The 274,285-nt window shown below is 39.3% G+C and overlaps 2 protein-coding genes and 1 pseudogene across 2 annotated transcripts; 2 read left to right on the top strand and 1 right to left on the bottom strand.

Moving 5' to 3' along the window:
• Positions 1–67,755: 67,755 nt before the first annotated feature.
• Positions 67,756–235,189, top strand: LOC139438501 (olfactory receptor 1571-like; annotated as a pseudogene).
• Positions 235,190–236,097: 908 nt separating this feature from the next.
• Positions 236,098–237,423, bottom strand: LOC131277491 (zinc finger and SCAN domain-containing protein 4-like). The gene has a single exon (XM_058292530.1). It carries the CDS (start codon positions 237,421–237,423, stop codon positions 236,098–236,100), a length of 1,326 nt encoding a protein of 441 aa, XP_058148513.1.
• Positions 237,424–248,185: 10,762 nt separating this feature from the next.
• Positions 248,186–249,058, top strand: LOC139438502 (olfactory receptor 7A17-like). The gene has a single exon (XM_071213584.1). It carries the CDS (start codon positions 248,186–248,188, stop codon positions 249,056–249,058), a length of 873 nt encoding a protein of 290 aa, XP_071069685.1.
• The last annotated feature ends 25,227 nt before the right edge of the window (positions 249,059–274,285 follow it).

A 274,285-nucleotide genomic window follows, 5' to 3' on the forward strand; every position in this document is an offset into this window, starting at 1 on the left:
GTAACCCAGTACCCCCCCAGCTGTTGTATTTAATTTTTTCCACTATGAGTATATCCAAACATTTCCATACCCTCTGGACGTATGCCCTGTATAACTCCCTGTCAATCATATATCGCCTGTCAATAACATCCCATACCAGTATTCCTCCGCTGCCATTGTTGAACCACTCTGTGATCCAAAACTTACTGAAAAGTAAAGCCCAATATAATGTCAGGTTCCCTTACTAGTAAAATGGAATATAGCAATGAGTTTAAAGGTTAGCTGTAGAATGCATATTGATTTGGAAAAATACTACATCTTATCTTTTTCTTTTCTTTTTTCCTAATTATACAGCTTCTCTTCAGAGGAGTCCCAGATCACAGTAATTCATATATACAATGTATAGTACTCCCACACATCCACCATAAAACCTTTTCCCTTCCACAGCGATAATCTTTCAACTTAGTCATATCATATTTACTTAAACTGATGTACAGAATCTGAGACAATAGCTTTCAAACAAGGTGACATTTGTGCTTACATTGTGGTCCATACTTTAGGATATACAGTTTTCTAAATTTTTTAGTTATCCTTTGTTTTACATTATGGTTTACATTATTAGGCTGTCATCCCCTATATGTTTTTGGTGTAATATTACATGTTTCATAATCATCCTTGTGTACTCTCACGAAACTCCTCTCTTGCCCCCACGTTTACATGGTTCCATCCATTCAACATCCATTTTCCCCTCCCCTTGGGGCCCACAGCGACAGCCAATCTCCATTTCCCAAGGAGCCATGCCCAGATATACTTGCAACAGTGCTCAGGGCCTGACTTGCTCAACTGCCCTAATGCCCTGGGAGTCATCCTTTCTCTCAATTGATACAGTTCCCTCTATTTGATGGCATTAGTCCTCCCCAGGGTGTGGGTCCACCCCCACTCTCACTACTTGGGTCTCTACCCAATGGTACAACCCACCCTGGCAAAATGAGCATTCAGACATTCCCCAGGAGTCTGTCCCGCATCAGACCATTCCCTCCAAGCATCCTAAACAGGTAACCCTCCTAATTATATTTTGATACGGTTTTCTCTGCATTTTACTCTCAACCAACACCTGACACTCTCATTTGTTCATATGTTGCCCCTCCCTCCCCCAATTTTTTGGGCAATATTACCCCTCCGCCCATCCCCATGCCCCCTCAAACCCCCAAAGCCCCACCCAAAGGCAACCCCTTGCCCCCATTTTATCTCTTCTTTGTGCACATACTTACCGCCAGATCATCATAGATTCCACCCCTGCAGACGTCAGCTTACATCCTTCCTCTAACCCCAATTTCCTGTAAGCCTATCTTCCAGTCTCTAGCTCTCTGAGACAGCTTGCTTATTTCATATCATTGAGGTTATGTAGTATTTGTCCTTCAATGCCTGAGTTGCTTCACTCAGTATAAGGCTCTCAAGATTCATCCATTTTATCACGTGTGTTTGTAGTGTATTTGTTCTTAAAGCTGAGTAGTATTCCACTGTATATATATATATACCATATTTTATTGATCCACTCATCTGTTAATGGGCATTTGGGTTGATTCCAACTTTTGGCAATAGTGAACAATGCTGCTATGAACATTCGTGGGCATATATCTGTTTGTGTCCTTGTTTTCAGTTCTTCTGAGTATATACCTGCAGTGGTATTGCTGGGTCAAATGGCAAACCTATGGTTAATTTTTTGAGAAACCACCAATCTGTCCTCCAGAATGGTTGGATCCTTCTGCATTCACACCAGCAGTGGATGAGGATTCCCATTTCTTCACATCCTCTCAAGCATTTGTATTCTTCTGTTTTTTTCATAGCTGCCAATCTTAAGGGAGTAAGATGGTACCTCATTGTAATTTTGATTTGCATTTTCCTGATAGCTAAAGATTTGGAGCATTTTTTCATGTCCTTTTTAGCCATTTGTATTTCTTCTTTGGAGAAGTGTCTGTTTAAACCTTTCCCCCATTTTTTAAATGTGTTGTTTATCTTTTTATTTTCAAGATATAGGAGTTCTTTATATATGCAAGTTACTCGCCTCTTATCAGATATATGGTTGAAAAATATTCTCTCCCATTGCGTAGGTTCCCTTTTTACTTCCTTGACAAACTACTTTGAGGTGTAGAGGGCTTTAATTTTGAAGAAGTCCCATTTAACTATTTGTTCTTTTGCTGCTCGTGTTTTTGGTGTGATGTTCATGAACCCATTTCCTATTACAAGGTCTTGTAGATGTTTCCCTACACTGCTTTCCAAGGTCTTTATGATTTTGGCTCTTATATTTAGGTCTTTGATCCCTCTTGAGTTGATCTTTGTATAAGTTGTGAGATGGTAATCCGCTTTCATTCTTCTACATATGGATATCCAGTTCTCCAGGCACCATTTGTTGAATAGGTCATTCTCTCCCAGTTGAGAGGGTTTGGTGTCTTTATCGAATATTATATGGCTATATATATGAGGTACTATATCAGAACTTTCAATTCAATTCCATTGGTCTGTGTGTCTCTCCTTATGCCCATACCATGCTGTTTTCACTTCTGTAGCTTTGTAGTATGTTTTGAAGTCAGGTAGTGTGATTACTCCAATTTTAATTTTTCTTTTTCAATACGTCTTTGGCTATTCGGGGCCTCTTTCCTTTACAAATAAATTTCATAGCTAATTTTTCCAGTTCCTTAAAGAAGGCTGTGTTGATTTTTATTGGGATTGCATTGAATGTGTAGATCAGCTTTGGTAGGATAGACATCTTAATAATATTTAGTCTTCCTATCCATGAGCAGGGAATATTCTTCCATTTATTTAGGTCTTCTTTGATTTCCTGAACAGTCTTGTATAGTTCTCGGTGTATAAGATTTTTACCTCTTTAGTTAAATTTATTCCTAAGTATTTGATTTTTTTCTTTACTATTGTGAATGGTATTTGTTTCTTGATTTCCTCCTGATCTTGCTCATTATTGGTGTACAGAAATGCTACTGATTTTTGCGCATTGGTCTTGTAACCTGCGACTTTACTAAACTCATTTATGAGTTCCAGAAGCTTTGTTGTAGACCTCTCAGGGTTTTCTATATATAGGATCATGTCATCTGCAAATAATGAAATTTTGACTTCTTCCTTTCTAATTTGAATTCCTTTTATATCTGGTTCTTGCCTCAGTGCTCGATCAAGTACTTCTAAGACAATGTTTAATAGAAGGGGAGACAGTGGGCATCCCTGTCTTGTTCCTGACTTTAGAGGGAAGGATTTTAGGATTTCTCCATTGTAAACAATGTTAACTGTAGGTTTTTTCATATATACTCTTTATCATGTTCAAAAAATTTCCTTGTATTCCAATCTTTTGGAGTGTTTTTATCAAGAAAGGGTGCTGTATTTTGTCAAACACTTTTTCTGTATCTATAGATAAAATCATGTGATTTTTTTCCTTCAGTCTGTTTATATGGTGTATTACATTGATTGATTTTCTTATGTTGAACCATCCTTGCATACCTGGAATGAATCCCACTTGGTCGTGGTGTATAATTCATTTAATGTGTGGTTGAATATGATTAGCAAGTATTTTGTTAAGTATTTTTGCATCTAAGTTCATTAGAGAAATTGGTCTGTAATTTTCCTTTCTTGTGGTGTCTTTCTTTGGCTTTTGTACTAGGATAATTTTGGAAAGAAAGAAGGAGTTAGGTAATGTTCCTTCTGTTTCGATTTTTTGGAAGAGCTTCACCAGGATTGGTGTTAATTTTTTCTGGAATGTTTCGTAGAATTCACCTGTGAAGCCATTTGGCCCTGGGCTCTTCTTAGCTGCGAGGTTTTTAATGACTGATTCTCTTTCTTTACTTGTGATTGGTTTGTTGAGATCATCAATTTCTTCTTTCATCAATATAGGCTGCTTCTGTGTTTCTAGGAATTTGTCCATTTCCTCTGAATTGTCATTTTTGTTGGAATATAGCTTTTCAAAGTATCCTTTTATGATAGTCTTTATTTCTGTGTGGACAGTGGTGATATCTCCTTTCTCGTTTCTTATTTTGTGTATTTGCATCTTCTCTCTTTTTTCTTTGTTAGTCTCGCTAAAGGTTTGTCAATTTTATTCATCTTCTCAAAAGAACAGCTCTTGGTCTTGTTTATCTTTTCAAGTGCTTTCTTATTTTCTATTTCATTTAGTTCTGCTCTTATCTTTGTTATTTCCTTCCTTCTTCTTCCTGTGGGGTTACTTTGTTGTTTGTTTTCTAATTCCTCCAAATATGCAGTTAGTTCTTCAATTTTTGCTCTTTCTTCTTTTTTGATGTATGAATTTATGTCTATAAATTTACTGTCACTACTGCTTTTGCTGCATCCCATAAATTTTGGTATGTTGTGTTATCATTATCATTTGTTTCAAGGTAGTCATTCATTTCTTTTGAGATTTCTCTTTGACCCACTGTTTTTCTAAGAGTGTTCTGTTTAATTTCATTATTTTGGTGTGAAATCTGGGCCTCTGGCCCTTGCAGATTTCTAGCTCACTCCACTGTGGTCAAAGATTTTATTTTGTATTATTTCAATATTTCTGAATTCATTAAGCCTTTCTTTGTGGCCTAGCATAGGTCTATCTTGTAGAATGATCCATGTCCACTTGAGAAGAATGTATATCCTGCTGTGTTTGGGTGTAATGATCTGTATATGTCTATTAGACAAGCTCCTCTAATAAATTGTTCCAATATTTCATTTCTTTAGTGATTCTGTTTTGAGATGTTCTGTCCAGAGTTGATAGTGGTGTGTTAAAATCCCCCACTATAATTGTAGATGTGTCTATTCTTTCACTTAGTTTTTCTGGTGTTTGTTGCACGTATTTAGAGGAGCCCTTTTTAGGAGCATAAATATTTATGATTGTTCATTCTTCTTGACAGATTGTCCCTTTCACTAATATGTAGTATCCTTCTTTGTCTCTCACAATTGTTTTGCATTTAAAGTCTACTTTGTCTGTTATTAATATAGCTACTCCTGCCCTTTTTTTTTTTTTTGGTTATTGTTTGCTTATAAGATTGTTTTCCAACCATTCATTTTCAGCCTCTATGAATCTCTGGCTCTAAGATGTGTCTCTTGTAGATAACATATAGATGGGTCATATTTCCTTATCCAATGCCCCAGTCTGAATCTTCTCATAGGTGTTTTTAATCCATTGACATTCAGTGTTATTACTTTCAAGGTATTATTTATGTTAGCCATATTTTTATTGGACTTCTGTATGTCATATTTTGGTTTTTTTCATCTTCTCTTTTTGTCTTTTTTGTTGCTCTTACACTCTCCTCCAACTCTGCCTGTCCTGTTTTGTCCTTTCTTCCTGCAGAACTCCCTTTAGAATTTCTTGAGGGGGAGTTTCTTGTTGGCATACTCTTTCAATTTCTGTTTATCTGTGATTATTTTGAACTCTCCATTATTTTTGAATGCTGGTTTATCTGGATAGAGTATTCTTGGTCAGAAATTTTTTTCCTTTAGTACTTTGACTATATCATACCACTGCCTTGCCTCCATGGTTTCAGATGAGAAATCAGCACTTAATTTTTTGGAGCTTCCCTTGTATGTGATGGTTTTCTTTTCTCTTGCTTCTTTTAGAATTTTCTCTTTGTCTTGAGCATTGGATAATTTGACAAGTATGTGTCTTGGGGTAGGCCTGTTGGGGTTTTTGATGTTTGGGGTTCACTGTGCTTCTTGGATATGTACATCTGTCTCTTTCAGTAGATTTGGGAAGTTTTTGGCCATTATTTCCTGCAACACTTCTTCTGACTCCTTTATCTTCTCTTCTCCTTCTGGGATGCCTATAATACGTATGTTTGTGCATTTTGCATTGTCATTCATGTCTCTAAGTCCTAGCTGGATATTTTCTATCTTTTTATCAATCAATTTTTCTATCTCTTTTATTTCCGGTGTACTGTCTTCCACATCACTAATTCTCTGCTCTGCCTCTTCTAATCTGCTGCTATTTGCTGCAGGTGTATTTTTGATTTCTTGAACCGTGGTGTTCATTCCCATCATATCTGTTATCTTTTTGCATATGTCTGCAATTTCCCCTCCAAATGTTGACTTCATATTGTTAACCTCTTCCTTTACTTCATTAAATTTGTCTGTGATATATGGTCTGAGATCTTTAAATACTTGTGCGAAGTTCTGCTCCCCTTCCTGATTTTTAGTTCGTTCATTGGATTCAGCCATGTTTTCCTGATTACTGGTTTGTTTTGTAGTTTTTTGTTGCTGTCTGGTCATCATTTTATCTTGATGGGTTAATCAGTTTCTTAGCTTCTTTGTCTAGTCTTGGTGATTAGTTAGCTGTTGTTTTTGTGTAAGTGGTATATCTTCTCTTTGTCACTTTGTTCTTCTTATTCTAATTTCTTGTTGCTGGGTGAGTTCACTTTGGAGGAAAGTATTAGGGCCAGGGAAAGGCAATTGTGTAAGAAAGGAAAATGTGTAAAGTAGTATTGGTAAGAAATGTTAACAGAGCAACAATATGAATTCTGGGAGAATGGATAATAGATTCATGTATGTTGTGTAGAGTTATAGCAGTAAGTAGAGTACCTATAATGAGGTAGTTGACTGAATATGGGAGGAATATGGTATGAATTAAAAAGTTAGTGTTTTCGTGAGAGAGGGAAAGAGAAAAGAAAGGCAATAGTTTCAAGAGTGGATGGAAGACAGAAAACAAAACAAAGGTATTAGAAATTAACAGACAATTTTGGGGATCAAAGAAAGGGAGGTGGAATATAGGAGAGACAATAGATGATGGAGGATGTCAATATGTGGGGGAAAGGAGATAGTGTAGGTAGCCAAAATCAATTAATACAGACATGAGGCAGTGGAGGATGAGGAAACCCAGCAAATGTGAGGTGTTCCCTCCAGCACCTATTGTATAAGTAAGATAAAATAAGAAGAAAATGAGTGACAAGAGAGAAAGAAGAAAAAAAAGACCTTGGGGGATACAATGGGAGAAAAGATTAGGAGATAATGCAATGTTAGCAATCACTACAATAAAAAATTTAAAAAAAATTAAAAAAACAAAACAAAAAAACAAAAAAGAAAAAACACAAATGTTGAGGGCTAGGACATTCAATGACATCAGATGTACCACAGGGCGTGGTGGATTCAAGGAAGGAAAGTCTGTGATATTGCAGACTCAAGAGGTGTGATTCTTGGGGTGTAGGCCACCAGGGTTTAGGGTACACAGACCTGGCAACCTCAAATCTGGTTAACAGGGAGCCTGGGAGCACCGCAGTGCAACACAGCCTTCAGGGATCCCCACAACTCAGTGCCAGACCTATGGGGGAGATCACATCCACAAACTCTGACCTATGCTTCAGAACCCCACATTTCACCCTCTCACTAGTGTCTCCTCTGCGGCTGTATCACTAATTCGACTTCAGGACAGCTCCCGTCCTGGAATCACCTGAAACAGCCACCTGTGAGTCCCTCTACACTGCAGCCAATTTAATGACGCTGCAGATCAGCAGCCAGGCCCAGCCAGCGTGGCTCCAGCCGGAAGCGCAGATATCAGTGTCTGAACATGAAATTCCCATGCCTTGCAAAATATTCCCCTAATCAGCTTCTAGACATCTCCCACCCTGCAGGACCCTGAACCAACCTCCTGGTGATGTCTCTTTTTTGTGAGCGATTTAAGGCTGCTGCAGATTGGCAGCCAGCCTTGGGGGTGGGGCTCTAGCCAGAAGCACTATTATTCATGTCAGAAATAAAAAATTTCCCCACCTCACACAAAACTTCCGTCTGTCTCCCCAAATCGGTCTGCGAAGGCCTCCTGCAGCTCCGCCCACCCCAGGTGGGAGCGTCCCACATGCAACCCCCACCACCGTGCAAAAGAGCCTCAATTTTATCTTATACATGAATTTTCTCTATTGCCTTCCCACCAAATCAATGTCCAGACACCTCCTGCCCTGCAAAATCTTGAAACAGCCTGGTCCTGAAGAATTTCCAATGCTGCCCAGTTGCTTCTATGCAGGAGAGACACTCAGGTGCACTCACTCAACCACCATCTTGCCCCATCCCTCTACCCCTGCCTTTGAATTCAGCCCCCTGCCCTCCAGCAAGTGTGAGGGAGGAACAATTCTTATCCAACAGTGGCCCCTAGTGGTGGTAGTTTTGCCTCTGATTTTCCACCACAGAGCCACTTTCTTTTTCCTGTAGCTTCTTCTGCCTCTTTTGTTCCCATCAGACATACATGAGAGAATTGTCCAGGACACAAGAGCAGAGGTTCTTTTCTCACAAAATGATTTTAAGAGCCAAAGATGGGTTCCATATATTAGTAAAAGGGGTAAACTTTCAGGAAGAAAGAACAAAAATAAAGATTTATGCACCTAAGCATGAGGCTCAAAATACATGAGGCAAACACTGGGAAAATTAAGTGGAGAAATAGATGTTTATACAAGTATAGTGGGGTAATTTAATACAAAATTATTATGACTAGACAGAACATCTCAACGAAGAATCAATAAAGAAACAAAGACTCTGAATAATACATTAGAGGATCTGGACCTAATTGACATATACAGAACAATACACCCAAATACAGTGGGATATACTTTCTTCTCAAGTGCACATGGACCATTATCCAATATACACCACATACTAAGCCACAGAATAACACTCAAAGAATTAAAAAAGATTGAAATTATACAAAGTAATTTCTCTCATTATAATGGTATGAAGCTTGAAATTAGCAGGGGCCAGAAAACTAGGTCAGACACAAATATATGGAAATTAAACAACACACTCTACAACAAACACTGGGTCAAGGAGGAAATTACAAAAGAAATCAGGAAATACCTTGAAATGAATTAAAATGACAACAATACATATCAAAACTTATTGGATTCAGCCAAAGCTGTACTGAGAGAGAAATTTATAGACATAAATATATAAATGAAAAAAAAGAAAAGAAAAGCAAAAATCAAAGACCTAACTACACACCTGTAGGAAATAGAAAAAGAAAAACAAACTAACCCCAAATGAAGTAGAAAGAACTAAATAAAGATTAGAGTAGAAATAAATGAAATAGAAAATAAGAAATCACTAGAAATATTAAGAAAACTAAAACATGGCTCTTTGAGAAGATCATTAAGATTGAAAAACTCTTAGCTCTATCAACAAAGAAAAAAGGAGATAAGATGTAAATACACAAAATAATAAATGAAGAAGGGGATATCACCATTAACCACACAGAAATAGAGTACCAGAAAAGGATACTTTGAGAAATTATATGCCAACAAGAAGGATAATTTAAAGGAAATGAACGAATTCTTAGAAACACACAAGCACCTTACATTGACAAAAGAATTTGATGAACTCAACAGACCAATCACAAGTAAATATGGAATCAGAACCTCCCAAATAAGAAGAGTGCAGGATCAGACAGCTTCACAGGTGAATTCTACCAAACATTCCACAGAGAACTAACACCAATCCTGCTTAAACTCTTCCAAAAAAAAAAAAAAAACAAAAGTAGAAGGACCATTGCCTAGCTCATTCTATGATGCCAACATTACCCTAAAAACAAAGCCAAACAAAGACACCACAAGAAAGGAAAATTACAGACTAATTTCTGCAATGTCCAGATGCTAAAATCCTCAAAAAAATACTTGCTAATCATATTCAAAAGCACATCAAATGAATTATATACCATAACCAAGTGAGTTTCATCCCAGGTAAATAAGGATTATCCAACAAAAGAAAATCAATCAATGTAATACACCATATAAACAGATTGAAATAAAAAATCACATGATCATATCTACAGATGCAGAAAAGCATTCACCAAAATACATCACCCTTTTCCTGATAAAAATCCTGCAAAAGAGATAGTAATAGGAGGAAAATTTTTGAACTGGAGTATATATGAAAAAGCCACAGCTAACAACATGTACAATGGTGAAATCCTAAAACCTTTCCCACTAAGATCAAGAACAAGACAACGATCTCCACTGCCCCTGCTTCTATTTAACATTGTGTTAGAAGTACTTACTCAAGCACTTAGGCAAGAAAAAGATATAAAATGCATCCAAATTGAAAGGAAGAAGTCAAAATTTCACTATTTGCAGATATCATGATCCAATGTATGAAAGGCCCTGAGAAATCTACACCAAAACTTGTAGAACTTATAAATTATTTCAGTAATGTCACAGGTTATAATATTAATGCACTAAAGTCAGTAGCATTTCTGTACACTAGTAATGAGCAATCTGTGAAGGAAATCATGACAAAAATCCAATGTACAAGAGCAAATAAAAGAATCCAATACCTAGGAATAAACTTATCGAAAATGTAAAGGATTTCTACACAGAAAAATACACAGCCCTGTTAAAGTAAATCAAAGAAGACTTTTTTATAAATGAAGAATATTCCATTTTCATGGATGGGAAGACTAAACTTCATTAAGATGTCCATCCTACTGAAAATGATCTACACATTTAAAACAATCTCAATAGAAATCAACACATCATTTTTATTGAATTGGAAAAACTAAATATGAAATTTAAATGGAAGGGCAAGTGTCCCCAAATAGCAAAAGATATATTGAAAAAGGAAAATGAAATTGGAGGAATCACACTTTTTGACTTTAAAACATTCTATAAAGCTACAGTGGTCAAAACTTCATGGTATTGACACAAGGATAAACATACCAACAAATTGAGCCAAATTGAGAGTTCTGATATAGAATCAGATATTCAAAAAGGCCACCAAACACATTCAACTGGAGAGAATGGCATCTCCAACAAATTGTGCTTGGAAAACTGGAATCCATATCCAAAAGAATTTGAAAGAAACACCATCTCACACTATATACAAAAATCAACTCAGGATTGATCAAAGATCTAAATGTAAGAGCAAACAGCATAAAGACCTTGAAAGATAATCTAGTGGAACATTTACAGGACATTGTAATAGGGAATATTTTTTCATGTCTTTATTGTTTTTAATGTTACATTAAAGAAATATGAGGCTTCCATATATCCCCCACCCCCCTCACCCCACTCCTCCCACATCAACAACTTCTTTCATCATTGTGGGATATTCATTGCATTTGGTGAATATAATTTGGAGCACATGGAAAATGGTTTACATTGTAGTTTACACTCTCCCCCAGTCCACCTAGTGAGCCATGGCAGGACATACGTTGTACAGTGTCTTTCCTTGCAGTACCACCGAGGACAACTCCAAGTCCTGAAAATGCCCCCACATCATATCTCTTCTTCCCTCTCCCTAACCTCAGCAGGTACTGTGGCCACTTTCTCCACATCAATGCTACAAATTCTTCCATTACTAATCACAACAGTTCCATAGTAGAATGCGGTCACCCCTCGGGCTGAAGTGTGGTTTGCTGGCCTGGCAGGGGAGCGGCTGTGGCAGGCCAAGCCGCTGCCCCCATAAGGGTGGCTGGTCGGACTCACCACCACCCCTGAAGGGAGCTCGGCATGGGCACAGAGTGCCCTCGGGTCTCCCCTTCTCGGCAGCCATGCTTCCACAGCCGCCCCTCCTCCCGGATGGCGCCACACGATGCCTGTGGGGTGGCACCCTTCTTCTTCTTTCTCCCTGCGCAGGCGCAGGGTGGAAAATTCCAGTCTGCCCTTTTCCCCTCCCCCGACAGCAGCAACAGCCAGGCATGGGCGGAAAAATCCAGTCTGCCCTTTTCCCTCTCCCCAACAGCAGCAACAGCCAGGCATGGGCGGAAAAATCCAGTCTGCCCTCTTCCCTTCCCCCGACAGCAGCAACAGCCAGGCATGGGCAGGAATCTCAAGTCTGCCCTCCACCCCAGCAACAGCAGCCACCAATCCCTAAAGCCTGCCCCTTCCCCCAGCAATAGCGACAGCCAATCCCTAATCACCACCCCTCCCCCATCCAGTACCGCCCACTGACCTTTCTCTGGCAACCAATCAGAACAGGATGTGGCTTCGACCAATCAGCCTTCCCCAGCCCCTATAAAACTGTTGCCTCTCCCTCAATAAAGTGGACTTGTGTGTTTACCTTGTCTCCGCGGTGTTTCTTCTGCCGTGCACCCTCCAGTCCTGAGAGCCCCCGACAAGGGCCTGGCCTCCCTTGTCTCCAGTTCGTCACCTGCTTCTCCGGGCAACCCCTTTGTTGCCGGCTTCGCCGGGCGACCCCGTCAGCCGAACCGCGCAACCCCTGTGAGACCGATCCCTCGTCTGCTGCCGGACCGACCCCTCGTCCCAAGCGGGACCGACCCCTCATCCTAAGCTGGACCGACCCCTCGTCCACAGCCAGATCCCACCTCTACCGACCGAGCAAGCCGTCGCAGCTGGCACCCAACGTGGGGCAAGGCAACTCCACCAGACCGATCCCTCGTCTGCTGCCGGACTGACCCCTCTTCCCAAGTGGGAACGACCCCTCATCCCAAGCGGGACCGACCCCTCGTCCAGAGCTGGACTGACCCCTCGTCTGCAGCCAGACCCCACCTCTACCGACCGAGCAAACCGTCGCAGTAGAATATCAGTAAGTTTACTCTAATCCATACTCTAATCCTCCAGCCTGTGGACCCTGGGATGTTTATGTCCACTCCACCTCTATATTGCAGGAGCTTAGGTTCCACATGGATGAAGGATGCAATTTTCCTGCTTGCAGGTGTAGGCACTCTTGGCTCTGTGGTGTGGTGGTTGACCTTCTTCACCTCTCTCTTAGGTGGCCAGGGTAAGTCCAATAAACCAGACAGTATAAGTTGCAAGTCTGCTGAGGCTTAGGGCCTGACTATCACATGGACAGTCCAGAGATTCAGGTCTCCTGAATATACACCAACTCCAGTGCTAACCACAGGTCCAGTAAAAGTGACAGAAGAGGCATGTGTAGAAAGGTCATATGTGAATCTAACTCCATCACACTCAGGAACACAAACTCCAAAGTAGTGCCCACTGACATGGCACTGAACTCCGGAGCCATCTGCCATGACCATAGAACCTGTGGGTCTCTATAGCCCTCAGGAGAACCAGTACCTGAGGTTGTATCTACTTTGGCTGTCTCTGGGACCTTGCTGAGGTGTGTGTAAGCACAACCTCTCTGAAGACCTCCTGACTCTCTTTTAGAGACTCATAGCCATATAAACTCATTTGTTCTTTTCATTTCCCCCTTTTATTCAAGATCATAAAGCAGTTTTTAACACCTAATATTACATATAGGCTGAGGTATTCTGCTCTTCTGAGTTGACCCTTTTATTCAAAGTCTTTTTCTAGTTACATCACCAGCTGGTGCTTGTTAGTAATTCCTCAGCACCAGGGAGGGGCATCCCTGGGAGTTGTGTCCCATGATGGGGGGAAGGTAATGCATTTACATTCTGAGTTTGGCATGAACTTCACATCCAAATCCCAAGCAGTGAAAGAAAAAATAGATAAATGGGAACTCCTCAAAATTAAAACTTTTACACCTCAAAGATGTGATGGAAGAAAATATTTGGTAATTAAATATCTGATAGGAGCCTAACATACAGCATATATAAAGAAAACATATCTAAAAACAAAAGACAAACAACCCTTTTAAAAATGGGGAAAAGAGAAAGACAAAGTAGATACAACTCCAGGTATTGGTGCTCCTGAGAGGTATGGAGACACACAGATTCTACGGTCATGGCAGATGCCTCTGGAGTGGGCCTTACTATGGAAATTGTGCTCCTGAGTGTGATGGAATTGGACTCAGATGTGACCTTTCTACACATGCCTCTTGTCACTTTTACTGAATTTGTAGTTTTTCACTGGGGTTGGTGTATCCTAAGAAGACTTGAAGCTATGGACTGGCCATGTGGCAACTGGGCTCTAAGCCTCAGCAGATTTGAACCTCCTATTCTCTGGTTTGTTGAACCTCCTATTCTCTGGTTTGTTGAACACCGGCCAGCTAACAGGAAAGTGAAAATGGCTAACCACCACACCAGGGAACTGAGATTGCCTACAACTTTAAGTAAGAGAATCACATCCACCAACCATGTTGGAATAAGTCCCCTCTCAGTATAGAGGTGGAATGGACATCACCAACCCAGGGTCTACAGGATGGAGGAATAAATTATGGAATAGTGTGAGCTTAATGGTATTCTACTGTAGAATCATTTTGAATAGTAAGGGAAGCAGCTGTAGCATTGATCTGGGGAAAGTGGCTATGGTAGTTGCTGAGGGAAGGGAGAAGGAAGAGTTGAGATGTGGGACATTTTTGCTACTTGAGGTTGTCCTAAATGATATTGCAGGGACAGATGCTGGACATTATATATCCTGCCATAACCCACTGAATGTACTGGGGAGAGTGTAAACTACAATGTAAACTATAATCCATGCGGTCTGGCAGCGCTCCAAAATGTAGTCACCAAATGCAAATAATATGCCACAATGATAAACAAGGTTTTTGATGTGGGAGGAGTGGGAGGGTGGTGTGTGGGAAATGGAAGAACCTTTTACATTTTTAATACAACTTTATTTTGTGATCTATGTATCTTTAAGAAACATACAATTTAATAAGTAAAAAGAAAGAATACGGAACTAGCTCATGGAATAACATGGATGAACCTTGAGGTCCTTATGTTGAGTGAAGCAAGTCAGACATTGAAGGACAAATATTACATGACTTTTGATATAAATTAAGCAAATCAAGCAGAATCAGAGACCTATTGTCTGTAAGAGATATTTAGAGGAAATACAAATGGAGAAGTTTGTGAGCCAATGCCCATATGGACCAAATCTATGATAAGGTGAAAGTGTGTCATTGGGTAGTGAAGGACTATGACAAAACATTGGTGATACTATTGGGTTAGGCATTGCTGGTTTGACAGGGGTGGGGTAGTGAGGGTAGGTTGGACGGCTCATGGAATTGGGGGAGGGGTGGGCAATGGACCATGTGAACACTGGGAATTGTCAGGTATGTGGCTGAACGTAAAAAGTTGAGAACACTCCTATGGCAATATGACAAGGGAGGGTTACTGCCTTATGGTGTTGGATGGGGAGCATTCAGGACAGGGTGCACCTGGTGCAGGCTTCCAGGGAGAGTGTGAGAGAACATTTTGTCATAATGTTTTGGGTCGGTGTGTGGAAACCCACATAATGAGTGGGAAGCTGTTGAACTCCCATCCTGGGGAAAACCTATATCTTCTCAAACAATGGGACAGGAGTCATTTGATGGCATAGGTGATTCCTAGGGGGGGAGGACAAACCAGAATGTCAAGACTTCAGTGTTGCAAGTAACTATGAATCTTATCCAAGTAGTGAAGCCAGATGATCAATATTGGCCCCAAGGGGAGGCAGAGGGAGCACATAGAGTACATGAAAGAGGGGTATTTATTGGGCAATGGAAGTGTTCTACATGATCTTACAATGATGGACACTGGTCATGTTAAATGTCATCAAAATTTATAAATGTATGTGCTGTAAAATGTAAACCACAATATAAACCATTGACCGTGGTTAGTAGCTATGATTTACTGCTTGTATAACAGTTGAAACAAATGTACCATCCACATATAAAACGGTATTAACATGGGAAGGGGAAAATGGGGGAGGATGTTGGGTATATGGGAGTCCCCTATATGTTGTTTGTGACTTTTCTGTGAACTAAAACTTCTTTGAAAACAAAATTTTATAGTTTTGTTTAATGGAATAAACAAAATGGAGTAAATGGAAGGAAATGTCAGTATACACACAGTACAATATATATTAAACTGATGAAAGAAAAAAGTTTTTAAAAAAATAATAGTTTTCATTATTTTGTAATATCCCAAATTTTAAATTTTATTTTAAATTTTTTCTGTATTTTATTTTTAATATTTAACCTATCATTATTATTTGATTTTCCTAACAATTGTATTTGGCTATTTTATTGGCTTCATTTTTGAAGAAGCTTTGGATCACAGAAGAGTTACAACTGGTGAAGGGGAGAATCATTAGTGTGGAGTGTCAGTAATGAGGGATACATGGGAGGAATTTCACCTGGAAATACACATAAGGTATATAAATGTTTTCAAATATTCATGTGGCATTGCCACAGTGGATGGAGAGACACACAATAACTGAGAGAATATTGAATTCTAATCCTGGAGAGCTCTGCTACATTCTCTAATGGAACAGCAGCAATCCCCCAAGTACAGGGGCAATGACTAGTGAAGAAAAATGGCCCATTGATGGACCCTTGATATTGATGACTGTGCTTATGATCCTTTGCTCTTGAAATTGAAACTTAGCCTTGTGTTTAGGGTGCCTAAAAGTTACCTTCTGAGATCCTCCTTGTTGCTCAAATGTAGCCTCTTTCTAAGACAAATTCAGCATACAAATGCATTGTCTTCCCCCCAGAGTAGGACATGACTCCTAGGGATGAGCCTTCACCAATCACATAGCAGGGTAACTGGAAAAAGATGTAAAAGAATAGGGGGGGGAATGCAAAGACAAACGAGTTCATAAGGCTGAGAGACTTCAAAGTGAATTGGGAGGTCATTTCAGAGGTAGCACTTATGCACATCTCAGCAGGATCTCATAGACTGCCAAAATAGATACTACCCCAAATAGTGAGTCTCCTGAGAGCTCTGGAGACACCTAGGTCCTATGGTCATGGTAGATAGGTCAGGAATTTGGTGCCTTCCCAGTGGGCCTACCTTGGGGTTTGTGCTCCCCATTGTGACAGAGTTGGGACTCAGTTATGACTTCCCTACACATAGCTCATCTGTCCCTTCTATTTGAACTTACACTTGGTGATGGTGTTAGTAGCTGTACACCCAAGAAACTTAAGTCTTTGGACTGCCCATGTGCCAGCTGTGCCCTGAGTCTCAGTGGAGTTGCAACACCTACTCTCCAGTTCATTGGACCCACCCAGGGCAATTAACAAAGAGGTGAGGATGGGCAACCACTATACCAAGGAAATAAGAAAGCCTATAACTACCAGCAAGAGCATCCCATCCATATATGGGATCAAACTCCCCTCTCAATTAGAGGTGGATTGGGCATCACCATCCCAGAATCCTTAAGAATGGGAAAGAACTATGGACTAGAGTGGACTTACTGGTATTCTTCTATAGCCTTATTGTCTATACTTATTGTTACTTATTGTAATTCTAGCAATGGAAGAAATTATAACATTGGTGTGGAGGCAGTGACCGCTGGAGGATCTGAGGGCAAGGAGAGGGAAAAACAGTTGTAACATGGGGGTGTTTTGGGGACTTGGAGTTGTTCTGAATGGCTTTGCAATGACAGATAAAGACCATTATATGTCTTACCATAACCTACAAAATTATGTGGGAGAGAGTGTCAACTACAATGTAAACTATAATCAATGCTCAGTAGCAATATCCTGAAATGTGTTTATCAATTGCAATGAATGTATGTCCCTAATGAAAGATGTTGTTTATGTGGGAGAATGTGGGAACTACGAGGAGCAGGGCATATAGAAATTCCTACACATTTTATGTAACATTTATGTAATCTAAGTACCTATAAAATAATTTTTAAAAAATATTTTTTAAAAAAGAAACCAGTCTAAGTAGGATAAGACAAAACAGCAGAGATATTAGAATGATCACTGTTTGCCCAGGCCTTAGGCAGAGGGAGGTACATTGAGTAGGTGAAGCTCAGAAATTTTCAGAACAGTGAAATTATTCTCTGTTATACTGGGATTGCAGGCATATGACATTATGTATTTTTCAAAACTCATTGAACTTGACAACATCCAAGTTCAAAAATAATCTAACTGTATTGTAAATGCATCAAATGCCCTATCTGAGGGGTATGGGAGGAAAAGATGCTGGATTAGTAATATTGGATATGAACAGTATCTGTAATATGAAATCAATGGGCACTGTACACAGGTATGCTACTCTATTTGATATTGTGTCCCATCAGGGTATGGGTTAACAAATTTTACTTTTATACATGTACACTGGAACTAAGCAATGAAGTAAATGAATGGAATATGGGAAATATGCTTCCCAACATGGTGTGGAAGGATTCAGATAAGCAAGGGGAGGATGTTAGATTGTTCTGTTAATGAGTTAGGGACAGACACATCAGTGTGAATTTGTGTGGAGGTAAATATAGTTACACAGGGTTGCATGTAGAATTATTTGCAGATATGTATATATACATAGGATTGTGTACACACATGTGTGTTCTTGTAATATCCATGGAGATGGCCCAGTAGCAAGGCACATATAGTGTCCAGACTTTAGATATTAAAAGCATTTTTGCAAGAAGAATTTTCTTGGAGAAATAGCTGCCTGCAGGACTAGGTCAAGAAATATACAAAAAGAGTCTGGAGTATCTCTTAGTACCAAAAAGTTAGTATGTGTTAAAATAAAACTGGTAATGTTGGGGATAATTTCAAATAGACACAGGACATAGCCAAAAGTGTTCCAAAGGTCAAAACTGAAATAAACTCTAAAACAAAATAAAGTAGTACTGTATCACAACCCAAAGTAAGAAATAAATGTCATGAGGCAATCCTAATATAAATAATTGATTTTTAAAAGATACATATTTATTGTGAAAATGAATTCCATAATATATGGAGATATTTTTCTCTCAAGGCAGTGGCACAAACATCACACTCCTGAATGTGGGCTTCACGTATTAATTTCATTCCAAAAGCCGTATATGGAAATGCAGAGAATTGATGAGTATTGGGGAAGCTGGGGAAGCTCCAAACACTGTTGATCAAGGTCAACATCAAGAGTGATAAGTCATGTTGATAGGATGCACCCTAGATATGATGCAATGAAAATAACACATTATCCTGGGATCTTCCTCCAAAATCCCATTAACCCTGTCTAAACATGAGAAGAATATCAGGCAAATTCAGAGTGAGGGGCACTTTACAAAATACCCGACCTACACTCCTGAAAAGTATACAACTCATAAAACATGAGGAGAAAATCTGAGACGTTGTCACTGCCTGAATGGCTTAAGAATTTTTGAAAATAAATATAATTTGCTATTCTGGCTTGGAGGTGTTAAGATGTTGGAAAAGTATGTGAGAAGTTCTTGAAAATCCTCTCTACTATCCTTGCAACTTTTCTGTAAATCTAACACAGTTCTAAAATATTGTTATTAATAAATAAGTTATTAGTGAAGTGCAAAATTCCAGAAACTCTGAACTCCAAGGTTCAATCCATGACAATTACATTTACATATCTTGGATAAGAATATAGCATTGCTGCCTCACATTATTCTTCCATTAAATCAGAATAGTGAAAAACAATTTCATGGAATAATTGAATTAAATGAAATAATGAATACAAAATGCCTGCCACTGTGCTTATGATAAAAATGAATATTTTTCTTTGTAGTCCAAGCCCACACAGATTCACTTCCCACTACAATTGTGCTATTTCCATCCCTCATCCTCTCTGTAGGGTTTTGGCAACAGCGATCGTCATGTTGACTGAGAGTAAGCTTTCATCATGGCAAGTAATTTCACGACCATCACCTTCTATAAACCTGCCCTGACTCTCAATAATTTAAAACATAAATATCCATGTTCTGCACAAAACACCAGGCTCTCTATACTATGGCTACTGCCAAACTGGTCAGGCTGCTTATCCCCTTTTCACATCCTACCCCTTCATTGTTCATCAGATAGCAAGAACTAATTTTAAAACTTCACCACACCATATGGTTATCTTGATTGGATTGTTTCCCTCTTGTTTCTTCTTGGTGTGCTTCTACACCTTTCTCCTCTTGAAGTTACCCCAATCTCTACTTTCAGTGTCAGTGCAGTCATCTCCCTTGTGAAGCCTTCACTTGTCTCCACAGAATGAGCATAAACTTTTAGATCCACTTCACCAGGATGTCAGTGCCATCTCAGGGTATTTCATGTAGTCACTACTATTTTTGCTTGCACATAATCTCTATAAGATGTGGAAGAATATTTTACTTATCTCTTTATTCACAAAATATTATTTAGTAACTTCCATGATGTGTTTGATGACTAAATGGTTGTTGAATGACTAAAATTAAAAATGAATGAGGGATGTGCAGAAAGGTCACATCTGAGTAAAATTCCATCATACTCAGGAATACAAACTCCAAAGTAGGGCCCACTGATATGGCGCTGAACTCCAGAGCCAGCTGCCATGACCACAGAACCCGTGGGTCTCTGCAGCCTTCAGGAGAACTAGTACCTGGGCTTCTATCTACTTTGGCTGTCTCTGGGACCCTGCTTAGGCATGCATAAGCACGACCCTTCTGATGACCTCCTGACTCTTTTTTGGAAACTCATAGCCATATAAACTCATTTCTCCTTTTCATTTCCCCCTTTTATTCAAGGTCAAAAAAGATTTTAACAACTGTTATTACGTTATTACGTGAAGGTTGAGATATTCTGCTGGTCTGACTTGACCCTTTTATTCAAAGTCTTCTTCTAGTTACATCATCAGCTGGTGCTTGGTAATAATCCCTCAGCACCAGAGAAGCTCATCCCTGGGAGTCATGTCCCATGCTGGGGGAAAGTAATGCATTTTCATTGCTGAGTTTGGCTTAGAGAGTGGCCACATTTGACCAACATGGAGGATCTCAGGAGGTAACTCTTAGGCAAACTGCACCTCTAGGCCTAGTTCATATTTTAGGCACACAGGCTCATAAGCATAGTCATCAGTATAAAGGGCTCATTGTTGGACCATCCTTATTAGTCTTTGTCATTGCATTTGGGGATTGATGCTGTTCCATTGGGGAATGTGATTGAGCTCCCTAGTTTAGGAACTCAACATTCCCTTATTTGAAGTTTTTAATTGTAACCACTATGAAAATATCCAAACATTTTTATGAACCCTATATACATGCCTGGAGATCTCCCTCCCAGCCATGTGGCTCCCATCAATAACATTCCACACAGTGTTCCTCCCCTGCCAGAGTTGAACCTCTCTGTTCACACTGAGACTATTTTAATACTTACTCTTTGAAATCTAAATGTGATTTTGAAAATAATTGATTCTTCCTTCCAATGTAAAATATATAGTCAAAATAACCTGCTGGATGTTGATTAAATTTAGAATATTAAAATTTTGTTCAACACACACACAAAAAAAACTTCTTAAAAAATGAAGCCTAATATATTGTCAAGTTCCACAAATAATAAAGTGGAAGATAGTGATGGATTTAAAGGTTAGATATAGAATACATAGTAATTTAGAAAAACTAAAGTAAAAATAAATTGGGTATCAAAAAATGAAAATGCTTCATTTTTGATGTTTTGTCTTTCATTAATGCAATAGGTGTTGCCCCGTATGTACAGTGGCAAGGCAATTTCATTTCTTCCTCAGTGTCTACATCCTTTCTTTTTTTCTAATTATTTGTTTTGTCTTCACAAAATGTTTAGATCTCAGTAATTCACATATATTACTAAACAGGCCTTGGGAATACTTTAACCAGGGCAGCTCTAGGAAGACTGGCTTGAAACATAAATGATAATGAGGGGCAAGACTTGTGAAATCTGGGGAACAGTCGGTCATTCCAGGCAGAGGGAAGAGCATCTGTGGTGGCCCTGAGGCCAAGCCCATTGATGTGCAGGTGGCAGAAAGGGAGGACAAGGGCGGTGCAGCTTTCAGAAGGAGAAGGCAGTAGGGAGTGCAGGTGGACAGGCAGGCAGGGGAGGGGGCGGTCTCAGGCCCGGACCAACGAGCACCCCTCTCAGGAGGCTTCTTGCCTGTATGTCCTTGATTCAGGCAGAGGTTTCAGAGATTTTTCAGTACCATGTCCTTGATGCTAATTAACAAAAGCAATAACCACACACTTACAGTGGCACCCCTAGAAGTAGAGCACCCTAGAAATATGGCACCCCTAGAAGTAAAGCACACCTAGCAGTAGGGAACCCTAGAATTATGGCACCCCTAGAAGTATGACCCAGTAAGCCAGTCTGTGCTCCTCCTACACCACCTTACACATGGACACAACCATTCTAAGGTCCACAGGATGGAGGAATAGAGTATGGATTGGAGTGGACTTACTGATATTTCTATTCATGAACTATTGTGATTAGTAATTGAAGAAAATGTGGCATTGGTGTGGAGAAAGTGGCCATGTTGGCTGCTGGGGTTGGGAGTGGGAGGAAGAAATGTAAATGTGGGGGCATTTTCGGGATTTGGAGTTGTCCTGGGTGTTGCTGCAGGGACAGTTACTGGATATTGTATGTCCTCCCATGGCACACTGGGTGGACTGTGGGAGAGTGTGGTCTATGGTGTGGACCATTGACCATGAGGTGCAGCGGTGCTCAGAGATGTATTCACCAAATGCAATGAATGTCTCATGATGATGGAAGAGATTGTTGTTATGGGGGTTGGAGTGGGGTGAGGGGGGTGGGGGGTATAGGGTGTGACAGGGAGGGTCAAGAGAGCTCACAGAAGGCAGAAGTGACACTGGGCTTGGTCTGGGTAGCAAAGAGGGACTGTGGAAGGGTTTCTGAGGAATAGTATGATCCAGAATAGTGCTCAGGCCCAAAGCCATGAAATGCTCTAAGAACTGTAAGTGAGACCACTTCACAGGTTTCCCAGAGATGTGAGAATCCTTTTGGCCTGGCCCCCAGGTGAGCGGGAATTCACTTGGGTATATGAACACATCCGAATCGATTGCAGCTCTCTCCTGGTCAATCTTTCATTTGCTTCTATTTGTCTCATTCCTTCTCTGCAAAGAATCATAAAATTTAAAAGTGAACTTAGAGCTCTAGAACTCATAGAGTTTCAATAACCTATGCTAAAGCTTAAAAAACCTTAAAAAGTAAAGATAAAGAGATCTAAAATGTTACAGCATGATGGGGTCATGCGATGGTTAATCACCATCCAGTTGGTACCGAGTCATTGGATGACGCAAGCCCTGGCCTGCCAGTGTGAGGGCATTCTGGAGGTGGCTTTAGACCATTAGGCAGTTGCAGCTATGGCTGATGACATCCACAAACAAGGGTGACTGCCTTCAGCAAGGAGGGAAGTCCCATCACCCCAGCAGCTGGAGGTCTTAAAGCAACACCAAGGCCCTCAGCAGTGGCAAATCCTTTCTCTCCTTCCCCAGCTTCTCCCAAGGAAGTCATCCCCTGTGCTGTCTCCAATGCATGGCCTGCCCTAGGAAATCTGAACTTGCCTATCCCCAGGGTCACTAAGCCAATTCTACTAACAAATCCCTCCCTATTTACGTATGGACCCATATCCTGTTGGCTGTTTCTTCAGAGAATCCTAATACTGGTAGAAATGCAGACGTTACTAGCTAATATGTCCTGTGATTACTTTGTGGTGTGCCTTTTTCTAAATGTTTTTATGTGTATTAACTCATTTCATCCTTATTTTCTGATTAGCCATTTGGAAATGAGGCCCAATGTCATACAATTTGCCAGAGAGGTTGAAATCAACCCCACGTGCCTGACTCCTGAACACAGATTCTCAGTCCTCTGCTGCATTGCTGCTCAGACCAGGTTCAAGTCTCATCTTCACCCGTGGTTCTGTATCCAAGGCAGGCATTGACCATCTGTGAGCTTTGGAGAGGAAACACTGCCCAAGTCCAAGGCCCCAGGAAATCATACAAGCCTGTGTTCAAGTGCTTAGCATAGAGCTCAGCACAGAGCGGGTGAAAAGTAAATGGAAGCTCCTTTCCCTGTCCAAGGCCCCGGAACTAGCCAGAGGTAGAAACCCAGTCTCCAAACTCTGCAGCCCTTTCCACATCTGCCTGCCTTTTCTCACTCTCCCCTCAAGCTTTAACCTGACCATAATTGGAGAGTGAAGCATCTGTACTTCACTAAATACAATGTAATTCATGCATGATTTACATTGTAGATTTTCCCCCAATCAAACCTGCCCCCTTACAACCCTACCTAAATTTACTTTACTTCATTGTATATTTAAAAAGAGAATACTCCGGAATATATATATACTTAAAGATTTTATTTTAATTTACCCCTCTCCCCGGTTGTTTGCACTTGCTGTCTGCTCATCTTCTTTTTAGGAGGCACTGGGAACTGAACCTGGGGCCTCCCATGTGGGAGGGAGGCACCTAATTACTCAAACCATCTCTGCTCCATTTGATATGTCTCATTCTGTTTCTTCACTGTGTCTCTTAGTTACATCACTCACTGCATCATCTGGTTGCATCAGCTCACTGTGTCACCTTGTTGCATCAGCTCACCAAGTCAGCTAGTCCTGTCAGCTTGCTATTTGGCTCATCATCTTTACAAGGCACTGGGAACTGAACCTGGGATCTACCAAAGTGTGGGTACGAGTCCAGCTGCTTAAGACATATCCACTTGCCTATATTTTATTAAAGGATTATTTCTGTATAATTCTATAATTATAAATGTTATAGTAATCCAAAGTGCTGTCATCTGTTTTCCCATTGCTCCTCCTCACCATACATTACATCTGCTAACAAAGTACATCAGGAAATGGGAAAAAAAACATTTCTTATATTTGTTGGAGGAGGAAATGATGGTTTCTAAAAAGCATACTCTTTTCACTTAGCAGATAGCTGTTACAAGATGGCAGATTTAAAAATAGTCATTCATTGTATTCATTTATTGTACTTGATCGATTTTGTTTGGCATATAAAAGCAAGTATCTATGATACTAATATTAAATTGAACTTTAATTTTAAATCAATCACTGACACTTGGTATTCACGGTATAGGGAAAATAAAGGCTCCTTCCATGTCTCTGTAAGATCTAGACAGATCCTTTTCAGATCACCAAATAGTCCATAATTCTGCAAAATGGCTAATTCACAAATAAGGCTCTTTTTATGCTGAGACCCATAAAAACACAACTTCTTTCATGATCTGAGTTCTGAAGTCACTATTCCTTCTTGTCAGCACTGAACCCCGGGGTTCTGAGAAAACAATTTTCTTGATAAAGATTTGACAAATTCAAGCCTTGATTTTAGCATCTCAGCCTCATGAAAATGGATCTGTTATGGGAAGAATAAAAAAAAAGGAACTGGCTAGTATAATCCTTCACAATTGAAATTACCGTGTTGAACTTGTTTGTCTCTAACAACCTGCCCACAAATGCTTGCACACACATAAGAATGGAAGCTCCTCGAGGGCAAAGTCACAGCTATCTTACTTGTGTACTCCCAGAGCCCAGAACAATGCTTAGTACATAATAAGAGCTCAATAAATATTAGTTGCTTAAATAAGAGGGATATTTAAAGTATCAAAAATGATTCCTGTCCTTGAAGACACAATCAATACTAGAAGTATGCAACAAGCCAATGCAGAGTGTGTGAAGAAAATCAACATTCCAGCCCTCAGAGGAGGTCAGGGTTTTAGGTTGTGGGGAAAGAAGAGACCTGAGTGGGGTGTTGCTGAATGGACAGAAATTTAGTCATGAGGAGATGCTGTCTGGAGGGAGAGGGGGCACCTGGTCAAAGGAGCAAGGGGAGAGAGAATGGAGTGGGTTAGGTGGGAGGGAAGAGAGTGCCAGTTTGAAGACAGGTAACAAGGTGCAGCCTCAGGGGATCCCAAAAGTCAGAGCAGAGGAGGTTCTACTGTATCCCGTGAGTAGGAAAGAAACAAGGTTTCTGATCACAGGCTGGCATGCTGAGGGTTTTCAGAAGATTAGTCTGGGGTGTGCAAGATGAACTGGACAAGAGTAAGCCAGAGAGGAAACCAGGGAGCAGACTAGCACCAATACCTTAGAGAACTTGGGAAATTCATCTACATTCTAGTCACTCATCATCATAATGCCTTATTAAGTAACTTACAAAGGAAACAATAAGGTCTTAGACATTAGGTAGTGATGAAGATACTGGTTTTAGTGAGTCATCCTGTCCATTCTTACACTTACATCAGGGGGAAATTAAAACAGATATTCCAATAATTTAATAACTCTAAAAGCAGAGTTGAGCATATCTTATGAAGAATATAGGCATATTCTGCTTTTGGAAAACTGAACATCAGAAAATTCTGTATTTCAAGGGAAGCAGACTTGGCCCAGTGGTTAGTGCATCTGTCTACCACATGGGAAGTCCACGGTTCAAACCCCGGGCCTCCTTGACCCGTGTGGAGCTGGCCCATGCACAGTGCTGATGCACGCAAGGAGTGCTGTGCCATGCAGGGGTGTTCCTCGCATAGGGGAGCCCCACACGCAAGGAGTGCACCCCATAAGGAGAGCCGCCCAGCATAAAAGAAAGTGCAGCCTGCCCAGGAATGGTGCTGCACACACGGAGAGCTGACACAACAGGATGACGCAACCAAAAGAGACACAGATTCCCATGCCACTGACAACAACAGAAGCAGACAAAGAAGATGCAGCAAATAGACACAGAGAACAGACAACTGGGGTGGGGGTTGGGAGGGGAGAGAAATAAATAAAATAGATAAATCTTAAAAAAAAAAGAAAAATCTGTATTTCAAAACATAAGCCAAAGATTTATAAAAAATATCAAGTACACTGAAAAGCCTAATTAACAAAGGGGGTACTTCAATTAGAGATATACGATTCTCAGCCCACTGTCCTAGCAGACTACTTAGGACCCTGGAAAAAAGCAAGTATGAATGAGGGATTACTTTGGGGGGTGGAGGGAATGGACCCATACCTGGACAACTTGATAACCAAGTAAATGTAGTTGCCGTTGTTTAATAGCCTCTTTTCCTAGTAAATTTTTGCTGTTAAAACAAACTCTTTTGGGGCCATTAATGCATAGTGCTACTCTGGAAAAAAAATCAAAGAGAAATAAACTTAGTTTTTATAACAATCCAAAACATTATTTTTATGGCCAAAATTTACTCTTAATGTGGCTTTTCCTAATGGCCAATACTCTCACATCAATCATGAATGTGTTACTCTTTAGTCTACTGAAAAAGTACTTGGCTTAATTAATGATGGTATTAATAAAATATTACAAGGAATTTCCAGAAAACATATCCTGAAATGTAGTTTTAATTTCTGGAATCATCTATTTTTCTCACCTTTTTAAGAAAATGATCCTTTCCTATTCACCTCAACAGGCCTTTTAATATAAAAACTAGAACAATTTCTTTATCTTTTGTGTACATCTTCATCAACTGTAAAAGGTAATACAAATCCTCCTTTATCTAATTTAATTTCAATATCTAGTGAGAGAAGGAAAAAATTCTTCATGTGATACCTCACAAACACTATCTTCCTTTACTTCTTTGTTCTGTATTGATTTCTTCCAAACTGTATTTACCAATAGGACAGAAGGCTGCAAAGTAATGACCACAACCAAATGAGGATGTTCACTCACTCAGCTTCAAGAACAAGCCTGTCAGCCTGAAATTAAGGAGGCTTCCTGGTCTAAAGCAAGGAGTAGGTCCTCAAATTAACAGGGGAAGAGTAGGAACCACACATTCTCTTTCTCCTTACAAATGGTGGCACACTTTCAATTCAGACAGTGAAGAAAATGTCTTAGTTCAGCAAAATTAGACAACTAAGCAGCTCAACACATCCCTCTCTTCCATGTCTCCTCACAGCTAATGCAGCCCATGACCATGGCACCCCATGACTGCAATATGTGGCCAAGGGGAGTGGCTGGTGTTCCCTTCCAAGCCCTCTGGTATATGCCATTCCTTCTGTAGAAAGGGCCATGAAAGCAGGAGAGGTGGAACATGTGACCATTTGAAGCCTATCAGAGATGGTTCTCTTTGAGATGATTTTTTAATTGATGAAAGGAAGGACTTTGACTCAAAGTCTGCATAGTCCAGTAGCTATTTCTGGGAGGATCTGTGTGCTTATATCTGTGCTAGTGTGGTAGCCACCAGCTATGAGAGGCTTTGGAACACTTGAAATGTGATATAAACTTTACTTATGTTTAATGTAAATTTAAGTAGCCATCTGCACTAGTGGCTACTATACTGGACAGTGCAGGCCTAGACTATAAGAGTGGCTAAACAGACATGAGCACTTACTGTGTTATTCCCTCACTTATTCCTTCTTACCATAAGTGTTTGAGGTCAATATTCTTCTTACTCACATTTTACAGATGAGGAAGCAAACAGAAAAAGTTTAAAAAGGGTAAGTACACTGTGCAAAGACATTCTGCTACTCTGTGGCAAGCTGGATTCAAATACAGTCTATATACTATATTCTACCATCTATACTCTAGAGCCTCATGTGGGGCAGGGAAGATTCCATTTTGCATTCTGTGGCTACTAAGCTCCACCTGTCTCCCAAAGAGATAACAGCCACTAAGGTTCTGTAAATAAATCCCCTGGTACTTACTTATTGTATACCAATAGGTTATTAACATTTTGGAAGCAAAGTAGGATCTTGCTCCTAAAAGGTCGATCAATTCAATTACCAGAGATTTATGAAAGTGAAAATCCACAGGGGTCTCCAGGGAATGGTATGGAGTAAAAAATGATTTCATTTGATATTTAGGAAGGAGTTTGGGATCCTAAAAATCATATATTCAATCATGAGAGAAAAATAAGATACAAAACCAGAGAATAAAGTGAAGGTAGTGAGTTACCTATGTATAAAAGTTTGATACAAAATTCCTTTAACGAATGATATTTTTGTAGGACTTAGGACTGATATCTTTCTTAACACAGCAATGAAAAATATTCTTGTTATAGTTAAAGTGTAATAGCTCAAAATATTCTTAAAATGTGTCTTAAAAGTAGTCACTGAAAAAAGAACAATAAACATCATGAAAATGCTGTCAAATTCAAGAAACATCTCTGAAACTCTCAGAATTGATTTAAGGACCTGAAGGACACTCAGTTAAAATTTTTAATCCAAGAAGAAATGATAAAACTGACATCTCAATTCAATAAATAAAGGATTGCAATGGAACAACTAGTGCTGGAAAATTAGTTATCTGTCTAGTAAAGAAGAGTTAAACTCCTACCAAACATCAGACTATGAGCATATCTCCTTTTACTGAGTTTTGCTTTATTGTACTTTGCACATATTGTGTTTGTTTTTTTAAATAAACTGAGGGTTTGTGGCAATCCTGTGTCAAGCAAGTCTATCAGTTCCAGTTTTCCAACAATGTGTGCTTTCTTCATCTGTGTCACGTTTTAATTGAGGTATATACATTTAAAAATAAAAATAATGCTTTTGCATACTGAAAAGGCTATAGTACACGTGCAGTGGGAAACCAAAACATGCATATAACTCACTTTATTATGGTGGCCTGGATCTCACAGGTGGATTAAAGATCCAATGGGGAAAAATTAGTAAATATTTGCACTAACACATTGCGACGGCTTGCTCGGTCGGTAGAGGTGGGGTCTGGCTGCAGACGAGGGGTCGGTCCAGCTCTGGACGAGGGGTCGGTCCCACTTGGGACGAGGGGTCAGTCCCACTTGGGACGAGGGGTCGGTCCGGCAACAGACGAGGGATCGGTCTCACAAGGGGTTGCGCGGTTCGGCTGACGGGGTCGCCTGGCGAAGCAGACAATGAACTGGGGACAAGGGAGGCCAGGCCCTTGTCGGGGGCTCTCAGCACTGGAGGGCGCACGGCAGAAGAACTACCGCGGAGACAAGGTAAACACGCAAGTCCAACTTTATTGAGGGAGAGGCAACAGTTTTATAGGGGCTGGGGAAGGCTGATTGGTCAAAGCCACGCCCTGTTCTGATTGGTTGCTGGCAAAAGGTCAGTGGGCGGTGCTGGACGGGGGAGGGGTGGTGGTTAGGGATTGGCTGTCGCTGTTGCTGGGGGAAGGGGCAGGGTTTAGGGATTGGTGGCTGCTGTTGCTGGGGTGGAGGGCAGACTGGATTTTTCCGCCCACGCCTGGCTGTTGCTGCTGTCGGGGGAAGGGAAAAGGGCAGACTGGAATTTTCTGCCCTGCACCTGTGCAGGGAGAAAGAAGGCATCTTGCGGCGCTACCCGGGAGGAGGGGCGGCCGCGGAAGCATGGCTGCCGAGAAGGGGAGACCCGAGGACACTCTGCGCCCATGCCGAGCTCCCTTCGGGGGTGGCGGTGAGTCTGACCAGCCACCCTATTATGGGGGCAGCGGCTTGGCCTGCCACGGCTGCTCCCCCGCCAGACCAGCAAAGCACACTTCAGCCCGAGGGGTGACCGCAACACATATTTGGTGAAATAATCTTATGCATGATGGAAAAGTCAGGGACCATTAAAAGACAGGTAGATTTGGTCACACAAAACTTAAAAACACAAAGCAATAGAAAGATGAATTAGGGAGCAGGAAGGCAATTCCTAGGAAATACAAATGGCCAATAAACATTTGACAAAATGCTCAACTTCATTATGGCTCACTCAAATGCAATTTAAATACATGACAAGACACCCTTTTTCACTGAACTAAGTGGCAAAAGCTAACAGGACTAAAAAAACACAGCCACGTTCACTCACTGCTGGGGAGGTGTGACGTCTACCATTCAGAGTCACTACCTACTGACGTTACACCACTGGTCCCATTCTTAACATTCTAGTCTGCAGCTTAAAGGAACATGGGTTGCAGTAGAATGACACACAAGGGTGTTTACTACAGCACTGCTGATAGAGACCAAAGTTGGAAAGAACCTGAAAGATCATAAGATGGGAAACTGGTGAGTCCCATAAAATACTGCACCACTTTGAGAAAGAACGTATTTGATCCACACACATTGGCCTTGAGGAAGTTCTATGTATACTGGACATAATGGTAAATTATATGATATACTGGACATAAAGAGAAAAGAGAATGGGTTTATATATTTGTGTATGTTGGGCATAGAAAGCACAGTTACAAATTTGTTATTTCAGGGAAGGGAGGTGTTTGGGGTTAACTAATTTTAGTGTTTATATGACTTGGCATTGTTAAAAAAATTTAAAAGAAAAGAGTAACGGCTTTCCACTTCTTTACCTTTTACCAGAATATGATCCTGAGTCACGTTTGAAGGACAAAGCAGAAGGTGAGGAAGTCTGTTGGGACTATTTCCAATCACACAAAAAAGGTGTGCTGTGAAGTTTATGAGAGTGAATCTTTATAGCACAGATACCACCTAGATTAAAGTCTACCAGAGAAGAGTGAAATTTCTGACTTGGTTAAAAAATGCACTCAGAAATAATTAGGATTTGTAGAGTTCAGAGATTCAGACTTTTTAATCAAATGGCTATTGTGCGTGCTAAACCCTTTAAAACCCTTGAAGTGAATCAAGGAATATTAAGATTTGTATGCCTTCAACACTTGAAACCATCTAGAAATCTCACACAGCAGGAATTGGTCCTATAGGACAAGACAGAAATGGGGTCAATTTATCAAAGAAAAGGCCAGCTGTTGCACCTAGCTCCAAGTAAATGAAAGTTTTCCCTTTTAATAACGTTACGGAGACAGGTCAAAAGAGAAAAGACTTAGTTTTCAGAAGGGGCACAAGAAAACTGTTTGCCCTCAGTGAAATAATGCCATACACCTTTTGTTTTTACCTTATAGAAAGGATATTCTATGACTGAGAATAAGTAAGTTGTGTCTGTTGTGCTAGACTCAGTCTGTCCAGATATGATTCTTCACCTGAAATGAAAACATCCCAATCAGTTATGCTTGAATTTTCGTACATGTAATGAAAAAAATCATGAACATCCAGCACTAATTAATTCATTCCAGAAGTGTGATGGATTTTTAAGTGACACTAGAAAATGAACTTGTTAGAATTATGCCCTCATGCTTGCGTAACCAGTGACATCTTATTTTGACTTCTACAAACCCAAGCTCCTAACTTCTGCCCCTTGTTGGGATTCAGGCAGTTACAGCAACAGACCCCTGCTAATGGGAGCATCTCGATGATCCCCCACAGGAGCATGAATGGCCCATTGAGGTGCTGATGTCTTCCACCTATAGGAAGCACATCCACCAGCCCATCAAGCCACTGAACCACCACCATGGCAGCGCCAACCATGTGAGGGCTGACTTCTAAGGAAGAACGACATCCCCAGCATCAAGGCTCCTGGCTTTAGGTACTTTTCTCCAGCCTGAGGGTCACCGCAGGCCCCAAAGGCCCAGGGGCTCCTTTCACAGGGGGTGGGGAACCTAGGGCCTTATATCCTGGTTCTGCTGACATCTAGAATCTGCAGAGATACCCCCATCTGGCCTTATGGTGGGTACAATGAAAGACAAGCAGCTTCCGTAAGGGGCCTTGGTCAAGAGCCTGGCAGACACCTTTAGGATGTAGGCACATCCAGCAGGTGGACTTTTACATGAGACTATTTCAGATTAAGTGATGCTGGTGACACATTGACTGCGGGAACCTTCACAAAATTAAAAATATCCACCAACCTTAAGTGACTGGGATTTTTGTTCATGGATTCTCTGCATTTGTATTTGGGGAGGGGTGTGCAGTTATTTTCCTAATAGTCACAGAAGCCACTACTACTACCTGATATTATCTCTAGTGTACCTAAAACAATGCTTGCATTTTAGTTTCTTCAAGAGGAAATATCAGGAAAGTTACATTTTAGCACAATTGAACTCTAGATATACTGCAATGCACTTTCTCCCCAATGATCTGAACTGCAAAAAATGGAATTTTGTTCACTCGAGGACAAAAATCCCTTGGAGGATGGATGGCCCTGGTGGCCAGCATTTTCTGTTGTCACCCTGTAAGTGAGAAGCAGCTGAGGTCATGAGGAAAGCATGGGGCTTGGCATTCACCAGGGTTGGTTAAATTCTGGCTCTTCCTTTTTCTAGCTCTGAGGTCTAGTGTAAGTCGTGTCATCTCTTTGAGCCTACATTCCCCCATCTTTAAAGTGGGGGATGCTAACCTCATCTGTCTGAGTCTGGCTGGTTGACTGTGACACATACCATAGGCAGCAGGAATTTAGTGTCTCAGGTTTTGGAGGCTAGACATCAAATCAAGGGATTAGCAGCCACAGAGTCGTGCAGGGGGGCATCCTACTGGTGGCTCAACCTCTCCTCATCACATGGCCATCTGAATCCTGTGGTCTCCACTTCTGCACAGGGGTCCATCTGTCTAGATCCTCTTCTTGTGAGGTCTCCAGTCCTGTAGGATGAAGGCCCTCCTGGCTCAGTTTGGTTTTATCTTAAAAGGATCTTTGAGATTCTTCCAAATAGCTCCCACCCACAGCACCAGGAACCAGGATTTGAATGTGTCTTCAGGAATATGAGTCAGTCCCCATCACTAAGTCTGTGAGGGGCTTGGTGTGCTCCCAGAGTTGGTCATGAAACAGGTGGCCCTGTGGTACACCACCATGCTCAACAATCGTGGTGATGATCATCAACTTTGGGTGGTTTTTACGGCAATCGCTTTTAACCTCATTTGGAAATGTTTACTTTGGATAGAATATGAGAAATTGTGCGAGTGTTAAGATACTATCTATATTTTTAATGAAGTGTTCTCTTGGAAGAGATAATCCCTCATCTTTTGTGATTAAATTCTCCAGTTTAGTAGTTGAAAGGTAGGTGATTTAGTTGATTTCAACCCTGATTCCTCAATCATTGGTTTTATTGTTCTGAAGACCAGGTCATTCTCAAAAGACACATGACATTGAAAGACTGGTAATTTCAAGGCTGAGTGACTTCTAAATATGTCTTTATTAATTTGAAGCCAGTTTTTTTCACAATATGTGCCTTTTATATTTTTCATACAATTAACAATATTTTATTCAGAATGCCTTTGGGTCCATGATATCATATTGGTAATGCCATAAAAGAAAATATATAAAGTTTGGGTTATAGACATTTTTATAATTAACTCTTTCTTCAGTCTAGATTACCAAGAAAAACAATGCATCTGTGGGAGATGCCTTCATCTGAAAGTGACAGCAATAAATTAATTTCAAACTTAAGTTATTTTCATTTAGTTTAAATTAGACCTTTAACCTTTTAGTGCTTACTTTTAATAAGCAGTGTTTGAAATGGGCAAGATTTCAAAAGCTCTCATGTTTGTTAGACAGCTAGGGAAATTAAATGTATTTCTGTAGATGTGACATTTTCAACTTAAATGTGTTAAGTATGCCCATTAAAGCCATATCAAGCAGAAACATATTCTTAGATTAAAATAATTTGTTTTACTTAATCAGATATCCACCATTAGTCAAAAATGATTTTTCTATTGTTAGACATATCTAGAGCAAGGGGAAGTGGAGTGGTTGCTGGCTTTAAGAATTGCACATTGAGTTTGGAAAAAGAATAATATAGAGGATTCAAGACAAAGCCTAGTCATTTCTAAACAGATGATTTGAAATACTGGAATTTTAAAGGTTGTGGACTTAAAGTGTTTTTGTGTTTTCTAAAGATTTTATTATTTATTTATTCATTTATTTATTTAATTTATCTCTATATTTCTCACCCTCTCATTGTTTGTACTCACTGCCTGCTCTCTATGTCTAGTTTTTTTTTTTTTTTTTTTTGGAGGCATCTGGAACAGAACCCAGTATCTCTCATATGGGTGGGAGGTGTTCAGCCACTTGAGATACATCTGCTCCCTGCTTGTAGCATCTTTTGTAGTGTTTCCTCATTGTGTTGTCTCATTGTGTCATTTTGTTGTATCAGCTTGCTGCACCAACACTTTGCATCAGCTCTCTCTATTGTTAGTTTTGTTTAAAAGACACTGGGAACTGAAGCCAGGCTTCCCAAGTGGTGCCCAACTGCTTGAGCCACATCTGCTTCCCCTAAAGTGCTTTTAATGAAAGAATACTTCCTACAAAGCTTAAGGGTTTAGAAGAACTTTGAGTATGGGCATTTTTACTCACTTATGGATGCCATTGTTCATTGGCTTGACAGAAGTGAACTCCAAGGCTTCTGATTTGCATTTTTAGCTCATAGAGTTGTTTTCAGTTGCCTGAAGCTTTGCGTAGGTTTTACTCTGTCTTAGAATTCAGGGAAGAGGCAAATTTCCATTCCATTCTTGACTCAGCCATTGGCCAACTGTGAAAATTTGGAGAAGTCCCTTATCCTCTCTGCAACTCAGTTTTGTTTTTGTAAAATACAGGGGCTGGTCTAGTGCCTGGACTCTCAGCCACAGGGTCTCAAGATTGACCTTGAATCAGAGTCTCCTGGACAACTGTTAACTGAAACAGCCTGCCCCATCCCTGGAGTTTCTGATTCAGCAGGTCTGGATCTGGGTCTGAGAATTTGCATTTCTAACAAATTCCCAGGTGATGCTGTGACTGCTGGCAGGTGGGTTGGGGGAACCCCTCTCAGCCAGGCCCTTGTATGCACAGAGTTTCATCAGGTAGACTCTGATCATAATGCTGATTGCTTTTAAGGCCTATTGGTTAGAAAGACTGCTGATAAAGCCTCAGGAAAGAAAAATCTTCCTTTTGTGTTCTTTTTGCCATAAACGCCAAATTGAGATAATCTCATGGGGGTAGAAGGGAGGGACCATATTTAAGAGAATTTAGCAATCACTGGCTGTGGACATTTCCATGGGCTAGCAAAGGGGAAGTCTGTGCTACCTCAGGAAGGTCTCTAGGACATGGGCAATGGGTGGGAGGCTCTTTGTCTCTTCAGAGATAACTTAAACTGTCTGACTTGTGGGTGTGAAATGGTAAGAGGCTGCAGTCCTGCCCTTGGTGACAATGGCAACATCTCCAGTCCCAGGAAACAGTTTAACAATGCAAGGTCTATAAACTTTAAGTCTTTAGGAGAAATGCAAACCAAATATGCTAAAAGCTTATCTAGAATGTATGAAGTCCATGCTAAAACCTAACCTAGGATGTGGAAGATATATATGCTAATTCAAGCCTATTGAGAACTGAAACAAAGGGACCATTTAATGTTTCCTCCATATAAAAGGGATTCAAAAATCTTGTTCGGGGCTCAGGATTGAAACAAAAAGCTCCTGAGTCCGACCAGCCGTCAATAAACCATTTTTCCTTCTCAAAATCATTCCTGAGTCCTGGCCTCTCTGTACACAAATAATTGAACCTCTCTCAAATTCTACAACAATATCATACTATTTTCTGTCTTTTTACCATTTATTTCACCCTTTGTAATAATCTTCCTTTCAACACTATTCTCCAAGTCTCTCTCTTTTTTTCCCTTTCAGGATGCAGTAGTCCCTTTTGTATCTCTTGTAAGTCTTTTGGTAACATTCTATTAGTGTTCGTTTTTTTTTCCTGTGAAAACTTTGGACTCACCCTCATTTTTGAAGTTCAGCTTTGCCAGATACAAAATTCTTGGCTGATGGATTTTTCTTTTTAAGTACATTAATTACTTCATGCCACTTTCTTCTCTTCTTCATGGTTTCAGATGTGAGGTCAGCACTTAATCTTACTGAGGTTCTATTGCACGTGATGCTTTTCTTTTGCTGCTTTCAGAATTCTTTTTATCTCTTATGTTTGTCATTCTGAATAGCAGGTGTCTCAGAGTAGGTCTATTTGGATTTACTCTACTTCTGGTGCATTGTCCTTCTTGGATTTTGATATTTATATCCTTCATAAGGGTTGGGAAGTTTCCATTTGCTATTCCCTCAAGTATTCTTTCTACCCCTTTTCCATTCTCTTCTTCAGGGAAACCAATAGTGTAAATTTGTGCACTTTGCATTGTTTATTGATTTCTTGAACACTTGTTTCACTTTTTCCACTGTCTTCTCTTTTACTTTCCTGTCTTTTCCAGTTCAGGTGTTCTGTCTTTGAAATCACTAATTCTGTCATTGAACATTGCAAAGCTGCTTTTATTGCCTCTAATGTATTTTTAAATTCATTGAACTATATCACTCATACATATACATAAACAGTAAGTGTATAATAGTTGTAAACTTACAAAACATATATAACATCAAACAAACATATATAATATCTCACCCTACCACCAATAACTTGTGTTATTTTTAAAAATTTTAACCAATAAAAAGTATTGTCAAAATATTACTACTAAACAATTTTCCCCTAACCAATCCAATTATTATCTTTATATCATTCATATATGAGCATACATAAACAATTAAGTGTATAGTATAAGTTGTGAACTTACAAAGCAAACCTGCATAACATCATGCAATTGTCCCATACATTAACCCTCCACCAACACCTTGCACTGTCATGAGACATTTGTTACAAATTATGAAAGAATATTGTCAAAATCTTACTATTAATCATAGTCCTTATGTTACATTTGTTGTGTTTTCCCCCAACCCACCTCATTATTTTTTAAATATTTTCTATGACAGAAGTTGTAACCTTATAAAAAATCATGCACATGTGCAGAATTCCCAAACAACACCCCTCCATCAACACACCACAATGTGGTGTGTCATTTGCTACAGATGAAATAATATCAACTGACTGTTACCATGTCCATAGTGTACACTTGGCTCACCTTTTCTCTACTGCCTCAGTACCAACACAGTACATCTTTCATACAGATGCAAGAATATTATATTATTACTACTAACCACAGTCCATAGGTGACTCCAGCTGTGTTTTTCCCATCCTTCTCCACATTCCCAACACCCTGCATTAGTGATCTACATTTGTTTTACCTAACAAAGGACACTCTTGCATCTGTATCATCAATCACAATTCTCACCCACCTCTTAGTTTACTATGCTAATTAGTTCCTAGATTATTTCCTAGCATTCTGTCAATTGGCATTTATATAACTAGACTACCATTTTCAGCAACATCCCCATTTATAAACCAGCTGTTACTCATTGTGTGTTACCATCCACTCTATACATTTCCATACCTTTACAGTAAAGCTATTTAAAAATTCTACATACATTAAACATCAGTAGTCCACTCAGTCCTTCTCTTATCTCTTCTAAGAATCCACCACCCACCACCAGGTACTGAAGATATTTTCCTAAAATTTCTTCTATAAGTTTTATGGTTCTTGCTTTTATTTTCAGTTTGCGATATATTTTGAGTTAATTTTTGGATAAGTTGTGAGATAGGAGTCCTCTTTCCTATTGTCAGCTATGGATGTCCAATATTTTCAGTGCCTTTTGTTGAGTGGATTGTTCTGTCCAAGCTGTGTGACTTTGACAGGCTAGTACAAAATCACTTGAACATATATGTGAGTCTGTTTCTGAACCATAAATTTGATTCCATTGGTCTATTGTGTCTGTCTTTAGGTTAGAACCATGCTATTTTTACCACTATATGTATGTATTATGATTTAAAGTCTGGAGATGAGGGCTTGCTTTTCCTTTTTATGATGTTCCAGCTATTCAGGACTCCTTACCATTCCAAATAAATTTAATAATTGTGTTTTCAATTTTTTCTTTAATGCTGGTGGAATTTTTATTAGGATTGCATTAAGTCTATATATCAACTTGAGTAGAATTGACATCTTGATGATATTTTGTCTTCCAATCCATGAGCATGGAATGTTCTCCCAGTTATTTAGGCCATTTTTTGAATTGTTTTAACACTGAGTTGCAGTTTTCTGAATACAAGTGCTTTGCAACATTGGTTAGGTTTATTCCTGACTATTGAGTTTTATCTGTTATATTGTATTTTCACGACTCTTTTGACACTATTAGTTACTTTTATTGATATAATCTTCATTTCTAGACTTTCTTCCAGGCCCCTCTCTCCTGTCTTTTCTTTTCAGGCTGTAGCACACCCTTTAGTATTTCTAAAAAATCTGGTCTCTTGCTTAGAAATTCTCTCAGTTTCTGTTCATCTGTGAATATTCTAATCTCACCCTCATTTTTGAATGACAGACTTGGTGGATATAAGATTCTTGGCAGGAAGTTTTTCTCTTGTAGTATCTTAAATATATCAGACTACTGTCTTCTTGCCTCCATGATTTCTGGTGAGAAATCAGCACATACTCTTATTGGATATCCCTTATATGTTATGTATTTCTTTTCTCTTGTTGCTCTCAGAATTCTCTGTCTTTGGCCCTTGACATTTTGATGAGTATGTGTCTCGGAGTTGGTCTATTTGGATATTTTTTGGATGGAATTGTACTTCTTGGACAGGGATCTGTCTTTCAATAAGGTTGGGAAATTATCTACCATTTTTTCTTCAAATATTTCTTCTGCCCCTTTTGCTGTCATTTCTTTCCCCAAGACCTTGTTCAATTTTTTTTTCATTCTTTTCTTCATCTGTTCTTTTGTATGTTCACTTTCAGAGGCCATTTCTTCAATTTCACCAATCCTTTCTTCTGCCTCCTCAAATCTGCTCTTATATGATTCCAATGTTTTTTATTTTTTTTTATTTTTTTAAATATTTATTTATTATTATTATTTTTTTAATTACATTAAAAAAATATATGAGGTCCCATTCAACCCCACCGCCCCCGCCCCCCACTCCCCCCACAGCAACACTCTCTCCCATCATCGTGATACATCCATTGCACCTGGTAAGTTCATCTCTGAGCATCACTGCACCCCATAGTCAATGGTCCACATCATAGCCCAGACTCTCTCATGGTCCATCCAGTGGGCCCTGGGGGGATCTACAGTGTCCCGTAATTGTCCGTGAAGCACTATCCAGGACAACTCCACGTCCCGAAAACGCCTCCACATCTCATCTCTTCCTCCCATTCCCCACACCCAGCAGCCCCCATGGCTACCGTTCCCACACCCATTCCACATTTTTTCTGTGGACATTGGATTGGTTGTGTCCATTGCACACCTATGTCAAGTGAGGGCTTAGATTGCACATGGGTACTGGATGCACTCTTCCCGCTTCTAGTTGTAGACACTCTAGGCTCCATGTTGTGGTGGTTGACCTTCTTCAACTCCATGTTAGCTGAGTGGAGTAAGTCCAATAAGTCAAAGTGTAGGAGCTGAAGTCTGTTGAGGCTCTGGGCCTGGGTCTCATATTATCAGTCCAGAGATTCAAATTCCCTACATATATCTTAAACTCAGCACCAACTACAATTCCAATAAAGTAGCATGCAAGTCTTGTGAAAAGAGATCCCCTCTGAGTCCATTTCCATCATGCAGAAACACCAGCTCCAAAGAAGGGCCATCTGTCATGGCAGTGAACCCCTTCTGCCATGACCATAGAACCCGTGGGTCTCTTTATCCCTCAAAAGAACCAATACCTGGGGTTGTATCTACCTTATCTGTCTCTTAGACTCTGTTCAGTTGTACATAGGGGTATTCCTTCTGACAACCTCCAGACTCTTTTTTAGAGACTCACAGCCTTATAATCTCATTTCTCCTTTCCATTTCCCCCTTACATTAGGTCAAACCGCTTCCCAAAGTCATGTTATTATATGTAGACAGGTATATTCTGCTGTTCCGCATTGAATCTTTAATTCAAGGTCATTTTCTAGTTGCTTCTTCAGCTGGTATGTGGTAGTGATCCCTCGGTGCCAGGGAGGCTCATCCCCGGGTGTCGTGTCCCACGCTGGGGGGAATGCATCACATCTACACGCTGCGTTTGGCTGTGAGAGTGGCCACATTTGAGTAACATGAAGGCTGTCAGGAGGAAACCCCCAGGCACAATGCTACTCTAGGCCTTGTTCTTATTGCAGGTGCATAGGCTCAAAAGTGTAGCCATTAGTATCAAGAGCCCACTGTTGGGCCCTCCTTCCTTCCTGGTTCTTGCCGTTGCACCTGGAGGATTGCCGCTGCTCTCCCAGGGCCCACAACATTGACCCCCCGGCCAGGAGCCCAGTACCCCCCCAGCTGTTGTTTTTAATTGTTTCCACTATGAGTATATATAGACATTACCATATACCCTGGGCATATGCCCTGTATAACTCCCTGTCAACCATATATTATATCCTGTCATAACATCCCATATCAGTATTCCTCCGCTGCCTTTGTTGAACCACTCTGTGATCCAAAACTTCCCGTAAAGTGAATCCCAACATAATGTCAACTTCAGAAGTGTCTTAGATCACCAAAATTCATATATACAATATACAGTATTTCCCCAGATCCACCATAAAACCTTTTCCCTTCCACAGCAATAATCTTTTAACTTATTCATATCATATTTCCTGAAACTGATGTACAGATTCCGAAACTATAGTTTTCAAACAAGGTAACATTTGTGCTTACTATGTGGTCCATACTTTAGGTTGTACAGTTTTCTAAATTTTTTAGTTATCCTATGTTTTGTCTTATGGTTTTCATTATTAGTCTGTCGTCCCCTATATGTTTTTGGTGTAATATTAGCTGTTTTATATTCATCCTCGTGTACTCTCACATAACTCCTCTTTTGCCCCCTTATTTACCTTTGTTCTAAACATTGCACGTCCATTTTCCCCTCCCCTTAGGGCCCACAACGCCTGCCAATCTAATGCCCTGGGAGCTGTCCTTTCTCACGAGAGATACAGTTCTCTCTATTTGACGGCATTAGACTTCCCCAGGATATGGGTCCACCCCACCCAATGGTAGAACCCACCTTGGCAAAATGAGCCTTCAACTATTCCCTCCAGAGTCTTTCCCGCATCAGACCATACCCCCTGAGCGTCCTAACCAGGTGACCCTGCTACTTATACTTTGATACGTTTTACTCAACATTTAGTTCTCAACGAACTTCTGGCACTCTCCCATGTTTGTATGTTGCCCCTCCCTCCCACCTATTTCTTGGACCATATTACCCCTCTTCCCATCCCCAGCCCACCTCAAACCCAGAAAACCCCACCCAAAGGAAACCCCTTGCCCCCATTTTGTCCCTTCTTTGTGCTCATACTTACCCCCAGCTCATCACAGATTCCACCCCTACAGACATTAACTCACATCCTTCCTCCACCCCCCGATTTCCAGTAAGCCACTTTTCCAGACTCTAGCTCTCTGAGGCAGTTAACTTATTTCATATCATTGAGGGCATATAGTATTTGTCCTTCAATGCCTGGGTTGCTTCACTTAACATAAGATTCTCAAGGTTCATCCATGTTACCACGTGCGATTGTAGTGTATTGGTTCTTACAGCTGAGTAGTATTCCATTGTGTGTATATACCACATTTTATTGATCCACTCATCTGTTGATGGACTTTTGGATTGATTCCAACTTTTGGCGATGGTGAACAATGCTGCTATGAACATTGGTGTACATATATCGGTTTGTGTCCTTGTTTTCAGATCTGATGGGTATATACCCAGCAGTGGTATTGCTGGGTCATATGGCAAATCTATGGATAATTTTTTGAGAAACTGCCAAACTGTCCTCCAGAATGGTTGGATCCTTCTGCATTCCCACCAGCAATGGATGAGTGTTCCCCTTTCTTCACATCCTCTCCAGCATTTGTATTCTACTGTTTTTTTCATGGCTGCCAATCTTATGGGAGTAAGATGGTATCTCATTGTAGTTTTGATTTGCATTTCCCAGATAGCTAGGGATTTGGAGCATTTTTTCATGTGCTTTTTAGCCATTTGTATTTCTTCTTTGGAGAAGTGTCTGTTTAAATCTTTTTCCCATTTTTTAAATGGGTTGTTTATCTTTTTGTTTTCGAGATATATGAGTTCTTTATATATGCAAGTTATAAGTCTATTATCAGATATATGGTTGCCAAATATTTTCTCCCATTGTGTGGGTTCCCTTTTTACTTTCTTGATAAACTCCTTTGAGGTGCAGAAGGCTTTAATTTTGAGGTAGTCCCATTTATCTATTTGTTCTTTTGCTGCTCGTGCTTTTGGTGTGATATTCATGAAGCCATTTCCTATTACAAGGTCCTGTAGATGTTTCCCTACACTGCTTTCTAAGGTCTTTATGGTCTTGGCTGTTATATTTAGGTCTTTGATCCATCTAGAGTTGATCTTTGTATAAAGTGTGAGATGGTAATCCTCTTTCATTCTTCTACATATGGCTATCCAGTTCTCCAGGCACCATTTGTTGAATAGGCCATTCTCTCACATTTGAGAGGGTTTGGTGGCTTTATCGAATATTATATGGCTATATACATGAGGTTCTATATCTGAACTTTCAATTCGATTCCATTGGACTGTGTGTCTCTCCTTATGTCAGTACCATGCTGTTTTCACTACTGTAGCTTTGTAGTATGTTTTGAAGTCAAGAAGTGTGATTCCTCCTATATCGTTTTTCTTTTTCAATATGTCTTTGGCTATTCGGGGCCCCTTTTTATTCCAAATAAATTTCATAGTTAGTTTTTCTAGTTCCTTAAAGAAGGCTGTGTTGATTTTTATTGGGATTGCATTGAATGTGTAGATCAGTTTTGGTAGGATAGACATCTTAATAATATTCAGTCTTCCTATCCATGAACAGGGAATATTCTTCCATTTATTTAGGTCTTCTTTGATTTCCTTGAACAATCTTGTATAGTTCTCGATGTATAAGTTTTTTACTTCTTTAGTTAAATTTATTCCTAAGTATTTGATTTTTTTATTTACTATTGTGAATGGTATTTGTTTCTTGATTTCCTCCTGATCTTGCTCATTATTGGTGTATAGAAATGCTACTGATTTTTGCTCATTGATCTTATAACCTGCGACTTTGCTAAACTCATTTATCAGTTCTAGGAGCTTTGTTGAAGATCTCTCAGGGTTTTCTATATATAGGATCATGTCATCTGCAAATAATGAAATTTTGACTTCTTCCTTTCCAATTTGAATGCCTTTTATATCTGGTTCTTGTCTCAGTGCTCGAGCCAGTACTTCCAAGACAATGTTAAATAGGAGCGGAGACAATGGGCATCCTTGTCTTGTTCCTGATTTTAGAGGGAAGGATTTCAGGATTTCGCCATTGTAAACAATGTTGGCTTTAGGTTTTTCATATATACTCTTTATCATGTTCAAAAAGTTTCCTTGTATTCCAATCTTTTGGAGTGTTTTTATCAGGAAGGGGTGCTGTATTTTGTCAAATGCCTTTTCTGCATCTATAGATATAATCATGTGTTTTTTTTTCTCTCAATCTGTTTATATGGTGTATTACATTGATTGATTTTCTTATGTTGAAACATCCTTGCATACCTGGGATAAATCCCACTTGGTCATGGTGTATAATTCATTTAATGTGTTGTTGAATACGATTAGCAAGTATTTTGTTAAGTATTTTTGCGTCTAGGTTCATTAGAGAAATTGGTCTGTAATTTTCCTTTCTTGTAGTGTCTTTGTTTGACTTTGGTACTAGGGTAATGTTGGCATCATAGAAGGAATTAGGCAGTGTTCCTTCTGTTTCGATTTTTTGGAATAGTTTCAACAGGATTGGTGTTAGTTCTTTCCAGAATGTTTTGTAGAATTCACCTGTGAAGCCGTCTGGCCCTGGGCTCTTCTTAGTTGGGAGATTTTTAATGACTGATTCTATCTCTTTGCTTGTGATTGGTTTGTTAAGATCATCAATTTCTTCTTTCGTCAGTATGGGCTGCTCATGTATTTCTAGGAATTTGTCCATTTCCTCTAAATTGTCATTTTTGTTGGAATATAGTTTTTCAAAGTATCCTCTTATGATAGTCTTTATTTCTGTGGGGTCAGTGGTGATATCTCCTTTCTCATTTCTTATTTTGTGTAGTTGCATCTTTTCTCTTTTTTTCTTTGTTAGTCTCGCTAAAGGTTTGTCAATTTTGTTGATCTTCTCAAAAAACCAGCTCTTGGTCTTCTTTATTTTTTCAAGTGCTTTCTTATTTTCTATTTCATTTAGTTCTGCTCTTATCTTTGTTATTTCCTTCCTTCTTCTTCCTGTTGGGTTACTTTGTTGTTGTTTTTCTAATTCCTTCAAATGTGCAGTTAATTCTTCAATTTCTGCTCTTTCTTTTTTGATATATGAATTTATGGCTATAAATTTCCCTCTCAGTACCGCTTTTGCTGCATCCCATAAATTTTGGTATGTTGTGTTATCATTTGTTTCAAGGTAGTCATTGATTTCTTATGAGATTTCCTCTTTGACCCATTGTTTTTCGAAGAGTGTGCTGTTTAATTTCCAAATTGTCATGTGGAGTCTGGGTCTCTGTCTCTTGCAAATTTCCAGCTTGACTCCACTGTGGTCAGAGATATTGTTTTGTATGATTTCGATCTTTCTGAATTCATTAAGCCTTTCTTTGTGGCCTAGCATATGGTCAATCTTCGAGAATGTTCCATGTGCGCTTGAGAAAAATGTATATCCTGCTGTGTTTGGGTGTAATGATCTATATATGTCTATTAGATCCAGCTCTTCTAATATACTGTTCAAATGTTTTGTTTCTTTAGTGATTTTCTTTTGAGATGTTCTGTCCAGAGTTGATAGTGGTGTATTAAAATCCCCCACTATAATTGTAGATGCATCTATTCTTTCACTTAGTTTTTCCAGCGTTTGCCTCACATATTTAGAGGCGCCCTTTTTAGGAGCATAAATATTTATGATTGTTCAATCTTCTTGACACATTGTCCCTTTCACTCAAATATAGTATCCTTCTTTGTCTCTCACAATTGTTTCGCATTTAAAGTCTATTTTGTCTGATATTAATATAGCTACTCGTGCCTTTTTTTGGTTGTTGTTTGCTTGTATGATTGTTTTCCAGCCATTCACTTTCAACCTCCATGAGTCTCTGGGTCTAAGATGTGTCTCTTGTAGGCAGCATATAGATGGGTCATATTTCCTTATCCAGTGTCCCAGTCTGAATCTTTTGATAGGTGAGTTTAATCCGTTGACATTCAGTGTTATTACGTTTAGAGAGTTATTTTTTTTTTTTTTAGTAGCCATATTTTGGTTGGATTTGTGTTTGTTATATTTTGTTTGTATTATTTTATTTTCCTCTTCTATTTTTGTCTTTCTTTTTGCTTTTACACTCTCCTCCATCTCTGACTGTCCTGTTTTTTCCTTTCTTCCTGCAGAATTCCCTTAAGAATTTCTTGAAGGGGAGGTTTCTTGTTGATATACTCTTTCAGTTTCTGTTTATCTGTGAATATTTTGAACTCTCCATCATTTTTGAATGCTAGTTTAGCTGGATAGAGTATTCTTGGTTGGAGATTTTTTTCCTTTAGTACCTTGACTATATCATACCACTGCCTTCTTGCCTCCATCGTTTCAGATGAGAAATCAGCACTTAATCTTATGGAGTTTCCCTTGTATGTGATGGTTTTCTTTTCTCTTGCTGCTTTTAGAATTTTTTCTTTGTCTTGAGCATTGGATAATTTGACAAGTATATGTCTTGGGGTGGGCCTGTTGGGGTTTATGACCAGTGGAGTGCGCTGTGCTTCTTGGATATGTACATCTGTCTCTTTCAGTAGATTTGGGAAGTTTTCATTCATTATTTCCTGCAACACTCCTTCTGACCCCTTTCCCTTCTCTTCTCCTTCTGGAATGCCTATAATACGTATGTTTGAGCGTTTTGCGTTATCATTCAGGTCCCTAAGTCCTATCTGGATTTTTTCTACCTTTTTATTGAGCACTTCTACTATCTGTTTGATTTCCAATGCACTGTCTTCCACATCACTAATTCTCTGCTCTGCCTCTTCTAGTCTGCTGATATTTGCTGCAAGTGTATTTTTGATTTCTTGAATTTTGGTGTTCATTTCCATCATATCTGTTATTTTTTGCGCATGTCTGCAATTTCCCATCCAAGTGTTGTCTTCACGCTGTTAACCTCTTTCATTACTTCATCAAATTTGTCGGTGATAAATGTTCTGAGATCTTTCATTGCTTGTGCAAAGTCCTGCCCCCCTTCCTGATTTTCAGTTTGTTGATTGGATTCAGCCATGTTTTCCTGATTACTGGTTTGGTTTGTAGATTTTTGTTGCTGTCTTGTCAACATTTTTTCTTGACGGGTTTAATCAGTTCCTTAGCTTCTTTGTCTAGTCTTGGAGATTAATTAGCTGTTGTTTTTGTGTAAGTGTTATATCTTCTCTTTGTCACTTTGTTCTTCTTATTCCAATTTCTTATTGCTAGTTAAGCTCACCAAGGAGGGAGTCCTCCACACATAGCTGGGATCTCCGTGTATATTTCACAGATGCATCCTCTCTGTTACCTTCCCTCCAAATCGATGTCCAGACACCTCCAAACCAGGAAAAATCCTGAAACAGCCGGTCCAAAAGAGTCTCCAATGCCTCACAGCCGACTCCCCCCAGGAGCTAGTCAATGTTTTTTAAATTTCATTGATTGCACCTTTCATTCCCATAAGATCTGCTATTTTTCTATGTATGCTTTCAAATTCTTCTTCGTGCTCTTCCAGTGTCTTCTTTTTTTTATTTTTTATTTTTGTCTTTATTATTATATTTTAATATTATATTCAAAAAATATGAGGTCCCCATATACCCCCCACTCCCTCACTCCCCCTCCCCCCATAGTAACAAACTCCTCCATCATCAGGAGACATTCATTGCATTTGTTGAACACATCTCTGAGCACCACCGCACCTCATGGTCAATGGTCCACATTATAGCCCACACTCTTACACGTTCAATCCAGTGGGCCATGGGAGGACATACAATGTCCAGTAACTTTCCTTGCAGCATCACCCAGGACAACTCCAAGTCCCAAAAACACCTCCAGTGTCTTCTTAATATCCTTAATCTCTTTGGCCATCTCATTGAATTTATTAAGAAGATCTCTTTGAACACCTATAATTTGTTGTCTCAACTCCTTTATGTCATCTGGAGGCTTATCTTGTTCCTTTAACTGGGTCTTAGCTTCCTATTTCTTGGTGTGGATTGTACTATTTTTGTTGGTGTCTTGGCATCTGTCTTACTAGAGTATTTATTCTGGGTGCAGTTTTTCTCTTTAGTTTAGGGCTTCCTATCATTTCTCCCTTGCTGGTTGAGCAGAAGGAGCCAAGCATGTAGTTGGTGCTGTAAGCTATGGAGGCTCAAGCTGCCCTCATTGTGCCAGGGGCCAATGAAGCTTCTTCCAACTTTCTCCCTTGCCAGGGGTAGGGACAGAGTCACAGCTATGTAGAATAACCCAAGTGCAGGCCTAGACTGTAGTTGCCCAGAGAGACTGATGAAGCTTCATAACTTTTTCTCCCCTGCCTGGGACAGGGATAGAGCTGCAGGTGTGGGCAGCAATCTATGCAGTGCAGGTCCAAGATGACTGCAGTTGCCCTGGTAGACTTCTGATTTTTCAGTCTTTTACAGCCAAAGTTACCTGCAGTTACCTGTATAGGCTGGTGCAGTGCCCCTCAGGCTTCTCCCTGCCAGAGGCAAGGCTGAAAGCCTAGATGGGCTACAGGCTGATCTGCATGAAAGAAACTGGTTCCTGCCAACACTGAGAATTTCAGTCAGCCTGGCTTCCCCTCAGGCTGGAGGTGAAGTCAGAACAGTGGCTACTGGCCTCTTTTTGACTTGGGCTGGTTCACACCCCAGCTGTTCCCAGGGTTATATCTTAGCCAGCTGAGTCTACCAATCAGCAGCCCAAATTGGCAGCCAACTGTCTCCTCCTTCCCCATTTCTGGGAACTGGAGCTTCCAATTCCAGCCACAGAATAGCCTCTGGGGTGGCTCCTGCAGCCAGAGTAGGATAGTCACCAGCCTCCATGGCTTGGCTGGTAATTTCCCAGAGAGGCTGATGCAGGTCTCTGCAGCTTCCTCCCTGCTGGATATGGCACTGGGGCCTAGGCTTGAGCTGTAATATGATCTGGGTGGGAAGAAGCCGGTCCCCACCAGCACTGGGATCCTCGGTCTACCCCGCTTCCTGCCGTGCCAGGCGCAGAGTTAAGTTGAACAGGCTTTCTGTTTCTTTCTGACTTGAACAGGCTCAAACTTTAGCTGTTCTCAGGATTATACCATAGCACACTGAATTTACTCATCAGTAGCTGAAATTCGTGCCCAACTGACTCTTCCTCCCCCATTTTGGGGAAGTGGAGCGTTCAGTTCCACCCATGGAACAGCTCCCAAGGTGGCTTGTGCCTCCAGTGGATGATAAGCACTGACCTCCGTGGCATGGAATACTCTACTTATGAGTCTTCTCTGAAGATTCATCTTCAGATGAATCTTCTACTCCTTCAAGGACATTGCAGGATGCTCTTCTGGCTTCCTGGAGCACCCAAACAGGTGCTTCACCTAGCTCCAGAGAGCTCTGTGTGTTTACTAACTGCCCTGTAGCAGGAGCTGATTCTAGGAGCTCCTTACTCTGCCACCATCTTGCTGGTGTCTCTAATATATATTTTATATATATATAAATATTTTAAAGATACATAGATTACACAAAATGTTACATTAAAAAATATGGGAGGTTCCCATATGGCCACCCCCACATCCCCCATTTTTCCTTCATCAACAACTTCTTTCATTAGTGTGGTGCATTCATTGTATTTGCTGAATACATTTTAGAACACTGCTACACAGCATGAATTATAGTTTATGGTGTGGATTACACTACCCCAGTCCACCTAGTGGGTTATGGCAGGATATAAAATGTCCTTCATCTGTCCCTGCAATATCATTCAGGACAACTCCATGTCCCCAAAATGCCCCATATCACACCTCTTACTCCCTCTCCCTGCCCTCAGTAGCTTCCATGACCACAATCTCCACATCAGTGACATAATTTTCTTCCATTGCTAGAGTCACAGTGATTCTATAGTAGATTACCAGCAAGCCCACTAAAATCTGTAATATATTCCTCCATCCTGTGTCACTTGGGATGGAGATGTCCACTCCATCTCTAAATCAAGAGGGGGCTTAGATCCCACATGACTGATGGATGCAATTCTCCTGCTTGCAGTTGTAGACATTCTTGGTTGCCTGGTGTGGTGGTTGACCATTATAATTCCCCATCAGTTGATCTGGGTAAGTCCAATGAACCAGAGAGTAGGTGTTCCAGCTCTGTTGAGTTTCAGGGCCCAGATGACACATGGACCATCCAGAGATTCAAGTCTTCTGAGCATACACAAACTGCAGCATCAGTCACAGGTTCAGTAAAAGTGACAGAAGAGGCATGTGTAGAGAGGTCACATCTGAGTCCAACTCCATCACAGTAAGGAGCACAAATTCCAAAGTAAGGCCCACTGCAAAGCAATGAATTCCACAGTCATCTGTCATGACTATAGGACCTGTGTGCCTCTGTAGCCCTCAGGAGCACCAGTATCTGGGGTTGCATCTACTTTGGCTGTCTTTCAGATCCTACTGAGATGTGCATAAGTGTGACCCCTCTGATGACCTTGCAACTCATTTTGAAATCTCTTAGCCATATAAATTAATTTGTCTTTACCACTTCCCCCTTTGATTTAAGGAATTTTTCTAGTTGCATCACCAGCAGGTGATTGGTAACAATAAATCAGCACTAGGTAGGCTCATCCCTGGGTGTCATGTCCCACGCTGGGGAGAAGGCAGTGCATTTACATGCTGAGTTTGGCTTAGAGAGTGGCCACATTTGAGCAACATGGAGGCTCTCAGGAGGTAACTCTTAGGCACCCTGCAGCTCAAGGCCTAGTTTAAATATCAATCACAGAAGCTCATAAGCATAGTCATCAGTACAAAGGGCCCATCATTGGACCATTCTTCTTCATGGGTCTTTTCCCTTGCACCTGGGGGATTATGCTCTTCCACTGGGGGATGCAACAGAGCTGCCCAGGATGGGAACTCAGCACTCCCTCAGTTGTCATGTGTAACTCTATTCACTATGACAATATCCAATGAACATCTGAACATATCTATATATCCTATATGCATACCCTGGAGAACTCCCTCCCACGCATGCTTTCCCTTTCAATGACACCGCTCACCAGTACTCTTCCCCTGTCATAGTGGATCCCCTCTGTGATCCAAAATTTCTTCAAAAATTAAGTCTAATATATTGCCAAATCCAATTAGAAGGATAATGAAACAGTATTGGCATGCTTATAGATTAGACATAGAATTTATAATAATTTAGAAAAACTAAAATAAAGAAATAAATTGGGGTATTAAAAAATGAAAAAATCATAAAACTTTGTTCCTGATATTCTGTGTTTCATCATTGTAATAGGTGTTGCCCTGCAAGTACGGTGGCAAGGCAATCTCTTCCATTCCTTCTGCAGTATCTACATCATTTAAAAAATTTTTAATTTTAACTTCTAAAGTTTTAGATCACAGTAAAATCACATATACAATTAGGTGACTCCCATATACCCAATATCAAACCCTTTTCCCCCTTCCTCAGCAATGATCTTTTTACATGTGCATGTTGCACTTGCTACAGCTGATGTACCGATATTTAAATATAAGTACTAACTGTGATTCCGTTATGGCTTACATTATGGTTTTATTTTAGACTGTATACTTTTTGGTTACTGTATAGTTTACATTATGTTTTACATTTTTGACTATTCACTTTTATATATTTTTGGTGAAATTTAACAGGGCTTACATTCATTTTTGTAAGATCTTGTGGAACACTTCCATTGCCCTCCAGTAACCCCCACTTCCATCTATTCTATTCCTCTCTCCCACTCCCCTCAAGGCCCACAGCGACAACCAAGCTTCACTGCTTGGAGAACAAGATTCATAGATACTTACAACAATGCTGAGGGCTTGACACTCTAGTGTATCCTCCCCCTTTGGGAACCACCCATGCTCTTGAGAGACACCCTCTCCTCTGTTTGAGAATATCAGGCCTCCCCAGGATGGGGGTACAATAACTTCCCACTCATTGTACGTATCTCCACCCACTAATAAACCACAATATGAGAAGATGAACCCTCACACACTCCCTAGAAATCTGTCCCAGGTACATCCTGTGCCTAATGTTCCCCATCAAACACCTTAAACAAGTATCCTTTCCTTAATATATTTTCTAAAGAGTTTTCTCAACATATAGTTTTAATCACATACCTGACAATCTCCCATGTTTTCCCCCTCACCCAACCCTTCTCCTAAACTACATGGGCCAGCTGACCCACCCTCCCAACCCTAAACCCCCAAGCCTTCAAAGTCCCACCCAATAGTATACCTATGTCATCATCTTATCCCTTCACTCCACAAAAACTTACCCACATTTTATCATAGATTTCTCTCATGTATACATCAGCTCACACACACAACACCCCCCCCCCCATTTCCTATAAGCATATCGTCCAGTCTCTAGCTCTCTGAAACAGTCTGATTTCCTTAATTCATGTCAGAGAGGATATATAGTATTTGTCCTTCAATGTCTGGGTTACTTCACTCAACATAAGGTCCTCAAGGTTCATCCATGTTATCCCATGTGTTAGTACTGTATTCTTTCTTACAGATGAGTAGTATTCTGTTGTATGTATATACTACATTTTGTTTATCCATTCATCTTTTGATGGGCATTTGGGTTGATTCCAACTTTTGGCAAAAGTGAATAATGCCACTATGAACGTTGGTGTGCATGTATCAGTTTATGTCCTGGTTTTTAGTTCTTCTGGGGATATACCCAGCAGTAAAATTGCTGGTCATATGGCAAATCTATAGCTAGTTTTTGAGGAAGGGCCAAACTGTCCTCCAGAATGGCTGGATTCTTCCACATTTGCACCAACTGTGGATAAGGGTTCCCATTCATCTGCATCCTCTCCAACACTTGTAGTTCTCTATTTCTTTAATAGCCTCAAGTCTAATTGGTAAGATGGTATCTCATTGTAGCTTTGCTATGTATTTCTCTAATAGGTAGTGATGTTGAGCATTTTTCATGTGTCTTTTATCCATTTGTATTTCTTCTTTGGAGAAGGATCTGCTCAAATCTCTTGCCCACATTTTGAATGGGTTGTTTGTCTTTTTATTTTTGAGAAATAGGATTTTTTATATATGTTGGATATTAGGATCCTATCAGATATATGATTATTAAATATTTTCTTCCATTGGGCAAGCTGTCTTTTTACTTTCTTGATAATCGCCTTTGAGGTGCAAAATACTTTAATTTTGAGGAGGTCCCATTTATCTATTTTTTCTTTGGCTTTTGTGTTTTGGATGTGAAGTTCATGTAGCAATTTCCTATTACAAGTTCCTGTAGATGCTTCCCTACATTGTCTTCCAAGTTCTTTATGGTCTTGGCTCTTATATTAGGTCTCTCATTTATTTGAGTTGATTTTTGTATAAGGCATGTGTTGGTAATCCTCTCCTTCTTTTGCATATGGATATCCAGTTCTCCAAGGACCATTTGTTTAAGAGGCCATTCTTCCCAGTTTAGTGGGCTTTGTACTTTCTTGAATATCAGATGACTGTATATATGAGGATGTGTGTCTGAACTCTCAATTCAGTTTCATTGGTCAGTGTGTCTATCCTTCTGACAATACGATGTTGTTTTGACCACTGTAGCTTTATTGTATGATTTAACATCAGGTAATATTTTTCCTCACATTTCATTTTTCATTTTCAAATGTCTTTGACTGTTTGGGGCCACTTTCCCCTCCAAATAAATTTCATAGTTAGTCTTTCCAGTTCATTAAAAAAATTCTGTGTTGATTTTTATTGGGTTTGCACATTAACTGTGTAGATGAGTTTGGATAGGAAAGTCATCTTAATGATGTTTATTCTTCCTATTCAAGAACAGGGAGTATTCTTCCATTTATTTAAGTGTTCTTTGATTTCCTTTAACAATGTTGTGTAGTTTTCTCTAATATAAGTCCTTTACATGTTTAAATTTATTACTACTGATATATGGCTGACAGGGAGCTGTACAGAACATATGTCCAGGGTGCATGGTAATGTTTGGATATACTCATAGTGGCAACAATTAAAAAACACAGCAGGGGGGGTACTGGGTTCCTGGCCAGTGGTGCTCTGTCGTGGTCCACAGGGGAACAGTAACAGTCTCCCAGGTGCAGCGGCGGGGACCGGGAGGGAGTGAGGTTTCAACAGTGAGCCCCTGATGCTAATGACTATGCTTGTGAGCTGATAAGCCTAAAATAAGAACAAGGCCTAGAGCAGCATTGTGCCTGGGAATTTCCTCCTGTCAGCCTTCATGTTACTCAAATGTGGCCAGTCTCGAAGCCAAACTCAGCATGTAAATGCAATGCCTTCCCCAAAGCGTGGGACATGACACCCGGGGATGAGCCTCCCAGGCACCAAGGGATCACTATCAACTACCAACTGATGATGCAACTGGAAAATGACCTTGTACAGAAGGTTCAATGCGGATCACCAGAATATCCCTGTCTACATAAAATAACATGACTTTAAAATGCTGTTTGACCTAATGTAAGGGGTAAATGGAAAGGAGAAATGAGTTTATATGGCTACGAGTCTCTAAAAAAGAGTCTGGAGGCTTTCAGATGGATTGCCCTTATGCACAACTGAGCAGAGTCTAAGAGACAGATAAAGCAGATACAACCCCCAGTATTGGTTCCTTTGAGGACTAAAGAGACCTATTGGAGTTATGGTCATGGCAGATGGGGTTAACTACCAGGTCAGATGGCCCCTCTTTGGAACTGGTGTTTATGTGTGATGAATCTGGACTCAGATGGGAGCTCTCTTCATAAGACATTCATGCTAATGTGCTGGAGTTGCAGTTAGTGTTGGGGTTTAAGATATATTTAGGGGATTTGAATCTCTGGACTGACAATGTGATAGCCAGGTCCTGAGCCTCAACAGACTCCAGCACTTACAATCTGATTTATTGGACTCAGCACACTCAGCTAAGATGGAGTTGAGGAAGGAAAACCACCACACCATGGAGCCTAGAGTACCTACAACTGAAAGCAGGAGGATTGCATCCAGTATCTATGTGGAACCTGAGCCTCCTCTTGACATAGAGATGCCACGGACATAACCAATCCAAGGTCCACAAAGAAAAGTTGGCATTGGAGTGGAGTGAGAAAAGTGGACAGGGTGGCTGATATGGGTATGGGGAATGGCAGGAAGAGATGAGATGTGGAGGTGCCTTTGGGACTTAGAGTTGCCCTGGATGGTGCTGCAGGGGCAATCACTGGACATTGTAAATCCTGCCAGGGCCCACTGGATGGAATGTGTGAGAGTATGGGCCATGATGTGGACCATTGACCATGAGGTGCAGAGGTGCCCAAAGATGTACTTACCAAATGCAATGGATGTGTCAGTGTGATGGGAATGAGTGTTGCTGGGGGGTAGAGGTAGTGTGGGGGTGGTGGGGTTGAATGGGACCTCATATATATATATTTTTAATGTAATATTATTACAAAGTCAATGAAAAAATAAATTTATTCCTAGGTATTTGATTTTATAATTGGTATTGCAAATGGTATTTTTTCTTGATTTCCTCCTCAGATTGTTTAATATTGGTGTAGAGAAATCCTACTGATTTTTACACATTGGTATTATACACTGTGACTTTACTGAACACATTTATAAATGCTAGGTGCTTTGTTTTAGTTTTCTCATGGCTTTCTATGTAGAGAATCATGTCATCTGCAAAGAGTGAAATTTTACCTCTTCCTTTCCAATTTGGACACCTTTTATATCTGTTTCTTGCCTCATGCTTGACAAGGTACTTCTAACACAATTTTTAATGGGAGAGGTGATAATGGGTATTCTTGTCTTGTTCTTAATCTTAGAGGGAAAGATTTTACAATTTCATTATGTATATGATGTTAGATGTGTGTTTTTCATATATATCTTTTATCCTGTTCAGAAAGTTTCCATCTATTCTTATCTTTTGCAGTATTTTTATTAGGAAAGGGTGGGTATTTTGTCAAATGCTTTTTTCTACATCTATAGATATGATCATGTGATTTTTATTTGACCTGATTATATGGTGTATTACTCTGATTAAGTTTCTTATGTTTAGATTTCATTGCATACCAGGGATGAAATCCACTTTGCCATGGATAATTCATTTGATGTGTTGCTGAATACAATTAACAAGTATTTTGTTAAGGATTTTAGTATATAGGTTCATTTGAGAGTTTGGTCTGTTAATTTTCTTTCTTGTGGTGTCTTTGTTTGCCTTTGGTATTATGGTAATGTTGACATCATAGAATGAGTTACACAATGTTTCTTTTATTTCAATTTTTTGTAAGAGTTTAAGCAGAATTGGAGGTAGTTCCTTCCAGATGTTTGGTGGAAGTCACCTGCGAGGCTGTCTGACCCAGGGCTCTCCATATTTGGGAGGATTTAATGACAGGTTTTTTCTCTTTACTTGTGATTGGTTTGTTGAGATCATCAGTTTCTTCCTTTGTGAATGTCAACTGCTTATGTGTTATTGTTGGTATATAGTTTTTCAAAATATCCTCCTATGATTCTTTTTATTTCTGTGGGTTCAGTGGTGATATCCCCTTTCTCATTTCTTATTTTGTCTATTCACATCTTTGCTCTTTTTTCTGTGTTAAACAAACACAGGAAAAAGCTAAGGGTTTGTCAATTTTATTGGTTTTTTCAAAGAACTAACTCTTTGTTCTGTTTATTTTTTCTAGTGTTTTCTTATTTTCTTTTTCATTTAGTTCTGCTCTGAAATTTGTTCTTTCTTTCTTTCTTCATCCTTTGGGGTTATTTATTCTTTCAATAATTCCTCTAAATGTGCAGTTATTTGTTTGATTTTAGCTATTTTTCTCTTTTGATATATGAATTTATGGCTAAGAATTTCCCTCTCAGTACAGCTTTTGCTGCATCCCATAAGTTTTAATATGTTGTGTTATCATTTTCACTTATTTCAAAGTAGTTGCTGATTTCTTTTGAGATTTCCTCCTGGGCCCACTGTTTGTCTAAGAGTGTGTTGCTTAACTTCTATATCCTTGTGCCTAATCTGGTTCTCCAGCCCTTGCAGACTTTCAGTTTCATCCCACTGTGGTCAGAGAAATTATTTTGTATGATTCCAATCTTTCTGAATTCATTGTGTCTTTCTCCGTGGCCTAGCCTGTGGTCTATCTGGGAAAATGATCCATATGCACTTGAGAAGAATGCATTTATGCTGTATTTTGTTGTAGTGTTCTGCATATGTCTATTAGGTACAGATTCTCTAATAAATTATTCAAATCTTTGTTTAGTGATTCTCTGTCAAGATGTTCTGTCTAGTGATGATAATGGTATACTAAAGTCTCCCACAATGATTGTGGAGTCATCTATTCCTCCATTTAGTTTATCCAGTGTTTGCCTCATGTATTTTGAGGCTCTCTGATTAGGTGTATAAATATTTATGATTGTTCTTTCTTGGTAGATTACCACATTTACTAATATGTAGTGCCCATTTTTGTCTCTCACAATAGTTTTGTTTTCAAAGTCTGTTTTGTCTGATATTAGTATAGTTACTTTTGCCTTTTTTGGTTATTAGTTGCTTGTAATATTATTTTTCAGCTATTCACTTTCAACCTTCTTGAATCACTGGGTCTATGGTGAATTTCATATAGACAGCATATAGATGGGTCACATTTTCTTATCCATTCTGCCAATCTATGTCTCTTGACAGGTGAGTTTAATCCATTAACATTCAGTGCTATTACTCACAAGAAATTACTTACATTAGCCATATTTTCTTTGAATTTGTGTGTGTCATATGTTGTTTTTATTTCTTTTTTGTCTTTTTTGTTCATCTTAAACTGTCCTCCAACTCTGACTTCAGTTTTTTTCTTTCAAGCTACAGAATTCCCCTTAGTATTTCTTGAAGAGCACATTCATTATTGGCATACTCTGTTAGTTTCTGTTTATCTGTGAATATTTTGAGCTCTCCATCAATTTTGAATGCCAGTTCTACTCAATAGAGTATTCTTGGCTGGAAACTTTTTTCTTTTAGTATCTTGACTATGTCATACTACTGTCTTCTTGCATCCATGGTTTCAGATGAGAAATCAGCATTTAATCTTATTGAGCCTCCCTTGTGTTCGATGGTTCTCTTTTCTCTTGCTGCTTTCAATATTTTCTCTTTGTCTTGAGCATCAGATAATTTCACAGATATGTTTTGGACTAGGCCTTTTGGGATTTATACTGTTTGGGTTGTGCTGTGATTCCTGGGCATGTACCATCCATCTCCCTCAGTAAGTTTGGGAATTTTTCAGCCATTATTTCCTCCAAAAAACCTTCTGTCCCCTTTCCCTTATCTTCTCCTTCTGAGATATTTGTGCATTTTGTGTTGTCATTCAGATCCCTAAGTCTCTATTGGATTTCTTCTAACTTCTTATCTAATAATTCTACTCTTTCTTTGATTTCAGATTTAATGCTTCCCACTTCAATAATTCTTTCCTCTGCCTATTCAATTCTGCTGTTATTTGCTTAGAGTGTTTTTTTTAAATTTTTTTTTATTTCTTGGATTGTGCCATTCATTACCAACAATTCTGTTATCTTTTTCCATATGTTTACAATTTCTTCAGTACACTCTGCAAGTGTTTTCTTAATATCCTTAATCTCTTCTTTCACTTCATTATAATGATCCATGATATTAGTTTGGACATCTTTGTTTAGTTGTTCAATGTTCTGCTTCTCTTCCTGGTTTTAAGTTCTTTCATTGGTGTGGGCCATGTCTTCCTGATTATTGGTATGTTTTGTAATTTTTTGTGGCTCTCTGCTCATCATTTTATCTTGATGGGTTTCTTCAGTTGGTTATGTCCTCCATGTAGTCTCAGGTTTTATTTAGTTGCTGTTTTTGTGGGTGTATTAAGTTTTCTATTATATACTTTTTTCTTCTTATTTTATTTCCTTGTTGTTGTCTAAGTTCCCTTGAATGAAAAAGTTTACATCCAGGGGAAGCAAAAGAAGTGAAAAAAAAAAGATTTAATAGTAATATTGATAGTAAATGTTAGCTGAAGAATCATATAAGACCTAAGGGATTGGATATTAAACTCGTGTAACTGTGTAGAAATACAGGTATAAAAAAGTGGTGCACCTCGAAGGAAATGGGGAACTGAATATCAAAGAGAATATAGTGTGAATTAACAGGTCAGTATGATGAAGAGAGAGGGAAAGAGAAAAGAAAGGATAAAAATAGAAAGTTAATAAAGGATAGAAAACAAAACGGTTAGAATTAAAAAGTCAGAAAAATTGGGGACTAAACACAGGTAATTGGAATGTAAGGACAACAACAGAAGGTGGAAGTTAGAAAGATGCAGGAGGGAAATGAGACAGCATTGGTTGCCAAAATAAGTACACACAGAAATGAGAAAATCAAGAAAGTGGAATCACAGCAATCAAGAAACAAGCTGGCAGCATCGAAATGACTCTCAGTCTCTTTGAAAGAGAGCACCCACACCTTCCTGGGAACCCTAAATATGCTCTTGGAAGCTTATTAAGCACTTCCTACTGTCCCCCTCCCTTAGAGGAGTTGTACAGGACTAGTTAATTGCCTGGCTCCACCTTCTCCCAGACTAATTTTCCCTATCCCAGGGAGGTTAGGTAAATCAGACTGCCTCAGCAGATTTACCTCTCCCTTCTTCCTGGTTTCTCCAGAGGCCAGCTGGTATACTTCTGAAAGCTAAAAAAAGGGGGGTCCAGATCATAGAATCCACACTCAGGGGACCCCTCTCCACTTTTCACCAGAACCCTCCCTCTCTCAGAATTTGTCTCTTCTAGCTGACTGACTGGCAAGAGTCAGGGAATGCTGTGGCTTCCTGCCCTGAGGGAGGGGCTCAGCTGTCCAATAGCTTCTGCATGAAGCATCAGAAACTCATGGTTTCACCTTGCACAATCATTCTTTTTGTTATGCTCTCTGCAGATGGATGCCCTTAAGCCTCCTGCTTTTTGGGTTCCCAAAACACCTCAGTCAGGAAGGATTTTTCTGCACTCAGTTGTTTTATTTAGGCGAGATGATGTAGGTGTACTTAATCTGTCACCATCTTGCCTCTCTCCGTTTTTTTTTTTTCTTGATTGAATTCTTTATGCTGCGGCGGCTTGCTCGTTCGGTAGAGGTGGCGTCTGGCTGCGGAAGAGGGGTCGGTCCAGCTCTGGACGAGGGGTTGGTCCCACTTGGGTCGAGGGGTTGGTCCCACTTGGGACGAGGGGTCGGTCCGGCAGCAGACGAGGGGTCGGTCTCACAAGGGGTTGCGCGGTTCGGCTGACGGGTTCGCCCGGTGAAGCCGGTGATGAAGGGGTCGCCCGGAGAAGCAGGCGACGAACTGGGGACAAGGGAGGCCAGGCCCTTGTAGGGGGCTCTCAGGACTGGAGGGCGCATGGCAGAAGAACTACCACGGAGACAAGGTAAACACGCAAGTCCACTTTATTGAGGGAGAGGCAACAGTTTTATAGGGGCTGGGGAAGGCTGATTGGTCGAAGCCATGCCCTGTTCTGATTGGTTGCTGGCGAAAGGTCAGTGGGTGGTACTGGATGGGGGAGGGGTGGTGTTTAGGGATTGGCTGTTGCTGTTGCTGGGGGAAGTGGCAGGGTTTAGTGATTGGTGGCTGCTGTTGCTGGGGTAGAGGGCAGACTGGAGTTTCCCGCCCAAGCCTGGCTGTTGCTGCTGTCGGGGGAGGGGAAAAGGGCAGACTGGATTTTTCCACCCTGCGCCTGCGCAGGGAGAAGGAAGAAGAAGGGTGCCGCCCCACAGGCATCATGTGGTGCCATCCAGGAGGAGGGGTGGCCACGGAAGCATGGCTGCTGAGAAGGGGAGACCCGAGGGCACTCTGCGCCCATGCCAATCTCCCTTCAGGGGTGGCGGTGATTCCGACCAGCCACCCTATTATGGGGGCAGCGGCTTGGCCTGCCGTGGCTGCTCCCCCGCCAGGCCAGCAAACCACACTTCAGCCCGAGGGGTGACCGCAATATGCAAAGTCTTTGTTAATTTCAGAAGAAAATAAGTTAATATAGGAAGGAAGAGAAGTTGGGAAGAGTGCTGGTGAAGGAAGGGATGGGTCAGTGTGAAAGGACCTTTTGGCAGGAATGCCAAACCCAGCAACTAGACAGGGTGAAGGTCATGTCACTGCTATTTGATAGGATTTGTCACCTTGTTGGTGAATGAATTGCAATTGCTTAAAGAATTTTATCATATCACAGTTTACATAATGATTTCAAGTACTTTTCACAAGTGAATCAATTTTCTCAGTTTATTCAACTATTTTAAAAGCAGAAACCTGGGAATGATATCTACCCTTTCCCCCCACATACCATCTAACTCTGTAGGGCACAGCTTTCTACTGGGATTCCCTCATTTTTGTCTGGAGCCAGAACCCTCAGCCCAGAAGAGAAGTGGCTCTTCTCATTGAAGACCCCCAGCACTTGCCCTCTGAATTTGAGTCATTTTCTGGTTGCATAGCAAACAAGAAATCTGCTTCTCCTTCCTTGGGTCTGACCAAGGCCTCCAGACATTGAGCAGTGGGGCCAGGACTGATGAGACCCCAGTAAGCAGTAGCCATGTTTAAGGGTAAAGAAAACATGTTGAGGTCTGGACCTCAGAAATTCAGGGTCACCCCATTCCTCTCTGCACCCCACCTTGGTCTGCAGGCAACATCTTCAGACTATTACACATAGCTTCAGAGAGAGGGAACCTGCCACATTCCCCACAGACAAAACACCAAAGGTCAGTCCTGAATGTGAAAGAGAGCCCAGTGCTGACCCTGGTTCTCCCTTGCCTCTTCAGGTTTATGGGTCTTGGTCTGTCCCTTTCCTTCACCTGGCCTCAGTGTCCCCATCCCTAAATGAGGGCCTAGGACACATATGTCAATTGTAGAATTGAAATAGAGCCTGAGGGAGCTTTTGTTGATTCACTATCTTTTACCTTATTTATCCTTGAATAAGCCAACATAAGCAAATTATGTCTAGAATTAAATTCATGATCATCTTTGGAAATGGTTATTATGAAAAAGAAACTAATATTTTAATCACAGATATTTTTTGGTTTAAAAATTATTTCAAAGCTGTTTTGACTCTTGACCCCTAACTGAAATCCTAAAATGACTGGGCATAAATAAGACATTAACAGAGTAAGGGATTTATTGTTCTTTTATTATTCTCCCAATTACTGTGAACAATTAAAAGAATCAGGGAGTTATTGTTAAGTAAAAACAGTTCAGGAGAGTGACTGTGGCTTACGTATTGAGTGCCTGTCTCCGACATGGGAGATTCTGGGTTTGGTTCCTGGTGCCTTCTGAAAAACACAACAAAAAAGAAACACCAAGGAAACAAATGAAAAAAAAAAGCCTCAGGGGATAAGTGATGATTTCTCACTTAAAACATCCCAGGTTCAATCTCTGGCCCTGGGACCTCAAAAAAACCCACCACATCACAAAAATTCAAAGCCCCTTACCTGGCAGATCCAGTCACAGAAATTCCTCTATTGTTTTATTTTTCCATAAATAATATAACACCAGTTTGTTATTTCATTTATGTACCAAACTCTCCTAACTGGCTCTCCTGTTCATAGAAATCCTTTATATAAAATACATACCAAGAGGTAAAAGCATCTGTAAGTAGTTAAGATTTCTACTTAGAAATCATCATCAGAGCTAACAGGGATGCCTAGGTTTGCCATGACCCTGGACCACCACGTGGCATTAATCTGCATCTTCTGCCCACAGGATCAGAGCTGTGAAAGGGGGGCTGTGTATCTGTGGGTCTGGGGCCCAGGAGGAACAGGACTCAGAGAAGGTGACCACTCAGGGGATGGCTGGTGGGGAAAGACAGAGAATGAGCAGGATTCTGCTGACCAAAAACAGCATTGTTCCTGAGCTTATGGAGGAATGGGAGGGTTAGGGACTACATAAAAAGGACAGGGAGGGGGAAAGGAGTTGTCTTAAATTGTCATGTTTCCATGCAAAAAAAAATCATGTACAATTGTGTCAAAGCACCTGTAAACAGAGTGATAGAGAGGGTTTATTGCGTACTTTTAAGTTAATATGCATAGACATATCTAAATAGGTAGACATTAATATTGGTGTGAATGTGTCTGTAGGTAAATATAGCCACAGTTAGTTTGGCCTTACTGGCCCCAGGGCCTATAGTCAGTCTTATTTAGGCAACTGCCTGAAGTAGGAAACAGGGTTGTGGTCTGTAGACCAGGACAGAAAGTGGTCATAAGAGACCCAGGTGGGACTTTGCCTTGATTTAGGCATCCCCATGGGAGTTTACTTTAAGAAAGTCAGTTGACATTAAAAAAAGAATCAGGAAGCCATTATATATGGCATTACTTGGCCTAGAATTGTCTCTTAATAAACAAACATCTATCTACTGTTATAGATTAGTGATATTGACCAGACTCAGACTTTGAGTAAAGTTCCAATTGAGAGCTTCATTAGCTGCGCAGTGACTGTCTCATTCTATGCGGAGGAGACAGCAGCCCTGAGTTAAGCGAAGAAGTGTTTTTATAGCCTTTGAGGATGGGGGAGGGGAGTTACTAGCAAGCAAGCAGGCACGGAAGCAGAACACTGTGGTTAGCTGAAGATAGTGTATCTATTTTTTTCTTTTTTAAAAGCCCTTTCTTGTGAGCAGTCCCATGTTATTTTTTGGCCCTTTTCTTGGGGACAGCCCTAAGTTATTTATTGGCACTCTCCTTGGAAACAGCCTACGTTATTTATGTATCTGAAGGCACTTGCAATTCCCATTTCCTAATGTAGTTCTATTCCTATTTTCCCAATGTGGCCTTACCCTTACACTACCAAGAAATGAAAGACCTTCCAAATGGTGTGTTTAACTCTCATGATGATTGTCATCCTGTGCAGCAGCCCTTGGGGATGCATCCCTAGGAGGACGCTTCCCTAGGAATCCCTCCACATTGAAAGCCCTCAGCACAGGGTCAGGGACAAATCATTTATGGGAGGCGCTTAGCAGTGTTGGGAATGCTGATGAGTCATTTCAGATATAGTAGCTTTAAAACTCTCATGACTGGCTTGCCTAGCTGTCACTTTAGCAGAAAATCCTCTTGAGAAAATACCTGTGAAGAAATAAATTTATTTTGAGATCTTTGGGGTGCAGCTAAACTCAAATAATTACACGTGCAATTGTCTTAAAATTAGCCCAATAAACATTTTTTAGCCATTGAGCATTAACTGGCTTTGTATACCCAAGGAAATTAGCCCAACATAGGCTCTCAATTTGTAGGTAGGCAGGGATGTTTATATGGTCCCAAGCTGCCTTGGCACTCCTTGCCCTGCTTCCCCTTCGGGGACTCCTTCCCACCTGTGGCCTTTGGAAGCTTTTCTGTAGGAGTCCATCCTACAAAACAGTCAACACCATGCCCGATGAATAGATTGTCACTGCCATCTGGTGGTTATGTCTTCTGAGTCAATGACAAAATCCTCCATTTAAATTCCCCACAGTTGCACATCCTGCTAATGGGCTTCCTGTGTTCCCTGAGCATGTGAATTGTGGAATTTCCTTTCTGACCCAAAAAGGGCTTCACCTGGTGTTCCACTGCTTTTTCTTTAGCTGCCCCAAGGGCAGAGAGGGAAGCTGTGGAAGGAGAGCAGATACCTGGATCCTGGCCCCAGATTTGGACAGGAGTATGTCCCAACTGGGAAACATGTCATGGGGAGTCAAGAAGGAGGAACAGGTGCCAGAGAGCATCCTCCCTTCACCCAGACTCTTCTCTCCATATTTTATCCCAGCTCCAGCTGTCACGCCCAGGCTCCGATTGTAGCACCGGGGACATCTTGATCAGATATATGTGATGTTATACTGGGCCACCATTTCACATCACCCTCCTCCCCCCAGGTGCTTGGCTTCCTCCATGGAGTCCCCACCCTCTCAGAGCCCTCCCTCTCTTATGCCCATCAACTCTCTGCTGTGTCCTTTTAGGAAATGTCCACAGAAATCTAGAAAGTTCATCTGGGTAGAAGCTAAATGTCTGCCTCCATGCCAGTGATTCTCTAATAGGGCTAGGAAAAGTGAGGAATGGGATTTGCCCCAGACTGGGGAGTGTCCCAGAGGCCCCCCAATTTTTACCCTGCCACCTGGGCAGGAGTAGTTGAAAGAAGCCTGTGGCTATATCCCATACTGCATTTACACTGATGCTTCTAGCTTTCAGAATGTCTGCATTTGAAAGAAGTGTTTGAAATCTGCTATGGGTTTGGGAGCAAAGGTAAGGGATTGTATCTTTTTTTTCTATCTGATTGCACCATCCTCATTTTGATGCTTCATTTTGCATGTGGGGGTGGGGGCTGCACCTCACTGCACAGGTCTGGGATGCCTTTATTTTTTAACAGGAGGTTCCAGGAATTGAACCTGAGTCCTACATATGGTATATGGGAGCTCAATTGCTTGAGACACAGCTGCTTCCTTAGAGATGCATCTTAAATGATCAACCAAGCCTGAAGCCATCTATAGGACATTATTCTCATATAATTAACAGAACTTCATTAATGCCACATTTGGGAACCTGCACTAAATTCCTGTGCCAGGTGATACCCTTCCATCTAAGCTCAGAAGTTTCCTGTGGACTAATAGTGTGACGACTGGTCTCTAAAGTTAAGTTAATTCTTAAGCGGAAATTCAATGGGTGTTTTAGGCAAAGTCCCCAAGGTGGTGACCCATTTGGGGATGAGACCTTATCCTGGGACTGCCCTTCATATATCTCTGCTTTGGGATCTGGCTTTGGCTGAGAAAATCCTGGGGAGGTCTGTGGAAGGAGGTTGGTAGGGGAAGACCATAGGATGGCCAGCCAGTGGCCACTATATGGGGCTGATGCCACCCTTGACCTGAGAACACAGAGACCGCTGATCCCCAGATCTTGGGGAAGGGCAAATGGGAGTCATCCGTGATCTTATGTATGCAATTGTCAGGGTTTCTGTTTATTCCAGGCAAGGTGTTAAAACATCAATAACAATACTATGGGAAGTAAGAGCAATATAAGTGACTACTAGTCACTGCTCTTGGATAAGAATTGTTCCAGTAGTCACAGTTCCTCAAGAGGCAGGGGACTGGGCTTTTTATACAGGAGGAGGAGGCAGGGACCCTTCTGTAAAGGGGTGTGTGGACCCATGTAGAGTGGGTGCCTGGGTTTGATCTGTGACTGATGTGTGACCCTCCCTCCTGCTGATAGCTCACCTGGCCCAAGGCTTGCTGGCAGTAGGAGCCTTGGTTGATCCAGACTGCCTGGTAACATGGGCAGAGGGATTTCCTCACAAAAAAATGTTCCATGACTGTGTCAAGTGGCCTCCCCAAGGCTGGAGATATACTCAGGGTATCTTCTATCACAAGGCTCAAAGAAATTTCTGTCCATAGCATCATCTCCATCTTTTTATGTAAAAACGTGGCCTTATGAATTGTTGGTGGGTATCTTCCTTGTCTATCAGCCAGCTCTGCAGAGAACTGTCTCCCTCCTTTTGCATATAAATAGAGGAGGGCCTCAGAGTCTTTAGTGTTAGGAGTCAATTACCTCTGTCTCTTTTTTTTCTGGGATGAGAGGGGCCACTCACACCCCCAATTACACTTACCAGCTGCCCTTTCTCCTCATTCCCCTCTTTTTCCACCTGTTGATGATCATTTTTATTTTTTTTAGTTCTTGTGACCAAGAAAACAGCTGCTTAAATATTTGTGTACAAGATTGTATGTGGAAATATTTCCCATTCTCTTGAGTAAATATGTACATGTGGGGCTAAAGGACTATTTGTTAAGTGTATGATTTACTTTAGAAGAAACTGATATTATATTCCAAAGTGGCTGTTTTGTTTTGTTTGGTATTCATATGAGTAAAACATATGAGTTCCTGTTATTCTGCATTCATGCCACTATTTGATATTCTCATTTTTTTCAAACTAGTGGTAGTGGTATCTCATGAGGTTCTAATTTGCATTTCTCTCATGGCTATTATGTAGAGCTTTTTTTCATATATTATTTCCCACCTATGTATTTTTTTAAAAAGGTACTATTAGGATCACTTAGCTATTTCTAAAATTAGAATGTTTGTATTCTTATGGTTGAGGTTTTTTTTTAGTGGTCAAAAAGAAGCTTCCTTCCTTCATTTTTCTCCCCATTGAAAGTAACTGTGACATTCAGAACATAGCCTGCTGCAAACACACAATGAGACATTTAATCATGAGCTGTACTAGGTTAGACATGCTTATGATTAACCAGGAAAATAGATTCATGAGTTATGATTCATTGTTAATTCTCCATCAATGCTAGAAACAGGAGAATATATATGGTTTAGTTTTAAATATTCTTTGTATATGTCTTTAAGGAAGAAATACCAATGGCCAAAAAGCACATGAAAACATCCACAGTTCTGTGGTAACTGCTCTGGTCAAGGGCAGTCTGGGGCACCTCCCTGAAAAAAGACCCTCTTGTGAGTCCTGGGCTTATACTGACCTACTTAGGCTAAGAGGCACCGTGTGTTCCCATGAGGGACAGAGCTGGAGATGGATGAAACAAAAGGCTGAGTGAGTGTTGTGCAGTGTCAACCCACAGAGGAAACATTAGAAGCACACAGAATAGGACGCCATTAATTTGTATGTGGAAAAACTTCCCCGAGCTTTCCACGAAGATGTATGTGGCATAAAGTTCCAGCCAGGAAATCTTAAAATGCTTTGTGAATTAAAATGGATGACTTTTGGCATGGGCTGGCCCCAGGAGGGCACCTTTGACCCCGGATCATCAGTAAAGTACATGAGATGTTAACCAGAAAACCAGGGTGCCCTGGCCAGTTCCCCTACATTGATGCCTGGCAGGAAACTGTGAGTCAAAGTCTGCCCTGGTTAAGGAAATGTATGACTAAGGAAGTCAGGATTTGCCTGATAACAAAAGCCCACAGGTGCTGTCTCAGGAACCAGGCCAAACATGTGCCTTGCAAAGGGTCCAGAGAAAGTGAGCCCCAAATCTAGTGCCAACTCATCCATTCTAGAAGGGCCAGATGAAGATGATCTCCCACCACCTTATGTGATTGTTCCTACAGTGCCAGTGCCGAGGAGTGGGGATAAGCCAAGTATCCCAAGCCATGCGTCCTCGCTGCCCCCACAGCCATCTCCACTACCATCCTCCCTGAGCAGCATGACCTCACAACCCTGACAGCTGTCTCCACTGCCATCCTTTCTGAACAGCGTGACCTCACTGCCCCCACACCCACCGTCCTCCCTGAGCAGCACTACCTCACAGCCATTCCTGCAGCTACTTTCTTCAAGCAACAAGAGCCAGCTGCTCCCATAGGTGCTCCTGCAGCTGTTTCCACAGCCGGTTTCTCATCTTCTTTCTCCAAGCAACACAGCACAGTGGCTGCTGCAGTCGCTCCCACAGCCGGTTTCACAGCCAGTTTCTCCAAGCAACATGGCCCAGCCACACCCGCAGCCGCTGCCACAGCTGCTTTCTCCAAACAACACAGCCTCTGTATATCTGCACCTCTGCAATGGCTGTCTCCACCAATCTTGACCCCTGGCAGCATAGTGCCAGTCATCGATCATGAAGGAGTCCTTGAAAGATGACAACTCAGACCACGGGGAGTCCCAGGGACAGGTGGAGCAGGGAGAAGGGCCACCCTACAGCTCCCTCTCTCTGAAGCCTGGGCTCCAATTTATTATGATGCTGATGGCCATACACAAGGAGAAAACTAAATGTTCATTTACAAACCCTTCACTACCACTGACCACTTTATCTGGAAAAGTCACACCCCACCATACTTGGAGAAGCCTCAGGTCATGATGGACCTCTTCCAGTCCATCATTCAGACCCACAAACCCACCTGGGCTGACTGTGAACAGCTCCTCTTGACCTTACTCAATTTCAAGGAGAGAACATGAGTCACAAAAGGAGCTTTCACCTGGCTCAAGGAGCACCCATCTGGGGGAAGGCTGGACAGTGATCAATATGCCCACACTCAGTTCCCAGACCAGGACCCCCAATGGGATCCCAATGACATGACCAGGCTCAACTGATTAGAAACTTTCCATAGGGCCTTAGTTGAAGGGTTCAGAGCTGGGAGCCAAAAGGCAGTAACATGGCAATGACCATCCACCCAAGTCCTACAGACTCTTGAGGGAAGTTGCCTCAGTTCTAACAGGATTGAGTCCTGACATTTATTTCAAACTTTGGGGTGTGATATGATACTACTTTTGTTTATTTTCAATGTATTCTACTTTTCAGCCATGGTAGCTCTTTCCAGTGCACCCTATTTCTCTTTACTATAACCCCATCATTGAGGGGTTTATTTTACACCTATTTAGTTTTTGGTACTACAAAATATTCCAGGTCCTTCTTGTATATTTTGTTCCTAGAAAGAGCAATTTCTCTAAGAAGACATTTATTGGAGAATGGTTTTAAAACCTAGAGCTTGGGCATTATCTCTGCTCATTGTTACTGCAGCCTCAAGGGCCTCTCTGCAGAGAGTGTAAGGAAATATATGTGTATATACTAAGATGTGCACATGCCCATATCTAGAAATATGTGTATATACAATCTTCTGTATATTATTCACTTACACATGAGTTCATACTGATCTGTCTAACTCTAAACCATTATCACATAGAACTTCCTAGCCTCCTCCCTTTGCTTATCTGTAAGCTCTTACTTCATAGTGAGAAAAATATTACTTTAACTGCCATCTATCTATGGATTTCTTGATTCTAGTGGACAATTTCAGGATTGTTAATCCATACATGGTGAAATGGTATTTTATCAACTAGAGTACAGTACTTATACCCAATTTCTTTTGACTTAATTTTACGGGCTCTATATTCATATCCAGTACTAGTCTCCAGCACCTTTGCCTTCAGCCCCTCCTGTCAGGACAAATTCTACATTTTTTATAAAGTTAGATTTGCAACATGTTTTTCTATCTGAGATTCCCTTGACCTTGTAATTGATTTTTAATTAGCATAATTAAGATACATTCTTTGTGTTGACAAGTTAATTGTGTTTTAACAAATGTACAATAACATGTATCTATAATTACAGTAATACAGGGTAAACTCAGTTTTCTAAAAAAGAGAGCTGATGCAGTAAGATGACACAACAAAAAGAGACAGATCTCCAGTGCCATCTGATGAGAATACTAGCGAACATAGAACACACAGTGACTGGACACAGAGAACAGACAATGGGGGAGGGAGGAGAAATAAATAAATAAATATTTTTTAAAAAGATGACTATTATTATTTAAAATTTTAAAAAATATAATGGACTTTATATTAAGAGAGGATTTATTTCTAATTATTTTTAATTTTGTTGCTTTAGATTACAGAAAAGTTATATCAAAAGTATCAGGTGTTAAAAACTGCTTTTTGACCTTGAATAAAAGGGAGAAATGGAATGGACAAATGATTTTCTATGGCTATGAGTCTCCACAAGAGTGTCGGGAGGTGATCAGAAGAGTCGTGCTTATGCATGCCTTGGCAGGGTCCCAGAAACAGCCAAAGTAGATACAACCCCAGGTACTGGTTCTCATGAGGGCTACAGAGACCAACAGGTTCTATGGTCATGGCAGATGGCTCTGGAGTTCAGAGCCATGTCAACTGGCCCTACTTTGGAGTTTGTCTTCCTGAGTGTGATGGAGTTGGACTCAGATGTGACCTTTCTACACAAGCTTCTTCTGTCACTTTTTCTGAACCTGTGGTTGGCACTGGAGTTGTCGTATACTCAGGAGACCTGAATCTCTGGTCTGTCCATGTGACAGCCATGCCCTGAGCCTCAGCGGACTTGCAACTCCTACCCTCTGGTTTATTGGACTTACCCTGGCCAGGTAATAGGGAGGTGAAGTTCAAACACCACACCAGGGAGCCAGGAGTGCCTACAACTGCAAGCAGGAGAATTGCATCTATCATCCATGTGGAATCGAAGTCCCCTCTTGACACAGATTTGGAGTGGTCATAACCATTCCAGGGTCCACAGGATGGAGGAATAGGGTATGGTTTATAATGGACTTAGTGATAATCTACTACGGAACTATTGTGATTAGTAATGGAAGAAATTGTAGCACTGATGTTGTGAAAGTGGTCATGGTAACTACTGAGGGTAAGGAGAGGGAAGAGAAGATATGATGTGGGGGCATTTTCAGGACTTGGAGTTGTCCTGGGTGGTACTGCAAGGACAGATGCTGGACATTGTATGATATGCCATGGCCCACTGGGTGGACTGGGGGAGAGTTTAAACTACCATGTAAACCATTACCCATGTGGTGCAGCAGTGCTCCAAAATGTATTCACCAAATGCAATGAATGTGCAATGATGAAAGAGGTTGTTGATGTGGGAGGAGTGGGGTGAGGGGGTCGGGGATATATTGGGTCCTCTTATATTTTTTTTAATGTAACATTTAAAAAAAATAAAGAAAGAAAAAATTTTTTGAGGGATTCTAATGTAAGCTCTCCATCCCCTATACCACCCCCCTTTTTCAAGGTAGCGGTAACATTTATAATGTTGTATTTGTAAAAGCCATTCATTAAAAAAAATGCACGTTTGAGAAAAATGACTCTCTTTTGGTAAAGACTAACCTACTTATAGCAATAATCTAAAAAATAAAAGCATCATTGTGACATTTATCACCACTTCACAAATCTAACAAATACCGAAAGAGGCAACTGCCATTGTTATAACCATTTTAAAACCAAAAACTTAAGCGCAAATCAGAATTAAGGGAAAATACAGAATTTTCACATTTGCATGTATTTTTAGCTGAACTTTCAAAAATTCCACATATAATAAAGCCACAACTTTGAATCTAAACATTTAAGACTTGTGACAAAATTCCTCTATAGAAGCAAGGAAAAGAGAGTGGAAATTTAACAGCAGTATATTTCTAGGATAAAATTCAATCAATTATTTCCTTTATCATAGAACAAAAGTCAGTGAGTCAACATTTTAATGACACTAATCAAGTTATTTACTATTCAAGAATTTGCATTTCAATTTGTACCTTTAATAGGTATCCACCCATATACTTAGATTAAATTAAATTTGGCCATCAAAAACACTTCCCTCAGAATTCTAATCTTAAGTATAAACTATACCTTTTCAAAGCATAGTCAAAAACTGTACAGTAATGCTGCCATTTAGATTTATATGCTTTATCTTTAAGTCTTATCTTACAAACAACAGTTTTGCCCTGTTTCTCTAGAATAAATATCCCTATGTCTAAACCTTTAAATGATAATAAAAAAGACAGATTCAAATAATTCATGCTATGCATTTTCCTTCATCGGGGTTTAATAAAAACAGAACCATCTGATGGTGGAGCACCACCTTCCTTCCCAGTTAGTCTCTACCATCCCAGAAGCAAATGAGAGTTCCTTATTATTTTTTGGAAAAAATAAAATATATTTTATAAATATATAAAACCCAACACATTTTTATTATGTGTGATTTCACATTAATTTAGCTCATTGTTACCATCTGCCTTTGTTTATAAGAATAGCATTTCATTGTGTTTATACTTGTGAATTTTATTTGCATCAGGCAGCATGGTTTATCAATCTTTGCTATTTCTTTGGCATAAACCTGCGATGCTCAGGACAGCTTTGGTCACCTTTTCTTAGGACTTCTTATTAATGTGTTGTTCTGTTGTCAGTCTTTCTGACAATCTATTCTTCTGAATACAAGATTTAGCACCCCATGTAATAGTCCTTCAGATGAATAGCTGCATTTCCACTTGTTTTTGGAGTTCTTGTGATTTCTTGGTTTCAGGAAGTTCACAATTTAGGCAGAGCATATTCTGATTTCCCTTTCTGAGATTCCTAAATCTTGTAGAATTCAGGGCAGAGCGGTGAATGTGATTTCTCAGCCATAGAAATTCCCAATTTAAATGGACAAGTACTGGCTTAGCTCTGCTAAACTACCCAGTGACCAGTTTTTTCCATGAAAGAACTAGCGTTGGTGCCAGATTGAATGTGTTTGGATGCCAGTGCCTTTCCTTTGAACCACCAGGATGTTTTTTTGTTTCTATTTCTAAAGCAGATCTAGCTACAACTAAAAATTACCAGTCCTGGGAAAACAGTAATTTTATGTCTAAAATGTAACTTTTGCCAATATATTCTGAGGTCTCATTGAGGTAAACAAAACAAGCTTAACTGGAGGGTGACTTCTATTTGTAAAAGTCAAATTTGATATGACTGAGAATAACATATTGCACTGCTAAAGCAATATTCGTTATACTTAAAATATAGCATTTGCCATAGACACTGACACCTAGGGAAATAGAATTGGTAAAACAAAATGGGATTTTATTGTGAAAGTGCAACTTCACATGATTCAAAATATGCAGGCACCTTTAAACCAGAAGTGCCAATGCCTAAAATATCACATTCTAACTATATGTCGAGCTTGCTATATCCCAGCATTGCTCAGATAAATGAACAAAGTCTAGGCAAATCAGGATTTGTGCTTATTATCCCAAACTACTTAAGAAATACTGAGCTTGGCTAACCCAACATTTTTTAGCATTTATTTTTTATTGTATTATTTGAAGATTCACAGATCACAAAAAATGTTACGTTAAAAATTATGAAGTTCCCACGTAACCCACCCCCCACCCCTCCACTCCTCCCACAGAATGTTTACTTGGAAGGGTATATATTCTTAGCTTAGGATTCTGTTCAGATCTTTTGACCGTTTTTTAATTCAGCATTTGCTTTCTTATATTGGGGTGTTAAAGCTTCTTTGTAAATTTGGATGTCAATCATTTAACAGGTGTGTTTTGTTAATTTTTTTTCCAAATCTGTAGATTTTCTCTTCAATCCTTTATCAATGTCCTGCATAGAGCAGAAATTTACATTTGAATAAAATTGTTGGAAGCATAAATATTTATGATTGCTCAATCTTGACAGATTGTCCCTTTCACTAAAATGTAGTATCCTTCTTGGTCTCTCACAATTGTTTCGCATTTAAAGTCTATTTTGTGTGATATTATTATAGCTACTCCTGCCTTTTTTTGGTTATTGTTTGCTTGTATGATTGTTTTCCAGCCATTAACTTTCAACCTCCATGAGTTTTTGGGTCTAAGATGTGTCTCTTATAGACAGCATATAGATGGGTCATATTTCCTTATCCAATGTCTCAGTCTGAATCTTTTGATAGGTGAGTTTAATCCATTGACATTCAGTGTTATTACTTTCAAGGAATTATTTGTGTTAGCCATATTTTGATTGCAGTTGTGTTTGTCATATTTTGTTTGCTTTTTTTCCTTATCTTTTTGTCTTTTTTTGTTGCTCCTACACTCTCCTCCAACTCTTGCTGTCCTTTTTTCCCTTTCTTCCTGCAGAACTCCCTTTAGAATTTCTTGAAGGGGAGGTTTCTTGTTGGCATACTCTTTCAGTTTCTGTTTATCTGTGAATGTTTTGGGCTCTCCATCATTTTTGAATGCTAGTCTAGCTGGATAGAGTATTCTTGGTTGGAGAATTTTTTCCTTTAGTACCTTGACTATATGATACCACTGCCTTCTTGCCTCCATCGTTTCAGATGAGAAATCAGCACTTAATCATATGGAGCTTCCCTTGTATGTGATGTTTTTCTTTTCTCTTGCTGCTTTTAGTATTTTCTCTTTGTCTTGGGCATTGGATAATTTGACAAGTATAAGTCTTGGGGTGGACCTGTTGGGTTTATGATGAGTGGGGTGCACTGTGCTTCTTGGATATGTACATCTGTCTTTTTCAGCATATTTGGGAAGTTTTCAGCCATTATTTCCTGCAACACTCCTTCTGACCCCTTTCCTTTCTCGTCTCCTTCTGGAATCCCTATAATATGTATGTTTGAGCGTTTTGCATTATCATTCAGGTCCCTAAGTCCTAGCTGGATTTTTTCTATCTTTTTATCGACCAATTCTACTATCTGTTTCATTTCCGATGTACTGTCTTCCACATCACTAATTCTCTGCTCTGCCTCTTCTAGTCTGCTGATATTTGCTGCAAGTGTATTTTTGATTTCTTGAACTGTGGTGTTCATTCCCATCATATCTGTTATCTTTTTGCATATGTCTGCAATTTCCCCTCCAAGTGTTGTCTTCATGTTGTTAACCTCTTCCTTTACTTCATTAAATTTGTTGGTGATAAATGTTCTGAGATCTTTCATTACTTGTGTGAAGTTCTGCTCCCCTTCCTGATTTTTAGTTTTTTCATTGGATTCAGCCATGGTTTCCTGATTACTGGTTTGGTTTGTAGATTTTTGTTGCTGTCTGCTCATCATTTTATCTTGATAGGTTTAATCAGTTCCTTAGCTTCTTTGTCTAGTCTTGGAGATTAATTAGCTGTTGTTTTTGTGTAAATGTTATATCTTTGTCACTTTATTCCTCTTATTCTAATTTCTTATTGCTAGTTGCATTCACTTTAAAGGAAAGTATTAGGGTGAGGGAAAGGCAATTGTGTAAGCAAGAAAAAAAGTGTAAAGTAATATTTCTGATATATGTTAACAGAGCAACAATATGAGATATGGGAGGATCGGATGTTAGATTCATGTAAGTTGTGTAGAGTTATAGCAGTAGGTAGAGTACCTATAATGAGGTAGTCGACTGAATATGGAAGGAATATGGTATGAATTAAAAAGCTATTGTTTTTGTGAGAGAGGGAAGAGAAAAGAAAGGCAATAGTTTCAAGAGTGGATAACAGACAGAAAACAAAACAAAGGTATTAGAAATTAAGAGTTAGACACTTTGTGGATCAAAGAAAGGGAAGTGGAATATAGGAGAGACAGTAGATGATGGAGGATATCAAGATGTAGTGGAAAGGGGATAGTGTAGGTAGCCAAAATCTATTCACACAGAAATGAGGCAATGGAGGTTGAGGAAACCCAGCAAATGTGAGGTGTTCCCTGCAGCACCTTCCCACCAAATCGATGTCCAGACACCTCCTGTCCTGCAAAAATCCTGAAACAGCCTGGTCCCAAAGAACCTCCAATGCCGCCTAGCCGCTTCTTTGCAGGAGATATTATCTGGTAAGCTCACTCAGCCACCATCTTGCCCACCTTCACCATCCCATGATTTCTGATGAGAAATTGAATGAATCTAATTTTCTTCATGCTTTGGGGATTCTCTCTTTGTCTTTGACCTTTGACATTCTGAGTAGTATATGTTTCATTGTAGGCTTATTAGGATTTATTCTGTTTGGATAGACATATTTATGTCTTTCATAAGATTTGTTACATTTTAGTCATTACCTCAAATAGTTCTTCCCCTTTAACCTCCTTTTTTCCTTCTTGAACACTCAGGATATGTACGTTTGTGCACTTCATGCTTTCATTAAAATCCTTGAGATCCTCCTTAATTTTTCCCTTTATCAGTTCTTCTGTATGTAAGATTTCAATTTTCCTGTCTTCAAGTTTGCTGATTCTTTTATCTGGCTGTTCAAATTGGCTGTTGTTTATTTCTAATGTATTTTCATTCACTTCTGTTGTACATTTCAATGCATGATTTCTGTTATGTTTCCTTTTATACTTTTACATTCTTCTTTATGCTTATCCAGTGCCTTTTTTAATACCCTTTAACTCTTCAGCTATATATTTCTTTGTTTCCTTGAATTGACTAGGAGATTTTTTTGAAAATCCCTGAACAGTTATTTAAAGTTTTCATTTGTTCTTTTGACTAGGCTATATCTTACTGTTTCATAGCATGCCTTATCATATTTTGCTGATTTCTAGGCATCAGACTATCTTGTTGAGTTTAATCGGATAGTTTCTCTTTCTTACCTAGGGATTTATTTTGGCTTGAGTGAAACCAAAAATCTTTAAGGGGCAGAGATCAGAATAGGCACAAAGATAGGGATGTTAAACAGTACATTCTTAGAAAATCAGTAGGTCAAGGAGGAAGTTTCAAAAGCAATCAGTAACCACCTTGAAATGTGTGAAAAAAAGAACACAAAGTATCAAAATTGTTGAGATACAAGAAAAACAGTGCTTAGAGAAAAATGTATAGCCATAAGTGCGTACATTAAAAGAGAAGAAAGAGCTAAAATCAAACTCCTATTGGCACACCTGGATGGACTAGAAAAAGAAAAATAAGCTCATATCAAATCAAGCAGAAAGCAGGAAAAGACAAAGATTAGAGTAGAGTTAAATGAACTGGAGAAAAAAAAACACGGGAAAATTTAACAAAACCAAAGCTAGTTCTTTGAGAAGAATAATAAAATTGACAAAACTGTAGCTAGACTAACAAAGAAATAAAGAGAGAAGTAAATCCATAAGATAAAAAATGATGAAGGTATCACTACTGATCCTACAGAAATGAGAGGATAATTTGAAAAACTGTGTGCCACCAAGATGGATAATTAGATAAAATGGAAATATTTCTAGAAACCCACAAACATAGGAAATTGATGAATTCAGCAGACTTCACAACTGATGAGATGGAATTAGTCATTAAAACCCTCTCAAGAAGAACCCAGTAACAGATGGCTTCACAGGTGAATTCTACCAATCATTCCAGAGAGAACTAAAACCACTCCCACTTAAAATTTCCAAAAAAATAGAAATGCAAAGAATACTAAGAATACTGTCTAACTCTTTTTATGATGCCGACATCACCCTTACACCAAAGGTATATATAGATGTCACCAAAAAAGGAAAACTAAAGACTAATCTCTTTAATGAACCTGGATATAAAGTACTCAACAAAATACTTGCTCATCATATAAAACAACACTTAATAAAGTATACACCATGACCAAGTGTTTTTCATCACTGGTATGCAAGGATAGTTCAACAGTAGAAAATCACTCAATGTAATAAAACACATTACAATTTAAAAGAAAAGAAACATGATCATTTTCATTGTAGAAAATGCATCTTGATAAGGACACTTTAAAAGATAGTAATAGAAGGAAATGTCCTCTACATGATAAAAGATATATATGAAAAACCCACCGCTAACATCTCATTCAATTGTGAAATGCTAAATTCTTTCCCTGTAAGATCTGGATCATGACAAGGATCCCATTGTGACCACTCCTATTCAACAGTGTGTTAGAATGACTTGCTCAAGCACTTTGGCAAGAAAAAGATATAAATGACATTCTAAATGGAAAGGAAGAAGAAAAATTTCACTATTTGCAGAGGACATGATCCTACACATAGAAAGCCCTGAGAAACCTACAACAAAGTTCTTAGAAGTGATAAATGAGTTAATTAATGGTGCAGGATATAAGAGTAACACATGAAAATCAATAGCACATCTGTACACCAATAATGAGAAATCTGAGAGGAAGTCAATAAAAAATCCCTTTTACAATAGCAACTAAAAGAATCAAATACGAGGGAAGAAACTTAACTGAAGATGTGGGGACTTTTACTCAGAAAGCTACACAATATTGTTAAAGAAAATCACAGAAGATCTAAATAAATAGAAGAATGTTCCATGTACATGGATTGGAAGACTAAACATCATTATGATGTCTGTCCTACCCAAATTGATTTACATATTTAATGTTATCCCAATAAAAAATTGCAAAAACACTTTTTACTAAATAGGAAAAGGTAATTATAAAATTTATTTCAAAGTCGAGGGGCCGCAAATATCAAACACACACTGAAAAATAAACAAAATTGGAGGAATCAGAACCAGCAAGATGGTGGTGGAGTAAGGTGCTCCTAGAGTGAGCTCCTGCTACAGGGCAGTTAGCAAACACCCAGAGCTCTCTGGAGCTAGCTGAAGCACCTGTCTGGAGGCTCCAGGAGGCCAGATGATCATCCTGCAACACACTTGAAGGAGTGGAAGGAGGAGATGCTCATCTGCAGAGAAGACATGTAAGTAGAATGCTCCATGCAAACGAGGCTGGTGCCCTTTCTCCACTAGAGGCACGAGCCGCCTCGGGAGCTATTCCACAGCTGCAATTGAAATCTCTACTTCCCCAAAATGGGGAAGGAAGGGATGGTTGGGTACCAATTTCAACTATGATGAGGAAATTCAGTGGGCTACAGTATGATCCTGAGAACAGCTAAGGTTTGAGGCTGTCTAGGTTAGAAAGAGGTTAGGATCTGCCATCTTAACTTTGCACCTGGCACTAAGGGAAGTGGGGTGGACTGATAATCGCAGTGCTGGTGGGGACCAGCTTCTTCCTACCCAAATCAGATTGCAGGTCTAGCCTAGGCCCCAGTGCCACCTCCAGGAGGGAGGATGCTGTGGGGACCTACACCAGCCTCTCTGGGAAATTACCTGCCAAGTTGCAGAGGTCAGTGATTATCTTGCTCTGGCAGCATGAGCCTATATCCTGGAAATAAAAGGACAAAAAAGAAAAAGCAAAACAAACATTAAAAATGTGCAGGAGATATGAATAGACAATTTTTCAAGAAGAAATGCAAATGGCTAAAATACACATGAAAAGATGATCAACAACACTAGCTATTAGGGAAATATAAATCAAAACTTCAATGAGATATCTTTTGGACCTGTAAAACTGGTGGCTATTAATGAAACAGAGGCCTAAAAATCTGGGGGAGGATGTGAAGGAATGGGAACCCTCAATCACTGCTGGTGGGAATATAGAATGGAGGTTAGTGTGGCAAGTCCTCAAGAAGCTAACTATAGAACTGCCATAAAAAAAGCAATCCCACTTTTGGGTATAATACACAGAAAATACACAGAAAAATTAAAAACAAGGATTGAAAACGTATATGCACAACAATTTCATAGTGGCATAATTTACTATTGCCAAAAGTTGGAGGCAGCCCATGTGTCCATCAACAGATGAATGATAACCAAATTATGGTATTTAAATACAATGGAATTTTACTTGCTCTAAGAAGGAATGGACTATTCACACAGGAGACAACATGGTAGAACCCAGAAGACCTCATACTGAGTGAAGTAAGTCAGTCACAGATGCACAAATATTACATGACCTCAATTATATGACTTAAGCAAATTAAGCAGATGAGCTAGAGTTTGGAAGGTAAGTTTACAGGAGACAGAAAGGTAGTAGAAGTTGGTAAGCAAATGGTCAGTATAGGCAAAACCTGTGATTAGGTGGGAAAGTGTAGTTGGGCAGTAGATTGGGGTGATAGTGGTACAGTGATATGATTGAGTTTAAGAATGCAAGAATGTGAGGGGTAAAAGATGGGGACTTGGAATTGACTCTCCATGGAACTGGGGGTACGGTTGTAGGAAAGAGCAGGCAAGCTCTGGCGTTTTGTATGTCTGTTGTCAAAACTGCAATTGTGGGAATATTCTATTGGGAAATAAGGCAGGGGAAGGTTAGTGGCAAGAAGTTGGGGGGCATATGTGGGATAGGGCACCTGGGGCAATCCTCTGTGGAATATGTAAGTGCTCCCGTTGTCATAAGGTGTTATCTCATTGGTTGGAGACCCATGCAATAAGCAAGAAAACATACTCCTACCCTGTGTAGTCCTTCTATGTTTCAAAGAAAAGGGGCAAGAGCCTCTTGAGAAAATTGGCAGTGCCTAATTAAAAAAACCATACCAATATGTCAAGACTCAATATTATTGCATGTAACTATAAACCTTATTCTTCAAAAATTGAAACTTGGTGGACATCATTGGTTCCAAGGGGAATGGGAGGGAACAATAGAAGAGATGGAACATAGGGCATTTTAAGGGCATTGAAATTGTTCTGAACAATCTTGCAATGATGGATACAGGCCATTTTAAGTTTTTTCAAAAACCTATAAAAGTGTACTGGTTAAATGTAAACCATAATATAAACCACTGACCATTGTTAGTAGCAATGCTTCAATATTTGTAAATCACTTGCAACAAATGCGTCATAAGCATGTAAAATTTTATTAATAGGGGTATGTGGGAAGGATTTGGATATAAGAGAATCCTGTATATTTTCTATGTGACTTTTCTGTAACCTGAGATTCTTTGAATATAAAGCTCAAAAAAAAAAAAAAGACTCTTGGGGAATATATAGAAGAAATTGTCAACATACATAAAAGATACCAGGCCTTACAGTAATGAATGATGCAATATTTCTAAATTTATTATTTTTCTTTTTAATTTTTGATATTTTAATTATTTTATTTCTTATGATTCCTTATTGTTTATTTTTTGGCTTTGCTTTGGGGGATGTTTTGATAACAGAAGCATCACAACCGTGGCAGAGGAGAAACACTGGTGGGGGCTGTCAGTGATGGGGGAATGTCTGGGGACTGATGTACCTAGGGCATGCCTCTAGGGCCTATGAATATGTTCAACTGGTCATGGGACATTGTCTTGGTGGGTGGAGGACACACAATAACCAAAAGCATATTTAATTCTCATACTGGGAATTCCTGCTACATTATCTAATAGAAGATCAAGAATCTTCCAAATGCATGGGCAGTGCCTAGTGAAGGAGGACAACCAGCCCTTGATATTGATGGTTGTACTTAAGAAACTTTTCATGTGAAATTGAGACACAGTCTAGTATTATATATTGCCTAAGTGTTACCTCCTGAAAGCCTCCTTGTTGCTCAAGTGATGCCTCTCTCTAAACCAAACTCAGCAAATAAACTCACTACATTCTTCCTATCATAGTTCATGTCTCCTGTGAGTAAGCCTCCCTAGAACAAAGGGATTATTACCAAGTATCAACTAGTGATGCATTGGGAAAAAGACCTGAATCAAAAAGGGAAATGTTAAATACAAATTATTTTTATGGCTAAGAGATTTTTAACTGATTCAGGAGGTCATTCCAGAGGTTAGCCTTATGCATATCTCAAGAGCATCTCATTGACTGCCACAGTAAACAGTGTCCAAAGCAAGGGAGATCCTGAGAGCTTTAGAGACTTCTAGATACTATAGGCAGAGCAGACAATTTTAGGAATTTGACACCCTCTCAATGGTATTACTTTGGAATATATGCTCCCCAGGTTATCAGAATTAGACTCATTATAATTTCCCTACACAGGGCTCTCCTGGCCCTTTTATCTGGACCTATAATTAATGATATACTTGCTAAATATATGTTCCAGAGACCTAAATTTTTAGTCTGTTCTTATGCCAACTGAGCCTTGAATCTCAGCAGAGTTGCAATACCTACTCTTCAATTCCCTGGGCTCACCCAGGATAACTAAAAAGAAAGGATGATGATGGACAATACCCTCCCTGGAAGTGGAGAATGTCTTCAACTGTAAGCAATACAGTTCAATCTATCTGCCCCATGGAATGTAAGCTCACTCTCACTTGGAGGATTGAGGAATGAACAAACATAAGTGGGGAAAGTAACTATGGACTAAAATAGACTTACTATTATTCTAGCAATGGAAGAACATTTATCATTGATACAAAGGAAGTGGTCACCAGAATTTCTGAGAGGAGGGAGAGGGAAGAATAGGAGCAACATGGGTGCATTTTTGGGACATTGGAATTGTCATGCATGAAGTTGCAATGGCAGATACAGGGCATTATACATTTTGTCAGAACCTATAAAATTGAGCAGGTAAATATAAACTATTATGTAAAGTATAGTCCTTCATCAGTACAATCCTTCAACATGTTTCATCAGTTGTAAGAAATGTACCACATTAATGAAAGATGTCACTTATCTCAAAAAGTTTGGGATGGGGATTGTTGAGGTGCATGGGAATTCTCTTTATTTTTATGTAACTTTTATATAATCTAAAGCACTTTGTTCTTTTTAAATTTTAAAAAGTATTAAAATACAAGTAAATTGGAAAAAAACCATTTAGGTTAGAAAACCTTTAGCTTCTTGCTTGATATACCTTCCCTCATGAAGGGAATATTAATTAAAAATTATGCTTGGAAATTTACATCTTCAGTAATCCAAAAACCATAAAAATATATTATTGCCAAAAAATTTAAATGAAAGGAGAATTAACAAAGCTAGGGTGATTTTATCATTACTCTGAGAATTAAATATCAGTGGATCTACATCATCAAATATCTATACCTTGGACAATATGCCTGCATATAAATATAAATTTAAGTAAAACCCAAGATTTTGAGCAAAATAAAGGCTTAGTGTCTCAGGTAAACATTCAGAATTGTTTCCTTAACTTAGAAAGACTCTTTCTTGAATATAGAATTGGACTATTACATCTTTCGAAGAAAACATCTGTGCAAATGACTGAGGGAATAACAAATTAATATATTTTTTAAGGATTTATTTTATTTCTCCCTCCTTCATTGTTTATGCTTGCTGTCTGATCTCAGTATCTATTCATAGTATGCTTGTCTTCTTATTTTTTTAGGAGGCACCAAGAACCAAAACTCTGACATCCCATGTGGGAGGGTGGTGCCCCATGGCTTGAGCTTCCTCCACTTCCCACTTGCAAAGTCTCTGATTGTGTTTGCTCATTGTGTCTCTTCAATTTGTCATCTTGTTTCATCAAAACTCTGTGCCAGCCTGCGACGGTTTGCTCGGTCGGTAGAGGTGGGGTCCAGCTCTGGACGAGGGGTCGGTCCCGCTTGGGACGAAGGGTCGGTCCCACTTGGGACGAGGGGTCGGTCCGGCAGCAGACGAGGGATCGGTCTCACAAGGGGTTGCGCGGTTCGGCTGACGGGGTCGCCCGGCGAAGCCGGCGACGAAGGGGTCGCCCGGAGAAGCAGGCGACGAACTGGGGACAAGGGAGGCCAGGCCCTTGTCGGGGGCTCTCAGGACTGGAGGGCGCACGGCAGAAGAACTACCGCGGAGACAAGGTAAACACGCAAGTCCACTTTATTGAGGGAGAGGCAACAGTTTTATAGGGGCTGGGGAAGGCTGATTGGTCGAAGCCACGCCCTGTTCTGATTGGTTGCTGGCGAAAGGTCAGTGGGCGGTACTGGACGGGGGAGGGGTGGTGGTTAGGGATTGGCTGTTGCTGTTGCTGGGGGAAGGGGCAGGGTTTAGGGATTGGTGGCTGCTGTTGCTGGGGTGGAGGGCAGACTTGAGTTTCCCGCCTACGCCTGGCTGTTGCTGCTGTCGGGGGAAGGGAAAAGGGCGGGCTGGATTTTTCCCGCCCACACCTGGCTGTTGCTGCTGTTGGGGGAGGGGAAAAGGGCGGGCTGGATTTTTCCGCCAACACCTGGCTGTTGCTGCTGTCGGGGGAGGGGAAAAGGGCAGACTGGAATTTTCTGCCCTGCGCCTGCGCAGGGAGAAGGAAGAAGGGTGCCGCCCCACAAGGCATCGGGTGGCGCCATCTGGGAGGAGGGGCGGCCGCGGAAGCATGGCTGCCGAGAAGGGGAGACCCGAGGGCACTCTGCGCCCATGCCGAGCTTCCTTCAGGGGTGGCGGTGAGTCCGACCAGCCACCCTATTATGGGGGCAGCGGAATTAGGCCTACCGCGGCCGCTCCCCTGCCAGGCCAGCAAACCACACTTCAGCCCGAGGGGTGACCGCACCAGCCCATATGTCAGCTTGCTTGTCTTCTTTAAGAGACACTAGGAACCAAACCTGGCATCTCCCATGTGGTAGGCAGGTGCTGAACAGCTTGAACGCATCTACTTACCTAAAGTTTTTTTAAATGTTCATAACAATTTTATTGATAACCTTACTTTAATGAAAATAAAGTCAATATACAAATAAATTCATCTGTCCTTATTTAGTTAACATTAGCAAAACAAATACCGGGTAACTTTCTTTTTCAAAAAAATAAAATGCTTTGACTTTAATTGATGTTTTCTTTTGTGTTTTTTAAAAAAATCAATTTTACTAATACATATTAATAAAGTACAAATCTATCCAAAGTTTACAATCAAATGTATCTACTTTAACCACATAGTTGTGCATCCATCACTTTAATCATTATTAGAGTATTTTCATTAAAACAATGATAATATTAATTTTAAAAAACAAAGAAAAAATTCATCACCTTTTAAACTCTATTCTTCCTTGCCATACATAGGCATTATTCTGGTTGTCCCTCTAGTTTATTTTTATTTGTATTTTGTAAAATGTCTTACATGCAGCTTTACCCCTAATCACATTTCACATGAGGTTTTAATATGTTATGCAGCCCCTTGCTACATTTTTTATTTTACCACCTAATAATATGCCTTAGACTACCCTTTTCAGCCAGTCATACCCATATAATAGCTCCACTGGTTACAAACGCTATGAAGGCATTTCAACATTTCTATTAATTTCCAAAGGTTTATGACCATTTTACCAATTCTGCACAAATTAAACCTCAGCTTACCATTTTCTATCCTCCTATTTTCTGGTGGCCTGTATCTAATTATTATCTCCATGAGTTTACACAATATATTCAGTCTATAATAATGCAGTCATACAGTATTTGTCTTTTGTGTCTGGCTTACTTCATTCAACATAATGTCCTCTATGTTTACTCAAGAAATCATATGCCTCAGGATTTAATATCTTCTTACAGCTGCATACTATTCCACTGTGTGTATACACTACAATTTTTAAAATCCATTCATCATTTGATGGACATCAAAGTTGTTTCCATCTCTTGGAATTATGAATAATGCCAATATTCTGTTTATGTCACTGCTCTCAATTCTTCTGGGTATATACCTAGTAGTGGTATTGCTGTGTAACATGGAAAATCTATATTCAACTTCCTTAGGAAATGCCAAACAATCCATCACTACGGTTGTGGTATTTTACATTCCCACCAACAGTAAATCCTCTCCAACACTTGTATTTTTCTGATTTTTAAATAATGAATCCTTTCCAAAACTTGTAGTTTTTAATTGTGGCCAATCTAATAGGTGTGAAATAATGTCTCATTATAGTTTTGATTTGCATTTCCCTAATCACTAGTGAAGTTGAACATTTTTTCATATGTTTGCCATTTGTATTTCTTTTGGGACAATTACTTATTCAAGTTTTTCTGTATTCGAATTGGGTAGTTTGTCTTTAATGGTTGAATTGTATGGTCTCTTTAAATATCATGGATGTTAAATCTTTATTGGATATGCAATTTCCAAATATTTTCTCCCATTGATTCAGCTGCCTTTTCTCCCTTTGATAAAGTCCTTTGACATGCAAAAGCTTCCGATTTTGAGGCGATCCCATTTATCTTTCTTTTTCTTCCTTTTTTTGTTCATGCTTTGGGTGTAAGGTTTAATAAACTACCACTTACCACAAGAACTCAAAGCTATTTTCCTACATTTTCTTCTAGGAGATTTATGGTTGTTACTTTTTATATTTAGGTCCTTGATCCATTTTAAGTTAATTTTTGTATAAGACGTGAGATAAGGATTTTCTTTCTTTTGGGTAGGAATATCAAGTTCTCTCAGCACCATTTGTTGAAAACAGACTGTTCTGGTCCAGCTGGAAAGGCGTCACCACCTTGTCAAAAATAACTTGACTGCAGAAGTGAGTGTCTATTTTTGAGTTCTTCATAGTTATCCCTTGGTCAATCTAACACCCATATGTAAAAAGATCATTCCTGGGGAAGGGAAAAAAAGGTTTCATATTGAGTATATGGGAGTTCCCTATATGCTATATGTGACTTTACTGTGACCTAAACTTTTTGAAGACATAATTTTAAAAAAAAATGTAGCCACTGAGAGAGGAATGGAACAGATTGCCTTGCTATTGTACACACAGGGCAACACCAATTTCAGTGATGAAAGGCAAAACATCAAAAAAATGTTTCTTATGACATTTTTCATTTTTTAATGCCCCAATTTATTTTTTTACTTTATTTTAGTTTTTCTAAATTATTATGTATTCTATTTCTAATCTTTAAACCTATCATTACCATTTCATTTTCCTATTAATTGAATTTGGCAACATATTAGACTTCAAATTTGAAGAAGTTTTGAGTCACAGAGGGGTTCAACTAAGGCAGGAGAGGAGCACTGATGTGTGTTGTCATTGAAGGGGAATTCATGGGTGGGAGGTATTTCTCCAGGACATGCATATAGGGTGTATAGATATATTCAGATGTTCATTGGGTATTGACATAGGTGGTAGAGTTTCACATGACAAATAAGGGAGTGCTGAGTTCCCGTTCCAGAAAACTCAATTGTACTCCCCAATGGACCAGCAAAAATCCCTCAAGTACAAGGACAAAGACCAATGAAGAAGGAAGATCCAATGATGGGCCCTTGATAATGATGACTGCTTATGAACCTGTGTACTTGAAATTATAACGAAGCCTAGAGCTGCACAATGATTAAGAGTTACCTCCTGAGAGCCTCTATGTTGTTCAAATGTGGACACTAAGACAAACTCATCCTGTAGAAACATTACCTTCTCCCAATGTGGGACATGCCTCCCAGAGATGAGACTCCATGGCACAAAGGGATCACTACCAAGCACCAGCTAGTGATGCAGTTAGAAAAAAAAACGTTGAATAAAAGGGAGAGATGGTAAATTAAAATGAGTTTGTATGGCTAAGAGACTTCAAAATGAGACAGGAACTCATCAGAGGGATCACTCTTATGCACACATCAGCAGGGTCTCAGAGACTGTCAAAGTAGATACAACTCCAGGTAGTGGTGCTCCTGAGGGCTAAGGAGACACCCAGGCCCTACATTCAGGACAGATTGCTCTGGCATCCAGTGCCTTGCCAGTGGGCTCTACTTTGGAATTAGTACTCTTGATTGTGATGAAGTGGGACTAAGTGACCTCTCTATGCATACCTCTTCTGGAACTTTTACTGAACCTGTGTTTGGCAGTGTGGTTGGTGTATGCTCAGGAAACTTTGGACTATCTATGTGCCAACAGGGCTCTAAGCCTCAGGAGAGTTGCAACACCTACTCTCCAGATCATTGGAATTACTCAGGTCAGATAACAGGGAGGTGAGGATGGTCAACCACCTCACCAGGGAACTGAGAGAGTCTACAGCTGCAAGCAGGAGAATTCCATCTATCAGCCATTTGACATCTAAACCCCTTCTTGATTTAGAGGTGGAGTGGACATCACCATCCCAGTTTCTTCAGGATGGAGGAATAAAATATGGATTAGAGTGGACTTACTATTATTCTACAATAGAAATATTGTGATTTTTGCAATGTCAGAAATTATATCATTGATGTGGAGACAGTAGCCATGGGAGTTGCTGAAGGCAGGGAGAGGGAAAGAGAGGTGTGATGTTAGGGTATTTTCTGGAATACAAGTTGTCCTCAATGGTATTGCAGATACAGATGGAGGACACTATATATCCTACTATAACACACTTAATGGACTGGGAGAGAGGGTAAACTACAACATAAGCTATTATCCATGCTGTGTAGCAATGCTCCAAAAGTAACTCATCAAATGCCATGAATGTATCACACTAATGAAAGAAGTTGTTGATGTGGAAGGAGTGGGGGTAGTGGGGAGTTGAGTATATGGGAACCTCATATTTTTTAATGTATCATTTTGTGCCATCCATGTATCTTTAGAAAAAGATAATAAAAATTTTCAAATTAAAAAAAATGTTGTATTTATTCAAATGCCTTTCTGCATCAATTTAGAGGATCATATCATTTTTTTCATCAATTTATTAATGTGGTTTAGCATACTGATTTTCTTGTGTTGCATACTTGGTTTAAAACTCACCTGTCTGTGGTGTATCATTTTCATATTGCTTTTGGATTCTGTTTGCAAATATTTTATTGAGGATTTTTGCATCTATATTCATTAGAGTTATTTGTCTGGAAATTCTTTTTTTTGTAGTATCTTTATCTGGTTTTAGTATTAGGGTGACTTTGGCTTCATAAAATGAGGGTTTGTTTTTGTTATTTCCCCTTGAATTTTTTAAAATAGTCCTGAACAAGATTTGCATTAGGTCTTCTTTGAATGATTGGTAGAATTCAACTGTGAAACCATCTGTTTCTGTGCCTTTAATCTTTGCAAGGTTTCTGATGACTGGTTCACTCTCTTCACTTGTGATTGGTTTGTTGAGATCTCTTATTATAGGGGCCAGTTAATTTGTTCGTGTTTTTAAGTAATTTGCTCATCTTGTTAACAATATCTATTTTTGTGTATGTATAAATTTGTTCAGAGTATCATCATATGATTGCTTTTATCTCTTTGGGGTCAGTGGTGATGCTCCCCTACCATTTATAATTTTATTTGTATTTTCTCTCTTTTTTGTCATTCTATTTCGTTGATCTCTATGTTCCAACTATTGTTTTCATTGATTCTTTCCATTGATTTTTGGTTGCAATTTCATTTATTTCTGCTCTGATCTTTAATATTTCTGTCCTTCAGCTTTGTGTGGGATTAGTTTGCTATTTTTTTTAAGTTCCTCCAGCAGTACACCTAGATCTTCTATTTTAGCTCCTCTTTTTTTATGTAAAAATAGAGGGCTATAAATTTCACCCTCAGCACTGCTCTTGCAGTTTCCCATGTGTTTTGATATGTTGTATTCTCATTTTCATTCATCTTTAGATATTTATGGAATTCTCTTGTAATTTCTTCTTCGACCCACAGATTATTTAAAAATGTTTTGTTTAATCTCCATACATTTTTGCATTTTCCATTTTTCCTTCCATTAATGATTTCCAGCTTCATTCTGTTATGATCAGATAAAGTGTTTTGTATAATTTCAATTTTTAAAACTGTCTATCCTGGAGAAAGTTCTATGCCTACACCGCTATTTTGGGGTGTAATGTGCTGTAATTATCTGTTAGATCTATTTCATTTACATATTATTCAAGCTCTCTGTTTATTTATCATCTGTCCATATGTTCCATTCAATATTGATAGTGTTTTATTTAAGTTTCCAACTATTATTTCAGACATATCTATTTCTCCTTTCACTTTTGTGAATGTGTACATCATGTATCATGGGGCACCCAGGTTAGGTACATAAGTATATATTATTGTTTTTTCTTGAGGAATTGCCCCACTTATTAATATATAATGACCGTCTTCATCCCTTATAATAGTTTTGCATTTAAAATTGATTTTGTCTGATATTAGCATTGCTACTCCAACACTTTTTAAGTTACTATTTGCATGGAATTTTTTTCTGATCCTTCCTTATGTCTGAGGTGAGTCTCTTGTAGATAAAATATGGATGGCTCATATTTAGTTATCCATTCTATTAGTCTACAAATTTTTGATTGGCAAGTTTAAGCCATTAATATTCAATGTTATTACCTTAAAAGCTTTACTTACTTCCTCCAGTTTTTTCCCTTTGGTTTTCCACTGTCATTACTTACATTCTTTTCAACCTTTAATTTACCCTTTCTAATAAACTCCAATTATACTTTCTTCTCCAAATCTCTCTCCCTTGTTTTTTCCTTTCATTTAAGGCTGAAGCAATCCTTTTAGAATCTCTTGTAATTACCATCTTTGGTAACATACTCTCAGTTTTTGTTTCTCTGTAAAGACTTTAAACTCAACCTCATTTTTGAAGGACAGTTCTTCCAGATACAGAATTCTTGGCTAGCAGTTTTTCTCTTTCAGTACCTTAAATACATCATATCACTTTCTTCTTGCTTACATGGTTTCTGATGATGTCCACACTTAAACTTACTGATTTCACCTTTATGTGATGCTTTACTTTTGTCTTGCTTCTTTCAGAATCCTCTCTTTATCCAAGATAGTTGTCATTCTATATAGTAGGAATCCTTCAGTAGGTTTAGTGGGACTTACTGTGTTTGTGGAACATTGTCCTTCTTGGATATTGATATTTATGTCTTCCTTAAAGTTTGACAAGTTTTCAGTCATTATTTCCTCAAATATTCTTTCTGCCTCTTATCCATTCTATTCTCCTTCTGCAACACTTATAACAAATATGTTTGTGCATTTCACATTGTCACTCATTCCCCGGAGACCCTTTTCCATTTTTTTTCCCATTCTTTTCTCTTTCTGTTCTCCTATTTTACCCAGTTCAGATGCTCTTTCTTCAAAATCACCAATTCTGTCCTCCATAGGTTCAATTATGCTGTGTGCCCCTACATTATTTTTAATCTGTTCTATACTGTCTTTTATTCCCATAATGTCTGTTACTTTTCTTTGCAGGCATTCAAATTGTTCTTTATACTAACCCAATGTCTTCTTAATATCTTTTAACTCTTTAATCATATTTTCCTTCAATTCTTTGAATTGCTTTAGGAGATTTATATTATTGTCATTGATTAGAGGTGTGTCAAATCTTTTATCTCTTCAGGATATTTGGTTTATTTCTTTGGATGGGCCATCTCATTCTATTTCCTCCTGTGGCTTGAAATATTTTGCTGATGTCTAGGCATTTATATTTTGATGAATTTACTCTGATGGTCAAATTACCTTCCTTGCCTAGTGTATTTTTCACAATTCTTTTTGAGTTTTTGTTCATCTTATTCTGTTTTGAAAACTGCCCAACTTAAGTTATCAAAATTGAGCCATTAATCACTAATGTTAAATAGATTGTTTGTTCAGTGGTGGCACTAAAGAAAGTACTAAAAGCAGCTTTTCTTCTTTCAATTTCCTGGTGGACTAGCAGATGGTGGTCATCACCAAGTCTTTCTACAGAGGTCTTTCTTTCTACTTCTTCTTTCAGGCCAAAATTCATAGCCATCTCTGCTACATGAAATCACTGAAGAGAAGCCCTCTGACACTTCCTTTCTCTTCTCTTGTAACAGTTGATAGGAAGGAAAAAGTTTCTTCCCCTCTCAGCTACAGTGAGCCAGAAAATTTCCCAGGATTTATGTCTTGAGGTTGGACAATGGGAATATGTCCCTGTGGTGTGGGGATTTAGTAACTAATGTTTTTTGTTTCAGGTTCCTCACCGCTCTGACCCTCTCCCTCCTGTGAGTTGCACTGAACTCTCATTGTCTGCTGATTCTCAAAGCAGGTCCCTTGGACAGCTTTTGGCACTGTTGTTTTTGTGTGAGAGTTGAGCCCAGTATGCCTACTCCAATGTCATCTTCCCAGAACACCTCCCCAGGTACCCAATGTAATTTTTAATAGATTTAATGGTATCATCAATTACTGAAAATTGAAAATAAAAGGATATATTTCAGGGAATGGAGGAATATAGATACATTTCATACTTTTACTAGGATTATTTATTTTTTAACTTTTTTATTTTGAAATACTTTCAAAGTTGCAGGACAGTTAACATAAATAATATCAAACCCATGCAAAGAACTCCAACTGCCCATCCCTATAAATACACACATCTACTAATATTAACATTTAACTATTTTTATCATGCCACATTTGCCATATCATTTTATGTATCCATCAGTCTATAAATTTCTCTATCTCTAGTAACTGTCTATCCATCTAAAAATCCATTTTATTCACATATGAGTTTAGGTTGTATACCTCATACTCATTAAAATGTATACAGTCATGGGCATTTCCTAAGAACCAGGATACTCACTTATGTAACCACAATATGAATAGTTAATTATTTCAATGTATTTATCATTGATAGAAAGATTGCAAACTATATCTAAAATTTTTTCATGTTATCTGGAATGTCCTTTTTTGGCCCTGTCTTCTTCCTTATTATATCCTATCAGTAATCATAAATTATGGTTAATTATCATTGTTTCTTTATGTGCTCAGACTTTGTAAAAATTTCTGTGAATATATATATATAAATATATACACACACACACATACACACACACAGACACACAAAATAAACTTTCCCGTATCAACCACTCCTAAGCACAGTGAGATGTCCAATATTTATTGTTTTTTACCTTTACCACCTTCCATTACCAAAACTTTACAATTCCCATAACAGAATTTTCAGAGCCACTATTTATTAATTATCCACACACTTAACCTCCTCCAGTTTGCTGGCTGTATTCTAACATCTATTCCTGTAAACTTGCATATTCTCTCTTATGTTCTGTGTAGTTAAGTTGGAGGTTAAATTTAGCATCCTAAGTCTATAACAATCTTGTTTGCTTAGATGCCAAATTAATTTCAATGACATACATAAACCATATTCGTGTATCCCTGTGCCCCCACCTATATGTAGTTCTTTTCAACAATTACTTATTACATATTATGAATCAAAAACACTGCTTTAATCATTGTATCTTGTGAATTTTCCTTTTCAATCATTCAGGAAGCAAAAAGTGGAGTTACATAACAAAAGAAAATGGTACTAATATTTATAGTGACCCATGTTGTTATCCTTGCTGGTGATCCTTTTTTCTTCATGTTGCATCACTGTATTTTCTAGCATCATTTTTCTCATTCTGAGAAACTTTCTTTACCACTGCTTACAGGGCAGGTCTAGTAGTTACAAGCTCCCTTAGATATTGTGTATTTGGGAATGTATTATCAACCTCTCCTCAGTTATGAATGATGGCCTCACCAGATATAATATTCTTAGTAGGTAATTATTGTCTTTCAGCATTTTAAGTATTTCCTCCCAGGGCCTTAGAACCCCCATGGTTTCTGTTGAAAAATTGACAATTAAGAATATTGAGGTTCACTTTTATATGATGTGTTGATTCTCTACTGTGGTTTTAAAGTTATCTCTTTATCTTTAGCATTCAAAAGTTTGATTATAAAATTCTGTAGTTTGGGTCTATTTGGGATTTTCCCACTTGTTGTTTGTTAGACCTCTTTCATGTGTACATCATTTCTTTCATTAAGTTTCAGAAGTTTTCACCCATTATTTCATTGACAATTATCTTTTTCCTTTCTCAGTTTCTTCTCCTTCTGTAACTACAATAATGCATATATTGTTTTGCTTAACCATGCATCACAGGTTCCTCAAGTTTTCTTAGTTTTAGTTTTTTGGTTTCCTATATCTCCTTCTGACTGTAGACAGAATGATGTCAATTGCCCCATCATCAAGTTGCTTGATTCTTTCTTCCTCCATCTCCAATCTTCTGCTTAACATCTCTAAGGAATTTTTAATTTATTTTATGATGTTCTTTTACTCTTTTCAAAATTTTCATCTCTCCATTGATATTCTTTTTGAATTCATGTGTATTTTCCTGTTTTCCTTTACTTTTTTTTTTTTCATTTCCCTTTAACTGAGCATATCTAGGACCAGTTTTTCAAGAATTTCCCTGATGTGTTAAGGAAGGGTAATGTTAAATGAAAATAAGCTATCAAAGGCTGAAACTTTTCTAGATAATGATGCTAAAGTAAAAAAACAGTCTTTATGAGATTTAATACTGTGGTATAAAGAGATTAATTACTTTATTATCAGAAGGCTGGCTTGTTCTGAGGATCAGAAAATTAAAACATTTTATTTATTTATTTATTTTTAAAACAGAATGCACTTCCATTTATTTAAGTCTCTTTGGTTTCTTTCAGCAGGGTTTTATAGTTTTCTTTTTAAAATATTTTTAAAATTTTTCTTAATGTTACATTCAAAAGATATGAGGTCCTCACATACCTGCCACCCCTGTCCCCTCCCCTCCTCCCCCCATAACAAAAACCTCCTCCATCATCATGAGACCTTCATTGCATTTGGTGAATACATCTCTGAGCACTGCTGCACCTCATGGTCAATGGTCCACACCATAGCCCAAACTCTCCCACAGTCCACCCAGTGAGCCACGGGAGGACATACAATGTCCGGTAACTGTCCCTGCTGCACCACCCAGGACAACTCCAAGTCCCAAAAATGCACCCACATTACATCTTTTCCTCCCACTCCCTACACCCAGCAGCCACCATGGCCACTTTCTCCACAACAATGCCACATTTTCTTCGATTACTAATCACAATAGTTCATGAATAGAATATCAGTAAGTCCACCCTAATCCATACTCTATTCCTCCATCCTGTCTACAATTTTTGATATTTGTTTTGGTGGGGATAATTCATCATATACTATAAGAAATACGATATTGTGCAAGCAAAATACAGTTCTACTTGCTGCTACAGCTCACATCACTTTGTAATACTTTTTCTTCACCATGCAGAAAGATTAAATGAATCAGCAACTCAGCTAGATTGGAGGAAGGAAGAAATATCTTCTAAAAGATAAGCTCTGTTGAGGGACATGTTCTTATAGTCTACATTTTAATGAGGGAAGCAACTATAATGATATCCTTGTGCTATATCCTTACTTTGCCTTTAATTCTGAAGTCTCTCACTACTAATTATTACAATATTTCATCCAGACAGTTGTAGAAAGGTAAATACAAAGAGAGCAATTTAAATTGAATTCTCTAATGTAAAACTTTCAATATTGACTTCTAGGTTAACAGTATCCTGTACCTTGAATTTCCGTCACATGCATAGGCACCTGTTTTGGTACTCATTCAGTGGCTTCAACAAATGGTATCATTCTTTGTTTTTAGTGTAAATCATCCTAGCATCATTCAAAGTAATTTTTTAAATGTGAGAAATATTTTCCTGGTAAATCATTGACTTACAAAAAGAATGGAGTTGAAAAATTCGGATGCTAACGTATAGGTCACTGCCACATATGCTAACAACAAAATAACATATAGTGAAAAAAAACTCTTGATATATAATAGGGAGAGATTCAAATTTAAGAACATATATGAAATAAAACATTGTTAGGCATTTCAAAATATCTATGGATCATTCTGCGTAGAGCAATCTTAATTTCTCTGTTCCACAGGCTATAGAGGATGGGATTTATGAATGGAGGCACTATGGTGTAGAACAGAGCCATGAGGAGATTACTAAGAGATGTGTCATTTGCAGTGGAACCAAAGACAGAAGTCAACCCAGAAACTACAAACAAAATCAAAATTGCCAACTGTGGGGTACAGGTGGATAGGGCTTTGTTGCGGGCTTCCACAGAATGCATCCTAAGGACCATTGAAAATATGTAAATATAAGACTTAAACATAAAAGCTGAACATACTAATAAAATACAAGACCTTAGAACTAAGGCCATAGACTCATGAAACTGAACACTTGAAGAGGAGATCCTCAGAATTTGTGGCACATCACAGAAATATTGATGGATCACATTGGACTTTGTGAAGGGAAGCCTGAACATGATACCTGTGTGGATAGAAGAATAGACCAACCCACATGCCCATGAAGCACCAGCTGCCTGTGTGCACAGGTGTGGGGTGACAGTCAGTCCATAGTGCAGAGGGTGGCAAATGGCTACATAGCAATCATAGGACATCACAACCAGGAAGAAAAACTCTGCGGATCCAAACATGATAAACAGGAAAATTTGAGTAGCACATGCTGGGAGGGAAATTAGTTTATGGTTTGACAGTGAATTCACAATCACTTTTGGAACAATAACTGAAATGCCGCAAAGGTCTATGAGGGACAAATTGCCTAGAAAGAAGTACATTGGAGTGTGCAGGTGTGGGTCATTTATAATTACAATAACAGTTAGAAAATTCCCAATCACAGCCCCCAAATACATAATTAAGAACATCACACCTTGGAGGACTTGCAGGTCTCGGGTATTTGTAATATCCTTAAGGAGGAATTCTGTGAAAATAGTAAGATTGTCCATTTTTCCTAATATACTGCTGTTTCCCTGTAGTCAAAATAGAAAATAAGAATATACTAAAGACAAAATGGAGATAATCCAATCAATTTACAAATATAATACCATGATTATTAACCTCACAAAGAATTAAACTTAGTGGAAATGGACAAAATGCAGTACTCTGTAGATAACGCTTTTATATATTTCCCTTTTTACTCTCTTTGTTAACTCTGTTCTATTTTTTAAATTTTGATATTAATAAGATCCCAAATGCTAAAATATCAAATGATATAATATTAAATCAAAGTCATTAACCCTTCATTTGTTTAGTCATATTTACATTATTTCAGTAAAATATCATTTCAAACTCTTCTAGGAAACACTAAACAGCAATTTTCTCATGTACCAGCTGATTTAGATGTTGCTAAAATAGTCTAATGTTTGGTCACCTGAATAAATATTGGTTTCTGTATCACAATTAATGAAAAATTTTGAGATTTTTCTTAAAAAGTTTTTAATCCAAAGGAGACCAGATGGATTATGCCTCATTACACATTCATTTCATTTGTTCTAAAAGATATGCATGGGAGCCTTTTCTTTCCTCCTTTGCAGCACTTTCCAAAGAAAACAAAATAATTATCATCAGATTCCGGTGGCCTACAATTTTCTGTTGCAGGTATACAAGTTTCCCTTTTTGTTTGTTTAGCTTACTCTCTCACTTTCAAACATTATCTAAGAAAATTGTCCCACCTGACATTTCTCCTCCTCAAAGCATCCTTCCTTCTATCATGCATGAGATCCAATATTTGGTGAAGGACTAATTCTCTGTCCAGATATATTGCTCATGTTCTTTTCTAGATTTTGCTAGATCCTTTTATTCAAAATAGCCATTGAAATCAAAACTCTCTTACTTCTGGTTGTCTTGATCATGCCAAACCTTAAAGAAATCATGTTTTAGTCTTAAATATATTCAAATTCAAAAATATTATAAACCATGAGGGATATAATTTCAGAACTACATATTTCTATATGTGGAGAAATAATGGAGGAGTAATTACTGAAAATGTTAGAATTTGTAATTTCATTATTGATAATTGTATGTATAATCTATTTATAATTACAAATTAGTATACAATTTGACTAGTATTTTACATGACAATGAGCTAATAAAACTGTTTATTTTATTGATTATATTCATATGATTATTTTTGCATTTCTGAAGAATTATTTTACAAATTATTTTTCTATGATTTCTATTATGCATATTTTTTATTTCACCCCCAATTTTATGAGGAAGAAAAAGTCCCTTAGCATTTTATTAAACATCCAAAAAAATACTCTTTTGATATTACTTATCTAAGTGTTTATTGTTGGGCAGAACTAAAACTCCAAGTGATTTTTAAATTTCCTTTTTCAAATCACACAATTTTGCTTATCTGAATAACTCTCATTCCTATCCTCCATCACTTAAGATTGCATTTTTGCAATCAGTATGCTGAATTCTCAAGTTTCTCTGGGCTGAATATACTATATATGTTCTAATTCAGAGTGCATCATTATATTTAAATGCAAGCCTTTAGTGATACAGGGAGAAAGAGAGAGTTCATGATTTGTCCCTGCTCCTTATTAGTTTAGGGATATTTAGCAATTACTTCACAATTTTACAAAAAGGAAAAAAAACAGAGTGGGCTACCAATTCCTCATCAATTGTTAGATATATGATGTACAAATGCATATTATCAATCTTTATAGAGAGTAGATATTTCCTAACACCTTGCAAATAAATATAAGAGATTGTTCATGGTAAAAAATCCATTGGATATCTTGACCTATATGTTCATATTTTAAGGGCTATTTTTGCTTATAAGGATTGGTTTCCATGAAATTCTTTGGTCACTCACAGTTGCCTTTGAATTTCTTATTTGTCCTTTACAATCTTCAAGTAATATTTAATTCATCGTGCTTATGCTACCTCAATTTCTTGGTAATTTCTTTATCATTATATTTTCAAAATTGGAATATAGTCAATGGATTGCATTCATAGCATCAAGTACCATTTTTAAAACTAATCACCTATAATAAAATCAAAACTTTCAGACTCTCTATAATTATCAGTTTATAATATGGCATAGAAACAGTTAAATGTACTAAAAGTCTTCAGAACTATAACTGTTATGTCAGTGATTTTTCATTAGTACTTTTTAAGAAACACAATTCAAAGTATAAAAAAGTACCTGAAATATTAGTAAACATGTATATCTGCTGAAAGTATTTCTTTTGCATAATTATAAACATTTTACAAAATCTATGCTTCTGCTTCACACTTCAAGGAGTCACTTTTCCAGGAAATGCATGTTTACTCATAATCATAGCTACAATTGTGATTCCATATTCTTTATAAATATTGTTATTCTTTAGAGGGAGAATGTACGGTCATACTTCTCAGGAGCCCCAGGGAAAAAGTAATTACTTTTGAGAGGCTAGTTTTCTTCCAACTCCTGAATGATAAGGATTCTTTGAGTGTACTCTTGAGATTAGTTAAATTTGTAATAGTGTTATTAGCAATAAGATTACCAAAGGAGTTTTTGTTGAACCTAAAAAAAGAGAAGTATTCAAAATATTACATAGTCACTATTTATTCAATATATTTTCAATTTTCTGTCTAATTATAAATATAATTTATTCACATTAGAGTAAATCCATAAAATCAGGCAACCCACACAAAATTTTATTTTTAAGAGTTTAGAGTAAAAGTATGATATGAAGGAAAATCATGTAATATAAAAAGTTAGCAAGAAAAATAAACAAATTGGCTGGTAGTTACTAAATTCAATAAAAAATAGGATTCATTTTAGAATGTATTATAGAGCAAAAGCAAGGAAAAACAAAAGTGTGGTATATAGTAGGACTCGTACCCAAAGAGCGTTGAAGTGATCTTGAATGTGGTAGAGAACAATGATTTAAGTAAATCTTGGATTGTGAATTACTACCCTTACAAGCAGGTCAGAGGAAAGTTACCTATTTATCATTATTCATAAAATATTTATTAACTATTGCCAGTCAACAGAGTATCAGAACTTGGCAGAGGCTAAGAAGAAATAAATAACCTTGATTCTACACTTTGGATAGATTATATGGTATGTGACTATATCTTAATAAAATGCTTAAAGAATAAACAATTGTGCAAGAATAACCAGAAATAGCAGCTATGTACAGCAGAGAAAGCATAGAGAGGTTGACAGGTGAAGAATTTTCTTGCTTGTCTGTTTTATTGCTATTATTATTGAAATAATGAAAATTCTCTAATGATGATTGAAATGATGAATGCACAACTACGTGATTTTACCAAATACTATTGATTGCACATTTTGGATGAATTGTCTGTTTTATTAAAATGTATCAATAAAATGGATTTGCTTAAAAAAGAATGTCTTAGAAATGAATGCTCAAAAATACAAGTCTGGGGAGTGGATGTGACTCAAGCAGTTGTGCACCTGCTTCCCACATTGGAGGTCCCCAGTTTGGTTCCAGTGCCTCCTAAAAGCAAAGACAAACAACTAGCAAACAAATGGAAAAATCAATGAAGGTGAAATGTGGCTCAGTGTTTGAACTCTATCTTCCCACTTACAAGGTCTATGTTTCTTTACCCAACTCTGTTATCTCAAAAAAACAAAAAAAAAGTCTCCACATACAGCTACAGGTTATCATTACAGTTACAAAAATTGGTAGAGGAAGTTTGGTGAGTAGAGGTAAAATGCCAAATCTGTGAAAGCAAAAATCTCCCTTGACAGTATAGGAATTTTTTTCCTTCATCAGAAACACTCAGAAAAGGTTTCAAAAGCCACAAGCACATTTTGACCAGCTTTCATAATCACTCCATGTTCTCAGTCTTTATATGTGAATTTTTGGCAAAAAAACAAATTTATGAACGATTGCTCAGCTTAACAGAGGCTACAGAAAATGTCCTGATATGGCAAAGATATTCAATATGAAACAAAATGAAGCAAAACAGATGTGCTTTCTGGAGATCACAGAGGAAAAGTGATAACTGGCATCAAATTAAGCAATAGTACTATTTTCATGAAATATAGCACTCAAAAAAGAGTTATTATAGAAAAATACACACAAAAGTATATTATCTGAGCTTACTTGAAATTTATCAGAATGTAATTTAATTAAATTTACATAATCATCTGGTCTTATGTTTTTTGTTTTATTTTTTGTTTCAGGGAGGCTTTGTACTATAAAAATTATTAAAAACCTAAATAATTTTAAAGTATGTAACATATATCCATGGAGAATTTCCATCTTAGGAATTAAAATATGCATACATAGATATATTGAACTTATTTTTAAAATAAATAATAAATATTTTAATGCTATAATACAATTCAAATATATGCTAATTTGCAAATAAAATGATTTTTTTTGAGATGGAAGAGATTATTTCATCCTTTTGAAAATCTATTTTATTTGGGCTTACTGTGAAATAGCTGAATTCTCACATCTGCTTTTTCATTCATTCTTTTGCTATATGCTGGCTTGATTGCAGAATATAAAGAAAGTATGGTTTCACACAGATATATGGTTTGAAAAGAGAAAGTATTTAATAAAAGCTTTAAGATAAGCATTAATATTCTTCTTTAATAATAATATTCTGCAGTAAAAATCCACAAATTCTGGTTTCTTAAAAAATAGGTTAAATTTGGAATCTAAAAACTTATTAAGAAACATTTTCTTATCTGCTGGATTTGGATCCATTATTTATTTTGCAATGGAAATGTGTTTTGCCCTTGCATAATGTTTTAACATCAAAAGGTGTTTATCTGGAAAATATAGGTTCATGGAATTATGCAAATACAACATAATTCATGCTACATTTCCAAAATAAATAAAGTGTATTAAATCACCAACAATCCTACCAAATACATGTTGGGAAACTCAAACTCATTTTTTAAATTAAAAATTTTAAAGTACTTTTTAAAACTATTTGTTACTTGGAATGAAAATTTTAATATTAGCAACTAATTTTAGTAGTTGTTTACATTATATTCATGTTATTATTAGGGCAGTTGTTGGTTTACATATAGTAAATAGTTCTCATATACCCCAATATGCCATTCTCCCTACTGTTAGCATTTTACATTAGTTTATTATTTGTCCTCTATTTCTCTAGTGACCTCAGTCTTGAAGTTCTATCAATTACTGAAAATGTCTTGTTAATGTCTCCTACTATTACTGTATAACCATCTATCTGTCCCTTCAATTCTGCCAATATCTGCTTCTCAGATATTGAGAATACTCAGATACTCTGCTGTCAGATACACATATAATTATAATTTCTGTATTCTTATTTAATTGACTATTTAGCAGTGTATATTGTTGTTATTAGTCACAGTGACCAGTTTTACTTTTAATTAGAGCAGTTATGGTTTACAGAAAAATCATTCAGGAATAAGAGTTCCCTTATAATCACTTCACCCATAATAATTTACTCAGTATTAATGTTATGAATAAGCAGAGTAAATTTGTTGAAATTTTGACAATGTTATAAATATAGTTTTGCAATGTTTTTCTTTTTAAAAGTCTTTAGATTACATAAATGTTAGATAAAAAAAAATATAGCTGGTTCCCATATCCTTTACCCCTTCTATTTCTACACTTTCCACATTAAAATCATTCATTAGTGTGGTACATTTGTTACAATTGATGAACATATATTGAAGCAATGCTACTAATCATGGACTACTGTTTATAGTTTACATTCTGCCCTGTACAATTTTATAGGTTATGACAAAATGTATAATGGCCTGTATTTGCTATTGTTATGTCATACAGGACAATTCCAAAGTTCCAGAAATGACCCATGTTGCACATATTATTCCCTCTCCCTCCCCTCAGAACCTCTGGTGGCCACTGCTTTTATATCACTGATAAAAGCTCTTCCATTGCTAGAATAATACATCTATAATGGAATAACAGTAAGCCTACTTTTGTCCATTGTTCATTCCCCAATCTTGAGGATTTGGGAATGGCGATGCTCACTGTGTTTCTAATTGAGAAGGGCTTAGATCCCGTGGAGCAGGTGGAGGGAACTATCTTGCCTACAGTTGAAGATTCCTTCCGTTCCTTGGGATGGGCTTTGTCCATCATCATCTCCTTTTTGCTGACATGAGTGGGTCCAATAAACAGGAGAGTAGGTGTTGCAACTCGGCTGAGAATCAGGGCTTAACCAGCACATGAATAAACCAAAGATTTAAGTCTTTGGAACATATATTTAATAAGTAGAGTATAAATTATAGGTTCAAATAGAAGGGTCATAAGAGCCATATGTAGGGAAATTATAAAAGAGTCTAACTCTGTTACACTTGGAAGCATAAATTCCAAAGTATGGCCCACTGATAGGGTGCTGAATTCCTTAACTCATCTGCCCCCTATAGTGTCTAGATGCCTCTAATGCCCTCAGAAGCCTGGCTGTTTGAGGCACTGTTTACTGTGGCAGGCAATGATATCCTGCTGAGAGGTGCATAAGCCTAACCTCTGGAATGACTTCCACTCACTTGGCAATCTCTTAGCCATAAAAACTGAAGTGTATTTAATATTTCTCAATTATACAAGCGCTGTCCTTATACATTTCACCTGCATTTTTGTCATACTTGCTACATATTGTGTCTTCATACATTGAATATCCAAAACAATAGATTTGTCATTACTTTTTATTTACTCAAATTTTAGACTTGTAAGTTGTAAAAAGTGGAGTTAAATACCAAGAATACCATATAATTTTACTGGTATTTACAATTACACAAAGAGTTACTCTTACTGGAAAACTTAATATTTCGTATGCCAATTTGAACCACTGTACATTCCTCGCAGTCTAAAGAACTCACTTTACAATTGTATGGCAAGTTTTGTACTGACCAACTCCTCCCTTAGCATTAAAAAAACAAACACACCTGGGAATGTCATATTAATCTTTCCGTTCTTTTTGAAAGACTCTTACCAGGCACCTTATTAGTAGTGTTATGATTCTTTTTTTTTTGTTTTGTTTTGTTTTGTTTTAAATTAATTTTTTTATTGACTTTGTAATAATGTTACATTAAAAATATATATGTGAGGTCCCATTCATCCCCACCCCCCCACCCCCCCTCTACCCCCCCAACAACACTCGTTTCCATCATCATGACACATCCATTGGATTTGGTAAGTACATCTTTGGGCACCTCTGCAACTTATAGACAATGGTCCACATCATGGCCCCCACTCTCCTCCATTCCATCCAGTGGGCCCTATGAGGATTTACAATGTCCGGTGATTACCTCTGAGGCACCATCCAGGGCAGCTCCATGTCCCAAAGACGCCTCCACCTCTCATCTCCTCCTGCCCTTCCCCATACCCATCGTCCACCATGTCCACTTTTCCCAATTCCATGCCACCTCTTCTATGTGGACATTGGATTGGTTGTGTCCATTGCACCTCTATGTCAAGAGGAGGCTCAGATTCCACATGGATGCTGGATGCAGTCATCCCATTTTCAGTTGTAATCACTCTAGGCTCCATGGTGTGGTGATTGTCCTTCTTCAACTCCATCTTAGCTGAGTGTGGTAAGTCCAATAAATCAGATTGTAGGTGCTGGAGTCTGTTGAGGCTCAGGACCTGGCTATCACATTGTCGGTCCAGAGATTCAAATCCCCTAAATATATCTTAAACCCCAACGTTAACTGCACCTCCGGCACATTAGCATGAAAGACTTATGAAGGGAGATCCCATCTGAGTCCAGATTCATCACACATAAACACCATTTCCAAAGAGGGGCCATCTGCCCTGATAGTTAACCCCATCGGCCATGACTATAACTCTCATGGGTCTCTTTAGCCTTCAAAGGAACCATTATCTGGGGGTTGTATCTGCTTTATCTGTCTCTCTGACTCTGCTCAGTTGTGCATGAGGGCAATCCTTCTGCCAGCCTCCAGACTCTTTTTTAGAAACTCGTAGCCATATAAACTCATTTCTCCTTTCCATTTCCCCCTTACTTTAGGTCAAACAGCATTTTAAAGTCATGGTATTGTATGTAGACATGGATATTCTGCTGATCCACATTGAACCTTCCGTATAAGGTCCTTTTCCAGTTGCATCATCAGTTGGTATTTGATAGTGGTCCCTCGTTGCCAGGGAGGCTCATCCCCGGGTGTCATGTCCCATGCTGGAGGGAAGGCATTGCATTTACATGCTGAGTTTGGCTTCGAGACTGGCCACATTTGAGTAACATGAAGGCTGACAGGAGGAAATTCCCAGGCACAATGTTGCTCTAGGCCTTGTTCTTATTTTAGGTTTATCAGCTCACAAGCATAGTCATTAGCATCAGGGGCTCACCGTTGAACCCTCACTCCCTCCCGGTCCCCGCCGCTGTACCTGGGAGACTGTCGCTGCTCCCCTAGGGACCACGACAGAGCACCACTGGCCAGGAACCCAGTACCCCCCCTGCTGTGGTTTCCAATTGTTGCCACCATGAGTATATCCAATCATTACCATGCACCCTGGACATATGTTCTGTATAGCTCCCTGTCAGCCATATATCACCTGTCATTGGTATCCCATACCAGTATTCCTCCTTTGCCATTGTTGAAACACTCTGTGATCCAGAACTCCCAGAAATTTGAGGCCCAATATAATGTCATGGTCCCTTACTAGGGAATGGCATATAGCGATGGGTTTAAAGGATAGATAAAGAACTTGGATAAAGTTAAATAAAGAACTTAGATAAAGAATGTTGACTTGAAAAAATTTCCACATCCTATCCTTTTTTTTTTTTCCCCCCCCGTAATTATTCAGCATTTCTTCATAGGAGTCCTAGACCACAGCAATGCATATATACAATATACAGCACTCCCATACATCCATCACAAAACCTTTTCCCTTCCACAGCGATACTCTTACACCCTATTCACATCATATTTACTTAAAGTGATGTACAGAGTCTGAGATATTAGCTTTCTAACAAGGTAATATCTGTGCTTACATTATGGTGCATACTTTAGGATACACAGTTCTTTACATTTTTAGTTATCCTATGTTTTACATTATGGTTTACATTATCAGTCTATCATCTCCTATATGTTATGGTGTAATATTACATGTTTTATATCCATCCTTGTGTACTCTCAAGAAACTCCTCTCTTGTCCCCCATTTACTTTGGTTCCACACATTTAGCATCCATTTTCCCTTCCACCTTGGTGCCCACAGTGACAGCCAACCTCCGTTTCCTGAGGAGCCACTTCCAGAGATAGATGGAATAGTGTTCAGGGCCTAACCTGCTCAACTGCCCCAATGCCCTGGGAGCCACCCTTTCTCTCGAGGGATAGAGTTCCCTCTACTTGGTGGCATCAGTCCTACCCAGGATGTGGGTCCCCCCCCACTCTCACTACTTGGGATTCTACCCCATGGTGTCACCCACTCTGGCAGAATGAGCATTTAGACATTCCCCAGGAGCCCGTCCTGCTTCAGACCCTCCCCTCCGAGCATTCTAAACAGGTAACCCTCTTTATTATATTTTGTTATGATTTTCTCGGCATTTTACTCCCCACCACCTCCTGTCCCTCTCCTGTGTTCGTATGCTACCCCTCTCTCCCCCCACTTTTGGGCACCATTACCCAACCGTCCCTCCCCAGCCACCCTCAAACCCGTAAAGCCCCAACAAAAGGTAACCCCTTGCCCCCATTTTATCTCTTCTTTGTGTTCATACTTACCACCCTCTCGTCTTAAATTGCACCCCTGCAGACATCAGCTCATATCCTTCCTCCACCCTCCGATTTCCTGTAAGCCTATCGTTCAGTCTCTTGCTATCTAGGGCAGCTTGGTTATTTCATATCATTGAGGTCATGTAGTATTTGTCCTTCAATGTCTGGGTTGCTTCACTCAACATAAGGTTCTCAAGATTCATCCATGTTATCACATGTGTTTGTAGTGTGTTTGTTCTTACAGCCGAGTAGTATTCCATTGTGTGTATATACCACATTTTATTGATCCACTCATCTGTTGATGGGCATTTGGGTTGATTCCAACTTTTGGCAATAGTGAACAATGCTGCTATGAACATTGGTGTACATATATCAGTTTGTGTCCTTGTTTTCAGTTCTGCTGGGTATATACCCAGTAGTGGTATTGCTGGGTCATATGGCAAATCTATGGCTAGTTTTTTGAGAAACCGCCATACTGTCCTCCAGAATGGTTGGATCCTTCTGCATTCCCACCAGCAGTGGATGAGTGTTCCCCTTCCTTCACATCCTCTCCAGCACTTGTATTCTTCTGTTTTTTTCATAGCTGCCAATCTTATGGGTGTAAGATGGTATCTCATTGTAGTTTTGATTTGCATTTCCCTGATAGCTAGAGATTTGGAACATTTTTTCATGTGCTTTCTTGCCATTTGTATTTCTTATTCGGAGAAGTGTCTGTTTAAGTCTTTTTCCCATTTTTTAAATGGGTTGTTTATCTTTTTATTTTCAAGATATAGGAGTTCTTTATATATGCAAGTTATAAGTTTCTTATCAGATATATGATTGCCAAATATTTTCTCCCACTGTGTGGGCTCCCTTTTTACTTTCTTGACAAACTCCTTTGAGGTGCAGAAGGCTTTAATTTTGAGGAAGTCCCATTTATCTATTAGTTCTTTTGCTGCTTGTGCTTTTGGTGAGATATTCATAAATCCATTTCCTATTACTAGGTCCTGTAGATGTTTCCCTACACTGCTTTCTAAGGTTTTTATGGTCTTGGCTCTTATATTTAGGTCTTTGATCCATCTTGAGTTGATCTTTGTATAAGGTGTGAGATGGTAATCCTCTTTCATTCTTCTACATATGGCTATCCAGTTCTCCAGACACCATTTGTTGAATAGGCCACTCTCTCCCAATTGAGAGGGTTTGGTGGGTTTATCGAATATTATGTGGCTGTATATGTGAGGTTCTATATCAGAGCTTTCAATTCGATTCCATTGGTCTATGTGTCTCTCTTTATGCCAATACCATGCTGTTTTCACCACCGTAGCTTTATAGTATATTTTGAAGTCAGGTAGTGTGATTCCTCCAATTTCGTTTTTCTTTTTCAGTATGTCTTTGGCTATTCGGGGTCTCTTTCCTTTCCAAATAAATTTCATAGTTAGTTTTTCTAGTTCCTTAAAGAATGCTGCGTTGATTTTTATTGGGATTGCATTGAATGTGTAGATCAGTTTTGGTAGGATAGACATCTTAATAATGTTCAGTCTTCCTATCCATGAACAAGGAATAGTCTTCCATTTATTTAGGTCTTCTTTGATTTCCTTGAACAATCTTGTATAATTCTTGTTGTATAAGTTCTTTACCTCTTTAGTTAAATTTATTCCTAAGTATTTGATTTTTTTATTTACTATTGTGAATGGTATTTGTTTCTTGATTTCCTCCTGAGCTTGCTCATTATTGGTGTACAGAAATGCTACTGATTTTTGTGCATTGATCTTATAACCTGTGACTTTACTAAACTCATTTATGAGTTCTAGAATCTTCGTTGTAGATCTCTCAGGGTTTTCTATGTATAGGATCATGTCATCTGCAAATAATGAAATTTTGACTTCTTCCTTTAAAATTTGAATGCCTTTTATTTCTGGTTCTTGCCTCAGTGCTCGTGCAAGTACTTCTAAGACAATGTTAAATAGGAGCGGAGACAGTGGGCATCCTTGTCTTGTTCCTGAGTTTAGAGGGAAGGAGTCTAGGATTTCTCCATTGTAAACAATATTGGCTTTAGGTTTTTCATATATACTCTTTATCATGTTCAAAAAATTCCCTTGTATTCCAATCTTTTGGAGTGTTTTTATCAAGAAAGGGTGCTGGAATTTGTCAAATGCTTTTTCTGCATCAATAGATATAATCATGTGATTTTTTTCCTTCAATCTGTTTATATGGTGTATTACGTTGATTGATTTTCTTATGTTGAACCATCCTTGCATACCTGGGATGAATCCCACTTGGTCGTGGTGTATAATACGTTTAATGTGTTGTTGAATACGATTAGCAAGTATTTTGTTGAGTATTTTTGCGTCTAGGTTCATTAGAGAAATTGGTCTGTAATTTTCCTTTCTTGTGATGTCTTTGTTTGGCTTTGGTACTAGGGTAATGTTGGCATCATAGAAGGAGTTGGGTAATGTTCTTTCCGTTTTGATGTTTTGGAATAGTTTCAGCAGGATTGGTGTCAGTTCTTTCCGGAATGTTTTGTAGAATTCACCTGTGAAACCATCTGGCCCTGGGCTCTTCTTAGTTGGGAGATTTTTGATAACTGATTCTATCTCTCTGCTTGTGATTGGTTTGTTAAGATCATCAATTTCTTCTTTCGTCAATATGGGCTGCTTATGTGTTTCTAGGAATTTGTCCATTTCCTCTAGATTGTCATTTTTGTTGGAATATAGTTTTTCAAAATATCCTCTTATGATAGTCTTTATTTCTGTGGGGTCAGTGGTGATATCGCCTTTCTCATTTCTTATTTTGTGTATTTGCATCTTCTCTCTTTTTTTCTTTGTTAGTGTTGCTAAAGGTTTGTCAATTTTGTTAATCTTCTCAAAAAACCAGCTCTTGGTTTTGTTTATTTGTTCAAGTGCTTTCCTATTTTCTATTTCATTTAGTTCTGCTCTTATCTTTGTTATTTCCTTCCTTCTTCTTCCTGTTGGGTTACTTTCTTGTTGTTTTTCTAGTTCCTTCAAATGTGCAGTTAGTTCTTCAATTTTTGCTCTTTCTTCTTTTTTGATATATGAATTTATGGCTATAAACTTCCCTGTCAGTACTGCTTTTGCTGCATCTCATAAATTTTGGTATGTTGTGCTGTCATTATCATTTGTTTCAAGGTACTCATTGATTTCTTTTGAGATTTCCTCTTTGACCCACTGTTTTTCTAAGAGTGTGCTGTTTAATTTCCAAATCGTGGGGTGAAATCTGGGCTTCTGTCCCTTGCAAATCTCCAGCTTGACTCCACTGTGGTCAGAGATAATGTTTTGTATGATTTCAATCTTTCTGAATTCGTTCAGCCTTTCTTTGTGGCCTAGCATATGATCTATCTTGGAGAATGATCCATGTGCGCTTGAGAAAAATGTATATCCTGCTGTGTTTGGGTGTAGCGATCTATATATGTCTATTAGATCGAGCTCCTCTACTATACTATTCAGATGTTTTGTTTCTTTGGTGATTCTCTTTTGAGATGTTCTGTCCAGATTTGATAGTGGTGTATTGAAATCCCCCACTATAATTGTAGATGTATCTATTCTTTCACTTAGTTTTTCCAGCGTTTGCCTGACGTATTTAGAGGCACCCTTGTTAGGGGCATAGATATTTATGATTGTTTGATCTTCTTGACAGATTTTCCCTTTCACTAAAATGTAGTATCCTTCTTTGTCTCTCACAATTGTTTCACATTTAAAGTCTATTTTGTCTGATATTAGTATAGCTACTCCTGCCTTTTTTTGGTTATTGTTAGCTTGTATGATTGTTTTCCAGCCATTCACTTTCAGTCTCCATGCGTCTCTGGGTCTAAGATGTGTCTCTTGTAGACAGCATATGGATGGGTCATATTTCCTTATCCAATGTCCCTGTCTGAATCTTTTGATAGGTGAGTTTAATCCGTTGACATTCAGTGTTATTACTATCAAGGAATTATTTGTGTTAGCCATATTTTGATTGGATTTGTGTTTGTCATATTTTGTTTGTATATATTTTTTTGTCTTTTTTTTTGTTGTTGTTGGTCTTATACTCTCCTCCAATTTTGCCTTTCCTGTTTTTTCCTTTCTTCCTGCAGAACTCCCTTTAGAATTTCTTGAAGGGGAGGTTTCTTGTTGGTATACTCTTTCAGTTTCTGTTTGTCTGTGAATATTTTGAACTCTCCATCATGTTTGAATGCTAGTTTAGCTGGATAGAGTATTCTTGGTTGGAAGTTCTTTTCCTTTAGTACCTTGACTATATCATACCACTGTCTTCTTGCCTCCATGGTTTCAGAAGAGAAATCAGCACTTAATCTAATTGAGCTTCCCTTGTATGTGATGGTTTTCTTTTCTCTTGCTGCTTTTAGGATTTTCTCTTTGTCTTGAGCCTTGGATAATTTGATAAGTATATGTCTTGGGGTGGGCCTGTTGGGGTTTATGACTTGTGGAGTGTGCTGTGCTTCTTGGATATGGACATCTGTCTCTTTCAGTAGATTTGGGAAGTTTTCATCCATTATTTCCTGCAACACTCCTTCTGACCCCTTTCCCTTCTCTTCACCTTCTGGAATGCCTATAATACGTATGTTTGAGCGTTTTGCATTGTCATTCAGGTCCCTAAATCCTAATTGGATTTTTTCTATCTTCTTATTGACCCCTTCTACTATCTGTTTGATTTCTGATGTACTGTCTTCCACATCACTAATTCTCTGCTCTGTCTCTTCTAGCCTGCTGATATTTGCTGCAAGTGTATTTTTGATTTCTTGAACTGTGGTGTTCATTCCCATCATATCTGTTATGTTTTTGCGTATGTCTGCAATTTCCCCTCCAAGTGATGTCTTCATGTTGTTAACCTCTTTCATTACTGCATCAAATTTGTCGGTGATAAATGTTCTGAGTTCTTTCATTGCTTGTGCCAAGTTTTGCTCCCCTTCGTGATTATTGGTTTGTTGATTGGATTCAGTCATGTTTTCCTGATTATTGGTTTGGTTTGTAGATTTTTGTTGCTTTCTGGTCATCTCTTTATTTTGTCGAATTTAATCAGTTCCTTAGCTTCTTTGTCTACTTTTGGAGGTTAATTAGTTGTTATTTTTGCATAGGTGTTATATCTTCTCTTTGTCACTTTTTTCTTCTTATTCAAGTTACTTGTTGTTGGTTAAGTTCACTTTAGAAGAAAGTGTTAGTGTTGGGGAAAGGCAATTGTGTCAGCAAGGGAAAAGTGTAAAGTAGTATTAGTAATGTATGTTAACAAAGCAAGAATATGAGATCTGGGAGGATGGAGGTTAGATTCATGTAGATTGTATAGAGTTATAGCTGTAGGTAGAGTACCTTTTATGAAGTAGATGACTGAATATAGGCAGAATATGGTATGAACTACAAAGCTATTGTTTTCATGAGAGAGGGAAAAAGAAAAGAAAGGTAATAGTTTCAAGAGTGGATAACAGACAGAAAACAGGACAAAGGTATTAGAAATTAAGAGTTAGACAGTTTGTGGGTCAAAGAATGGGAGGGGGGGTGGAATATAGGAGAGACAGTAGATGATAGTGGATATGAAGATGCAGGGGAAGGGGGATAGTGTAGGTAGCCTAAATCAGTTTACACAGAAATGAGGTAGTGGAGGATGGGAAAACCCAGTAAATATGAGGTGTTCCCTGTAGCACCTATTGTGTACTTGAATTAAAATAAAATAAGTGGAAAATGAGGGACAAGAGGGAAAGAGAAAACCGGAAAAAAAAACACTAATTATAATAAAGAAAAAAAAGAAAGACAAGAAGAAAGGAAGAAAGAAAAAGAGGATAGGCACACGGTGGGGAACAGATAGGGCGAAGAGAGATTCAGGTATACACGTGTCACAATTACAACACTATCTAAAACAACAAGCAAAGAAACCCCTAAATAACTGTATATATATATATAAAAAAAAAAGGAATTTGGGGGGCACGCTAGGAGAAAAGACTAGAGGATAATGCAATATTAGCAATCAGGGCGTCAAAAAGAGTAGAAAATAAGATAAAGTGAAAATAAAAACAAAACAATATGAACCAATAAAGATAAAACGCCAACGTTAAGGTCCAGAGCACTCAAGGACCCCAGGTAGACCCCAGGGCGTGATGGATTCGGGGGTGGAAAGTCTGAGACACTGAAGACTCAAGAGGTGTGAGTCTGGGGTGTGGACCGCTAGAGTCCAGGTGACCCAGACCTGGCAACCTCAAATCTGGTCCACAGAAAGCTTAGGAGCCCCGCAGTGCAACACAGCCCTCAGGGATCCCCGTAGCTGGGTGCCAGCCCCGTGGGGGAAGCCAGATCGGTGAATTCTATATTGAATGTCTGATCTCTGAAATTCACCTAACTCCTCAGGGTATCAGCCTTTGGACAGCTCCCTCCCTGTGCTCACACGCAACGGCCACTTGAGGGCGCCTCTACACCACGGCCAGTTCAATGACCCAGAACCCAAGCCCCTCCGGGTGGGGTGGGCTTCAGCTGGAAACGCCGAAAACAGACTCTAAGATCCGAAATCCCAAACTTCGCAAAATATTCCCCAATCTGCTTCCAGACGTGTCCTCCTCCCTCACTGCACCCTACAACAGTCTCCCAATTGTGTCCCCTTATTGTCCAAAATCCAATTCCGTTGCAGATCGGCAGCCAGACCTGTGGGGATGGGGCTCCAGGCGGCAGCCCCCCTGTCCGGAGGCTAAAACGTCCCCCGCTTCACAGGGAAACACCGTCTGTCTCCGCAAATCAATCTGCAAAGGAGTCTTGTCCCAACAATCCCTCACCAGCCAGCCCAGTATCCGCGAATTTTTCAGCACCACAAAGCCTCTAGAATAAGGAAAAAAAAAACAAAAACCCTGGCCGCCGTGGCTCCGGAGCTGCCAGAGCGCCCGCTACCGCGGCTCTGCCCACCCAAGGAGGGAACTTCCCACGCCCAGCTGGGACCTCCGTTTATATATTATAGACGTATCCTCTCTGTTACCTTCCCACCGAATTGACGTCCAGACACCTTCCAACCAGCAAAAATCCCCGAAACAGCGCGGTCCCAAAGAGCCTTCAACGCTGCCCAGCCGCCCCCTGCAGAGACACTACCAGGCAAGCTCACGCTGCCACCATCTTGCCGGAAACCTGTTATGATTCTTAATAACAAGGGTTATCTTTTAGCACTGTAAATAGTTCATGCCTGTTTTTTCACTTCCATGATTTCTGATGAGTGTCGCTTTTTTCTTATTTGAACTTGCTTGTATGAAACATGGCTTTAATCTTGCAGCTTTCAGAACTCATTCCTTATCTTTGCCATTTGATGGTATGATCACCATGTGTCTGGTCACATTCCTGTATGATTTTAACTTGAATTCGGTTCTTTGAGCTCCTTGAAGGTGTATATACATATTGTTGATTAATTTTGGGAGTTTCCTTGCCATTATTTCTTTGAATATTCCTCCTGCCCATTTCTCTTAATTTTCCCTCTGTAAACACTGTGTGTTTTTTGATATGCTTGCTATCAGTGTGTTTGTAACTCTCATGGACTCTCTTCAGTTCTTTTTCATTAATTTTTTCCTGCTCTTTAGCCTAAACATTTCATTTGTCTTACATTCCAGCTCATTCGTTCTTTATTCTGTCAGTTCTAATCTGCTGTTGATACAGTCTGGAGATGTTTTATTTCTGTTATTTTGGTATTCAACTACAGTTTTCTATTTGCATCCTTCTCATTTGGTTCATCATATTGTGAAAACTTGTAGTTTTTTTTCCCTCAATATTTTAAATATTTTGAAGCCTACTTTTTCTTTTTTTGAAGTCTTTGCATGGTACTTTCAAAGATTAGTTTTCTTTGTTGCTTTGTTGATTATTTTCTAAGTTTTATCTTTTTCTTTGGATGGAATATTTCCTTTTAAGCATAATTTGAGCTTTTATTGTATACTGGACATTTTCTTATTTCATCTTGTTACTTCTTGGATGCATTCCTTCAGAGTCTATCTATCCTCCTTACCAAGAAGGTCAGCCTTAGATAAAGCATTGGCACCTCTCAGTCTTTCTGAGTCTGTTTCTCATCCTTGGCATATGCTCATGGCCTTAAGAATTTCCTGTACACTGAAAACTCTCATTAACGTCATTTTTGACAGAATGTCTGTCAAGCATGTAAATTTCAGTAGCATTACTCTTTTTGTCAGTAAAAATTTTTAAATTCTTGATATTGCAAAATTTTTTTGAATCATTTTTTAAGATTTATTTTATTTATTTATCTCACCCCTTGCCATTTGATTGCTATCTGATCCCTGTGTCCATTCACTGTGTGTTCTTCTGTGTCTGCTTGTCTTCCTTTGTTGCATCATCTTGCTGTACCAGCTCTCTGCAGGCATGAGCCATCAGCACTCTGCAAGTGTGGGTTGTGAGCTCTCCACGGGCACAAGCTATCAGCTCTCTGAAGTCATGGGCCATCAGCTCTCTTGGGTACAAGCCAGCTTGCCTTCACAAGGCAGCCCTGGGAAGCAGACCCAGGACCTTCCACGTGGCAGATGGGAGCTCAATGGTTGAGCCACATCTGCTTCCCTGATATTGGAAATTTTAAATTATCCTCTATTATTGATAAAAATAGGTTGGAGTTAACATTTTGATATTCTAAGAAAACTTTTGCTTCATCACTTTATTCCTTTTGCTTTTCTATTTTCTCTATCTCCATTTTCTGCTCTTTATTATTGACTTATTTTATATAGCTGGGCATTGCTTTGCTCTTATTTTCCTGACTCCTTCTGTTGGAAATCTAAGAATGTAGGTCATTTTTCTTTACAGTTTTCTTATTTTCAATATAAACACTTACTGTCTTAAACTTCTCTCAATGCTATACTTTATTCTAATCCATCATAGTCATTCACTATCATGCAAATCAAAATATTTTTAAATTGTCTGTCAAATTCTTTTTCATTCAGATTGTTTAAAAATGCATTGTTTAATTTCAAAAATTTGTTGTTGCTGGTATCTCATTTATTTACATTGTGGTTAGAGAACATGCATTAAATATTTTCTAAATTATGGAGCCTAGATTCACATTTTAGTATACCATCCCTGTTGGAATATTCTCAAGGAAAATGACAACTAAAACTACAATGCTTGCTACTATATGCCTCCAGAATTTTAAAATGAACAATTCTGAGATTTTTGATCAACCTAAGCTCTCATATATTTTGTTATTAGTGTGATATTTTAAGTGTTTTGCAAATGATAAGCTTTTTCTCATAAGAAAAAAAAAACACCTATCCTGTGTTCAAATCATCAATTTCAGCCTTCATTATTTATCCAGAAATTAGAGCTTATGTCCAAAAGAATATGTACCAGATTGTTCATAGCAGTTTTATTCTTAAAAACTAAAATGTGGATAAATCACAGGTATCCATCAAAGGAAAATTTATAAACAAGTAGTGAAATATTTAAAATACCTTACTCACAATTTACAATAAAATAACCTTACTCACAATTTAAAACAAAAACAAAAACAAAATACTTGTAGATTCAGTAACATTGATAACAAGAAACATTTCATGTTTGAAAAAAGAACCTTGTTCAGAAGATTGACCATTTCATTACATAAATCATATAAAGGCTTAGAGCAGGAAAATTAAACCTATCTTAAAGTAAATGAATAAATGGATATATTAGTAGGAGTTTATTAGAAAGGGAGTACAGTGGCAATTTATTAAGAATACTCTGTTATTATAGAGATATGCGATATATTATAAAATTTGCATTATAGGAGTTTAATACTTGAAAAATTTGTTGAATAGAATTAATTAAATTTTATGTTTCTTACATTAAATGTTAAAAAAATAAAAGAACCATACTAAAATAATTTATTCATCAGCCTGAACTAGTTAGAGATGCATTTTTTTTTCCCAAATTACATCAAAATGTAAAGTTTAGAAAGGAAAAGAAAATATTTTTGGATTGATGTAAAGAAGGATGGATGTTGAATATATATACAATAGAATGGATAGAATAAAATGTACATAGCACATGAGCTAAATTCATTTGTATATGTGTGTTCATTATAATTCTTTCATCTTTAATATGTGCAAATATTTCTTCTTGAAGTTAGCTCTCAAATAGGAAAAAATTAACTTTCTACACAAATATGAGAAGAGCACAAATATTTTTTAGAAGTTTTTTATTAATTTTCAAAGTTATGAACAGCACATTGTTTTTATGCCATATTGAGGTATCAACAATACTAATTCTATCTAAAACACAATTGAGAAATATATTGAATTTCTCTTTGGAAGACTGTAACATTTTAAAATTACAGACATACAAAAATATATGTAGAGAAAGAAAAGCATGCAATGAGAAGAAAATAAAGAGAAAAAATACTCAGATTTACAAATATGATATTTAAAATATATCAAATACAGGAGAGGAAATTATTTTGTGCGGTCACTCCTCGGGCTGAAGTGTGGTTTGCTGGCCTGGCGAGGGGCAGCGGCCATGGTAGGCCTATTCCAAACCACTGCCCCCATAATAGGGTGGCTGGTCGGGCCCACCGCCACCCCTGAAAGAAGCTCTGCATGGGCGCAGAGTGCCCTCGGGTCTCGCCTTCTCGGCAGCCATGCTTCCGCATCCGCCCCTCCTCCTGGATGGCGCCACACGATGCCTTGTGGGGTGGCACCCTTCTTCTTCTTTCTCCCTGCACAGGCGCAGGGCAGAAAAATCCAGTCTGCCCTTTTCCCGCCACCCGACAGCAGCAACAGCCAGGCGTGGGCGGGAAACTCAAGTCTGCCCTCTATCCCAGCAACAGCAGCCACCAATCACTAAACCCTGCCCCTTCCCCCAGCAACAGCGACAGCCAATCCCTAATCACCACCCCTCCCCCATCCAGTACCTCCCACTGACCTTTCTCCAGCAACCAATCAGAACAGGGCGTGGCTTCGACCAATCAGCCTTCCCCAGCCCCTATAAAACTGTTGCCTCTCCCTCAATAAAGTTGGACTTGCGTGTTTACCTTGTCTCCGCGGTAGTTCTTCTGCCGTGCGCCCTCCAGTCCTGAGAGCCCCCGACAAGAGCCTGGCCTCCCTTGTCCCCAGTTCATCGCCTGCTTCTCCGGGCGACCCCGTCAGCTGAACCACACAACCCCTGTGAGACCGACCCCTCATCTGCTGCCGGACCGACCCCTCGTCCTAAGCTGGACCAACCCCTCGTCCACAGCCAGACCCCACCTCTACTGACCGAGCAAGCCACTGCAATTGTGGAAAATATTTGCAGAATTAAAGATAATAAAAGGTAACCAGTAGGAAAATGGAAGAGAGCAGTGATTTACTATAACACTGAAATAGGATTGCCAGTATCTGAAAACAGGAAGAAAATGGAGAAAATGGGGAGAATATTGCAAATAAATATCAAAATAGTATATTTATAAGAAAGACATATTCTTCCATTTGAATTCACATACAGAAAAAAACAATGAAGTATAATTACCTACACAAGTAATTATTATAATACATGCAGGAAAAGATTAAAATATGTTAAAGGGTAGATCTCAGATAGGAAACAGATACGAGGACCTACAGTTTCCAAAATGTCAAGTATTCAGCTCCCTAATTCCCACTTACATGTCCTTTCTATATTATATGAGTGAAGTAACTAGGAAGGTCTATTTTAAATGAATATTTAGGGAAAGAATTAGCCTGATAGATATACATAAATGATATAATGTAACAATTCTATCCTCCTAGAAGAGGAGGATAGAAAAGTTTGGGAGGCAATTTGGTAGAAAAATGGAACTTAATACAAAAGAAGAGGATATGTGAAAGAAATTAGCTATTTCAACAATATATAGGCATGTTTGTAAGCATTCTATAAAAATACCTGAGTGATGAAAAATACAATATATCATGACCAAGGTATATTTATCTCATTAATATAAGTAGTTTAACATTAGAAAATTAAACATATTAATTTCTCAAGATTGAGGCATGAACAAACATAAATGGGGTGTGTAACCATAGACCAAAGTAATTTATTGTAATTGTAGTTATTATCTTGTGTTAGCAGTGTAACAGATATTATTGACAGAAAGACACTGGTTTCCAGAGTTTCAGAGGTGAGAAGAAAGGATGAAAAGGTGGAACACAGTATTTAGGGCAGTGAATGTATTCTGTATCATACTGTAATGAAGGATCCATAACATTATACATTTGTCAAAACCTATAAAACTGCACAGCCAAAGCCTAAAACATAGTAAAAAATTATAGACTTTTTGGTTAGTTAAAAAGAAAGAAAATTAAACATGCCAATTCAAAACAACAAGAGAGCTTTAAATTTAAATATTGCATGACAATTCCTCTTTGCAAATTGATTTCTATTTCAATAAAATATTTATTCATTATGAAGTCTATTATCAAAGATTTGGAAGGAAAATTCTTACTTTGAAAAAGGTAATTATTGAAAACTCATTCAAACATCATAGAACTTAAAACATTCATAATGATTTCATCCTTTCATAGACAACAAAAGAAATACAATTTCAGAAAGGAAATTAGGTGTATAAGAATCAGAAAAGATGCATCATTTGCATTAGCACTGGATTACTTCTGAATGTGAAGGTTAACGAGAACCAAGGATAACATTTGTATATGATGTCAGAAGGCAATTGGATGAAAAAATTCAATAAAGAGAGATCAATCACCTATAAAATAGTAACAAAATGTAAAATGGATTCTAAATGAAATATAGGAAATATGTAACATGGATATACAAGAAAATTTTAATTTAGAGAAATTAAATAAAAAGAAAAATAATGGAGAAATTGACCACATTTATTGTTTGGAAGGCATGATATTATAAATTTGTTAAATGATAGCCATTCATAAAATAACACCAGAATTTTAAAAAAGACATATTAAATTTTCTTAAGAATTTGACAAATTGGCCCTGAAATTCCTGTTATTATCAATTCCAAATATTGTATTTATTCATAATGAACAAAATACCATAGTATTTAAACATTGTGACTTAGGAACAGAGCAGACAAGTAATCAGTGCAACAGTATAAAGGATACATATAGAAGACTCAACAAATTACAGATGCAAATTTACTGTGGGGAAATTTTATGTCTATTTCAATAAATGGTGCCAGGAATAAGGCAAAATATTTGACAAATGAAATTGCATTTATATTTCTGAACATATACAAATCAATTATAAGTGGTATAAGAAAAATTAGGAAGAACTATATCATCATATTATGAACATATCTTCACAACTATAAATAGAAAAATGATTTTTATGAGGAGAGGGAAGATAAAAAGATATAAAAATAAACAAAATGAAAATATGTTTGTGAAATTGATTACAATTAAATGAAGAATTCTTGTGTCTAGCCCTGGCACAAGAGCACAAATATGCCGACCATGAAGTGAGCAAATTAAATGTAACACATAATACTTAAAAAAGAGTTTCTAAAAAGGAGAAGCATAAACATTTCACTTATACATGACAGCTTATACTGCACCATTAGAACTAAAAAAATTTTTAAAAAAAACCAGTATATCCAAAATGAGATATTGGCACAAATCCAGTAGATTAAAGAAAATAAATCTGGAAGCATCAGTTATTGGAGTGGATGTGAAGAAAAGAATATGTTTTTATGTTACTGCTGTGTGTGCTTAAGTCATACAGTTGCTTTGAAAAAGTATTTGATTTCCTAGCTCACTTGCTCATAAATGAATGTAATTTTGTTTAAAGTTAGTAAGGGAGAATGTACTCTTAAGGAAATCAAGTTTTATCCTCTACCACATCAGAGTTCCCTTACAGCAGTTACCAACAAGACAGCAATGGCCGAGAATGAAGAGCAATGGCTGCAGCAGAGGTGACCCCATATGAGTGTAGCCAGGTCCTGCAGTCCATACAGATGTGCACTCTAAGCACTGTACTATATGAGGTGGGGATGTTGAATTTCCTTGGGTTTAGACACCCAAAGTTACCAGAAACCCCTGCCTCCAAGATTAAAGAGCACAGAGAAAGATGAGCTGCCTAAAACTGACTCCATCTGATTAAGAAACTCTCCAGGAAGGAGAGGTGACCATGCCACCTGGTTGCAGCTTTGTAGAAGCCTATGTCTCCATCTAGAGGAGAGTAGAACGCACCTCGGGAGCCTGAGCTGGAAAACAGCTGTTCTGCCTTCACACAAACTGGTGTGGTCCTCACCATGTTGGCTCCTGTGACTGACATGAGGGTGGTGTTTCCCTGTGACCCTTCATATAAACCTTGGGATGGGTCAGAAGGCACAACAGTATTTTTACCTGGACTTCCTCTCCAGAGGTCTCTCTATCTCCAGGGGTGCAAAGGCACTATGTTAAGGTTACAGGTCAATGGGAGAGTGGGGGGAAATTTTTCATTCTTAGATACCTGTGTACTGTAGATCTAACTCCTGACAGCAAGATAAGGATAAAATAGATAATGCTCTTTGATTTTAGTATGAGAACACCATCACTGAGACTGTTGCCAAGCCCAATTATGGAGGGTCCCTGATGGCCCCAGCAAACATCCACTGTTATGATACCAATTACTGATTTACTAAATTCATTCTTGGTATTGATCTATTCCATGTGCACCCTAGCTAAACTTCACACCCAAACTCAGATGGGAATTGAAGTAGTTAAGGACATTCTGGTGAGGGCAGAGAATAACTATTAAATTCACTGACTCATTGACTTGGCCATTATGTCTGGTCACTGGAAAGCCTCGGACAAGCATAAAATATAGGGTTCCCTATGGGGATGTTACATTCAGATAAGAGTCAGCTCTTCTTCTAATACACTTCTAGCTACTCATGTGAGAGTCCCCCAGGAAGGCCCCTTATTGAATAGGGTTACCACAACCTCAAGCAAATCTTGAATGTCAGTTGTGGAAACTAAGTAGTTCAGAGCAAGCAGATTTTTGGCCAAATACCTCATGGATATAAAATAACACAGTATGTGGAAATTCAGACACCGTTCTAGACTGAATTGTCATGGTCATCAGAAAACAACTGAACAAAATGAAAAAGCTCTCCCACCTGCCAAAACTTAATGATATAAAACTTAAGGATATAAAACTAAGGATATAAAAACTGCCTGGAAAATTTCCTGAGCCAAAAAGCCAGGAGGATCTGAGCAGGTAGATATTTAGGTCTGTCATCCTATCCAGAGTGTACCGTGGGATCCTGGCCATAGAGGATGCTTTCTCCAGGTTGGGTGTAGCCATTTCCATTTGTTCTTCTGACTCAGGACACACTGTTCATGCTCATCATTAGCACTTTTGTTTCCTGTTTGATTTTCCTAGCTATATCACATCTGATAATGGCCCAGATTTGACACAAGCTGCTCATTGGTGACCTAAACATGGAACATCCAATGGACATTCTATTCTCTATATCACCTTCAAGCCACAGGGTGATTGAACAATTTCATGAACACTTAAATGATTGGCTTAAGTAATTGACAGATGGGGACAATTTAACACAAGTCTGAATTACACATTGCAGGTGATCAGTCTGGGATTTCAATGCAGCAATTCCCCAAATGTTGCATTTTTCATTTGCATTATATGTTTGTTCAGACTTTCAGATCCTTCCTTCAATTGTACACTTTTCTTTCTGGTTTTTGAAAATTATTTCCTGTGAGGTGCCCTAAAAAGGACTTCCATCCCATCTAAACCATACAAAAGAATTAGATTGGAGATTCAATAAATATTAAATGGCAAGGGGAGGACATTTTAAAATCTATTGAATATTTTTTAAAACAGGGTTTTGCATTTCTGGGAAGATGGCATCTTATCATCTGATTAGGTAGTCAAGGTTCAGTTCTTCCACAAAAATGATAGAGTAATGGCAAAAAGCTGTCTGAAGGAGCTATTTTGGGGAGCTGTAGACCAGGAGAGTGCTACACACATCCAGTGGGAGAGGGGCAGAGAGACCAAGAGGCCAGATGAAAACTGGGAGTTACCCCGGTGCCTGGGAACATCATATATACCCCATGCCCAAGGTGAAGAGCCTTAGCAGAGCCCTTGGCTCACTGTAGTCAACTGAGTAGGGGGAAGAACATTCCTGGTGGAAGAGGGGTCTGGTGGAGAGCAGAGAATGGTTTCTCTTCAATGCATTGGCCAGCTGAGCCACCTTGCAATCTTACAAAGCCCAAATCCATCATTGAAGAGGCCCCAGGGAGGGGGGAATGGTGATCTGATCAGGCAGGCTTTCAAACTCAACCACCTTGGGAGAGAGAAACAGGACCTAGGTGAGTGAGGGGTAGGCAGAGATAATTACCTACCCAGCCTGGGAGAGAAGGAAGCCAGGAGAGATAGAAGCCCAACTTGCCTGAGGGAAGCTGCTGGATAAAGTTTCAATAGCTTACCTAACCAACAGAGTGATCATAGCTCAATGTGGGAACACGTGTCCTGCATAAACTAGTTCTCTGGCTCAATTCCTGGTACCTCCAAAGATAAAGGAACCAGAGAGGGAGCCACCAGTTTGTCAGGCACCCAGCTGGCACCTTGTGAAAGGGAACTTAGAAAATGAAGTGTTCATTTTGTTTTGTTTTGTTTTTTATAGGTTTTTCAATCTGCTACTTTGTGTTTTAGTATAATTTAATTTTTAATTTTTATTCTTTATTTCCTAAAACTGTGGAAGAAAGGCTCCAGGGTGATTGATTGAAGAACCCCACAGTTTGAGACAATTCAAAGGGGCCAAAAAGGGGAGTCTTTTTATCTTGGGTTGTTTTTTGTTTATTGTTTGTTGTTTTTTCTCTTTATTTCCTTTCTTATTTTCCTCATTTTTTAGAATCAGTTTATTTCTTTTTTTTCTATTTTTCCCTCTTTTATTACTTTCCTTTCTTTCTACCTTCTCTAGTTTGGCCTTCATTTTTTTGTTTGTTTTGTTTTTTTCTTATTCTTTCCTCATTTTTCTGGTCTTTTATTTTATTCTATTTTTGTTCTTGTTTCATTTTTTTATTCTTATTCCTATGTATTTTTTAATGATTCTTCACTGTTACTACTAATTTTTTCCTGACTTTTTTATAGTTCCTTTTCTACAGTCTTCATTATTATTACTATTATGCATTTTCTCTTCTTCTGTCTTTCTTTTTCTATGGTCTTAATATTTTTTAAGGGGACATAGACAACTACAAGGATAAAAAATAAATGAAACCACGTGATAAAGAGGAACTTTAACAAAAAATCCAAACAAAATAATTCCCTAGAAAAAGAAGAGAAACTAACCATCTGAATAAGCCCATCAAGATAAACAGATGTTTGGGAAGCTGATGTGGCTAAAGTGATTGGAATTCTGCCTACCATATTTGAGCACTTAGGTTGATCCCTAGGGCATCCTGGGAAAGGTGTGCCTGCATGGTGAGCCAGTGCCTGCATGACAAGACAAGTTTCTGCATGGTAAGCCAGTGCCCATTCAGTGAGCCAGTGCCTGTGCAAGTGAGTCATGCAGCAAGATGAAGCTACAACAAATGAGAGACAAAGTAGAGAGTCAAGGTGAGTTGTAACAGAAATCAGGAACTGAGGAGATGCAAGTGACAGGGAACCTTTCTCCATATCAGAGGTCCCCAGGATAGAATCCCAGTGAATCACAGAGAAAAAAAAAAAGAGAAGTCAAAAAAAGAAATAGACACAGAAGATCACACAGTAAGTGGACACAGACAAAACAACATCAGGAAGGAGGGAAAAAGATAAACAGATGCCTTGAAACTGATAAAATTACAAGCCATACTAAGAAACAAGAAGACAGGACCTAGTCTAATGAACAAAAACAGGAGGAAATGCAGAAAGTAGAATACCTAATCAAGAATGTCCAGAGAAATATCATAAATCAACTTAATGAAGTGAAGGTGGAGATAAAGGATATTAAGAAGACACTGTTGAAACATACAGAATAAATTGTAAACATATATAAAAGATAATGTATATAATGGTGATGAATGGCACAATTAAAGAAGCAAAAAATATGCTGGCAATACATAACAACAGATTTGAACAAGCAGAGGAAACAATTAGCTCTTTCTTGTTTTTAATGTAGGCATTTATGGTTATAAATTTCCCTCTTAAGTCTGCTTTGCTGCATCCATAAGCTTCGATATTTTGTCTTCTGATTTTCATTTGTTTCAAGGGTATTATATTAATATCTTTTGCAATTTTCTCCTTGACCTACTGATTACCTAAGTGTGTGTTGTTTAACTTAGGGTTCATTGTTTGTGTAGTATAGTTTCATAGATATTTTTATTTTTTTTAAATTTATTACCCTATAAACAAATTAAAATGTATTTTAATCCACATTTGCATATTTAAGTCAGTGTTGTTAATGATATTGACAATGTGCTACAATCACCACTATCCATTAACAAACTTTACAATCAATCAAATAGAAACTCTGTACAACTTAAGTATTATATCTCATTCCTTTTCTCCTAGTCCTTGGTAACTTATATTTTAGTTTCTGATTCTATGAGTTTCCTTCTAATTTTTCATATCAATGCGGTTATACAATATTGGCCTTTTGTGCCTATATTACTTCACTCAAGATATCTTCAAGGTTCATCCATGTTTTTGCATGGATCCGAATTTCATTCATTTTTATTGCTGAATAATTATCCATTCTCTGCATATAACATATTTTGTTCATCCATTCATTGATTCATAGATACTAGAGTTGTTTCATATTTTTGTAAATGCAAATAATGTTGCTGTGAATATTGGTAGGCAAAAATCTGTTCAAGTCCCTGCTTTCTAATCTTTGAGTATATAACTTGAAGTGAGAATGTAGGGTCATATGTTAATTTTATATTTAGATTTGGAGGAACTGCCAAACTGTCTTCCACAGTGATTGCATCATATTATATTCCTACCAACAGGAATGAATATTCCTATTTCTCCACATCCTCTCTAATATTTCTTAATTTTTCCAAACTGCCTGGGCAAATGTGGGAGAAGAATCTTTAAGTCAGTAACCTTTCCCCAAACTATGAAGAAGAGTTAAAAGGGGAAGCAGACTTGGCCCAATGGATAGGGCAGCCACCTACCACATGGGAGGTCTGTGGTTCAAACACCGGGGCTCCTTGACCCATGTGGAGCTGGCCCATGCACAGCGCTGATGCATACAAGGAGTGCCATGCCATGCAAGGGTGTCCCCCGCATAGGGGAGCCCCACATGCAAGGAGTATGCCCCATAAGGAGAGCCATCCAGCATGAAAGAAAATACAGCCTGCCCAAGAATGGCGCTGCACACACGGAGAGCTGACACAGGATGACGCAAAAAAAGCAACACAGATTGCCGGTGCCGCTGATAAGGATAGAAAGCAGTTACAGAAGAACACACAGGGAATGGGCACAGAGAGCAGAAAACTAGGGGGGAGGGTAAGGGGAGAAAAAGAAATAAATCTTAAAAAAGAGTAAAGGAATGTGTAAATGGCAAATTCTGAAATGAGATAACAAAGCTTAAAAATTCCTTATCTTTTAATGCAACATTTATTTAATCTAAAGTCTTCCTTAAAAATTAAAAAAACTAATTATAAAATGAAACAAAACAGCCTTAGAATTCTCCCTGGTACCCTTGCTGCTCATCCTCCACCCCTTTACAAGAAAGGCTGTAATGTGCTGTGCTGAGTCCAGCTCAGCAGTAGGTTTGCATGAAGGGAAGGCAACACAGAACTGAAGAAATAAAAGGACAGAAAGAAAGACACAAGAGAGGAAATAAAGATGGGGCCAGGGGACTCACAGCTTCTGAAACTGAGAACCTAGTTGCCACATTGTATTTATTTAGGAACTAACAGGCAGCTGTTTTTTATTTACTGTACTAAAGGACAGGTACAACATATACAATAATAAGTTACAGGTCATACAAAGCTCAAATGCCTCCTCATGCAAACATTTTTTCATGCTGACTAGATGGTGTTCCATCTAGTCAAGGCCAGGTGTTCCTAAGCTCACACTTTTTGTCTGTGTTATGGAAATGTTTCAACTTCAAACCATGTTCCTTACTATTTTCCCACAACAATTTCCCCTCTTTGTTTTTGCAAAGCAGTGATGACAAATTTGGTGAATTCTGGCTTCTTCATACCCTGGTGGGTTTGTTGCATGCATCTGAGGAGGTTGCTCTCACTATGGTGAGCATAGCTACCAGCAAATTAGGAGAAGTAACTGGAAATTTCTCCTTTCCCAACTGTTATTCAGCTCCTTGACTCAGATATTTAATTTGCCCCTGTGGGGGGGTGAAGCTGCTCTGGTCTTCAGAATGGGACCCAGCCATGTAGTTTCCAGCATCAATCTCTCCATCTTTCATTATCTTTTGGCATTCATGATCTGGTTTTATTTGATGAGCTGCTACCCACACAGGATGGTTCTCCATCTCCTGGGGAAACATAAACATACCTTCATCCCCAAGTTAACAGCTTCTCTGTTGACCATTCATTAGTCAGTGGATCATTCCACCAAATTAAAGGTTTTTCAAACAGAGTTTGGGTTTGAGTTTTCAAATTACTTTGGAAATGCCTTTCAGATGCTGTCCTTTCCTGGGTGGTTCCACAGTTAAGAATATTAAGAGTGAATAGTGCTTTATGTAACTGCATCTGTGGTGTCTCCTTGTTTCCCCATTTTTGTTTTTGTAACATGAGTTTAAGGGTTTGATTTGCCCACTCCACAATAGCTTGCCCTTAGGAGTTATACAGAAGTCCTGCAATATGTGAAATACTCCAAGTATCTAGAAATCTTTTAAGGGAAACACTGGTATAAACAGGAGCATTATCTGTTTTGAGAGACTGGGGAAGTCCCATTACAGCAAAGCAAGCTATGAACTGCAAAATTTTGACATATGGTGGGGTTATTAAGTATTCCTTGAAGAAGATATTTCCACTGAAACCATTTCATATATTCTTTGCTATTGAAAGAAGGCACTGAGAATGCAAATTTCTCACAGTCTTGGGAGCCAAATGTATTGTAAAGAAAAAATCCATAGCAACAAGCGGCCAGCTATGAGGGATCAGAGCTGGTGTGGGCAAACCTGGCTGCAGTGCACCCATAGGTTGAATGACTGCATTTACTGCTCAGAGGTCTGTTAAAAGCCTCCACTTGCCTGATTTTTTCTGAATAGGAAACACTGGAGAGTTCCAAGGACTAAAAAATTATTCAGTATGTGCCTTATCTAACTGTTCCTTAACTAATTTATAGAGTGCCTCCATTTTTTCTTAGGTTAATGGCCACAGTTCAACCCAAACTGGAGACGTCATAGTCCATTTAAGAGGAATGGGTTTGGGTGGTTCAGGAGGCTAGACAGATCAGTGGCCCTTATGGAAAAGATGAATATCCTAATCCTTTATGATTACCATGAGCTGTGGGATCTATTGGTTTAACAGTTCCCTGGTGGTGCTTACCCAATCCTAGCCCTGGAACATGCCCCTGTTTCCTTATTAATTTTTTACTTTGCTTAATCTATTGGCTAACCTGGGGAATATAAATTTCAGCCTGCCATTGATCTAATAGAGCATGCCCCCAGAGATTAAAAGGCAAGTCTGCAACATCAGCTGCAGGGTGGCATATTGTCCATCAGGCCCCAGACAATGAAAAATTTGCACACTGTTTTAAACCTGTGAGAGCGCCAAGTCCCACAACAGAAATAGATGCATCTTGTAATGGTCAAGCAGAGGGCCAATGGTTAGAACTAATGTTAGAAACATCAGCTCCAGTATCAATAAGTCCTTTAAACCATTCGTTCAGAATGGTTACTTCACAAATGGGATGAGGTTCTAAAATTTTTTTCAGTTAAGAATACTCCTGTTATTCCTGTACTTCCAAAACCATTTTTCCCTTGGACTTTCTCACTAGCTCCTACTGGAACATAAGGGAGCAACAACAATTGTGCTATGTGCTCTCCAATATCAGCTTTCAGGTAGACAGAATAACCTGAATCTCTCCTTGATAGTCACAATGTGACTCACATACAGTTACTCCTGTATGCACCCTAACTCCCTGGGAGGTGAGACTGCTCCTCCTGAGGAGAATTCTGACCATACCAATTGGTAAATGTTCCCTTATTCCCATTTTTACACAGGTGGGGGTATCCCCTGGAAGCAAGATAACAGCTTTCGCTGTAGGGATATCTATGGCTGCGCTTCCTGCCTTGGTGGGGGATAAGTCAAGGGCACTGTGGAGTGTGAGGATTGCTAGGCTGAACTGGGAAAGCTCCCTTTTGGAATAGGGCAAGGAGCAGGCCCCACTGGAAGTTTCCCAACAAGAGAGTGCCTTTCTTATGATAATATGATAATTAGACTGACATTGGCTAACCCAATGATTTCCTTTACCACAATGGGGGCATGGCTCAAATGGTTTCTGAGCAGAAAAATTCTGTTTGGGCAGCATTGCTTTTCACTCACACTTTTTCCAACAATCTTCTCATGTGACCAATTTGTCCACAATTGAAACATTTTCCAGAGAACCTCTTATTGATTTCAATAGTCATATTGCCATAGTCTGAGCCAGCATAATAGCATGGTGGCCCTCTCTCCTTACATCCTGGCACAATTTAATATATCCAGTCAAATCCACTTTACATTTCATAATCCCAATAGCTTTCTGACAATCCTGATTAACATTTTCATAAGCCATTTGCTGCAAAATAGCATCAGCAGCTTCTAAATTATTGACCTGTTTTTTGATAGTCTCCTGCAACCAAATGGTAAAGGCAGGGTAAAGTTCTTTAGGTCCTTGTAATCTTTTTAGAAATGACACTGAAGGTTGGCCTTTGACCTCATTTTTTTCCCCAGGCCCTTAAACAACAGCAATGGGCCTCTGTGATGGCTTGAGCATTCATTGTTAATTGCTGAGCTACTCCCACCCAATTCCCCACCCCTACTAACTAATTCAAGGAAATGGGGATATTATGGGCTTTACTGTGAGTGGCCTGAGTATCTCCATGATCTCTCCACCAGGTTTTGAATGGTGAAAACTCTCCAGACCCCAGGGTGATGCATGCTAATGCAGACCAATCAGCTGGGATCAGCCAAGAGCCTTCAGCAAGCCCCTGCACTGTACCATAGGTAAAAGGAGAATTTGGACCATATTGTTGCACTGCTACTGTTAACTCTTTCAAATTTTTAAATGGGAAGCCTTCATGAGTGAACTCATAAACTCCATTTGGATTTTGAGGATCCACTCCAGGAACTACTCTTTCTCACATGGTAATCAGAAAGGCCACTTGAAGTGCCTCTGAGTCACCCTCCCTTCTAGCCTATAAAATGCCTTGTTATAAAGCTGACAACTTTGGCTGAGTGTTTCTGGGCATAGGAGGGGGAGGAGGTGTCAGTAGAGGGGAAAGTGGCACTACAGTCAGTTAATGAAGACAAAATAACTCAAAAAATTCAGTGGGAGGAACTTCCTCACTGTCTCTATTTTCATTTTCCTCTTCCTCATCTTCTGTTTGCCAAGGTTCCAAAACAGATTTAATAATTATACAAGTAGACCAAATAGTAACAGGGACTGGAACACCTTGTACATGTAGTTTTTCTAACTCTTTTCCTGCTCTTTCCCAGTCTTCTAATTCTACACATTCTACTGCTGGGAACAATGAGCAATATTTTTCTAAAATCCATAAAATTTCTAAAATATGAGACTTGCTGGCCTCAGCTCCTCCTGCCTTGAGTTGTTTGAGGAGACAGACACATGGGTGATATTGTGCTGAACGGTCTCTGTTTCCCACTGTATCCCTGCTAGAATACTCTAGAGTATTACTCAATGAGGACTTGGAAGGCCTCCTAAACCACTCAGAGGTCTATGCCATGACAACACCTTTAGTTTCAATTGAAGTGATTCTTCTTCCCTTCATGCCCCATGTTGGGCACCAGTTGCTGAAACCAGCTCAGCAACAGGTTTGCATGAAGGGAAGGTGATGCAGAACTAAAGAAATAAAAGGACAGAAAGAAAGACATGAGAGAGGAAATAAAAATGAGACCAGGGGACACACAGCTTCTGAAACTGGGAGCCTCAACCATAGTTTCCACATCATATTTATTTAGGAACTAACAAGCAGCTATTTGTTATTTACTATAATAAGGGACTGGAGCAACATTTACGATAATAAGTTACAGGTCATACAAAGTTCAAATGGCTCCTCACACAAAGATTTTTTCATGCTGACCAGATTGTGTTCCATCTAGTCAAGGCCAGGTGATCCTAAGCCTGCACTTTTTGTCTGTGTTATGGAAATGTTTCAACTTCAAACTCTGTTCTTACTATTTTCCCACAACAGTGCTGGGTTTCTCATGTGGGTTCTTTTGGTCCAGAGGCAGCAATGTGGCCCCTGTGAGCATGCTGGGGTGCTTATAGGACAGTGCCAAACTATCATTCAGAAGTCCAAGAGACTGAGCAGGGGAACATTATCTCATATCTCAGGTTCACCTTCACATACTCCCTGAGAGCAGGGAAACTGCTTGCAGACAACTATGGACTAGGGTACTGTGGGAGACAATTAAAGTAAGATAAATTAGATTCTTGGGTAGAGGCTTTGCAAACAACTTTGGTGTCATAGCATAGCTATAGCTAACACAAAGAATATTAATGACTTAAAACTTAGCCTTCACAGGACATGATTGCTCACTCAAGCATAACATACACTAAATATGATGCAATCCCACAGTATTTTCAAGGTAGGTTGCATCGTTTAATACTCATATGAGCAATATGTGAGAATTGTCTTTGTTCACATTACACATTAACATTTTACATTGTTAGGTATTTAAATATTTTCTGGTGTGTTGAGTGCATAGATTCATACATGTATATATATATACACACACACACATATCCAGTTGATAGTGATTTTATGCTTTACTATAGCGGTACTATGGATATACTCTTCTGTTAAATTCCTGTCTACATTATATATGACAGGTACATACGTTCAGTTTGTTACACAGAAATTTGTTCCTTCTATATCCTTTGAAAAAGAGAAATTTACAATTCTAAGATAATGAAATCTATCAACTTCTGTGTATTAGTCAGCCAAAGGGGCTGTGAGGCAAAATATCAGAAATTGGTTGGTTTTTTTTAAAGGATATTTAATTGAGGCAGAAGCTTACAGTCACCAGGCCATAAAGAATGAGTTACTTCCCTCACCAAAGTCTGTCACCACATTTTGGAGCAAGATGGCTGCTAAAGTCTGTAAGGGTCCGGCTTCCTGGGTGCCTCTCTCCACAGTGCTTTTTTCTCTCTGCGCTCAGCTGTTCTGCTTTATCCGCAAGGCTAGCTGTAGACTATCAGGCAAATAGTTCATCTCTCTTCCTGGGACCTCTCCTGTGCCTCATCCTGCCTTCTCTCTGCTCCTCTGTGTCCTTACTTCCTAAGCTCCAGCATCCAAAACTCTAAACTTCCTTCTCTGATGTGTGGTTTCTCTGTGAGGCCCTGCCCACCAAGGCAGTGGGAGCTCAAGATCCTACTGACATGGACCAATCAAAACCTCAGTCATTATTTAATCAAGTAAAATTGAAACCTTTGAATCCAATACATTTAATATGCCCAGGGGAAGGAAAAAAACAAAACAAAACAGTTTACCAACATAATCCAATATTTCATTTTGGAATTCATCAATAATATAAAACTGCTAAGATCTGACACATTCTGAAGCCTTTTTATGTCTTTTAAAATAACTATACCTTTGAGTTTCCTTTCTGTTCACTTAGTCTACATCAATTATGTATGGGGTTAGGTAGGTGTGAAACTTTGTTTTATCCAATATTACCCAATTGCAGAAGTGTGATTTTCTGAAAAGTACATAATACTGTTAATCTATTTTCACACATTACCTCTGCCATATATCAAATGCCTGCAGCCATGCCCTTTATTCCATTGCTGTGTCTCCTTGTTTATTTCTACAGTCACAACACATCAATTCAAATGAATTAAAATTGTTTTTTAATTTAGGGAAATTTTATTTTTGAGAGTTTTAAGAGCTGAGCTGAGCTGTGGTGCCAGGTGTCAAGGCAGCTAATCAAAACAAAGCAAAAAAGTGAGTAAATAGGGAAGACTTTATATCTTTACTGTGATAATTTATGCAAGATTTTATCTCAGGAAACATGCTGATTCACCCCTGTTTAATTTCTTCATGAAATGACACTACCATATGAGGGTCATATAAATCAGACTTGGGGATCATCTCACTATTGAGGGTCTGTCTCCAAACAAAGAATTCCTGTAGTTTTATAGACCCAAAGTCTAGGACAGATGGGGTATCTAAATGAGCAAAACTACTTAGTCTTTATGGAAGAAGTATTCTCAAAGTCTGCAGCTCCCATCCTTCCAAATAAGGCATTGTCTAGTAAGTCACCAAGGAAGGCCTTGTTATGAGCCCTTGATAGAGAGGTCTCCCAATGGAGGCATCTGTCCTAGGAATGCAGCTATGAACATCAACATGACTAGCCAAGGGGTCTAAGTTTTTTACTACACTTTTGTTCAAAGATTTCAGTTCACTGACTGTGAAACAAGTCTGTGTGGTATAGTATGGGGGCATTTTGGAGATACTAGAATTGTCCTAAATGAAGTTGCAATGACAGATAGAGGCCATTATACAACATGTCATAACTTAAAATTTTAAACCATAATTTAAACTACAACAACATAGTGACAATGTGTTCATCAATTGTAACAAATGTACCACACCAATGTTGCTAATGTTTGAAAGTGTGGGGAGGGTAGGGGATGGCACTTATTGGAATCCACTATGTATTTTATATAACATTGATGGGATCTATGTACCTTTTAACAATTATTTTTAAATACATTTTTTATATTTGAATACTTTTTTACATTTAAAAATTTATTGATTCATATAACTCATATATAAACATACATAAACAATAAGTGTATAGTAAAAATTGTGAACTTACAAAACAAACGTGCATAACATTATACAGAGCTCTCATATCTCATGCCAACCCCAATACCTTCCATTGCTGTGAAATACCTTCTTAAAATGATGAAAGAGCACCCTCAAAATATTACTGCAAACCAAAGTATCTTGCATTTGGTGTATTGTTTCCCAAAGCCACCCTATTTTAATATCATTCTTACATGGACATACATAAACAGTAAGTGTATGGTAAAAGTTATGAACTTACAAAACAACCATGAACATGTGTAGAATTCCCATATAATACCCCTTATTCATTTACCACCATGTTGTGTAACCTTTGTTACAGATAATATCATCAGATTATTACCACCAACCATGGTCCATAGCATACACTTAGCACACTGTTTCCATACTCCCCCATTATCAACACAGTACATCTCTGGCATAGATGCATGAATAGTACAGTATTCTTATTAACCACAGTCCATTGGTCACCTCAGTTGTATTTTCCATACTTCTTCACATTCCTTACACACAGCAATATTGATGGACAGCTGCTTTAGCTGATAGGACACACTTGCATTTTTTATTTTTAAAAGATACTTAGATTACATAAAATGTTACATAAAAAAAATATATATAGGGGATTCCCATATGTTCCACTCCCCACACCTCCCACTTTTCCCTACAATAGCAACTTCTTTCACTAGTGTAGCACATTCATTGTAATTGAGGAACACATTTTGGAGAATTTCCACACAACACGGATTATAGTTTACGTTGTAATTTACACTCTCTTCCACTCCATTCTGTAGACTATGAAAGGATATATAATATCCTGTATCTGTCTTTGTAATGTCATTCAAGAAAATTCCAAGTCCAAAAAAGGCCCTCATATTACACCTCTTTTTCTCACTCCCTGCCTTCAGCAACCCCAGTGGCCACTGTCTCCACCTCAATGATATAATTTCTTCCATTGTTAAAATCACAGTAAGTCTATAGTAGAATTCCAGTAAGTCCATCTAGTCCATATTTTATTCACCAACCCTGAGGATTCTGGGATGGTGATGCCCACTCCACCTCTTATTGAGAGGGGACTTTAATCCCATATGGCTGGCAGATAAGAATCTCTTGCTTGCAGTTGTAGACTCTCTCAGTTCCTTGAGGTGGTGCTAGTCCACCTTCACTTCCTTGTTGGTTGTCCTGGGTGAGTCCAATGACCTGGAGAGTAGGTATTGCAGCTCTGCTGAGGCTCAGGGTCCAGCTGGTACATGGACGACTAGCTGTTTCTGCTCTCAGTCTCCATGTATTACTCTCTCCCAGCCCGCTTCTCTCACTCTCAGAGCAGAACAGGGGCTGAACAGGTGAGATGGTCCTGCTGGCCTCAGAACAACAGTACCTAGAAACCAGTGACTTTGAGAGGGTCTCATCTCCAGGAAATTCTGGGGCCAGTGCCAGTGGTTCCCACAATCCTTGGGTAGTCTTCAGGGACTGCAGAGGGTTAGTTCCCTGACTTTCTGCTGAAAGCAATGCAGGGTAGGAAGGAGAATAGGCTAGTGCCCTGCCTCCTTCCCATGGCAGAGTTAGGTCTTCTGAGCAGGTAAGAGCATCCACAGGTTTGAAGAGGGCATCACCACTGCATCAATCCTCTATTCTTTATTGCTTGGCCTGCAACAAACCAGAAATATCAATCCTGGACACCCCCAAACCATGCCACTGGCATCAGTGGATGCCTCCCTCTGGTTGTAACAGAGGCCTGTCTCCACCTAACTCTTGGCCCTACCTTTATATTAACCTCTAAACACAGAGTGACTGCCACAGCACCACCTGGTCAATACTAAGCCACATAGGGGCCTCAACCTTGGCTGCATCATTCTCACTTCCTGCTAACAAATTGACCCAAGAATACTTGATGGTGAACTTTAGCCTCCAGGAAAACTCTTTTTTTTTTTTTTTTTTTTTTTTTTTTTTTTTATTTTACAAAGGGTATGTATTTGGCATAGAAGTTTACAGTTGCCAGGCCATAAAGCATATGTTACTTCCCTTACCAAAGCCTGTTGCCATGTGTTAGAGCAAGATGGTTGCTGATGTCTATCAAGAGTCCAGGCTTCCTGGGTTCCTCTCTTGCTGGGGCTCATTTCTCTCCCACATCAGCTGCTCTGCTCTCTCCCATGTGTTTACTTCCCAGGTTCCAGCTAAAAACTCCAACCTTCCTTCTCTTCAGTGCAGTTTCTCTGTGAGTCCCTACCCATCAAGGGAGTGGGGACTCAACATCCAACTGATGTGGCCCGATCAAATCCTTAATCATTACTTAATCAAGTAAAAGTGAAACCTTTGAATCCAATATAATCTAATATGCCAAGAGGAAAAGACCAGTTCACAAACATAATCCAACATCTATTTTTGGAGTTCATAAACAGTATCAAACTACTACAGAACCCAAGTCTTAGGAAAGTGTCTGGATAGTGTCTGTCTTGCTCACCTCTGAGTCCTTGCTCTCTTAGCCTCTTGTGCAGATTCTGTAGGCACAGAGATTTAGGCTATCTTCTGCTACCCAGAGTGCTGAACAGTGGGGGCTTGTAAGCTAAGTAGGATGTCATTTTTAGTCACTGTTGCTCTGATTTCTTTAGACATTTCTGAAGAACAATTGGATTCCTTTTAGTTTTAATTTCCCTTCTCTCCCAGATAAATTTTCCAAATGTCCATTTGCTATTTCCTCAATCAAGGAACTCTTCCTCAATCAAGGCCAGAGTTGAAGGAAGCTGGTCTTTAATCTCCAACCAGGCTGAAAACAACATTTGGGCTCAAGAGCAAATTGTATTGGAAAAGCAGGAGAAGAATGGAAATGAATTGTCATGAAATGAGGCTTCAAATGAAAGCACAAATCAGAGTGTGGTCCTAATTGACAATGGAGTTACTCAGGTAAGAAGTCAATTCTAAAGGTCCCATTGCAGAACTTTTGTAATATGCTCCCCTTTCTCTCACTCCAGGAAAACTCTTGAACCTACAAATGGCACACTGTCCCTGCCTATCCAGAAGGACACAGGGTGAATGTGAAGCTTGCCAAAAACCAAAAGCCTGACTCCAAACCACGAGGAGCCTGGGCCCTCATGCCACTTACCTGGAAGCTTAGGCCTGTTCCCAAACTGGACATCCTTGATGGCCCTGGCACGTCTTACTCTGACCTCTGGAGGAGGAATCCTTGGAACCACTGATAGTTAGCAAATAAGCTGCAGACCTGCTCAACCTTAAAACTAATCTCCAGTGCCAAGTGCTCCTGCCCAGGACAAGACATCAAGCCAGTCCATCTCTACAAGGGCAGCCACAGCAGCACATGGGGGAGCTGGAGGGCTGCCCACCTACACATTCACAAGTTTTCTACCAAGTACCCATCTGGACAAGGTGAGAGATGTAGCCCCTGTTGCATGGAGCTGACACCCAAGGGGAGCGTCTTTGGGAACAGCCCCTGCTGCCCATGTGCCACCCCCCAGATGGCACCCAGAGGTCATTTGAAAAGCCCCTATGTCATGGGGCTAGCAGAGGGACTCCCCTGTGGAGGGTACAAACCATCCCCGGTGGGGCACACCTCCATGTATGGTTTTCCCCAGGTGTGGCCAAGCCCCCAGGCCCTCTGGACCTAACCTGGTGATTTTTGTATCTATGGTGGAAGAACCAAACATCAGAGAATAGCAAGGATGATATGAGGCCTCCTACTCTAGTGCAGGCTGCCTGCCCCTCTGGCTCTCTCCTTTCCCCTGCATGGTGGTCCCTGATGGGCAGGACCCCCAACTGCAGTGCTCACATCTCCTCATGGACTTCTCTCCCTGGTGATCCCTTGTTTGGTCTCCTTCCCCCCAAGTTGTAAGTGCTCAGGGCCTAAACACAGGAGATGCTTAAGGTGCATGGGCTGAAGCCAGATGACTGGTGATGTTTTGGCTCCATGTGGCAAAACAAAGTCTCTGCTTATGCAGACTCCTATCAGGGCTGGAATGTCTATCAGACAAGAGTCCCTGTCCTGGGACCACCAGCGCACAGTAGTTGGAGAACTCTCAGGAGACTAGAGGAAGTCTCTGGAGTGGAGACACCTGGAAAGAGACCCCTGGGAAGAACAGTCTGTGGGAAGCATGCTAAGAAGAGCATTCTGGAGGAGATGCAGTTTGAGGGAACTTCCTGGGGTTCAGACTGTCAGTATGGAGTTCAACAGGAAAGGACAGCATAATGGAGAAGCACTCTGGGGGAGGAGTGTCCTGGGGGGTTCATCTCATGAGGGAACACTTTGAGGGGGAGAAGCTTGTGGGGCTGTAGTCTAGGTGGAAGCTTTCTAGGGAGGCATCCTGGGGAGAAGCATCCCAGGGAGGGTATAGCCTGGGGGAAGCAGCCCCAACTTTCACTCTCATCCTTTTGGCCTTGTTGGGCCTGTGCCCACACCCAAGGCAAAATCCTGCATCTTCTGGTAAAATGCTCTTGGATATTCCAGCTCTTTAGATCCTCTGGACACAGAGAGGAGGGCAATGGGTGCCTGGAAAAAGACAACAAGGAGAAAGGTCATGAGAACAGGAGCTTCCAAATCTGCTCCCTCCTCAAGGCCCCCAAGGAGGCAACTCTCGAACTACCCTCTCTCCCCTCACCTCTCTGTCCTCAGTCTGGGGAGAAGGTGGGACCAGCTGCCTCCCATAGACTCAGAGGTGCATAGACAGAGGTGCTGGCCCACCTGCAGACCCCAGGGGAGGGCCACAGGTTCAGGGCCACAACAGGGCTCCTGATTCCAACAGGGTGCACTCCTGAGCCTGGCCCCCTCATGGGGTCCTTAGACCCTGCCCACCCCCTATACATGAGCTTGGCACTCAGCTCTGTCCTGTGGAAGAGGGACAGTCTAGTGGGCTGTGTGGCCAAAGGTTCAGCTCTCAATAATTCAGCCTCTGCTCCCCCAAGAGTCCCCAAAGGTTGGGCCAGAAAGGGCAGGACCTGAGTGGACAGGACCCAGATTGGCGGAACCTGGAGTGAGAAGAATACAGAAGGAGTGAGACACAGAGTGGGGGGGACCTGGAATGGAGAGACCCAGAGTGAGGGGGACCTGAAGTAGGGGTACCTGGAGTGGGGTGACCCATTGTGTGGATACCTGGAGTGGGGGACACTAAGTGGGTAGCCTATTCTGCCTACTCATTGGCTCCTGGGATTCTCCACATTGGGCTGAGCTGTGTTCTGCAGCTGAACTCCCTGTCACTCTCCAGGACCAGCGCCCTGAGGTGATGGCCTCCATCAGCCCCTTCTCTCACCTGTCTCTTGCTGGAAGAAGTACCTGCTCACATGCCACCCTCTTCCCTTTTCCTCTCAGGCCCTGATCTGGCTGCAGTAGTGCTGCAGTTGTGGGTTGCAGCATCACTCTGAACCAGAGCATTCTACCTCCCCTGGCCATCTCAGCTACTTCCCCCTGTCACCTCCCTGTTGCCCTCCTGGGTCCCTGGGGATCCTGGTTGGGGTCTCACCCTCAGGTCTCTCTGCCATGTAAATGAATCTCAGATGGTTCATTCATGCAGGTTCCCTATCCTTGTCCCACACCCTCCTCATTACCTGGCACCAGTGGGCAGGGCCAGGAAGCAGGCCTCAAGGCCAGTGACTGGGGCACCCACCCCCACACCAGTCCTGCTCCCTTTCACCCACTCGCAGGGCCAGGAAACAGGCCTCAAGGCCAGTGACTGCAACCCCCACCCCCACACCAGACCTGCTCCCTGTCACCCACTCTTGGTGGGTTCCCATGCATCCGCAAGTACTGGAGGGCCTGGGCCTTGGGCCCTGAGATCTGAAACCGACTCTCTCCTTACCCCACTTCACACAGACACCAGGCCTCAGGGAGTCCATCCCCCATCACATGGAATCCTGTACCCTGCTCCCTTGTCACAACCCTGAGCTGGTCACATTCACTTACGCTACCCACTCCCATGCAAGGAAGGCACAGCTACCACTGGGTCTCCAGGAAATTGCTTAAGGTGGACACCCAACACCTGAGCTACCTACCCATCTGCCATGATGAAGCTTTCACCCTCCTGCTCTCCCCTCAGCTACCCATACCCCCCACTGCTCATCATCACTGAAGCCCTTAGTGCTAATTTCACAGTGATGGAAAGTAACCAAGTGAAAAGTACCTTGCTCTTTCACACCCAGCCTGCTACTAGGCTGATCATCAGGCCCACACCTGCCCCTGTCTTGTCCAGGACTCCCCCAACATTCACCTCCTTTTAGCACTGTTATTCTTTGAGTCATTCCCTTAGCTGGAGTGTTTGTAGATCTCTCATCTTGCACATCAGCCTCTCTGGAGTCCTCCACCCCTCCAGCTTCCCCAAAATGCTGCTCCCCACCCCCACAGCACCTCTCAGGTCTATGCTTCTGATGCAGACACTATGCTCCCCACTCTCCATGGCCACACCATAGAATCATGGCCCACCTCACCAGCCACACCATAGAATCATGGCCCAGCTCACCAGCCACCTCCATCTGACATCCCTCCTGGGCTGATCTCATCTGGTTGGCTTCCAGAACACCACACCTTCTGACGTCCTCTTATCTCACCCACCATGACCTCTCAGTCCCTCTCTGCTGACACCTCCATACCCATCTCTGTCTGGAAAGTTCCAGGTATGAGTTCCTGGAGGTCAGAGAGTCAGGGTCTCAGCCCTTAGCCCTCCTCCCCCCTCTCTCATTGTACCAGGGTTGAGCAAAACCTGACACAACAACACCAGCTAATAGTTGACAGTCATTGAAGCAAGATGACAGTTTCTATTGGTATTTTCTCTACTTCTGTGTACAATGGAAATTTCCATAAGAAAACCTGATGTACAAATAGTGAAGTTAAAGTGGAGGGGGAGATGGACAACAACATTTTTCACATATGTGGCCACAATGCATTCCAAAGGGCAGCAAGAACCTACAAGTCCATAAAGGGCAGATGGCTGGGCCTGTCTGTCAGGTCAACCCAGTGGTTTGTTCTGTCATTCTCATTCTCTCCATCCTGGCTGATCTTTGGCAGTTGCCCTTGTAATTGCCAGGCTGGTTCTTGCAAGCCCCAGCTGCTGTTCCTCCTTCCCTCTGCATATTACATCACAGGAAGACTCCCTTTAGTCTCTGGATGTGGGGTCCCCGACCATGACTTGCACCTTCCCCCAATGACCCAGGGGTGACGCTGCAGTTCTGCACACCTCACCCACTGCAGGAGGCTCTGGGTTTCAGAAAAGGGGCAGAAGACCCTGGACCCCCCCTTAAAAGAGCAGCATTCAGGGATTTCCATTGGGGAAATGAAGCAGGCTAGTAAGATAGGGAGTTAATAGGTGTATCTGGAATCTGGCAGAGAGTCCACGTGGACATTAGAATCCCCCAAGATGGCTGCTAGAAGACCCCCCACCCCCAGGATTCTGGTATCCAGAACAAAGACTTCTTTTGGATGCAAACAAAAGCCCCGGATGTTCCCTAGGGACTTTATCATGGGGTCCTCACTAAGGGATTGATGGGTGGGGTAATAAATCCAAAAGGCAAACAGCTGGAACCCCTCCCCTGCCATTAGCAAAGGGGTGGAATAATTCGTAGTTTATAAAGCAAACCATGAGGGCTGAGTGCCCTCTCGACCTGCTCTCTTGTCTCTGGACCCATTCCTGTCCTCTGTGTGCCACTCTCACCATTTTTTCTCTGCCATGTGGCCACACAAGTAAACCTGGGGTTTTATAATCTACAATGGGGAAATGCAGCTTGTAAATCAGCCCTCTTTATCCCTTTTCACCCCCTTCCTCTCTACCTGGGCCCCCTGCTCTGTTATTTTCTCCCATTTCTCTTCCCTCCCTACCTGAATGAATTACTAATCTAACTCACCTGGGGTGCTCTTAAAATTCATTTCTGCAGCATAGCCAAGAACCTAGATAAAATCCGGTAACAGAAGGGCTCCTTTCACCACTCACATTTGCTTCAGCACGCTTCCCCACGGGACTCTTGGGAGAGGTGGGGAGAAAGAGGTGGGGAATGGGGAGGGGAAGCTGGAGGCAAGACTTCCACTGTGCACGTGAGCCCTCTGACCCTAAAGACAGGAATTTAAGACCTACAAGGATTCATTCGTGGAGGCCATTCTAGGCATGGGTATTTCAGGGGGAAATGGAGTAGAGGAAACCTCCTGGGCATCTGCCCTGTAGGAGAACCCACTTGCCCAGCACCTGGATATCTATCAGGGCAGGCACACCGCGGTGCGTGGAAAGGCCTATGCAGGCCCAGCCGCATCCTGCTGTGCAGGTCCCACTTCACAGCGCTGATGGGCTTCCCTTCGGTCCCTGCCTCTGCAAGTTTCCCCAGCAATCCCCACCCGGGGGCTAGGCTATTCTGCTCTCCACCACCATTTCCACAGTCGGGGAAGGCCCGTGCGCCAGCGCAGCGCCGCAAACCATAGCCCAATCTTGCCTGGTATTCAAGCTGGAAAGGTGGTGCGGCGCCCGGGGCACCAATCCTGCCCCTGGAGGTTGACCCCTCCCCTCGACCCGAATCTGCACTGTTTGCTGTGCTTGGGACCTGGGGACGCTCTTGGCAGTTTGCAAAGCCCCACGGAATTGCATTTCCTCCGGAAAGGGGCTGGACATTTCCTACTGGAGCTTCTGAACTCCGCAGTGAAGTGACCTAGACCAGATCACACCCCACTGCCCTCCTGCACCCTCCGCCTATCTGCACCCCTATCCTGCTCATTCGCAGTGACCTCCCAGGCTGGTGTCTTACTGGTGGGAGGTCTGTCCTCAGGGCCCTGAAAGCACACTATTGGAACTCGGGTTCCTGGGAGTGAATGCTAGAGGGCAGGTGGGGGCAGAATAGCACACAACCCAGTAGGCTGTGAGGAAGCCAGGGGCCCCTGAGATCCCACCCCTTCATTGGGAAGTGGGTGGAGGAGTATGAACTACTTTGAACAACCCCCACTCCCTTGACTCCAAGATACTCTGCAGAGGCAAGGTTGGTTTTGGAGATGCTAGTTGCAGAAGGGCCTGCGATAGGAAATCCCTTGGTCCGTAGCTCCATGGCACCAGCACCCCTTGCTGACTGTGGACAGCACCATCCCCTCTGGCTCCCAAGGACCCGCACAGGAGGAAGACCACACCTATGCAAACCCAGACCCCAAGGAGGCAGGGGGACGGGCCTGAGCAGAGGCTCCAGTGGAAGATGCTGGTTCTTCAACCTGGGGATTAGCATAGGGATCCATGATGGAAAAGATGGAGTGGGGACTTCTGGAGCAGGACTCTGCAGTATGAAGTTGGAGCCTTGGAGCCTTTGAACTTTGCCCTGACCCCCTTAAGGACAGACAAGTCCCTGACCCTGGACATAGAGGGTCAACTGCTCAATGGAGAGAAGGAGTGAGGATGTCCTGGGGACCTTAAGGGTTCTCCATGACCTGGTCAAGTAACTGTTGGATAATTACTAAACTGCTAAAATCCTGGCTTGAGGCAACTTCCAGGGAATAAATGAATGGTGAATACCAGCCTATCTTGTGGAACTTGCTATTTTAAGGAGCAAATTAAAGGTCAGGTTTTAGGCCTCCACAAGCAGGGAAGACCTTCTCAAAGTGAGAGATGGAAGCTTGCCACTGGCTTTTAAATTGGGGCCAGCGCTACCTGCAAACAAAGATTTCTGACTTCATGGCTTTGTGTATGCAAAAGAATTAGGTAGGAAGGTAAACTTTCAACATTAGCTCAAGTGAAAATCTAGGAGCACTCCATGGTCCTGTGGCATATTGCTACATAAACCATGGTGTGTGAAGAGTGGACCTGGAGTCAGAGGAAGACCACTTCATGGCATGAAAGGTGATCATTACACATTGTACAATAACAGTGGTGTCCTAGGAAAGAACTTTCAAGAAAGGAGCCCACCTGAAGAACACAGAAGTAGAATGATATGTGCCAAGATATTAAACTTGGTTGCTCCTGGAGGGATGCATAAGGAATATTCATTTTCTCCTTTTCTCCTTTTGTTTATCAATCTTTTCTAATTTTTATAAAATGATAATGTCATGGTTTTCTATTTTTAGGTAGTGGTAAGGCAAAGAAAGGGTATTAGCAGGTTTGGGTCAGAGCTATCATGACCAACTGTACGAGGCTCAAGCACTGGGACAAGGTGGAAAGTGGATGGAAATGAGAGGATTTCAGTCTGCATTTGAGTATCTCTTTTGCTGCAGCAAATTAACCACTTACAGTGAAACTTTCTGCGAATGTGGTCATAATGTCTTTTGCTAGGACACAGTAGATGTTCAGTGAAGGAATTTCTCATCACCTATACATCACTAATGAATTTCAACCAGCAATGTTCCCTGCCCAAATGTCAAATAAAGTACTGTGCACTATTAAATTACATTTAAAAACAATTACATAAATTCTATGAATCTAATTTTCATTGTTTGAAAAGCAGTTACTTTTTTTGGTTGCTGTGAACTCAGTAAGTTCCAGGTAAGATGTTTCTGTTTATGAACAGTCACTTACTTGACATTTTGAGCTAGGCTAACTATTCTCTGTTTACCATCAAGAAACAGGTCCAGTAAATTTTAAAACACTTTCCAAAAGACCTCTGCCAGTAAGTGGCAGCTCAGATTTTGAACCCATGATGTCAAACTCTAAAGCCCACTTCCTAAACTCAGCACTTCAAAACAAATTCTTTATAAACGTCATATCAAATGGAGCTTGGTATACCAGCAAAAGGCTGTACCAACATGTTTTTAACCAATGTCCAATGCAAACCTAGGCTTTCTTTCTCCTTCTCTGTGCTCTCTAATGTGAAATGTAATTATTAGCACATCTTGAACATACTTGCCCAGTATTTCTCAATCTTTTATTCTCACCTGAACTCAGATTAGATTGGGGTGGATTCGCAAGTCAATTTCTTAGGAGCTGTGTGTCTTTGGGCATCTTACTGTATCCCTGTAAACTAGGGATATTGGTAGGATGTATTTCATCAAATTGAGAACATTGGAATCATGAAAATCATCACCATTTGTTTCCTGTATGAAATGTTGATTCTTAACACATTGAGCACCTGGTAGGGCAAGTCCTCCCTTATTACTTTTCCTCTTCAGAAAATTTCTGGCAGTTGCTATTCATTCTTCCATCAGAGCTGAACATATTTGTTTTAACTCCTGATGACTGAAGGCTGAACAGTCTCCTAATGAGCCCACCTCTCCAGTCTACAGAATTAAGTTCTTCAGTGTCTTTCCCTGAGGAAACCCCTGACCAGGCTGCCCACCTTGAAGCCTTCCCAATGGTCCTGGGGTAAAACCACTTTGTTTCCTGTATACAGTGCTTATTCTTAACAGTTTATCCAATATCTGATACGGTATGTTCCCCCCTTATTCCTTTCCCCCTTCATAAATAATCTGACCCCACCTACCAGGCATCCCAATTCCTTTTGGGGCCTGAGAGTTGCTCTGCACAGAAAGTCCCTTTGAACTTCCTGCTGCATCCTGCCTGGGTGGTCCTGCTTCACTGAGTTGTGGTGGCTCACCCTGGGCCCTCACCTGCCCACATCCCAGATGCCCCCAAAAGAACTCACCTGGGGCTCTAGGCAACACCACTCCCTGCTAATAAATCTGCCATCAGGGCTGAGCAGTGCTCCAGGCACTTCCTTCTGCTCCCAAAGTGGGAGGCCCAGGCACTAAGGTGGTGCCACAGCCAGAGCAAGGTGGGTGGGTTACAAAGTGTGGGCTGCACAGGTGCACCAATCCCCCCTGGGAGGGGCTACCGTGCTCCTCCAACTGGGCTTCCATGTTTCCTGCATGGGGCTCAAAGGATAGAGGAGAGGGGGTGCATTTGGTAGTTTGACAAGACCTGCAGAGTTGGGTTGCCCCCAGAAGGATCCAAGTGGTTCCCCCTGCAACCCCATAGCCCCATGCCCACTCTCTGCCTCCTACCTTGTGCATTCACATGATGGAATGCCATTCAGACATATAGAAGAATAAGGTTCTGATATATTAATTGAAATCATTATTGTGTGACATAAACATGGCACATAAGGAAATAAAATATATGATTCCAGGTTATAACATACCTAGAATAGAAAATTCACAGACAGAAAGTAGGTGTGCGGTTACCAGGAGGTGATGGGGAGAGGGAGGAACATGCAGTTGTTTGGTGGGTACAGTTTATGTAAGTTTTAGACATTTTGAAAACAAATAATAAAACAAAATCTAAACCCAGCTAAACTACTGACTAGATTGACTTAACCTCCCATACCAATGGCCTAGAAAAGGAGGTATGAGCCTCACGAAACATAAATACTATTCATCTCACTTTTACTGTCATATAGAATATGGCTGACTTTTGCCCAAATATTACAATAATAATTAAGAGAAAAAAAATAGTGTCAGTAGAGAATGACCTCAACAAAACTGAACTCAGATAAACTCAAATTTTGGAAATATCCAACAGGGAATTTTATTCTTTTTATTCACAAATATTTATTTCCAATAAGGAATTTTAAATAACTATAAATTGTTTTAAAGTCTCTAGTGGAAAAGTTGGATTACAAGCAAGAACAGTTTGAAATTTTAGCAGAGATGGAAACAACAATAATCAAGTAGAAAGGTAGGAAAAAATACAATTCCCCTCTCCCCATCAACATGACAGAGATGAAAGATGCTTTCTAAGTGTGGGCCCATCACTAAACTCAGCTCTACCAATGAAAGAATCACTGAGGACAGTTCAATACAGGCCAAAAGAAGCTATACAAACAGAAATGGAAAGAGAAAACTGCCAAATGAAACAGAACAGGGCATCTAAGAGCTGTAGGACCATACCAAATGACCTAGCAATTATCTAATTGGGATCCCAGAAAAAGAGCAAGAAAACAACAGAATAGTTGAAAATAACTTGAAATTTTCTAAAAGAAATAAAAGTCATCAGACTACAGAGTAAGGAAACTAGGAGCATATCAAGCAGGATAAATATCAAATACACACACAAGCACAATGCTACTAAACATATAATTAAACTGCTGAAAATATGACAAACAGGGAAAAAATAAGGAATAGAATAGACTTTTGTCAGAAACTATGCAAATTGGAGGATGATCTTTAAATTCACTTAAAGGAAAGCCACTTTAACCAAGCAAAAATACTTTTCAAAAATGAAAGAAGATTAGGAATTTTCATAAAGACAAAACCTTTTAAAACTGAAAGGTTGCAAATCATGCAAGATATGCTAAAATAATTCTTCAGACAAAGAAATTACACCAGTCTAAAAATTGGTTCCACAAAAGAAATGAAGAACATGGAAATGGTGAAAATGAAAATGAAAGTATTACATAGACTTAGTCATTTTTAAACTCTGGAAGAAATCTGATTGTCTAAAGAAAAACTTGGTGGTGTCTTGTGTGTTATGGCATAAGTGAAAGTCAAAAGTGTGACAGTAAAAGCACAGGGTGGATGGCCCAGTGGTTAGGGCATCCGTCTACCACATGGGAGGTCCATGGTTCAAACCTCGGGGCTCCTCGACCCGTGTGGAGCTGGCCCATGCGCAGTGCTGATGCGTGCAAGGAGTGCCGTGCCACGCAGGGGTGTCCCCCACATAGGAGAGCCCCACACGCAAGGAGTGTGCCCTGTAAGGAGAGCTGCCCAGTGTGAAAGAAAGTGCAGCCTGCCCAGGAATGGCACTGCACACACGGAGAGCTGACACAGCAAGATGACGCAACAAAAGAAACACAGATTCCTGGTGATGCTTAAAAGGATAGAACCGGTCACAGAAGAACACACACAGAATGGACACAGAGAGCAGACAACTGGGGGGGGGGGAAGGGGAGAGAAATAAATTTAAAAAATAAATCTTAAAAAAAAAAGCACAGGGGATGACAGGGAGGAAGTGGACATGGGCTGTTTTTTAAGTTCTTACACTACTCATGGGTTGGTATAATGTTCTTGAAGATGGACTGAGTGTGTATCATAAACCATGTGGTAATCACTAGAAAATGAAAAACTAAATAGTGGTCTAATGCCTGTGCCCTTATGTAGATTAGGTAGCCTGAGTAAGGCATCCAGTACTTATACCCCATAAAAGAACCTGGACTCTAAGCTGCGTGACCCCCTCCCTACATCTGACTTAGAATGTGAGGAAAAGAAGGATTACAGCCAAAGAAAAAAATCAGTGATGCTGACCTGCCTGTATTTAACATTTTTATAATTTTGTCATCATGGGTTCTTTGGCATTAAGTTCAATTTTTTAGAATATTGCATCAAGACATTACTTATCTTGGTAACTCAGCTATTTGATGCCTCACTCACTTCACCCTGCTCCAAGGCCTGTTTGGAAGAAAAAACGTATTTAGGGAAGCCTGGTCTGGCTCTATTAACCCAGGCTGCAGGGAGGGTGAACTCCCACCTGCTACATCCTTGCTCGAAGGATTGAGGCTGGAGCCCAGTATGACAGAGGAGGCACTTCATGGGGTGCAACCCTTGTGACTCTTGGAGCAAGGTTGTAAGTGTGAATTATTTCTGTTACAGCAAGAAAAAAGGCCATTCCTAATTATCTGTTTAGTGTTCCAGCTCCTGTAAATTGAGGCTACACCTTTCCCATTCCCTGCCCCAACCCAGTCTGCATTCTAAGGACACTGTCCAGTCCCCCAGAAAGGAAGGGCTCAATTACTCCCTCAGACTCCATCTATGTTCCCTCTGGCCTCCATGAACTACTACCCTGGATATCAGGCACCCTCTCTCCTATCTTGGAAGGTGTCTATGTCACACAGAGCTACCCGAAAGCCTGGGTCCTGGGGATTTTGTTCCAGCAAAGGGACTAGAAGGACTGTGCCCCACAAAATTGATGCATATTAATAAGTCATACAAATCATCCAAAGTGTGCAATCTATGGTATTTGGTATAATCACATGGTTGTGCACTTAATCATTATTAGAACATTTTCATTTTTTTAAGTTTTTATTCATTTTTTAAAAAGTATTACATTCAAAAAATATGAAGTCCCATTCAACCCCACCGCCCCCACCCCCCACTCCCCCCACAGCAACACTCTCTCCCATCATCATGACACATCCATTGCACCTGGTAAGTACATCTCTGGGCATCGCTGCACCCCATAGTCAATGGTCCACATCATAGCCCACACTCTCCCACGTTCCATCCAGTGGGCCCTGGGGGGATCTACAATGTGTAATAATAATAATAATAAAGAAAAAACAGGTAACCAAGCAAGAAAAGTCATCACCTCTCAATTTCTCTATACTTTCTCTTTTATATACAGATGCTATTTCTGGCTATTGCAAAATTTTTTTAAAAAATTGTGTACTCATTACCAAAAAAAATTAGATCAATTTCATTACTCCAAAAAGAAAAACTCCAAATCCCTTAGCAGTACTTCCCCATCCTTACATAACTACTAATCTAATTTTATCTTTATAGATTGATTTATATTTGTATTTTATGTGAAAGCAATCATACAATATGTAGTATTTTCTGACTGGTTCCTTTCATTAGCATAATATATTTTGTGTTTTTTTAGTCTGATATGAACATCTTGTAGTATTAACATATTTGTTCAACTTCAAAGAAAAATAATCTTAAATAGGCAATTTTACCCATTTTCATGTCACATGTGGAGAAACTATGCTGTATTGTTTCATATTAAATTTTTTAGCTTTTCCTTTTTAATTTTTTTTTGCTAGGTTGTCTTTTCTTTTTAAGATAAATAGATCATAAAAAGGTTACAGTAAAAATGCAAGAGTTTCGCACATACCACACACCTCACACTCCCACTCCTCCCACATCAACAACTTCTTTCATCATTGTGGCACATTCATTGCAATTAGTGAATATATTTTGGAGCACTGCTGCACTGTATGGATTATAGTTTACATTGTAGTTTACACTCTTCCCCAGTTCATTCAGTGGGTTATGGCAAGATATATAATATCCAGCATCTGTCCCTGCAATATCATTTAGGACAACTCCAAGTCCCCAAAATGCTGACACACTGCATCTCTTCTTCCCTCTCCCTGACCTCAGAAACTACCATGTCTACTTTCTCCAAATCAAAGCTCCTGTAGCTTCCATTAATAGATACAATAGTTCTATAGTAGAATACCAGTAATTTCACTCTAATCCATATTTTATTCCTCCATCCTGTGGACCCTGAGTTGGTGATGTCCACTCCACCTCTATATCGAGAAGGGGCTTAGGTCCCACATGGTTGATGAATGCAATTCTCTTGCTTGGAATTGTAGGCACTCTTGGTTGCCTGTTGTGGTGGTTGATCATCTTCACCTCCCTGTAAGCCAACCTGTGGCTAACCTGTGTAAGTTCAACAAATAAGAGAGTAGGAGTTGCAACTCTGCTGAGGCTCAGATCCCAGCTGGTACATGGCCAGTCCAGAGATTGAAATCTCCTGGGTATACACCAAACCCAGCACCAACCACAGGTTCTATAAAAGTGACAGAAGGGGTCTGCACAGAAAGGCCACATCTGAGTCCAACTCCATCACACTCTGGAACACAAATTATAAAGTGGGGCCCACTCACAAGGCACTGAACTCAAGACCCAACTGCCATGACCACAGAACATGTGTGTCTCCATAGCCCTCAGAAGCACCAGTACCAGGGGTTGTATCTACTTTAACTGTCTCTGGAATCCTGCTAAGGTGTGATTAAGCATGACCCCTTTGAAGCCTCCCTGACTCTTTTTAGAAGACTCTTAGCTATATAAACTCATTTGCCTTTTCCATTTCCCCCTTTTATTCAAGGTCTTTTTTATTTGAATCACCAGTTAGTGATTGGTAGTAATCCCTCGGTGCCAGGTAGACTCATCCCTGGGAGTCATATCCCATGGTGGGGAGAAGGTAATGCATTTATATGCTGAGTTTGGCTTATAGAGTGGACACATTTCAGCTCTCAGGAGAAAACTCTTAGGCACCCTGCAGCTCTAGGCCTAGTTCAAATTTCAGGCACACAGGCTCAAAAGCATAGTCATCGGTATCAAGGGCTCATCACTGGAACATCCTTCTTCATTGGGGGATTGTTGCTTTTCCATTGGTGAATATGACAGAGCTCCCTTGGCCAGGAACTCAGTACTCCTTCAGTTGTCATTTGTAACTCTAACTACTATGAAAACACCCAACATATATCTGATCATTTTTATGTACTCTATATACATGCCCTGGAGAACTCTGTCCCAACCATGTGTCCCCCATCAATAATACCCCACACCAGCATCCCTTCCCTGCCATAGTGGAACCCCTCTGTGGTCCAAAACTTCTTAAAAAGTGAAGCCTAATATATTGCCAAATTCAATTAAGAGGAAAATGAAATAGTAGTGATAGGTTTAAATATTAGAAATAGAATACAGACTAATCTAGAAGTATGAAAATAAAATAAAAATAAATTGGGGTATTAAAAAATGAAAAATATCATGCAACTTTTTTTTTGACATTTGGCTTTTGATCAATCTAACAGGTGTTGCCCTGAATGTACAGTGACAAGGCAAATTATTTCATTTCTTCCTCAGTGTCTACATCCTTTCTTCTTTTTTTCCCTAATTTTTAATTTTGTCTTCAAAATAGTTCTTGGTCACATTAAAGGCACATATACAATATAGGGGACTCCCATATATCCAACATCAAACCCTTTTCCCCCTTCCCCAGTAATGATCTTTTTACATGTTCATGTTATATTTGCTGAAACTGATGTACAGATATTAAAACACAGCTGTCAAACAAGTTTCCATTTTGGTTTATATTTTAGACTGTATAATTTTCTAAATTTTTAGTTACTTTATATTTTACATTATGGTTTCCATTTTAGCATATAGACTTCCCTTTTAATAATATACATGGTGTGATAGTTAGGGTAATGTGTCAACTCATCCAGGTAATTGTGCCCAGTTGTTTAGTCAAGCAAGCACTAGGCTAACTGTAATACAAGGATTTTTTGGACTTTAGACCCCATTGACCTTATTGTAGTAAGTAATCACCTGATTACAATTACATCAAGCAGGGAAAGTGCCATCAGCAAGGAGTGACACCTGAACATTTGAATACCATAAAAGGCGAAGTGATTTCAGTATTGAGTGAGAATTTCCCAGTTTATCTTTGGACAGCCAATGTCTCCCAGAACTGATGAAGAACCTTCATTGGACTTTCATTGGAGCCCCTGGTTGCAGCCTGCCTGCAGAACCTGGACTTGTGCATCCCAATGGTAACATGAGAAACTCATAAAATTTCATACTACTGACATATCTCTTGTTGATTTTGTTTACCTAGAGAACCCTGACTAATGGAGTTTGGTACCATGAGTGGTTCTTGAGGAACAGAGTCTTAAACATGGAGTGGCTGAGGTGGTTCTGGAAGTTTTGCAATTGACTGCCTACGTTAATTGGATTCAAGGTTACTGACAACACCCTTTCCAATAATGAAGAGGCTGTTAACAGCCCATGGTGAGAGTTGGCAATCAAGATACACAAAATATCATCACTTGATTCCCCTACTTCCTTGCTTATAAGAAACAAGGATCTGGATGAGAGTGTTTAAAACACCTTAACTGAGTTTTGTGAAGCGAAATGGTATAATGATGTTGGCTGGCTCCTGCTAGATACTGTGGATACTGCTGTAAAATAAAGAGATGAGTTAAAGGCATCAAATTTGAAAATTAAATGCTGCATGAATGATGGGAAAGTTTCTATGTGTGCTCTGAGTGAAAATCTTGTCTCCTGTAGCCACAGGCTCAAAATATCTGAGAACCAAACTCAGACTCTCATTGTATGAGTAGCAGAGTTACAGAAGAACCTAAAATCTCAACCTCACAGGGTTTGTGCAATTAAAGTGAAGGCATTGATTGGAAAAGAGTAGAATCCAGATAGTTGGGATGGAGACCTATGGGATGAGGATAATATTGGTGGTGACATTGTGAAGCAGGCTAGTAAGATAGGGAATTAATAGATGGATCTGGAACCTGGTAGAAAGTCCACATGGACACCAGCAACCCCAAGATGGCTTCTGGAAGACCTCTCCCAAGATTTTGCCACTCAAATGAAGACTTCCTCTGGAACCAGGAGTAGCTCTGGATATTCCACCAAGGACTTTGTCATTGGGCCCTCCTAGGAGATTGATGGGGGAAATAAGCAATCAAAGTGGTGAACAGCTGGAACTCCTCCCCTGCCATTAATGAAGAGGTGCAATAATTAGCAGTTTAAAAAGTGGTGCTGGGCCTGCATTATCTCTCTTGTGCCTTCTTGCCTCTGGACCAGGGCTCCAGCTGCTTCTCCCCTGCTTGGATCACCACATAAGTAAAACCTGGGCATTTATAACCTATAATGGGGAATTGTATCCTATAAATCAGCCCTCTTTTTTTTTTTTTTTAAAGATTTATTTATTTATTTAATTCCCCCCCCCCCGTTGTCTGTTCTTGGTGTCTATTTGCTGCGTTTTGTTTCTTTGTCTGCTTCTGTTGTAGTCAGTGGCATGGGAAGTGTGGGCGGCACCATTCCTGGGCAGGCTGATCTTTCTTTTCACGCTGGGCGGCTCTCCTTACGGGGCGCACTCCTTGCGCGTGGGACTCCCCCACGCGGGGGTCACCCTTGCGTGGCACGGCACTCCTTGCGCGCATCAGCACTGCGCATGGCCAGCTCCACACGGGTCAAGGAGGTCCGGGGTTTGAACCGCGGACCTCCCATATGGTAGACGGACGCCCTAACCACTGGGCCAAAGTCCGTTTCCCTAAATCAGCCCTCTTTATCACTTTTCAGCCCCTTTCTCTCTACCTGGGTCCCCTGCTCTGCTATTTTCTCATAATTCTCTTCTCTCCCTACATGAATAAATGATTGGCCTAACTCACCAGATGTGCTCTTGAAATTCATTTCTCCAGCATAGTCAAAGAACCTAAATGAAATCCGGTAGCAATTGGAACCCTAAATTTTGCTGAAATTATTGCAGATAAGGCTATGACGGCCTGCCCTGTCCAGACCACACCTTATCAAGCTTGTATCATCCAGCCTCCAGTCTGACCCAGGGAGTCTGAAACAACTTCTAGACCTGAGGTGGGTACCAGCCAAACTGATACCTTCCCTGCCAGCATCTGGCCTGCCCCAGGGAGTCTGAACGTCCTCCCAGCCCTGAGGTATGTACCAGCCTAACTCTAGCATGCGCCGCTGAGCTTACAGTCTGTCCTGAGGAAACTGCCTTCAAACCCCTGCCTGAAGAATTTAATCCTGTCTCACCAGAAGAAAATGTAAATGAATGCCCTGAGGTCAGTAGCTTGCAAGGTATTTCTAATATTTCTCCTTATGCACCCCCACCATCTCCCTTGTCATCAAGACCTATCATTACTAGACTAAAATCAAAACAAGGTCCAAAGGTGAAATACAAAGTGTTATGCATGAGGAAGTAAGGTATATTCAGAAAGAACTGCTTACCTATGTAGATCAATTTATTGGATATTGGCATAATAAACATGTTAGATTGTCCAATCCACGAATGCATTATTTTCTATTGATTTAGACATTCTTTGATTTCTTCCACAAATGTTTCCAATTTGAGTATATATGTCAACATGTTTTTTGTTTTTGTTTTTAGATTTAAACTGAAGTATGGTCTACACTTAGAGTCATGTAAATATGTAAATATCCATAATTGTATGTGTAAATATATTTTTAATTTTGATTTCAAATTTCACAGTGTACATTACTAATATAGAAATATGATTGATTTTGATGTGTTGACTTTGTGCCCTGCATTTTTCCTCAACTCATTAATTCTAAAAGTTATTTTATTTTAATTTTTGCCTTTATTTCAATTCATTTTCATATTCCATATTGGTATTCATGTTGTATTCAAATAAAGTGCATTTTATATTTCCTTTTTATGATCTAGTTGTATGCTTCTATTACTTGTTACACGTACTTGGACTTCCTTGGGTCATTCTTTTCCTATTTTGCTGAGGGTTTTTATTGTAAGTTATGAAATTTATCAAATGCATTATTTTTATCAATTTATATGGCTATTCCATTGATCCTCTTTAGAATAAAATATGTTAAAATATTTTGGATTAGTTTGATAGATTTTGAGTTATCTTTAGGGCAGAAAAACAATTATTTGTATTATTTTTTGAACCCTTAGCAGGGTTTCTTACTATCTCCTGGATTAACTGAGAATCAACTAGTACTTTGAAAGCAATTTATTCAAATTTTTGTGAATACCACAACTGGATTTTCCTTTAAGGGTTCCTCCTTCCCTTTCCAGAAAATGCAATAACTTCAGGATATATCCTTTTGGTATTCAAGTTACAAAATTATTTGGTGTGTGGGACTTTTGTTGCTCCACTGAGTTTAATTTTAAAACTTTTCTCAGGCTAAGTGATGCAAAATTTGGAAATTCAACCTATGACATTCTCTTCTTCCTTGTATTCACCCTTGCATGCATATATTAGTTTTTGTCTAGAATGGCTAGATAGGCATTTATTTGTTCTAGATTTTATTGTCATTTTATGTGTGAAAGTTGGCCCTCTGGAAGTGGAAATTCTGATTATTTGTGAATAATTATTATCGTTTTTTAAAAGGTTGTCTTTACTTTAATTTACTTAATATACTTCTGCATAACCCAAGGTCCTGTAGATGCCTCCTATGTTTTCTTCTGGAGTATTAAGGTTCTGATCATTATATTTAGGTCTTCAATCCATTTTGAGTTTATTTTTGTATGTGGTGTGTGATGACAGTCCACCTTCATTCTTTTGAATATGCAGACCCAGTTTTCTGAGCAACATTTGGTGAAAAGACTATTTCTCAATTTATTAGACTTGACAACCTTGTCAAAAAAATTTGGCCACATATTTAAGAGTTGACATCTTGCCTCTCAATTTGATTAAAATCTTTTATAAATCTGACCTTCTGACAGTACCATGCCATTTTGATTTTGCAGTTTGCACTTATTAACCTTATCCATATACTAATGAAACTAAATCTAACTATAATTAATGCCTAAAAGTTAACTCCTGAAAACCTCTTTATTACTCAAATGTGGCCACTCTAAGCCAAACTCTACAAAAACCTCCCATATTCCATACAACATGGGACATGATTCCTGGGGATGAACCTTGATGGCACTGAGTTTAAGATTGGGAAGTGTGGGTCTTCCAAGTATTTTCATATTTTTCAAGATGACTTTGGATATTCAAGGTTATTTACTCTTCCATAAAATGTGATAGCTTTTGTTGTTGTTTTTTTTTACTTTTGCAAAGCAAGCTGTTGGAATTTTGATTGGGAATGTGATGAATCTGTAAATCACTTGGTTAGAATTGGCATTTTAACAATATTTAGACTTCCAATTCATGAGCACAGATTGTACTTAGATTTTCTTTTATTTCTTTAGCAATTTTTTAATGGTATAAGTTCTTTACAGCCTTAGTTAGATTTTTTCCTAGATATCTGATAATTTGTAAATTGAATATTTTCTAAAATTCCTCCACAGATTGATCATTACTTGTGTATAGAAAAATTACTGATTTGGGGACATTATTTTTTCACCTCACCAGTTTCCTGAACTCATTTATTAGCTCTTAGAGTTTTGTTGCATATAATTTAGAAATTTCAGTATATTTTATCTTGTCATCAGCAAGTCCATTTGATTATGGTAACTAATTCTTTTTGTACGCTGTTGGATACCATTTGCTAGTATTACATTGAGGACTTTTGCCAGTATGTTAGTAAAATTATTGATTTATACTTTTCTTTTCTTGTAGTATGTTTATCTGGCTTTGGTATGAGGGTTATGTTGGCCTCATAGAATGAGTTAGGGAGTGTTTACTCATCTTCAAATTACTGGAACATTTATATAAGGATTGGTAGTAGTTCTTGGAATGGTTGATAAAATTCCCTTGTGAAGCCCAGCAGTCCATGTATTTTTGTTGTTGGGAGATTTTAATTCCTGATTCTGTCCCTTCATTAGTTACTGGTTTACTATGATATAATTCTTGATACACTGTAGTTCATGTGCATCTAGGAATTTTTCTATTTCATCTAGGTTAGTGTAAGAAAGAAATCTTCTGGAAGAAACAAGGCTCACCTACCTGATTGAGGAGAAGAAAAAAATTATTCTCAATCTTGTAAGAAGGGGCGCACAAATAGAAAATGTGGCTGGCACCCCGAACAAAGAAGAATGACACAATTTATACCCCTAAGCCTAGCATGCAAGCCCTTCCTCTGTTTCTCTATAGATTGGATACTTCAGAGGTTGCAACCTATCTGAGAAGATATGACTTTCCCCAGAAAAGTTTGTGATTAACTGCTTCCCCCATTACATTCCAACCATATTAGTTTTTACCTGTTTCCCTTTGTCAAATAAGTAATGGAAATTAGTGCTGAATTGGTATTGACTTAGCTCTTTCCTGGACATCTTTTTTACTGCCTATAGGACTGGCTTAAGCTGGTTTCCTTTGTTCCTGTTTAACCTGAGAGTGGGAGACTGAGGCAATAAGCTGCTAGGTTACAGTAATTAATATTTTCTTTCTTTATGTGAAGACTAAACTAATCTTCATTTCTTACAATTGCCCCTCTTTCATTTAAACTCTTTTTAGTTTTCACATTTCCAGTCTTCAAATTTTCTAAGCACTATCTCACACTATTCATCATAGGGATCTCCTTCTTTAAGGGGGTAGAAATTGTTTTGCCTATACTGTATGGGCATTTGTTTGGTTAGGGTGCTTTCAGTGAGTCTTTGAACTAGCCCTTGGGAACATGGAGTAATACAGCATCTGACTGTGGTAAGCATCCCAGCTGTGATAATGAAGGAAGTGAAGATGGACAGTGCAACCCCTTTCCATTTTCCAAACTAATTTTCAAGTCATCCTGTGATTGAATTGCTAATGCCAGAATTTTCAGCTAATTCCTCAGATAAGGCTGTTAGGCCTTATAAAGCTTTAGTGGTAGTTCCATCAGAGACAGTGTTATTGGGGATGAATATACAGCAACTACCTCCAATCATAACACAGACTCCCCCTTTCTCAGCTAGCATCATATCTAAGGCCATTCTATTTTCCCATGTCATTCTGCTAGTAGCATTTAATTGCTCTGCAATTCCTTTAACTGCATTCCTGGTATGATTAATAAATCTCTGTTGATTATAATAAATATAATTAATCCAATGTAAATTTTTATTAATCGTTACCCACCAGAACAAGAATGACTCAAACCCAACTGCTACCTGATTTCTAGCCTTAAATTCATCTGGACTCCTCAGAGAACTCCTATATTGTCTAGATAGATTTGCTCATCAAAAGAATCAAGTAAATTTCTCTTCTCTCTCCCTCCTTGGGATGTTATTTTCACTTCTTTTCAAATGCCAAGGTAAATGAGATAGCCAAATGGACCAGAGTACAGCTTCTGCCTCACCTCCCAGGCAGTATTGGTAGGAGAACACCGTTTTCACAGTACCACCGCAGATCTGCTCCAGGTCTGACCAAACTGGAGAAATTGTCAATATGATCACTGCTCACATTCCACACTTGTGTACATGAGGCCATAGCTCCAAGGTCCTGGAATACTTTCCCCTGTCTAGAGAGACAAGCAGAATGATTCCCTAGGCCCAGATGGTATGCAGATATGGCCTTGATGTTTCCATTTTTAACCAGTGGGAAGAGAAAGGACAACGTACTATAATTTTCACCAGGAGTAGCATTTTGGAAGAGGAGTATCATGTACGTAAATTCCTTTTCATGCTTTTCCATACCTAGTGGAAAGGGTACAATATGAACTATGGGTCAGCCTGTTGCACAAGCATAACAGTTGCTTTTGTTTAGACTCTGGGCTGTATATTTTATCCATTCTACCCAGGCATTAGTTTCCCCATATCCTGTCTCTATTTCTTTGGTTTGTTTTAAATCTTCTGCCTTAAGTATCCTGACTGCTTTGGGATCATTTTGAATTGGGGAACTGGCTTTTGGTTGTTTTTCCTGTGGTATTTCTGAAGGGTTAGCTGGAGAAGGTGTTATCAATGTCATATCTACAGGGGAAGGAAGGACTTGGATACAGAACTGCCCCAGAGGATCTTTACCTGTAATGTCTGCTCCCATTCCATAGACTCTATCGACTACTTGGTCCCTGGTGCTGCTCCTAGTTTCTAATTTGTCTGCTTTCTTAATAGTTATTATTACTGGATTGCACTGATGACTTTTGCAGTCTGGCAGGGTATTATATTTATAAAAGATTATCTTACCCTTTAATGGCCTCAAACTTGGTAAGACCCATCCCATATTCATGGTCCATCCCTTATACTGGGTATTCCACCATACATCATCCCAGGAGGGGCAGGGGGGTGGGGCTCGACTGTAACCATTCCCAACTGACTCTGGGCATAGGTATTTATTTTCCCCACTCAGACATCAGTGGTGCTCTAAATTCCCACAGTCTATTACTTGGCAGGCATCAAACTGCACCATCTGGGACTCCAGACCTTCAGTCACATTTATAACTAATTTGATGGGGCTAGTTGCTTCTCAGGTTTGAAACATCATGGCTAGTAAAATTATTTTCACCTCTAACTTAAGGTCTGAATTTCTCCTTTGGTATTGTGGTAGGACTAGGGCCATTGTTGACTAGGATGATACAGCTCAATCCCTTCCCCCTCCCCCATTAATTGTTTTTCCAGAGTGATCTTTAAGGGACCTGCAGTTGAAATTATTTTCCAAGACTCAAATGAAGCTGTTGGGTACTTATCATCCAATTCAGGTACTGATCCTTTTACTTGAGTATAATGTGTCCAACCCTTTTCTGCCGTCCGGCCTGCTGTTTCAGTTGTCAGCAAGACTTGATAAGGTCATTCCCAGGTCAGTTGGAGTTTGGACTCTTTCCTCAACTTGATTAGGACCCAGCTGCCAGGTCGGTGTTGGTGGGCTGCAAATTCAAGAGGCGGAGTCTGAGCCAGCAAACCCCGATGGCTGAGGGATGACAAGGTAGAAGACAAGGCTAGTACATAATTTTGAAGAAAAAGATCCTTCAACTCAAAGAAGGGGAATTCTCCATACTTCACAGGGAAGGGCAGACCAAAGAGCATTTGGTAAGGAGAAATTCCCAGTTCCGCCCTAGGGGCAGTTAGGATTCTTAACCGAGCTGTAGGTAAACATTTAACCCATGGTAATTTGGTTTCTAAGACCAATTTAGAGAGATTTTTTTTAAGGTTTGGTTCATTCTTTTCACTTTCCCTGAGAATGATGGGCACCAGGGTGTATGGAAGTTCCATATGACACCTAGACCCTGCATAATATTTTACAACACTCTGGATGTAAAGTGACTACCACTGTCTGAATCTATATTTTCTACTAACCCATATCAAGGAATGATTTAAGGATAATTTTGAAGTCCCTGATTCTGTAGCTGAAGCAAGACAGTATGTTTCTACCCACCCTTTTGGGTGATCCACAATAACCAGCACATACGTTAGTCAACCTACAGGGGGCATTTCAATATAATCAACCTGAGTGCTCTGGAATGGTCTGAGGCCAGGCTCCCTCCCCCCTGGCACTTGCTTTCTTAAAACTTTTTTATTACCTTTGTTTGACTATAGTATAAAGAAAGGCCCACACACCCAAAATACTTGAGGACCAGGTCACACATGGCCTGTATTCCCCAGTGACTCTATTGGTGCAATACTGCTAGTACTTCCCTCATTATTTGCTTATTCAATATCTGCTGGCCATCTGAGAGGAGCAACTTCCATTGGCTATCTAAGGTTGCCCCCAATTATTCTAGTTTTTTTTACTTCCTTTTAGGAGAATAAAGGAACTCCAGTTTCTTTGGGGATGGAGGATCATCATTTCCAGAGGGCAACAAAGCAAAGCCTCTTTGGCCTTCTCATCAGCCAATCTGTTACCTTTTGCTTCAGAAGTATGATATTTCTGGTGCCCATTTATATGTATCATGGATATTTCCCTTGGTAAGAGCAGACTGGGTAACATTTGTTTTACCAGTTCCACATGGACTAATTCCTTCCCTCAGCTACTGATCAATCCCCTTTGTTCCCAAATTTTTCCAAAGATGTGGACCACACCAAAGACATATTTATAATCTGTGTAGACTGTAATTTGTTTTTCCTCTAACAATTTAAGGGCTTGATTTAATGCATACAGCTCACAAGTTTGAGCTGACCAATCATTGGGCAATCGGCCAGCTTCTTTCACTTCACAAGTTAGCCCATGAACAACAGTATAACCATTGTGCCTTTTTCCTTCCAGGACCCTAGAAGACCCATTTATAAACAATTTTTCCCCCAATGTAAGGGAAGGTCCCCTAGGTCAGGTCAGACTCGGTTTTGGTATTCAATTGAGTCTAAACAATCATGTTCAGGAGTTTCTACCTGGTAGGGACCTTTCCAAAGGAAAGAAGCTGGGTTCAAACTATGATCAATTATCAGTATTAAATCATCTTTTTCCATTGCCTCATATTTCAGAATTTTGGAATCCATTAACCACCTTCTTGCTTTTTGAGACAAAATAGTTCTGACCTGATGAGGGGTGCTAACAACTACGGCCCCTCTAAAGGTCAGTTTCCTGCTTTCTTCTACTAAGAGAGCAGTTGCTGCCATGGGCTGAACACACCCTCACCATGCCCTGGAGATGGGGCCCAGGATTCTGGAAAGGAGGGCCACAGGCTTCCTTTGGCCTCCACAGATCTGGGTTAGGATACCCAAGGCTGTCCCCTTATTTACTGTAACAAACAGATGGAAAGGTTTCTTATGGGAGGGGAGGGCTAGAACAGGGGCTTGCACCAATGCCTGTTTGAACCCCTCTAAGGCCTATACTTCCTCCTCCTTCCACTCTAAATTGTCAGGCTCCTCCTCCAACAGTTTTTGGTATAACCCTTTGGTTTGGGATGCATAAGATCCTGTCCATAATCTACAATATCCCACCAATCCCAAAAATCTTCTTAACTCTCTTTTTGTCTGGGGTAGAGGTAATTCAGTAATGACCTGAATTCTTTCTGGATTATCTTCCTCCTGCCCTCATGAATGAGATAACCTAGGTATTTGATTTCCTTTTCTACAAATTGTTGCTTACTTTTTGACACTCTTAGTCCTTGATCTCCCAGGAAATTCAATAAGCTCTTTGTAATTTGGACCACTATCTGCCTTTCTTCACCTGATAATAGCATATCATCTACATATTGTAAAAGGGAAGTTTCAGATGGGACTACAACTTTCTCCAATACTTTTCCCAGTTTCTGCCCAAAGAGGTTGGGGGATTCTGTAAAGCCTTGAGGTAAAACTGTCCACCTATATTGCTGTTTTCTTCCTGTAGAGGGATCCTCCCACTTAAATACAAACAAGTCTCTCCTCTCTAGATCAAGTGGACAGGCCCAAAAGGCATCCTTTAGATATATTACACTAAACCATTTATGATGGCAGGGGATCTTACTAAGGAGAGTGTATGGATTTGGGACTATTGGCTGTTGAACCTGAATGATTTGATTAATGACCCTTAGATCCTGTACTATCCTCCAACTACCATCCTATTTCTGAATGGGCAAGATAGAATTGAAGGGGGACATGCAGGGCTCCAAGAGTCCATCAAAGGAGGCCTTCAATGATGGGTTGAAGTTTCTGCCTCCTGTTAGGGGGAATGGGATATTGTCATTGATAAATAATTTCCCCTTCCTTTTTCAATTTGATTTTAATAGGGGGTACCTGCAAACCCCCTCTATTCCCTTCTCTTACCCACACTTCTTCTCTGATATCTTTTTCATCTTCTTCAGTGAGCATGGCTAAGACTACTTCTATCTGCCCATCCCTTACTTCCAAATCCAAACCATGAATACTATTAAGTCTCTTCCCAACAAATTACTCCTGGCTTCTGGGATGTACAACAAAGGGCTTACAATTTGATTGTCTGCCCAACAAATATTAGTGGGAAAAAGAATGGGGACCTCAAATCCTTCACCTTTTACCCCTGAGACAGTACAGGAACTTCCAGAGAATTTGGTTCCTCTGGGGAGATGAGTCACAGAGGATCAGGCTGTGCCAATGTCCACTAGAAATGTAATTTCTTCACTAGAAATGTAATTTCTTCCTGATACGGGCCCACCCTTATATTTACTAAAGGCTCCAGGTGGGCTTTAGAAGTGAGGAGCCTCTATCATCCTACTCCCATAAGATTGGCAGCTATGAAAAAAACAGAATACAAATGCTGGAGAGGATGTGAAGAAAGGGGAACACTCATCCACTGCTGTGAATGCAGAAGGATCCAACCATTCTGGAGGACAGTTTGGCGGTTTCTCAAAGAACTAACCATAGATTTGCCATATGACTCAGCAATACCATTGCTGGGTATATACCCAGCAGAACTGAAAAAAAAAGACACAAAACGATATATGTACACCAATGTTCATAGCAGCATTGTTCACTATCGCCAAAACTTGGAATCAACCCAAATGCCCATCAACAGATGAGTGGATCAATAAAATGTGGTATATAATACAATGTAACACTACTCGGCTGTAAGAACAAATACACTACAAACACATGTCATAACATGGATGAATCTTGAGATCCTTATGTTGAGTGAAGCAACCCAGGCATTGAAGGACAAATACTACATGACCTCAATGATATGAAAAGCAAGGTGCCTCAGAGAGCTAGAGACTGGAAGATAGGCTTACAGGAAATCAGGGGGTGGAGGAAGGATGTGAGTCGACGTCTACAGGGGTGGAATTTATGATGAACTGGCGGTAAGTATGAACACAAAGAAGAGATAAAATGGGGGCAAGGGGTTGCCTTTGGGAGGGGCTTTGTGGGTTTGAGGGGGGCTGGGTATGGGCGGATGGGTAATATTGCCCAAAAAGTGGGGGGAGGGAGGGGCAACATACAAACATAAGAGAGTGTCAGGTGTTGGTTGAGAGTAAAATGCTGAGAAAATCGTATCAAGATATAATTAGGAGGGTTACCTGTTTAGGATGCTCGGAGGGGATGGTCTGATGCGGGACGGGCTCCTGGGGAATATCTGAATGCTCATTTTGCCAGGGTGGGTTGTACCATTGGGTAGAGACCCAAGTAGTGAGAGTGGGGGTGGGCCCACACCCTGGGGAGGACTAATGCCATCAAATAGAGGGAACTGTATCTCTCGAGAGAAAGGGTGGCTCGCAGGGCATTAGGGTACTTGAGCAAGTTAGGCCCTGAACTGGACGTGGCTCCTCAGGAAATGGAGGTTGACTGTCACTGTGGGCCCCAAGGGGAGGGGAAAATGGATGTTAAATGTGTGGAACCGGGAAACGGACTTTGGCCCAGTGGTTAGGGCGTCCGTCTACTATATGGGAGGTCGCGGTTCAAACCCCGGGCCTCCTTGACCCGTGTGGAGCTGGCCATGCACAGTGCTGATGTGCGCAAGGAGTGCCCTGCCACGCAACGTTGTCCCCCGCGTGGGGGAGCCCCACGCGCAAGGAGTGCGCCCGTGAGGAAAGCCGCCCAGCATGAAAAGAAAGTGCAGCCTGCCCAGGAATGGCGCTGCCCACACTTCCCGTGCCACTGACGACAACAGAAGCGGACAAAGAAACAAGACGCAGCAAATAGACACAGAGAACAGACAACCAGGGGAGGGGGGGAAATTAAATAAATAAATAAATCTTTAAAAAAAATGTGTGGAACCAAGGTAAATGTGGGGTAAGAGAGGATTTTCGCAAGAATACACAAGGATGGATATAAAACATGTAATATTACACCATAAACAAATAGGGGATGACAGACTAATAATGTAAACTATAATGTAAAACATAGGATAACTAAAAATTTAGAAAACTGTATATCCTAAAGTATGGACCACAATGTAAGCACAGATGTCACCTTGTTTGAAAGCTATTATCTTAGAGTCTATAATCCATTTAAGTAAATATGATATGAATAAGTTTAAGAATATCGCTGTGGAAGGGAAAAGGTTTTATGGTAGATGTGTGGGAGTACTGTATATTGTATATATGAATTACTGTGATCTAGGACTCTTGTGAAGAGAAGCTCAATAATTAGGAAAAAAGAAAAGAAAAGGATAGGATGTAGAATTTTTCCAAATCAACACGTATTCTATATCTAACCTTTAAACCCATCGCTATATTCCATTTTACTAGTAAGGGATCGTGACATTATACTGGGCTTCTCTTTTCAGGAAGTTTTGGATCACAGAGTGGTTCAACAATGGCAGTGGAGGAATACTGGTATAGGATACTATTGACAGGTGATATATGGCTGACAGGGAGCTATACAGTGCATATGTCCAGGGTGCATGGTAATGTTTGGATACACCCATAGTGGCAACAATTAAAAACTACAGTTGGGGGGGTACTGGGTTCGGGGCCAGGTGTGCTCTGTTGTGGTCCCTAGGGGAGCAGTGGCAGTCCCCCAGGAGCAACGGTAAGGACCAAGAAGGAATGAGGGTCCAACAGTGAGACCATGAAACTAATGACTATGCTTGTGAGCCTATATGCCTGAAATAAGAACAAGGCCTAGAGCAGCACTGTGCCTAGGAATTTCCTCCTGACAGTGGTCATGTTACTCAAATGTGGCCAGTCTCAAAGCCAAACTCAGCATGTAAATGCAATGCCTTCCCCCCAGTGTGGGACATGACACCTGGGGATGAGCCTCCCCGGCACCGAGGGATCACTAGCAAGTACCAATTGATGATGCAACTAGAAAATGACATTAAATTAAAGATTCAATGCGGATCAGCAGAATATCCCTGTCTACATATAACAACATGACTTTAAAATGCTGTTTGACCTAAGGTAAGGGGGAAATGGAAAGGACAAATGAGTTTCTATGGCTATGAGTCTCTAAAAAAGAGTCTGGAGGTTGTCAGAAGGATTGCCCTTATGCACAACTGAGCAGAGTCTAAAAGACAGATAAAGTAGATACAACCCCAAGTATTGGTTCCTTTGAAGACTAAAGAGACCCACGGGTTCTATGGTCATGGCAGATGGGGCTCACTGCCATGTCAGATGGCCCTTCTTTGGAGCTGGTGTTTCTGCATGATGAAACTGGACTCAGATGGGATCTCTTTTCACAAGACTTTCATGCTACTTTATTGGAATTGTAGTTAGTGTTGGGGTTTAAGATGTATTTAGGGGATTTGAATCTCTGGACTAACAATATGATAGCCAGGCCCTGAGCCTCAACAGACATCAGTTCCTACACTCTGATTTATTGGACTCACCTCACTCCACTAAGATGGAGTTGAAGAAGGACAACCACCACACCATGGAGCCTAGAGTGCCTACAACTGAAAGCAGGAGGATTGCATCCAGTATCCATGTGGAATCTGAGCCTCCTCTTGACATGGAGGTACAACGGACACAACCCATCCAAGGTCCACAGAGAGAAGGTGGCATTGGTGTGGGAAAAGTGGCCATGGTGGCTGATGGGTTTGCGGAATGGCAGGAAGATATGAGATGTGGAGGCGTTTTTGGGACTTGGAGTTGCCCTGGATGGTGCTTCAGGGGCAATCACTGGACATTGTAAATCCCCCCAGGGCCCACTGGATGGAACGTGGGAGAGTATGGGCTATGATGTGGACCATTGACCAAGAGGTGCAGAGATGCCCAGAGATGTTCTTACCAAATGCAATGGATGTGTCATGATGATGGGAGTGAGTGTTGCTGGGGGGGGGGGGGGAGTGGTGGGGTGGGGGTGGTGGGGTTGAATGGGACCTCATATTTTTTGAATGTAATATTTTTACAAAATGAATAAAATTAAAAAAAATAAGAAGTGAGGAGCCTCAGACCTCCCTAATCCTCAAAATTCATGAGGAGGATTACCAGACTCTTTTTCTAACTTGGTCATTCACTTTTGAAATGACCAGACCTCCCACAATGATAGCACCTGGCCGAGACTTGCATTCTCCTTGCCCCCTTATCTAAATAAGCCCATTTTGCATTATTGTCTTTTCTCTGCCTGTTCCCTCCCTGACTCATCACCAATCTTTTCCAAGCCATTTGGTCAACTGTGCTTATCATACCTTTGCTTTCTGTTTCTGCTTTTTCTCCTCTCTCCTTACAAACACTTTCTGGGACTCTCTGTCAATGGCTTTTCCATCCATCCTTCTTTTTTCTGAATCTTCTTCTGAATGTCAGGCCAAGACACTTTTTTTTTTTTATTGCAGGCTTAATTTTAATGTATCCACGCAAATAGATTCTAGAGATTGGTCATGCTAAAAATAATTTAAAATATAACAGAAGGAAATATATTCACAGTTATTACCAGTAATAAAATAGTAAATTAACAAACACCTATGTTAATTTTACTCATTGTATAGTTCATTTTCTATGGACTAATTTTTGAAACTAAACAATAATAGTCCAATCAATTTATACATAATTAAATATTTCAAGGTATTTCAAGATAAACATAAAAGTAATGAAAAGAGATGGAATTCTTATATATGGAGTTATGCCTAACTCTGCCTAAATACTTATATCCAAAGTAGCCATAGCCTTGTACTGAGCCTTCATGAGTGAAATTGCCAGTGCTAGGAACTTAAAGGGATTCAGTAAATGGTAACCCTCAGCCCCGCCTGAATTTAGAAAAATTTGAAGATAGACAAGGAGTAAGTAGGGCAGATAGAAAACAAAAAAAAAATCACACTTTTTACTGAAATGGAAGAGGTCACTTATATCTTTCAGATACTGGACTTTCCTAATCTGAATCCCAGAATTAAGGCCAAGACACTTTTGCATAGCTGACTTTTAACATTCCTTGAGCCACAGAATCATCAGGGTCCATTCTTGAATATTTCCTCACTTGGTTCCTCAATCATTTCAGGTAAGCAGAAGGAGTTTCATCTTTCTCCTGGGCTACTTCAAAGGCCTTATTCCAGTTTTGAGATTTGAGTATGGCCAATTCGATCCCCTATATAATGAGGTCTCTAAGATCTTTCATTTGTTCTCTGTCTCCAAGGTCATTATTATCCCACTTAGGGTCTTGTGTTTGAGAACTTCTGTTCTGCTGCCATTACCCCTGTCCAGGTGGATGCTGCCTTTCCCACTCTCATCACTGCCCTCCCCACCATTCCTCTTTCTTCTCTGATAAAGAGGATATTCAGTATGAACATAAGTTCAGGTCATGTGTATAAACTAGGACCTAGGAATTGATCTACTTGTTCAGCCAGCGCTACTGGATCTTTTATTAGTGATTTCAACTCCTTTTTGAAGTTTCTTACTTAAGTACTTGTCAGTGGGGCATTTACATAGCCAATCTCCCCTGGCCCCATTGGTACGTCTCTCAATGGATACAAAGACTCAGTGGAATTTTGTTCTTTCACTCTCTTCTCAGATGCTCTGGGGAATGGAAAATTTTGTATATCTTTCTTACACTGTTCCAATTCTTTTCTCAGATGTTTGGGGGTTGTAACCCATGGGGCTGTTGGCCCTGCTTGATTCTCTCATTCCCCAGGGTTTACAGTGGGTTCTATTGGGCCCTCCAAGTCTAAAGGCCCTTTTTCTGGGAGGGGAGGGGTAAGTTAAGGAGTAGGGAGATTAGACAGGGGTCCCAGGGTTTAGTTTCTACAGCTTTTGCTTTTGCAGCCTTAGTTTCTATAAGCCTAGTCTCAGGTCTAGATTTTCAGCTTTCATTGGATAGAAAGTGGCCCCCTTTCCCTTTAACCATCATATGGCACAGTCAGACTCTTCTTTGGAGAAGGGTGTTTTTCCATTAACATACAGTACAAGGTCAGCACAAAGCCAATCCTCATTTGCCCAGTATTTTGGCCAGAATATGTCAGGTGGTAAAATACTTTCCTTGGTCCAGATACAATATCAGTATTCAATCATTTTCTTCTTGTCTTTTCCCTTGATCTCATCATTGTCAGTCCAATGTCTTAACATCCTCCCTAATGGACTATCTGAAGGAATGTCTCCATCTTCCCTAATGGACTATATGGAGGAATGTCCCTTTACCCTTTTTCCCAGTCAACTGACTGCCTCTATTTCCCATTCTGAATCTTGTCTGGGTCTCTTTTTCTTGAATCTTTTGCTTTGTCTATCTCTGGCCTTTTCCCTCACAGGAGAAGGAAAATGTGAACTGGGACTCTGCACTCACTTCTTATCATATGTCAGGTGTCTCATGCATGCACAGTTAACCTCAGACTTATCAGAATTCCTGACCACCAAGGTAATACTTAATAGCTTTTGTTCTTACTTTGATCCATGCATGGAGTCATCTGGTCAACAAGAGGCAGATTTTCCCTTCACTTTTTCTCATCCATAATCAGCAGATCTAAGCATCTGTTCTTGGGTCTCTTGGCTGTCAGAGGCAAGGCCCCAGCCAATGGAGTCCAAAACTGCTTAAACAGTGGGGCATGCCTCCCTATCTTCCACCCCTGAAGCTTCAGAATCCTGGGTGAGCCCCAAAGCTGTAAGAAAGGAATCTTCTGGAAGAAAATAAGGCTCACCCAAATGTGGGGAAGAAAAAAATTTATTCTCAATCCTGTAAGAAGGGGTGCACAACCAGAAAACATGACTGGCACCTGGAACAAAGAAGAATGACACAATTTATACCTGAAAGCCTAGCAGGCAAGCCCTTCTTCTGTTTCTCCATAGACTGGATACTTCAGAGGTTTCAACGTATCTGAGAAGATCTAACTTTACCGAGCAAAAGTTTGTGATTAACCACTTCCCCCATTACATTCCAACCATTTTAGTTTTTACCTGCTTCCCTTTTCCAAATAACGAATGGAATTTAGTCCTGAATTGGTATTGACTTAGCTCTTTCTTGGGCGTCTTTTGGACTGCCTATAGGACTGGCTTAAGCTGGTTTCCTTTATTCCTATTTAACCTGGGAGTGGGAGACTGAGACAGTAGGCTGCCAGGTTACATTAATTAATATTTTCTTCCTTTATGTGAAAACTAGACTAACTGTTTTTTACAGTTAGCTAATCTGTTGGCATGCAGTTTTTTCTTAATATCTTCTAAGAGTCCTTATTTATTTCTGTGTTAATGGTGGTGGTGATGCCCCCCTTTTTAATTCTGATGTGAGTTATTTGTGCTTTCTGTATTTTATTCTTAATCAGTCTAGCTAAAGTTTGTCATCATTACTTAGTCTTTTCAAAGAGCAACCTTTAGTTTATATTGATTTTATCTATTTTTAAATTCTATTTCACTTATCTCTGCTCAAATCTTTGTTATTTCGTTACTTCTACTTGCTTTGTGGTTAATTTCCTATTCATTTTCTTGTTTCTCCAGTTCATTTTGTAAAAATATTGATTGATTGGTTGATTTTTGAAGATGATTTAGATTACATATTACATCATAATACAGAGGATTCCCATATAACCTTCCCCGTAGTTCTCATACAATTTTCCCATTTACAACAGCTTTCATTAGTGTGATACATTTGTTACAATTGATTAACACATAGTAAATTATTGTTCTACCAGGTATTATAGCTTACATTATGATTAACACTTTGCCCTTCATAATTTTATGGGCTTTGACAAAATGTATAATAGTCTGTATCTATCATTGCAATGTCATGCAGGGCAATTCCAATGTCCAAAAAATGCACCCATGTCACACATATTCTTCCCTCTCTCTCCCCTCAGAAACTCAGTTGGCCACTGCCTTTGGAACAATGATATCAGTTCTTCCCTTGCTAGAATAATAAGTCTACTTAAGTCCATATTTCCTTCCCACCCTTATGTATGGTCATTTTTCAATCTTGAGGAATTTGGGATGTTGATGCCCTTCCTGTCTCTGACTATGAGAGCACTTAAATCCCATGGGGCAGATGGATGGAGCTATCTGGCTTGCAGTTGTAGATACTCTCTGTTTTTTCAGACAGGTATTTTCCATCATCATTCTTTTATTAGTTTTCCTGAGCAAGTCCAATGAACTGGAGAGTAGGTGTTTCTACTTTGCTGAGATTCAGAGCTCAACCAGCATATGAAGAGACTGAAGATTTAAGACTTTGTGACATGTATTTAACAAGTATAGTGCTAATTATTCCTTAGATTGTCAGCCCTGTCTATATTGTCTAGATGTTTCTAGAGTCCTCAGGAGCCCTGCTTTTTAAGACAGTGTTTATTATAGCAGTTAATCATATCCTGCTGACATGTGCATAAGCATAACCTCTGGAATTACCTCCTAACTCCCTTTGACGTCTCTTAGCCAGAAAAATTCCTTTGTATTTAATATTATTTTAGCAATACAAGAACTCCTATTACTGATATAAATGCAGTGGCCACTGGAGTATCTGAGGGCTAGGAGAGGGAAGAATAGGTGTAATATGGTGTCATTTTTGGGACATTGGAATTGTCCTGCATGACATTCTTCCATTGCTAGAAAATTAATGTCTGTAGTAGAACAATAATGTCTACTTTAGTCCATTGTTCAATCTCCAATCATGAGGATTTGGGGATGGTGATACCCACTCTGTTTCTAATTGAGAAGGAACTTAGCTCCCTTAGGGCAGATGGATGGAATTATCTTCCTTCAGTTACAGACACTGTCTGTTCTTTGGGATGGGCATTGTCCCTCATCTCCTTGTTACCCATCTTGGGTTAGTCCAAAGTTTTGTAACAAGTTTTTTATTTAAAGTCCATTTCATGTGATATGAAACGGCTACCCCAGGTGTCATTTTATTTCTACTTGCAAGGTATATATTTTTCCTCATCATTTTATTTATAGCCTCTTATATCTTTGAATTTTAGGTGAGGGTTATAAACAGTATATATTTGATATATGATTTTTATACAATCTGGAAATCTGACTCCTTTGGATGCAGGGTTTAATTATTTTTGCATTCAAAGTAATGATAATGCAGGACATTCTTCTTCCATTTTGCTATTTATTCTTTGTAATTCATAATTTTTGAACTTCAAATTTCCCCTTAATGTCTAACTTTCTAGTTATTTAATTTTTGTATTATACTATATTGAATACATTTTCACTTCTTTCTGGACATATTTTTCATATATTTTCTAAGTGTTTTCTATGGAATTAAAATATAACAACTTAATTGTATCTACTTTTATTTAATAACACCTTAATTTTAATGGCATACTCATACACTCCACTTACACTCTGCTATCCCAGCACCTTTTTGAGTACTTGTTTCAAATTATATCTTTGTATCTTTTATGTACAAAAGCCTAGATTTATCATTATATTTTATAAGAATCAAGAAGTGGAGTTATATAAAACCAAACATACATACAATATTAATTGCATTTATAGTTACCCAAATGGTTAACTTTAACACAGTTCTTTACTTATTAATGCCACTTTGATCCTTTTCTATTGGTCTGAAGAACTCCCTTTAGTATTGCTTGTAGGACATACTTAATGTTAAAAATCTTCCCAGCGTTTTTTTGTTTGTTTGTTTTTGTTTTTTTCTGTGATTATCTTAATCTCTCCTAATTTTTTTAAAAGGAAGACTTACAGGATATGAAATTCTTGATTTACAATTTTTTAAAAGGCTTTAAATATTTCCACCTACTGCCTCCTTGCTTCCATGGTTTCTGATAATAAATTGGTACTTAATGTTGGGGAATCTTTTGCTTGGGACAATTGCTTTAATGTTTCAGCTTTAAGTACTCACTTTTGTCTTTTGTATTTGACAATTCTAAGAGAAGTATATTTCTCTTCAAGCTTATCTAATTTAGTCCTTGATGAGCTTCAAACACTAAATTAGATAAATATTGGTCACATATTTTACCAAATTTCAGAACTTTATGTCATTTCTTTGAATATTCCTTCTGCTCCTTTCTGTTTCTTTTCTCTTTGGTACTCCCATAATACACATATTGGTATGCTTGATGGTGTCCCACAGGTCTTTTAGGCTATTTGAGATTTTTATACTTCTTTTACTTTTTTGTTCCTAACTTTTGTCTTTGAGATCACTCTTTTTTCTTTCAGCTCCAATCTGGTGTTGAGTTTCTCCTGGGAGTTTTCAGTTCAATTATTATAGTCTTCACCGCCAATATTTGTTTGTCTTTTTCAAAAAGGAACTCAAATCAGTCATTCCTAGCCAGAACAAGGCTAAGGTTTCACAAAGGAAGCATTATCTTGTTCCAAACTGCCCTGGGAAAGGAATGAGGGAGAGACCAAGAAGGGTTTTAGGATCCTGTCATATCATTTTTTGAAGATGCATTTTCTTGTTTCCCCACTTCTCCAATACATGCAGCTCTTTAAGTGTATTCTGTGGTATTGAAGAAGTGTACTTTCTTTACATCTCTCCTGCTACTTTTGCCTGAGGTTTAATTTGTAAAAGCACCTGCCCTCAGAGGCATTCTGCCAGTGATCTGAATTAGATAATTAAAAGCAGTGATCAGTGATATGACTTCATAGCCCTATCCTTGGAACTAAATCTGCATATCCCATTCTAGCATCAGCAAGCTTCAACAGGAGATGGAATTGAGTACCTCACTGCTGCATGCCAGAGGTTAAAGAGATGAGTGACAGTGGCCAATGCACTGTAAATACAATACATTGGTATTTACTGCAGTTAACTAGTTCTTTTCCCACTCTTTTGGGGCTTATGTAGTGTTCTACTAGACTCTGCAGTTATAAAAATAATTTATTCTTTGAATTCCTGGCTAATTAATAGTCATTCTGGTGGAGGATGATTCTTATTCCATTATCTTCCATCAATTCTCTGCACAAAACCTTTCCCAAATTTTACTTATATACTAAATATGTATGTTTAAGTATTAGTGAATGTTAAACATAGCTTATATTATTTTGTATTTGTATAGAATATGGTAATTTAAGAATAGTTTTTTAAACTATCATGTGCAAGTTGAGCTGCATAATTCCAAAAGTTAAGCAGATAAAGATATATAGCTTGCATTGATGAGAAAAATAGATTTCAGAGAAAGTGTAAAGCAAGAGCACATTCAAAATGAGCATAGGAATAGAACCAGAGGCCATATATACTAGATTACAATTTTTTAAAAATTAACTTCCTCATTTAATTGTCTCCACATATGCATCTTCCCATAATTTGCTAGCCTTTGCCAATTGAAAAAATAGGCAATATGAAGAAAACTGTGAAAAATGGCCACAACTAATCCACCTATGTAGAATGTACACAATAAGCATATAACATCTCATACTCTTTTGAGCACAAATTTATATATTTATGATCATTTACAATACAAGATAATTTTCTGAACATAACAAAGAAAAATAATTGTTTTCCTAGAAATGATAAAAAAATACTGACACAAACAGCAGTATGAATATGAAAATTAAAATTGACCATAAATCCAATGCTTATAGGCACTAGTAAAAACAATTTGGTTTATTTTTCATGGTCTTTTTAAACATGCCTCTTTTCTATTGGATCTATGGAGAGTGATAGTTTTACATCTTCCCTGTCATTTTTGATAACTTCTATTTGATTTATTTATTTATTTCTCTCCCCTCCCCGCCCCCCCCCCCGTTTTCTGCTCTCTGTGTCAATTTGCTGTGTATTCTTCTGTGTTCACTTGTGTCAGCAGCACCTGGAATCTGTGTTTCATTATATTGTGGCATCTGTCATCTTGCCACATAAGCTCTCTGTGTGTGGTGCCATCTTGCCGCATAAGCTCTCTGTGTGTGGTGCCATTCCTGGGCAGGCTGCACTTTTTTTGCTCTGGGCAGCTCTCCTTATGGGGCACACCCCTTGTGCATGGGGCTCCCCTATGCAGGGGACAACCCTGTGTGGCATGGCACTCCTTGTGTGCATCAACATTGTGAGTGGGCCAGCTCATCACATGGGTCAGGAGGCCCTGGGTTTGAAACTTGGACCTCCCATGTGGTAGGTGGATGCCCTATCCATTGGATCAAATCTGCTTCTATTTTTTTTATTCCCTAATTGCCATCAGTAAATCATCTAGTGCAACAGTTAATAGAAGCGTTGATAATTGTCACCCTTGTCTTATTCCTGATCAAAGGTGGTAAGCTGTATATATTTCACAATCAAATATAAGAGCAGCCGTGCATATTTCATAAATGACTTTTGTCAGGTTTAGGAAATTTCATCTGTCCCTAGTTTGTGAAGTGCTTTCATAATGAAAGAGTATTGAATTTTGACAAATGTTTTTTCTGCGTCGATTGAGATAACCATGCTTTTCCATTTATTTTAAGAATGTGATGTGTGATTATACTTTGAGTGATTCTTATATATTAAAACTCCCTTGAGGGAAGCAGACTTGGCCCAATGGATAGGGCATCTGCCTACCACATAGGAGGTATGGGGTTATGTTTATGTGTGCAAGGAGTGCCATGCCACACAACGGTGTCCCGCACATAGGGGAGCCCATGCGCAAGAAATGTGCCCAATAAGGAGAGCCGCCCAGGGTGAAAGAAAGTGCAGCCTGCCCAGGAATGGCATCACACACACAGAGAGTTGATGCAGCAAGATGATGCAACAAAAAGAAACACAGATTCCTGGTGCTGCTGATAAGGATAGAAGCAATCACAGAAGAACACACAGCAAATGGACACAGAGAGCAGACAATGGAAATAAATAAAAAATATATCTTAAAAAAACACAACTCCCTTGAATTCCTGGAATAAATCCAAAATTATCATGGTATATAATCATTTTAATAAGTCACTTAATTCAGTTTCCTAGTATTTGTTATGGAATTTTGCTTTAGATTAATATGGATATATTTCTCTAATTTACTTTTCTTCTCATATAATTATCTTGTTTGGGTATCATGATAGAATCAGCCTTACAGAATGGGTTAGGAAAAGATTCCCTTTCAATTTTTTGGAAGAGCTTGAGAAGGGTTTACATTAATACTTCTTTAAACATTTGATAGAATTCAGTAAAATTAATTGTCCTTGGATTATCTTTTGGGAAGGTTTTTGGTCACAGATTCAATCTCCTTTTTCCCTTGACTTGGTTTTGGGAGTTTGTATTTTCTAGGAATTATCCATATCATCTAGGTTTCCTAATTAGCTTTCATAAAATTCCTCACACTATCCACTTATAATACTTTTTATTTCTTTAAAGTCAGTGGTAGCACCCTAATTAATTTCTGATTTTACTTATTAGAGGCTTCTCTTTTTTCTTTCTTTTTTCTTATCAGTTTAGCTGACAGTTGAAGAAATATATAATTTTGTTTATATTCTCTGTCTCTTTGTTATCTATTTATATCTCCATTAATATTTAGGTCTTTTGTTTTATTTTGATTTCTGCAAATTATGTAGTTAATATTTGGTTAAAACTGGAATGTTTTCCATGTAAATTTAAGGCAAGTCAAAAATTATGCATTTCAAAATTTGTATTCAACATTTTATTGCATATTCTATTTAGCACAGTAAAGAAAGTAAGGATAAGAGATGAAACTAGATTCAACAATATAGAAACAACTTCATATTTTTTTCACAGACAACATTAATATTTAAGAATCCCTGGAATATAGAAATAAACTACTACAAGTAGTGTGAGTTTAGCAAGTTTATAGGCCACATGATCAATGTACAAATAATAAGCATATATGCTAACAAAAAATCAGAATTTGATATTAATAAAAACAATATAACTTACATTAGACCAAATCTGATGGAAAGAAACACCACTAAAACTGACAAAATATGAGGTAGACCTTTCTTCTGAAAACCAAAAATATTGTTAAGACAAACTAAAGAAGACAAAAATATATTGATGGATAGAACTTGTCATGAGTTGTAAGACTCAATGTATTTAAAATCTCAATATTCCTTAAATGACTAGATACTTATCCCAATTCTAATTAAATTCTGAACAAGTTGGTTTTTGGGGAAGGGAATTGACAAGTTAATTCCAAAATTCATATAAAAATGCAAAAAGATTAATATAGCTAAAGTCATTTCTACAAATACATTAAAGTTAGATAATTTAAAGAATCTCACTTAAAAAGCTTTTATTATAAGGGTATTGTATTGAAGAAAATATGGCACTAGCATTGGTGATGGACAAATAAATTAATGGAAGCCAAATGAGAGCCCAGAAAGAGAATTACATTTATGTGGTCAATTGGTTCCCAACAAAGGAGCAAAGGCAAAAATGGAGCAAAAGTAGTCATTTAGCAAATGGTGCTTAAACAACTGCTAAAGCCTCATGAATAGGAAGAAATTTGGTCCATGCTTTATATTATATAAAATTTTTCAAAATGAATTTTAGACTTACATTTAAGACCTAAAATTTTTAAACTTCTTTAAATATACATACAGTATAGTAAACATGGTTTATACCAGAGTTTGGAAAATTAAGACTCATGAGCCAAACCTTGACTATAAACTTTTCTGTATACTAAGTTATTTTGGATTTCACCCATGTAGGCATCAGCTCACAACCTTCCTCTTCCCACCGATTTCCTGTAAGCCTATCATCCAGTCTCTAGCTCTCTGAGAAAGCTGGGTTTCCTTATGTCATATCATAGAGGTCATGTACTAGTTGTCCTTTAATACCTGGCTTACTTCACTCAAAATAAGGTCCTGAAGATTCTAGAGCTGCAGGGTGCCTAAGAGTTACCTCCTGAGAATCTCCATGTTGCTCAAAACTTAAAGTACTTACTCTCTGGCCCTTTGTAAAAAATGTTTTCCAAACTCGGGTACAATAAATATTTCTGATATATTACATGAAAATTATTACTTAAAATTTTTGATAAATTGTATATTGAAAAATATTTAAATAATCTGCAATACAAAAGATACATTTAACTGATAAAAAAAGTCATTGACTAAGAGAAAATTTTTGTATGTTATATGTGATAAAAGTTTTGTAGCTGGAATACAATTGTTTCTTCAGACTCAATAATACAACAATATCTGCCTAATTAAAAGTGGACAAAATATTTGATTATAAATTTCTTTAAAGAAGATGTATAGATGGAAACAGAACACATTAAAAGATATTCAACATGAAATAATTTTACAAAAAGTATCTACAACTGCAAACAAGACAGTTCCAACCATCTGTCTATTGGATGAATGTGCCACAATGATGAAAGAAGTTTTTGGTGTGGGAGGAAGCAGAGTGGGCATCACCCTCCCCAAATTCTCATGATAGAGGATTAAACAAACATAAGGAGGAAATGTAGCTATGAACTAAAATAGACTTATTCTAGTAATAGTAAAATATGCAACATTGATATAAAGGCAGTGGTTACCAGAGGTTCTGAGGGGAGGGAGAGGGAAGAAACAGTGCAACATGGGGTATTTTTGGGACAATGCAAATGTACAGCATTATATTGCAATGATGAATACAGGCTGTAGCACTTTGGTAGTGTGTATGAATTCCAAAAATAGGTACTAGATTATGTTTGTAAACTGTTCTGTTCTTTGGGTGTATCATATTATATTGGATTCAGTGGTTTCACTTTTATTTAATTAAACAATTATTAAGGCTTTGATTAGACCACATTGGTAGGACATTGATTCCCACCCCCTTGCTTGGTGGGGACTCACAGGAAACTACATGGCAGATATGTAAGTAGGTGTTTGATATTGGAGCCCTTGGAGGTTAAGATTCGGAAAAGCAGAAATGTGAGGAGAGAAAGAAATCTCCATTGAACATGGCAGGGGCCCTAGAAAGAGAGATGAGCTCTTTGCCTGATAATATACAGCCTGTCTTCTGGAGAAAGCAGAGCAAATGAACTTGAAGAGAAATGAGCCCTGGGAAAGAGATGAAAATTATCCTAGCCTAAAGTGGATATCGGAAGAAGGTGGGACCATGTAGTGTTAAGAGGAAGAGAAAGAGGAAGCCTGAACTCTTGCACATGTCAGCAGCCATCTTGTTCCAACATATGACAATTGACTTTGGTGAAGGAAGTAACTTATACTTTATGGCCTGTAACCTTCTACCCCAAATAAATACCCTTTATAAAAGACTAGAGATATCTGGTATTTTTCATCAGCACCACTTTAGCTGACTAATACACAGGATTTTATATATTTTGTCAAAACCTATAAAATTGTGCTGGGCAAAGTATAAACCATATGTAAAGTATAGATCATGGTTAGTGGCAATACTTCAATATTTGTTCATCAATTATAGCAAACATATCACACTAATGAAAGATATTAATTTGCCTTGAATGTCAAGGTATTTGGATGCATGTGTACAAGGTTAGAGCCTAACAAAATGTACACTTTAAATAAGTGCTGTATATGGGAAACGGACTTGGCCCAGTGGTTAGGGCATCCGTCTACCACATGGGAGGTCCGAGGTTCAAGACCCGGGCCTCCTTGACCTGTGTGGAGCTGGCCCATGCACAGTGCTGATGCGCGCAAGGAGTGCCCTGCCATGCAGGGGTGTCCCTCGCATAGGGGAGCCCCACGCGCAAGGAGTGTGCCTGTAAGGAGAGCCGTCCAGCTCGAAGGAGGGAGCAGCCTGCCCAGGAATGGCACCACCCACACATCCTGTGCCCCTGACCACAACAGAAGTGGACAAAGAAACAAGACGCAGCAAAAAGACACAGAAAACAGACAACCGGGGGAGGGAAGGAGAATTAAATAAATAAAAATAAATCTTTAAAAAAAAAAATACGTGCTGTATGTAGTAGTTCTGTTATATTTAATAGAATTTTTAAAACAAATCAGTGAAGTAAAAGTACATAGTACATTCAAAGAGCTATAATAATACATATTATATGTATTATAATGTAACTCTTCAACAGACACAAAGAAAAGCAGAATATAATAGACTAGAGATTTGAAGTGAGTAATGTCCTTCATGTTTATAGGTAATATTAAGATATTTTTGGATACAAAAGCAAGATAAAATTTCATTAATAATTCCCAATTGTGCCTAGCAGCAATGAGGATATCACCTTACAGCTGCTAAAAGGGACTGAATGTGAGTGTGCACCCTGGAATTTTACAATCACCTGCCAGTAATAAGATGGTAGCCTCTTCCCTTACTAGAACAGCATTTAAATAAGCCATTTAAATCAGGTTTAAATAACATCTAGAGACTCATAATAAATTATTGAAAATGTCCACATTTCTTTTTAAAATCACTCACTATGCCAAGAACTGCGAAGATCTCAAACTGAAACTTTTGGAGAAAGTACAGCACTTACTGGGACAAGGAGACTGATTTTGCTATAGATAAAGAATGTACTGAGAAGCTCTCCCAATGGAGGGGGACTGAAGAACAGACTTCAGCCCCCCCCCAACAGTGTGGTGGGTGCCTCAAGAGAGACTTCAGCCCACTCCTGGAAGGGGGGGATTTGAACTTATACAGAAGTATCCTAGGTGGGGAAATGATAATTGGTGGGAGGGGTTGAGGGTCTGAGAGGGGACAGGGACCAATAGGAAGCACTAGAATTGAAAACTTTCCCTGATAGTGATGAGAAGATAGTGGGTTAGGGAGTTATGGTTTCTTGGAATGCTGCAGGAGCAGAAGTTTCTTTGATCTGTAGGGATTTTATCTCCCTCTGATATTCAGGTAGGGAAGGATTTCATTTCCCTTTACTCCTGTCTTTCTGTGGTTTCATTGTTTAACTTGTGGGGAAGTGCCTTGCCCTTGGACATGTAGACTTATGGGGGATATCTACTAAGCTACAGCTTGTTAATTATTGTAAGCCTCTAACAGAAGCATAAATACAATCAATACATATCAGCTTTGAGATGACAGAAATAATATTATCTGAAATAGATTTTGATGAAGCCATCATAACAATGTTACAATGAAACATTATGAACAAGCATAAAACAAATATATTTTTAAAGAATAGTTTTAGCAAATAAATTGAAAATATCAGCTTAGAATTAGAATATATGTAGAAGAACCAAGTGGAAATTTTAGGAGTGAAAAATACACTAATCTACTAAAAATCAATAGAACAGAGGACAAAGAAAAATGTATCAGTGAACATGAAAAAAGGAAAAACAGCAAATATTTAAAACAGAAAGTTTATATGCTCAAAAGAAAATTGAGAATCTTATGAGCCTGTGGAATTAAAACAAGAGTAGAGATTTGTATCATCAGAGTAATGAAAGGAGAGGAGGAGGAAGAAGAGCTAATAAAGAATTCAAAGGAATAATGCCTGACAAATTCCAAAATCTGGATAAAACATTGTATCAAAAGATTCAAGTAGGATAGTAAATCTGAACAGAAAAATGCAAAAGAAGTTCACACAAACACCATATCCAAAACAATATTCTGAAAAATAAGAAAAAAAATTGAACTCATTGCCCCCTCTTGATACAGATGTGGAGTGGATATGACCATTCCAGGGTCCACAGGATGGAGGAATAGAGTATGGATTAAAGTGGACTTACTGATATTCTATTCATGAACTATTATGATTAGTAATCAAAGAAAATGTAGCATTGATGTGGAGAAAGTGTGGCCAGGATAGCTGCTGAGGGTAGGGTGTGGGGAGAAGAAATGTGATGTGGGGCATTTTCAGGACTTGGAGTTGTCCTGGGTGGTACTGCAGGAACAGTTACTGGACATTGTATGTTCTCCCATGGCCCACTGGGTGGACTGGCGGAAAGTATAAACTATAATGTGGACCATTGACCATGTAGTGCAGCAGTGCTCAGAGATGTATTCAGCAAGTGCAATGAATGTCCCATAATGATGTAGGAGGTTTTGGTTATGAGAGGAGTGGGGTGAGGTGGGTGGGGGTATATGGGGACCTCATATTTTTTAATGTAACATTAAAAATAAATAAATAAAGACAAAAAAGATAACAGAAAAAAATTCTCACGCCTGTGAATTCCTCTATAGAAACAATGGAACTTTGAAAATGTGTCACAATACATTTTGAATGCTGAAATTTAATAAATTAACTCCAGATTCTATGAACACTGAAATGAACCTTCAACCATAAATGAATATCAAGATTCTGAAATGAGGTAACTAATGAGAATTATTCAACAGCAAACTACAGTAACAGAGTAGCTAAATGAAATTCTTTAATAAGATAAACAATAAAAGAAGTAATCTTAGAACAGGAAAGACAGGGAGGAGGAAAAACCAAGATACTATAATATAGGTAAATAAAATATAATTTCATTCTCTTCTTGAGTTTATAAATTTAAGTTTATGTAGAAGAAATCCTTAAGGATACTATTTTTTTTTAGATCTTAACTAAATTAATTATCTGAGATCTGCTTAATAGGTATGCAGGGTGAATTTTGGTTAAAAAAAAGAAAGTATTTTGTCCTAAAGTAAATAGACTGATTGTTGCATTGTTAAAAACAGGGAAGTAGAAGATAAAACCTGAATATATATAAAATTGTAGATGACTTGTGGAAATCCATCTTGGTCAATGCTGACTAAGATTTGATATGTTTATTTATGAGATATTTAAAGAGATTTCATGTCAAACATTGTATTTGCATAAAACTACAATTTGGTTTTCTGTTAAAATGAAATTTTCTTGAATTATTGGTATTATCTTAGCCAAAAGTCAGAAAAGGGTTTCCATAATCATTAGAGGAATCTGCCTAGAAAACAAAGATTCTATGTCTTGTCAGAATAATATCCTCTGTTACTTATATTGACCTCATCATTTTTTTTCTTTATGAGAACAAGTATTTTCATTTAAAAATTTTTTTGTTTCCTTTTGTATATAATCATGTTAACTCCTATATTTTCATTGCATATCTTTTATTGTCACTTTAGCTAAAGATGTAACCAATTGTTTTTATCAGTGACCTATGATCCTAGTTGACCAGGTGTTCAAACCATCTGAGAAATTTTCAAATTTTGCTTTAACAAATTCATACCTGAGATGATATATATTTTTAAATTACAGACTGTTTTTCGCGTTCTCCAGAGGTCCATAGGAAAATCACAAAGCATTTTCCTTTCTCCCATAACAACAAAAGTTATATATATATATATATATATAGTCAGTTTCATTGGATGTTATGAGTCGCATGAGAAGTGTTTTCAAATTAAAAGCAATTTTTTAATTTCTTTTGGTTAAATTTAAATGACTATAATTTTATAAATTATATAAAATTCCTGGAGATTTGACAGTGTTTTCATTGTCCATGACATGTTCTGGTACTGATATGCATATTAATAGAAAATACTATAATGTTATTGGTCAGTAATTTTTGTTATTTTTTAAATGTTACATTCCATAAAACAATCAAATTTCCTTGTCAGTTACATTGATTTATTCTAATGTTTCTCTGAAAGTATTTGCAATCAACAAGTCAGAACTTCATCTTCACCAGGAAAAGGAATGGAGGAATTGAATGAGAATAAATAAGACTTTATAAGTAATGACCCACTTGTCAATTAGCATAACACTTGTAAAACTGTAAAAGTGGGATATGGTCAAATACATCAACTGAAAGGGCCTATTTGGATATCTTCAAATGAACTTTATACAGCCACCCTCTCTTATGATATATGTATATGAACTTAATTTCTATTAGTTTGGTGAAAAAGTAATTGCGGTTTTGCCTTGTTGAAACTTGCTGTTTGAGATTAGAATATATTCTTAAGTAAATGTGGTTATGTTATACATCATTTTAATGTACATTTCTCATTTATGCTTTTTTGCTAGTGGCTTATTACTTGCTCTTTATTTTATATTTATTTTAGTCTATGGGAATGATGTTAGAGAAAAAGAAATTCAAGCAATTTTCTTATCTGAGTTCAAAATGGGTAAAAAAAGCAGTGGAGACAATTCACAACATCAACAAAATATTTGGTCAGGCACTGCTAATGAGCGTACTGTGCAGTGGTGGTTCAAGAAGTTTTGCAAAGGAGACTAGAGCCTTGATGATGAGGAGCATAGTGGCTTGCTATCTGTAAGTTGAAAATGACAAATAGAGAGCAATCATCAAAGCTGATCCTCTTACAACTACATGAGAAGTTGCCAAAGAACTCAATGTCAACCATTTTGCAGTCATTTGGCATTTGAAGCAAACTGGAAAGGTGAAAAAGCTCAATAACTGGGAACCTTATGAGCACCAAAAATTTTTTAAAAATTGTTGTTTTGAAGTGTCATCTCCTCTTATTCTATACAGCAACAACGAACTATTTCTCAACTGGATTGTGATGTGTGATGAAAATTGAATTTTATGTGACAACCAGTGATGACCACCTTAGTGGTGGGAACAAGAAGATGCTCCAAAGCACTTCCCAAAGCCAAACTTGCTACATAAAAGGTTATGATCTCTGTTTCGTGATCTACTGACTGTCTGATCCACTCCAGCTTTCCAAATCCCAGTGAAACCATTACATCTGTGAAGTATGTTCAACAAATCAGTGAGATGTGCTGAAGACAGCAATGACTGCAGGCAGCATTGGTCAACAGAAAGGGTCCAATTCTCCACAACAATGGCCAACCACATGTCACAAAAAAAAAAAACACATCAAAAGTTGAAGAATTGGACTATGAAGTTTTCCCTTATCTTCTATATTCACCTGATGTCTCACCAACTTACTACCACTTCTTCAAGCATCTTGACAACTTTTTACAAGAAAAACACTTCCACAACCAGGAGGATGCAGAAAATGCTTTCCAAGAGTATGTCAAATCTGGAAGCATGGATTTTTATATTACAGGAATAAACAAACTTATTTCTCATTAGCAAAAGTGTGTTGATTGTAATGGTTCCTATTTTGATTAATAAAAATTTGTTTGAGCCTAGTAGTAAAGATTTAAAATTCATGGTCTGAAACTGCAATTCTTTTTTCATTTTTTTGGATGGATAGAGACTTTTGTTTAATCAAAGCTACTGCCATCACAGTAACTTAAAAAAAAAAAGTAATACTTTTAGACTTTGTTTTGCTTTGCCACCTGGGAATTTTTGCTATTTTCTCAAGTGATAAAGGATCCCAGGAAATTTTTGCTATTTTCTCAATTGATAGAGGATCCCAGTTCTTGGAACTTTAATTAAGGAACTATGCAAGGTCTAACAAAGCAATAAAAATTTCACTGTCTTTTACATTCTCCATTGTGAGGAAAGGCAGGAAGATCAAATGGTATAATATAACTTTTACTAAATATCTGTATCCCTCTCTCAACCTATGCCTACACTTCTTCCTTTATTCTTTACATGGTTTACATAATATTTAGCCCTTTGTGAAAACACCTACTAACCTCCTATGAAATCATAATAGAAGACCCATGAGGCTTATTACTTGGCCTACTTTACTGAACTTCATCTTATTAAAATGTGAAATTATTGTAAGGAACCAATTTCATATACCCATTTCCATCATTCATAGAAATTAGCAGCTTTTCCTGTGATTCTTGTACAACTTTATCTACAAGACCTTCAACCCAGAGTTTAATATTATGGAAGAGACATCAGCATAGTCTGCTTTAGGTCCTAGATTGAAAGGACCTTCTCATCTTATTGACCAACACTATGACAGTGAAAATACAGAGATTTGTTCTCTGAGTCTACCTACCAAAAATAAAAGGTTCTCAAAATACTTGAAGGTTACTCCAATTTCTGACCATAAGCTAAAATTGACATGAGGATTCCAGAAGCAGATTGTATCTGATACAGACAGCTTAGCTTCTGTACCAGATGTTGGAAGAAATAGATAGTGCCTGAGATCATGGATCAAGACACACATTAATATCCTTATCATATTCCATATCCCTTCCTTTATACCATCTATCTAAACATTCTGTTTTTCATCCTATATATCTTAAAATGCCAAGCTCTATTCCCCAATCTCTATCCCTGATATCCTACATTCAACATGACTTTCCTTTATCTCCTCTTTACCCTATTCTGTCCTATTTACCCCTCCCTTGAACAAATTTCCTTTGTCCTTCTATCACACCATACAACAAATAAAACCAATGAGACTAACTTCTGGGAGATTGACTATATGCCACTTAATCCCAAAGCAAGTACTCCCCCCTACACATATATAATGGGCCCTGACAGGAAACATCAGATATACCCAATCAAAAAGATATCTTTTTGATGTTTTGCCTTTCATCACTGCTATAGGTGTTTGTACAGTGGTAAGACAATTTCTTTCATTTTTTTCCTCAATGTCTACATCATTTCTTTATTCTTTTATTCTAATTTTTAATTTTGTTTTCACAAAAGTTTTAGATCATAGTAATTCACATATACAATATAGGGGACTCCCATTTATCCAACATCAACCGTTTTCCCCCTTCCCCAGCAATGATCTTTTCACATGTTCATGTTAAATTTGCTGCAGCTGATGTGCAGATATAGAAACATAGCTTTCAAACATGGTTCCATTTTGGTTTATGTTATGATTTATATTTTATACTGTACAATTTTCTAAATTTTTAGTTACCTTATATTTTACATTATAGTTTACATTTTAGCCTATAGACTTTTATATATTTTTGGTGTAATTTATCATGTCTTATTTCCATCATTGCATGATCTTGTGGAACACTTCCATCACCCCTCAGTTACACTGATTCCATCTATTCTATACCTCTCTCCCCCTCCCCACAGGTCCCATAGTGACAATCAATCTTCACTCCCTGAAGGACCAGATTCACAGATACTTGCAACAATGCTGAGGGCTTGACATACTAGACTGCCTTAACCCACTGGGAGCCACCAGTTCTCTCTCGAGATACACTTTCCTCTGTTTGAGAACATCAAGCCTCCCCAGGGGCTGAAAACACCTTCACACTCATTGTATGGTTTTCCATTCAATAATATAACACTCTGACAAAATGAGTACTCACACAGTCTATAGAATCCTGCCCCTATGCCAGATGCACCCCCTTAATCACCTTAAACAGATAATCCTTCTTTATTATATTTTCTAAAGAATTTTCTCAAAGTTATAATTTCAAACACATACCTAACAATCTCTCCTGTTCAACTGTTCCCCCCAACCTTATCCCCAAATCCTTGGACAATCTGATCCATCCTCCCAACCCTAGACCCTTCAAGCTCGCAAAACCCCAGCAAAAGTATCCCTATGCCCCCATTTTATCACTTCCCTGTACAAATACTTACCTCCAGCTTATCATAGATTTCACCCATGTAGGCATCAGCTCACAACCGTCCTCTCCAGTCAACTTCCTATAAGCCTATCATCCAGTCTCTAGCTCTCTGAGACAGCTTGGTTTACTTATTTCATATCACAGAGCTCATGTAGTATTTGTTCTTCAATGCTTGGCTTGCTTAAATCAACATAAGGTCCCCAAGATTCATCCATGTTATCCCATTTGTTCGTACGCTATTCCTTCTTATAGCTAAATAGTCTTCCATTGTATGTATATACCACATTTCATTTATCCATCCATCTCTTGATGGGCATTTGGGTTGATTCCAACTTTTGGCAATAGTGAATACTGTTACTATGAACGTTGGTGTGCATATATTGGTTTGTGTCCTTGTTTTCAATTCTCCTGGGTATATACCCAGCAGTGGAATTGCTGGGTCACATGGCAAATATATAACTAGTTTTTTTTTGAGAAAACACCAAACTCTCCTTCAGAATGGCTGGATCCCAGAGACAGCCAAAGTAGATACAACCCCATGTACTGGTTTTCCTGAGGGCAACAGAGATCTACAAGTTCTATGGTCATGGCAGATGGCTCTGGAGTTCAGTGCCATGTCAGTAGGCCCTGCTTTGGAGTTTGTGTTTCTGAGTGTGATGGTGTTGGGCTCAGATGTGACCTTTATCCACATGCATTTTCTGTCACTTTTATTGAATATGCGATTGGCTGTAGGGTTGGTGTATGCTGAGGAGATTTTAATTTCTGGACTGTCCATGTGCCAGCTGGGCTCTGAGCCTCAGCAGAATTGCAACTCCTACCCTCTGGTTCATTGGACTTACCCAGGTCAGCTAACAAGGTGATGAAGATGGTCAACCTCCACACCAGGGAACTTAGAGTGATTACTACTGCAAGCAGGAGAATTGCATCCATAATACATGTGGAATCTAAGCCCCCTCTTGATATAGAGGTGAAGAGATATCACCATCCCAGGGACCACAGCATGGAGGAACAAAATATGGGTTAGAGTGGACTTACTGATATTGTACTATGGAACTATTGTTCCATAGAAGAAATTGCTGGGGGCAAGGAGAAAGAGAAAGAGGTGTGGTGTGGGAGTGTTTTCAGGTGCAAAGAATGTGTCATGATGCGGGAGGTTGTTGATGTGGGAGTTGTGGGGTGAGGGGGGTATGGGGTGTATGGGAACTTCTTATATTTTTTTAATATGACATTTTCTGTGATATATTAACCTTCAAAAAATACAATTAAAAATTGATGAGGGTGGGGTGGTGAGGAGTGGTGTATATGGAGCCTCTTAGGGTTTTTTGTGTGAAATATTGACTTTAAAAAAGATAATTAAAAATGAAAATAAAATAAATTTTAGCAAATGTTAAAAAAAGATATGTTTTAAGATATTATTCTGGGCTTCATCTTAAGAGTCTCTGAGACTGGGGATAAGTGCAGACTCTCTGACCCAAGGGATATGGTGCTTTTATGAGAAAGAAAATAGTTTAAAAAAATGGCAAACTTATAGAGTATAGTAAATGTTCAGTTTCTGCATGTCAAGTATCCTTTTACTTTCAGGAGACAAGACTATATTGTTGGGGTGAGAGTCCCCTTTAGAAGTACATTTTCCTCAAGCACCTTAAGATTTTAATAAAATAAGTAATTATTCTACTCAAGGTACCAATTTCTAGAGGCTGAAAAGCCAGGCAAAGGATAATGTTGGTTAAGTGGGACTAAGAGGGAGAGGTGGGGTAAGATGGCATCTGAGTGAGGGCACCTCATAATCTCTCCTGCAAAGAAGTGGCTAAGTAAGGTTGGAGTCCTGCTGGACAGGGCTGTTTTGGGTGTTTGCAGGGCAGGAAGTGTCTGGATGTCAGTTTGGTGGGATGGTGACAGAGGAGATTCTTGCAAGAGGTAGAATTTTGGGTCTCTTGCATGGAGGTCAGAGGTTTTGGGTGGGACCCTTCCCCTGGGGCTAGTGGCCCAGATGTGGTGATTCCTGAAGGCTTTGTTGTGCTGGAGTGTTCCCCAGCCCTGAGTGGGCTGTTTTGGGGGCCTGCAGGGTGGGAGGTGTCTGGATGTCCATTTGGTGAGACAGTGATGGAGGAGAGTATTGTGAGAGGTGGAATTTTGGCTTTCTGATACAGAGGTCAGAAGGTGTACGTGGAACCCCTCCACCTAGGGCTGGCAGCCCAGCCACCATGATCCCTGAAAACTTTGCTGTGCTGGGGTGTTTCCAAACCCTGAGTGGGCTGTTTCAGGGGCTTATAGGGTGGGAGATGTTTGGATGTTGATTTGTGAGACAGTGACAGAAGAGATTCTTGTGAGAGGTGGAATTTTGGGTTTCTGACATGGAGGTCAGAGGTTGTAGAAGGGACCCCTCCCCCTAGGGCAGGTGGCCTGGCTGCGGGGATCCCTGAAGGCTTTGTTGTGCTGCGGTGTTCCCAGGCCCTGTGTTTACCAGATGCGTGGTTCCCAGGCTTGTGTCCCCTAACCCCTGGTGGCCCATGCTCCAGAGACTCACATAATTTGAGTCTCACGGACTTCCCATCCCTGAATCCACCACACCCTGAGGTCCATCTGAGGTCCTTGTTTGCCTTAGCCCTCCAAGTTTTTTGTTGTTGTGTTTTTTTCTCTTCCTCTCCTCGAGCTTGGAAGAGTGTACCAGTTGACTTGGGGAGAGTCTGGGAAGAAAGGAGAGGCAAATCTGCTGAGAAAGCCCAATTTACCTAAACATCCTGGGATCGGAAACTTGGTCTTGGAGAAGGTGGGGTCAGAAATCAATTAGACCTCCCCTAGCACACCTAAGGGGGAGGGACTGTAGGACTTGCTATCCAAGCTTCCAATAGCATATCTGGGGTTTCTGGTGAGGTGTAGGTGCTCTCACACTGGAAATAAAGAGTCAGTCTTCTGTGTTAAGTTGGTTCAACAAGGACCTACTTGTATCTCCTACCGGACCTCTCAGGCAGCTTTCTGTGGCTCTGGGAGAGAGAGAAGTGAGGAAGGGAGAAAGGGGGAAGATCAGATCCCTAAGCATATTATTTAACTGCAAGTCTGGTCTTTTCTCCCATTTTCTCCCCCAAGGTCCTTTTTCATTTATTTGGGTTTTTATTTCTCTTTTTCTTTTTCTTGCTTGTTCCCCCCTTTTCTGTGCCCCCTCCTTTTTCTCTTCTATTTTTTTTCTTTTCTCTTTTTCTTCTTTTTTATTTTACTTTTTTTATATAATAGGTGCTGCAGGGAGGACTTCACATTTGCTGTGTTTTTCATCCTCCATTTCCTCTTTTCTGTGTCTATTGATTTTGGCCACCTACACTATCCCCTTTCCCCTACATCTTTCTATCCTCCATCATCTACTGTTTCACTTACATTCCACCTCCCTATTTTTGGCCCCCAGATTGTCTGACATTTTATTCTAATACATTTGTTCTGTTTTCTATCTTTAATCCACTCTCAACTTATTGTCTTTCATTTCTCTTTCCCTCTCTCATGAAAACACTGACCTTTTAACTCATCCTATATTCCTCCCCATATTCAGTTGACAGTCTCATTATAGATACTCTACATACTGCTATAACTATAAGACAACTTACATGAATCTAATATCCATTCTCCTATATCTCACATTGTTGCTCTGTTAGCATTTATTACGAATAATACTTTATTGATTTTCTTTTCTTGCTCATCTTGCTTCACCTGGCCCTAATATTTTCCTTCAAAGTGAAATTAGCCAGCACAAGAAAATAGAGTAAGAAGAACAAAGTGACAAAGAGAAGACATAACACACATGCTGTCACCTCCACCTTTTGGAAGGGGAACCCTGGCCTTTCCCACCGCTGGCCTGAGGGCTTCTGCCTTGGCTCCCTGCCAGGCCTGGAGAGGCCTGTCTGCCAGACAGGAGAGGCTCAGAGCCTTCTTCCCGCTTCCTTGTCAACGACCTCTCTTTCTCTGTGTCTCTCTTCCGGGATGAGAGGGGCCCCTGAGCACCCATACGACCCTGAGCAGTGAGCCCGCCCCTTCTCCTCTAGCCCTCCCTCTGGGGACCTTACGAAGGAACGTTTTTCTTTTCTCTGGGGTCGGGGGACGCCAAACGAAGCTGCTTCCCTATTGGCTTGTGAGACTTTCCAGTGGAAATCATGTCTGCTCACTCGAGGCACGGCGGCCAAGTGGGCTTACACCTCCAGGTGTTCCGGGTCCATTATAAGCAGCCCTCGCGACCGTCCAAAGCGGATGTACGGGTTGTTTGGGCATGGACTCCAGTCATAAGCATCGGTTTCTGAACCAAACGGAAAAGAAGAACTCATCCTCTTCAGCATCCCTTGCCCTGCCAGAACACGCCACGCAACCAGGTGTTTTTCCTATGGATTGCGGGGCCAAGCTAGCGGAGCAGGCCATTCGACAGGTGTCCTGTCCAGATTTCCAAGCAAAAGCAGGTACCCCCTCTGGCCGAGGGGCAGCCGCCTAGTCGGTAAAGGCCCAGGCACTGGTGCTCCTGAGGCCTGCGGGGACACCCAGTCTACGCTGATGACAGGTGACTCTGGGGTTCAGGGTCCTGCCAGCAGGCCCTTCTTTGGAATCCGTGCTCTTGCATGGGGTGGGGTCGGTTGCAGGTGGGGCCTCCCTACACATGCCTCTTCAGTCATTCTGGCTGAAGCTGACCCTGGCACTGAGTTTTGAGCATGCTCAGGAGACAGATTTGTGTCTGTCTCTGGACAGGCCCCGTGCCAGCTGAGACCCGAGCCTCAGCACACTAGCAACCCCTTCGCACAATGCGGTGTGTCATTTGGTACAGATGAAATAATATCTTCTGTTTGTTACCATGTCCATAATGTATGTTTGGCAAACTTTTTCTGTATTGCCTCTTTGTATCAACACAGTACATCTTTCACGCAGATGCAGGAATATATGTTATTACTACTAATCACAGACCATAGGTCACTCCAGCTGTATTTTTCCCATGCTTCTCCACATTCCCAACACCGTGCAGTAGTGATATACATTTGTTTACCTATCAAAGGACCCTCTTGTATCTTTATCATCAATCCCAATTCTCACCCACCTCTTAGTTTACTATGCTACTCATTTCCTAGATTATCTCCTAGCATTCTGTCAATTGGCATTTATATAACTAAACTACCATTTTCAGCCACATCCCCATTTATAAAGTAGCTGTTACTGTGTGTTACCATCCACTCTATACATTTCCATACATTTACAGTAAAGCTAATTAAAACTTCTACATACATTAAACATGAATAGTCCACTCAGTCTTTTCTTATCTCCTTTAAGAATCCACCACCCACCACTATGTGTTGAAGATATTTTCCTAAAACTTCTTCTATAAGTTTTATGGTTCTTGCTTTTATTTTCAGTTTGTGATACATTTTGAGTTAATTTTTGGATAAGGTGTGAGAAAGGGGTCCTCTTTCCTTCTGTCAGCTATAGATGTCCAATTTTTTCAGTGCCTTTTGTTGACTGGATTGTTCTTCCCCAGCTGTGTGAGTTTGACAGACTAGTAAAAAATCACTTGACCATATATGTGAGAGTCTGTTTGTGAACTATAAATTTGGTTCCATTGGTCTACTGTGTCTGTCTTTAGGCTAGAACCATGGTATTTTTACCAATATATGTAGGTATTATGATTTAAAGTCTGGAGATGAGGGCTTGCTTTTCCTTTTTATAATGTTTCTGGCTATTCAGGACTCCTTACCATTCCAAATAAATTTAATGATTGTGTTTTCAATTTTTTCTTTAATGCTGGTGGAATTTTTATTAGGATTGCCTTAATTCTGTATATCAACTTGAGTAGAATTGACAACTTGATGATATTTAGTCTTCCAATCCATGAGGATGGAATGTTCTTCCAGTTATTTAGGCCGTTTTAAAATTGTTTTGACACTGAGTTGCAGTTTTCTGAATACATGTGCTTTGCAACATTGGTTAGGTTTATTCCTGACTATTGATTTTTTTCTGTTATATTGCATTTTCACCAGTCTTTTGACACTACTAGTTACTTTTATTGATATAATCTTCACTTCTAGACTTTCTTCCAGGCCCCTCTCTCCTGTCTTTTCTTTTCAGGCTCTAGCACAACCTTTAGTATTTCCTAAAAATCTGGTCTCTTGCTTAGAAATTCTCTCAGTTTCTGTTCATCTGTGAATATTCTAATCTCACCCTAATTTTTGAATGACGGACTTGCTGGATATAAGTTTCTTGGCAGGAAGTTTTTCTCTTGTAGTATCTTCAGTATACCAGACCACTGTCTTCTTGCCTCCATGATTTCTGGTAAGAAATCAGCACATACTCTTATTGGATATCCCTTTTATGTTATGTATTTATTTTCTCTTGTTGCTCTCAGAGTTCTTTGTCTCTGGCCCTTGACACTTTGATGAGTATGTGTCTTGGAGTTGGTCTATTTGAATTTTTTTGGATGGACGTACATTGTACTTCTTGGACAGGGGTATGTCCTTCAATAAGGTTGGGAAATTTTCTACCATTTTTATTTCAAATATTTCTTCTGCCCCTTTTCCCTTCATTTCTCCTTCTGGGACACCCATGACATGCATATTTCCATGCCTTTTGCTGTGGTTTCTTTCCCCAAGACCTTGTTCAATTTTTCCATTCTTTTCTTCATCTGTTCTTTTGTATGTTCACTTTCAGAGGCCATTTCTTCAAGTTCACCAATCCTTTCTTCTGCCTCCTCAAATCTGCTTTTATATGATTCCAATGGTTTTTAAAATTTCTTTGATTGCAACTTTCATTCCCATAAGATCTGCTATTTTTCTATGTATGCTTTCAAATTCTTCTTTGTGGTCATCCAGTGTCTTCTTTTTTATTTTTTATTTTTTGTCTTCATTTTTATATTTTAATATTATTAAAAAAATATGAGGTCCCCATATATCCCCCACTCCCTCACCCCCTCCTCCCCCTATAACAACAATCTCCTCCATCATCATGAGACATTCATTGCATTTGTTGGACACATCTCTGAGCACCACTGCACCTCATGGTCAATGGTCCACATTATAGCCCACACTCTCCCACATTCCATCCAGTGGGCCATGGGAGGACATACAATGTCTGGTAACTGTCCCTGCAGCATCACCCAGGACAACTCCAAGTCCCAAAAACGCCTCCAGTGTCTTCTTAATATTCTTAATCTATTTGGTCAGCTCATTGAATTTATTAAGAAGATTTGTTTGAACATCTGTAATTAGTTGTCTCAACTCCTTTATATCATCTGGAGGCTTATCTTTTTCCTTTAACTGGGCCATAGCTTCCTGTTTCTTGGTGTGGATTGTAATTTTTTTGTTGGTGTCTTGGCATCTGGCTTACTAGAGTATTTATTCTGGGTGCAGTTCTTCTCTTTAGTTTAGGGCTTCCTATCATTTCTCCCTTGCTGGTTGAACAGTAGGAGCCAAGCATGTACTTGGTGCTGTAAGCTGTGGAGGCTCAAGCTGCTCTCATTGTGCCAGGGGCCAATGAAGCTTCCTCCAATTTTCTCCTTTGCCAGGGGTAGGGACAGAGTCACAGCTATGTAGAATAACCCAAGTGAAGGCCTAGACTGTAGTTGCCCAGAGAGACTGATGAGTTTTCAAATCATTTTCTCCCCTGTCTGGGGCAGGGATGGAACTGCAGGTGTGGGCAGCAATCTATGCAGTGCAGGTCCAAGATGACTGCAGTTGCCCTGGTAGACTTCTGATTTTCAGTCTTTTACAGTCAAAGTTACCTGCAGTTACCTGTATAGGCTGGTGCAGGGCTCCCCACCATAGGCAGAGCTGAAGGCTAGGTGGGCTACAGGCTGATCTGCATGAAAGAAATTGGTTCCTGCCAACACTGAGAGTTTCAGACAGCCTGGCTTTCCCTCAGGCTGGAGGTGAAGTCAGAATGGTGGCTACTGGCCTCTTTCTGACTTGGGCTGGTTCACACCCCAGCTGTTCCCAGTGTTATATCTTAGCCATTGGCAGCCAACTGTCTCCTCCTTCCCCATTTTTGGGAAGTGGAGCTTCCAATTCCAGCCACAGAATAGACTCTGGGGAGGCTGCTGCAGCCAGAGTAGGATAGTCACCAGCCACCATGGCTTGACTGGTAATTTCCCAGAGAGGCTGATGCAGGTCTCTGCAGCTTCCTCCTTGCTGGATGTGGCTCTGGGGCCTAGGCTTGAGCTGTAATATGATCTGGGTGGGAAGAAGCCGGTCCCCACCAGCACTGGGATCCTCAGTCTACCCCACTTCCCCTCGTGCCAGGTGCAGAGTTAAGATGGTGGCTCCCCACCTCTTTCTGACTTGGACAGCCTCAAACTTTAGCTGTTCTCAGGATTATACCATAGCACACTGAATTTACTCATCAGTAGGTGAAATTGGTGCCCAATTGACTCTTCCTCCTCCATTTCGGGGAAGTGGAGCTTTCAATTCCAGCTATAGAACAGCTCCCAAGGTGGCTTGTGCCTTCAGTGGAAGATAAGCACCAACCTCCATGGCATGGGACACTCTACTTATGAGTCTTCTCTGAATATCCATCTTCAGATGAATCTTCTTCTCCTTCAAGGACATTGTAGGATGCTCTTCTGGCTTCCTGGAGCAACGAAACAGGTGCTTCAGCTAGCTCCAGAGACCTCTTTGTGTTTACTAACTGCCCTGTAGCAGTAGCTGACTCTAGGAGCTCTTTACTCTGCCGCCATCTTGCTGGTTCCTCTAATATATTTTATATATATATATATATATACATTTTAAAAGATACATAGATTGCACAAAATGTTATATTAAAAAATTTGGGAGGTTCCCATATGGCCCACTTCCCACATCCCCCACTTTTCCTTCATCAACTTCTTTCATTAGTGTAGTGCATTCATTGTATTTGTTGAATACATTTTGGAACACTGTTACACTGCATGAATGATAGTTTATGGTGTGGATTACACTACCCCAGTCCACCTAGTGGGTTATGGCAGGATATAAAATGTCCTTCATTTGTCCCTGCAATATCATTCAAGACAACTCCATGTCCACAAAATTCCCCATATCACACGTCTTACTCCCTCCCCCTGCCCTGAGTAGCTTCCATGACCACCATCTCCACATCAATGACATAATTTCTTCCATTGCTAGAGTCACAGTAGTTCTATAGTAGATTACCAGAAAGCCCACTAAAATCTGTAATATATTCTTCCATCCTGTGTAACCTGGGATGGAGATGTCCACTCCCTCTCTAAATCAAGAGGAGGCTTAGATCCTACATGACTGATGGATGCAATCTCCTGCTTGCAGTTGTAGACACTCTTGGATGCCTGGTGTGGTGGTTGACCATTATACCTCCCCGTCAGCTGATGTGGGTAAGTCCAATGAACCAGAGAGTAGGTGTTAAAACTCTGTTGAGGTTCAGGGCCCAGCTGACACATGGACCATCCAGAGATTCCAGTCTTCTGAGCATACACAAACTGCAGCATCAGTCACAGGTTCAGTAAAAATGACAGAAGAGGCATGTGTAGAGAGGTCACATCTGAGTCCAACTCCATCACAGTCAGGAGCACAAATTCCAAAGTAAGACCCACTGCAAGGCAAGGAATTCTAGAGCCATCTGTCATGACTATAGGACCTGTGTGTCTCCATAGCCCTCAGGAGCACCAGTATATGGGGTTGTATCGACTTTGGCTGTCTTTCAGATCCTACTGAAATGTACATAAGTGCGACCCCTCTGATGACCTTCCAACTCATTTTGAAATCTCTTAGCAACATAAATTAATTTGTCTTTACCATTTCCCCCCCCTTTTTTTTTACATTTGTTACAATTTTTTTTATTGACTTTGTAATAATATTACATTAAAAATATATATGTGAGGTCCCATTCAACCCCACCCCCCCGCTCCCCCTCTCCCCCCCCCCCAACAACACTCGTTCCCCTCATCATGACACATCAATTGGATTTGGTAAGTATATCTTTGGGCACCTTTGCACCTCATAGACAATGGTTCACATCATGGCCCATACTCTCCTCCCTTCCATCCAGTGGGCCCTGTGAGGATTTACAATGTCCGGTGATTACCTCAGAAGCACCATCCAGGGCAGCTCCATGTCCCAAAGACGCCTCCACCTCTCATCTCTTCCTGCCTTTCCCCATACCCATTGTCCACCATGTCCACTTTTCCCAATCCAATGCCACCTCTTCTATGTGGACATTGGATTGGTTGTGTCCATTGCACCTCTATGTCAAGAGGAGGTTCAGATTCCACATGGATGCTGGATGCAATCCTCCCATTTTCAGTTGTAATCACTCTAGGCTCCATGGTGTGGTGGTTATCCTTCTTCAACCCCATCTTAGCTGAGTGTGGTAAGTCCAATAGATCAGATTGTAGGTGCTGGAGTCTGTTGAGGCTCAGGACCTGGCTATCACATTGTCAGTCCAGAGATTCAAATCCCCTAAATATATCTTAAACCCCAACATTAACTGCATCTCCAGCACATTAGCACGAAAGTCTTATGAAGGGAGATCCCATCTGAGTCCAGATTCATCACACATAAACACCATTTCCAAAGAGGGGCCATCTGCCCTGGTAGTTAACCCAATCTGCCATGACCATAACTCCCATGGGTCTCTTTAGCCCTCAAAGGAACCAATATCTGGGGGTTGTATCTGCTTTATCTGTCTCTCTGACTCTGCTCAGTTGTGCATGAGGGCAATCCTTCTGCCAGCCTCCAGACTCTTTTTTAGAAACTCGTAGCCATATAAACTAATTTCTCCTTTCCATTTCCCCCTTACTTTATGTCAAACAGCATTTTAACGTCATGGTATTTTATGTAGACATGGATATTCTGCTGATCCGCATTGAACCTTCCGTATAAGGTCATTTTCCAGTTGCATCATCAGTTGGTAGTTGATAGTGGTCCCTCGTTGCCAGGGAGGCTCATCCCTGGGTGTCATGTCCCACGCTGGGGGAAGGCATTGCATTTACATGCTGAGTTTGGCTTCGAGACTGGCCACATTTGAGTAACATGAAGGCTGACAGGAGGAAATTCCCAGGCACAATGTTGCTCTAGGCCTTGTTCTTATTTTAGGTTTATCAGCTCACAAGCATAGTCATTAGCATCAGGGGCTCACTGTTGAACCCTCACTCACTCCCGGTCCCCGCCACTGTTCCTGGGAGACTGTCGCTGCTCCCCTAGGGACCACGACAGAGCACCACTGGCCAGGAACCCAGTACCCCCCCTACTGTGGTTTTTAATTGTTGTCACTATGAGTATATCCAAACATTACCATGCACCTTGGACATATGTTCTGTACAGCTCCCTGTCAGCCATATATCACCTGTCATTGGTATCCCATACCAGTATCCCTCCATTGCCATTGTTGAAACACTCTGTGATCCAGAACTCCCCGAAATTTGAAGCCCAATATAATGTCATGGTCCCTTACTAGGGAATGGCATATAGCGATGGGTTTAAAGGATAGATAAAGAACTTGGATAAAGGTAGATAAAGAACTTAGATAAAGAATGTTGACTTGAAAAAATTCCACATCCTATCTTTTTCTTTCCCCCCCCCTAATTATTCAGCTTTTCTTCACAGGAGTCCTAGACAACATCAATGTATATATATAATATACAGCACTCCCACACATCCACCAGAAAACCTTTTCCCTTCCACAGTGATACTCTTACGCCCTATTCATATCATATTTACTTAAAGTGATGTACAGAGTCTGAGACATTAGCTTTCTAACAAGGTGACATCTGTGCTTACATTATGGTGCATACTTTAGGATACACAGTTCTTTACATTTTTAGTTATACTATGTTTTACATTATGGTTTACATTATCAGTCTGTCATCTCCTATATGTTATGGTGTAATATTACATGTTTTATATCCATCCTTGTGTACTCTCAAGAAACTCCTCTCTTACCCCCCATTTACTTTGGTTCCACACATTTAACATCCATTTTCCCTTCCACCTTGGTGCCCACAGTGACAGCCAACCTCCATTTCCTGAGGAGCCACTTCTAGAGATAGATGGAATAGTGTTCAAGGCCTAACTTGCTCAACTGCCCCAATGCCCTGGGAGCCACCCTTTCTCTCGAGGGATACAGTTCCCTCTATTTGATGGCATTAGTCCTCCCCAGGATGTGGGTCCACCCCCACTCTCACTACTTGGGTTTCTACCCCATGGTGTCACCCACTCTGGCAGAATGAGCATTTAGACATTCCCCAGGAGCCCGTCCTGCATCAGAACCTCCCCTCCGAGCATTCTAAACAGGTAACCCTCTTTATTATATTTTGATATGATTTTCTCGGCATTTTACTCTCCACCAACACCTGACCCTCTCCTGTGTTCGTATGCTACCCCTCCCTCCCCCCACTTTTGGGCAACGTTACCCATCCGTCCCTCCCCAGCCACCCTCAAACCCGCAAAGCCCCAACCAAAGGCAACCCCTTGCCCCCCTTTTATCTCTTTGTGTTCATACTTACCACCATCTCGTCTTAAATTCCACCCCTGCAGACATCGGCTCATAACCTTCCTCCACCCTCCGATTTCCTGTAAGCCTATCGTTCAGTCTCTTGCTATCTAGGGCAGCTTGTTTATTTCATATCATTGAGGTCATGTATTATTTGTCCTTCAATATCTGGGTTGCTTCACTCAACATAAGGTTCTCAAGATTCATCCATGTTATCACATGTGTTTGTAGTGTGTTTGTTCTTACAGCCGAGTAGTATTCCATTGTGTGTATAGACCACATTTTATTGATCCACTCATCTGTTGATGGGCATTTGGGTTGATTCCAACTTTTGGCAATAGTGAACAATGCTGCTATGAACATTGGTGTACATATATCGGTTTGTGTCCTTGTTTTCAGTTCTGCTGGGTATATACCCAGCAGTGGTATTGCTGGGTCATATGGAAAATCTATGGCTAGTTTTTTGAGAAACCGCCATACTGTCCTCCAGAATGGTTGGATCCTTCTGCATTCCCACCAGCAGTGGATGAGTGTTCCCCTTCCTTCACATCCTCTCCAGCACTTGTATTCTTCTGTTTTTTTCATAGCTGCCAATCTTATGGGTGTAAGATGGTATCTCATTGTAGTTTTGATTTGCATTTCCCTGATAGCTAGAGATTTGGAACATTTTTTCATGTGCTTCCTTGCCATTTGTATTTCTTCTTCGGAGAAGTGTCTGTTTAAGTCTTTTTCCCATTTTTTAAATGGGTTGTTTATCTTTTTATTTTCAAGATATAGGAGTTCTTTATATATGCAAGTTATAAGTTTCTTATCAGATATATGATTGCCAAATATTTTCTCCCACTGTGTGGGCTCCCTTTTTACTTTCTTGACAAACTCCTTTGAGGTGCAGAAGGCTTTAATTTTGAGGAAGTCCATTTATCTATTAGTTCTTTTGCTGCTCGTGCTTTTGGTGAGTATTCATAAATCCATTTCCTATTACAAGGTCCTGTAGATGTTTCCCTACACTGCTTTCTAAGGTTTTTATGGTCTTGGCTCTTATATTTAGGTCTTTGATCCATCTTGAGTTGATCTTTGTATAAGGTGTGAGATGGTAATCCTCTTTCATTCTTCTACATATGGCTATCCAGTTCTCCAGACACCATTTGTTGAATAGGCCACTCTCTCCCAGTTGAGAGGGTTTGGTGGCTTTATCGAATATTATGTGGCTGTATATGTGAGGTTCTATATCAGAGCTTTCAATTCGATTCCATTGGTCTATGTGTCTCTCCTTATGCCAATATCATGCTGTTTTCACCACCGTAGCTTTATAGTATATTTTGAAGTCAGGTAGTGTGATTCCTCCAATTTCGTTTTTCTTTTTCAGTATGTCTTTGGCTATTCGGAGTCTCTTTCCTTTCCAAATAAATTTCATAGTTAGTTTTTCTAGTTCCTTAAAGAAGGCTGCGTTGATTTTTATTCGGATTGCATTGAATGTATAGATCAGTTTTGGTAGGATAGACATCTTAATAATGTTCAGTCTTCCTATCCATGAACAAGGAATAGTTCTTCCATTTATTAAGGTCTTCTTTGATTTCCTTGAACAATCTTGTATAGTTCTTGTTGTACAAGTTCTTTACCTCTTTAGTTAAATTTATTTCTAAGTATTTGATTTTTTTATTTACTATTGTGAATGGTATTTGTTTCTTGATTTCCTCCTGATCTTGCTCATTATTGGTGTACAGAAATGCTACTGATTTTTGCGCATTGATCTTATAACCTGCGACTTTACTAAACTCATTTATGAGTTCTAGAATCTTCGTTGTAGATCTCTCAGGGTTTTCTATGTATAGGATCATGTCATCTGCAAATAATGAAATTTTGACTTCTTCCTTTCCAATTTGAATGCCTTTTATTTCTGGTTCTTGCCTCAGTGCTCAAGCCAGTACTTCTAAGACAATGGTAAATAGGAGCGGAGACAGTGGGCATCCTTGTCTTTTTCCTGAGTTTAGAGGGAACGAGTCTAGGATTTCTCCATTGTAAACAATATTGGCTTTAGGTTTTTCATATATACTCTTTATCATGTTCAAAAAATTCCCTTGTATTCCAATCTTTTGGAGTGTTTTTATCAAGAAAGGGTGCTGTATTTTGTCAAATGCTTTTTCTGCATCAATAGATATAATCATGTGATTTTTTTCCTTCAATCTGTTTATATGGTGTATTACATTGATTGATTTTCTTATGTTGAACCATCCTTGCATACCTGGGATGAATCCCACTTGGTCGTGGTGTATAATACGTTTAATGTGTTGTTGAATACGATTAGCAAGTATTTTGTTAAGTATTTTTGCGTCTAGGTTCTTTAGAGAAATTGGTCTGTAATTTTCCTTTCTTGTGATGTCTTTGTTTGGCTTTGGTACTAGGGTAATGTTGGCATCATAGAAGGAGTTGGGTAATGTTCTTTCTGTTTCGATGTTTTGGAATAGTTTCTACAGGATTGGTGTCAGCTCTTTCCGGAATGTTTTGTAGAATTTACATGTGAAGCCATCTGGCCCTGGGCTCTTCTTAGTTGGGAGATTTTTAATAACTGATTCTATCTCTCTGCTTGTGATTGGTTTGTTAAGATCATCAATTTCTTCTTTTGTCAATATGGGTTGCTTATGTGTTTCTAGGAATTTGTCCATTTCCTCTGAATTGTCATTTTTGTTGGAATATAGTTTTTCAAAATATCCTCTTATGATAGTCTTTATTTCTGTGGGGTCAGTGGTGATATCGCCTTTCTCATTTCTTATTTTGTGTATTTGCATCTTCTCTCTTTTTTTCTTTGTTAGTGTTGCTAAAGGTTTGTCAATTTTGTTAATCTTCTCAAAAAACCAGGTCTTGGTCTTGTTTATTTGTTCAAGTGCTTTCTTATTTTCTATTTCATTTAGTTCTGCTCTTATCTTTGTTATTTCCTTCCTTCTTCTTCCTGTTGGGTTACTTTGTTGTTGTTTTTCTAATTCCTTCAAATGTGCAGTTAGTTCTTCAATTTTTGCTCTTTCTTCTTTTTTGATATATGAATTTATGGCTATAAACTTCCCTCTCAGTACTGCTTTTGCTGCATCCCATACATTTTGGTATGTTGTGTTATCATTATCATTTGTTTCAAGGTAGTCATTGATTTCTTTTGAGATTTCCTCTTTGACCCACTGTTTTTCTAAGAGTGTGCTGTTTAATTTCCAAATCGTGGTGTGAAATCTGGGCTTCTGTCCCTTGCAAATCTCCAGCTTGCCTCCACTGTGGTCAGAGATAAAGTTTTGTATGATTTCAATCTTTCTGAATTCGTTCAGCCTTTCTTTGTGGCCTAGCATATGATCTATCTTGGAGAATGATCCATGTGCGCTTGAGAAAAATGTATATCCTGCTGTGTTTGGGTGTAGCGATCTATATATGTCTATTAGATCGAGCTCCTCTAATATACTATTCAGAAGTTTTGTTTCTTTGGTGATTCTCTTTTGAGATGTTCTGTCCAGAGTTGATAGTGGTGTATTAAAATCCCCCACTATAATTGTAGATGTATCTATTCTTTCACTTAGTTTTTCCAGCGTTTGCCTGACGTATTTAGAGGCACCCTTGTTAGGGGCATAGATATTTATGATTGTTCGATCTTCTTGACAGATTTTCCCTTTGACTAAAATGTAGTATCCTTCTTTGTCTCTCACAATTGTTTCACATTTAAAGTCTATTTTGCCTGATATTAATATAGCTACTCCTGCCTTTTTTTAGTTATTGTTAGCTTGTATGATTGTTTTCCAGCCTTTCACTTTCAATCTCCATGCGTCTCTGGGTCTAAGATGTGTTTCTTGTGGACAGCATATGGATGGGTCATATTTCCTTATCCAATGTCCCAGTCTGAATCTTTTGATAGGTGAGTTTAATCCGTTGACATTCAGTGTTATTACTATCAAGGCATTATTTGTGTTAGCCATATTTTGACTGGATTTGTGGTTGTCATATTTTGTTTGTATATTTTTTTTGTCTTTTTTGTTGTTGTTGTTGGTCTTATACTCTCCTCCAACTTTGCCTTTCCTGTTTTTTCCTTTCTTCCTGCAGCACTCCCTTTAGAATTTCTTGAAGGGGAGGTTTCTTGTTGGTATACTCTTTCAGTTTCTGTTTGTCTGCGAATATTTTGAACTCTCCATCATATTTGAATGCTAGTTTAGCTGGATAAAGTATTCTTGGTTGGAAATTTTTTTCCTTTATTACCTTGACTATATCATACCACTGTCTTCTTGCCTCCATGGTTTCAGAAGAGAAATCAGCACTTAATCTAATTGAGCTTCCCTTGTATGTGATGGTTTTCTTTTCCCTTGCTGCTTTTAGGATTTTCTCTTTGTCTTGAGCATTGGATAATTTGACAAGTATATGTCTTGGGGTGGGCCTATTGGGGTTTATGACTTGTGGAGTGTGCTGTGCTTCTTGGATATGTACATCTGTCTCTTTCAGTAGATTTGGGAAGTTTTCAGCCATTATTTCCTGCAACACTCTTTCTGACCCCTTTCCCTTCTCTTCACCTTCTGGAATGCCTATAATACGTATGTTTGAGCGTTTTGCATTGTCATTCAGGTTCCTAAATCCTAATTGGATTTTTTCTATCTTCTTATTGACCCCTTCTAGTATCTGTTTGATTTCTGATGTACTGTCTTCCACATCACTAATTCTCTGCTCTGTCTCTTCTAGCCTGCTGATATTTGCTGCAAGTGTATTTTTGATTTCTTGAACTGTGGTGTTCATTCCCATCATATCTGTTATGTTTTTGCGTATGTCTGCAATTTCCCCTCCAAGTAATGTCTTCATGTTGTTAACCTCTTTCATTACTGCATCAAATTTGTCGGTGATAAATGTTCTGAGATCTTTCATTGCTTGTGCCAAGTTTTGCTCCCCTTCGTGATTATTGGTTTGTTGATTGGATTCAGCCATGTTTTCCTGATTATTGGTTTGGTTTGTAGATTTTTGTTGCTTTCTAGTCATCTCTTTATTTTGACGAATTTAATCAGTTCTTTGCTTCTTTGTCTGCTCTTGGAGGTTAATTAGTTGTTATTTTTGCATAGGTGTTATATCTTCTCTTAGTTACTTTTTTCTTCTTATTCTAGTTACTTGTTGTTGGTTAAGTTCATTTTAGAGGAAAGTATTAGTGTTGGGGAAAGGCAATTGTGTAAGCAAGGGAAAAGTGTAAAGTAGTATTGGTGATGTATGTTAACAAAGCAAGAATATGAGATCTCGGAGGATGGAGGTTAGATTCATGTAGATTGTATAGAGTTATAGCTCTAGGTAGAGTACCTTTTATGAAGTAGATGACTGAATATGGGAGGAATATGGTATGAACTACAAAGCAATTGTTTTCATGAGAGAGGGAAAAAGAAAAGAAAAGTAATAGTTTCAAGAGTGGATAACAGACAGAAAACAGAACAAAGGTATTAGAAATTAAGAGTTAGACACTTTGTGGATCAAAGAACGGGAGGTGGGGGGTGGAATATAGGAGAGACAGTAGATGATAGTGGATATCAAGATGCAGGGGAAGGGGGATAGTGTAGGTAGCCTAAATCAGTTCACACAGAAATGAGGCAGTGGAGGATGGGAAAACCCAGCAAATGTGAGGTGTTCCCTGTAGCACCTATTGTATACTTGAATTAAAATAAAATAAGTAGAAGATGAGGGACAAGAGGGAAAGAGAAAACCGAAAAAAAAAAAACTAATTATAATAAAGAAAAAAGAAAGACAAGAAAAAGGAAGAAAGAAAAAGAGGATGGGCAAACGGTGGGGAACGGATAGGGGGACGAGAGATACAGGTATACACGTGTCACAATTGCAACACTATCTAAAAGAACAACTTCCCCCCGCTTTGCCCTAAAGCCCCCCGTCTGTCTGCCTAAATGGGTCTGCAAGCACCTCCCTTCCCACAAACCCCCAATAGGCCGCCCAGGGCCCACAAACTCCCCAGTACTGCAGATGCTCCAAAAAAAAAAAAAATTAAGTAAAATAAATTAAAAAAAAAAAAAAATACACAAAGAACAGAAACCCCTCCGCAGGCCCAGCTCCGCCCACTGCTGCCCGCCGCGGAGGCCTGGACCGGCTCTGCCCGGCTCCTTACGCTGCCGTGGCCTGGCCTGGCTCCGCCCAGCTCCGCTCGCTACAGTGGCCCAGCCGGCTCCCGGGTCCACCTCCCGCCGCCGCGGCCTGGACCAGCCCCGCCCAGCTCCATACCCGCCACGGCCCTGCCCGGCTACGCCCGGCTCCGCTCGCTATAGCGGCCCAGGCCCGGCTCCGGCGTCCGCCGCCCGCCGCCGCAGCCTGAACCGGCCCCGCCCGGCTCCGCACACCACCGCAGCCCGGCTCGGCCCAACTCGGCCCCACCCGGCCCCACTCACCGCCGGCGCAGCCCGGCCCGTCTCCGGCGTCCGCCGCTGCGGCCCGGCCTGGTTCAGCCCCACCGAGTGGGGCTAGATGCCTCGTCTCCACCTACCCAAGGAGGGAATCCTCTACAGGTGGCTGGGATCTCCGTGTATATTTCACAGACGGATCCTCTCTGTTACCTTCCCTCCAAATCGATTTCCAGACACCTCCGGACCAGCAAAAATCCCAAAACAATCCGGTCCCAAAGAGTCTCCAACGCCGCCCAGCCGATTCCCTGCAGAAGACCCTAACAGGGATGTTCACTCAGCCGCCATCTTGCCCCCTTCTCTCCCCCTTTGATTTAAGGTCTTTTTCTAGTTGCATCACCAACAGGTGATTCGTAGCAATCCATCAGCACTAGGGAGACTCATCCCAGAGTGTCATGTCCCACACTGGGGGGAAGATCATGCATTTACATGCTGAGTTTGGCTTAGAGAATGGCCACATTTGAGCAATGTGGAGGCTCTCAGGAGGTAACTCTTAGGCACCCTGCAGCTCAAGGCCTAGTTTAAATATCAAGCACAGAAGCTCATAAGCATAGTCTTCAGTACAAAGGACCCATCATTGGACCATCCTTCTTCATGGGTCTTTTCCCTTGCACCTGGGGGATTATGCTCTTCCATTGGGGGATGCAACAGAGCTCCCCAGCATGGGAACTCAGCACTCCCTCAGTTGTCATGTGTAACTCTATTCACTATGACAATATCCAATGAACATCTGAACATATCTATATATCCTATATGCATACCCTGGAGAACTCTCTCCCACCCATGCATTCCCTTTCAATGACACCCCTAACCAGTACTCTTCCCCTGTCATAGTGGATCCCCTCTGTGATCCAAAACTTCTTCAAAAATTAAGCCTAATATATTGCCAAATCCAATTAGAAGGATAATGAAACAGTAATCACATGCTTATAGATGAGAAATAGAATTTATAATAATTTAGAAAAACTAAAATAAAGAAATAAATTGGGGTATTAAAAAATGAAAAATATGATAAAACTTTGTTCCTGATGTTTTGTGTTTCATCATACTAATAGGTGTTGCCCTGCAAGTACAGTGGCAAGGCAATCTCTTCCATTTCTTCTGCATTGTCTACTTCATTTTTTAAAAATTTTAAATTTTATCTTCTAAAGTTTTAGATCACAGTAAAATCACATATACAATATAGGGACTCCCATATACCCAATATCAAACCCTTTCCCCCCTTCCTCAGCAATGATGTTTTTACATGTGGATGTTGCGTTTGCTACAGCTGATGTACAGATATTTAAATATAGCTACTAACCATGATTCTGTTATGGCTTACATTATGGCTTATATTTTAGACTGTATACTTTTTGGTTACAGTATGGTTTACATTATGTTTTACATTTTTGACTATTCACTTTTATATATTTTTGGTGAAATTTAACAGGGCTTGCATCCATTTTTGTAAGATCTTGTGGAACACGTCCATTGCCCTCCAGTAACCCCCACTTCCATCTATTCTATGCCTCTCTCCCACTCCCCTCAGGGCCCACAGCGACAACCAAGCTTCACTGCTTGGAGGACAAGATTCATAGATACTTACAACAATGCTGAGGGCTTAAAACTCTAGTTTGTCCTCCCCCTTTGGGAGCCACCCATGCACTTGAGAGACACCCTCTCCTCTGTTTGAGAACACCAGGCCTCCCCGGGATAGGGGTACAATACCTTCCCACTCATTGTATGTATCACCACTCACTAATAAAACACAATATGAGAAGATGAACCCTCACACACTCCCTAGATCTGTCCCAGGTACATCCTGTGCCAGATGTTCCCCATCAAACACCTTAAACGAGTATCCTTTCCTTATTATATTTTCTAAAGACTTTTCTCAACATTATAGTTTTAATCACATACCTGACAAATCTCCCATGTTCTCCCCCTCCCCCAACCCTTTTCTCAACTACATGGACCAGCTGACCCACCTTCCCAACCCTAACCCCCCAAGCCTTCAAAGCCCCACCCAATAGTATACCTATGCCCTCATCTTATCCCTTCACTCCACAAAAACTTACCCATTTTATCATAGATTTCTCTCATGTAGGCATCAGCTCACAAACTTCCTGTCCCCCGCATTTCCTGTAAGCATATCATCCCGTCTCTAGCTCTCTGTAACAGTCTGATTTGCTTAATTCATTTCAGAGAGGATATGTAGTATTTGTCCTTGAATGTCTGGGTTACTTCACTCAACATAAGGTCCTCAAAGTTCATCCATGTTATCCCATGTGTTAGTACTGTATTCTTTCTTACAGATGAGTAGTATTCTGTTGTATGTATATACTACATTTTGTTTATCCATTCATCTTTTTTTTTTAATTTATTTTTTATTTATTTAATTCCCCCCCTCCCCTCCCCCGGTTGTCTGTTTTCTGTGTCTTTTTGCTGCGTCTTGTTTCTTTGTCCGCTTCTGTTGTTGTCAGCGGCACGGGAAGTGTGGGCGGCACCATTCCTCGGCAGGCTGCTCCCTCCTTCACGCTGGGCGGCTCTCCTTATGGGTGCACTCCTTGCGCGTGGGGCTCCCCTACGCAGGGGACACCCCTGTGTGGCACGGCACTCCTTGCGCGCATCAGCACTGCGCATGGGCCAGCTCCACATGGGTCAAAGAGGCCCGGAGCTTGAACCGCAGACCTCCCATGTGGTAGATGGACGCCCTAACCACTGGGCCAAAGTCCATTTCCCTCCATTCATCTTTTGATGGGCATTTGGGTTGATTCCAACTTTTGGCAAAAGTGAATAATGCCGCTATGAACATTGGTGTGCATCTATCAGTTCATGTCCTGGTTTTCAGTGTTTCTGGGGATATACCCAGCAGTAAAATTGTCAGTCATATGGCAAATCTACAGCTAGTTTTTCAGGAACTGCCAAACTGTCCTCCAGAATGGCTGGATTCTTCCACCTTTCCACCAACGGTGGATGAAGGTTCCCCTTCATCTGCATCCTCTCCAACACTTGTAGTTTTCTATTTCTTTAATAGCTTCAAGTCTAATTGCTATAAGATGGTATCTGATTGTAGCTTTGCTATGTATTTTCCTAATAGGTAGTGATGTTGAGCATCTTTTCATGTGTCTTTTATCCATTTGTATTTCTTCTTTGGAGAAGCATCTGCTCAAATCTCTTGCCCACATTGTGAATGGGTTGTTTGTCTTTTTTTTTTTTTTGAGAAATATAATTTTTTATATATGTTGGATATTAGGATCCTATCAGATATATGGTTATTAAATATTTTCTTCCATTGGGTAAGCTGTCTTTTTACTTTCTTGATAATCTCCTTTGAGGTGCAAAATGCTTTAATTTTGAGGAGGTCCCATTTATCTATTTTTTCTTTTGCTTTTGTGTTTTGGGTGTGAAGTTCATGTAGCAATTTCCTATTACAAGTTCCTGTCGATGCTTCCCTACATTGTCTTCCAAGGTCTTTATGTTCTTGGTTCTTATATTTAGATCTCTGATCTATTTGAGTTGATTTTTGTACAAGGCTTGAGTTGGTAATCCTCTCATTCTTTTGCATATGGATATCCATTTCTCCAAGGACCATTTGTTTAAGAGGCCATTCTTCCCAGTTTAGTGGGCTTTGTACTTTCTTGAATATCAGATGACTGTATATGTGAGGATGTATGTCTGAACTTTCAATTCAGTTTCATTGGTCAGTGTGTCTATCCTTCTGCCAATATGAATGCTGTTTTGACCACTGTAGGTTTATTGTATGATTTAACATCAGGTAATATGGTTCCTCACATTTCATTTTTCTTTTTCAAATGTCTTTGACTGTTTGGGGCCTCTTTCCCCTTCAAATAAATTTCATAGTTAGACTTTCCAGTTCATTAAAAAATGCTGTGTTGATTTTTATTGGGTTTGCATTAAATGTTTAGATGAGTTCAGATAGGGTAGTCATCTTAATGATGTTTATTCTTCCTATTCATGAACGGGGAGTATTCTTCCATTTATTTAAGTGTTCTTTGATTTCCTTTAACAATATTGTATAGTTTTCTGTAATATAAGTCCTTTACATGTTTAGTTAAATTTATTCCTGGGTATTTGATTTTTTAATTGGTATTGCAAATATTTTTTTTTCTTGATTTCCTTCTCAGATTTTTAATATTGGTGTAGAGAAATCCTACTGATTTTTACACATTGATATTATACCCTATGACTTTACTGAACACATTTATAAGTTCTAGAAGCTTTGTTTAAATTTCTCATGGCTTTCTATGTAGAGAATCATGTCATCTGCAAATAGTGAAATTTTACGTCTTCCCTTCCAATTTGGATGCCTTTTATATCTGTTTCTTGCCTCATGCCCGACAAGGTAGTTCTTACACAACTTTAAATGGGAGGGGTGATAGTGGGTATTCTTGTCTTGTTCTTAATCTTAGAGGGAAAGATTTTACAATTTCAGCATGTATATGATGTTAGTTGTGTGTTTTTCATACATATCCTTTATCCTGTTCAGAAAGTTTCTTTCTATTCTTGTCTTTTGCAGTATTTTTATTAGGAAAGGGTGGGTATTTTGTCAAATGCTTTTTTCTACATCTATAGATATGATCATGTGATTTTTATTTGACCTGATTATCTGGTGTATTACTCTGATTGATTTTCTTATGTTTAGATTTCCTTGCATACCAGGGATGAAACCCACTTGGTCATGGTGTATAATTCATTTGATGTGTTGCTGAATATAATTAGCAAGTATATTGTTAAGGATTTTAGTATTTAGGTTCATTTGAGAGTTTGGTCTGTTAATTTCCTTTCTTGTGGTGTCTTTGTTTGCCTTTGGTATTATGGTAATGTTGACATCCTATGATGAGTTACACAAAGTTTCTTTTATTTCAATTTTTTGTAAGAGTTTAAGCAGAATTGGAATTAGTTCCTTCCAGGTGTTTGGTGGACATCACCTGCGAGGCTGTCTGACCCAGGGCTCTCCATAGTTGGGAGGATTTAATGACAGATTCTTTCTCTTTACTTGTGATTGGTTTGTTGAGATCATCAGTTTCTTCTTTTGTTAATGTCAACTGCTTATGTGTTCTTGTTGGTATATAGTTTTTCAAAATATCCTCCTATGATTCTTTTTATTTCTGTGGGTTCAGTGGTGATAGCCCCTTTCTCATTTCTTATTTTGTCTATTCACATCTTTGCTCTTTTTTCTGTGTTAAAAAAACACAGGAAAAGCTAAGGGTTTGTCAATTTTATTGGTTTTCTCAAAGAACTAGCTCTTTGTTTTGTTTATTTTTTTCTAGTGCTTTCTTATTTTCTTTTCCATTTAGTTCTCTCTGATCTTTGTTCTTTCTTTCTTTCTTCTTCCTTTGGGGTTATTTGTTCTTTCAATAATTCCTCTAAATGTGCAGTTATTTATTTGATTTTAGCTATTTTTTCTCTTTTGTTATATGAATTTATGGCTATGAATTTCCCTCTCAGTACAGCTTTTGCTGCATCCCATAAGTTTTAATATGTTGTGTTATCATTTTCACTTATTTCCAAGTAGTTGCTGATTTCTTTTGAGATTTCCTCCTGGGCTCACTGTTTGCTTAAAGAGTGTGTTGCTTAACTTCCATATCCTTGTGCTTAATCTGTGTCAGAGTCTTGTTTGGTGACCCAAGGTATCGGGAATGAAAGACAAAGAAAGATTGGGTTCAGGGGATCTGAGAGCATTGATTTCTCAGCTCATCAGACAAGTTTATTGAGTCGAGGGGCTAGTATATATACCCCTAACCTACGTGACATTCAGCACAAAATCAAGTTACCTATTACCCTTACCACATACTATATTAACTAGTGATTGATGAAAACCCAACAAACTTTACTGGAACTATTATTATAAGAATCAGTAACTATACTCATAAATCCTGTTACCCAGGTTGTTCTGTTCTATATGTATTGTTCTGCCTGCAGGTGTGCTTACCCAGCCAAGATTGTGCTCCGCACCGATAATCATAAGGGACAGCTTGACTCAGTGGTCAAGGAAGTAACTTGCTTCCATGGAAACCACATGCCTTTGTTTCCCACAAATCTGGTTCTCGAGCCCTTGTAGACTTTCAGTTTCATCCCACTGTGGTTAGAGAAATTATTTTGTATGATTCCAATCTTTCTGAATTCATTGAGACTTTCTCTGTGGCCTAGCCTGTGGTCTATCTTGGAGAATGATCCATATGCACTTGAGAAGAATGCATTTATGCTGTATTTTGTTGTAGTGTTCTGCATATTTCTATTAGGTTCAGATCCTCTAATATATTATTCAAATCTTTGTTTCTTTATTGATTCTCTGTCAAGATGTTCTGTCCAGTGATGATAATGGTATATTAAAGTCTCCCACTGTAATTGTGGAGTCATCTATTCCTCCATTTAGTTTATCCAGTGTTTGCCTCATGTATCATGAGGCACTCTGATTAGGTGCATAAAAAGAACATAAAGATTGTTCTTTCTTGATAGATTACCATTTTACTAATAAGTAGTGCCTATTTTTGTCTCTCACAATAGTTTTCTTTTAAAAGTCTTTTTTTTCTTATATTAGTATAGCTATTTACCTTTTTTGGTTATTGTTTGCTTGTAAAATTATTTTTCAGCTATTCACTTTCAACCTTCTTGAATCACTGGGTTTATGGTGAATTTCATATAGACAGCATATAGATGGGTCACATTTCCTTATCCATTCTGCTAATTTGTGTCTCTTGACAGGTGATTTTAATCCATTAACATTCAGTGTTATTACTCACAAGAAATTACTTACATTAGCCCTATTTTCTTTGAATTTGTGTGTCATATGTTGTTTTTATTACTTTTTTGTCTTTTTTGTTGGTCTTAAACTGTCTTTCAACTCCGACTTCAGTTTTTTTCTTTCAAGCTACAGAATTCCCCTTAGTATTTCTTGAACAACACATTTATTATTGGCATACTCTGTTTGTTTCTGTTTATCTGTGAATATTTTGAGCTCTCCATCAATTTTGAATGCCTGTTCTACTCAATAGAGTATTCTTGGCTGGAAACTTTTTTGTTTTAGTATCTTGACTATGCCATACCACTGTCTTCTTGCCTCCATGTTTTCAGATGAAAAATCAGCACTTAATCTTATTGAGCTTCTCTTGTGTTCAATGGTTCTCTTTTCTTTTGCTGTTTTCAATATAATCTCTTTTTCTTGAGCATCGGATAATTTCACAAGTATGTTTTGGAGTAGGTCTTTTGAGATTTATACTGTTTGGGTTGTGCTGTGATTCCTGGGCATTAACCATCCATCTCCCTCAGTAGGTTGGGAAGTTTTCAGCCATTATTTCCTCCAAAAAACCTTCTCTCCCCTTTCCCTTATCTTCTCCTCCTGGGATGTTTGTGCATTTTGTGTTGTCATTCAGATCCCTAAGTTTCTATTGGATTTCTTCTATATTTTTATCTAATAATTCTACTCTTTCTTTGATTTCAGATGCATTATTTTCCACCTCAATAATTCTTTACTCTACCTATTCCATTCTGCTGTTATTTGCTTAGAGTGTTATTTTTTTTTTATTTCTTGGATTATGCCATTCATTACCAACAAATCTGTTATCTTTTTCTGTATGTTTACAATTTCTTCAGTATGCTCTGCAAGTGTTTTCTTAATATTTTTAATCTCTTCTTTCACTACTTTATACTGATCCATGATATTAGTTTGGACATCTTTGTTTAGTTGTTCAATGTTCTGCTTCTCTTCCTGGTTTTAAGTTTGTTCATTGGTGTGGGCCATGACTTCCTGATTATTGGTATGTTTTGTAATTTTTTGCTGCTCTCTACTCATCATTTTATCTTGATGGGTTTCTTCAGTTGTTTATCTCCTCCATGTAGTCTCAGGTTTTATTTAGTTGCTGTTTTTGTGTGTGTATTAAGTTTTCTATTTTACACTTTGTTCTTATTCTATTTCCTTGTTGTTGTCTAAGTTCCCTTGAATGAAAAAGATTACATCCAGGGGAAGCAAAAGAAATGAAAAAAGAAAAGAAAAAATTTAATAGTAATATTGATAGTAAATGTTAGTAGAAGAATCATATAAGACCTAAGAGATTGAATATTAAACTCATGTAACAGTGTAGAAATACAGGAATAAAAAAGTGGTGCACCTACAAGGAAATGGGAAACTGAATATCAAAAAGAATATAGTGTGAATTAACAGGTCAGTGTGATGAAGAGAGAGGGAAAGAGAAAAGAAAGGATAAAAATAGAAAGTTAATAAAGGATAAAAACAGAACAGTTAGAAATATAAAGTCAGAAAAATTGGGGAATAAACAAGGAAATTGGAATGTAAGAACAACAGAAGGGGGAAGTTAGAAAGGTGCAGGAGGCAAAAGAGACAGCATTGATTGCCAAAATAAGTACACACAGAAATAAGAGAATCAAGGAAGTAGAAACACAGCAATCAAGAAACAAGCTGGCAGCATTGAATTTTAAAAGGGGATGGATAAAAAGGAAAGGTAAGAAAAATAAAAACCAGACAAACCCACAAGCAAACACTAAGAACAAACAGACTTCCCTCTTAAGCCTCTGTGGAGCTTGTCAGTCTACAGGTGTTTATCAATCAATTACTCTGCAGTTTTCTCACTGCAGATTTTGAAGTGAGTTTTAGTGAGTATACTAAATTAAATTATATAACAAAAGTAACTTTCTAGGAAATTAAGAGACCCAAGGGAAGCTAATACAAGGCTACTTTCCATGCTTTCCCTGTCCTAAAGTATCAGCTAGATGTTTCATATCCCGTTGAGTCGCTACTCTAAGAGGAGCCAGGAATTGAAATATAGACCTTTTATATTCAAGACTGAAACTCCTACATTGAGACAAACTTTCCTGCTGGGCTGATTAGCTCTTCAATATTGGGGAAGGATTGACTCTTTGGAATTGGATAAATTGCAAATTAGGAATCTGTCCTTGTCCACCTTTTTTTTCTAACTACTTTCTCTCCCAGAGTAGCATTAAGCAAAAGCCGGTGTGAGAGTTCCCTTCTGAAATTCAAATGGGACCCTGTTGACTTATCTCACCACAGGAAAAAAAAAATGTTTCTCAGTCTCTTTGAAAGAGAGCACCCACACCTTGCTGGGAACCCTAAATATTCTCTTGGAAGCTTATTAAGCACTTTCTACTGTCCCCCTCCCTTAGATGAGTTGCACAGGACTAATTAATTGCCTAGCTCCACCTTTTCCCAGACCAATTTTCCCTATCCCAGGGAGGCTAGTTAAATCAGACTGCCTCAGCAGATTTACCTCTCCCTTCTTCCTGGTTTCTCCACAGGCCAGCTGGTATGCTTCTCAAAGCTAAAAAAAGGGGGGTCCAGACCATAGAACAGGGGATCAGTCTCCACCTTTCACCAGAACCCTCCTACTCTCAGAATTTGTCTCTTCTAGCTGACTGACTGGCAAGGGTAAGGGAATGCTGTGGCTTCCTGCCCTGAGGGAGGGGATCAATAGCTCCTGCCTGAAGCATCAGAAACACATGGTTTGACTTTGCACAATCATGTTTTTTGTTATGCTCTCTGCAGATGGATGCCCTTAAGCTTCCTGCTTTTTGGGTTCCCAAAACAGCTCAGTCAGGAAGGATTTTGCTGCACTCAGTTGTTTTATTTAGTAGAGATGATGTAGGTGCATTTAATCTGTCACCATATTGCCCCTCTCTATTTTTTTGTTTTCATGATTGAATTCTTTATAGAAAGGCTTTATTAATTTCAGAAGAAAATAAGTTAATATAGGAAGGAAGAGAAGGTGGGAAGAGTGCTGGTGAAGGAAAGGATGGGTCTGTGTGAAAGGACCTTTGTGCAGGAATGCCAGACCCAGCAGGTAGACAGGGTGAAGGATATGTCACTGCTATTTGATAGGATTTGTCACCTTGTTGGTGAATGAATTGCAATTGCTTATAGAATTTTATCATATCGCAGTTTACATAATGATTTCAAGTACTTTTCACAAGTGAATCAATTTTCTCAGTTTATTCAACTATTTTAAAAGCAGAAACCTGGGAATGATACTTACCCTTTTCCCCCACATACCATCTAACTCTGTAGGGCACAGCTTTCTACTGGGATTCCCTGATTTTTGCCTGGAGCCAGAACCCTCAGGCCAGATGAGAAGTGGCTCTTCTCATTCAAGACCCCCAACCCTTGCCCTCTAAATTTGAGTCATTTTCTGGTTGCATAGCAAACAGGGAATCTGCTTCTCCTCCCTTGGGTCTGACCAAGGCCACCAGACATTGAGCAGTGGGACCAGGGCTGATGAGACCACAGTAAGCAGTAGCCATGTTTAAGGGTAAAGAACACATGTTGAGGTCTGGACCTCAGAAATTCAGGGTCACCCCATTCCTCTCTGCACCCCACCTTGGTTTGCAGGCAACATCTTCAAACTATCACACATAGCTTCAGAGAGAGGGAACCCACCCCATTCCCTACAGACAAAGCACAAAAGGTCAGCCGGAGTAGGGGTCCTGAATATGAAAGAGAGCCCAGTGCTGACCCTGGTTCTTCCTTGCCTCTTCAGGTTTATGGGACTTGTTCTGTCCATTTCCTTCACATGGCTTCAGTGTCCCCATCCCTAAATGAGGGCCTAGGACACACATGTCAATTGTAGAATTGGAATAGAGCCTGAGGGAGTTTTGTTGATTCACTATCTTTTACCTAATCTATCCTTGAATAAACCAGGGTATGCAAACAATGTCTAGAATTAAATTCATGATCATCTTTGGGAATCGTTATTAAGAAAAGGAAAATAGTATTTTAATCACAGATATTTCTTTGTTTAAAAATTATTTCAGGGAAACGGACTTTGGCCCAGTGGTTAGGGCATCCGTCTACCATATGGGAGGTTCGCGGTTCAAACCCCGGGCCTCCTTGACCCGTGTGGAGCTGGCCATGCGCAGCGCTGATGCGCGCAAGGAGTGCCGTGCCACGCAAGGGTGTCCCGCACGTGGGGGAGCCCCACGCGCAAGGAGTGCGCCCGTGAGGAAAAGCCGCCCAGCGTGAAAAGAAAGAGCAGCCTGCCCAGGAATGGCACCACCCACACTTCCCGTGCCGCTGACGACAACAGAAGCGGACAAAGAAACAAGATGCAGCAAATAGACACCAAGAACAGACAACCAGGGGAGGGGGGGAAATTAAATAAATAAATAAATCTTAAAAAAAAAAATTATTTCAAAACTGTTTTGACTCTTGACCACTAACTGAAATCCAAAAATGAATAGGCATAAATAAGACATTAACAGAGTAAGGGATTTATTGTTCTTTTATTATTCTCCCAATTACTATGAACAATTAAAAGAATCAGGGGGTTATTGCTAAGTAAAAACAGTTCAGGAGAGTGGCTGTGGCTCATGTATTGAGTGCCTGCCTCCCATATGGGAGATCCTGGGTTTGGTTCCTGGTGCCTTCTGAAAAACAGAACAAAAAAGAAACACCAAGGAAACAAATGAAAAAAAAAATGAACGCAGGGGTTAAGTAATGGTTTCTCACTTAAAAGGTCCCAAGTTCAATCCCTGGCCCTGGAACCTCAAAAAAACCCACCACATCACAAAAATTCAAAGCCACTTACCTGGCAGATTCAGTCACAGAAATTCCTCTATTGTTTTATTTTTCCATGAATAATATAACACCAGTTCGTTATTTCATTTATATACCAAACTCTCCTAACTGGCTCTCCTGTTCATAGAATTCCTTTAAATAAAATACATACCAAGAACCAAAAGCATCTGTAAGTACTTAGGATTTCTACTTTGAAATCATCATCAGGACTAACAGGGATGCCTAGGCCTGCCATGACCCTGGACCACCACGTGGCATTAATCTGCATCTTCTGCCCACAGGATCAGAGCTTTGAAAGGGGGGCTGTGTATCTGTGGGTCTCGGGCCCAGGAGGAACAGGACTCAGAGAAGGTGACCACTCAGGGGATGGCTGGTGGGGAAAGGCAGAGAATGAGCAGGATTCTGCTGACCAAAAACAGCATTTGTCCTGAGCTTATGGAGGAATGGGAGGGTTAGGGAATATATAAAAAGGACAGGGAGTGGGAAAGGAGTTGTCTTAAATTGTCATGTTTCCATGCAAATAAAAATCATGTACAATTGTGTTAAAGCACCTGTAAACAGAGTGATAGAGAGGGTATATGGTGTACTTTTAAGTGAATATGCATAGACATATCTAAATAGGTAGACATTAATATTGGTGTGAATGTGTCTGTAGGTAAATATAGCCACAGTTAGTTTGGCCTCACTGGCCCCAAGTCCTATAGTCAGCCTTATTTCGGCAACTGCCTGAAGTAGGAAACAGGGTTGTGATCTGTAGACCAGGACAGAAAGTGGTCATAAGAGACCCAGGTGGGACTTTGCCTTGATTTAGGAGTCCCCACGAGAGTTTACTTTAAGAAAGTCAGTTGACTTTTAAAAAAAGAATCATTATAAATGGCATTACTTGGGCTAGAATTGTCTCTTAATAAACAAAATCTATCTACTGTTATAGATTAGTGATACTGACCAGACTCAGACTTTGAATAAGGTTCCAAGTGAGAGCTTCAGTAGCCATGCAGTGACTGTCTCATCCTACGTGGAGGAGAGAGCAGCCCCGAATTAAGGGAAGAGGTGTTTTTATAGCCTTTCAGGAGGGCGGGGGGGGGGGAGTGGTTACTAACAAGCAAGCGTGGCACAGAAGCGGAACACTGTGGTTAACTGAAGAGAGTATATCTATTTTTTTCTTTTTTCAAAGCCCTTTCTTGTGAGCAGTCCCATGTTATTTATTGGCCCTTTTCTTGGGGACAGCCCTAAGTTATTTATTGGCACTCTCCTTGGAGACAGCCTTAAGTTATTTATTGGCACTCTCCTTGGAAACAGCCTAAGTTATTTATTTATCTGAATGCACTTGCAATTCCTATTTCCTAATGTAGTTCTTTTCCTATTTTCCCAATGTGGCCTTACCCTTACAGTACCAAGAAATGAAAGACCTTCAAAATGGTGTGTTTAACTCTTATGATGATTGTCATCCTGTGCAGCAGCCCTTGGGGATGCATCCCTAGGAGGAGGCTTCCCTAGGAATCCCTCCACATTGAAAGCCCTCAGCACAGGGTCAGGGACAAATCATTTGTGGGAGGGGCTTAGCAGTGTTGGGAATGCTGATGAGTCAGTTCAGATATAGTAGCTTTAAAACTCTCAAGACTGGCTTGCCTAGCTGTCACTTTTGCAGAAAATCCTCTTGAGAAAATACCTGTGAAGAAAAATTTATTTTGAGATCTTTGGGGTGCAGCTAAACTCAAATAATTACACTTTGCAATGTCTTAAAATTAGCCCAATAAACATTTTTCAGCCATTTAGCATTAACTGGCTTTGCATACCCCAGGAAACTAGCTCAACATAGGCTCTCAATTTGTAGGTAGGCAGGGATGTTTATATGGTCCCAAGCTGCCTTGGCACTCCTTGCCCTGCTTCCCCTTCAGCGGACTCCTTCCCACCTGTGGCCTTTGGAAGCTTTTCTTTAGGGGGTCCATCTTACCAAACAGTCAACACCATGCCCGATGAATAGATTGTCACTGCCATCTGATGGTTATGTCTTCTGGGTCAACAACAAAATAAACTCAACATGTAAATGCAATGTCTTCCCCCCAGCGTGGGACATGACACCCAGTGATGATCCTCCCTAGCACCAAGGGATCACTATCAAGTACCAACTGATGATGCACCTGGAAAATTACCTTGAATTGAAGGTTCAATGCAGATATAGCAGAATATCCCTGTCTACATATAATAACATGACTTTAAAATGCTGTTTGACCTAATGTAAGGGGGAAATGGAAAGGAGAAATGAGTTTATATGACTATGAGTCTCTAAAAAAGAGTCTGGAGGCTGTCAGAAGGATTGCCCTTATGCACAACTGAGCAGAATCTAAGAGACAGACGAAGTAGACACAACCCCAGGTATTGGTTCCTTTGAGGGCTAAAGAGACCCACGGGCTCTATGGTCATGGCAGATGGGGTTCACTGCCATGTCACATGGCCCTTCTTTGGAGCTGGTGTTTCTGCATGATGAAACTGGATTCAGATGGAATCTCTTTTCATTAGACTTTCATGCTACTTTACTGGAATTGTAGTTGGTGTTGCGGTTTAAGATATATTTAGGGGATTTGAATCTCTGGACTGACAATATGATAGCCAAGCCCTGAGCCTCAACAGACTTCAGGTCCTACAATCTGATTTATTGGACTCACCTCACTCAGCTAAGATGGAGTTGAAGAAGGACAACCACCACACCATGGAGCCTAGAGTGCCAACAACTGAAAGCAGGAGGATTGCATCCAGTAACCATGTGGAATCTGAGCCTTCTCTTGACATAGAGATGCCATGGACATAACCAATCCAAGGTCCACAGAGAAAAGGTGGCATTGGAGTGGAGTGGGAAAAGTGGACATGGTGGCTAATATGGGTATGGGGAATGGAAGGAAGAGATGAGATGTAGAGGCGCCTTTGGGACTTAGAGTTGCCCTGGATGGTGCTGCAGGGGCAATCACCGGACATTGTAAATCCTTCCAGGGCCTACTGGATGGAATGTGGGAGAGTATGGGCCATGATGTGGACCTTTGACCATGAGGTGCAGAGATGCCCAGAGATGTACTTACCAAATGCAATGGATGTATCATGATGATGGGAGTGAGTGTTGCTGGGCAGGGGGGGGCCGGGGGAGTAGTGGGGTGGGTGTGGTAGGGTTGAATGGGACCTCATATTGTTTTTTTAATCTAATGTTTTTACAAAATCAATTAAAAAATTTCAAAAAAAAAAACTAAACAAAAAAAATTAAAAAAAAAATCCTCCATTTAAATTCCCCACAGTTGCACATCTTGCTAAAGTGCTTCCTCTGTTCCCTGAGCATGTGAATTGTGGAATTTCCTTTCTGACCCCAAAAGGGGCTTCACCTGGTGTTCCACTATATTTTCTTTAGCTGCCCCAAGGGTAGAGAGGGGAGCTGTGGAAGGGGAGCAGATACCTGGATCCTGGCCCCAGATTTGGACAGGAGGTACGTCCCAAGTGGGAAACATGTCATGGGGAGTCAAGAAGGAGGAACAGGTGCCAGAAAGCATCTTCCCTTCACCTAGACCCTTCTGTCCATATTTTATCCCAGCTCCAGCTGTCATGCCCAGGCTCTGATTGTAGCACCGGGGACATCTTGATTGGACATATGTGATGTTACACTGGGCCACCACTTCACATCACCCTCCTCCCCCCAGGTGCTTGGCTCCCTTCATGGAGTCCCCACCCTCTCAGAGCCCTCCCTCTCTTATGCCCATCAACTCTCTGCTGTGTCCTTTTAGGAAATGTCCATAGAGATCTAGAAAGTTCATCTGGGTAGAAGCTAAATGTCTGCCTCCATGCCAGTGATTCTCTAATAGGGCTAGGAAAAGTGAGGAATGGGATTTGCCCCAGACTGGAGAGTTTCCCAGAGGCCCTCTAATTTTTAACCTGCCACCTGAGGGGGGAATAGTTGAAAGAAGCCTGTGGCTATATCCCATACTCCATTTACACTGATGCTCCTAGCTTTCAGAATGTCTGCATTTGAAAGAAGTGATTGAAATCTGCTATGGGTTTTGGAGCAAAGGTAAGGGATTATGCCGGCGGGTGGAGAGGAGCCGCTGGAGGCCTCTGCGGCTTCTCTCGGTGGCTCCGAGGTGTGGAGGGCACGCGAGATTCACGAAGAAACTGCGGAGACAGGCTGATGGCACAAGTCTGGTTTATTGTGGGAGGGGATATGGTTTTTATAGGGTTAGGGACTACGTGGAGAGATTTGATAGGTGCGGGCAGGTACTGCTTCCTGATAGGTGGTTGTAAGCGGTTGCAAGCAGAGGTTTGGAATAGGGGAGGGGAAAGAGGAAGTGAGAGCTGACCGGATGTTAGGCTAGGCGGGAGATAGCGGGAGGCGCTCGTTACTGATATACCTTGCCCGGGTAGGCTGAGGGCGCTTTGCCCGTACCAGGCTGAGGGCGTGGTTGCCCGTTCCAGCCACCCTGAACTGCGGCTTCAGGCTGTGCACACGCCTGCTGCCGCGCCGGCTTACAAACGGTGGCTCGCACTCCCACAATTGTATCTTTTTTTTCCTATCTGGTTGCACCATCCTCTTTTTGATGCTTCATTTTGCATGTGGGGGCAGGGGCTGCACCTCACTGCACAGATCTGGGATGCCTTTATTTTTTAACAGGAGGTTCCAGGAATTGAACCTGAGTCCTACATATGGTAAATGAGAGCTCAATTGCTTGAGCCACAGCTGCTTCCCTAGGGTTGCATCTTAAGTGATCAACCAAGCCTGAAGCCATCTATAGGAAATTATTCTCAGATAACTAACAGAACTTCAGTAATGCCACCTCTGGGAACCTGCACTAAATTCCTGTGACAGGTGACATCCTTCCATCTAAGTTCAGAAGCTTCCTGTGGAATAACAGTGTGAGGACTGGTCTCTAAAGGTAAGTTAATTCTTAAGCTGAATGCCACAGGAAAGGACACCTGCCTCCTCAGGTATCCATCTTTCCCAAGGCATGGAACACACACTTCCAGGTACATCTCATAACTGGCTAATTCCCTTCTGCAAAAACGGGAGTCTACCAGGGCTTCAATTCTGAACAAACTTACAAAGACCTACTGAAGGGAGGCTAGTAAGATAGGGAATCGATAGGTGGATTTGGAACCTGACAAAGAGTCCACATGGACATCAATAACCCCAAGATGGCTGCTGGAAGATCCCCACAAGATTCTGCCATTCAGAACAAGATTTCCTGCAGAAGCCAGGAGAAGCTCAGGATATTGCCCAAGGACTTCATATTTGGGCCCTCCTAGGGGATGATGGGTGGGGTAATCAATCAAAACAGCAAACAGCTGGAACTCCTCCCCTGCCATTTGCAAAAGGGTAGAATAATTAATGGTTAAAAAATAAGAATCAAGCTCTCTTGCCCTCATGTCTTTGCCATGTACTAGTACCTGTCCCAGTGCCCGTGTGCGTGCCTGTTCCTCCCTTCTGTGCCTTGCTCTTGCCATTTTTCCTTTGCCATGGTTGCCATGCAAGTAAAACCTTGTCATTTATAATCTATAATGGGGAATTGTATTCTATAATCCAGCCCTCTTTATCAATTTTCAGCCCCTTCCTTGCTACCTGGGACCCATGATCTGTTACTTTCTCCCATTTCTCTTCCCTCCTTATCTTAATATATTACTGGCCTAATTCACCCAATGTGCTTTTGAAATTAATTTCTACAGCATAGTCAAGAACCTAGACAAAATCCAAGTTAAGTTACTAAGAACCAGAAAATGTCACAATTGAAATTCAATGGGTGATTTAGGCAAAGTCCCCATGGTGGTGACACATTTGGGGATGAGACCTTTATCCTGGGACTGCCCTTCATATATCTCTGCTTTGGGATCTGGCTTTGGCTGAGAAAATCCTGGGGAGGCCTGTGGAAGTAGGTTGGTAGGGGAAGACCATAGGATGGCCAGCCAATGGCCACTATATGGGGCTGATGCCAATCTTGACCTGAGAACACAGAGACCGCTGATCCCTAGATCTTGGGGAAGGGCAAATGGGAACCATCCGTGATCTTATGTATGCAATTGTCAGGGTTTCTGTTTATTCCAGGCAAGGTGTTAAGACATCAATAACAATACTATGGGAAGTAAGAGCAATAGAAGTGACTACTAATCACTGCTGTCGGATAAGAATTGTTCCAATAGTCACAATTCCTCAAGGGGCAGGGGACTGGGCTTTTTATACAGGAGGAGGAGGCAGGGACCCTTCTGTAAAGGGGTAGGTGGAACCCATGTAGAATGGGTGCCTGGGTTTGATCTGTGACTGATGTGTGACCCTCCCTCCTGCTGATAGCTCACCTGGCCCAAGGCTTGCTGGCAGTAGGAGCCTTGGTTGATCCAGGCTGCCTGGTAACATGGGCAGAGGCATTTCCTCACAAAAAATGTTCCATGACTGTGTCAAAGGGGCCTCCCCAAGGCTGGAGATATACTCAGTGTATCTTCTGTCTCAAGGCTCAAAGAAAATTTCTGTCCATAGCATCATCTCCATCTTTTTATGTAAAAACCTGGCCTTATGAATTGTTGGTGGGAATCTGCCTTGTCTGTCAGCCAGCTCTGCAGAGATCTGTTTCCCACCTTTTGTAGGTAAATAGAGGAGGGCCTCAGAGTCTTTAGTGTTAGGAGTCAATTACCTCTGTCTTTTTTTCTCTGGGATGAGAGGGGCCACTCACACCCCCAATTACACTTACCAGTCTGCCCTTTCTCCTCATTCCCCTCTTTTTCCACCTCTTGATGATCATTTTTATTTTTTTTGAGTTTTTGTGACCAAGAAAACAGCTGCTCAAATATTTGTGTACAAGATTGTATGTGGAAATATTTTCCATTCTCTTGAGTAAATGTGTATAAGTGGGGCTAAAGGACTATTTGTTAAGTGTATGATTTACTTTAGAAGAAACTGATATTATGTTCCAAAGTGGCTGTTTTGTTTTGTTTGGTATTCATATGAGTAAAACATATGAGTTCCTGTTATTCTGCATTCATGCCACTATGTGATATTCTCATTTTTTTCAAACTAGTGGTAGTGGTATCTCACGAGGTTCTAATTTACATTTCCCTCATGGCTAATACATAAAACTTTTTTTCATATATTATTTCCCATCTATATATATTTTTAAAAAAGGTACTATTAGGATCACTTAGCCATTTCTAAAATTAGAATGTTTGTATTCTTATGGTTGAGGTTTTCTTTCATGGTCAAAGAAGAAGCTTCCTTCCTTCATTTTTCTCCCCACTGAAAGCAACTGTGACATTCAGAACATAGCCTGCTGCAAACACACAATGAGACATTTAATCATGAGCTGTACTAGGTTAGACATGCTTATGATTAACCGGGAAAATAGATTCATGAGTTATGATTTATTGTTAATTCTCCATCAAGGCTAGAAACAGGAGAATATATATGGTTTAGTTTTGAGTATTCTTTGTCTATGTCTCTAAGAAAGAAATACAAATGGCCAAAAAGTACATGAAAAGATCCACAGTTCTGTGGTAACCACTCTGGTCAAGGAGTGTCTGGGGCAGCTCCCTGAAAAAAGACCCTCTTGTGAGTCCCGAGCTTATACTGACCTGCTTAGGCTAAGAGGCGCCGTGTGTTCCCACGGGGGACACAGCTGGAGATGGATGAAACAAAAGCCTGAGTGTTGTGCAGTGTCAACACACAGAGGAAACATGGGAAGCACACGAAGTAGGACATCATTAAGTTGTATGCTGGAAAACCTTTCCCCGAGCTTTCCACGAAGATGTATGTGGCATAAAGTTCCAGCAAGGAAATGTTAGAATGCTTTGTGAACTAGAATGGGTGACTTTTGGCATGGGCTGGCCCCAGGAGGGCACTTTTGACTCCGGATCATCCATAAAGTCCATGAGATGTTAACCAGAAAACCAGGGTGCCCTGACCAGTTCCCCTACATTGATGCCTGGCAGGAGACTGCGAGTCAAAGTTCACCCTGGTTAAGGAAATGTACAGCTAAGGAAGCCAGGATTTGCCTGATACAAAAGCCCACAGGTGCTGTCTCAGGAACCAGGCCAAACAGGTGCCTTGCAAAGGGTCCAGAGAAAGTAAGCCCCAAATCTAGTGCCAACCCACCCATTCTAGAGGGGCCAGATGAAGATGATCTCCCACCGCCTTATGTGATTGTTCCTACAGTGCCAGTGCCAAGGAGTGGGGATGAGCCAAGTTTCCCAAGCAATGCGACCTCGTTGCCCCCACAGCCATCTCCATTGCCATCCTCCCTGGGCAGCATGACCTCGCTACCCTGACAGCTGTCTCCACTGCCATCCTTCCTGAACAGCGTGACCTCACTGCCCCCACACCCACCGTCCTCCCTGAGCAGCACTTGCTCGCAGCCATTCCTGCAGCCACTCCCACAGCCATTCCCACAGCCGATTCTGCAGCTGCTTTCTCCAAGCAACACAGCCCAGCTTCCTGCAGCCACCCCCACAGTCCTTTCCACAGCCAGTTCAGTTCCACGGCCGTTTTCTCCAAGAAACAGGAGCCAGCTGCTCCTGTAGCTGTTTCCACAGCTGGTTTCGCAGCTGCTTTCTCCAAGCAACACAGCGCAGCTGCTGCAGCAGCCGCTCCCACAGGATGTTCTGCAGGCAATTTCTCCAAGCAACATGGCCCAGCCACTCCCACAGCCACTCCCACAGCCACTTTCTCCAAACAGTGCAGCCTCTGCACCTCTGCAATGGCTGTCTCCACCAATCTTCACCACTGGCAGCATAGTGCTGGCCATCACTCAGGAAGGAGTCCCTGAAAGATGACAATTCAGACCATGGGGAGCCCCAGGGACAGGTGGAGCAGGGAGAAGGGCCACCCTGCAGCTACCTCTCTCTGAAGCCTGGGCTCCAATTTATTATGATGCCCACGGCCATATACAAGGAGAAAACTAAATGTTCGTTTACCAACCCTTCACTACCATGACCTCTTTATCTGGAAAAGTCACACCCCACCATACTCGGAGAAGCCTTTAGTCATGATGGACCTCTTCCAGTCCATCATTCAAACCCACAGACCCACCTGGGCTGACTGTGAACAGCTCCTCATGACCTTACTCAACTTCAATGAGAGAATGTGAGTCACAAAAGGAGCTTCCACCTGGCTCAAAGAGCACCCGTCTGGGAGAAGCCTGGACGGTGATCAATATGCCCACACACAGTTCCCAGACAAGGACCCCCAATGGGATCCCAATGACATGACCAGGCCCAACTGATTAGAAACTTTCCATAGGGCCTTAGTTGAAGGGTTCAGAGCTGGGAGCCGAAAGGTAGTAAACATGGCAAAGACCACCCAAGTCCTACAGACTCTCGAGGGAAGTTGGCTCAATTCTAACAGGATTGACTCCTGACATTTATTTCAAACTTTGGGGTGTGATATGATACTACTTTTGTTTATTTTCAATGTGTTCTACTTTTCAGCCATGGTAGCTCTTTCCAGTGCACCCTATTGCTCTTTAATATAACCCCATCATTGAGGGGTTTATTTTACACCTATTTACTTTTTGGTACTACAAAATATTCCAGGTCCTTCTTGCATATTTCTTTCCTAGGAAGAGCAATTTCTCTAAGAAGACATTTATTGGAGAATGGTTTTAAAACCTAGAGCCTGGGCATTATCTCTGCTCATTGTTACTGCAGCCTCGGGGGCCTCTCTGCAGAGAGTGTAAGGAAATATATGTGTATATACTAAGATGTGTGCATGCCCATATCTAGAAATATGTGTACATACAATCTTCTGTATATTTATTCACCTACACATGAATTCGTACTGATTTGTCTAACTCTAAACCATTATCACATAGAACTTTCTAGCCTCCTCCCCTTGCTTATCTGTAAGCTCTCACTTCACAGTGAGAAAAATATTACTTTAACTGCCATGTATCTGTGGATTTCTTGATTCTAGTGGACAATTTCAGGATTGTCAATCCATACATGGTGAAATGGTATTTTATCAACTAGAATACTGTACTTATACCCAATTTCTTTTGACTTAATTTTACAGGCTCTATTCATATCCAGTACTACTCTCCAGCACCTTTGCCTTCAACCCCTCCTGTCAGGGCAACTTATACATTTTTTATAAAATTAGATTTGCAACACGTTTATTCTATCTGAGATTCCCTTGACCTTGTAATTAATTTTTAATTAGCATAATTAAGGTACATTCTTTGTGTTGACAAGTCAATTGTGTTTTAACAAATGTACAATAACATGTATCTATAATTACAGTAATACAGGATAAATTCAGTGCTCTAAAAGCCCCCTGTGCTACACCTATTCAACCTTACTCTTTACTCAGGCAACTAGTGACTATTCTATTGTCTGATTGTTTTGCCATATCCAGAAAGTGATATAATTGATATCAACATATGCAGTATTTTAAAATTGGTTTCTTTTATTTAGCAATAACCATTTAAGACACATCAATACCTTTTATGACTGGATGGAATATTTCATTTTTCTCAATAATGTTCCATTTTATAGATATAGCACAGTGAATTTAACTTTTATCCTATTGAACATCTTCATTGCTTTCAGATTTTGAAACTACAAATACAGGTGGTATAGACATTCATGTGTGTGTTTTTGTATGAGCTTAAATTTTCATATCTATGCCTAGAAATTTCATATCTATGCTTAGAAGCACAATTGCTGGATTGTATGGTGTGTTAGTCAACCAAAGGGGTGCTCATGCAAAGTACCAGAACTCTGTTGGCTTTTATAAATAGTATTTATTTGGGGTACAAGCTATCAGTTACAGACTCTAAATAGTCCAATTCAATGTACCATAAAATGTACTTTCTCACCCAAATTCTGTTGCCACATGTTGATACAATATGGCAGGCACTTTCTGTAATGGCTCAGCCTTCCTCCCTCTTCTTAAAGCTCCAAGGCTCCAGCTTCTTCTGATGTAAGCTGTAAACTGGCAAAAGGTCTTTCTCTCTTCATGGGGCTCATTCCTTTCTGGTCTCAGCTGCTCTGGTCTCTTCACAAGGTCAGCTGCAGACTATCAGACTCATTTTTCTTCAGGGGATCACAAGATCCTGTCTGAAGACCTGTTTCTCTTCTGTGTTCTTCTCTGTTTTCTCCTTCACCATATGTTTACTACAGTGTGAGAGTCTGTTTCACCCCCACCAAAGGGTTGGTGACTGAATCAAGTATGCCCTAATGACATGGTCAAATAAAACCCCTGATCTTGATTTAATAAATTAAAAGTGAAACCTCTGAATCGAATGCAATCTAATATGCCCAGAGGAATAGAGCTTACAAACACAATTCAATATGTATTTTGGAATTCATTAATAATATGTAAAAATTCTACATACTGTAATACTATGTTTAATTGTATAAGAAATAGCTAAAGTGTATTCTGGCTGCACAATTTTGTGTTCTCGCTAGCACTGAATGCAAGTTTTATTGCTCCAAATTCCTAATAACAATTGGTGGTGTAAGATTTTAGGTTTTTGTCTATTTTAATAAGTGGATGAAGATATATTATTGTGGGATTTTTAAATTGTATTGAATTTTTAAGTTATGATTTAAATATAAAAATATCAAATTTAATTTACTTTACAGTTATGTAAATTCAATTTAACATTTGTGGTGCTATATTCTGGGAATTCTTCACATAGTATGAAAACATTAGGGGGAAATGGAAAGGCAAATGAGTTTATATGGCTATGAGTTTCCAAAAAAGAGTTGGGAGGTCATTAGAGGGGTCACTCTTATGCACGCCTCAGCAGGGTCCCAGAGACAGCCAAAGTAGATACAAGTCCAGCTATTGGTTCTTCTGAGAGCTACAGAGACCCACAGGTTCTATGGTCATGGCAGATGGAGTTTGGTGCCATGTCAGTTGGCCCTGCTTTGGAGTTGTGTTACTGAGTGTGATGGAGTTGAACTCAGATGTGATCTTTGTTCACAAGCCTCTCCTGTTACTTTTACCGAAACTGTGGTTGGTGCTGGGGTTTGGTGTATGCTCAGAGGAGATGAATCTCTGGACTGTCCATGTAATAGCCAGGCATGAACCTCAACAGACCTGGAATTCCTACCCTCTGGTTTAATGAACTTACTACAGCCAGCTAACAGGGAAGTGAAGAAGGTCGACCACCACACCAGGGAGCCAGGAGTGCCTACAACTGTAAGCGGGAGAATTGCATCCATCATCCATGTGGAATCTAAGCCCCCTCTGTTTTTTTTTTAATTTTAATTTTTTTATTGACTTTGTAATAATATTACATTAAAAATATATATGTGAGGTCCCATTCAACCCCACCCCCCCCCACCACCCCTCTCCCCCCCCCAACAGCACTCGTTCCCATCATCATGACACATCCATTGGATTTGGTAAGTTCATCTTTTGGCACCTCTGCACCTCATAGACAATGGTCCACATCATGGCCCATACTCTCCTCCATTCCATTCAGTGGGCCCTGTGAGGATTTACAATGTCCGGTGATTACCTCTGAGGCACCATCCAGGGCCCCCTCTTGATGTAGATGTGGAGCTGACATCACCATCCCAGGGTCCACAGGATGGAGGAATAGAGTATGTATTAGAGCGGACTTACTGATATTCTATTCTGGAACTATTGTGATTAGTAATGGAAGAAAATGTAGCATTAATGTGGAGAAAGTGGCCATGGTAGCTGCTAAGGGTAGGGAGAGGGAGGAAGAGATATGATGTGGGAGCATTTTCAGGACTTGGAGTTGTCCTGGGTGGTACTACAGGGATAGTTCCTGGACATGGTAGGTCCAGCTATGGCCCACTGGGTGGCCTGGGGAGAATGTAAACTACAATGTAAACCACTATTCATGCGGTACAGCAGTGCTCCAAAATGTATTCACCAAATGCAATTAATATGCCACGATGATGAAAGAGGATGTCGATGTGGGAGGAGTGGGGTGAGAAGGGTGGGGGCTGTATGGGGACCTCATATTTTTTTAATGTAGCATTAAAAATTAATTAAAAAAATATAATAGACCACAGTGTCAGTGTATATAATTTTCAGCACTCAAGTGTTTTTTCAAACAAGCAACAAAACTCTTTTCAGCATGTCTCCCATTTAAAGGTATCCCTTCTGTTTAAAATATAACAAACTTATGCATTTTCCTGGTATATTTGCACCAGTATCATTTATACTGGAATGGCAAGACTTAAAAAGATTTGACAACACCAAGTACTAGTGAGGAATAGAAGGAATGGCACTCTCATAAATTGCTGATGAGGGAATAAATTCGTGCAACTACTATGGAAAGCTGTCTCATAGAATCTACTAAAGCTTAGTACAGTAATACTATCTTATTCAGAATTTCCATTCTGGTTATATATCCAAGAAAAGGGATATATATACTTGTGTGTGTGTGTGTGTGTATGTGTGTGTGTATTCCAAGAGATATGTTTGGGAATGTTGAAAGCAGAATTATTCATAACACCCAAAACTGAAAACAACCCAAATATCTATCTACAGTAGAACAGATGCATAAATTATGGTATGTTAATGCAATGGAATACCACATAGGCATGAAAAACTTAAACTACTAATATTTGGAACAAATGAATGAATCTCCTTATGGGCATAATGAGGAGCAAAAAAGCCAGGCACAAATGAATGGTTATTGTATAATGCCATGCAAATAATATTTAAAAAACAGGCAAAACTAACTTCTTGAAATAGCAGTCAAAAGGTGACTGTCAGGAAGTGAATGTGGCTCAACAGATAGAGCATCCACCTACCATATGGGAGGTCCAGGGTTCAATACCCAGGGCTTCCTGGCTCGTGTGGTGAGCTGGCCCATGTGCAGTGTTGCTGCATGCAAGGAGTGCCAGCCCACACAGGGATGACCCTGTGTAAGGGTGCCCCCAATGCAAGGAGTGGCCCCTGCACAAGGAGAGCTGTCTCATGCAAAACTACAGCCCACTGAGGAGTGGTGACACACAGAGAGCTGATACAGCAAGATGACACAACAAAAAGAGACAGATCTCCAGTGCCCCCTGATAAGAATACAAGTGGACATAGAAGAACACACAGTGACTGGACACAGAGAACAGACAATGGGGGAGGGAAGAGAAATAAATAAATAAATCTTTTTAAAAAAGAAGACTGTCTATTATTAAAAATTTTTTTATTATAATGGGCTTTATTTTAAAAAAGGTTCTATTTCTAATTATTGTTAATTTTGTTGGTTTAGATTACAGAAAAGTTATATCAAAAGTATCAGGTGTTAAAAACTGCTTTTTGACCTTGAATAAAAGGGAGAAATAGAGCGGACGAATGAGTTTATATGGCTATGAGTCTCCAGAAAAGAGTCAGGAGGTTATCAGAAGAGTATTGCTTATGCACGCATTGGCAGGGTCCCAGAAACAGCCAAAGTAGATACAACCCCAGGTACTGGTTCTCATGAGGGCTACAGAGACCCACAGGTTCTATGGTCATGGCAGATGGCTCTGGAGTTCAGACCCATGTCAACTGGCCCGACTTTGGAGTTTGTGTTCCTGAGTGTGAGGGAGTTGGACTCAGATGTGACCTTTCTACACAAGCTTCTTCTGTCACTTTTTCTGAACCTGTGGTTGGCACTGGGGTTGTTATATACTCAGGAGACCTGAATCTCTGGACTGTCCATGTGACAGCCATGCCCTGAGCTTCAGCAGACTTGCAACTCCTACCCTCTGGTTTATTGGACTTACCCTGGCCAGCTAACAGGGAGGTGAAGGTCAACCACCACACCAGGGAGCCAGGAGTGCCTACAACTGCAAGCAGGAGAATTGCATCTATCATCCATGTGGAATCTAAGTCCCCTCTTGATACAGATTTGGAGTGGACATAACCATCCCAGGGTCCACAGGATGGAGGAATAGAGTATGGTTTATAGTGGACTTAGTGATAATCCACTATGAAACTATTGTGATTAGTAATGGAAGAAATTGTAGCATTGATGTGGAGAAAGTGGCCATGGTAACTACTGAGGGTAAGGAGAGGGAAGAGAAGATATGATGTGGGGGCATTTTCAGGACTTGGAGTTGTCCTGGGTGGTACTGCAGGGATAGTTGCTGGACTTTGTATAATCTGCCATGGCCCACTGGGTGGACTGGGGAAGAGTTTAAACTACCATATAAACCATTACCCATGTAGTGCAGCAGTGCTCAAAATGTATTCACCAAATGCAATGAATGTGTCATGATGAAAGAGGTTGTTGATGTGGGAGGGGTGGGGTGAGGGCATGGGGGATATATTGGGTCCTCTTATATATTTTTTAATGTAATATTTAAAAAAAATAAAGAGAGAAAAAATGTATGAGGGATTCCAATGTAAGCTCTCCATCCCCCGTACCACCCCTCCTTTTTTTTTATTGACTTTGTAATAATATTACATTAAAAATATATATGTGAGGTCCCATTCAACCCCACCCCTCCATCCCCCCTCTCCCCCCCCCCAACGACACTCATTCCCATCATCATGACACATCAATTGGATTTGGTAAGTACATCTTTGGGCACCTCTGTACCTCATAGACAATGGTCCACATCATGGCCCATACTCTCCTCCATTCCATCCAGTGGGCCCTGTGAGGATTTACAATGTCTGGTGATTACCTCTGAAGCACCATCCAGGGCAGCTCCATGTCCCAAAAATGCCTCCACCTCTCATCTCTTCCTGCCTTTCCCCATACCCATTGTCCACCATGTCCACTTTTCCCAATCCAATGCCACCTCTTCTATGTGGACATTGGATTGGTTGTGTCCATTGCACCTCTATGTCAAGAGGAGGCTCAGATTCCACATGGATGCTGGATGCAATCCTCCCATTTTCAGTTGTAATCACTCTAGGCTCCATGGTGTGGTGGTTGTCCTGTAACATGATGTTGTATTTGTAAAAGCCATTCATTAAAAAATACACATTTGAAAAAAATGACTCTCTTGTGGTAAAGACTAACCTACTTATAGCAATAATCTAAAAAATAAAAGCATCATTGTGACATTTATCACCACTTCACACATCTAACAAATACTGAAAGAGGCAACTGCCATTGTTATAACCATTTTAAAATAAAAAACTTAAGCACAAATCAGAATTAAGGGAAACTACAGAATTTTCACATTTGCATGTATTTTTAGCTGAACTTTCAAAAATTCCACATATAATAAAACCACAACATTGAATCAAAACATTTAAGACTTGTGACAAAATTCCTCTATAGAAGCAAGGAAAAGAGAGTGGAAATTTAACAGCAGTATATTTCTAGGATAAAATTCAATCAATTATTTCCTTTATCATAAAACCAAAGTCAGTGAGTCAACATTTTAGTAACACTAATCAAGTTTTTTAGTATTCAAGAATTTACATTTCAATTTGCACCTTTAGTATGTATCCACCCATATACTTAGATTAAATTAAATTTGGCCATCAAAAACACTTCACTCAGAATTCTAATCTTAACCATAAACCATAACTTTTCAAAGCATAGTCAAAAACTGTGCAATAATGCTACCATTTAGATTTATATGCTTCATCTGAAAGTCTTATCTTACAAACAGCAGTTTTGCCCTGTTTCTCTAGAATAAATATCCCTATGTCTAAACCTTTAAACAATAATAAAAAAGACAGATTCAAATAATTCATGCTATGCATTTTCCTTCATCGAGATTTAATAAAAGCAGAACCATCTGGTGATGGAGCATCACCTTCCTTCCCAGTTAGTCTCTACCATCTCAGAAGCAGATGAGAGGTCCTTATTATTTTTTTGGAAAAAGATAATATTTATAAAATATCACCCCATACATTTTTATAATGTGTGATTTCACATTAATTTAGATCATTGTTAACATCTGCCTTTATTTATAAGAATAGTATTTCATTGTGTTTTACGCTTGTGAATTTTATTTGCATCAGGCAGCATGGTTTATCAATTTTTGCTATTTCTTTGGCATAAACCTGTGACACTCAGGACAGCTTTGGTCACCTTTTCTTAGGACTTCTTATTAATGTGTTGCTCTGTTGTCAGTCTTTCTGATAATCTATTCTTCTGACTGCAAGATATAGCACCCTACGTAAGAGTCTTTCAGATGAATAGCTGCATCTCCACTTGTTTTTGGAGTTCTTGTGATTTCTTGGTTTCAGCAAGTTCACAGTTTAGGCAGAGTGTATTCTGATTTCCCTTTCTGAGATTCCTAAATGTTTTAGAATTTAGGGCAGAGCGGTGAATGTGATTTCTCAGCCATAGAAATTCCCAATTTAAACGGACAAGTACTTAGCTCTGCTAAACTACCCAGTGACCAGTATTTTCTATGAAAGAACCAGCGCTGGTGCCAGATTGAATGTGTTTGGATGCCAGTGCCTCTCCTTTGAACCACCAGGCTGTTTCTTGTTTCTATTTCTAAAGCAGATCTTGCTACAACTGAAAATTACCAGTCCTGGGAAAACAGTATTTTTATGTTTAAAATGTAGCTTTTGCCAATATATTCTGAGGTCTCATTGAGGTAAACAAAACAAGCTTAACTAAAGGGTGACTTCTATTTGTAAAAGCCAAAATCTATATGACTGAAAATAACATATTGCACTGTTAAAGCAGTATCTATTATACTTAAAATATAGCATTTGCCATAGACACTGACACCTAGGGAGATAGAATTGGTAAAATAAAGTGGGATTTTATTGTGAAAGTGCAACTTCACATGATTCAAAATATGCAGGCACATTTAAACCTGAATTGACAGCCTAAAATATCATGCTCTAGCTATATCTGGAGTTTGCTATATCCCAGCATTGCTCAGATAAATGAACAAAGTCTAGGCAAATCAGGATTTGTGCTTATTATCCCAAACTACTTAAGAAATACTGAGCTTGGCTAACCCAATTTTTTTTAGCGTTTATTTTTTGTTGTATTATTTGAAGATACATGGATCACAAAAAATGTTACATTAAAAATTATGAGGTTCCCACATAACCCACTCCCCACCCCTCCGCTGCTCCCAAAGAATGCTTACTTGGAAGGGTATATATTCTTAGCTTAGGATTCTGTTCAGATCTTTTGACCATGTTTCAATTCAGCATTTGCTTTCTTATTTTGGGGTGTTAAAGCTTCTTCGTAAATTTGGATGTAAATCATTTAACAGGTGTGTTTTGTTAATATTTTTTCCAAATCTGTAGATTTTCTCTTCAATCCTTTATCAATGTCCTGCATAGAGCAGAAATTTACATTTGAATGAAAACAACTTATAAATTTTCATTTCTCATAGATCATGCTTTGGGTGCTTTATCTAAATACTCATTTCTACACCCTGGGCCCCTATATTTCCTATATGTCTATTCTAGAAGTGTTATGATGCATTTTACTTTTAAGTGATATGATACATTTTGATTTAATTTTTATGAAATATTTACAATCTGTGCTTAAGTTCCTTTTTGTTTGGCCTGAATATAACCTATTGTTCCAATACCATTTATTTAGAAGACCAAACTGTCTACATTAAATTGTCTCTGTGAAACACCCATTAAACACATTTGCAGGGTATTTTATTCTATTTGTTTATTCATCAACAGGATACTGTTTAATTATTGTGTTTTTATATTGTGTTGCTATTAGGTAATGTAGTTCCTACAACTTTGTTGTTCTTTTTCACTATTTTGTCTCAGGTACAAAAAGACTGGTCATTAGGTTTGTTGATTAAAATAAAGTCTGAGATAATTTGTAGTGGATAATATTGCCTTGCCATAGTGTTTTTCATTTTGGATAAGTATGGCTAGTCAGAAATTATCAAGGAAAAACAAGAGCATTTGATTTCCCTGACATTTTTAGATAAGGGAGTTAAATCTGTATAAAATCTATAAAAATATAAACTTAATGTGCTTATAAAACTAATCATACCATGTATTATATTTCTTATGATTACTGCGTGTGGCTAAATTTGCATTGCTCTGATATCTCTTCTAGGAATTTCATCCTCTACATGGAAATAGAAAACCAAACATCTGTCTTAGAATTTGCCCTCCTGAGTCTCTCAGAGGATATGGGAGTGCAGCTTCTCCTCTTTGGGCTGTTCCTGTTGATGTAACTGATCACCTTCCTGGGAATCTGCTCATCATCCTGGCCATCATCTTGGACTCCCACCTCCACACATCTATATACTATTTCCTCTCCAACTTGTCTTTTAAAGATATCTGTTTCACCTCCACCACAGTCCCAAAGATGCTGCTGAACATCTAGACAGAAAGAAAAATCATAACTTTTGAAAATTGCTTCAGACAGATATATTTTTTCATACTTTCTGGACAATTAGATAACACCCTCTTGACTGTAATGCCCTAAGGCCACTTTGTGGCCATCTGTGACCCCCTGCATTACATGGTCATCATGAACCCCCGGCTCTGTGTCCTCCTGCTGCTGACGTCCTAGATATTAAGTGTTTTATACTCCCTTTTATAACGCTTAATGGTTTAGCAATTGTTTTTTTGTTCAGAGTTGGAATTGCCCTACTTTTTCTGTGACCTTAATCAGGTAGTCGACTTGCTTGTTCTTGACACCTTTCTCAATGACGTTGTGATATATTTTGCATCTAGACTTCTGGGTTTTATTCCACTCACTGGGATCCTTCTCTTTTACTCTAAGTTTGTATCCTCCATTTTGAGAATTTCATGAACTGAGGTCAAGTATAAAGCATGTTTGTACTTGTTGGTCTCACATCTCAGTAGTGACCCTGTTTTATGGTACAAGCCTCAGAGTGTATCTTAGCTCTACCATTCCTGAAAACTCAAGGACAAGTGCATTAGCCTCAGTGATGTACATGGTGGTCATTCTTATGCTGACCCCCTTTATCTATAATCTTAGAAACAAGGACACAAAGCAGACCTTTAAAATGCTGAGACACATTCTCTCTATAAAAGGATTCCTGTCTCAAGTTTAGAAAATTGCTCATGACTAATAGAGATCAAACACTGGTAGATACTAAACTTATTCTTTATAAGTATATAGAAGATAAGCTGTTATTTGTCTAATATCAGAGTTCTATTTCTTTAATTTTCTTTTATATCAAGGACACCTGTTTCTTTTGTTTTATTTTACATCATGTGGTCTTTCTTACTGTATTCCCTGGAATCACTATTTTTTTTTCTTTTTCTATCTGAATTTAATCTTTGAATAAGGATACCTCATAATAAAGGAGGGCAGAAGACAAAATATTTCTACCTAAGTAACCAATCTGTATTTGATTTTCCTACTAAAATAATTCTTTTTCAGGAAATATTTGGCATGCTGGATAATTTAATTTTCTGGTGGGTCCACATATGGCAGTGGTACATGGATGACTGGCAGTAGCTTCCTTTGCAAAGGGAACACACATAGAGCTTCTCTTTGGAGTGGATGCTCTCATGCCTCAGCTCAGGCCTGCTTCCAGGTGTCCCTCTCTGGTCTTCACATTTTTAGGGTGGCTTTGGCTGCACCATCATCAAAGGGTGTGGATAGAGGACAGGGAAGCTAACAGGCAGAGCCTCAATGCACAACTGTGAGCTTTGTGTCCACGGGAAGTGGCACTCAACATCTTCTCAGGCAGGACATACTTCTGAATTTTAAAGACTTAAAAACACCATCAGGTGGATTCATTTATTTATTCTACAGATATTTATGGAATAAACGTCAACCACTTGTTCTAGGCACCATGATGGATAAGTGAAGAAAATGTCAAATTCCCTGGCCTCCTGGAATTTACATACTAGGGGAATGAGACATTAAGTATGAGGATAATTAGTAATGGAATTATGTGTACATAAATAGAAATATTTACGTACACGTAAATATGCATACACATATCCATCTTTATAAATCTTTTGTCAGGGCAGTAGCTGAGGAAGCTTCTGGAGTGGCAGAATCACTTTTGAGATTAATTTTCTGGTGCATCCGCACATGACGGTGGTATGTGGATGACTGGCGGTAGCTCTTTTTGCAAAGGCAACACACATAGGGCTTATCTCCAGAGTGGATTCTCTCATGAGCTAGCAAGTTGGTTTTGTGGCTGAAGGATCTTTCACACGAGCTGCACCTGAAGGGCTTCTCCGCCATGTGAATCTTCTGGTGCACGTGGAGGTCTGATGTCTGGAAGAAACCTTTATGACACTCAGTGCAAACAAATGGCCTTTCATTCCTGTGTCTTCTCTGGTGGGCTTCTAGCTGAGAGGGAAACCTGAAGATCCTGGGACAGTCCTCACATTTGTATGACTTTGGGGGACTGTGGACTCTTTCTTGGTTTATCCCACATCTGGATGTTCCATCACTGCTTTGATTGGTAAGGGCAGGCTTAGGGCTGGCTTGATCTGTCCTGGGAAGAAACTGCGTTTCCACCTCCATAGGGACATCTTGAGAAGAGGATTCTCCTAGGGATCCTTCCTGGGATGTGGGGGAGCCAAGCTCTGCTCTTCTAAAGTTGTGCAGGTTCTTCCAAGAACCACTCCCCTCTTCAGGCTTAGGGCTATCATCTTCCTGAATAATAACCACGTAAGGTACTTGATTTCCTTGACTAGTAATATTGACATTAATTTGATTGCGTTTCACAAAAATGTTGCTGTCATCTTTATATTCATCTCCATGTCCTGTTTGAAGGGGAATATTTTGGGGACCTTGGAAGGGTGTCCTCATGCTCTCTCCTCTTGGGGTTCCTGCTGGCATTTGTTCCATGAGATAAATGACTTCTCTTAAGGGCATATTCTCTGAGAAGAGGGCTTCCTGTCCCTGCATGTGGACATGGACAAAATCAGGTGACTTCATGCAATCATCATTCAGCTCTCCCACGAGTTTTTCCAGATTTCTTCCACTTGAATCCCATTTTTCTTTCAAAATGGACCTGTTCCTGCAGTATCCATTCATCACAAGCTGTTCCAGTATCAATTGAGAAATAATTTCTTCCTTGCTGTGTTTTTCTGGCTGCAGCCACAAGTGAAATACCTTACGGAGTCTTTTTAGTTCCTGCTTTGCAAATGAGCCATTGCTGGTTTGATATAAGCTGAGCTGAGGGCCCTGGAACTTAGAGTTCCCCTCTCTCCTCTGGAGATCACATCCTTGGGTAGGTTCAAGCTCTAGATTGTGTGACCCAGGATGACCACTCCTGGATGGGTCATGTCGAAAGGAAGTTCTGAGATCTAAAGCCATGCTTAGCAAGAATTCTCAGGAAGACTCAATTTCAAGGATTCAGGCTCTAGGGAACACTCGAAGACTCCTGCTGGGGTGGCCTCCGCGGTGGGAGCGCCGGCTGCTCCCCGAGGCCTGGGGCGCGGGGCCGCCTCTGGGTCGTGTGACTGGAATCAGTATTGAAGGCAGAAATTGCTGTCTGAATTTTCAATTGTGAAATATTTCATACAGGTAATTCTGTATATATAAAATTAAAGCAGGTACGGGAGTGATGCAGGTGTACTGCAGTCACTGCCAGTACTTGTGTTTAATGACTTTGGTGAAAATAATCTCTCTTAGCAAAGGCTGTGTACCAGCTATCGGGGTTTTTATTCATTGGCTCCAGAAAGATGTCACATCCTGATCTGGAGACATCATCTAATTGGTTTACAATAATTCAAATTCCATCTCTGATATAATCCTTTCTCCTGCACATTCTAAATCATAAGTTAAGTGAGGTTGTAATCAACAACACAATCTTTGATCCTTCAAATACTGATGGTCTCAATAATTTCTGTAATTCTCCCCAGTGATGTAAGGTTACCCCTTAAAACTTATTTTCATAGTTAAGGACTTTTTTTCCAGAAATTTCACTAAGCCGTCCCTACAAAAATAATTCATATTTACAGATCACAAAAATAAGGTGCATGTTTTCCCTATTTGCTATGATACCTTTTCTCAAATATTAAACCCAGATATTAGGACACAATTTTAGGTTTTTATGCAGACTTACTCTGGTTACATAAAATTTTTTTAAAATAAGACTTTTTAAAGCACACCATTAGTGAAACATAAAGAGCATTTCAACTCTGTTATCTTTTCCTAGAATGTACATACTTACCTAAACCTTTACTTACTCCCCTATTCCTTATCCAGGACACTAAAATATGTGGAAACAATGATTCACTCTAAACTAGGACATAAATTTTGCTCTCATGGAAAATTTATTCCTTAAGAATCTGTACCAAACAAATACAAACATCAAGATACAAGAAAAAATATCATGTTGTGTGTTACTGATGAAACTAAACTGCATTTTAGGGTTTTTGAAAAATGGGAAACCTTGAAGAACAGCCTTAAAATTTGGCATTCAACTAAAGAAACTTCAATAAGTTGGGTGAGACATAAACACGAGGTTACAGAGGGAAACAATATTTTTTCCTGGAGAAGTGGGAGACTTGATTGCTGCCTGTAAACCATGAAGTGTTTTTTTAGACAGAAGTAGGTGAAGACTCATTGTGAGTGAGCTCTGTTCTGTTCACATGTATTATGTTGTGTGTGTAAAATAATTATCTACTGGGACCGTACCATGAGAAATTTAGAGAAGATGAACACTGTCAATTGAAGATTAACCGTCCAGAGTGGGGGAAGTAGAATGAACACCCTCAGGTCCAGGGAACATCATTTAAACTAAGACACAGTAGAAAACTCTAACGGAGTGTTTGCCTCTTATAATTTACTGTAATAATGGTGCCAGTGTCTAAGTGACTATATTTCAAACATAGGAACAATGATTCCTTCCTCCACTACCAGAAGTTGAGTTTCCAATAGAAGCAAATTCTAGAGTAACAGCACTGAATAAGGAGGTCCTGCATTTCACCTCCTAGTGTCTTTCACCAATGCCACTCTTTCCATTTCTCCTCAATTCCAGATCACCCTTCTCAGAAGAACCGGAAGCACCCACATATTAAGAGCTCTGAGATACATCATCCTAAGTGTGGTTCATATATTTCATCTCCTGGAGTTTCCAGAATGAAGACATTTTGTATTTATTCATTATCCAAGGATGAAATCACCAGTGGAGCAAAAAAATCACTGGAATGAACCACAGAAGTTCTGTTTTGCTGTGGGAAGAAAATATCATGGGAGGGAATGCTTTACTGGCAGTAACTGCAGGGAAACAGAAAAAGCACCGGGTGTAAAAGTTCACAGGTGTAAATTTGTTTTTTTTTCTCCTGATTCCTCTTTGAGGTTGCAAGGGATTTGGTTTTCATGGTAGCTAAATTTCTCCCAGTTCAACTGCATAGAAATTTTAAATTTTCAGCATTGTATATTTCAGCTTTAGAGGTTCTATTTATTTCATTATTGAAATATGTTTATGCCAATTTATATATTTGCAATACTCTTTTTAATTTTATAAAACTCATTAAAAAGTGTTGTTTCATATACTGTGGTCTGAACAATTTCAAACTCTGACACACTTAAAGGCCTTTTCCCACTGTTTGCTTTTCTTCTGGCTCTTAGTCATGGTAACTTGTTTTCTTAGTGTTTATCTGTATTTAAGATTGTGTTAAGTTCATTTGTTGAGCCCATATTTGTGTGAATTCTTGGAGGTCTTGGTGGAAAAGAGAGGATTTACATTTGAAATTGTTTTACCCTTCGGAAGTCAGAATCACTTAATGCTAATTTTTCCACCTACAGCTTTTCAGGCCACAAAGGGGCTTTGATTTCAAAGTGCACACTGGCTCATCATCGAGAAAGCTTTCCCAACAGGTGGCACCAGTGTCAGTGCAAGTGTTTATCTTGATATCCATATTGCATTAGTGTGTACATACATTCTTAACCTTTAAAATTCTGCTATAATTCCAAAAATATTACTTTTATACAGGTATCTCTTACCTGAATTTTGACTTTTGAGAATTTTGGACTTCATTTTCATGTGAAACCTATTCACTAATACAGAATCTCAAATTCTTCAGTGGGGACCATCTTCTAAAATGACAGCTGTCATTTAAAATCTACTACCCATCATGGTCCATTTTGTTATTTATTTTGTGGCTAAAGTAATTTCTTTTGTTAGGCCAGTTTAGGGATGAATTTAAAAGATTCAGGAAAACTTATCGGTGTGAACCCTCATATTTTAAAACATCACAAATCAATAGCCTAACTACAGATTTGCAATAACTAAAAATGAAGGGCAAACTGAACCTAAATATAGTAGAAGGATTTAGATAATAAATATTTACATGGAAAGAAATGAAATAGAATAAAATAATTGAAAGAACCAATGGAATTGATTCTTGGAATACTTCAATAAAATAGACAATGTTTATTTAGATTGGGAAAGAAAAAACAGAGAGGAATGAAATCACTAAAATCCAGAATGAAACCAGGGATCTTGCTAGATATTGGTGATATTAAAGGGATTATGAATGACTATTATGGACAATTGTCTGCCAATACCTAGATAACCTGGAAGAAATGGACCAATTCTTAGAAACACACAATTTACCCAAATTACTAAATTGACCTAATTGATCTCACCAAAAGTGTAACAAGAGAAGAGATTCAATAATTCATCAAATACCTCCCCCCAAAAAAAAATATAAGTGTAGAATCAGATAGTTTCCATAATGAAATCTATGAAATATTCTAAGAAGAAATAATTATAATACTCAAAATCTTCCAATCTGCACTCAGGGTATCTCTCCAAACTCATTCTATGATCCTAAAATTATTTTGATACCAAATCTACATAAAGACATAAGGAAAGAAAGCCAAGGAATAAATTTCTCTAAAAAATATAGATCCAAAATCACTCAACAAAAACTGGCTTATCAAATCCAACAGAATATTAGGTGTACCTTGTCCTAGTGAGATATATCTCAGTACTCAAGAGTGTTCAAAATAAGGAAATCAGTGTAATATACCACATTAACACAATGAAGAGAAAAATCACATGAAAATCTCAATTAGTGCAAAAATGTGAGTGATACGTTACAACACTGTTTTATGATAAAAACACTCAGAATAATAAAAAAGAGAAAGTACCTTCCTCAACATGATTAACAGCATATATGTGAAAACACAAGTAATCTTATCTTCAATGCTGAAAGAATGAAAGCCATCCTCTTAAGCTCTGGAACAAGACAAGGATGGCTTCTTTCTCTATTGCTATTCAGTAATGTACTGGGAGTTAGGAAATTAAGCCACAAAAATAAATAAAATGAATCCAAATTAGAAAGGAAGAAGTAAAACTATCTGTTTTCATGATGTCACGTTCGTTTATAGGGAATATGACAAAGCATCCACAAGAAACCTCTAGATCTCATAAATGAATGCAGCCAAATACAAGGTATGAGATTTTTTTTTAGTTTCTGGGGGTCAAGGATTGAACACTGCAGGTGTTCTATCACTTGAGCCATATCCACTCCAAGCTGTGGAAGTAACATGCAAAAATTTGTCCTGATTTATACACCTGAAAAGAACATTCTTAATTGTACATTTAAAAAATCCATATACCATAGCATCTAAAACAACAAATTACTTAGGAATAATTTTAACTGAATAGGTTAAGGACTTGCACAATGAAAACTAGAAAATACTGTTGCAATAAATTAGAGAGGGTGTAAGGAATTGGTAAGATAGTCTGTGTTCATGGATAGGAAGAAGTCCTATTATTAAGTTACCAGTACTACCCAGAAATCCATAGCTTCATTTTTATCCCTGTCAAAGTCCCAGGAGACTTTTTAAGCATAAATGGAAAGGTAAATCTTTATTCAGATAGAATTATATTTTATCAGGATTGAGTATACTATGTTAAGAAGATCTATTTATTTTCATGTCTTTGGCCTTTTTAGACTTGGAGATGTTTGAGATCAAGCACAAAATCTTATATCTTTCATCATCCCCAGAATATAGTTTAGTGCTTACCCTACAGTATTCTGAAAAAATATTTATTTAATGACTGAGAAAACAAAGAGTTGAGTGAGTTGAACAGATATTGTTAACTATGCTGGAGAAAACAGAAGCAGTGAGACTTGAGGAAATCTTGTTTAGAGAGGATGGCCTCATAAATGAGAGCCAATGCCAGAAGAGACAGGTAAGATTCAGAAGAGATTTTAGTGTATCCAGAATCTCTCTCCAGACTGAGCAATAGGGAAATCACTCAGGGGAATCTTGCAATCCAAGAGCCCACACCTAAAGAGAGGTGACCTACTCCTGGGAGGAAGGAGTGCACTGGGAAAAGAGATGAACATGGAGCTCCAAAGCTGTCTCCCAAAGGTCAAAATTGGCACAAGATTTTATAGTGTTTTTCTTTCTTTCCTCTGGAAAATTAAATATCTCATGGAGGAGAAAAGCAAAAGAATACTTCATTAATTATGCTCACGGGAATGACATCCATCAAGGTACAGAAACCCTAAATGCTTCCCTAAACTACTTCAAGTCTACGTTTCTCTGATGATGAGGAAACACAATTGTATTTTCCAGAGACCTCGTGAGTGGGAGCATCTCCCTGACCTTCCTGGGAGCAGTGCTTCCACCTTCATCTTCATTCAAGAAAGAATTGGTAAACTTAGACCCTTCCTTGGTAACTTCAGAGATTCCTCACAGGTACTGCGGGAATGTGTTATGGCTAAAGGTAACCCTGTTATTAGTGGTAACTTGAGACATAACAGGGTACATACATAAAGGAAGCAAAATATTTCAAAGTTCTGCCTATCTAAAAAGCCTGAGTGCAAGTAGATACTGGATACCTAAAATATCTTCCTTCTACAGTCTGTCTTTTCTGGCCTTAGCTCTCACTTAGGGGCCTTCCCTCTCTTAACAAGATTTTTTCTTGTTTCACTGCTTCTTCTTTCTCCACATTTGTTAGATGTGTCTGTTTCTTCACTTTCCTCTTTGTAGATATTACCAGTAGAGAAGTTGTGAGCTTAAAAAACAATAATCAAAATGGACACGATGCCCTCACAACAACGCTCTGAGACCACCTTACTTTGTTGTGGAATATTTGCTACAGATTGAGTTAATAAGAGGTGTATGAGTTGTATGCATTGGTGATGTGTCATTTTTTACTTTTCCACTTAGGCTCACTGTATTGTATTAACTAACCCCCAAATCACTGAACTGCTCATAAAAAAAAAACCAACAAGAAAAGAGGAAGGAAGGAAATAAGGAAGGTAGGAAAGAAGGATGGAAAAGGAAAAAAGCTTTATATTGTGTTAATACTTTTTGTTGATCAAATCACAGGGAAACATGTACTGTAACTGAATAAAACATGTATCAAATTGTTGGTGTAAGTATTACTAATGGGTAGAATTACACAGCAAATATCAGATCATTCCTTGTATAGGACAATATGCCACTTAAAATAAATTTGAGATGAAAAGAAAAACATAATTTCCAAGCAATAACAGTACTTTATTATTTTAGGAAATGTGGTAGTATCTTGACAATTAGAAGGTGCAAAAGCTATTTGAATACTTTTAAGAATTTGGTGTGGAAAGTTGACAAATGAGATGGTTCTTTCACTAAATAGTAACTAGGCCCATCATACCTTTTATTTATTTGGGGTGGTCTTTTTATTATATCTGACAGTTGAAGGTATTTCTGTCATAGCTGTAAACAAACATCATAAATATGTTAAAACATACTCTGCATACTATGATTTGCATATCTTTTTGACCTGAAAATCTGAAGGCTAATTCAAACTGGCATGTTTTAGACATTTCAAGAAAATCAAAACCTATTTTAATACCAAATCTTTAGATTTCCTGAAGAATTTATTGAAAAATGATAGAACATACATTAAAATTGACAAAATTTTGGAATTTCAATTCAATAAAATATAATATAACCTCCAAAAACCTTTCAGATCTTCTGTTTGAGGTTTTGTAATGTTTAAGTGATTTATGTTAAGCACAGTGCAATATCATGAATTCATTTTTACCAGTAAACTATAAAATGCAAATTTTTGAGTTGCATTTATGTTAGTATAATAAAAAATTAAAATATACAAATAATTTTCTTTTTAGTCTTTACTAAAATAAATTATACTTGATCTATTAACTAAATTATTTGAGCATTCTTAAAGTATATGGAGGAAATTAACTGAGACATTCACTATAAGGTACATGGTATCTAAAAATCTCTCAATACAGTTCTCGTAATCAGCAATCATTTTATAGATGAGGGACTACATTATAGGTCTTAACATGTTACAAACATTATATTCCTAATAGATTTGGAATAACATGATCAATTAAAGGGTTTTAGCAGTCATGATTTTATGTCAGATGAACACAGATCTCTACTTTCTTGAAGAGAATGGCAATTTTCTGATAGTAACTCCTAGAGTATACTGTATCCAGAAACCATGCCAGTGATTTGGAAAATCAAGAGACCTAGGGCACATGGGCCCCTCAGTGTTAACTTTTGGAGTAAATTTTAAGTCAATGTTGGAGGTAAGTTACTACCAGGTTAGAGGTGTGGAAGAGGGGAGAGTTCTTGGAAGAGGAATAGTAAACTCTTGACTTCCCTGACTCATATCCCAGTGTTTGGAAAACAGAAAATCAAGAAAAACATTCTCCCTCCCCAGATCAATGTCAAAGAAGGAAATGATTATTCAAGGTTGGATCAACAAAAAGGCAGATGCTCCCTAATGAGCAGATATAGAGAAGCTGTAAATATCTCCTCTGCTGCACTCAGTTATCTTATGTACACTCAGGCTGGATGCCTTATGGGTGTTTCTTTGGGGTCCCAAGTCTGGTTTAAGGATTGATTCCTGACTCTCTTCTTCTATCTTTTGTGGGGGTACAGCCTCAGTCTCCTTCACCAACCAAGGATTTTGGACTTCTACAGAAATACCGTCTTACCAATTCCATTGAAGTGAGTCAGAGGGCTCAGCAGAACATGCAGGGAAGATTCTGGTTGGATGGAATTTGGGAGTTTTGACTTGAGCTCATCTGGGATCGACTCCAGCCTGACCCAGAGCTGAATGATCATTGAACTAGTTCTCAGGCCTGCTAAGATAATGGATTTTTTTTTTTTATGTTAAAAATGATTGTCCATTTGAGTCAGTAATACAGGACACATTACAGATGACTAAGAAAGGAGAAAGGAAACCCATTTAGAAGAGGGAAAAGCAGGGATAAAGCAGTTCCAGGAAAAGGGAAATACCTGTCCAAGGAGTTTTGTAGTAAGGTGGGAATAGGGGAATGGGCTAGCAGCAGTGGCAGAATGTTCAGTGAATTGAGGCATTACTTTTTTTTGTTTTACATTTAGGATGAGTTATATTTAAGCAAATGTCTCTTTGATAGGAAATATCTAATATAATGGAGGTAGATATTTCCTTTCAGTAGCATTTCATGAGGCATATACTCACACATTGGATAGTCACATAAAAAAAGTTGTTTTTATATAATGGGTGGAATTTATATACTACAACATTTACTCAGTGGCCTTTTTTTTTTTTTTAGAAAGATCAGGTCTTTACTGCAAAATTATTCAAAAATATCACAGCACATACCCTTTAAGGTATTACAAAGCACTCTTCAAGACCAGAGGCCCACAGTTTATTTCATAAAAGCACAATTTATTAATAGTGTGGGCTCCTGCACACTCAGGGACCTGGGGCAATTCTGGCTCTGTACAAGCCGAGTTTGTGGTTTGGCCTGAATGTTGCTGTGGGGGCTGGAGAAAAGGACCTATTTTATTGTTTAAGAGACTCTGGTTTTCTGGTCACAGGCTTCCAGCTTGGGGATAGAGAAGCTGTGTGGCAGCCTCCTCCTCCTGCACCTCAGCAATTACGCCTATTGGGCAAGTTACATATGTTGTCCGTTGGTCATTTACATTCCCCATTGCAGCTTATTTTTGCAACTCTCTACCTTTATATATGAGGGTGTATGTCCTTCTTCTTTATAAGTAAACTTTCAATCAAAAAACTGCAAGTTTTTCCCTTCAACTTTGCTCTTTGCCATTTAGTTCTTCTATGTCTTTATAAACACTTTTGGAGGAATGTGTTAATGTCTATCATTATTATATATGATGTTCACCTCATTATTTTTCAAACTTAGAAAGTTCTGCTTCCATTAGATTAATAGATCAATTTTTAATTGCATTACCAACTGTTTTTCCTCATCGTGCCTTTTGGGGTTAGATCTACTTCTGAAATTGCATCACTTTCTGCCATCCTTTGGAAGGCATTTTACTTTGCAGTGGACCACAGGTGGCTTTTACTCTTTACATAATCTGGAACAATTTTCAGTCTGCTCTTGCTGGAAAAGCAACAATGGAACTGAAATAAGGCTGTTGAATAGGCTCTGAGAGATGCAGAAAGAATGACAATTGAGAGTCTAAAATTCAAAATAAGACATATCTGATTCCAAAAATTTTGCCCTTAATAAAATTTAAAAAGACATCAAATGCACCATATAAAAATTCCCAACATTGTTGTACTAGTTACATATTTTCAGTTGTGAAACATTTGTTTATTCCCATAGGTCATTTTATGCTTGAAGCGACCATTCTATTAAGTGTCTTGTCATTGTAAAAAGATATCACTGCCTTTGTCTTTTTTGTGAATTTCTTTTTGTTCTTTTTTTAGTTTTTCTTGGCTTCAAGGGTGATAAAACTGGAATTGGATTGCCATCAGAAGCAAGAAAGGATTTCTTCATCACAATTTCTCATGTGATGCTTGAGTTTTTATCTTTCCTTTTAAGTCTATTTAATTCCTTCCTGTCTTATTACTGAGCAGATATTTTATGTTCCTTTAAATAAAGGGAATAAAGTGATCATAACAAAAGGGAGCACTGTGTTTACATGAGCATGGGAGGCTTGTCAGCTAGAATTTCAGAGCACCATTTCTAAATACTTGGAGAATGGAAAACCTGATGTTGTCAGCTTGCATTTTATTTACTCCTGGATTATCTGTGTGGCTGAGTATGAGAAGAGCATGATGTTAACTCCAGCCCAATGATGCTAAGGTCTGCATTATGTGTGTGTGTGTGTGAGGTGTGTATGGGATATGATGTGTGATGTGAGCAGTCCTCAGAGCAGTGGCATCTAAGCTCATATATTACAATAGGTTGTCTTCTATAGTACAGAGCCTAGAGGCTATTCTAAAAATGCCAATAAGACCAGTTCCATTCCATTTGGTGGGATAGCTTTGCATCCAAATTAATGAATAGTGAGAGGTTCAGAATATGAATAAAGAACTCCCTGAATTTGAAGATTCAGCAGCAACAAGTCTGCCTTGTTCTTAAACTTCCTCTGAAATCACCTCTATTCACTATCCTCTTCATCATTTCCCTGCCACACTGACCTCCTTGTTCACTCTGAACACTGGAAAAAAGTCGTTTTTAGGGTCTTTTTCCTAGAAGTTATCCCACTGGGCACAAATTTCCCCTTACATCCTCATGGCTACTGCCTTCTTTTCCTTTAGGTGCCTCTTTGAATTTCACATCATATATGGGACTTTTCTGAACACCAAGTGAAAAACAGCTCCATCATTTCACTTTTTTTACCTGCTTTCTTTTCCTTAAAGCATGTGAAATCATCCCCTTTGTAATATGATTGTGTTTTAATTGCATGTATTCTATATGTGCTGATGGTTGGGACTTTTGAGTTACAGCATTGTAAACTCATTGCCACAACTCTACTTGCCTCTTAGTCACAACTCAATACATATTCCACAAATGAATGAATATCTCATGAAATCCATAGTGTTCATGAATTCTTGGTAAAGGGCTGAGTTTGGGGGATGGAATTCCTAGTCAGAGGTGGCACTACAAATACCCTAAAGGGATAAGATCTATATAAATAATATAATATTAAATTTATCACTGAAATAGGCAATGTAACATTTCTGTTTGGATAGTGCTACTTGCTTTGTTCCTTTTTGTTTCTTCTTAGTCTCATCAGGCACATGGGACCTGGAAATGAAACGCAAATTTCAGAATTTCTTCTCCTGGGATTTACAGAAGTTCCAGGAGTGCAACCCCTCCTCTTTGGGTTGTTCCTGTCCATGTACCTGGTCACCATTTTTGGGAACCTGCTCATCATCCTGGCCATCATCATTGACTGTCACCTCCACACACCCATGTACTTCTTCCTCTCAATCTTGTCCCTTTGTGATATTGGTTTATCCTCCACTACTGTCCCAAAGATGCTGGTGAACATCCAGGCACAGAGTAGAATCATAACCTATGCAGGCTGCCTCACCCAGATGTATTTTTTCTTGCTCTTTGGAGGGTTGGATGACTGCCTCCTGGCCGTGATGGCCTATGACCACTTTGTGGCCATCTGCCACCCCCTTCACTATACAGTCTCTATGAAACCCCAGATCTGTGTCCTGATGGCTCTGGGGTCCTGGACCATGAGTGTTATGGAATCCTGTTTACAGAGTTTATTGGTGTCACAACTGTCCTTTTGTTCAAGTGTAGAAATCCCAAACTTTTTCTGTGAACTTCATCAGATGGTCCAACTTGCCTGTTCTGACACTTTTCTCAATTACTTAGTAATGTATTTAATAGCTGGAGTGCTGGCTGGGGGTCCCCTTGCTGGAATCCTTTTCTCCTACTATAAGATTGTTTCCTCTGTATTTGCAATCTCATCAGCTCAGGGGAAATATAAAGCATTTTCAACCTGTGCATCTCACCTCTCAGTAGTCTCCTTATTTTATTTCACGACCATAGCAGTGTACCACAGTCCTGCTGCTTCAAATGACACACATTCAGGTGCACCAGCCGCGGTCATGTACACTATGGTCACACCCATGCTGAACCCCTTCATCTATAGTCTGAGGAATAAAGATATAAAGAAGGCTCTGAAAAAATGCTTTGGGAGGAAAGTCTGCAAAGTGTCATTTGTCTTGCAGCAGCTGAAAGGCCAGTTTTAGCAGCTCCTAAACCTTCAGAGCTACGTATTTCCTTTCTTTGTTCAGTAGGTGCATATAGACCTGCCTAGAGTCAAGATGACCTCAAAAATGAAGAAGTAAAATTTTAAATCACACATTGTGTTATAGAGCAAGATTTTATTTTTGATAATGAAAGAGTTCTCCTTGAAGTATGCATGATTCATGTACATATTTAAGGAGTTTTTCAGTGTTGTTCAGGAATGGATTGCATTTTCTGAATAATTTCATTGGATCACCTCCTGTTCCTGCTTGAATTCTACCAATGCTGCCTATGAATATCACTTCTTGATTTCCTCTGAATAAAATATCTGCTTTTGTTCAAAACTGTCATAAAATTTAAAGAGGTGACAAAATACAACCTAGGTATTTCCTCTATCAGTCAGTAATTTATCTCTTGTATGTTCAAATCTCTAATCTATATTCTTTTCTTAAAAAATCAAATTTATTGATACAGCTTAATAAAGCATACAATCCACACAGAGTGTTCAATTAATGGTATTTGGTTAATCACATAGACCTGTATTCATTAATTTCTAACATATATTCTTGATCAGATATGACTAAACACAGGAGGTTGACATTTTGGCTATCATACCTCTTTTAATGGAGTGTTCTGATTTGCAGCCATAAATTGCTGCTGCACAAACCTCCATGCCATTGCAAGTACTTATGGCTACCTAGATGGTGACATTCATTGTATGATATTTTAAAAAACAATTTTATTAAATAATAATCACAACTGTACAATACATACAAAGTGTACTTTCAGTTGCCTTTGGTATAATTAAAGGCTTCTTCATCACTGAAATCAACTTTATTTACTTTTACAATTTATTTTATTTTTAAATTTTTATTTATTTATTTATTTTTAATTTTCTTAAATTTTTTATTTTTTTATTCATTTTTTAAAAATATTACATTTAAAAAATATGAGGTCCCCATTCACTCTCACCCCCCCACCCCACCATTCCCTCCACAGCCACACTCTCCCCAATCATCACGACACATCCATTGCATTTGGTGAGTACATCTCTGGGCATTGCTGCACATCATGGTCAATGGTCCACATCATAGCCCATACTCTCCCATGTTCCATCCAGTGGGCTGTGGGAGGATCTACAATGTCCGGTAATTGTCCCTGCAACACCACTCAGGACAACTTCAAGTCCCAAAAATGCCTCCACATTTCATCTCTTCCTCCCATTCCCTGGACCCAGCAACCACCATGGCCACTTTTTCCACACGAATGCCACATTTTCTCAATTACTAACCACAATAGTTCATGAATAGAATATCAGTAAGTCCACTCTGATCCTTACTGTTTTCCTCTTTCCTGTGGACCTTGGCTTGTTTGTGTCCATTTCACATCTATGTCAAGAGGGGGCTTAGAGTCCATATGGATACTGGATGTAATCCTCCTGCTTTCAGTTGTAGGCACTCTTGGCTCTGTGGTGTGGTGGTTGACATTCTTCAACTCCATGTTAGCTGAGTGGGATAAGTCCAATAAACAAGAGTGTAGGAGCTTGAAGTCTGTTGAGGCTCAGGGCCTGGCTATCATATTGTCAGTCCAGGGATTCAGATCCCGTAGATCGATCTTAAACCCCAGCATCAACTACAATTCCAGTAAAGTAACAGGGAAGGCTTGTGAAAAGAGATCACATCTGAGTCCAGCTCCATCATGCAGAGAAACCAACTCCAAAGAAGGGCCAACTGAACTCCATCTGCCATGACCATAAAACCTGTGGGTCTCTTTAGCCCTCAAAAGAACCAATACCTGGGGTTGTATCTAGTTTATCTGTCGCTGAGACTTTGCTCAGGTGTGCATAAGGGCAATCCTTCTGACAAACTCCAGACTCTTTTTTAGAGACTCATAGCCATATGAACTCATTTGTCCTTTCCATTTCCCCCTTAATTTAGGTCAAACTTAATTTAGGTTATTATATGTAGACAGGGATATTCTGCTGGTCCACGTTGAACCTTTAATTAAAGGTCATTTTCTAGTTACATGATCAGCTGGTACTTGGTAGTGATCCCTCTGTGCCAGGCAGGCTCATCCCCGGGTGTCATGTCCCGTGCTGGGGGAAAGGCAGTGCATTTATATGCTGAGTTTGGCATTGAGACTGGCCACATTTGAGTAACACGGAGGCTGTCAGGAGGGAACCCTTAGGCACAGTGCTGTTCTAGGCCATGTTCTTATTTCAGGTGTGCAGGCTCACAAGCATAGTCATTAGTATCAGGGACTCGCTGTTGGACCCTCATTCCTTCCTGGTCTTTGTTGTTGCACCCAGGGGACTGCTGCTGCTCCCCTAGGGACCAAGGAAGAGCCCCCCCCCCACCGGCCAGGAACCCAGCACTCCACAAGTTGTTGTTTTTAATTGTTTCCACTAAGAGTATATCCAAACATTTCCATGCACCCCAGACACATGCCCTGTCAACCCTATGTTCCCTGTCAATAACATCCCATACCAGTATTCCTCTGCTGCCATTGTTGAACCACTCTGTGATCCAAAACTTCCTGAAAAGTGAAACCCGATATAATGCCAGTTTCCCCTAATAGTAAAATGGAATATAGTGATGAGTTTAAAGGTTAGATACAGGATCCATATTGATTTGGAAAAATTCTACAGCCTATCTTTTTCTTTTTCTTTTTCCTAATTATTGTGCTTCTCTTCACAAGAGCCCTAGATCACAGTAATTCATATATACAATATACAGTACTCCCACATATCCAATATAAAATCTTTTCCCTTCCACAGCAATAATCTTTTAACATATTCATACCATATTTACTGAAACTGATATACAGATATTGAGACAATAGCTTTCAAACAAGGTAACATTTTTGTTTACATTGTGGTTTATACTTTAGGCTATACAATTTTTAAAATGTTTAATATCCTATGTTTTACATTATGATTTACATTATTAGTCTGTCAGCCCCTATATGTTTTTGGTATCATATTACATGTTTTATATCCATCCTCGTGTACGCTTGTGAAACACTTCTATTGCCCTCACTGTTACGTTGGTTCCATCTATTCAATATCTATTGCCCCCCCTCCTTGGGGCCCACAATGACAGTCAATCTTCATTTCTTGAGGGCCATGTTCAGAGATACTTGCACCAGTGTTGAGGGCTTGACATGCTCAACTGCCCTAATGCCCTGGGAGCCACCATTTCTCTTGAGAGATACAGGTCCCTCTATTTGATGGCATTAGTCCTCCCCAGGATGTGGGTATACCTTCACTCTCATTATATGGGTTTCTACCTGATGGTATAACCCACTCTGGCAAAATGAGCATTCACATATTCCCTAGAAGTCTGCTTTACATCAGATTATCCCCTTTAAGTATCTTAAACAGGTAACATTCCCTATTATATTTTAAAAGGTTTCCTCAGCATTATACTCTCAACCAACACCTGATATTCTCCTATGTTCATATTCCCCCAATTTCTTGGGCAATATTACCCATCTGTCCATCCCTAGCCCCCCTCAAGGCCACAAAGGCCCACCCAAATATAACACTATGCCCCCATTTTATCCCTTCCTTGTACACATACTTACTGCCAGCTTATCATAGATTTCCCCTATGTAGATGTCAGCGTATATCCTTCCTCTACCCCCCGATTTCCTGTAAGCCTATCTTCCAGTCTCTAGCTCTCTGAGGCAGCTTGGTTTACTTATTTCATATCATTGAGCTCATGTAGTATTTGTCCTTCAATGCCTGGGTTGCTTCAATCAACATAAGGTTCTCAAGATTTATCCATGTTATCATGTATGTTTGTAGTGTATTTGTTCTGAAAGCCGAGTAGTATTCCATTGTATGTATATATCACATTTTATTGATCCACTCATCTGTTCATGGGCATTTGGGTTGATTCCAACTTTTGGCGATAGTGAACAATGCTGCTATGAACATTGGTGTGCATATATTGGTTTGTGTCCTTTTTTTCAGCTCTGCTGGGTATATACCCAGCAGTGGAATTGCTGGGTCATATGGCAAATCTATGGTTAGTTTTTTGAGAAACCGCCATACTGTCCTCCAGAATGGTTGGATCCTTCTGCATTCACACCAGCAGTGGATGACTGTTCCCATTTCTTCACATTCTCTCCAGCATTTGGATTCTTCTGTTTTTTTCAAAGCTGCCAATCTTATGGGAGTAAGATGGTATCTCATTGTAGTTTTGATTTGCATTTCCCTGATAGCTAAAGATTTGGAGCATTTTTCATGTGCTTTTTAGCCATTTGTATTTCTTCTTTGGAGAAGTGTCTGTTTAGATCTTTTTCCCATTTTTTAAATGGGTTGTTTATCTTTTAATTTCAAGATATAGGAGTTCTTTATATTTGCAAGTTATAAGTCTCTTATCGGATATACGCTTGCCAAATATTTTCTCCCATTGTGTAGGCACCCTTTTTACTTTCTTGACAAACTCCTTTGAGGAGCAGAAGGCTTTAATTTTGAGGAAGTCCCATTTATCTATTTGTTTTTTTGCTGCTCGTTCTTTTGGAGTGATGTTCATGAAGACGTTTCCAATTACAAGGTCTTGTAGATGTTTCCTTACACTGCTTCCCAAAGTCTTTATGGTCTTGGCTCTTATATTTAGGTCTTTGATCCATCTAGAGTTGATCTTTGTATAAGGTGTGAGATGGTAATCCTCTTTCATTCTTCTACATATGGATATCCAGTTCTCCAGGTACCATTTGTTAAATAAGCCATTCTCTCCCAGTTGAGAGGGTTTGGTGGCTTGAGCGAATATTATACGGCTATATATATGAGGTTCTACATCAGAACTTTCGATTCAATTCCATTGGTCTGTGTGTCTCTCCTTATGCCAATACCATGCTGTTTTCACTACTGTAGATTTGTGGTATGTGTTGAAGTCAGGTAGTGTGATTCCTCCAATTTCATTTTTCTTTCTCAAAATGTCTTTGGCTATTCGGGGCCTCTTTCCTTTCCAAATAAATTTCATAGTTAGTTTTTCCAGTTCCTTAAAGAAGGCTGTGTTGATTTTTATTGGGATTGCATTGAATGTGTAGATCAGTTTTGGTAGGATAGACATCTTAATAATATTTAGCCTTCCTATCCATGAACAGGGAATATTCTTCCATTTATTTAGGTCTTCTTTGATTTCCTTGAACAGTCTTGTGTAGTTTATAGTGTATAAATTTTTTACATCTGTAGTTAAATTTATTCCTAAATATTTGATTTTTTAATTTACTATTGTAAATGGTATTTGTTTCTTGATTTCCTCCTGATCTTGCTCATTATTGGTGTACAGAAATGCTACTGATTTTTGCGCATTGATCTTATAACCTGTGACTTTACTGAACTCATTTATGAGTTCTAGAAGCTTTGTTGTAGACCTCTCAGGGTTTTCTATGTATATGATCATGTCATCTGCAAATAATGAAATTTTGACTTCTTCCTTTCCAATTTGAATGCCTTTTATATCTGGTTCTTGCCTCAGTGCTCGAGCAAGTACTTCTAAGACACTGTTAAATAGAAGAGGAGACAGTGGGCATCCTTGTCTTGTTCCTGACTTTAGAGGGAAGGATTTTAGGATTTCTCCATTGTAAACAATGTTGGCTGTAGGTTTTTCATATATACTCTTTATCATGTTAAAAAAATTTCCTTGTATTCCGATCTTTTGGAGTGTCTTTATCAAGAAAGAGTGCTGTATTTTGTCTAAAGCTTTTTCTGCATCTATAGATATAATTATGTGATTTTTGTCCTTCAATCAGTTTATATGGTGTATTACATTGATTGATTTTCTTATGTTGAACCATCCTTGCATACCTGGAATGAATCCCACTTGGTCGTCGTGTATAATTTGTTCAATGTGTTGTTGAATACGATTAGCAAGTATTTTGTTAAGCATTTTTGTGTCTAGGTTCAATAGAGATATTGCCCTGTAATTTTCCTTTTTTGTGGTGTCTTTGTTTGGCTTTGGTACTAGGGTAATGTTGGCATCATAGAATGAGTTAGGCAATGTTCCTTCTTTTCGAATTTTTGGAAGAGTTTCAGCATGACTGGTGTTAGTCCTTTCTGGTATGCTTTGTAGAATTCACCTGTGAAGCCATCTGGCCCTGGGCTCTTCTTAGTTGGGAGGATTTTAATGACTGATTCTATCTGTTTACTTGTGATTGGTTTGTTGAGATCATCAATTTCTTCTTTCATCAATGTTGGCTGCTTATGTGTTTCTAGGAATTTGTCCATTTCCTCTGAATTGTCATTTTTGTTGGAATATAGTTTTTCAAAGTATCCTGTTATGATAGTCTTTATTTCTGTGGGGTCAGTGGTGATATCTCCTTTCTCATTTCTTATTTTGTGTATTTGCATCTTCTCTCTTTTTTTATTTGTTAGTCTCGCTAAAGGTTTGTCAATTTTATTGATCTCAAAAAAGCAGCTCTTTGTCTTGTTTATCTTTTCAAGTGCTTTCTTATTTTCTATTTCCTTTAGTTCTGCTCTTATCTTTGTTATTTCTTTATTTCTTCTTCCTGTGATATTACTTTGTTGTTTTTTTTAATAATTCCTCCAAATGTGCAGTTAATTCTCCAATTTTTGCTCTTTCTTCTTTTTTGATGTATGAATTTATGGCTATAAATGTCCCTCTCAGTACTGCTTTTGCTGCGTCCCATAAATTTTGGTATGTTGTGTTATCATTATCATTTATTTCAAGGTAGTTATTGATTTCTTTTGAGATTTCCTCTTTGACCCGCTGTTTTTCTAAGAGTGTGCTGTTTAATTTCCATATCTTGGTGTGAAATCTGGGCCTCTGGCCCTAGCTGATTTCCAGCTTCACTCCACTGTGGTCAGAGATATTATTTTGTATGATTTCGATTTTTCTGAATTCATTAAGCCTTTCTTTGTGGCCTAGCGTATGGTCTATCTTCGAGAATGGTCTATGTGCACTTGAGAAAAATGTATATCCTGCTGTATTTGGGTGTAATGATCCTTATATGTCTATTAGATGCAACTTCTCTAATACACTCTTCAGATATTTTGTTTCTTTAGTGATTCTCTTTTGAGATGTTCTGTCCAGAATTGATAGTGGTGTATTAAAATCCCCACTCTAATTGTAGATGCGTGTATTCTTTCACTTAGTTTTTCCAGTTTTTGCCTCACGTATTTAGAGGCACCCTTGTTAGGAGCATAAATATTTATGATTGTTCGTTCTTCTTGAGACATTGTCCCTTTCACTAATATGTAGTCTCCTTCTTTGTCTCTCACAATTGTTTCACATTTAAAGTCTATTTTGACTGATATTAATATGCTACTCCTGACTTTTTTTTGTTATTGTTTGCTGGTAAGATTGTTTTTCAACAATTCACTTTCAGCCTCCATGAATCTCTGGGTCTAAGATGTGTGTCTTGTAGACAGCATGTAGGTGGGTCATATTTCCTTATCCAATGTCTCAGTCTGAATCTTTTTAATAGGTGAGTTTAATCCTTTGACATTCAGTGTTATTCCTTTCATGGAATTATTTATGTTCGCCATATTTTGATTGGACTTGTGTTTGTCATATTTTGTTCGTTTTTTCTTTCTTCTCTTTTTTCTTATTTTATTGCTCTTGAACTCTCCCCCAACTCTGCCTGTCCTGTTTTTTCCTTTCTTCTTGCAGAACTCCCTTTAATATTTCTTGAATGGGAGGTTTCCTGTTGACATACTCTTTCCATTTCTGTTTATCTGTGAATATTTTGAACTCTCCATCATTTTTGAATGCTAGTTTAGCTGGGTAGAGTATTCATGGTTGGAATTTTTTTTCTTTTAGTACCTTGACCATATCATACCACTGCCTTCTTGCCTCCATGGTTTCAGATGAGAAATCAGCACTTAATCTAATGGAGCCTCCCTTGTATGTGATGGTTTTCTTTTCTCTTGCTGCTTTTAGAATTTTCTCTTTGTCTTGAACATCAGATAATTTGACAAGTATATGTCTTGGGGTTGGCTGCGATGGCTTGCTTGGTCGGTAGAGGTGGGGTCTGGCTGCAGACGAGGGGTCGATCCCGCTTGGGATGAGGGATCGGTCCCGCTTGGGACGAGGGGTCGGTCTGGCAGCAGACGAGGGGTCGGTCTCACAGGGGTTGCGCGGTTCGGCTGACGGGGTTGCCCGGCGAAGCCAGCGATGAAGGGATCGCCCGGAGAAGCAGGCGACGAACTGGGGACAAGGGAGGCCAGGCCCTTGTCGGGGGCTCTCAGGGCTGGAGGGCGCATGGCAGAAGAACTACCATGGAGATGAGGTAAACATGCAGGTCCACTTTATTGAGGGAGAGGCAACAGTTTTATAGGGGCTGGGGAAGGCTGATTGGTCGAAGCCATGCCCTGTTCAGATTGGTTGCCGGAGAAAGGTCAGTGGGCGGTACTGGACAGGGGAGGGGTGGTGGTTAGGGATTGGCTGTTGCTGTTGCTGGGGGGAGGGGCAGGGTTTAGGGATTGGTGGCTGCTGTTGCTGGGGTGGAGGGCAGACTTGAGTTTCCCACCCACGCCTGGCTGTTGCTGCTGTCGGGGGAGGGAAAAGGGCAGACTGGATTTTTCCGCCCACGCTGTTGCTGCTGTCGGCGGGAGGGGAAAAGGGCAGATTGGAATTTTCCACCCTGCGCCTGTGCAGGGAGAAAGAAGAAGAAGGGTGCCGCCCCACAGGCATCGTGTAGCGCCATCCGGGAGGAGGGGCAGCCACGGAAGCATGGCTGCAGAGAAGGGGAGACCCGAGGGCACTCTGTGCCCATGCCGAGCTCCCTTCAGGGGTGGCGGTGAGTCCGACCAGCCATCCTATTATGGGGGCAGTGGCTTGGCCTGCCGCGGCTGCTCCCCCCCAGGCCAGCAAACCACACTTCAGCCCGAGGGGTGACTGCAGTGGGCCTGTTGGGGTTTATGATGTTTATGGTACATTGTGCTTCTTGGCTATGTATATCTGTCTCTCGCAGTAGATTTGGGAATTTTTCAGCCATTATTTCCTGCAACACCCCTTCTGACCCCTTTCCCTTCTCTTCTCCTTCTTGGATGCCTATAATATGTATGTTTGTGCGTTTTGCATTGTCATTCCTGTCCCTAAGTCTTAGCTGGATTTTTTCTGTCTTTTTATCAATCAATTCTATTATCTGTTTGATTTCTGATGTACTGTCTTCCACAACATTAATTCTCTCCTCTGTCTCTTCTAATCTGCTGCTATTTGCTGCAAGTTTATTTTTGATTTCTTGAACTGTGTTGTTCATTCCCATCATATCTGTTATCTTTTTGCATATGTCTGCAATTTCCTCTCCAAATGTTTTCTTCATATTGTTAAACTCTTCCCTTACTTCATTAATTTTGTCATTGATATATGTCCTGAGATCTTTAATTAGTTGTCTGAAATTGTGCTCCCCGTCTCATTTTTTAGTTTATTCATTGGATTCAGCCATGTTTTCCTGATTACTGGTTTGGTTTATAGATTTTTGTTGCTGTTTGTTCATCATTTTATCTTAACAGATTTAACCAGTCCTTAGTTTCTTTGTCTAGTCTTGGGGATTAATTAGCTGTTGTTCTTGCGTAAGTGTTATATCTTCTCTTTGTCACTTTGTTCTTCTTATTCTAATTTCTTGTTGCTGGCTGAGTTCACTTTGAAGGAAAATATTAGGGACAGGGAAAGGCAATTGTGCAAAAAAGGAAAATGTGTAAAGTAGTATTGGTAATAAATGTTACCAGAGCAACAATATGAGATCTGGGAGGATTGGTATTAGACTCATGTAAGTTGTGTAGAGTTATAGCAGTAAGTAGAGTACCTATAATGAGGTGGTCAACTGAATATGAGAGGAATATAGTATGAATTAAAAAGCCAGTGTTTTCATGTGGGAGGGAAAGAGAAAAGAAAGACAATAGTATCAACAGTGGATAAAAGGCAGAAAAGAAAACAAAGGTATTAGAAATTAAATGTTAGACAATTTGGGGACCAAAGAAAGGGAGGTGGAATATAGGAGAGACAGTAGATGATGGAGGATATCAAGGTGTGGGTGAAAAGGGATAGTGTAGGTGGCCAAAATCAATTCACACAGAAATGAGGCAGTGGAGGATGAGGAAACCCAGCAAATATGAGGTAGTTCCTGCAGCACTTAATGTATTATTAAAATAACATAAAATAAGAAGAAAAAGAGGAAAAAGAAAAAAAAAGATAAGAAAAGACTAGGAGATAATGCGATATTAGCAATCAGGACACTTTTACGTGAACCTTCTCTGTCACTGTCCCACCAGATCGATGTCCACACACCTCCTGCCCTGTAAAATCCCGAAACAGCCTGGTCCTGAAGAATTTCCAATGCTGCCCAGCCACTTCTTTGCAGGAGAGACAATAAGGTACACTCACTCAGACACCATCTTGCCCCACCTCTGACAATCTCTCTTTTATATGGTTCTTAATGATTGTAATGTCTAAGAACTTTTGTCCACTTTCAAAACTTCTTCTCACTTCTAAACTCTTTTACCTCTGACCAATTATGGCCTTATTTACTCCTTGGTCCATTAGACCACTGACTCCTAAGCTTTACTGTGCAAACAAATCATACCTCAATCCTGTAAAATATAGATTTCAAATCAGAAGGTGTGGGATGGGGTCCTAAAGTCTGAATTTCTGAAGAGGTCCTGGGTGAGGCTGATCCTGCTGGTTCTTGGACTCCACTTGTGATGCATCAGAAGGTTGTGGGCTGTATTTCCACCACATTAATAAGTTAATGAAGGAGAACTTTTCCTGGTGGTATGTGCTACTTTGTGAACAAATCTCTTAGTCTTAGACTGATGTCCATCAGGCAAGAAGACCCCACCCCATTATTCATCACATACACAGATTTTGTTATTATAAAGATGATCCTCTTGGTGGAAATGGGCTCTTGTCACTGATCACGTTCCTACTCAATCTATTTACACAGGTCTTTGCAAGTGAAAAAGATTTCCACCTCATAGTCCTCAGTTATGCCTATAAACATATCTCAGTTCAGTTTCTGACTCCAATATACCATGTTTTTGGATGTTTTCTTATTTTTGTAGCTCTTCTCTGGATGATTTCTACTGATGAGGAGTGAATATTATGTAACTCATTGTATGAGAATTCCCAATACCATCCATTCTGCAAAAGGTACATGGCACACACAAATGGGCTGTTTGGTGATGTTTTCATAGATAGGGAGTATATAGCCTTGAAAAGATTAAAGTTTGCAGTAGACCTTTACAATTTAACTAGAGAGTGCACAGGTTGTGCCAGGCAGCTATGTGCTTCAGGCTGTGTTTCATTTAAGTGGATACATCCTGATCTCCTAGCTCCCACACCCCTAAATATGAGAAAAGATATTCAAGCTCATTCCTCTTAAAGGAAATTCACTTTAAACTGCACTAATATGACACATTTCACCTATTACTAAAATAATCCAAGGGAGTGCTCTGCAGTACATATTTTCTGTGCCTGGCTGACTTCTATTCAGTTTCAGCCTCTTCCCTCCATTTCTAAGGAGACCTACATTTTAGGCTCAATTACCAACATAATCCCTTTCTTAGCATAAATCACAAATTGTAATTATGTGTCTGGAACAATATTGTGGGTGCCCAAACACTCACATCTCACGAGACGACAGGGGTAATTTGAACTATTAAGCATCTGGAAAATTATCCAAGGCATAGGAGTTGGAACTGCTGAGGGAGCTTTGGAGAAAAAATATAGGAATGTCTACTTCACAACTCCAAACAATCCAAAATAATTTACAAGCCACTTAGGTATATTTTATTATTGTTCTTTTCCATGCCCATTACAAATAATTCTGATGGTAAAACTTTCTTCAAATTTACAGTCTCTTGAGAAAGTATCTTCACCAAGTTACGAACAAAGAGGATTGATTTTAAGAATGGAAAGTTGAAGAGAGTTAAGAGTGAGAGTTGTTTTTCAAGAGTAGAGGTGATTTGACCTAAAGAAATGAAAAGAAAAATTCTCCCCATATTCCTTTTCAAAGTACTCTTGTATCAAGTATCTCAAAATCACATAGGATCATGTTTTCTATCCTTCTTCCCCCTCAAAAAGTTGATGATCCAATGAGATGGAATAATAGTAACACAGTTAGTTGCCTTTGAAAGTCTTCCACATTTCTCCACAAAGCCTTATGTCATCTCTGTAGTCTAGACCTTAGAGAAGACATAGTCTCTTTTTTATATCAAATGAAAAGTGAAACCATTCACCAGAACTAGTGGGGAAGACAATTCTTAATATTATGTTGGTTGAGTTTTCTGTGCCTGTTTTTGACTATTGGAGATTAGACTAAGATTGTGATTCTCAATCTCTGGGTATATCAGCATATCCTGGAAGAGTTTCTACAGATTACTGCCCAAACTGGAATTTTTTTTAGGTCTGACGTGGTGCTTGATAATCTTGATTTCAACAATTCCTCTGACATTGCTCTCTCTTGGTTAATGTATGGCCATGATTCTTTACAAAGGACAACTTTAATGCCACTTGACTCCTCCCATTTCCTAGCTAAAAGTCTTGATAGTCATTAAATTTCCCCATTTCTTCATCAGCCATATAGAAAATAAGCCCTGCTTTCTTAAGCCCTCCTTAAAGATATCCAGCATAAGGAAAAACCATAAAGCAAGCCTACTCTAACTCCCTTTTATGGACAAGTTCCATGCTTCCTCATGGGTCAAGCTAGCAAACCTAACTTCGTTTAATAAAGGTGTCTTCCAGGTGATCTGTACATACTACACTTTATTAATACTCCCAGCTGCATTCTTGATTTGTGAAAACTGGTGTTCCATTACTTGGTGCAAACCCATTGCAAAAGTAGCTTTCTATTATAATGGTATAAGTCATAGGGGGTGTGCAGGCAGTGCACTTTTGGCATTCATCCAAATCTCCAGAATGGAGTAAATAGTTCATTATCAAACCAGCCAAGTAGGCAAATACATATTCCATCTGTCTATGTAAGCTTGTCTCCAAGGTTAATCTGTGGTCTAATAACATAATTATTTAGAAGCACTTATTGAAAATATAGATTCACAGTCTTCTCTCAAACTCAGTAAATCAGAATTTAAAAGGTCAGGACTCAGAATGTAATTTTTTTTTCACAAAGACACACCATGTGAGTTCATTCATCATATATTTTTTGGGGGTCTGTCAGTAAGGATGGCTAGGCTAAGAAGATAAGAAGTTTCCTAAGTTACCAAGGGCTAGAGAAAAAATCACAGGGTGTTTTCTCTTAGAAGTAAAAGTGGGATTAGTATTACACTGATAACTCCCAAGATTTCTCTCACTGTCAGATGAGAAGAGAAAACCACACCATTAATACACTGGTAAACCTTGGTGACAGAATGTGGAAAAGTAGAGAAAATTCAGCATCTAGCTATATGATTCACACATATTCCTAGCCTTTGCTTTTGATAATAATGCATGAAGGATGTTCTCTTTGCTTAGAAACATTTCTAAGTGTGAATTAGCAGTAATGATTAAAATCATAAGATGCAGAATGATCTTAACATTCGCTGTCATTATTAGAAGATTTAAATAAAAGAGTGAAGTCAGATGTATGCATTCAAATTACAGTTCTATTTCCTGGTATCTTTGTGTACTCTATTAAGACCTTTTTTTAGAATCTCATGTCTCTTTCTATAGAACTAGTTCAGTTTTGGTGCCCCTAACTCCATTCTTATTTTCTTCAAGAAAATGCTTAATTTTGCTCACCAATACATTACTCTGTATTGTTCATAAAATATCATCTTCCATAACTTGACATAAATCCTATACTAAAAGAAAAGTGCTATTGCAAGTTGAATTTAGGTGACAAGGAGTGGAGATAATTCCACAGGTGACAGGAACTGTTGAAATCAGAAAAAGAACAAGAACTTAGTTCAGGATGTGGCATCGCTATGTTCACTTTCTGCCCTTTCAGAATTTGTGATATGAGTGTTCTTATGAGTCAGTTTCCTACAGAGCTGAACATGGCACTGTGTGTGTGTGTGTCACCACATAAATGTATGTTAAATGGATGAGCAATAAACCTGAGTGACACTGCCTGTTCATATTCATAGGAAAGAAAAGGAATTTGCTTCAGTAGGACTTAATAAACACCTTTTTGGAGACATGTAGGTGCAGTCCTCTTAAACATAAGGGTGAATAAATACTTCCTCCATGGCTTTCCCCAGGGGACATAGCTGATTAATAATTCTACTGTACATTCCATGTAATTTTCTGATCTTATAAAATGATTTTCTATCCTCTTGTTTTCTCTGAACAAATTTTAATCCAAATCATTCTTGAATTTAAACCCGTTGCAAATCTTCAAAATTTCCATTTTGGCCTGTTCTGTAAAATCCATTCAAAATGTTTACTATATTTACTTTCCAAAGAAAATCTATACATACTCATTTGATTGATATGCTTTGTGGACAAGAAAGAAGTGTATTCAACTAAAAAAATAGTCATATATTTTAAAAATACTGCATGATTTTAGCTTTTTAATTCACAGGAAGCTGCTTATGGCCACAGGAATTAAATAAAAAATGGAATTTTTATATCATTTGTCAAATGGAATGAGTATCCAAAACAAATATTATTCCTTAAAAATATCGAAGTAATACACAAGTCAATGTAGTTTTATATTTTTTGGTAAGGAGGTGGAATGACATAAAGTAGTCAAGTGTTCTGCCTTCTCAACCCATTTAACAATTCAGAATGTACTTCTATGAAGTTATGATTAAAACAATGGCAACATTAATGAGCATTTCTCAGATAACATGCACCATAAAATATCATCATCAGATGATGACATTATTTTCTTGTGTTTCCTTATAATAGATATACAGTATAAATACCATTATTCCAATTGAAATTTGAAAATAAAACAACTGAAAGTGGTTCTGAAATAACCCAAATTCATTTTCTGGAAACTGTTGGAGAAGAGATTCAAAGACAAATTTTCTGATTCCAAATAAAATATCTTTGGCTGTTCTTCTGCACATAATAGGAGAAGCTCCATTTCTATTTCTTTTTTCCCCTTTCTCTATCCAAACATGTTAACAAATATCTTTGCCTTTCTTACCACGAAATGATTGTAAACCTGTGTTGAAAATTCTCTGTCATAGAAGTGCAAGGTATACCAATTACTTCAGGTAAGTAAATGAAGTAATGGCACTGGCATGACTGTAAGATGTTGTTTCTATCCAATGGTCTTTCAAATATATTTGGTGGAGAGATCATTTTAAAAGTGTGAAATTACAACTGGGGAACACAATTGAGGTGATGAAGAGGCTGTTGGCAGAAGTGAAAGTTCTCACACTCTAAAACCTTTAAAATGTGGTAGGAAACTCATAATACACTAGTCAATTATCTCGGCAATATTTAATTGGGATTACCACCAGTGCCACACTTTAATTATAAAATATTTTAAATTTAATGTCAAATTAGAGATGAATGGCTAGTATGTGTCAAGCTTTGATTTTCTGATTTTATCTTGTAATTATTACTTTGACCCTTTATCCCCCTCACCCTCTACCCCACAACAACCAACATGCACTCACCACTACTAACAACAACCAAAAACAAGTTGTCAGGAATATGCAGTTGGATATAGCTATGCCAAAATTTAGGAGACCAAAGAAGAGGAAGACTTTAGCAGTAATATGAAGAGAGGTCTCCTAAGTGAGGCTCAACAAGTCATCTGAATGCTTGACTACATAAAATACTTTTTTTGTATCTGGCAGGAAAATAAACTATTTAAACATACCCCAGAAAATCAAGACCCAACTTGTTGCCACTCTTTAAAAAGATGTTTCCTGACAGATTTCAAGGACTTGTAGAGTCCCTTGTCTTCCCTCATGTATTTCAGAAAGCTCGGAGATTTTATCTAGTTATAAAAGTCAGTGTAAATTGTCCTTATTACAAATATCATATTATTTTACTAGGAAAGCAAGTAAAAAAAGAAAAAAACTAAAATTAAATCAACTGTAAGTTGATAATTTAGATATTCTCTAAATGTTTGAGTGCATATTTTCCTAGATATTTACTTAAGAAGCTCTGAAAATTCTAATACACTAATAAAGCTAGATTTCTATTAACCTAATTTTAGAAGTTTAATCTTTGCACTTAGTTCCCTGAAGGATATTTACCAGACCTTCTCAGTGTGCTTACAGGAATAAGATAAAGTTTAAAAGCAAAAGGAGACAGAATGGTGTCAGGAGCACCTTACGAACCAGTAAATCTGAATTTTCTCAGAGACACAAAGCTTGATATCCTTAAGCATTTGGCACAACTATATCAAAAGAATGGTTTACTAGCCGCTGAAGTCAAGGACAGGTTGAAGGTGCTTGAAACAATGCAGGACTGCAAAATTGCACATGTCCTCACCTCAAGACCCCAGCATCATTTGCTTTTTTTTTTACTTGTTTTTCTTCTGACCTACCCCTCTCCTCTCCTCTCCTCTCCTCTCCTCTCCTCTCCTCTCCTCTCCTCTCCCTCTTCCCCTTCCTTCCCCTCCCCTTCCCCTCCCCTCCCCTCTCCTCTCCTCTCCTTTTCTCCCCTTTTCCCTTTTCCCTTTTCTCTTTTCTCTCCTTGTCTCTTTTTTCTCCTTTCCTCTTTTCCTTTTTTTTTTTGCCTATAAAAATCCTAGCTCTCAATTTCATTCTCAACTCTTTAGGTAAGATTGACCCAATTATTTCCTGGCACACCTGTAATAAATCACATTCTCACTGAGAGACCTGTTTCTCCTTTGTGGTGCCAGATGGGGCAGTTGCCTCTATTATTTTGTAACTGCACTTAGGGTAACAATTTTGGAGATCAGAGTCTAGAGTCATGTTTTTCTTGGAGGCAGTCCCTGTAGCATTCCTGTGCAATTTTTTGACAACTGCAGGGTTTCTCTGGAATCCTTAGTTCTATATCTAGCAGCTGCCCAGGGATTTCCCTTGAGGTCAGAAACTGGAGGATCTCATTGGGTTTTCTGCTGTTCATTGGCACTGGGTGCTTTGAGTGAAGGTGATTTTGATGCTGGATTTTCTCTGCGTTAGATAAGATTGTGAAATACATTCTTCTCCCTGATTTGTGCTTACTTGACTTTCTCATTCTGCTCCTGCCAAGAAGAGTGTAGGATTGGTTTTGATGGCCTGCTCATACTGAAGGGACCATTGGATTGCCACTGTGGGTCTGCTCGTGATATGGGGACTGTTGAATTTTTAGTTGATCTGAACTGATTTATATAGACTTGGTGGGTTTCCATCCCATTATCCATGATCTCAGATTTGGGGTCCAACTGTTGATTTTGTCATTGCATTTTTGCTTTGATGTGAGAAACTGTTGACTTTGAGGAGCCCCTGATATTGATGTTCTGTTTATTATTCCTGTTGGTGCTTGTGTGTGCAGCTATATCTCATCTGGGATGTGTTTTGGAAAATCGGTCTGTATTTGGAAAAGACCCTCTTAAGAAAAAGAAAATGTTTTTCTATTTCAACATTGTCTGGCCACAGTATAAATGATGGTGTAAAGTAACATTTAAATGAGCTTTTAAATTTCAATACTTTCTTGCAATTATTTGTTTTGTAAAAGAAATCACCAGTGGAATTGGTTTAACTGCTGGAGAAGTAGAAAGCCTTAGCAACATTGATGTTCTCAGTTTTGTTTCCATTTTAATCCTAATGGAATCTGTATAGCCACATTAATAACATTTGCGTTGTTAAAGTTCAGTAACTTTTGAACTAGACAACTCTATGAAAGTAAAAGAGGGAGGAAAAAATAGAAAAAATGTTAGCCGCTTTTCTAAGCCTGCAATTTTACCATGACTTAGCATTGACAATGTGGCTATAGAAAATTGTTCAGAAATGTGTCCTTGTAAGTTTTCTCAAAACAGCTCTCTACAATACTGATAAAACAGTAAACTACCCATGAGCTATCTATGTTCTAGTAGTATTGGAAATGAAGTTATGTTTCCATATTACCAAATTGAATCATTTTTCTGGCAAATTTACTTAGTGTTAATAATAATTGTTTGTTATAAGAGCTTGCTTGGAGACAGTTTCCAAAGACATTATGGTAGTTTAAGTAACTATTGTATATAGAAAGTCATTTTTTTAATTAAAGAAAAAGAAATTAATTTTCTTCTAAGAAAATGGAAATGACTGGTAATAAGGAAAGAAGAAAATGTGGTACAAAATCTAAATGATACAGAAAATTCAGAATACAGAAAAATTTCTTTTATCATCAAACTTAGATAAAGATATGATGGGTCTATTTATAGTATTAAAAAGCCTTACCATCAAATAGTATACTCATGCAAAAATAAAATTTGTTTTTTCTCTGTTATCATGACAAAGTTGCTTAAATCATTAGTATGGTTCAATAAAATTTCATTGATTTTTCCTCCTGAATAAGCAGTAAACAAAGCAGAAAGTCTGTTTTGTCAAAATAGCTTTTTGTGCTTTAACTCATTGTGTCCTTGGTTTAAGGGAAAACAGTCCTCTCACTTTAAATCCATAATGTCCAAGTAACAACTTTAAACATTTTGCTTTCTCAAAGGCAAATTCTGAAAATTATCTTTTTATTTCAAATGATTTCAAAATATTTGTTCTTTCACCTTATAAAAAAGTAAAGTACAAAAAATAGTTAAGTTCATTTGATATACTACAAATTACATTGGTAGTGGTTAGAAAGTGTATAAAAATTTTTAAAGTTTGACTTCAGTGCCATAAGATTCTCTTGTGCATTTAAACCAGGCCCCTAGTGCTGTGCATGGTACCTCCCAATTTCAGTTATTAGCTCGATTGGTCTCTATGACCCCTAAAACAATAAAGGTATCTACCACATCTCCTGGTCATGCTCTTGAAATAGATGGAAATATGTTGGTCCATTATATTACTTTGGCTCTGCCAACTGCAGATTCTTTGGCATTACCTCCATACTCACTCTGTTTCATTTACTAGAGACGCTGTGCACCAAGCTTGTGGAATTTAAACGTATGCGTATTTTAAGATTCCTGAAAAATATTTCCAACTTATCTTCCAAAACTGTTACTCTATTTATATACTATTATGAATGAACTATAGTAACTATTTCCACATCCTTTCTCTATGAGAGATTATTATTGTTTTCACTATTGCAAAATGGTTGAGGAGTGCATTGATTCAAGGCTGGATGTGTTTTTATATAGGCAAGTATAGGGTATTGAATCATGACCCCCAAAAAGGCATGTACTGGTCCCAAACCCTGGTCCTGGGTATGTGAACCCATTTGAAAACAGAGCCTTTGAAGAAGCTATTAGTTAAGCTGAGCCCAATTTGAGTGAGAGGAGCCTTAATCCAATATGGCTGGTGGCCTTAGATGTAAAAATAATTGAAAGTCATTGGGAGCAATCAGATAAAGGAAATCAACAGAACACAGGGGAGGAAGGAAAATATATTGTTATGTGCATTTCCATATCACAGAAAAGCCAGAAACTGCAAATGTTGCCAGCCTGTAAACCAAGTGATACTGATCTTTGGATTAAGCAGTCCTTAACCTCTGAAATCATGAGCCCCTAAATTTCTTCTTAACCCATGCCATTATATTATATCTGTTTTTAAACCTAGTAAACCAATACAAACCAGTTATATTCCTCTTTTTCTAATTGCTATTGGAGTATTTAACTTGTTCTTATTGATTTATAAGAGTTTATAAAAAACATAATGTCTATCATAGTTTACCTTTAATATTAGACATTTTATTTTTTTATCAAGATGCAAATTATTTATTCTTTTATCAAGGGCATTTCTGGCAAAGGAAATCTTTAGTATTTATGGGGAATCAGTTTCACTTATTTTGACCTATATGTCTTTTGGGGTTCATGCCATGCTTAGAAAGATCTTTCAAAATCCATGGTAATTCTCCTGCATGACATTGCAATGAATGATACAAACCATCATATATTTTTTCATAACTTACAAAATTATGCAGTGTGGCGTAAACTATAATATAAACCATAGTCCATGGTTTGTAGCAATGCTTCAAAATGTGTTCATTAATTGTAACAAATGTACCACACTAATGAAAGATGTTAATATGGGAAGATGGGAGGGGGGGAAGGAGGTATTTTTTTGTAAAATTTAGGCAATCTAAAGCTTCTTTAAAAATAAAAAAGTATTAAAAATGAATTAAATATAAAATCCATGCCTATGTAGGTAGTTACCTTTTTCTTTAGAAATTTTGCAACTTTGTCTAAAATCAATTGTCTACAGAAGCATGGGTTAATTTCTGAAATCTCAATCCTATTGCATTGGTTTAAATATCTATCCCTCTAGCAGTCCAAAATTTTTACATGATTGTATATTTGTAAAGTTTGGAAATTAGTAACTGTCAGTCTTCCAAACTAGTTCTTATTTTTCAAGAGTATTTTGACAAACTTGGGACATTTTGTAACTCTAATTTGATTTTCACCTTTTCTATTTCTGAAAAATAAAAAAATTAATGGGATTACATTAAATCAGCAGATTTCTTTGGACTTTAGTGATGTCTTAACTATATTCTCTTCAAAATCTTAAGGTTGGGAGGTTAAATAATAATTTCCTGAAAAGAAAATAACAATAGTTAACTGTTCTTTTAATGGAATCAGATAAAGACTCTGGAAAATTTAAGCTGAGCTGGAAAGGATGAACATGAATTACCTAGGTGAAAAGGTAAAAAATACTTGAGGCTGATGGAAAGCTTATGCAAAAGGTCCTGCTAAGAAATACTTGGAGTGGATGGAAAACTGAAATAAGACCCATCCATTTGAAGTGCAGGAATGAAGTGGGAGAAGGATGGACAAGATTGCAGGAAGGAAAGGGTGTTATTGGTTAGGTTAACTATTAAATTTATATCCAAAGAACGGGAGAGGCAATTAATTGTTTTTAGCAGGGTGATATTATGAGGCAATTTACATTTCTGAAAGATTGTCATAGCTGCTGTGTGAAGAAAGAATGAGGAAGAAGCAAGAGTAGTTAAAGAGAAACGCAGAAAGAACACAAGATGGTGAATTAGGCTTTGGAAAGTATGTATCATGCATGATGAATCGATAATAGATTAGATGACTGAGATTTATGACTGAATTAAGGATGACTCTCCAAAGATTTACATAACATGGGTCATGAAGACATTTTTATTAACCCTTGAGACCCATGCAAAGGAAAAGAGGGGCTTGGTTGGGTCAGAACTTGAAGGAGTTTTAATGTTGTTCTAGGACTAAAGTATTTCTACTGAAAGTCATTGTCATGTCCTTCATCAGGTTCCAGTGGATGGTTTAAAGCAGGATGAGCTCAGGCACAAATGGGCAAGGCAAAGGAAAGAGAAGGTTATCTGGGCAATCAGAAGCCTGGTGTAGAGCAAATATTTGTCTGAAATTGGGCAGCTACTTCAGGATATCAACTTCACTTGAAGTCCAAAATGCATGATAGCAGAAAAGGGGCAGGTGGGAAACGGTATTATGAAGCGCAGCAGGGGAATAGAGGGAAGTCGAATTAAGCAACAGCAAAAGTGGATATGAAATTTATGCAAAGTTCATCGAGAGGAAGCTCTTGTGCCAGACAAGTGACAATTCCCACACTGTATTACTTCTGGCATTTAAGATTCACCCATTCTTATGATTGTCTCCTTCTATGTTACCTTAGAAATTAAGTGTTTCTTTCAATTGACTGAATCCTGAATCCAAAGCCAGCTTTTTAAAATTTTTAAAAAATCTTTTGGTAGTTTGTAAGCATTCCGATCTCTGTGTTTGATGTAAAAAAAAAAAAAAAAAAAAAAAAAAGATAAATCTTCACATACTGCAAATACATTCCAATGTATCTATAGGTGGACTGATTTATATTTATGTTACAAAGTAGCTCATATTGGTCATTTTAAGTGAAAAATATCAAGCTTACATTTTGGAAATTTCTCCCCCATTATTTCTTCTAATTTGGACTTTTTTGTTATTCACTGTATTCTTTCTTTCTGAAACTTTTTTAGTGACTGGAGCACTCAAGATTTCAATAAAATGCATTTTCTTTTGTATTTTTCACTTTTTCAATCTATTCTGAGTTCTTGGTAAATTCCACAGTTCTATGACAAATTCTAATCTCTGATTACTATGTTCAGATCTGGTCTAAGTGTTCTGAATAATAAATTTGTATCATTTATTTCAACTAGTTTATACATTTTCCCCTGATTTATGATTTTTCTTTTTCTTATCTGTTTTTGATTTCCATATGTCAATTTATTTCACACTGGGTTAATGCACATAATATTCCTTACTTCTTTGAGGAGCTTAAATATACTTCATTTATTTCAGATGCACTGTCTTCCATATCACGAATTCTTTCCTCTGCCACTTCAAATCTGCTGTTCTTTGCTGAGAGCATATTTTGGATTTCTTGGATTGTGCCATTCATCACCAACATATCTGTTATATTTTTGCATATATTTCAATTTCTTCTGTATGCTTGCCAAGTGTTTTCTTAATATCCTTAATCTCTTCCTTCACTTCATTAAATTGGTACACGGCATTTGTTTTGAGAGCTTTGATTGTTTAATATTCTGCCCCTCTTCCTGATTTTTAATTTGCTCTTTGGATTGGGCCATGTTTTCTTGATTATTGGTATGGTTTGTAATTTTTTGTTGCTGTCAGGTCATCATTTTATCATGTTGGGTTTATTCATTTGATTAGATTCTCTGCCTACTCTCAGAGTTTATTTAGATATTGTTTTTGTGTGTATGTTAAGTCTTCTTTTACACTTTATTCCTCTTACTCTATTTCCTTGTTGTTGTCCAAGTTCCCTTGAAGGAAAATTTTAGAGCCAGGGAAAACAAAAGAGGTAATAATAGAAAAAGTATAATGGCAGTATTAATTGTAAATGTTAGCAGAACCATCTGAGACCTAAGAGAATGAATATTAAACTTATATAAGCTGTGTAGATTTATAACAATAAGAAAGTGGAGTACCTACAGTGAGATGGTAAACTGAATATGGAGAAGAATACAGTATGAATTAAAAAGTCTGTGTTGTTAGGAGAGGGAAAGAGAAAAGAAAGGAAAATAACATAAAGAGTCTGGCTCTCCAGCACCTACAATCTGATTTATTGGACTCACCTCACTCAGCTAAGATGGAGTTGAAGAAGGACAACCACCACACCATGGAGCCTAGAGTGCCTACAACTGAAAGCGGGAGGATTGCATCCAGTATCCATGTGGAATCTGAGCCTCCTCTTGACATAGATGTGGAATGGACACAACCAATCCAATGTCCACAGAGAAAAGGTGGCATTGGAGTGGGAAAAGTGGACATGGTGGCTAATGGGTATGGGGAATGGCAGGAAGAGACGAGATGTGGAGGCATCTTTGGGACTTGGAGCTGCCCTGGATGGTGCTTCAGGGGCGATCACCAGACATTGTAGGTCCTCACAGGGCCCACTGGATGGAATGGGGGAGAGTGTGGGCCATGATGTGGACCATTGACCATGAGGTGCAGGGGTGCCCAGAGATGTGCTTACCAGGTGCAATGGATGTGTCATGATGATGGGAATGAGGGTTGCTGGGGGGGGAGTGGTGGGGATGGGGTGGTGGGGTGAATAGGTCCTCATATATTTTTTTTAATGTAATATTTTTACAAAATCAATAAAAAAAGACATTTAAAAAAGGTGAATCTATATAAAGGGAGTGCATGAAGCATTGATTTTCCTAGTCTTGTAATATTTCTGTAAGCTTGAAATTTTATAAGTTTTAAAACACTTTAAAACTGATGACAAATGTTTACCAGACTGTAAAGTAATTAAAGTATTATGTTATTTTTCAGGAAAAAAAAAAGATAGATATTTAAGTACGTTTGTAATCTGGTCTGTACCTGGGCATGATTAAATTATCATAGGACTTTGTTTGGGCCATGTCTTAGGGCACCGAGTCCCTACCCCTTGGTGGGCAGGGACTCACAGAAAAAAGGCTTGGCGAAGGACAGAGTTGAGGGATTTTGATGCTGGGGTTTTGAAGTTGGAATTTAATGCTAAAGCCTTAAACTGGAGCCCTGGGAAATAAGCTCATGGAGAAAAGAGAAGCCAGTCCCAGGAAGAAGCAAGCCCTGGGAAGAAAGGAACCTTGAACCCAGAGAGAAGCAAGACCCTGGGAGGGAGGAACCCAGGAAGCCTGAACCCTCTCACTATCAGCAGCCATATTGCTCCAACATGTGAAAATAGACTTTGGTGAGGGAATTAACTTATGTTTATGACCTGGTATCTTTAAACTCCTACCCCAAATAAATATAATTGATGAAAACCAACCAATTTCCGGTATTTTGCATCAGCACCCTTTTGGCTCACTAATACAAAATTTGGTACTGAGGAGTGGGGAAGTGCTTTTGCAATTACCAAAATGCTGGAAGAGTTTTATAAATGGGTAAGGGGTAATTTTTGGAGGAATTGTGAGATGCCTGGGAGAAAAGATCTACAGTGCTTTAAAGAGATTGTTGATAACAATATGGATGCTAAAAAGATTTTTATGATGCCTTAGATGTAAATGATGAAACTATTATTGGAAACTGGAGGACTGGAAATCCATAATTAAAGTTACAGAGAACTTAGGAAGGTTAACTCCTGATGTTTTATGGAAGGCAGAATTTGAAAATGGTGAACCAGGGCATTTAGTTGAAGAAATTTCCAAAGTAAACCCAGAGAATGTGGCTCGGCTTCTGCTTGCAGCTTATAGAAAAAATGCTAGATGAGAGAGAGAGAGATATACCGAGGACTGAACTGTCAAGCACAAAGAAAACAGAAACTAATTCTGGAAATTCCAGGCCTTTGGAAATCAAGCTCCCAGATGAAAGTGCCCCATTCGAGGACTTAACTAAACTTGGAACTTGTAAATCAGAATTGAAGATGGAGTTATCTCAGAAAGACTTGTGGAATGTATTAATGTTTTATGGATTGGACCCCTGATTCTTGCATGCTAAACCAACAAGACTTTTTAAAATTAGTTTATTGAAATATATTACCCACACAAAAACATAAATAAACAATAAGTGTATAGTAATAGTTGTGAACTTACAAAACAAACGTATATAACACACTATAGGACTCTCATAACTCACCCTACCACCAACACCTTACATTGTTGTTAAACTTTTTTGACTAAGGTTTAAAGAGCATTGTCAAAATATTACTACTAACAAAAGTATTTTCCCCCAACCATCCCTATAATTATTATCTTTATGTCATTTATTTATGAAGATACAAAAACAATTAAGTG

This window comes from Dasypus novemcinctus, unplaced genomic scaffold (assembly GCF_030445035.2).
Source record: "Dasypus novemcinctus isolate mDasNov1 unplaced genomic scaffold, mDasNov1.1.hap2 scaffold_108, whole genome shotgun sequence".
NCBI classification, from domain to species: Eukaryota; Metazoa; Chordata; class Mammalia; order Cingulata; family Dasypodidae; genus Dasypus; species Dasypus novemcinctus.

Coding starts and splice junctions, on each gene's coding strand:
- LOC139438502 (XM_071213584.1), top strand. CDS start 248,186: ATGTACCTGGTCACCATTTTTGGGAACCTGCTCATCATCCTGGCCATC.
- LOC131277491 (XM_058292530.1), bottom strand. CDS start 237,423: ATGGCTTTAGATCTCAGAACTTCCTTTCGACATGACCCATCCAGGAGT.